The sequence below is a fragment of the Rhinoderma darwinii genome, chromosome 10, assembly GCF_050947455.1.
Source record: "Rhinoderma darwinii isolate aRhiDar2 chromosome 10, aRhiDar2.hap1, whole genome shotgun sequence".
In the NCBI taxonomy this organism is placed as follows: Eukaryota; Metazoa; Chordata; class Amphibia; order Anura; family Rhinodermatidae; genus Rhinoderma; species Rhinoderma darwinii.
In genome coordinates this window covers 24909743-25126297 of record NC_134696.1, presented here as the reverse complement: position 1 = coordinate 25126297, position 216555 = coordinate 24909743, and the positions used below count along the sequence as shown (strand labels likewise).

Here is a 216555-nt window from a genome sequence, read left to right as displayed (position 1 = left end):
CGTCAGGTCCACGGGGCTGACGGGTTCAGTGTCAACGCGTCCTGCGTGTCTCTGGCACAAAGGATCCACCTGTAATCAATCACATCTAAGTTGATAACTTAGATGTGATCGATTACAGGAACTTAGATGTGATCGATTACAGGTGGGTCCCTGATACTGAACCCGTCAGTCACGCTGACCTGGCGGATTCAGGCTTTGGCGAATGATACAGCTGCTCTGTATACTGGATACAAAACAGCTGTATCTCAAATAGTAAAAATAGGTTTTGATAAAAACTAATTTGAAAGTTGCACCAAACACACTGATGCACATTTTTTTTAAATAACTTTCGAAGGCGTACATAGCTGATGTTTTTAAGGCCCGTAAACCGCCACCATACCATTATACTGGACAGTAATAGCATTATAAAGATGACACTTCAGGATAGCAGCACTGTCCAGATGACTCTTAAACTGTAAGTTACAGTGTGCACTATATTATAATTTAATTTTCTACCTGTCTGCTCCGTGGTCCACTCCCATTACATGTATGTTTTAGTAAAAACTTGTATTTCCCATAAAATAACAATGCTGTATCATCTTTTCTTAGAACTATGTGTTGTGATGCTCCTGTTATTCCTCCTGGAAATGTATGACTTGTCGATAGAGTGTGTGCCTACTCTGGCTAATGCAGCACTGATTGGACAGTGTCAGGGTGTGTAGGGACATATACCATGGATAAGGGGAATGTTGACACCCAGTTGTCGATTTTGCATACATTGCCAGGAGGAATAGCAGAGGAACGGAACAACACAGAATTCTAAGAAAACGTTCCTAACAATTGTTTTTTGAAGGTGAATATCAGTTTTTACTAAAACAGACATGTCAGGAGAGGTGATCGCTCTTCTTGTATCCTGTTTTACTCACCAAACTTTACCTAATATCCTTTCTTGTGGCTTTGAGTGAAGATTTCCTTTAAAGGTGAAACAGAGGGTGAAAATGGATGACTCACAGCAGAATGAAAAATTAACACACCCCCCCCTGCCATTTATTGAAAAAATGACAGCAGCATGAGAGTAAGTGTGATCCCCGGCACACAAGCCAGATTACACACTGATCTATTCCGCTTTTCTTAGCAACCGCACTGATGTTTTCATATAAATATTAAAGTTTAATGTTGTTTGGCATCCCTCCAAGTCTGTACATAGAAAATGTGCAAAGCTCTTCAATTACAAAAAATAGAACAGCGAATGAGAATCCACCAACCAAGAAGTGAAGCCTGCAGAAAACGACCCTAAAAATACTTTCTAAAAGTAACACTCCAGGCAAAACTGATAAATTGTTATGTATATGCAGGATCGGGGGAGAAAGGAAAAGGGAGCCTAAAAGGGCCAAGTCTATGGCAGACCTGTGGGGTTTTGTTAACCCCTCGGCTGACATTGCAACTACCACTCGCCACCGCCGTAAATATACAGTGTGGTGCCGGAAGGGGTTAAAGGAGTTGTCTGGTTTAGAAATCCATTGTCACTTTGTTAGTTAATAGAAGGGGCCCCCTCAGTCATAACCTATCATCAATTATCAGGGTGGAGAGTGTCTCTCACTCTGGAGGACCCGGCATATCCGTGTGTTACACATGCGGCTTGTAGATTTCAAAGAGAACTGTGTAATGCTTCATTTCCCCTGCAGTGGCGCTGCAGAGGAATTTAACACTTGTTGCCCGATTCCCCTGCAGATTACAGCTGATTGTTGAAGGTCCTAGAAGGTCCTAATTTGTTCTCCAAAGTCAGCCCAACTTATGCCCCAAGCCTTATACACTCTTGCTACCATGTTGCCTTTTCAAGACAAACGCTGGTTATTTCACAGCCGCAGCCATCTGTCTCTATAGGGAGGTATTATGTGGTATTATTTGTACATTGTATGAACGTTTTGTTGGGGCACTATTTTTCTGGCGGTATGTTGTGGGTTCTATATGGTAGAATTATTTGAATATCATATGGAGGTATCATTTTATATATGCAGCTTTTTCAATTAAGAGAGAAACTTGCCCAGGGCCCTATTTCTGTAAAACCAACTGTGGACAAGACTCTAGGAAAACTATGGGGCGACCCCAGTAAGTGGTGTGTTGGCAGCTATATAGGTTGTCACCCTGGTTTCCAAGAAACAGATATGACTAAGACCGAATTCAGACCACCGTAGTATACGTTCTGTGTGACGGCCGTTAAAACAACAGTCGTCACATGGACGCATGTATTTCAATGGGGCCATTCACACGGCCGTTGTTTTAATGGACTGTTTGAAGGGACTGTTGAAAAATAGAACATGTCCTATTTTGTTCCGTTTTCACAGATCCCTCGATAGACGCAAGTCTATGGGGATCCATGAAAACAGGACCCACACGGGGGCAACTCGGACGTGAAAAACTGACATTTTTCACGTCCGAGTTTCCCCACGTTCGTCTGAGTTCGGCCTAAGAAACAGGATTGAAGTGTATAACTAAAACACTTATATTTACCGATGTTCTCTAAAAATGAACCTGTCAGGATTAAATCGAAGTCAGACGAACGTGGGGAAACTCGGACGTGAAAAACGAGTTGCCCCCGTGCAGGTCACGTTTTTATGGATCCTCATAGACTTGAGTCTATCGAGGGATCTGTGAAACCGGAGCAAAAAAGGACATGTTCTATTGTCCGGCTTCCTATTAGCTTCCGGACGCTGCTATTTCAAGACCCTGAATGTGATCAGAAAACGTTCTCCTTTGGAGGATGCAGAAGTGTAAAATTTACACATGTGGCCTGGATGGAGATATGAATTTACAATTATGGCTGTCAGGGGTTAACAATGCTGTATAAACCGAACTGAGTTCAGACCCGAGATTATTTCTCAGTTGGAAATCTGACATTTATGCTGCACTACTCAGTACCAGGAATGACTGTGCTGAGTAACCGCAAGATCAAAGCGCAGACCTTAATACAAAGTGTCATATACTGTAAGTGCATACTATATATTAATATACAAGATGGAACCATTGAGAACCAGGGGCTCTGCAGAATTAAACTTAGGGGGTCTAGGTGGTGTGCACAGAGCCTGTATTGTGGCTACGGAGATGCAGGAACGCCACGTGCCGGTGTACGGTGCCTTCATACAGCACTGTATTACAAAAGAATACTATTCTTTCCTGGTGTCCTTTTTAGAGGTGAAGTTACTGTAACGCCACTGAATGGTTCCCATTACAGTCGCAAGGGGTCTGGAGGAAAAGAGGGCCTACAGGGGTCTGAATAGTAAGGGGGTCTGCCCCCGGATCCTGATAGGTGGCCAAATTAGGCAAAGTCTCTGCCGCAGCACATAGAAGGTCCTGACACCGGGCAGCACCAGATTGTTGTAAGCGACGTAGCACACAACGTCCAGTGCCACGACCTTCTATGCACCACGACGCAGACCTTGGGCAGTCTGAGGGAGATCTGGGGTGGGGAGTAAATGCATTTTTTTTTTTTTTTAAGTCTGATCTACGGTCTGATTTAGAGGTCCATGCTTTGGGGTCACAAAGGGGGGAAATTACATTAGGGGCACAAAGGGGGATTAATAGTATGGGCGTCACAAAGTGGGGATTTCTTACCATGGTAGGACACAAAGTAGGTATTATTACTGTCTAGGGGCACAAAGAAAGGCACTATTACGGTGGGGCACAAAGGGGGCAGTTATTACTTTTTAGGTGATCAAGGAGGGTATTATTACTGTGTGTGGGCACTATTACTTTGTGGGGCACAAAAGGGGTCACTAGTACTGTGTGGGGCACTGAGAGGGACATTGCAGCTAAAAATAACGGACAGGCTGTTTCCGGCGGCTGTGAAGGGGGGGGGGGGGGTTATGTTGCTGAATTTTTGCCCCGGGGTCCATGAGCTTTCAGCTACCACTGGTTCCAGGTGTAACATTCGGTAAACGGATACAGACACAATACGCTTGTCTGAACAAGGTCTACGGTTTACAATATATGTAGATAAAAAAGGATAAGTATGTGCAGTAGATGGACCTCCTAAAGCTTAGTGTCATGGTTCATTTAACAGACCAGAAAAAAAAAAATCTGGATTTCAGGCTTCTATATATTATGTAAACCTATTGCAGCCAAAATCCACCAGCTTTGGATGGAAGGAAGTGAAACGATTGTGTTAAGAATTTCCAATTTCCTTAAAATTGTTACACTAAGTTTGACCATTAAAGCATTATCTCTAAAAGGATCGTCTATATCAGTAGTGGTCAACCTCTCAAGTTATAGGCGCCCATAACTGGAGTCAAGGGCCACAAATTACAGTCAATGTTCTATGTCCCCCATTTACAGCGGAGAGATGGCTGTACTTGGGGTCATTTACCATTATATCCTATGGTAGGTATGGAAAGAGCTGAGAGAGCGTATCACTATAATGCCTGGTGACTGCACATGTGTGGCCACCACCTCTATGTTGCAAATAGGGGACAAAGGATCCTTCTTCTTGGATCCTAATAATATACCATAAATATGTATAACGAGAAAACCCCTCTAATAGTGCCAATGATGCCCACAGATCAGTGTCTGGTCATAATTTTCACATTATTTACTAAAACTTATGGAACCCTTTAAACTCCTATACAAACTGCAAGGTACAAGTTGATATACAGTGGAGGAAATAAGTATTTGATCCCTTGCTGATTTTGTAAGTTTGCCCACTGTCAAAGACATGAACAGTCTAGAATTTTTAGGCTAGGTTAATTTTACCAGTGAGAGATAGATTATATAAAAAAAAATAAAAAAAATAACATTGTCAAAATTATATATATTTATTTGCATTGTGCACAGAGAAATAAGTATTTGATCCCTTTGGCAAACAAGACTTAATACTTGGTGACAAAACCCTTGTTGGCAAGCACAGCAGTCAGACATTTTTAGTAGTTGATGATGAGGTTTGCACACATGTTAGATGGAATTTTGGCCCACTCCTCTTTGCAGATCATCTGTAAATCATTAAGATTTCGAGGCTGTTCGCTTGGCAACTCGGATCTTCAGCTCCCTCCATAAGTTTTCGATGGGATTAAGGTCTGGAGACTGGCTAGGCCACTCCATGACCTTAATGTGCTTCTTTTTGAGCCACTCCTTTGTTTCCTTGGCTGTATGTTTCGGGTAATTGTCATGCTGGAAGACCCAGCCACGAGCCATTTTTAATGTCCTGGTGGAGGGAAGGAGGTTGTCACTCAGGATTTGACGGTACATGGCTCCATCCATTCTCCCATTGATGCGGTGAAGTAGTCCTGTGCCCTTAGCAGAGAAACACCCCCAAAATATAATGTTTCCACCTCCATGCTTGACAGTGGGGACAGTGTTCTTTGGGTCATAGGCAGCATTTCTCTTCCTCCAAAAACAGCGAGTTGAGTTAATGCCAAAGAGCTCAATTTTAGTCTCATCTGACCACAGCACCTTCTCCCAATCACTCTCAGAATCATCCAGATGTTCATTTGCAAACTTCAGATGGGCCTGTACATGTGCCTTCTTGAGCAGGGGGACCTTGCGGGCACTGCAGGATTTTAATCCATTACGGCGTAATATGTTACAAATGGTTTTCTTGGTGACTGTGGTCCCAGCTGCCTTGAGATCATGAACAAGTTCCCCCCGTGTAGTTTTCGGCTGAGCTCTCACCTTCCTCAGGATCAAGGATACCCCACGAGGTGAGATTTTGCATGGAGCCCCAGATCGATGTCGATTGACAGTCATTTTGTATGTCTTCCATTTTCTTACTATTGCAGCAACAGTTGTCTCCTTCTCACCCAGCGTCTTACTTATGGTTTTGTAGCCCATTCCAGCCTTGTGCAGGTCTATGATCTTGTCCCTGACATCCTTAGAAAGCTCTTTGGTCTTGCCCATGTTGTAGAGGTTAGAGTCAGACTGATTAATTGAGTCAGTGGACAGGAGTCTTTTATACAAGTGACCATGTAAGACAGCTGTCTTTAATGCAGGCACCAAGTTGATTTGGAGCGTGTAACTGGTCTGGAGGAGGCTGAACTCTTAATGGTTGTTAGGGGATCAAATACTTATTTCTCTGTGCACAATGCAAATAAATATATATAATTTTGACAATGTGATTTTCTTTTTCTTTTTTTATATAATCTATCTCTCACTGGTAAAATTAACCTAGCCTAAAAATTCTAGACTGTTCATGACTTTGACAGTGGGCAAACTTACAAAATCAGCAAGGGATCAAATACTTATTTCCTCCACTGTATAGATTGCACCATAACCTTCCAACACCATCAGTCTGAGTACAAGTCTATTAATCTTCATGCAATGATGATCTTATACAAGTGACTAGTGAAAGCCGCATTGTTCCATAGAAAAGCCACAGAGACTTCTTACCCTCCAACAGTCTGTAGTGCTGCATACAATAAAAGATACAAAGGAGAGGACACCCAGAACAAGACTCAGGACCTCCACCACTGTGCTGCCCATTCTATGGCACTCGCCGACTGTGTCCGTCTGAAGGGAAAAATAAAAAAAGCGAAAAGCTGGAAAATAGACTTCAGCGGCAGGGATTCATGCTGTGCCCGGCTGCTCTGTGTTCCTTACATTTTCACGGAAAGTAATGTTCAGGTTTATTAAATGTGTGTGAGAACTGGCTAGGAATCTAGAAGTAGCGACTCATGAAGGACTCAGAATGGCGATTATACAGAGGTGTTACAGGCCCACTTAAATATCACATGCTTATTATTGAGCTGGTGGGTGCGGTAAAGGGACTATTGGGCCCCTCAGGCACTAGGATCCGGGTGTGATTGCACCCTCCGCACCCACTATAGTTATACTCCCATAATAATATGAGCATGTAATGTAGAGGCGAGGGTGTACCTACCATAGAGGCAGTCCATGCTATGGGGGGTCCCTGGAGAGTAGGGGCCCAACCGAGCTTGGCCGCATCAGTTATTTCAATGGGAGGTGAGAACCTGTACAGAGATCCCCCCTCCACATATACCAAGAGAGGACATCATAGGAAGAAGCTGCGAACATGCACCAAGTCCTCCTGTCCAAAGTGGTTAGGGGCTTTGTGGAATCAACCTTTGTGGTCCCCCCCCTTTCCTCTATGTACCCCCCTTTGTAGAGGTGATTATTTAAAGCACTGGAGATTTTCTCAGGCCTTGTACTCCTCTATGACGTTCATATTGTCGCAAGTAGCCGCCGGCGCTCCACTTACCGGCTTCTGGTGTCCACTGCCCGGTGGTTGACTCTATTACCGATGTCATTCTCTGCCTCCGTCTGGCCGTCCCCGGTGCTGTCAGGGCTCGGTTCCTCTGGGCAGCTCTCCTCTCACCGCTCTCCTGCTGGATCCTCTTTTGTGCGCATGCCGACTCCAGTTTCTTAAAAGGCCAGTGAGTGCCAATCCCCTGCTTCTCCAACCGATGGTGAATCACTGCCTATTATTTTAGGACCCTTTCCCCTTCACTTAGTGCCTGAGCAACTAGGTTATTTAGCGTTTAGTGCAAGTGAGTTGTCTGTTGTATTTTGTGTATTGGTTCTTGATCCGGTTTATCTATTTAAACACATCTACTATCTGCTACCTGCCATTACCTCTGCCCATTTCCTGTTATCGCCTACATGTCCTGTTAGCTGTTGTTGACGGAGATTACTCCTTGGGTAGCGACCTGGGAATTCCCCACAGCAATGTCCAGATCCCTGTATAGGGATTAAGGGGTCAAGACAGGGAGGGGGGGGGGTTCCTTAGACTCTGCTCTAAGGTTTAGCCCAAAGTTAGATCTGTGGCAACTCGGTGGATCCACTTCCACTCCTCCAGGTACATGACACATGTGCCATAATACATCCTTATGTACAAACAGAATTTTGTTTCATATAATACCAGTACATTCTTCTATATATGATTTCCATGATCTTGGATTGGGACATGGACGTCAGTGGGAATTAAGTCATTCTGGCCTGAGTCATTAGTATTATGGTCTCCTCTTGTAAAGAGTACTGGAATAAAAAAAAGGTTGGCACTCCGTAAGTGATGTGGTGCCCTGGAAGGGTGAACCCATGATCATGTGAAGAAAATCCCGACACACACTTTCTGCTTGATGCTGTCTTTATTTCATACGCGTTTCGGCTTAAACTAAGGACTATAGGTTTAGAAAATATTGTTTGTAATTGGATTGAGAATTGGCTCAAGGACCGTATCCAGAGAGTTGTGGTCAATGATTCCTACTCTGATTGGTCCCCGGTTATAAGTGGTGTACCCCAGGGTTCAGTGCTGGGACCACTATTATTCAACTTATTTATTAATGATATAGAGGATGGGATTAATAGCACTATTTCTATTTTTGCAGATGACACCAAGCTATGTAATATAGTTCAGACTATGGAAGATAAAACAGATAAAAACAAGGACATTTATGCAAAAACACCGAAAAAGGCCATACTTACAAATGGACACAGCCAGGTTAGAAACGCTGATGAAGGCGAGTGAGCAGGTGCTTTAAATAATAATAGCCACTCCCACTAGTCTAGAGGGGAGTGGTATGTGGTGCATGGGATGTGTAGTAAGAAATAATAAATGAATAGTGTATGTGCAAGTGTAATAATGTAAGTGAAATATAGGGGGCAGTAATGAGTAAAGTGCCTAAAAAATAAATGAATAATGGGATGCAAGTGTGTGAAACATGGAGGGATAGTGTGTAGGTCATGAGGCGCAACGTGTCTAGCCAGGTAGAAGCCTATTTGTGACGCCTTGATAATTCATAGAGCGGGCTACCCTGCTTGCTATGCCAAACAACAACACACCATGCTCTCCCAGCATCAAAGACCCGGCTGTGTCCAAGAGAAGCGAATATAAGTAATAATGAAAAATACCTGGGGTATTAGTGATCATTTTGGCCAAAAGGACGCAAGCTCGCAATCCACGACAATGGAAGATGTTCATGAATTGCAGGCAGATTTAAACAAACTAAGTGTTTGGGCGTCCTCTTGACAAATTAAGTTTGATATAATAAATGTAAAGTTATGGACCTGGGTACCAACAACCTGCATGCATCATATGTCCTAGGGCAGGGGTCTGAATCCTGTTCCATGTAAAACCCCCTCAAAAAACAAGGGGGCACTCCCTCCGTCTGGAGAAAAAAAGGTTCAACCTGCAGAGGCGACGCTTTCTAAACTGTGAGAACTGTGAATCTATGGAATAATCACCATAGGAGCCGTCACAGCTGGGACAGGAGATGCTGCAAAAAAAGGGTTCGATAATTTCTAAGTACAAAAAAAAAAAATTACCTTCCCTTTTCCCATCCCTTGGTTGAACTTGTTGGACATGTGTCTTTTTTCAACCATAATAACTATGTAACTAACAGACAGACCGACACGTTATACGCAGGCAGGGCCAAGTACTTTTTCTAATAATTTTTAAAATATAGATGCTTAAAACAAATAAAATGAACTTTGTTTAATATTGGACATCATACCCCCAGAAATGTACTCTTTAATCATGGGTTGGTGGGTTTCCTAGTTCCCCCACAGCGGACGGGACACCTGATACTATACTTGAGCTACATGACTGGAATGGCTGGTTCAATCTGTTTACATCTCTGTGTCTGGAGAAACAATGCCACCTTGAGGATCCCGTGGGAGAAACAAATACTCCAAGACTGTCACCATCCACTGGACACATGCCGGAAACTGACAGCGAAGAAAATTGAGCACAAGACTAATATGATTCTGAATAAACCATATATAAAATGCAAGTCGAGCGGAGCCCATGGTGTCTCTTGTTGAATCATAACCCTCTGCAGGTCCTGCAATAATGACATTGCCCCGGTCTATAATCCCGCAGGTTGCCAACTCCTACAAGATCCACACATAGAACATACCTTGCAGAGATGGGGAAAAAGGGACAGTGTAGTGACATGCTTAAAATAGCAGCCACCCCCATCATGTCTCCCAGACAACATCCCATAAAGCATCCACTCCCTGGCAAACCTGTGGAAAGTGTTTGTAATGTAAGAATACTTAATGAAGATGTGTCACCAAGACATGAAATTAGGACGACTATTAGCATACCCTCCAAATCTAACAATTTTGGCCGCATTACATTTCCAGGCAGTGCCAGTTGAAAAATTTATTAGATTCCCCATTAGGGACGCCCTCATAAGATATGCCATTGAGCCTGTCAGGTGAGCGCTCCTGGCCAATCAGGTGAAAAGGACATGCGTAACTGAAAGTTCCTGAACTTGCCATATCTGTAACATGGCCTCCTATTACATGTCAATAAAGTAGTCTAGATCTGACTTAGAAATTGGCTAAAATCATGCCCCTATTGATAAAAGTGGGCCTTAGGGTCTAGTAACACAAAACAGTCATATAGTGGCTCTTGCAAAATAGTGTAAATTTGCCACGAGGTTAAGGTTAGGCACACACAGGGTGGATACGCTGCGTAAAAGTACACACTGTATCCATCCTAGAAAATGCAGGGAATTTCGTCCGAAAAACTGCACCAAACTGTGGTGCAGTTTTTCAGGCGCCACGTCCGCTTCGGAAATCCGGCAGGAATAAACAAAAAAATTGTTTATACTTACCTAGCTAGGGGAGCTGTAGTCATGGCGATGTGTTCCTCTATTCTGAGCGCAGCCTGCCCCCCTTGGATGACACTGCAGTCCATGTGACCGTTGCAGGCTGTGATTGGGGGTAAGTATAAGGTCTTTTTATTCATTTGAAAAAAAAAAATACCTTATCTTTATTTTATTTTTTTCCATGTGCGATTTTTGCGGCGGAATCTCAGCATTTCCGCCGCAAAAGTTGCAACTCATTGTTCTTTGTTGCAGGTTTCACCTCCCCATTGTATTAAATGGGAAAAACCTTCCACAGAAGAGCAGCGATGTCAATCAATGCTGCACCGCAGGTCAATTTATTTATGAAGGTGTTTTCAGCAGATTTTTTCTGCTGTATGTGGATGAGATTTGTTGACATCTCACCCACACTGCTGCTACTGTACTACGATGCAGATTTTGTATCCGCCCAGTGTGTTCCTACCCCAAGTGTACATCCTCTTAGGCCAGAATCACAAATGCAGTTTTTGAGCTAAACACAGGCGTGGATGCAAGTGAGGAGACGTATAAGTGTCTATTCAAACGTTGCAGGCATATTGATGCTTTGCTAAAAGTGTAACTAAACTTTTGACATGCCGTAGCGACATGTCAGAGGTTTTGATCGGTGGGGGTACGATCACTGAGACCCCCACCCACCGCTAAAAGTAAGAGGCAGTAGCGCTCAGGTGAGCGCTTGTGCCGCTTAGTTTCCGAACGGCTTTTCTCAGAAAGAATTTCCACAACGGAATTCTGTGCGGATAGTCCGCAGCATTTAAAGTAGCAGCAAAGAGGATGAGATTTAGAAAATCTTATGCCCACGTTTTCGTTGATTATCTGTTAATCGCAGCTTAAGAAAAAAAAAATCATACTTACCCAGAATACACTCCGTCTTCCTGGGCTGACGTTTCATCCCATGTGACCTCTATAACCAATGACAGGCTGCAACATCATCTTAGGAGGCCGGACTAAGCGCAGAAAAGAGGGAGGGGGTAAGTATGGACGTTTATTCTTTTTCTTCCAGCGCTGCATTACGCAGCGGAAATTCAGTTCGAAAAAAACACACCACAATGTGATGCGGTTTTACAGATGCAAGATGCTGCGGGTTCTAGGTCGGATACGCTGCACAGTTTTTAAGCAGCTTATCCGACCCATGGGAACCCGGCTTTATCATCCAAAGTTGTCTTCATCAAGTGCATCCTTTTACCAACACTGGACATTCGCGGAGCTGCCTACTCTATGGAACAGGAGGCACAGACTGTCATAAAACCGAAATAACTATATAGGTAATTCCCTAACTCTACCCGAGTGTAGATTCACCGAGCTGTCCTCATATTTTATCCAAACACATTGATCACAGACACAAGTGCACAGGCTGTAGTCACATTAAAGGGGTTATGTGGGGACGAAAAGTATTAACAGAGTACTCGCTGCAGTATGTGAGTACACTCGCTAATATACATTCCGGTCCCCCATCGTGCCGATTATGAGATTTTTAGATTTTTATAGCGCTGGCGGGGGACCGGAAGTCTAGTTGCAGTCTTCCTTCATGACGACACGACTCTTCGTCATGTGACTGACCCCGCTGTACTCTGTGTAATCTACCGTATGTACTACTGCTACCCTACATAACCCCTTTAATTGCAAGCTCTTGTGAACAGGTAGCGCATTGCTTCTATTTTTACATTTAGTGTACAGATAATTGACTCTCTTGGCAGTAATATAGGTAATACTCACTGTACATACCGGGGAGACTTCTCTGCAGCACGTCAGCATAATGTGATTATCTTCTTTGGGGACGTAAGCAGGGATCTGGGATCAGGATAATACAGAACACGCTCTGACTTTACAAGTGTTGACAAATAATGTAGTGTAGAGCCAGTGCTGATGGGCTGTTCAAGAGGGTGTCCAAAACAGATGCCTATAACAGGCTAGCCCACGGCGCACTGCAGGCCCGTTTTAGGCCTCATTCACACTTGTGTAGTTTGTATCAATATTTTAAAGCCAAAATCAGGAGTGGAATATAGGGGAACGGTATAATAGAAAGATTTGCACCTCTTCCAGGCTTTGGCTTAAAATGGGTGCATTTTCACATGCTAAATGATGGTGGTAGCGTGCCACGGTAATAACAGGTAAAACGTTGTCAAAATCCCCAGTTACAATGAATAATAAAACCCTGGTATTCGGCTACACCGCCATTCGACACAAGAACGCCTTCGTAGAGTTCAGTAACCGCAATATTACATTTTGGTCCAGTCTGTTATACAGGAACCAAAATGTTGCCTCTTATTGGTCGGATTTAGGTGTATTCACAAGGTGCGGTTCTACAAATTGCTGAAGACACATGCTTGCCTTTATGCAGTTCTCAGCCACACGGCACCGTGTGAATACACCCTTACAGATTTTTGGTTTGTGTAAAGCTTAACGGGTAACTAAACGTTCAAACTTCTGACATTTCAGATCTGATTGGTGGGGGCCTGAGCACGGAGACCCCCAACTCACACTTCTGCCGCTTTATTTTAGCGATTGGTGGGTCTCAGTGCTCTGACACACACCGATCAAAACTTCTGACATGTTACTATGACATGTCAGAAGTTTGACAAACGTTTAGTTACCCTTTAAAAGATAAATTAATAACTGAAGAACTCTTATTTAAGCCTGGTTCCTTGCAACAACAAAAAACCGGGGAAGGAGGCAGGGAAGACAAAGACACAGGTGATAACGTTTGGATATTTTTTAAAAGCAAGAAGACAGTGGTGGTTGTGCAGGATGGTCGGCACAACTCAATTTTAATGCTTCGTATAGTAAGGGTATGTGCACACACACTAATTACGTCCGTAATTGACGGACGTATTTCGGCCGCAAGTCCCGGACCGAACACAGTGCAGGGAGCCGGGCTCCTAGCATCATACTTATGTACGATGCTAGGAGTCTCTGCCTCGCTGCAGGACAACTGTCCCGTACTGTAATCATGTTTACAGTACGGGACAGTTGTCCTGCAGCGAGGCAGGGACTTCTAGCATCGTACATAAGTATGATGCTAGGAGCCCGGCTCCTTGCACTGTGTTCGGTCCGGGACTTGCGGCCGAAATACGTCAATTACGGACGTAATTAGTGTGTGTGCAGTTTGCAGGCCTCGTAAACATCAAACCATTCGGTGGAAGAGTGTATCCAATGGGTTTCGGGAAAAAAAGGTATTACTCCTTGTGGCGCTCCTGTGATGCTTATAGATCGCTTTAGCGTTTTATGGTTGTAGCGTAACTCCACAATACGCACTTTTTTTGATAATTTTAGAGATAAAATCTACCAACTGAAAGATCACCATGCGATGCGTTTCAAACTAGGTCATCAGGGGTAAACCTTAAAGACCTAGGTTGAAATGCGACACACATAGATAAAATTTACCAAACAAAATATATCTCCAATAAATAATTTCTTATCAAAAAGATGGATTGTGGATTTATTTGCGAACAGAACACTAAAAGCTATCTACAAGCATCACAAGAGCACCACGAGAAGGAATGATCCTTTTTTCCGAAACCCATTGGATATGGTACTTAAAGTGTAGCTAAACATTCGACCAACTTCTGACAGGTCATAGTGACATGAGACCCCCACCAATCGCTAGAACGAAGCAGCTGAAGCATTCGTGTGAGCGCTCAGCCTGTTAAGCTTTTTCCAGAAAGCCGATGTATCGGACACGAAGCGGCTGAGCGCTCACATGAGCGATTCAGCAGCTTCGTTCTAGCGGTCAGTGGGGGTCTGTGTTCGGCCCCCACCAATGCAGACTTCTGACAGGTCACGTTTAGCTACACTTTAAGCCTGAACATAGACGTGCAAACTTAGCCCAAGAGTAGGTCCACACGGGACAGAATCGCTATAGTTAATATCTGCAGAATACAGAAGCAGGAAAGTGGACGACATTACAAATCGAGTGTCAAACCTCATCTATATGTAGCAGAAATTTTCATGACCTGTGATGGCGATTTTAAAGGCAAGCTGTTTTTGACACGGCCATTTGCAGGATTTTTTCCGGCTCCCATTGACTTCGTGGTTTTTGAGGTGAACGTTTCAAGATAGGGCATGTCACTTCTTTCCCGCGAGTTTTCTGCTCGTGGGAAAAATGCCTCCACCTCCTGTTGAAACCAATGGGAGGCACTTTCGTCCATTTTTTGCCAGTTTCCATGGCAAAAAACTGAACAGAGCAGTGTTTAGTGGAGAATTTCCTAGACTGACTACGATGTACTCCTCTATACTGAAAGTAGTGTTTGCCGTCTACCAGCCTCACAGGCACGTTTTCATCCACGGACTACAAATGAATTAAATATGGGGAGTATAGGTCTCCAAGGTGAATAGCAGAGCTGCAGTACGGTCGCTAGCGGTTGAAGCGCCTTCTGCATCAGGCACCGACCCCTGCACAGCTTCCAAAGGCAGCTTATCTGCAGAGTCCGGGTGTCGTTCATCCACTGGTGATGACCTATCCTGTGGATAGGTAATCAGTATAAAAGAACCCCCAACCACTTTAAATGAACACCTCCATTACATTTCTGCATGATCACATGTTAGCAGCTACTTCTGCATGCAAGGAACAGACCTCTGAAAGGAAGGCAATGTATGAATGGGCACTCGTTCCAGCCACATGATCCCACTCAGCACAGAGGGCCACACCAGCCAAAACACTTAAAGAGGCTCTGTCACCAGATTTTGCAACCCCTATCTGCTATTGCAGCAGATCGGCGCTGCAATGTAGATTACAGTAACGTTTTTATTTTTAAAAAACGAGCATTTTTGGCCAAGTTATGGCCATTTTTGTAGTTATGCAAATGAGGCTTGCAAAAGTCCAAGTGGGTGTGTTTAAAAGTAAAAGTCCAAGTGGGCGTGTATTATGTGCGTACATCGGGGCGTTTTTAATACTTTTACTAGCTGGGCGCTCTGATGAGAAGTATCATCCACTTCTCTTCAGAACGCCCAGCTTCTGACAGTGCAGATCTGTGACGTCACTCACAGGTCCTGCATCGTGTCGGCCACATCGGCACCAGAGGCTTCAGTTGATTCTGCAGCAGCATCAGCGTTTGCAGGTAAGTAGCTACATCGACTTACCTGCAAACGCCGATGCTGCTGCAGAATCATCTGTAGCCTCTGGTGCCGATGTGTCCTCACTCGTCTGACACGATGCAGGACCTGTGAGTGACGACACAGCGTGATCTCTCGAGAACACGCTGTGTCTGCACTGCCAGAAGCTGGGCGTTCTGAAGAGAAGTGGATGATACTTCTCATCAGAGCGCACAGCTAGTAAAAGTATTAACCCCTTCGCGCTCAGGTCAGTACTATTACGTCGCGCTAAGTACATAGTTCGCGCTCAGGTCAGTAATAGTACTGACCTGAGTAAACACGGCGCCATTTAATCCCGGCGTGTGTTTGAGCTGTGATACCTGCTGTTTCCGACAGCAGGCTATCACAGCTTAGTGTGCAGGGACCGATCGCGGTGGTCCCCGCCGATTAACCCCTTAGAAGCCGCGTTCAATAGCGATCGCGGCTTCTTAGCGGTTAAGCTGCCATCGCCGGCCTGCTACACGATAGCGGGCCGTGATGGCTACTATGGCAACCAGAATCCTAACAATGGACTCTGGCTACGCCATCGACGGAAGCCTAGTGGGTCCCGACAAAATCAGGACCCACTATGCTTGCTGTCAGCGAACAGCTGACAGCTCTAATACACTGCACTACGCATGTAGTGCAGTGTATTAGAATAGCGATCAGAGCCTCCTGCCCTCATGTCCCCTAGTGGGACAAAGTAAAAAAAGTGTAAAAAAGTAAAAAAAAGTTGTGTAAAAATAAGAAAATAAAAGATTTAAAAGTAATAAAAGTAAAAGTCCCCCTTTTTCCCTTATCAGTCCTTTATTATTAATAAAAATATATAAATAAACAAATAAACTATACATAATTGGTATCGCCGCGTCCGTAACGGCCTGAACTACAAAACGATGTCGTTATTTATCCCGCGTGGTGAACGCCGTAAGAGAAAATAATAATAAACCGTACCAGAATCACAATTGTTTGGTCACTTCACCTCCCAAAAAATGGAATAAAAAGAGATCAAAAAGTCGCATGTACCTAAAAATGGTACGGATGGAAACTACAGTTCGTTACGCAAAAAATAAGTCCTCGCACGACTTTCCTGATGGAAAAATAAAACAGTTATGGCTCTTAGAATAAGGTAACACAAAAAATAAATTATATTTTACAAAATGTATTTTATTGTGCAAATGCCATAAGACATAAAATAAAAGTATAAACATCTGGTATCGCCGTAATTGTATCGCCATTCAGAATAAAGTGAATATGTCATTTATAGCGCACGGTGAACGCTGTAAAAAAAATTGAATAAAAAACAATAGTAAAATTGCTGTTTTTTTAGTCACCACGCCACCTAAAATTAGAATAAAAACTGATCAAAAAGTCGCATGCACCCCAAGAAAACTACAATGAATTCCTCAAGGTCTCTAGTTTCCAAAAAGGGGTCACTTTTGGGGGGTTTCCACTGTTTTAGCACCACAAGACCTCTTCAAACCGGACATGGTGCCTAATAAATTAAATTAATTCAATGTCACCTCTACTTTGCTCTAAATTCCTGTGAAACACCTAAAGGGTTAATAAACTTTTTAAATGCTGTTGTGAATACTTTGAGGGGTCTAGTTTCTGAAATGGGGTGTTTGATGGGGGTGTCTAATATATGGGCCCCTCAAAGCAACTTCAGAACTGAGCTGGAAACTAAAAAATAAAATAAAAATGAGGCAATACTTCGCTTATACTCATAATGAGCCGTGCCCACCCCGAGATGACCCCAGTTTTGACCGTTTGTATAAACGGAGACCCCTATTAGACCATTTCAGTGCCCGGTTTTCCCAGCATTCACCCCCGAGAAGTGTATTTCTATAGATGAATCCCTGGTACATTTGAAAGGGAGGCTTCAATTCCGCGAGTACCTGCCGGGTAAGAGGGCAAGGTATGGCGTGAAGATGTATAAGCTGTGCGAGAGTGAATCAGGGTATACCTACAAATTTAGGATATATGAAGGGAAGGACACCAGTACTCAGCCCCCAGAATGCCCCCCCTTACTGGGAGTTAATACAAAAATTGTGTGGGATTTGGTGCACCCACTGCTGGACCAGGGTTACCACCTCTACCTGGATAATTTTTATACCAGCGTCCCACTCTTCAACTGCCTCGCTTCCAGAAGTCCTGCGGCATGCGGCACTGCTAGAAGAAACCTGAGAGGCCTCCCTAAGACTCTGCTTGGACAAACACTCAGAAGGGGTGAGAGCAGGGCACAATCTAGCAGCAACATATTGTGTGTCAAGTACAAGACCAGGGAGATGCCACACCAGTACCCATGTACCTGTACGAGGTACCAGTACAGGGACCCCCAAACTAGACTGCATCCTGGACTACAATAGGTACATGGGAGGGGTGGACTTGTCAGATCAAGTCCTGAAGCCTTACAGTACTTCTGGAAGCGGGGCCACAGGCATCGTACCAGGGCAACACTTTTTAGGAGAAGTTCCCCAAACTGGCAAGAAGGGAAAAAGTCAAAAGAGGTGCAGAGTCTGCTATAAGAGGGGGATAAGGAAGGACACAATATATCAATGTGACGCGTGTCCCGAAAAACCAGAGCTCTGTATGAAAGAGTGTTTTAAAATGTATCATCCATCCCTTTATTTTTAATTTACCCCAGTTTTACTCGCTCTGATCCACTTCGCACAGCTTACCCCTCCTCATCTTTCCCCTCTGAGCCCTGCTGTGTGCCCAGGCAGCTAATAACAGCCACATGTAGGGTATTGCCGTACCCGGGAGAGCCCACATTACAGTTTATGGGGTGTATGTCTCCGGTGGCATATGCTGGGCACAATATATCGGACAATGACATGGCATATATATAGAAAATTGCAAATCTCACTCTGCACCATCTGCTGCGCATTATCTTTTACACAATACCTGTGGGGTCAAAATGCTCACTACACCTCTAGATGAATTCCTTAAGGGGTGTCGTTTTTAAAACGGGGTCACTTCTCAGGGGTTTCAACTGTACTGATACCTCAGGGGCTTCTGCACACACGACTTAGCACCAGAAAATTCCCAGTAGGCCACATGGTGGTCCTTTCCTTCTGAGCCCTCCCATGGGCCCAAGCGGCAGTTTATCACCACAAATAGGGTATTGCCACACTCAGGACAAATTGGGCAACAAAATGCGGTATTTTATTCCTTGTGAAAATAAGAAATTTTGAGCCAAAACTACCTCTTATTGGAAAAAATTACATTTTTTTGAATTCACAGCCCAATTCAAATAAATTCTGTGAAAAAACTGTGGAGTCTAAATGGTCACAACACCCATAAATGAATTCCTTGAGGGGTGTAGTTTCCAAAATGGGGTCACTTCTGGTGGGTTTCCATTGCTTTGATACCTTTGGGGCTCTGAAAATGCGACATGGCACCCGAAAACCAATCCAGCAAAATCTGGGCTCCAAAGAACACATTGCGCTCCTTTCCTTCTAATACCTCCCATGGGCCCAAACGGCAGTTTATGGCCACAAATAGGGTATTGCCGCACTCAGGACAAATTTGGCAACAAAATGGGGTATTTTATTTGTTGTGAAAATAAGACATTGAGCCAAAACTACATCTTATTGGGAAAAAGTTTTTTTTTTTAAATTCACAGCCCAATTCAAATAAGTTCTGTGAAAAAACTGTGGGGTCTAAATGGTCACAACACCCATAAATCCCTTGAGGGGTTTTGTTTCCAAAATGGGGTCACTTTTGGTGGGTTTCCATTGCTTTGATACCTCTGGGGCTCTGCAAATGTGACATGGCACCCGAAAACCAATCCAGCAAAATCTGGACTCCTAAGAACACATAGCGCTCCTTTCCTTCTGAGGCCTCCCATGGGCCCAAACAGCAGTTTATCACCACAAATGGGGTATTGCCGCACTCAGGACAAATTGGGCAACAAAATGGGGCATTTTGTTCCCTGTGAAAATAAGAAATTCTGATCAAAAATGACATTTTATTGGAAAAATTGTCACTCTTAATTTCACAGCCAAATTCAAATACGCGCTGTGAAAAAACTACAGGGTCAAAATGGTAACGATAACCATAATTCCTTGAGGGGTGCAGTTTCCAAAATGGGGTCAGTTTTGGGGGATTCCTACTGTTTTGGCACCTCAACACCTCTCCAAACCTGGCATGCTGCCTAAAATATATGCTAATAAAAAAGCACCACCAAAATGAACTAGGTGCTTCTTTGCTTCTGGGGCTTGTGTTTTAGTCCACAAGCGCACTAGAGCCACATGTGGGACATTTCTAAAAACTGAAGAATCTGGACAATACATATTTAGTTGTGTTTCTCTGGTAAAACCTTCTGTGTTACAGAAAAAAAAATAGAATAAAATTGAAATTCAGAAAGAAAAACGAAATTTGCAAATTTCACCTCCACTTTGCTTTAATTCCTGTGAAATGCCTGAAGGGTTAAAAAACTTTCTAAATGCTGTTTTGAATACTTTGAGGGGTCTAGTTTTTAAAATGGGGTGCTTTATGGGGGTTTCTAATACATAGGCCCCACAAAGCCACTTCAGAACTGAACAGGTACCTTATAAAAAAGGCGTTTGAAATTTTCTTAAAAATATGAGAAATTGCTGTTTAATGTTCTAAGCCTTGTAACGTCCAAGAAAAATAAAAGAATGTTCAAAAAACGATGCCACTCTAAAGTAGACATATGGGAAATGTGAACTAGTAACTATTTTGGGTGGTATAACCGTCTGTTTTACAAGCAGATGCATTTAAATTCTGAAAAATGCTATTTTTTCTAAATTCTCTAAATTTTGCAATTTCTCAAATAAAGACTGAATATATCGACCAAATTTTACCACGAACATGAAGCCCAAAGTGTCACGAGAAAACAATCTCGGAATCGCTTGGATAGGTTTAAGCATTCCGACGTTATTACCACATAAAGTGAAATATGTCAGATTTGAAAAATGGGCTCTGAGCCTTAAGGCCCAAACTAGGCTGTGTCCTTAAGGGGTTAAAAACGCCCCGATGTACGCACCATACACGCCCACTTGGACTTTTGCAAGCCTCATTTGCATAACTAAAAAAATGGTCATAACTTGGCCAAAAATGCTCGTTTTTAAAAAAAATAAAAACGTTACTGTAATCTACATTGCAGCGCCGATCTGCTGCAATAGCAGATAGGGGTTGCAAAATCTGGTGACAGAGCCTCTTTAAATTGCCCCCCTAAACCAAAGTTCAGAAGATCGTGGACACTTGTTTAACTAGGATATCTAAATCGAGGCCTTTTGCCGAAACAGCCTCTAAGCACAGGAAAATGACACGTAACAAGTAGATTGCAGCAGTTTCTCTGAAGGGACAGGGTGTGGTTGCTGGAACCTTTGCTCCCAATATAAAATTGGAAGAAACCTTCGAGTGAACACCTCATCTGTTATGTAACCTTGTATGTAGATCTCCGACAGAAGCAGTGCGCCACCTCCAGGTACTACTTGATAGATTACGGAACCATAGGTTCAGAAGTATATGCCAGACCAGTCTACAAATCAGGGACTCTAATTAGATCTTATATAGGATTCCTTTAAGCCAGTCAAGTTAAGTATTGAGCTCAGGTTTTTTTTTTAGATGCCAATTGAGCTCTGCTTAGCAGGTTTCTAGCACTGTATCATGCCCTAGTCGGGTATATGTAGTGCACTATTGGCACCTAACAAGTGTGCCCCTTTCCAACCTGACATTTCTGATTACTGGAGTCAATTGACTCCAGCATTGTACTAACCACCTGAGCTCTACAATATCTTGTCCCTCCCTGCAGGGACAGGCTTGATCACGTATTGATGACCAGACCACAAAAAAAAAAAAACATTCACACAAGATGATGATATTTTGAGACCTTTATTAATAGATGCTTGCAATTTGTTGACTGAAAACAAAAAATCAGGTGTACGTTTATTACAAATTAAAAATGAGGTTCTTAAAAATGTCTGTTTGACCAGATAAGAAACAATTTAAAAACCTTTGCAGGCAAGATTGCGAAAAAATATGTTTTTTAAAAAACTTGTCATTCCCAAAAGGAGATCTTTGATATAAAATAAAAACATCGCTGCAAGAAACCATGCAGGACGATATTATCTGGTCAACAGCAAAAAGCAAGCACTTAAGGTCTTCAGTTCCAATTCTTTGTTCAATTTCTTATTGCTGGAATTTCAATCTTGACTTTTTTTGATGACAAAACTGTAAGGGGAAAAAAATAAAAAAAATTATATATAATGAGAAATTAAGTCCTTTGTAACAACTTTCAAAGGTGCAGAAACAGTAACTTAGAGGTTAGGTTACAAATTAAAGAAAAAAATCCCGTTCATCTATGTTCCAGCATTGGCACTAACCCGGATGGTGGTAGAGGTGGTAAGCCGGTATTTACTCAGCCCCGCCCTGCTCAGCCTCGGGAGCGGACGTGTTTTCTGCTGATGTTTCGGCTGCCTTGGTCTCTTTACCATCTTGTGGTTTAGGGTTTTCTGGGCGTCTGCGTCTGTAGTTAAAGTTACGGCGGTACCGACGTTGAGGTGGCTGCTGACTCTGGGTTCCATCACCCTGATTTTCTTTATCTTCTTCATTTCCATCCTCTCTTGGTTGCCTCTGACGAGGAGGTCCACTGCAAACAGCCATTAAGTAGTGATGAGCATCAAAGAAATATATCCAAAAACACAGCCAGTTACCCTTTTAAGGAACGATGTGTATTTGAGTCTAAGGCCTCATGCGCATGACTAATTTTTATCTGCAATTATGGCTAAAAACTACTGATCCATTCATTTTCGTGTACACTTTCCCGTATATTTATGGGTAAGCGACCAGGCTGTATAAATGTTAAAGCAAAAAATGGGATATGTCCTATTTTACTTGGTTGTGGACCAAGTTCCTATACATTTTAACATGAGCATGGCCCACAAATGCGGGTGACAGTCCACAGCCCGTTCGTTGAGTATTTATGGACTTTGAGTCCAGACGTGCGCGTGATTGCTAGAACAGAAGACCCTGGTCGCAAGACTTCAGCTAGGCGTTTGAATGGAGCAGCGGTTGGGCACACACTTGCCACTCCACTCAACCTACATCACCGAAACTGCTGAGCAGCTGTGACAGACTAAATTGAGTGGCAGTGCACGTGCCCGACTGCCGCGCTTCACTCAAACTCCTATCCGAAGTCTTGCGGTCGGGGTCCCCTGTTCCAGCAATCAGTAGGGGATTGGGGTCTCACTTAGACCACCACGGTCTACCTATTCAGTAGTTACGTGAACAAAAATAAATAAAAATGCTTTAGGATGGAATTCATCTTTAAAAAAAAAGGGACAGCAGTTTGTCTCATTACAAATTCTGCAATGTTAACATTAATTAGTTAAAAAGTTTTTCAATGTTAAAGAAGCCAAAGAGCTACTTACTCATACCTGCGGAACCGTGGCCTGAAGCCTCTGTACATATTCTGTCTACCCGGCCTGCCTGGTTCGCCTGTACCTTGGACTTCTCCTCCCTAAAAAAAAATAATATTTTTTTATTATTTTTTTTTTTTTTAACTCCGTTGAATATAGGCTTGTAAAAGGTTTAAGCTTACATTTGAATTCCACTTACCTCAACTACTTCATCCTGTACTGGTGCATTAGGATACTGTGGTCTGCGGCCATATGGTCTCCGTAGGTAGAAAGGAGGATAACGACGCCTCCGGTAAGGGCGTTGTTGATTAGCGCCTTCTCCTTCTACCACAGTCTCACTTTCTTCAGTCTTCTCTCCACTGTCACTGTTCTGGTAGTTTTGCTGGTAGTTACGTGGAGGACCTCTGCGACGTGGATAGCGCCTATAATGATTGCGATCTGCTGCATATTTGCTGCCTTGGACTGGAACACCATCAGGACCAGTTACATTAGCTGCCTCTGCACCCTGTGGAGAACGACATCAGTTCATGCCAAAAACTATTTCCAGGAACTTCCAAGACATTTAGCCTCATTCTACATGCAGGGGTTTTCTTTAGATTCTTCTGAATACAAATGAAAACCAATCACCCAGATGGTAAGAGACTAAAAGAAACTCCTTACCACACTGGAAAAGCAGAAGTATTACAACGTGTCTGCGGCAAAACACTAGAACCGAAACCTCCAACTACGCCATTACTGATGAGTACCAAAGCAAATGCAAGTGTGACATTTACACATAACAAGCTCTCCATTACATAGTTTACAGCAGCCCATCCGCCTTCATTTGTAAACCTGATCATATTATTTCTGAATTACTAGGTGAAGCTTGTAAGTCTTAAAGCCGTTCAGAGACCAAAATAAAGTAAAAAATATGCTGCTCAATTTGTCCAATCCAAAACAAGCCTTACCTTCTCTCCCTCCACCACATCGAACTCTACAATCTCCCCATCTCCCACACTGCGAAGATACTTCCTTGGGTTGTTCTTCTTAATGGCAGTCTGGAAATGAAAGAAATCAAAAATTGAACACACTTGCAGCAGTCAGAAAACTGAACTAGAGCTGGTACTTTGGTAGCCAGGTCCTTGGTTCCATTAAAGAGGGATTTGCCATTTTTTGTTACTCTTCACATATCCACAGGACAGGTTATTAGTATGTAATTCAGAGGCATCCTACCGCTGGGACCCCCACCGCTCCAGAGCACGTGCTTACCTAGTCATCCATGTGTGCCCCTATTTGAATGTAGTACTGCGCACGCTTAACCACCACTCCATTTATTTTCTATGGTGCTGGCAGAGATAGAGGAGCCACAGACGTAGAACCCCCACTGGTCATATTTATCACCTATGCTGTAGATGGGCAATAACCATTAGGGAACACCCCTTTTACACTAAACCTCGGTGTAGTTCATAGAGGACAGTGAGTGGAACAACAAGCAGGTAACCGTGCCTAGGCATCATGTTAAAGTATACAAGTGGTTTTAGTCTGATCACAGCCCCTTTGAAAACCTAGTGAGTGACCGATTTCCTTTTAGACTGGGTTCAGTGGGTGTTTTTGAAATCCTGGAAGGAAAAAAACATCTTAAAAAACACGTGTTTTTAAAAAAAAATACTTACGTGTATGGATACACTGGACCACGCCTCAGCTGAGCTGGTCCTAACAGAATGCCTATATGATCAGATCTATTGTTTGGGGGTACTGGGAGTTAATGTTAGTCTCTGCCCCCCCCCCCCATGATATTACTTTGTATGGTATGTGATCAAAGTGTGTATCAGCTGTCAAATATTCTTTTGTACTAGCTAAAACATTGATGTGAAGGTGATAAGATAATGAATGCTTACTGTAAAGGATCTTTAGGGGATTGTGACATACAAATAATTATTTTGTAAAAGAGGGAACTAGTTTGAGCAGGGAAGGGTGTTAAATGTTCTTTTCATGTATGAAAAATGTGAAGATGCTAAAACATTTTTAAAAAAAAATCAAATAAAAATACCCACGTGTATTAGAGAGTGAGTCACTAAACTCAAAAAACTCCAAAACACTAGAGTATCTTTTCAGCATTTCAAAAACATACAATGTGAACGCAGCCATGATGAAGCTCCGAGTTACTTCATTTAATAGACCAACAAGTCACTGTCCTGCAGGGTAAAGGGTCAGATAGCGATGTCATCACTGAGCATTACACCAGGTACAGTCCTCTAGATACACTACTATATAGTCACTGGTAGCGGTGCTCTTATCATCAGGGGGCTTATGGTTGCAGAAGGAAAGTGGCGTGCGAGACCAACGCCTCAAAGGAGTTTATGCAGTTTTATTCCTATTTCTCCACTCACCTGGTGTACAAACACATCTTCCTTGGTGTCATTCCTACAGGAAACAAAATAAAGAGACATATGGATTTATTCACTGTATGTGCATTCAAAACCACCAAGACTGAACCCCTGGTAGTTCTAAATGGTAACAAGATTTACTCCACGAAATAAGTTATATACATGTTCTCATTAATATTTTATGGCTAGATATAAACAATGTATCAAGCAGAACAGGTCAGTCAGCGCAGTTCCTCAATGACTAACATTTAAAGGGGTTTTCCCATAGTCATTAGTCTATCAACAAGATAGGGGATAAAGATCTCATTGACCACTGTGACCCCAACTGATCACAAGTTTACCTTACCATTCCTGACAGCCTCATAGAAATGAATGGAGCGGTGGCAGAGAACACGAACTACTGCTCATTCCTATGAGGCTTCCAGGAACAGTAAGCCTGTTCTTGTGATCGCTGGGGGTCCCAGCAGTCGATCGGATATCAATCACCTATAAATAAGGATTATGTGAAAACCCCTTAAACCATTCACAGTTTAGAGGAGCAGCATCTGCAGCAGTCACAGGACCATGCGGTCTCCATTAGCGCTGCTCCACTTTGTCATCAAAAGACTCAATATAAAGTCCATAAAGCAATACAATATCACACACGTTACAAAGTATCAAAGTAAACAAAAACAAGCTTTGTCAACACAAGACTCACCTGTTAATGAAGCCGTATCCATTACGCACATTGAACCATTTGACGGTGCCCAAAACCTTGGTTGCTGCCAATGAAAGAATATAAAAGTAAAATTTAAAAAAAAATTATAATAAATCAGTGATCAGATATTTGTACATCGCTAAAGATTAACACTTATCAGATGAGGACAAAGTCTATGAGATACCAATGATCAAACATGCGAGTGACAAATGGCTCCAACCAAGGTGAAAAATTGAGAATATATATATATATATATATATATATATATGTTTATTTACCATTCAGACACTAGAATATATCTCCATCATTGTGACTATAAGCAGTACTGAGAACTGGAGGGAGGGATGATAGAATTTATAGGCCATGGAGTAGTAGTTCCTTCTCTAGAAAGCACCAGTGAGGCACCACGTGGCTGGAGCAAGGCCAAAACACTCGCCGGCTCTCCCTCCAGATCATATACAAGGAGCCCGGGCCTAGCATTGGGCACATGCAACGCCCAGACCCTACTCTAGGCGAGGGAAAAATCCCTGTGCGGGCGGAGCCGGGACACAAAGGGTCTGAGAAGGGACGAGTAGGCCGCAAGCAGACAGCGGACATTTTGAAGGCCCCAGGAAGCAATGACGTCACGGCCGTGAGGCGGGCGGAGAAAGAAGGCGGAGGGAGAAAAGTAGGGGGGGGGGGGACGACCGCCACACTCAACGCGTGGCAAGCGGTTCACATCAGACGGTTAAACCGACAGCACCAACCGCCACCGTGCTGTTAACCCCTTCACTGCCCGGCTCGCCATTATTGCAGACCCCCTCCCCTTCACTGTTATTCCTGCACTTACCGATGACCTTTTTCTCCCCCACAGAGGCCTCCGGTTCAGGGCTTGACTTGCTTTCCAAGGCGGCTGGCTGCTGCTGCTGTTGAGTTTCGACGTCGCTGCTCATGGTGGTACTGTAAATGGTTGTGATTCCCTTCAGAGTTGGTGACTCGGGCCGGCGGTTGCTCGCTGTTTACTTTGACCCCGGGTGTTGATGGTAACTTAGGCCGGCGGTGGGGGGCTGCTGCCTTCGAGCTCCCTGCTGTCCGCTCTCCGCTCCCGCTACCGATCGAACTGCCTAGAATGACGTTACAGACGGGTTAATCATCGCAGACTGCCCGCCCTGAGCGCCCTCATATTGGTCGAGGGACTCGTCAGTCGAAAGCGCTGAGGCTGATTGGTGGATGGGAGTGTCAGTCTAGCCGTAGTATATTGTGATTGGCTATAGGTTTTCGCGCATGGTCGCTATTGGGTGAAAAAGACGTCAATCACAGGATTGGTGGGATTAGTCTCGACCGTGGCCTCAGACGGCACCATAGCTGTTCTGAATACTAACACGGTGCTGTGGGGGGAGGGGAGGATGACAACGTGCCGAGTTCAAATCCAGGGGGGCACCGTTATTACCCCATTTTTACCGTTTCCCTCAATGTCACCGATCAGTACAATTAATTGGGGATAAAACCTGTTTATCATTTCAGACGTTTCCACAGACACAATGTGGTTACTCTAGTGCAAACAGGTCATTTCCGAAAAATCTGTGAACCGTTCATTACGTCCCTGTTCACACTGTGTATTTTCCTACGCTGTTCCAACAGAAAAACGTACAGAAACATGACCGCATTGAATACAATGGGTTTTCTATCCAGTAATAGAAATAAATAAAAACGTAATGAAAATCTTACATTCAAAATTTTTACCAAAAAACATCTGTTCCCATCAGTCGTGCTTTCTACTTCAATTCGTCTAAAAAATGGATCAGCTAAAAATGGCGGTCAAATATTAGGCCTCATTCACATCACGTTTTTTTGTCTGTTTGACGTATACGTCAGGAAAAGATCCTGGAGTATACATTAAACAGAGGCTATACAGTGGCATCCGTCACCCTTAGGGCATGTTCACACGAGGTCATTACGTCCGTAATTGACGGACGTATCTCGGCCGCAAGTCCCGGACCGAACACACTGCAGGGAGCCGGGCTCCTAGCATCATAGTTATCTATGACGCTAGGAGTCCCTGCCTCGCTGCGGGACAACTGTCCCGTACTGTAATCATGTTTTCAGTACGGGACAGTTGTCCTGCAGCGAGGCAGGGACTCCTAGCATCGTAAATAACTATGATGCTAGGAGCCCGGCTCCCTGCACTGTGTTCGGTCCGGTACTTGCGGCCGAAATACGTCCGTCAATTACGGACGTAATGACCTCGTGTGAACATACCCTTAGGCTCCTATGTTAAAGGTGTTTTCCCATCTTCGATGTTTATGGCATATCTACAGGATATTCCATAAATCTCCAATAGATGAGGGTCCCATCTCTGGGACCAGCACCTATGTTTAGAACATGTGCCCCCTGACCCCCGTCCTACCTTGTCCCACTGCCCTCCAGTCACTGTATGACAAGGTGGTGGGGAGTACGCTGTTTCCATAACTCTCATTCACTTCTATGAGAATTACGGTAACAGCGTAGCTGAGCTGTTTCCATTCTCCAGACCACCTCGACAGACAGTGGCCGGTGGGCAGCCGGAACAGGACAAGGTAGGACGGGGCTTAGTGGCCCCATTCTGGACATAGGTGCGGGTCCCATCTCTGGGATATGCCATAAATGTCCAAGATGGGATAACCCCCCCTTAAAAGAAAAATGTATTCCATACCCTTTTTTTGTGGTATACTAACGTATACCTGGCCGACAAAGGCCACAGGGCTAATGAGACCCTATAGACACGTTTAGCGCGCACACCGGGAGCTTTCCTGGCATACATGGTAAACGTACATTACAAACGTGATCCTTCGCGTGAGCACAGGATAATTGTGTTCTCAGTTTTCGTACAATTTCTTATTATAAGAATCCTTGACAATAAACAGATCACAAAGCGTCCACCTGCTGGGATTCCCAGTGATCATCTGTAATCTGTGGGGAAACCTGTCAGTAGTGTTCAATTTTCCTGCAGCGCCACCACAGGGGAAATTAATTATTACTCAGTGTCCATTCATATCAATGGGTTGTCTGTGTAATGCAGGACAGGACAGGTCCTCCAGAGAGAGGGACGCTCTTGCTCTCCACTCTGGCCAAGTGATGAGGCTCCTGACCAGAGGATCCCCCTCTATTAACTCTAAATTCACTAATATGATATATGAAAATGGGCTTTCTAAACTGCACAACCCCTTTCGATGGGTCTGTACTCAAGTTCTCGTTGATAGTTCAATTTCACATGACCATTAAATGGCCACATTGTCCCTTACGGCTGACACTTATCTCGTCTCTATTGCTGCACATGATGGTGGGGGTGGGAAGGGCCGTTAAACCATAATGGCTGTTCCTGGTGCAGGTCAGAGGTGTAGTACCCTGTGGAGTGTGACTGGTGAACTATTGTCCATTGTATGCAGGACCCTATTGAGATTATAATGAGCACTGTACAGATGTGCCCATGCATACATACAATAACTACATCGTGTATAAGCGAAAGGTGGCCGTACATGAGATGAAAGTTAATGAATAATCACTGGTTAGAAAATGAAGCAATCGATCCAACCACGCCTCTGACTATCGAAAGGAGTAATGTGTATGAGTAGCTGTAATTGTGCGACCACAGACAATCATTCTGCAAATGACAACTCATAAAAAACCAGAGTTGGAGGCCTTGTCTATGGTTTGTCATTTCCGACCACATCGGCTGGTCATTTTCTATAACGGCCGTCATCTTCTGAAATGGGTATGGTGACAGATATTTGTCGATCCAACATCGCCCTACGGCTGACCAATGTATATGGCCACATGACTATTCATATCACATCAGAGCAATACGTCAGGAGTACCCCCCGACGTAAGGCTCGGACGTATGCCACTGTATAGCCTGTTAAGGAATTCAGGACCTCCATGAATTAGTCAGCGTGGAGAGAGCGTTTCTCTGTTTGGAGGACCTGGAACGTCTATACATTACAGTCTGGGGATTTCACTGGGAATTGTGCAATATGTTATTTCCCCTGTGGAGGCACTGCAGGGCCCTAATACATATGAACTCCCGTTCCCGATCATTCCCCTGTGTAATTAGGCCAACGATCAGCCGATAAATGAGCAAACGCTCGTTCATCGGCTGATCTGCTCTTTTATGCAGCATACGAAAACATTGTTGTCGGCAGCACAGCTCCGTGTCATCAAGAGATGCGCAGCCACATGATGAAAATGTATGTGGACAAACGATCCAAGTAACGATCGCGCTTCCCTACATAAGCAATCATTGCTCCGTGTGGAAGGAGCAAACGAGTGCCGATCAACGAGCTGTCTCGTTGATCGGTGCTCGTCTACACGGCCCACGTCGGGCCATGTAATAGGATCCTTAAAGCGGCTCTGTCACCACATTATAAGTGCCCTGTCTCCTACATAATGTGATCGGCGCTGTAATGTAGGTGACAGCAGTGCTTTTTATTTAGAAAAACGATCTATTTTTACCACGTTATTAGCAATTTTAGCTTTATGCTAATGACTTTCTTAATGCCCAACTAGGCGTGTTTTTACTTTAGACCAAGTGGGCGTTGTACAGGGGAGTGTATGACGCTGACCAATCAGTGACCAATCAGCGTCATGCACTTCTCTCCATTCATTTCCTCAGCGCATAGGGATCCTGCTAGATCCTTATGTGCTGTCTTATACTGACACATTAACGTTACTGAAGTGTTTAGACAGTGAATAGACATCACCTCCAACCAGGACAGGATGTCTATTCATAATCCCGACACTTCTGTAACATTTCTGTGGTACTTACAGCAGAGCAAGCGTAATCTCGTGAGATCACGCTGTAAATGACAGGTTACAGCGAGATTACGCTTTGCTCTGCTGTAAGTCCCACAGAAACGTGAACAAAGTGTCGGGATTGTGAATAGATATCCCGTCCTGGCTGGAGGTGCTGTCTATTCACTGTCTAAACACTTCAGTAACTTTAATGTGTCAGTATAAGACCGCACATCGTGAACAACGCAGTGTCACTATGCGCTGAGTAAATAAATGGAGAGAAGTGCATGACACTGATTGGTCAGCATCATACACTCCTCTGTACAACGCCCACTTGGTCTAAAATAAAAACACGCCCAATTGGGCATTAAGAAATGAATTAGCATAAATCTAAAATCGCTCCTAACGTGGTAAAAATAGATAATTTTTCTAAATAAAAAGCACTGCTGTCACCTACATTATAGCGCCGATCTCCTTATGTAGGAGATAGGCCACTTATAATGTGGTGACAGAGTCTCTTTAAGGTCCTTTTACACTGGCCCATTTTGGCCCTGTAAACAAGCGGCGATCAACGAGACAGCTCGTTGATCGGCGCTCGTTTGCTCCTTTCAGAAGGATCTATGTATGGGGATAAGCGATCATTCTACGATTTATACAGGGGGATGTGCTGCTGACAACGATAATATTTTAGGCTGACGAAACGATACGATCAGCCGATGAACTAGAGTTTTCTCGTTCATCGGCTGACTCGCCCTGTTTACACAGGGAAATGATCGGGAGCGAGCATTCTGTGAACACTCGCTTGCCTGATAATTGTCCCGTGTAAAAGGGCCCTTAGGGTATGTTCACACGCACTGTTTTGAGACGGAATTCTGGCATTTTACGCCTCGAATTACGCCTGAAAAACGCCCCTAATACGCCTACAAACATCTGCCCATTGCTTTCAATGGGTTTTACGGTGTTCTGTTCCCACGAGGTGTTATTTTACGCGCCGCTGTCAAAATACGGCGCGGAAAAAGAAGTGCATGTCACTTCTTGGGACGTTTGTGGAGCCATTTTTCATTGACTCCATTGAAAAACAGCTCCAATAACGTCCGTAAAATACGCCACGAAAAACGCGAGTTGCTACAAAAACGTCTGAAAATCAGGAGCTCTTTTTCACCTGAAAACAGCTCTGTATTTTCAGACGTATTTTGCTAAGCAGTGTGAACATATCCTTACTGCTGGGTTTCCCCACAGATTACAACGGACTGCTGTGGGTCTAAGCAGCGGGACACACAGTGATCAACTTAACATTGGGGATCCTTATAACAAAGACGAATTGTCCAAAGCAGACAACACCTTTAGACAATTTCCCTTGCCCTGAGACCTGACAATTCTCCTGCTGTGACTTCTAATAATGGCTTTCAGCTTACAGGGCTAAAAGTAACAAAGACAAAGCCTTCTCATCAGCACATCCAAAGAAAAATGCAAAGTAAAAAAGTATAGCTTCCACCCATAGATACCCGTTGCAGCCAGTTTGTGTTTTTGGGTTGTTCAGTTCATATGGTGGAAACAATGGGATTCATCATCAAATCCCTCACATAAGTTGTGTGGTCCAAAACCTGGTGAGCCATAGATGAGAAAGGTCGAGTCAACAATTACTTACGCTATGTGGCAGGAAGTGTAAATAGTGGAGTGCCCCTTTAAGAACATCTGATAAACTTCCATTGGAAATGTAGAACCATAGATGGACCATAGATCATATTTCACAAATGCAAACAGAGTAAAAGAGAAGCTAGCCGCTCCTGTGTTAAAGGGGAAATGCACTTTGTGTAAATGCAGCTTCATTGGCTGAGACAACACAAGTTCAAGGTTTAAATAAACGTAAAGGGTTTGTACAGGATTAGAAAAACAAGCCTTTTTTTCCTCCACAAACAGCGCCACGCCTGTCCACAGGTGTAGAGTGGTACTGCAGCTCAGTCCTATTCACTTAAAAAGGCTCTGTCACCAGATTTTCAAACCCCTATCTCGGGTTGCAGCAGATCGGCGCTGCAATGTAGATAAAAGTAACGTGTTTTTTTTTTTCAAAAACGAGCATTTTTGGCCAAGTTATGACCATTTTTATATTTATGCAAAGGAGCCTTTCTTATGTACATCTGGGCGTTTTTACTTGTTTTACTAGCTGGGCGTTGTTAATAGAAGTGTATGATGCTGACGAATCAGCATCATCCACTTCTCTTCCTTACCACCCAGCTTCTGGCAGTGCACAGACACAGCGTGTCCTCGCGAGATCACGCTGTGACGTCACTCACTTCCTCCCACAGGAACTTCATCGCGTCGGATGAGCGAGGACACGCTGTGTGTCTGTGCACTGCCAGAAGCTGGGTGGTAAGGAAGAGAAGTGGATGATGCTGATTCGTCAGCATCATACACTTCTATTCACAACGCCCAGCTAGTAAAACAAGTAAAAACGCCCAAATGTAAAACACATAATACACGCCCACTTGGACATAACTTTAAACACGCCCAGTTGTACTTAAGAAAGGCTCATTTGCATAAATATAAAAATGGTCATAACTTGGCCAAAAATGCTCGTTTTTAAAAAAAACGTTACTGTTATCTACATTGCAGCGCCGATCTGCTGCAATAGGAGATAGGGGTTTGAAAATCTGGTGACAGAGCCTCTTTAAATGGGGCTCAGCTGCAATACCAGACAACCCATGGACAGGTGTGGCGCTGTTTTTAGAAGAAAGCAGCCATATTTTTATAATCCTGTACAACCCCTTTAAAGGGGTTGCCTCATGAAGAGGATATGTAGCATTACATGGCGGCTCCCTCTGACATTAAATACCATTATAGGGCATATGGACAGGCGTTGTCTTCATGAAACAACCCCTTTAAATAACTGTGCCTAGAACAGGCATCACGTTTAAACGTTAGTTCCGTGTATGTTAAAATGGATTTACGACCACAGGATAGTCCAAAAGTGTCCGATAGGTGGGAGTTTTACCTCTAGGACCTCCAGGTATTGGGGGTCCCACAGCTTGCTCTGCATTTCCGTAACTTCAATGGAGAGTCGCGCACATGTGCATCCCCCCCCCCCCATAGTTTCCTCTAGGATGAAGCCCTGTAGCTTGCAGAACGGAGGTCAGAGGAGCTCCTATTGTCTAAATAGGTGGTGGTCTCGGATGGGCCAACTTAAGGGGGTTTTACACTGGGCGATTATCGGGAAAACGATTGTTCATAAAACGCTTGTTGCCGATAATTGCTCTGTGCAAACAGGGCAGCGATCAGAAGATGAACGAACAAACGCTCAATCATCTGCTGATGGTATCGTTTTAAAAAAGTTTAATATTATCGTTGTCGGCAGCACCTCTATATGTGTAAACAGGGCGACGCGCTGCCAACATGACCATAAATGTATGGGGACAAGCGATCGGAGTAACGACTGCTCGTCCCCATCCATAGCTCCGCGTGACAGGAGCAAACGAGCGCCGATCAACGAGCTGTCTCGTTGATCGGCGCTCGCTGCACCGGCCAAAATTGTCCGGTGTTATAGGGCCTTTATAGTCTCATGTAAGGGTCTACTAGGCTTGGTGGGTCCATGGCAATCTGGATAAACACGCTCAAGTATAGTATACTGTATATAAGGGCCCACTGTGACTGTCACCCATGGGCCAATTTACACCAGGAGCCAGCCCTGGCTGTGTTAAAGCGGTGTACTGACTGGCAGGATCAGGCGTGCCCGATATACTTTCAGTGTAGGGCCTGTAAGGAAAGATATCCACAGCCCCGTTCTCATAATGTACTGACGGGTTATCTCACCCACTGCAGCGTCGGATGGCCACAGATAAGGCCACCAAAGAAATGTTTTTGAATTGATTATTTCCAGGTTGTTTATACACGAGTGGGGCTGGAGCTGCACAGAAAAGGATGGGCATATGAATCACCCTGCCACACCCATTCTTAACTTATCTCGCGCCTCTCTGTGAAGCTGCCAAACCGGTATTGTCCCTCGAATATGGAGATGACACCTGAGAACGAAAGCATTGCGTGGCTTGTCATTCATTCATTGTTTCTGCTACAGTACATATGTGTGAGATTTATCAAAGCGGAGATATTGGTCACCCGTAAGATAAGTCTCCAAAGCAAGAGCTATTTGTCCTGTGACCACTGAATCCGTCATGCTGGAGCACCTCATGTACTAATAAAATCTGCCCCACTGAGACTGGTCCTCCAGCGCCTGCCACGGGGTAAGGATGCGTCCTGGATACAAAATAATTGCGAGCAGCTAAATGTACATAGCAGTACAACTAGGTCCTATCATACCACAGTCCTGTCTTGGCCGATCGTTGCACGCAGCCATCAACATTTTATAACATCATTTTCACCAGGCAGATGGTTGTTTGCAGTGATTTTCCAACATGAGACGCACACGCACCACCTGCAGCAGGTAGTGAAGAGACTGGAGGTAGTGAAGGGGTTGTATAGGATTAGAAAAACAAGGCTACGATCTTCCAAAAACAGCGCCGCATCGGTCCATGGTATGTATCTGGTATTGCAGCCTAGCACCATCGAAGTGAATGGGGCTGCAATACCACTCACAAACTGTGGACAGATGTGTCACTGTTTCTGGAAGGAAGCAGCCATGTTTTTCTAATGCTGTACAACCCTTAAGGGGTTATCCCAAGAAACATTTATGACCTATCCACAGGTGATGTCCTATTTATGGGACCCCCGCCAATCACTATAATGGGGCTCCAGAGTCCTCATCACTGCAGTGACAAGAATTACGAATAGAGTAGCAGTCCATCATCTGCGGTGTTGCTCTTTTCAATATCTACGGGACTGACGGAGACAATGTCAGCACTCAGCCGTTTCCGTCAGCCCCATAGACATTGAATGGAGCAGCAGGGCTCATGCTCGACCACCGCTCCAGTCTAGCTTCTAATCAATGGGGTTGCAGTGAGGAGAAACGGGGGGGGGGGCTTGGAACCCCCATTCCAGTGATTGGTGGGGGTCGGAGCGATCAGACATCTATCACCTATCCTGTGGATGGGTCATTAAAGTTAATTTCGGGATAACCTGCCCATATAAATTAGGTGAAAGTCAGCAGGACTGGTGAACTGTCTAATGTCTATGGGAGTGTCCCCACACTCCCCCAACGGTAGAATTGGGCATGCCCGATCCTTCATTCACTTCTCCCTATTGTAAACACATGCACGTACGCCCGAGGGATATAACTCAATTACGTGTTATAAACTGGGTGACTAATCCTATGGGCACTGTAATATTAGTAACCATTAGTGGTTGGCAACAAGTATCCAAGTCTGGTAGACCAAGATACCTCAGAAAGGGCATACGGACAACTTATGGACAGTAAGGAAGAAAAGCCGAAGGAATTAGGAAAATGCCACAAAAAACACTTTTTAATGGTTGATTTTTGATCCGCTGAGGTCCCTACACAATATTAACCATGGCACGGGGTGTACATGTGATAATAGGCTGGTATTAAAGCTGGTGTGTTCACTTTTATAATAAATTAGGGCTGGTTATAATGGCTCATAATAGACTCCGCACGGTCATGTGGTCGTGGATTACTCGACTATCGACACACAAAACTGCTCAAAGCCTCTTCACTCGCAGGAAATATCCGTAAATAATAGTAAAATAAACCAGAAGGGATTATTCTAAACCACATTTTACTGTGAAATGATCCTTTACCTCGGCAATCATTTTATTTTCTGTGCCAATCGTTCCGTGACTTTTTTTTTTTTAAAAAAGCGGTTTTGCAGCAGCTGTTGTGTGCATAATATTAACCCCTTGATGACCGGCCTATTTTGGACCTTAATGACCAAGCTATTTTTTACGTTTTTCAATCGTCGCATTCAAAGAGCTATAACCTTCTTATTTTTGCGTCGACATAGCTGTATAAGATCTTGTTTTTTGCGGAACAAGTTGCACTTTTTAATAGCACCATTTTTAGGTACATATTATTTATTGATTAACTTTTATTAACTTTTTTTTGGGGGGGCAATAGAAAAAAATCTGAAATTTCGCCACTCTTTTTTGCGTCCTAAATCTACGCCGTTTACCGTGTGGTATAAATAACACAATAACTTTATTCAGCGGGTTGTTACGATTGCAACAATACCAAATTTGTAGAGTTTTTGTATGTTTTACTACTTTTACACAGTGAAAACGCTTTTTTTTCAAAATGATTTGTTTTTGTGTCTCCATATTTGAAGAGCCGTAACGTTTTTATTTTTTCGCCGATGCGGTCATATGAGGGCTTTTTTTTTGCGGGACGACTTGTAGTTTTTATTGGTACCATTTTGGAGTAGATGCGACTTTTTGATCACTTTTTATTACATTTTTTTAAAGTCAGTATTCACAGAAAACAGCAATTTTTCCATAGTTTTTTATTATTTTTTTTACGGCGTTCACCGTGCGGGTTAAATAATGTAGTAGATTTATAGTCGGGGTCGTTACGGACGCGGCGATACCAAATATGTGTAACTTTTTAACTTTATTTTGTTTTTTTAATAGTAAAGTATTTTGTAAGGGGAAAAGCTGGGTTTTTCATTTTTTTTCACATTTTTTTTTAAATTAACTTTATTAAACTTTTTTACTAGTCCCACTAGGGGACTATAATATGCGATTCTGCGATCGCATTTATAATACACTGCAATACTTTTGTATTGCAGTGTATTACTTCCTGTCCGTTTAACACGGACAGGCATCTGCTAGGTCATGCCTCCGGCATGATCTAGCAGGCATTCACTCCAGGCAGCCTGGGGGCCTTTATTAGACCCCCGGCTGCCATTAGAGACACAGACACTCGGCGATCGTATCGCCGGGTGTCGGTGGGGGAGAGAGGGAGCTCCCTCCCTCTCTCCAAAACCACTCAGATGCGGTGCTCGCTATTGAGGGGTTAAACATGTGAGATCGATACTAATATCGATCTCAGACGTTAGAGCAGGGACGCTCCCAGCCCTCAGCTGCCTCTAGCAGCTGAGAGCAGGGAGATCTGACAGTTCCCTGCTCTGTAAACTTATTCCGATGCCGCGACGTAAAAAGTCTATGGCATCGGAATAAGGCCCGTTAGTGACCGACGTAGAAACACGATGGGCCGGTCACTAACGGGTTAATAATCTTTATTTATATAGCACCAACATATTCCGCAGCACTTTACAATTGTGCATGCCATAATACACAACTCAAATGCTGCAGGTTTTTTTTTAAAGGGTAATGGAGTTTCATATCAATCAATGATGAACAGAAATGTCCCCCTAAGGGCATGTTCACACACAAGGTTCACTGAAGTAACAATTGAGTAAAAAATACCTTTTAATAGTAACTTGTTAAAAACAGGGGTATCACACCACTGTGACATAAGCCCCACCGTGATTATTAAAAAATGTATTAAACAAAAAACACTGAGTCATTATGATGCATATATCTCGGTGTTTGTAACGATATTTTGTCTGGAATCGGCATATATCCAGGGCACACCAGTAGTACAATCCCCAAATAAAGCACAGGTGTCCGAATAAATCGGATCTCCTAGTGCTGGGTGTAACACATTATGACTGTCCCCAATGCAAACATTCCATAAACAATAAACGACCCTACGCGTTTCAGATACTCATCCTCAGGGGTCCGTATCTTGGTAACTCTGGCCTCTTCACCAGCGATAATGGTATTCAACAGCAGATATTCTGCTGTGCGTCACGGCAAGATGCACGTATCGATGTCAACGGCATACTTCATAGCAGGCGCTAGGTTACTATAAACGCTAAAACTCCACCCCTCGTATTAGGCGGCAACACATGAACTGACCAATCCCAGCACCCTCTCGATTCGTGACACCTGCCCATGTGACCCCCCGCCGTCAGCTGACAACCAGGGGTCATCATCGGCCGCATCAACCCGAACGCGCAGGCGCAGTAGAAGCCAAGGACAAGTCGCCCGGACTGCCAAACACGAGGAGGTAAGCGCTACACGATAATGTATTATAAGTATATATCTTGCGGGACAGTTAAACACCGCAAGTGGACTACCTCACAGAGCAACTAAAAAGTAAATAAACACATGTAAGGTGGACAAGAATACTAGGTCCCTCATGTCAGGAGGGACTGAAGGCGATCTCCACATGTATCGGCTGACCCATATGGCCATCTCAAAACTTGGTATATTAGGCAAATATGAACTCACCCACCCTATAGGCAACCCAGTGGAGATAGGCCACCCACAGGGGATTGGTAAGGCATGTTAGATAAAACATGTGTAATTAGTCTGCTCATTTAAACCTGCTGGTTGTATACATTCCAGTCTATGGATCCATTGTGCTTCTTTGCGTAAAATCAGGTTATCCCAGTCCCCTCCTCTTTTAGGGGGTCTAACAAGTTCAATTGCTTGAAACTTTAAGCATGCTGCCTGACCTTGGTGTTTAGCATGCACATGCTTAGATATTGGGGTGTCCCTAACATGGATAATGTCTCCAACATGCTCCCTAATACGGCGACGAAATTGTCGTGCTGTTTTACCCACATAATTAAGGGGGCATGGACATGTGATAAGGTAGACCACTCCCGCTGTCTTGCAATTGACATAATCCCGAATATTGTATTGTTTCTGTGTAACGACACTAGTGAAGCTATTCCCTTTAAAAATGAATTCACATGCTTTACAGCTACCACATCTAAAGGTGCCCGGTATTTGTCTATCCAGCCACGTACCCCTAGGTGAAATAGGGTCAAAACAGCTATGCATGACTCTGTCCCTTATGTTTTTCCCTCTCCGATACGTGACAGACGGCCTCTGTGTGATCTGATCTACCAAATCTATATCAGAACTGAGAATACGCCAATACCTATTCAGTATCTGCATGATATCATTTTGTTTGGAATCATAGGTGCCTATGAGTCTCGTGACCTGTTCTTCTTTCCGTTTTTTAGGGACCAGGAGACATTGCCTATCTGCATCCCTTGCTCCCTCATAGGCCTTCCTAATAACACTCTTGGGGAAACCTCTGTCCTTCAATCTTGTTTTGAGTTCCTGGGCCTGGCACTCAAAATCACCCATAGAGCTACAATTCCTGCGTACTCTCATAAATTGGCCTTTCGGAATGCCACGTTTGAGGGAATAAGGATGACAGCTATTCCATTGCAGAAAACTATTAGTTGCTGTTTCTTTCCGATGTACCTTAGTGCGGATTGTGCCTTCTTCTGTTTTTGTGATTTTCAAGTCTAAAAAGGACAATTCTTTCTCACTGATCTCACATGTGAATTTTAGTCCTACATCATTATTGTTGAGGGCTGCTACAAACCTATGGAACTCATCTGCTGTAGAGTTCCAGAGGATCAACACGTCATCAATATATCTAATCCATAATCCGACGGATGAAGTCCATTTGACAAATTTGTCCCCAAAGACAATTGTCTCCTCCCACCAGCCAAGAAATAAATTTGCATAGGTGGGAGCAGCAGGACTCCCCATTGCAGTACCACATTGCTGATGAAAGATTTTGTCTTCAAAAATAAATATATTTTTTTCAAGAACAAACTGTAATAACTGCAAAACAAATTGGTTATGAGCTGCAAACTGAGTACCTCTAGATCCCAGATAATACTCGACCGCTTTATAACCACATTTGTGAGGTATGGATGAATACAACGCCTCAACATCCAGACTAGCCAGGATTGTATCTTTCTCCAGAGAAATACCGTCAATCTGTTTCAAGACATCCATAGTGTCACGTACATATGATGTGAGACTCAAGACAAAGGGGCGCAACACCTGATCAACATATGTACTCACATTTTGAGTTAAATTATTGATGCCTGAAACAATGGGTCTGCCACGTAAGGGAGGATACCCTTTATGGATTTTGGGCAGGCTATAAAAACACGCCATAACAGGAAATTGTGGGTATAGGAACCCGAACTCACCTGCACTAATCAAAGATCTGCTCTTTGCATCATTCAAGATGCTCAGCAGCTCTTTCTTGAATAGTGCCGTAGGGTTATCCTTTAAAATGGTGTAGCAGTCATGGTTAAATAAAATGTCCTCACACATTTTCTTATAATCATCCCTGCTCATGACCACAATGTTCCCACCTTTATCAGATGCCTTTAGAACAATGTTCTGTTTTTTCTCTAAAGTGGTCAGAGCTAATCGTTCAGACCAAGACAAGTTGTTATCCATGCCCCTACTGTCCTGACTAAGACTTTTGATCTCATCTCCTACCATATCCACAAATAAATCCACATTGGTAAAGTCTCCTATAGGTGGCAGCTTCCTACTCTTCATTTTTAGGTTGGTGAAGGGACCTATACCTGGAGCTCTTCCAGATTCCTCTAGTAACCCCTCTAGGGCTGAAAGGCCTTCCATATCAGACTCCTCTAACCCTAATTCCATACATTTTTTCCTATTATGGTGTTTAAAAAATTTAATCCATTTGAGTTTACGAGCAAATAAGTTGAGATCTTTTATCCACGAAAATGAGTCAAATTTAACTGTAGGGACAAAGGAAAGTCCCTTTTCTAATAATGTAATCTCTGATGCACTTAAACTATATTCAGAAAGGTTAATAATTTGAAGCCTATCCATATTATTCCCCTTCACTAATCCTTTTGTCCCCTCAGCATATAGCGGGAAATGGGAGGATTGTTGGCTAAAAAATTATTGCCACTATTAGAAGAGGCTCTCCCACGGCCTCTATTTCTACCTCTTGCTCCTCCCCTAAATTTTTGTTTCCCACCACTACCACCAAAAAATGGGCCCACTCTTTCAGAGTCTGTAGTTTCACTCTCTGATGTGGAAGGGTCAGATTCCCTCGGCCCCCTATTGGTCTGTTGATATTGCTGTTGTTGTGTAGTGACAAAATCATACGCTTTTTTCTCGCTAAATTCCTGTAGGTCTCTCTGGAATTGGAAGTGTTTACGTTCCTTTAGATGATTAGTGAACCTTTCTAGAGTTTGTTGGAGGATTTTATCCCTTTTATCAAAGCCAGGGGTATCTACCAAGGACTTAGCTGCCTCAATCTCTTTTTTAAGCTCAGCACTAATAAAGTCAAACTGGACTTTTTCTTCCTCTACCAAAATCTGCATCAGCCTAAGTGAGCTCCCTGTAATCTCCTGTTCCCACCTTTCTTTTATATTAGCGGTTTTTAATCTTGATGCTGGAACAATGGGGACCCTGAGACCTCTGGGAACTATCTTGTTCTTCAAATAGTTTTCCAGACTCTGGATTTCCCACCAACTTCTAGTATAATCTTTATGCAATCTATTAAGGTTTTTGAAGGTAGTTTTAAGAGATGCACCCTGAACTGTATACATCAGTTCACATTCAGAAAAAACGCTTTTAGCCTCACTCATCCACCCATCTGTGTTTAATTCAGAAAGTGCAAAGGCTGCCATACCTAGATATAATGAAATAATTAACTGTATGGACTAAATGTAATTTCACTGTATAGTTTGATAGAAATATAATTGTGCTCCCACAATATGAAAAAAATTATAAGGTTCACTGAAGTAACAATTGAGTAAAAAATACCTTTTAATAGTAACTTGTTAAAAACAGGGGTATCACACCACTGTGACATAAGCCCCACCGTGATTATTAAAAAATGTATTAAACAAAAAACACTGAGTCATTATGATGCATATATCTCGGTGTTTGTAACGATATTTTGTCTGGAATCGGCATATATCCAGGGCACACCAGTAGTACAATCCCCAAATAAAGCACAGGTGTCCGAATAAATCGGATCTCCTAGTGCTGGGTGTAACACATTATGACTGTCCCCAATGCAAACATTCCATAAACAATAAACGACCCTACGCGTTTCAGATACTCATCCTCAGGGGTCCGTATCTTGGTAACTCTGGCCTCTTCACCAGCGATAATGGTATTCAACAGCAGATATTCTGCTGTGCGTCACGGCAAGATGCACGTATCGATGTCAACGGCATACTTCATAGCAGGCGCTAGGTTACTATAAACGCTAAAACTCCACCCCTCGTATTAGGCGGCAACACATGAACTGACCAATCCCAGCACCCTCTCGATTCGTGACACCTGCCCATGTGACCCCCCGCCGTCAGCTGACAACCAGGGGTCATCATCGGCCGCATCAACCCGAACGCGCAGGCGCAGTAGAAGCCAAGGACAAGTCGCCCGGACTGCCAAACACGAGGAGGTAAGCGCTACACGATAATGTATTATAAGTATATATCTTGCGGGACAGTTAAACACCGCAAGTGGACTACCTCACAGAGCAACTAAAAAGTAAATAAACACATGTAAGGTGGACAAGAATACTAGGTCCCTCATGTCAGGAGGGACTGAAGGCGATCTCCACATGTATCGGCTGACCCATATGGCCATCTCAAAACTTGGTATATTAGGCAAATATGAACTCACCCACCCTATAGGCAACCCAGTGGAGATAGGCCACCCACAGGGGATTGGTAAGGCATGTTAGATAAAACATGTGTAATTAGTCTGCTCATTTAAACCTGCTGGTTGTATACATTCCAGTCTATGGATCCATTGTGCTTCTTTGCGTAAAATCAGGTTATCCCAGTCCCCTCCTCTTTTATACCTCACAAATGTGGTTATAAAGCGGTCGAGTATTATCTGGGATCTAGAGGTACTCAGTTTGCAGCTCATAACCAATTTGTTTTGCAGTTATTACAGTTTGTTCTTGAAAAAAATATATTTATTTTTGAAGACAAAATCTTTCATCAGCAATGTGGTACTGCAATGGGGAGTCCTGCTGCTCCCACCTATGCAAATTTATTTCTTGGCTGGTGGGAGGAGACAATTGTCTTTGGGGACAAATTTGTCAAATGGACTTCATCCGTTGGATTATGGATTAGATATATTGATGACGTGTTGATCCTCTGGAACTCTACAGCAGATGAGTTCCATAGGTTTGTAGCAGCCCTCAACAATAATGATGTAGGACTAAAATACACATGTGAGATCAGTGAGAAAGAATTGTCCTTTTTAGACTTGAAAATCACAAAAACAGAAGAAGGCACAATCCGCACTAAGGTACATCGGAAAGAAACAGCAACTAATAGTTTTCTGCAATGGAATAGCTGTCATCCTTATTCCCTCAAACGTGGCATTCCGAAAGGCCAATTTATGAGAGTACGCAGGAATTGTAGCTCTATGGGTGATTTTGAGTGCCAGGCCCAGGAACTCAAAACAAGATTGAAGGACAGAGGTTTCCCCAAGAGTGTTATTAGGAAGGCCTATGAGGGAGCAAGGGATGCAGATAGGCAATGTCTCCTGGTCCCTAAAAAACGGAAAGAAGAACAGGTCACGAGACTCATAGGCACCTATGATTCCAAACAAAATGATATCATGCAGATACTGAATAGGTATTGGCGTATTCTCAGTTCTGATATAGATTTGGTAGATCAGATCACACAGAGGCCGTCTGTCACGTATCGGAGAGGGAAAAACATAAGGGACAGAGTCATGCATAGCTGTTTTGACCCTATTTCACCTAGGGGTACGTGGCTGGATAGACAAATACCGGGCACCTTTAGATGTGGTAGCTGTAAAGCATGTGAATTCATTTTTAAAGGGAATAGCTTCACTAGTGTCGTTACACAGAAACAATACAATATTCGGGATTATGTCAATTGCAAGACAGCGGGAGTGGTCTACCTTATCACATGTCCATGCCCCCTTAATTATGTGGGTAAAACAGCACGACAATTTCGTCGCCGTATTAGGGAGCATGTTGGAGACATTATCCATGTTAGGGACACCCCAATATCTAAGCATGTGCATGCTAAACACCAAGGTCAGGCAGCATGCTTAAAGTTTCAAGCAATTGAACTTGTTAGACCCCCTAAAAGAGGAGGGGACTGGGATAACCTGATTTTACGCAAAGAAGCACAATGGATCCATAGACTGGAATGTATACAACCAGCAGGTTTAAATGAGCAGACTAATTACACATGTTTTATCTAACATGCCTTACCAATCCCCTGTGGGTGGCCTATCTCCACTGGGTTGCCTATAGGGTGGGTGAGTTCATATTTGCCTAATATACCAAGTTTTGAGATGGCCATATGGGTCAGCCGATACATGTGGAGATCGCCTTCAGTCCCTCCTGACATGAGGGACCTAGTATTCTTGTCCACCTTACATGTGTTTATTTACTTTTTAGTTGCTCTGTGAGGTAGTCCACTTGCGGTGTTTAACTGTCCCGCAAGATATATACTTATAATACATTATCGTGTAGCGCTTACCTCCTCGTGTTTGGCAGTCCGGGCGACTTGTCCTTGGCTTCTACTGCGCCTGCGCGTTCGGGTTGATGCGGCCGATGATGACCCCTGGTTGTCAGCTGACGGCGGGGGGTCACATGGGCAGGTGTCACGAATCGAGAGGGTGCTGGGATTGGTCAGTTCATGTGTTGCCGCCTAATACGAGGGGTGGAGTTTTAGCGTTTATAGTAACCTAGCGCCTGCTATGAAGTATGCCGTTGACATCGATACGTGCATCTTGCCGTGACGCACAGCAGAATATCTGCTGTTGAATACCATTATCGCTGGTGAAGAGGCCAGAGTTACCAAGATACGGACCCCTGAGGATGAGTATCTGAAACGCGTAGGGTCGTTTATTGTTTATGGAATGTTTGCATTGGGGACAGTCATATTGTGTTACACCCAGCACTAGGAGATCCGATTTATTCGGACACCTGTGCTTTATTTGGGGATTGTACTACTGGTGTGCCCTGGATATATGCCGATTCCAGACAAAATATCGTTACAAACACCGAGATATATGCATCATAATGACTCAGTGTTTTTTGTTTAATACATTTTTTAATAATCACGGTGGGGCTTATGTCACAGTGGTGTGTTACCCCTGTTTTTAACAAGTTACTATTAAAAGGTATTTTTTACTCAATTGTTACTTCAGTGAACCTTATAATTTTTTTCATATTGTGGGAGCACAATTATATTTCTATCAAACTATACAGTGAAATTTCATGTTCACACACAAACTCCAAAACGTCTGAAAATACGGAGCTGTTTTCAAGGGAAAACAGATCCTGATTTTCAGACGTTTTTTTGACCCACTCGTGATTTTCGCTGCGTTTTTTACGGCTGTTTTTGGAGCTGTTTTCTATAGAGTCAATGAACAACGGCTCCAAAAACGTCCCTAGAAGTGACTTGCAGTTCTTTTTCGCGGCCGTTTTTTACCCGGCATAAAAAAAACGACCCATTGGAGAAGAACGCCATTTTTCCCATTGAAATAAATGGGCAGATGTTTGAAGGTGTTCTGTTTCCGATTTTTCGGCCTTTTGTCGGGCGTACCCTTACTCTTCATAAAGAGGTTTTGCAGCAGCTGAGGTGTGTATAATATTTAATAATGTAGCCCCTACTATTACTAAAAGTCACTGTGGAGTTTCGTGAGCTGTATAGACGACCTACAAGCGCAGATTCATCAAAGGAGACCAGGTACATACAATACAAGGCGTATTAAGAATTTTGTTTCCCTTTAATTAGAAAAAAATATACAAAATATATCGGATTTTACCAAGAAAATAATAAACTTGTTCACCGACGTGTCATATTAACGACGCTGCACATGAAGTCCAATGTTTCACAAGAACGTAATCCCTCGGACAAGACGTCTGCTCCACATTGAGAACCTTGTGGAATCCCTGCATGTAGATATAGATATAACACGAGCCTCTCAGTCTTCCTGGGACACATTACGCCGGGCTGGGTGAGGACATCTAGAAAATGAAAAACAACAAACTTAATTCATTGCAGCCTTGATGTCTGCAGCAGGACATAGATTATTTGCTAAATTTTGCCATTAAATAATAAATCTTCATATTAACACTGTAGCCGAGCTCCCGGACATCCACCGATCCTCAGAATAAAGAGTCCACTAGATAGAGAGGTTCTCCGCTATGGACAGTCCCTTAGAAGAAGAGTCTCTTGGCAAAAAACTGATCACAAGGTGTTCCCTGGCTGGGCCCCCTAGCGATCACCTGTAATCCGTGGGGAAACCTGGTAGTAAGGTTATGTTCACACAGGGCGGATACGCTGCGTAAAAGCACACAGCGTATCCGCCCTGGATGTAAAGAGAATGCCGGTCGGAAAACCGGACCAAATTGTGGTGCAGTTTTTGGGCCGAAATATCTGCTGCGGAAAATAGCAGGAAAAAAAGGAAGGTCTATACTTACCCGTAGCCATGGTGACGCGTCCCTCTGACGTCCTGCAGCCCGGGATGACGTTTTATCCCATGTGACCGCTGCAGCCTGTGATTGGCTGCAGCAGTCACATGGGATGAAACATCATCCCTGGAGCCCGGGCTGGACGCAGGAGCAGAGAGATCTGGGTAAGTATGACATTTTTTTTTTCTGAGTTGTGGTCTTTGCGGCAGAATCGCAGCTTTTCCGCCGCAAAAATCACAACATCTGATATTTTTTGCAGAGTTTACCTCCCATTGAATTCAATGGGTAAAACACGCAACAGAAAACCAGCGATTCCGCAACCTAAATTGACATACTGCAGATTAAAAAAATGCACCGCCGTATTTACGCTTCGCGTGAACCCGGCCAGAGTATTCAATTTACATGCAGCGCCACCACATGGGAAATGAAGCGTTACGCAGTGACAATGCAAATCAAATAGTTAATATAGGACAGGTCCTCCAGAGCGAGAGACACTCTTTGTATTCTCTCTCCACTCTGGCAAAGAGATGAGGATCCCAAAATTATTAATAGGGTATATGAAAATGGGGTTTCTAACTGGACAACCCCTTTCTGGATTAAGTTCAATGCTTTTGTATGAGGAATGTGTTAGAAGACACATGGAAAAACATGGCACCTCCCTGCAACCGTGGCTCTATAGAAATAGGAAGAGTCCAGGACTGTGACTGGCCCTTCCCTATTCATTGGGTGCGATTGTGCCCAATAACTCAGCCTTGAGAGGGCACTATACAGATTCCCTAATCTAAAAGACGTACCAGTCCCGCTGAGGAGTCCCCTTTAGTTACATACCCAACAATACACACTCCTTTATTTTTTTTCTTTGTGCCTCGGCATATTGGCTGGAAATGCAGAACCAGTCATACTAAATTTTCTCTGTTTTACAAGATTGGGACCTATCCGCTAATTGAGAATCCACGCGGAGTTGTAACATTAATGACGTAAGCAATGGTTGCTGGGGACTTAAAAAGGGTTTTCCCACCATAAATATTTATTAATAAGATATGCCGTAAATGTTTTGATTGATTGGGTTTCTACTGCTGGGGCCCACACTAACCCCAACGGGGTCCCATGTCCTCATTTTACATAGAAGAGGCTGAACAAGTGTGGCACTCTCCATTATCCTCTATGGGGGCTACTAAAACAGCTACTTGCTGCATGCGCAGCCTCCTCTTTTCTGCAAACGGGGTAAAAGAGACCCCAGATCCCATTGGTCAGACTTCCATCAAGCACTTATGATGGAACAGGATTTGCCATAACTGCTTATAGTGAGTTTTCCACCTAAATAGGATTAATATAGTGGTAAGTGACAAAGAAAAGCGTCATTTACACACTGTCAAGTCTACTTACTCTTTCACAGCCCAGTGACAGGTCCAAAGTAATCTTAGACTGGTTGCTATGGGCCTACTGTTCGGCAAGGTATCCCTAGCAACCAGCCTGTCTCTAGGCCAGAATGACACTGTGCTGCCATTACTTCTTGCCACTCGGTGTCAGATATTTTTCCACATTTAGGTGGAACTATCACAAATAACTAATAAAACGAAAAATGGCTGCATCCAATGCACAGAAGCTTCAGCTCATTATCACAATAAGTAACCTTAGAGAGTCTCAAAATTCACGTTGCAGATCTGATGCAGATCCGCGTTGAAAATCCACAGCGTGTAAACTCAGCTTTACCGCTCACCTGTAATTACATCTCTCCACACTGGGCAATAACCACCGGTAGTTTGGGTTTATTGTTGGGGCCACTTGGTACATTCTGTAAAGAAGAAAAGAGTTGCAGGTCATGTACAGTACTGAGGTTTATACAGGAGAGATGCCCGACCGCCTCTTCCCAGCACCATAAAAGCCTGGAACTCCGCTAGTCGTCTTTATGTCTTTGATTCACTGCCGTACCCAGCAAGCAACCTTAGACACTCCAGCTGTTGGGAAAACTACAACTCCCATCATGCCCTAACAGCTAAAGGCTTTATTATTCCAACCAAAAGCTGTCGGCATGCTGGGAATTGTAGTTTCGCAACAGCTGCAGTGCTGAAGGTTGCCGACCCATGATCTACAGTCTGTCAGTACAAAGACACTAATCTTAAATAAGAAAATACTGATGAGACCTGCGATAGGTAGTTCGTAAACGTCCAAAGTATCTAACTGGGTCAAACTAAGAACCATTGGAAGAAATGTATTAATACTGGTGCAGGATACGAGTGATGCGCCAGTGTCTCTGCCAGTGCAGTGTGTGCCAGATTCATTCACGGATTACATGCCGCGTTGATAAACCTGATGCGGTCTAATAACGCCAGTTTGAACCACGCCGTCAATTACATGACACTTTTTCATGTAGTTTTGTTGCAACTTTTCTAAGTATGGCTAAAACGTGACATTTTTGCCACAATCACGGGAAAAAAGCAACCGGTAAAAAAAAAAGTCTAATGTAAAAGTGTCCGTAATCTCGCCGCAGCCGGAGCCCAACCCACTTTTTCTGACACATTTGCATGTAAGTGGGGCCAGAGCTTCCTACATAGGGCGTTGGGGACAGAGATCACACTTTTTAATGTATTTATGCCAGAAAACGAGATGCAAGACGCGGTAAAATATATAGAGAAATGCCCCGTTATCTGGATTGCAGTCAAATTCCTTATAGACCGGTCAACATGCCGAATACTAGCGTTATGTCGGAGCCGCCTCACAGCCGCGGTCACAGATTTTTATTTTTTTTTAAACCAAATTCTGAGGTCAAATCTTATTTCCTGTGTCAAACTGCAGACAAAAGCTGTGATTTCCCTAATTTTACCACGTCAGATGTACTTTTCTCACCCCGAGGCCCAAACAGGTAGTGACTAGTATATAATAACCACAGCTGCTTTTAGTGTCACTTACATTCATAGGAGATTATTCATGAATTGTTCTTATGTTATTTAGCAGATTCTCTCTCTTGAATAACAATATTTGCCAACAACCATAAAAGTGTATTCCTTTCTAAGAATATTATGGCATATTACTAGAATATGCCATTGCATTCTGATCGGTGGAGGTCTGACCTCTGGAACCTCCGCCCGATACCAAAAACAAGAGGCCCTGGGTCCTTTGTCATTTCTCCTGCAGCAGCGCTCCTGGCCACCCCATGTGCAGGAAGCTATGAAGCTACATTCACACGAACCAGGCCAACCTTTCCGTTTTTCACATCCGAGCGGGACGCGTTATAATATTATCACGCATAATGCATTATCACGCATCCCCCATACACTAGAGTCTATGGAGGGATGCGTGAAGCGCAAAAAAATAGGATGTCCTAATTTTTCACAGACCCTTCACACGCTCCGTTGAAACAAGTTTGCTGTGGTAACCCGAATAGGACAAATCTGTGAAGAAGCCACCACACTTAACTAGTGGTCAGACCCCCACCGATGAAGAAGTGGTGGCATATCCCATAGGGTTGTCCCAAGATTGACATTTATGACCTATCTACAGGAGAGGTGATAAATCTCTGATCACTGGGGGCCCCACCACTGGGACCCCATAATCACTTAGAACCTCCCATTTCTCCTCACTGCACCTCCCCCCGCAGTGATGAGAAGCTTGAATGAAATGGCGATTGAGAATGCGCCTTGCCACTCCAATAAATGTCTATTTGACTTACGGAAACAGCCAAGCGATATACTCGTCTGTCTCCGTCAGTCCCATAGACTTTGAATGGCGCGGCACCACCCATATCCTGCGCTCGATTCAGTGCGATTGTGCAGTGAGGAGGAGCGGGGGGCTCGGGACACCCAACCTAGTGAACGGTGGGTGCCTTTAGTGATCAGACATTTATCACCTATGCTGTGGTGTCCCTTTAATACAACGATCATAGAAGTTATAAAAAAAAAAAAATCTCCTGTTTTGAGTTTTTTTTTTCTTTTCATTGTATATCTTTATGTCTTCATTAAGGTGTCTAGAAGAAATGGCTGAAAATATAGCACAATGGAAATTGCATTATGATGGCTGCAAAGAAGAGATGATGAAATAATGGCACCATGCAGCATGTCCGGCTTCCCAGTAAACATGCCCTGTAGTTTGCTGGAAACTGGTTACCATGATACACGGAGGAGATGGTACCCATGAGTGCCCTTATTGAAGCTCTATCTGTCACTCTTAGGCCTCATTTACACGAGCGTATTATACGCGCGTGCTTTTCACGCGTGTCGTACGCACCTATAATAGTCTATGGGGCTGTTTAGACGATGCGTGAATTTTGCGCTGCGTGAGTGCGTTGCGTAAAACTCACGACATGTTCTATATTCTTGCGTTTTTCACGCAACACGCACCCATTGACTTCAATGGGTGCGTGAAAACAACGCATGCCACACGGACGGTCCTGCGTTGCTTGCGCGAAAATCACGCAAGAGCTGTCAAAAGGATGAATGTAAACAGAAAAGCACCACGTGCTTTTCTGTTTACAAACATCCAAACGGAGTGTCAAATTAGAGAAGAGCGCACCGAACTTCACCGGGTTCGGCCGAACTCGTTTTGACCGAACCCGGCAAAAAATGTTCGGGTACGCGACGTCAGGAGACAGTCACTGCCCACGGTGCTCAAAGACTTAAACTGTTTCAGCACCATGGACAGTGACTTTCGATCACAATATACATATACGTGTAAAAAAAAACAGAAGTTCGGACTTACCGATAAGTCCCGGCTCCTTCCTCCAGTCCGACCTCCCGGGATGACAATTAAGGCCAAGTGACAGCTGCAGCCAATCACAGGCCAAGCACAGGCTGCAGCCAATCACAGGCTGCAGCGGTCTCATGGCCTGCCGCGTCATCCTGGGAGGTGGGGCCGGATGACAAGAGAGGGACGCGTCACCAAGGCAACGGCCGGGAGACCGGACTGGAGGAAGCAGGCAGTTCATGGTAAGTTTGAACGTCTTTTTTTATTCACAGGTTGGTGTATATTGTGATCGGAACTCACTGTCGAGGGTGCTGAAAGAGTTCCTGCCGATCAGTTAGCTCTTTCAGCACCTTGGACAGTGACGGGCGTTGACTAGCCTCATCTCTATGATGGCGGCTGCGCGAAAATCACGCAGCCGCGCATCATACACGGATGACACACGGAGCTGTCAATTGCCTTTTGCGCACGCAAAACGCAGCGTTTTTTTGCGCGCGCAAAACGCACACGCTCGTGTAAATGAGGCCTTAGAGCCAGGATGACATCAAAGCGAGAGAGGTGGGACCCATGACAGGTGCCCTATAATTTCTTTAAGTGCCCAGTTGAACAGCGTTACATGTTGTAAGAAGCGTCAGCAAAGATACCAACAGCTAGAACCTACAATAATATAAAGCCATACAGTGGATCTTCACTCATTTTGGTAAGGCAGGATATTCCCATTACATCACTTATGTCATGCACTATGCAGAATCTTATTATATGGGAGCGCTGACTGTCTATTGCTGAAGATACGACTACAAATTGGGCCACGGTGCTGGAGATTTGAGGTCATTGAGAAAATAAGATGCACCCGATATCACACAAAGAGATGATTCAACAGGTTTAATAGCTTTGATGTAATCATGTTTTCAGTACGGGACAGTTGTCCCGCAGCGAGGCAGTGACACCTAGCGTCAGATAACTATGATGCTAAGAGCCCGGCTCCCTGCAGTGTGTTCAGTCCGGGAAATGCGGCCGACATACGGACCGTATATCACGGACTGAACACGCTCGTGTGAATGAGGCCTTGGCTGTTACTCAGATTTTTGCAGACCATTTGTTCACAACAGGTCGATATCAATGTATTTCTTTACCCTTTACCAGTTTCCAAAACAGGTCTGAAAACAATGGCGCAGTGACAAGATTAAAGGGTAACCAAACTTAAAAAACTTTTGACATCATAATGACATGTCAGAAAATTTGATCGGTGGGGTCCAAGCACTGAGACCCCCATAGATCGCTATAACCAATCGGCAGAAGTGCCGGTTAAGAGATGTGCCGCTTAGTTTCTGATCGTCTTTTCCCGGGAAAACCGAGCGAGCGATGTATGGACTCAGACTTTCTATTGAGCCTGTACACCACTTCCTGAAATTTCAATGGAAAGCTGATCAGAAACGAAGCAGCACAGCGCTCACTCGAGAGCTTTTGCCGCTTTGTTTTAGCGATCGGCGTGGGTCACAGTGCTTGGACCCCCACCGATCAAAACTTCTGACATGTCACTTTATGATCAGTGGAGGTCCAGCTGCAATTCCCTGCATAGTCAGGTGGCCGGGAGCGCCACTGTGCAAGGAAAACTTAGAAGAGGACGCAGCCCTTTTATTTTTAGGAACAGTGGGGTTGCCAGAGGTCATACCTTCGCCGATCATATCGTGATGTCATATCCTAGCGATCACTTTATAAGATGGGACTAACCCTTTAACAAGGTAATATGACCTGCAGCGGTCTTTATAAAACAACCCCTTTAATTTAACCCTTTCAGCTAAAAAGTACGCAGATATTAAGGGTTCTGCAGCGCAGTTTAAATGATCCCCTTAAAGAGGCTCTGTCACCAGATTTTGCAACCCCTATCTGCTATTGCAGCAGATAGGCGCTGCAATGTAGATAAGAGTAACGTTTTTAATTTTAAAAAACGAGCATTTTTGGCCAAGTTATGACCATTTTTGTATTTATGCAAATGAGGCTTGCAAAAGTCCAAGTGGGCCTGTTTAAAAGTAAAAGTCCAAGTGGGCGTGTATTAGGTGCGTACATCGGGGCGTGTTTACTACTTTTACTAGCTGGGCGCTCTGAAGAGAAGTATCATCCACTTCTCTTCAGAACGCCCAGCTTCTGACAGTGCAGACACAGCCGTGTTCTCCAGAGATCACGCTGTGTCATCACTCACAGGTCCTGCATCGTGTCAGACGAGCGAGGACACATCGGCACCAGAGGCTACAGATGATTCTGCAGCAGCATCGGCGTTTGCAGGTAAGTAGCTACATCGACTTACCTGCAAACGCCGATGCTGCTGCAGAATCAACTGTAGCCTCTGGTGCCGATGTGTCCTCGCTCGTCTGACACGATGCAGGACCTGTGAGTGATGACACAGCGTGATCTCTCGAGAACACGGCTGTGTCTGCACTGTCAGAAGCTGGGCGTTGTGTAGAGAAGTGGATGATACTTCTCTTCAGAGCGCCCAGCTAGAAAAAGTAGTAAACACGCCCCGATGTACGCACATAATACACGCCCAGTTGGACTTTTACTTTTAAACACACCCACTTGGACTTTTTGCATAACTACAAAAATGGTCATAACTTGGCCAAAAATGCTCGTTTTTTAAAAATAAAAACGTTACTGTAATCTACATTGCAGCGCCGATCTGCTGCAATAGCAGATAGGGGTTGCAAAATCTGGTGACAGAGCCTCTTTAAAATCAGAAATTAGTAAGAAGAGCTGGGAGAGCTCACATGTTGGCATCTCCCTACTCCTTAGACACATTAGAAGTAGGAAGTGCTACTTATGGGGGGCTTAATGGGTTCTGAATTAGCATATAGGACATTTTACCCACCACCTTAGATTATACTAAGAGGTATCTTATAGATGTCCAAATTTGGAGGAGTCAATGAAATTGCTTTGTAAGAATTAAATAAGGCATCCTACTTTTCTTTTGCAACCAGGGCAACCCTAGAAAACAGTGCCATAGGGTAACTGCAGCCAAAATGAGAAAACCCAGCAAGAACCAGCATGAACATAAACATAACAATAATAGTAAAAACACAACAATTCATTCTCTGAACTGTAAAGCCTTGAAATAGTCTCTCTATAAATGGCCTTGATTATATACGTGAAGAGTAATGTTTCAGATACGTCGTCATTAATAGTATAAAGAGAAAAGCTTTTCACATCAAGGCTGTTTATCGAGGGAATGTTATTTTTCACATTATTTCGATTCTATACAGAAGAAATAATAAAACGATGGGTGTTAATTTACTTTAATTTTACTATCCTGTTTGAGCCCTACGTCAGGTGTGTATGCCGAGAAAAGCTCCTGGCGTATATGGTAAGCGTGTCCATAGGGCTCCAGTCACCCAGCGTCCTATTGGCCTCTGTCAGGCTATTATAAGTGGGTATATCATGTTTTGATGCTGTACAGAAAAGTGTAGCCTACCATACAGAAGCACCCCATAAATAAAAAACCTCTATAACGTGCGGTATAAGCTTTTTAAACATAGGAGCCTATGGGCGACGTGTGCCACTGTATGCATCAATACCCCCAACATATACGTTTGACCAAAGGTTCAAACGTGATGTGAACAAAGCCTTAAGGGGGTCTTACACTGGGCGATTATCGGACAGACAAGCATTCATAGAACACTCGTTGCCGATAATCGCCGTGTAAACGGAGAACGATCAGCAGATGAACGAGCTCGTTCATCTGATCGTATCGTTTTACACAGGGAGACGCGCTGCCGACATGATAATGTATGGGGACAAGCGGAGTAACGACTGCTCGTCCCCATCCATAGCTGTGTGACAGGAGCAAAAGAGCGCCGATCAACTATGTCTCGTTAAACGGCGCTCACTGCACCTGCCAAAAATCGGCCGGTGTAATAGGGATACTTTGTGTATCAATAGATAACCATTGTCAACATCAGTGCTTGCAGTCATTGAAAGAAAACATTCTTGTTTACATCCTGATTCTGAAAACCTGTACTTATGTCCAATTGACAGAGATAGATTGTTAAATAAGATACACTAAAGACATGACCAGGACAGATTTTCAGCCTCTGGGGTTTCTTTCATTGACTGCAAGCAGAGCTTACACTTTTATTAACGTTATTTTCATTTAAAAAGTAAAACCCAAAAGGAGTTGGGGGTGGGACCGCGCAGATACCCTAACGAGCCACTTAATGAACCAACTTAGCCAATCAGCAGGACTACAAGGCATAACATCAGGATTTTCACACACCATGTTCGGAGGAGGAAGTGCTTCTAAACATGCTACGTGAACCCTATCGGTGCGAAGTGGACAAAACGGCTCCCAGAGCTTCGGGAACATGCACGATCTGGGCCATGGAAATCAGTAAATTACCTTAGGTGGACTTACATCCATTAGTATAGCTTTATTAACCCCAATAAAAATAGAGCAACAAAATCCCTTTAAAGGTTAACTAAACTTCCCAAAAATCAGAAGTTTGGATTAGTGGGGGTCCGAGCACTGAGACCCCCATCGATCGCTAAAATGAAGCAGCGGAAGCACTCGGTGAGCGCTGTGCTGCTAAGTCTCTGATTGTTTTTTCTCGGAAAGCCGAGCGAGTGGTGTACGGACTCATAGACTTTCTATTGAGCCTGTACTCTGCTCCAAGGAAAGCCGATCAGAAAGGGACCTCCACCAATCAAAACTTCTGACATGTCAAACGTTTTATGAAAGTTTTGTTACCCTAAGGCCGGATTCACACGAGCGTGTGCGTTTTGCCCGAGCAAAAGGCACTTGACAGCTCCGTGTGTCAGCCCCGTCATTATGACACTCCGTTTGGATGTTTGTAAACAGAAAAGCACGTGGTGCTTTTCTGTTTTCATTCATCCTTTTCACAGCTGTTGCGCGAATCACGCTCATCCCACGGAAGTGCTTCCGTGTGGTGCGCGCGATTTTCACGCAGCCATTGACTTCAATGGGTGCGTGATGCGCGAAATACGCATAAAGAACGGACATGTCGTGACTTTTTCGCAGCGGACTCAAGCCGGCCATACACATGCAATAGCTTTCAACCGAATGTTCGCTTAGGCGAAACCTATTTCTGCCGACTCCACCATAAGCCAAGCGTGCATGTTTATTTCATGGGTAGAGGTGAATAAACCACTGCTAGATGCCTCTGGCAGCCCCTTATCTCTTGTGGGAACAAAGGATCAAGCATGTGGTAGTCCAACATGCCCAATCCCCCTTTTAACCCCCCATCTGCTGTCGGAGTATAGTCGGTAGATGGTCGGACAATTACGTTGTGTATGACCAGCTTAAAAAGTAGATGATAGATGGGTGTGAGAACGGCTGCAGGATCAGTCTGCTCATGGTTTGTTTGCAGTCAGTTACCAAAGAACCATAGGTCTGCATTGGAACTGCAGACCTAAAACGATGAGATGTTTTGTTTGAGATTATTTGCAAAGCTGCTTTGTTTTTATTTTCAATGCATGGGAACAATTAAAAAGAAAAAAGCTACACATTATGATATCTGATATAGGATTATTGGTTTCCTGCCTGTGTCTGTTACCTGTCCCTAAGGGCTCATTCAGACGAGCGTGTAACTCGTCCGTGTGACGGCCGTTAAAACAACAGCCGTCACACGGAATCATGTATTTCAATGGGGCCGTTCACACGGCTGTTTCAACGGAGCGTGTTTAGGGTCCGTAGAAAAATATGACGTCCTATTTTCACGCATCCCTCTATAGACTCCAGTCTATGAGGGATCCGTGATAACGCGTCCCGCACGGGTGCACCTCGGAATGTAGCCTAAGTTTTCAAGAATCGTCCTAAAGCCTTCCTTTCGACACTTCCCTGACCGATGCAGACGTCTCGCTGGTGATATAATTTGCCTTTTAAGCAAAATAAACAAATTCCCTCCTTCGGTAAACACGGCAGCACAGCTGGACGCGCCCTGACATAGATGGCTTTGTATAGCCTTATATTCTATAGTCAGTATAAGGCGTAATGCACGCGACCGTTTCCGTTTTGCAGACCGCAAAACACAGATCCAAGTGGCTTCTGTGCGCTGTCCATTTTTGTTTTACACTACAATGAATGGGACGGACCACAAATATGAACAAGAATAGGACCTGTTCTATAATTTGCGGAACTGACCCACAAAACGTAATGGTTTGTGTATGACCCCATAGAAATGAATGGTTCAGTATGCGAACTGCAAAAAAAAACTGGATAGGACACTGAAGAAATGAGTCGTGTGCATGAACCCTTATAGTCTGGACTCCATGTTTTGGGTTAGATAAGACATTAGTTGGTAGCAGCATGAAGCGCCATCACGTGACAACGATCATTTGATTACGGATATAAAATCTATTCCTCATCTCTAACCATTTCCTGCACGCTGACGTTTCTGGTCACACCCAGTGCGAAGTAGTAAATGATTTCTTCATTCATGATCTGAATGTTGCTTTATAAGGATTCCTGCAAGGAACATAAAATTACCTCAATTTTTCTCATAACGAGAAGTCCGTCGATGATTTTGCCTGAGGACAGAAATAAAATCATTACTGGATCACTCCACAATTTAATCACATGACTAAACTACTATTACAAAAAAGACTCCGCACCAGCCAAAGAAACAAATCGCCAGTCGATCTTTGAGCTTAAAGAGGCTCTGTCACCAGATTTTGCAACCCGTATCTGCTATTGCAGCAGATAGGCGCTGCAATGTAGATTACAGTAACGTTTTTATTTTTAAAAAACGAGCATTTTTGGCCAAGTTATGGCCATTTTTGTATTTATGCAAATGAGGCTTGCAAAAGTCCAAGTGGGTGTGTTTAAAGTAAAAGTCCAAGTGGGCGTGTATTATGTGCGTACATCGGGGCGTGTTTACTACTTTTACTAGCTGGGCGTTCTGACGAGAATTATCATCCACTTCTCTTCAGAACGCCCAGCTTCTGGCAGTGCAGACACAGCCGTGTTCTCGAGAGATCATGCTGTGACGTCACTCACAGGTCCTGCATCGTGTCGGACGAGCGAGGACACATCGGCACCAGAGGCTACAGTTGATTCTGCAGCAGCATCGGCGTTAGCAGGTAAGTCGATGTAGCTACTTACCTGCAAACGCCGATGCTGCTGCAGAATCAACTGTAGCCTCTGGTGCCGATGTGTCCTCGCTCGTCTGACACGATGCAGGAAGTGAGTGACGTCACAGCGTGATCTCTGGAGAACACGGCTGTGTCTGCACTGCCAGAAGCTGGGCGTTCTGAAGAGAAGTGGATGATACTTCTCGTCAGAACGCCCAGCTAGTAAAAGTAGTAAACACGCCCCGATGTACGCACATAATACACGCCCAGTTGTACTTTTACTTTAACCCCTTCCCTCTTTAGCCACTTTTGACCTTCCTGACAGAGCCTCATTTTTCAAATCTGACATGTTTCACTTTATGTGGTAATAACGTTGAAATGCTTTCACCTATCCGGGCGATTCTGAGATTGTTTTCTCGTGACACATTGGACTTTAAGATAGTGGTAAAATTTGGTCGATACATTCAGTATTTAATTGTGAAAAACACGAAAATATAGTGAAAAATTGCAAAAATTAGCATTTTTCTCAATTTAAATGTATCTGCTTGTAAGACATCCAGTTATACCACACAAAATTGTTGCTAATTAACATCCCCCATATGTCTACTTTAGATTGGCATCATTTTTTGAACATCCTTTTATTTTTCTATGACCTCACAAGGCTTAGAACTTTAGCAGCAATTTCTCACATTTTCAAGATGAAATGTTAAATACTTTTGTGTCAAAAAAGACAAAAGTATAGAAGGTATGATACCTTTATTGGCTAACCATAAAAGTTCTATATGCGGCTTTCAGAGCACAGAGGCCCCTTCTTCAGGCAGTTTACAAATGAATGACTTAGAAAAAAGCACAACATTTAGATGTTACACAAAGACAATTAGTACATGAGGTGATACATCATTAAGATAAGCCGGGGCAATAAAACTGAGGTTATAGGGGTGATGACTTAGGAGTTAAGGCATCTGGAGTCAGTCTGATGGGGGACGGGACGTGTGTCCATGTAGTGGCTCATAAATCCTGGTGTTAGATTGAGGCCTTGTGTCAATGACTGGAATTTTATCATCATCTTGAATTCCCAAATTTTTCTTTCTCTGTTGTTTTTAAAATGACCCTTCAGAATGAGTACCTTTAAATCTGCCAAACTGTGATCAGGTCCAGAGAAGTGTTTTCCCACGGGTGTATAAAACAGGAGGTGGATACACCCATGGGAAAACACTTCTCTGGACCAGACCACAGTTTGGCAGATTTAAAGGTACTCATTCTGAAGGGTCATTTTAAAAACAACAGAGAAAGAAAAATTTGGGAATTCAAGATGATGATAAAATTCCAGTCATTGACACAAGGCCTCAATCTAACACCAGGATTTATGAGCCACTACATGGACACACGTCCCGTCCCCCATCAGACTGACTCCAGATGCCTTAACTCCTAAGTCATCACCCCTATAACCTCAGTTTTATTGCCCCGGCTTATCTTAATGATGTATCACCTCATGTACTAATTGTCTTTGTGTAACATCTAAATGTTGTGCTTTTTTCTAAGTCATTCATTTGTAAACTGCCTGAAGAAGGGGCCTCTGTGCTCTGAAAGCCGCATATAGAACTTTTATGGTTAGCCAATAAAGGTATCATACCTATTATACTTTTGTCTTTTTTGACACAAAAGTATTTAACATTTCATATTGTCTCTGGCTAACACGGTACTACACAATTTTTCAAATTTTCAAGAAAATTTCAAAAGGCTATTTTTACAGGGGCCAGTTCAGTTGTGAAGTGGTTTTGAGGGCCTTATATATTAGAAACCCCCAAAAAGTCACCCCATTTTAAAAACTTCACCCCTCAAAGTATTCAAAACAGCATTTAGAAAATGTCTTAACCCTTTACACATTTCACAGGAATTAAAGCAAAGCTGAGGTGAAATTTACAAATTTCATATTTTTTTTGCAGAAATAAATTTTTAATACAATTTTTTTTATAACACAGAAGGTTTTACCAGAGAAATTCAACTCAATATTTGTTTCCCAGTTTCTGCAGTTTTAGGAAATATCCCACATCAGGCCGTAGCGTGCTACTGGACTGAAGCACCGGCCTCAGAAGCAAAGGAACACCTAGTGGATTTTGGGGCCTTATTTTTGTTAGAATATATTTTAGGCACCATGTCAGGTTTGAAGGGCTCTTGCGGTGCCAAAACAGTGAAAATCCACCAAAAGTGACCACATCTGGGAAACTAGACACCTCAAGGAAATTATCTAGGGTATAGTGAGCATTTTGACCGCACAGGTTTTTTACAGAAATTATTGGAAGTAGGCCGTGAAAATTAAAATCAACATTTCTTCAAAGAAAATGTAGGTTTAGCGATTTTTTTTCTCATTTCCACAAGGACTAAAGGAGAAAAAGCATCGCAAAATTTGTAAAGCAATTTCTCCCGAGTAAAACACTACCCCACATGTGGTAATAAATGGATATTTGGACACACGGCAGGGCTTAGAAGGGAAAGAGCGCCGTTTGGCTTTTGGAGCTCAAATTTAGCAGGAATGGTTTGAGAGGCGATGTCACATTTACAAAGCCCCTGAGGGGACAAAACAGTGGAAACCCCCCACAAGTGACCCCATTTCGGAAACTACACCCATTGAGGAAATTATCTAGGGGTATAGTGAGCGTTTTGACCCCACAGGTTTTTTGCATAAATTATTGGAAGTAGGCTGTGAAAATGATAATCTAAATTTTTTCAAAGAAAATGTAGGTTTAGCTAACTTATTCTCATTTCCACAAGGACTGAAGGAGAAAAAGCACCGTAAAATTTGTAAAGCAATTTCTCCCGAGTAAAACAATACCCCACATGTGGTAATAAACGGTTGTTTGGACACACGGCAGGGCTTAGAAGGGAAAGAGCGCCATTTGGCTTTTGGAGTCCACATTTAGCAGGAATGGTTTGAGAGGCCATGTCACATTTACGAAGCCCCTGAGGGGACAAAACAGTGGAAACCCCCCACAAGTGACCCCATTTTGGAGACTACACCCATTGAGGAAATTATCTAGGGGTATAGTGAGAGATTTGACCCCACAGTTTTTTTGCAGAAAATATTGGAAGTAGGCCCTGAAAATAATAATCTACATTTTTTCAAAAAAAATCTAGGTTTAGCTAATTTTTTCTCATTTCCAGAAGGACTGAAGGAGAAAAAGCACCACAAAATTTGTAAAGCAATTTCTCCCGAGTAAAACAATACCCCACATGTGGTAATAAACGGTTGTTTGGACACACGGCAGGGCTTAGGAGGGAAACAGCACTATTTGGCTTTTTGAGATCACATTTAGCAGGAATGGTTTGCGGAGGCAATGTCACATTTGCAAAGCCCCTGAGGGGACAAGACAATGAAAACGCCCAAAAAGGGACTCCATTTAGGAAACTACACCTCTTGAGGAATTCATCTAGGGGTGTAGTAAGCATTTTGACCCCACAGACGTTTCATAGAATTTATTAGAATTAGGCAGTGAAAATAAAAACAGTCCTTTTTCTTCAATAAGACGTAGCTTTAGCGCAAATTTTTTCATTTTCTCAACAAATAAAGGAAAAAAAGAACCCAAAATTTGTAAAGCAATTTCTCCCGAGTACGGCAATACCCCACACGTGGTCATAAACTGCTGTTTGGGCAAACGGCAGGGCTCAGAAGGGAAGGACCGCCATTTGGAGTGCAGATGTTGCTGGATTGGTTTCTGGGCGCCTGTGGGCCCAAAACAGTGGAAACCCCCCAGAAGTGACCCCATTTTGGAAACGACACCCCTCAATGCATTTACCAAGGGGTGTAGTAAGCATTTTAACCCTGCAGGTGTTTTGTAGAAATTAGTGTTCACTCGATGTTGCAGAGTGAAAATGGGATTTTCTTCCATAGATATGCCAATATGTGGTGCCCGGCTTGTGCCACCATAACAAGACAGCCCTCTAATTATTATGCAGTGTTTCCCGGTTTTAGAAACACCCTACATGTGGCCCTAATCTTTTGCCTGGACATATGACAGGGCTCAGGAGTGAAGAGTACCATGCGGAGTGGAGGCCTAATTTGGCGATTTACAAAGTATTGGTTCACAACTGCAGAGGCTCAGATGTGAAATAATAAAAAGAAACCCCTGAGAAGTGACCCCATTATGGAAACTGCACCCCTCAAGGCATTTATTAAGAGGTGTAGTGAGGATTTTCACCCAACAGGTCTTTTCCATAAATGAATGCACTGCGGATGGTGCAAATTAAAAATTTATATTTTTCCCTAGATATGCCATTCAGTGGCAAATATGTCATGCCAAGCTTATGACGCTGGAGACACACACCCCAAAAATTGTTAAAAGGGTTCTCCCGGGTATGACGATGCCATATATGTTGAAGGAAACTGCTGTTTGGGCACGCTGTAGGGTTCAGAGCAGAGGGAGCACCATTTGGCTTTTGGAGAGTGGATTTTGCTTGGTACTAAATTTGTTTGAGTATTGCTGGTGTTTTATAATGTGGGGGTACATGTAAGCGGGGCGGAGTATATAAGGGGCATAGTCAGGTGGTATGAAAAAAAATTAATAATCCATAGATGTGTGTTTCGCTGTGACACAATCCTTTCTGCACAGGCCGGTGTCGCACTGATAAATGGTGTCATTTCTTATCCCCCTTTTGGTCCACACTCGGCACCTTTGTAGTTTGGGGAATTTTGCTAGGAAGTGTTGTCCTGGTATAATACGGGCACCGTCGCTTCCAGCGGATATGTTTGGGCCCTCCCTTTCCTGGTTCCCTAATTTTAGGTCCTTGATAAATCGCCTCTTCAAACAGAAGAAATGTTCCCCTCGGGCACAACTGCATATTTTTTTATTTCCTGACTTATTGGAGCCATAACTAATTTTATTTTTCATAGACGTAGCGGTATGAGGGCTGGTTTGTTGCGGGACGAGCTGTAGTTATTATTGGTACCATTTTGGGGTACATGCGACTTTTTGATCACCTTTTATCCTATTTTTTGGGATGCCAGGTAAACAAAAAAATGCAATTCTGGCACAGCTTTTTTAGTTTTTTTTATACAGCGTTCACCATGCGTTATAAACTACATGTTAACTTTATTCTGTGAGTCATGACGATTCCGGCGATACCTAATTTATAGCATTTTTTTATGTTTTACAACTTTTTTCACAATAAAATTACTTTTGTAAAAAGAATGTATTTTTTTTCTGTCGCAAAGTTGTGAGAACCATAACGTTTTAATTTTTTTGTCGACGGAGGTGTACGAGGGCTTGTTTTTTGCGGGACGAGCTATAGTTTTTATAGGTACCATTTTTGGATACGTGCGACTTTTTGATCACTTTTTATTCTAATATTTGTAGGGCAAAGTGACTGAAAAACAGAAACTCTGGTAACGTTTTTTTACGCTGTTCACCGTGTGCAATAAATAATATAATATTTTGATACCTCCGGTCGTTACGGTCGTGGCGATACCAAATACATATGGTTTATTATTATTTCTCAATAATAAAGGACTTGATAAGAGTAAAAGGGGGATTGTGTTTTATTTGATTACTTGAAACTTTTATTGTTTTCAAACTTTTATTTTTTGCACTTTTTTTTACACTTTTTTATACTTTTTTTACACTTTTCTTCAAGTCCCACTAGGGGACTTGAAGGTCCAACGGTCAGATTTTTTTTTTTCTAATACATTGCACTACCTATGTAATGCAATGTATTAGATCTGTCAGTCATTCACTGACAGCAAGCCGATTAGGCTTCGCCTCCCGGCGGGGCCTAATAGGCTTCCGTAATGGCAGAGCAGGAGACCATTGTGTCTCCTGTTGCCATAACAGCAGTCGCCAGTCCCGATTGCCTGTCAGGGCTGGCGATCTGCTAGTAACCGCTACGATGCAGCAATCGCTTTCGATTGCTGCATCGAAGGGGTTAATGGCAGGGATCGGAGCTAGCTCCGGTTCCTGCCGTTATAGGTGGATGTCAGCTGTACAGTACAGCTGACTTCCACCGCTGATGACGCCGGATCAGCTCCTGACCCGGCGCCATCTTGCCGGCAGCTACGGAAGCCGATCAGGCTCCGCCGCCGGGCGGATCTTGACCGGCTTCGGTGCTAGGCAGACCGGGAGGCCAGTATTAGGCCTCCGGTTGCCATTGCAGCCACCGGAACCCCGGCAATTTCATTGCTGGGGCTCCGATGAGCTGCAAACACCTTAAGTGCAGCGATCGCGTTTGAGCGCTGCACTTAAGGGGTTAATGGCGGGGATCGAAGCTAATTTCGGTCCCCGCCGTTACAGTCGGATGTCAGCTGTAAGATACAGCTGAGATCCGGTGATGATGGCACCGACTCAGTTTCTGAGCCGGTGCCAAACATTTGACGTACATGTACGGCATTTTGCGGGAAGTCAATGCTTTCCATGACGTACATGTACGTCAAATGTCGGGAAGGGGTTAAACACGCCCACTTGGACTTTTGCAAGCCTCATTTGCATAAATACAAAAATGGTCATAACTTGGCCAAAAATGCTCGTTTTTTAAAAATAAAAACGTTACTATAATCTACATTGTAGCGCCGATCTGCTGCAATAGCAGATAGGGGTTGCAAAATCTGATGACAGAGCCTCTTTAAAGGGGTTTTCCAGTGGCAAAAAATTGATGGCCTATCCTCAGGGTAGGCTTTCAAAAGTGATAAGTCGGGGTCCGACTCCCGGGACCCCCGCCGATCTGCTGTTTTGAACAGGGTGCTGAGCTAGTATGAGCGGCGAGTCACAGGTCTTGTAGTCTTCTTCTTCCATTGAAGTGAATGGTAAAAGGCTGCAATACCTGTGAATCGCAGCTACATGTGTCGACGATTCACAGGTATTGCAGGTATTTTCCCCTTCTAGCAGATCGGCAGGGGTCCCGGGAGTCTGACCCCCCCAACTCCCATCAGCTATTGATGACCTATCCTGAGGATAGGCCATCAATTTTTAGCAACTGGATAACCCGTTTAATCCGTGGCTGTGATGGATAGCAAATCTGTGGTTTGACTTGAATGACTTTACAAGACTGTACCCGAAAACGTCCAAAAACATGTCAAATTTCTCTCTTCGGTCGGCGTCTGCCACACTCATTCGTGTCATGAAAAGGCGCCAACACTCAGCAGTAAATAATCTAAATCTGCATTTTTTGGCCGCCCAAAATCTCTAGTGTATGGCCAGTTTTAACTAGCGCTAAGAAGGGCAAATTTTAGGTATGTGGTCAATTTATTCATACATTTCCAGGAGGAACAATAGAGGAGCGATACAGTTGTTTTAGAGAACGTGCTGTAGAATTGTTATTACATGGGGAATGCAAGTATTTACTAAAACAGACATATCAGGAGAGGTGACTGGTCCTCTTTAATAGGAAAGATTTTGATGACATGCTTGATCAGAGGGGGTCATTCGCAGCTTTTCTTACACATAAACGCTCCTAACGATTCCAGATATGGGGCTGTGTATCAAATTCAACAACCTGTGTTGCTGGACCCCCTATGATCCGACAGTGACGGCATATTGTAACAATGCGCTATCAATGTCTTTTGTTGAAATATCCCATTACCTTTTCATGATGACATGAATCAACCTGGATGGCTCTAATAACGGAGTCATTTCTGCTCATCATAAAAATGTCAAACTTTGCGCCAGAGTTTTACCTCTTTGTATTGTTATATGTCGGAGACGCAGCCTTGTCCATTGCCCTTGCACCTGTCTGTTGAGTGAGGAACAAATGAAACACTATATCCTGGACATATGGATGAAGGGGAGCGCTGGGTCTCCATTGATACGTCCTATACACATTCATGCCTGCATAGAGAATATCAAATGCTGCCTACACGGGGACGGATAAATGTCTTGGAGACTTGATGCGTTACCTCATCCACACGTCTGGCAGCAGCAACATTGGAAAACCCCTTTCAATTTAGCAAAGGTTTAAAGGCTATGCCCACCTTTCAGAAAACTTGTTGTTTATATTTTGAGATACAGCTGCTTTGTATCCTGCATATAGAGCAGCTGTATAGTGCACCGAGACTTGAATCCGTCAGGTCAGCGGGACTGACGAGTTCAGTGTCAGCGGGTTCTGTTTCTCTGACATGCAGAGCTGTCACCGATCACATCTAACTTATGAACTTAGATGTGATCGGTAGCTCGATCACATTAGGACAGTCAGGACACCCCTGTACACATTAGATAGTTGTCCGATCCTGCGGTGGGTTCGGCCGACGTTCACCTAATGCACATGGGCACCTTTAGATTTAACCTCCAATGAGGCATGGGATTGGTGTGAATGATCTCAGTACGTTAGAACCATGAAGCAGGGTGCTATGCAACACAACAAATTTGGATAACTCCTCCATAGTCTTAATCCCATATGAAGCCCCCGCACATCTCAGTGAAGGGATTACAACAGCTGTATTGTAGAAGCTGCCTTACAACCCAAGCCTTTGTTACAGATCTTAGGAGAATGTAATGTGTTTGCGTGGTCTGAGCTATTGTGTAACCCAACACTCACCAAAAACCACATGCTTTCCGTCCAGCCAATCACACTTAGAGCAAGTGATAAAAAATTGGCAGCCGTTCGTTCCGGGGCCGCTGTTGGCCTGCAGAAGAAAACACAGGGTATGTTTACATATATCATCACAGCGGAGACATTAGCAAAAAGGACTAAACCAGAGCTGATGTTAAAGTCAGCAGCTTATAAAACGACATTATAGAGTAACTAATATCAGTCACACATAAATACGTAAGGCCTAATGCACACGACCGTAGTTTTTTTTTTTTGTCCGTGTGCTATCTGCAATTTTGCGGATAGAATACGGACTCATTTCTTTATATGGCCCCCATACACCCGACCGTGATGTTCATGGATCCGTGTCCGGGCAGCAGAAACTCAGGACATGTCAGTTTACGGTCCGTATTTGCGTGTGTGTCGAACAGATCTGTGGTTTTGCGGGCCGAAAAATCACCAGTCGTGTGCATAAGGCCTTGAAGGGGTTGTCTGGACATGGGACGGTTTTTCATACTGATGACCTATCTACAGAAAAGATCATCAGTATAAGATTGGTGGACGTCTGACACCCAGACCCCGCACTGATCGGCTGTTCTGGCTGTCTTTGGGCACTGGATGTCCATGCGAGAAGCAAATGGCTAGGGTCACAATATAGCGGCCGTGCTGCAGTACTGCACCTATTCAAGTGAACAAGAGCAGAGCTGCAGTACTGCCGCTATACAGTGTACGGAGCCATCTGTTTCCGACACTGGCCACTGCATAACTTCCGCTGCCCGGAAGCACCTGAAACAGCTGATTGGTGCGGGGTCCGGGTGTAGGACCTCCACCTATAATATAATGATAACCTATCCAATGGAAAAACCACCCCGTGCCCAGACATCTCCTTTAATGCATCTGAAGGTTTTCAAAACTGGATACTAGAAAATAGTGATCATAGGTGTAGGAATTTTACTGGCCTTCCAGTCCATTGATGAACTCAACACAAAGCCAATAGGAAGAAGAAAGACTTTGGTTTCAGGGAAGGTGTCATGATTTTTTTTTTATATTGCTTTTAATATAATGTAAACAAAAATTGCATTTATTTGTGTTGTCACTTTCTACTTTTTAATGTATTCATACTTATACTTTTCTATGGGGTCTGCAATTTTTTTTTTCATCTCTGTATGTGTCGATTAACGGCACATACAGAGATGGAATACAGCAGCTACAATGCATAGGGCACAATGAACGGGAGCCGTTCATTGCTTCTGCTATCTGGCTCTGTACTGCGCAGACGCAGGTCAGTCACACAGCAGAGAAGCTTGTTTGTAGGGAGATAGCAGGCGCCATTATGAAGACCAGCTGCACTGCAGGTAAGGTGTGTGTCTCTGTCTGTCCCTCTTTCTCTCACAGACCCCCGCTCCCGTGACCCCCGACGGACCCCCCTGTCGCTAGATGTATTGTCATCGTGGACGGTGTGCAGAGCTAAGCTTGTCAGATGTAGTAGAGCTGAGTGTGTGTGTCTGTCTGTGTAGCAGAGCTGAGTGTGTGTGTGTCTGTGTAGCAGAGCTGAGTGTGTGTGTGTGTCTGTGTAGCAGAGCTGAGTGTGTGTGTGTCTGTGTAGCAGAGCTGAGTGTGTGTGTCTGTGTAGCAGAGCTGAGTGTGTGTCTGTGTAGCAGAGCTGAGTGTGTGTGTGTAGCAGAGCTGTGTGTGTGTGTAGCAGAGCTGAATGTGTGTGTGTAGCAGAGCTGAATGTGTGTGTGTCTGTGTAGCAGAGCTGAGTGTGTGTGTGTCTGTGTAGCAGAGCTGAGTGTGTGTGTGTCTGTGTAGCAGAGCTGAGTGTGTGTGTGTGTGTCTGTGTAGCAGAGCTGTGTGTGTGTGTCTGTGTAGCAGAGCTGAGTGTGTGTGTGTCTGTGTAGCAGAGCGTGTGTTTGTGTCTGTGTAGCAGAGCTGAGTGTGTGTTTGTGTCTGTGTAGCAGAGCTGAGTGTGTGTGTCTGTGTAGCAGAGCTGAGTGTGTGTGTCTGTGTAGCAGAGCTGACTGTGTGTGTCTGTGTAGCAGAGCTGACTGTGTGTGTCTGTGTAGCAGAGCTGACTGTGTGTGTCTGTGTCTGTGTAGCAGAGCGTGTGTGTGTGTGTGTCTGTGTAGCAGAGCGTGTGTGTGCGTGTCTGTGTAGCAGAGCGTGTGTGTGCGTGTCTGTGTAGCAGAGCGTGTGTGTGTGTCTGTGTAGCAGAGCGTGTGTGTGTCTGTGTAGCAGAGCGTGTGTGTGTGTGTGTGTCTGTGTAGCAGAGCGTGTGTGTGTGTGTCTGTGTAGCAGAGCGTGTGTGTGTGTCTGTGCAGCAGAGCGTGTGTGTGTGTCTGTGTAGCAGAGCGTGTGTGTGTGTCTGTGTAGCAGAGCGTGTGTGTGTGTCTGTGTAGCAGAGCGTGTGAGTGTGTCTGTGTAGCAGAGCGTGTGAGTGTGTGTGTAGCAGAGCGTGTGAGTGTGTCTGTGTAGCAGAGCGTGTGAGTGTGTCTGTGTAGCAGAGCGTGTGTGTGTGTCTGTGTAGCAGAGCGTGTGTGTGTGTCTGTGTAGCAGAGCGTGTGTGTGTGTCTGTGTAGCAGAGCGTGTGAGTGTGTCTGTGTAGCAGAGCGTGTGAGTGTGTCTGTGTAGCAGAGCGTGTGAGTGTGTCTGTGTAGCAGAGCGTGTGAGTGTGTCTGTGTAGCAGAGCGTGTCAGTGTGTCTGTGTAGCAGAGCGTGTGAGTGTGTCTGTGTAGCAGAGCGTGTGTGTGTTTGTCTGTGTAGCAGAGCGTGTGTGTGTGTCTGTGTAGCAGAGCGTGTGTGTGTGTCTGTGTAGCAGAGCGTGTGTGTCTGTGTAGCAGAGCGTGTGTGTCTGTGTAGCAGAGCGTGTGTGTCTGTGTAGCAGAGCGTGTGTGTCTGTGTAGCAGAGCGTGTGTGTCTGTGTAGCAGAGCGTGTGTGTCTGTGTAGCAGAGCGTGTGTGTCTGTGTAGCAGAGCGTGTGTGTCTGTGTAGCAGAGCGTGTGTGTCTGTGTCGCAGAGCGTGTGTGTGTCTGTGTAGCAGAGCGTGTGTGTGTGTGTCTGTGTAGTGTAGCAGAGCGTGTGTGTGTCTGTGTAGCAGAGCGTGTGTCTGTGTAGCAGAGCGTGTGTGTGTGTGTCTGTGTAGCAGAGCTGTGTGTGTGTGTAGCAGAGCTGTGTGTGTGTGTAGCAGAGCTGAATGTGTGTGTGTCTGTGTAGCAGAGCTGAGTGTGTGTGTGTCTGTGTAGCAGAGCTGAGTGTGTGTGTGTGTGTCTGTGTAGCAGAGCTGAGTGTGTGTGTGTGTCTGTGTAGCAGAGCTGAGTGTGTGTGTGTGTCTGTGTAGCAGAGCTGAGTGTGTGTGTGTGTGTCTGTGTAGCAGAGCTGAGTGTGTGTGTGTGTCTGTGTAGCAGAGCTGAGTGTGTGTTTTTGTCTGTGTAGCAGAGCTGAGTGTGTGTTTGTGTCTGTGTAGCAGAGCTGAGTGTGTGTTTGTGTCTGTGTAGCAGAGCTGAGTGTGTGTGTCTGTGTAGCAGAGCTGAGTGTGTGTGTCTGTGTAGCAGAGCTGACTGTGTGTGTCTGTGTAGCAGAGCTGACTGTGTGTGTCTGTGTAGCAGAGCGTGTGTGTGCGTGTCTGTGTAGCAGAGCGTGTGTGTGCGTGTCTGTGTAGCAGAGCGTGTGTGTGCGTGTCTGTGTAGCAGAGCGTGTGTGTGCGTGTCTGTGTAGCAGAGCGTGTGTGTGCGTGTCTGTGTAGCAGAGCGTGTGTGTGTCTGTGTAGCAGAGCGTGTGTGTGTGTGTCTGTGTAGCAGAGCGTGTGTGTGTGTCTGTGTAGCAGAGCGTGTGTGTGTGTCTGTGTAGCAGAGCGTGTGTGTGTGTCTGTGTAGCAGAGCGTGTGAGTGTGTCTGTGTAGCAGAGCGTGTGAGTGTGTGTGTAGCAGAGCGTGTGAGTGTGTCTGTGTAGCAGAGCGTGTGAGTGTGTCTGTGTAGCAGAGCGTGTGTGTGTGTCTGTGTAGCAGAGCGTGTGTGTGTGTCTGTGTAGCAGAGCGTGTGAGTGTGTCTGTGTAGAAGAGCGTGTGAGTGTGTCTGTGTAGCAGAGCGTGTGAGTGTGTCTGTGTAGCAGAGCGTGTGAGTGTGTCTGTGTAGCAGAGCGTGTGAGTGTGTCTGTGTAGCAGAGCGTGTGAGTGTGTCTGTGTAGCAGAGCGTGTGTGTGTCTGTGTAGCAGAGCGTGTGTGTGTGTCTGTGTAGCAGAGCGTGTGTGTCTGTGTAGCAGAGCGTGTGTGTCTGTGTAGCAGAGCGTGTGTGTCTGTGTAGCAGAGCGTGTGTGTGTCTGTGTAGCAGAGCGTGTGTGTGTCTGTGTAGCAGAGCGTGTGTGTGTGTGTCTGTGTAGTGTAGCAGAGCGTGTGTGTGTCTGTGTAGCAGAGCGTGTGTCTGTGTAGCAGAGCGTGTGTGTGTGTGTCTGTGTAGCAGAGCGTGTGTGTGTGTCTGTGTAGCAGAGCGTGTGTGTGTGTCTGTGTAGCAGAGCGTGTGTGTGTGTGTCTGTGTAGCAGAGCGTCTGTGTAGCAGAGCGTGTGTGTGTGTCTGTGTAGCAGAGCGTGTGTGTGTGTGTCTGTGTAGCAGAGCGTGTGTGTGTGTGTGTGTGTCTGTGTAGCAGAGCGTGTGTGTGTGTGTCTGTGTAGCAGAGCGTGTGTGTGTGTGTGTCTGTGTAGCAGAGCGTGTGTGTGTGTCTGTGTAGCAGAGCGTGTGTGTGTGTCTGTGTAGCAGAGCGTGTGTGTGTGTCTGTGTAGCAGAGCGTGTGTGTGTGTCTGTGTAGCAGAGCGTGTGTGTGTGTGTCTGTGTAGCAGAGCGTGTGTGTGTGTCTGTGTAGCAGAGCGTGTGTGTGTGTCTGTGTAGCAGAGCGTGTGTGTGTGTCTGTGTAGCAGAGCGTGTGTGTGTGTGTGTCTGTGTAGCAGAGCGTGTGTGTGTCTGTGTAGCAGAGCGTGTGTGTGTGTCTGTGTAGCAGAGCGTGTGTGTGTGTCTGTGTAGCAGAGCGTGTGTGTGTGTCTGTGTAGCAGAGCGTGTGTGTGTGTGTGTCTGTGTAGCAGAGCGTGTGTGTGTGTCTGTGTAGCAGAGCGTGTGTGTGTGTCTGTGTAGCAGAGCGTGTGTGTGTGTGTCTGTGTAGCAGAGCGTGTGTGTGTGTGTGTCTGTGTAGCAGAGCGTGTGTGTGTGTCTGTGTAGCAGAGCGTGTGTGTGTGTCTGTGTAGCAGAGCGTGTGTGTGTGTCTGTGTAGCAGAGCGTGTGTGTGTGTGTGTCTGTGTAGCAGAGCGTGTGTGTGTGTGTGTGTCTGTGTAGCAGAGCGTGTGTGTGTGTCTGTGTAGCAGAGCGTGTGTGTGTGTGTCTGTGTAGCAGAGCGTCTGTGTAGCAGAGCGTGTGTGTGTGTCTGTGTAGCAGAGCGTGTGTGTGTGTCTGTGTAGCAGAGCGTGTGTGTGTGTGTGTGTCTGTGTAGCAGAGCGTGTGTGTGTGTGTGTGTCTGTGTAGCAGAGCGTGTGTGTGTGTCTGTGTAGCAGAGCGTGTGTGTGTCTGTGTAGCAGAGCGTGTGTGTGTGTGTCTGTGTAGCAGAGCGTCTGTGTAGCAGAGCGTGTGTGTGTGTCTGTGTAGCAGAGCGTGTGTGTGTGTCTGTGTAGCAGAGCGTGTGTGTGTGTCTGTGTAGCAGAGCGTGTGTGTGTGTCTGTGTAGCAGAGCGTGTGTGTGTGTGTGTGTCTGTGTAGCAGAGCGTGTGTGTGTGTGTGTGTCTGTGTAGCAGAGCGTGTGTGTGTGTCTGTGTAGCGGAGCGTGTGTGTGTGTCTGTGTAGCGGAGCGTGTGTGTGCGTCTGTGTAGCGGAGCGTGTGTGTGTGTGTGCGTCTGTGTAGCGGAGCGTGTGTGTGTGCGTGCGTCTGTGTAGCGGAGCGGAGTGTGCGTGCGTCTGTGTAGCGGAGCGGAGTGTGCGTGCGTCTGTGTAGCGGAGCGGAGTGTGCGTGCGTCTGTGTAGCGGAGCGGAGTGTGCGTGCGTCTGTGTAGCGGAGCGGAGTGTGCGTGCGTCTGTGTAGCGGAGCGGAGTGTGCGTGCGTCTGTGTAGCGGAGCGGAGTGTGCGTGCGTCTGTGTAGCGGAGCGGAGTGTGCGTGCGTCTGTGTAGCGGAGCGGAGTGTGCGTGCGTCTGTGTAGCGGAGCGGAGTGTGCGTGCGTCTGTGTAGCGGAGCGGAGTGTGCGTGCGTCTGTGTAGCGGAGCGGAGTGTGCGTGCGTCTGTGTAGCGGAGCGGAGTGTGCGTGCGTCTGTGTAGCGGAGCGGAGTGTGCGTGCGTCTGTGTAGCGGAGCGGAGTGTGCGTGCGTCTGTGTAGCGGAGCGGAGTGTGCGTGCGTCTGTGTAGCGGAGCGGAGTGTGCGTGCGTCTGTGTAGCGGAGCGGAGTGTGCGTGCGTCTGTGTAGCGGAGCGGAGTGTGCGTGCGTCTGTGTAGCGGAGCGGAGTGTGCGTGCGTCTGTGTAGCGGAGCGGAGTGTGCGTGCGTCTGTGTAGCGGAGCGGAGTGTGCGTGCGTCTGTGTAGCGGAGCGGAGTGTGCGTGCGTCTGTGTAGCGGAGCGGAGTGTGCGTGCGTCTGTGTAGCGGAGCGGAGTGTGCGTGCGTCTGTGTAGCGGAGCGGAGTGTGCGTGCGTCTGTGTAGCGGAGCGGAGTGTGCGTGCGTCTGTGTAGCGGAGCGGAGTGTGCGTGCGTCTGTGTAGCGGAGCGGAGTGTGCGTGCGTCTGTGTAGCGGAGCGGAGTGTGCGTGCGTCTGTGTAGCGGAGCGGAGTGTGCGTGCGTCTGTGTAGCGGAGCGGAGTGTGCGTGCGTCTGTGTAGCGGAGCGGAGTGTGCGTGCGTCTGTGTAGCGGAGCGGAGTGTGCGTGCGTCTGTGTAGCGGAGCGGAGTGTGCGTGCGTCTGTGTAGCGGAGCGGAGTGTGCGTGCGTCTGTGTAGCGGAGCGGAGTGTGCGTGCGTCTGTGTAGCGGAGCGGAGTGTGCGTGCGTCTGTGTAGCGGAGCGGAGTGTGCGTGCGTCTGTGTAGCGGAGCGGAGTGTGCGTGCGTCTGTGTAGCGGAGCGGAGTGTGCGTGCGTCTGTGTAGCGGAGCGGAGTGTGCGTGCGTCTGTGTAGCGGAGCGGAGTGTGCGTGCGTCTGTGTAGCGGAGCGGAGTGTGCGTGCGTCTGTGTAGCGGAGCGGAGTGTGCGTGCGTCTGTGTAGCGGAGCGGAGTGTGCGTGCGTCTGTGTAGCGGAGCGGAGTGTGCGTGCGTCTGTGTAGCGGAGCGGAGTGTGCGTGCGTCTGTGTAGCGGAGCGGAGCGCGTGCGTCTGTGTAGCGGAGCGGAGCGCGTGCGTCTGTGTAGCGGAGCGGAGCGCGTGCGTCTGTGTAGCAGAGCGGAGCGGAGCGCGTGCGTCTGTGTAGCAGAGCGGAGCGGAGCGCGTGCGTCTGTGTAGCAGAGCGGAGCGGAGCGCGTGCGTCTGTGTAGCAGAGCGGAGCGGAGCGCGTGCGTCTGTGTAGCAGAGCGGAGCGGAGCGCGTGCGTCTGTGTAGCAGAGCGGAGCGGAGCGCGTGCGTCTGTGTAGCAGAGCGGAGCGGAGCGCGTGCGTCTGTGTAGCAGAGCGGAGCGGAGCGCGTGCGTCTGTGTAGCAGAGCGGAGCGGAGCGCGTGCGTCTGTGTAGCAGAGCGGAGCGGAGCGCGTGCGTCTGTGTAGCAGAGCGGAGCGGAGCGCGTGCGTCTGTGTAGCAGAGCGGAGCGGAGCGCGTGCGTCTGTGTAGCAGAGCGGAGCGGAGCGCGTGCGTCTGTGTAGCAGAGCGGAGCGGAGCGCGTGCGTCTGTGTAGCAGAGCGGAGCGGAGCGCGTGCGTCTGTGTAGCAGAGCGGAGCGGAGCGCGTGCGTCTGTGTAGCGGAGCGGAGCGCGTGCGTCTGTGTAGCGGAGCGGAGCGGAGCGTCTGTGTAGCAGAGCGGAGCGGAGCGTCTGTGTAGCAGAGCGGAGCGGAGCGTCTGTGTAGCAGAGCGGAGCGGAGCGTGTGCGTCTGTGTAGCAGAGCGGAGCGGAGCGTGTGCGTCTGTGTAGCAGAGCGGAGCGGAGCGTGTGCGTCTGTGTAGCAGAGCGGAGCGGAGCGTGTGCGTCTGTGTAGCAGAGCGGAGCGGAGCGTGTGCGTCTGTGTAGCAGAGCGGAGCGGAGCGTGTGCGTCTGTGTAGCAGAGCGGAGCGGAGCGTGTGCGTCTGTGTAGCAGAGCGGAGCGGAGCGTGTGCGTCTGTGTAGCAGAGCGGAGCGGAGCGTGTGCGTCTGTGTAGCAGAGCGGAGCGGAGCGTGTGCGTCTGTGTAGCAGAGCGGAGCGGAGCGTGTGCGTCTGTGTAGCAGAGCGGAGCGGAGCGTGTGCGTCTGTGTAGCAGAGCGGAGCGTGTGCGTCTGTGTAGCAGAGCGGAGCGTGTGCGTCTGTGTAGCAGAGCGGAGCGTGTGCGTCTGTGTAGCAGAGCGGAGCGTGTGCGTCTGTGTAGCAGAGCGGAGCGTGTGCGTCTGTGTAGCAGAGCGGAGCGGAGCGTGTGCGTCTGTGTAGCAGAGCGGAGCGGAGCGTGTGCGTCTGTGTAGCAGAGCGGAGCGGAGCGTGTGCGTCTGTGTAGCAGAGCGGAGCGGAGCGTGTGCGTCTGTGTAGCAGAGCGGAGCGGAGCGTGTGCGTCTGTGTAGCAGAGCGGAGCGGAGCGTGTGCGTCTGTGTAGCAGAGCGGAGCGGAGCGTGTGCGTCTGTGTAGCAGAGCGGAGCGGAGCGTGTGCGTCTGTGTAGCAGAGCGGAGCGGAGCGTGTGCGTCTGTGTAGCAGAGCGGAGCGGAGCGTGTGCGTCTGTGTAGCAGAGCGGAGCGGAGCGTGTGCGTCTGTGTAGCAGAGCGGAGCGGAGCGTGTGCGTCTGTGTAGCAGAGCGGAGCGGAGCGTGTGCGTCTGTGTAGCAGAGCGGAGCGGAGCGTGTGCGTCTGTGTAGCAGAGCGGAGCGGAGCGTGTGCGTCTGTGTAGCAGAGCGGAGCGGAGCGTGTGCGTCTGTGTAGCAGAGCGGAGCGGAGCGTGTGCGTCTGTGTAGCAGAGCGGAGCGGAGCGTGTGCGTCTGTGTAGCAGAGCGGAGCGGAGCGTGTGCGTCTGTGTAGCAGAGCGGAGCGGAGCGTGTGCGTCTGTGTAGCAGAGCGGAGCGGAGCGTGTGCGTCTGTGTAGCAGAGCGGAGCGTGCGTGCGTCTGTGTAGCAGAGCGGAGCGTGCGTGCGTCTGTGTAGCAGAGCGGAGCGTGCGTGCGTCTGTGTAGCAGAGCGGAGCGTGCGTGCGTCTGTGTAGCAGAGCGGAGCGTGCGTGCGTCTGTGTAGCAGAGCGGAGCGTGCGTGCGTCTGTGTAGCAGAGCGGAGCGTGCGTGCGTCTGTGTAGCAGAGCGGAGCGTGCGTGCGTCTGTGTAGCAGAGCGGAGCGTGCGTGCGTCTGTGTAGCAGAGCGGAGCGTGCGTGCGTCTGTGTAGCAGAGCGGAGCGTGCGTCTGTGTAGCAGAGCGGAGCGTGCGTGCGTCTGTGTAGCAGAGCGGAGCGTGCGTGCGTCTGTGTAGCAGAGCGGAGCGTGCGTGCGTCTGTGTAGCAGAGCGGAGCGTGCGTGCGTCTGTGTAGCAGAGCGGAGCGTGCGTGCGTCTGTGTAGCAGAGCGGAGCGTGCGTGCGTCTGTGTAGCAGAGCGGAGCGTGCGTGCGTCTGTGTAGCAGAGCGGAGCGTGCGTGCGTCTGTGTAGCAGAGCGGAGCGTGCGTGCGTCTGTGTAGCAGAGCGGAGCGTGCGTGCGTCTGTGTAGCAGAGCGGAGCGTGCGTGCGTCTGTGTAGCAGAGCGGAGCGTGCGTGCGTCTGTGTAGCAGAGCGGAGCGTGCGTGCGTCTGTGTAGCAGAGCGGAGCGTGCGTGCGTCTGTGTAGCAGAGCGGAGCGTGCGTGCGTCTGTGTAGCAGAGCGGAGCGTGCGTGCGTCTGTGTAGCAGAGCGGAGCGTGCGTGCGTCTGTGTAGCAGAGCGGAGCGTGCGTGCGTCTGTGTAGCAGAGCGGAGCGTGCGTGCGTCTGTGTAGCAGAGCGGAGCGTGCGTGCGTCTGTGTAGCAGAGCGGAGCGTGCGTGCGTCTGTGTAGCAGAGCGGAGCGTGCGTGCGTCTGTGTAGCAGAGCGGAGCGTGCGTGCGTCTGTGTAGCAGAGCGGAGCGTGCGTGCGTCTGTGTAGCAGAGCGGAGCGTGCGTGCGTCTGTGTAGCAGAGCGGAGCGTGCGTGCGTCTGTGTAGCAGAGCGGAGCGTGCGTGCGTCTGTGTAGCAGAGCGGAGCGTGCGTGCGTCTGTGTAGCAGAGCGGAGCGTGCGTGCGTCTGTGTAGCAGAGCGGAGCGTGCGTGCGTCTGTGTAGCAGAGCGGAGCGTGCGTGCGTCTGTGTAGCAGAGCGGAGCGTGCGTGCGTCTGTGTAGCAGAGCGGAGCGTGCGTGCGTCTGTGTAGCAGAGCGGAGCGTGCGTGCGTCTGTGTAGCAGAGCGGAGCGTGCGTGCGTCTGTGTAGCAGAGCGGAGCGTGCGTGCGTCTGTGTAGCAGAGCGGAGCGTGCGTGCGTCTGTGTAGCAGAGCGGAGCGTGCGTGCGTCTGTGTAGCAGAGCGGAGCGTGCGTGCGTCTGTGTAGCAGAGCGGAGCGTGCGTGCGTCTGTGTAGCAGAGCGGAGCGTGCGTGCGTCTGTGTAGCAGAGCGGAGCGTGCGTGCGTCTGTGTAGCAGAGCGGAGCGTGCGTGCGTCTGTGTAGCAGAGCGGAGCGTGCGTGCGTCTGTGTAGCAGAGCGGAGCGTGCGTGCGTCTGTGTAGCAGAGCGGAGCGTGCGTGCGTCTGTGTAGCAGAGCGGAGCGTGCGTGCGTCTGTGTAGCAGAGCGGAGCGTGCGTGCGTCTGTGTAGCAGAGCGGAGCGTGCGTGCGTCTGTGTAGCAGAGCGGAGCGTGCGTGCGTCTGTGTAGCAGAGCGGAGCGTGCGTGCGTCTGTGTAGCAGAGCGGAGCGTGCGTGCGTCTGTGTAGCAGAGCGGAGCGTGCGTGCGTCTGTGTAGCAGAGCGGAGCGTGCGTGCGTCTGTGTAGCAGAGCGGAGCGTGCGTGCGTCTGTGTAGCAGAGCGGAGCGTGCGTGCGTCTGTGTAGCAGAGCGGAGCGTGCGTGCGTCTGTGTAGCAGAGCGGAGCGTGCGTGCGTCTGTGTAGCAGAGCGGAGCGTGCGTGCGTCTGTGTAGCAGAGCGGAGCGTGCGTGCGTCTGTGTAGCAGAGCGGAGCGTGCGTGCGTCTGTGTAGCAGAGCGGAGCGTGCGTGCGTCTGTGTAGCAGAGCGGAGCGTGCGTGCGTCTGTGTAGCAGAGCGGAGCGTGCGTGCGTCTGTGTAGCAGAGCGGAGCGTGCGTGCGTCTGTGTAGCAGAGCGGAGCGTGCGTGCGTCTGTGTAGCAGAGCGGAGCGTGCGTGCGTCTGTGTAGCAGAGCGGAGCGTGCGTGCGTCTGTGTAGCAGAGCGGAGCGTGCGTGCGTCTGTGTAGCAGAGCGGAGCGTGCGTGCGTCTGTGTAGCAGAGCGGAGCGTGCGTGCGTCTGTGTAGCAGAGCGGAGCGTGCGTCTGTGTAGCAGAGCGGAGCGTGCGTGCGTCTGTGTAGCAGAGCGGAGCGTGCGTGCGTCTGTGTAGCAGAGCGGAGCGTGCGTGCGTCTGTGTAGCAGAGCGGAGCGTGCGTGCGTCTGTGTAGCAGAGCGGAGCGTGCGTGCGTCTGTGTAGCAGAGCGGAGCGTGCGTGCGTCTGTGTAGCAGAGCGGAGCGTGCGTGCGTCTGTGTAGCAGAGCGGAGCGTGCGTGCGTCTGTGTAGCAGAGCGGAGCGTGCGTGCGTCTGTGTAGCAGAGCGGAGCGTGCGTGCGTCTGTGTAGCAGAGCGGAGCGTGCGTGCGTCTGTGTAGCAGAGCGGAGCGTGCGTCTGTGTAGCAGAGCGGAGCGTGCGTGCGTCTGTAGCAGAGCGGAGCGTGCGTGCGTCTGTGTAGCAGAGCGGAGCGTGCGTGCGTCTGTGTAGCAGAGCGGAGCGTGCGTGCGTCTGTGTAGCAGAGCGGAGCGTGCGTGCGTCTGTGTAGCAGAGCGGAGCGTGCGTGCGTCTGTGTAGCAGAGCGGAGCGTGCGTGCGTCTGTGTAGCAGAGCGGAGCGTGCGTGCGTCTGTGTAGCAGAGCGGAGCGTGCGTGCGTCTGTGTAGCAGAGCGGAGCGTGCGTGCGTCTGTGTAGCAGAGCGGAGCGTGCGTGCGTCTGTGTAGCAGAGCGGAGCGTGCGTGCGTCTGTGTAGCAGAGCGGAGCGTGCGTGCGTCTGTGTAGCAGAGCGGAGCGTGCGTGCGTCTGTGTAGCAGAGCGGAGCGTGCGTGTGTCTGTGTAGCAGAGCGGAGCGTGCGTGTGTCTGTGTAGCAGAGCGGAGCGTGCGTGTGTCTGTGTAGCAGAGCGGAGCGTGCGTGTGTCTGTGTAGCAGAGCGGAGTGTGCGTGTGTCTGTGTAGCAGAGCGGAGTGTGCGTGTGTCTGTGTAGCAGAGCGGAGTGTGCGTGTGTCTGTGTAGCAGAGCGGAGTGTGCGTGTGTCTGTGTAGCAGAGCGGAGTGTGCGTGTGTCTGTGTAGCAGAGCGGAGTGTGCGTGTGTCTGTGTAGCAGAGCGGAGTGTGCGTGTGTCTGTGTAGCAGAGCGGAGTGTGCGTGTGTCTGTGTAGCAGAGCGGAGTGTGCGTGTGTCTGTGTAGCAGAGCGGAGTGTGCGTGTGTCTGTGTAGCAGAGCGGAGTGTGCGTGTGTCTGTGTAGCAGAGCGGAGTGTGCGTGTGTCTGTGTAGCAGAGCGGAGTGTGCGTGTGTCTGTGTAGCAGAGCGGAGTGTGCGTGTGTCTGTGTAGCAGAGCGGAGTGTGCGTGTGTCTGTGTAGCAGAGCGGAGTGTGCGTGTGTCTGTGTAGCAGAGCGGAGTGTGCGTGTCTGTGTAGCAGAGCGGAGTGTGCGTGTCTGTGTAGCAGAGCGGAGTGTGCGTGTCTGTGTAGCAGAGCGGAGTGTGCGTGTCTGTGTAGCAGAGCGGAGTGTGCGTGTCTGTGTAGCAGAGCGGAGTGTGCGTGTCTGTGTAGCAGAGCGGAGTGTGCGTGTCTGTGTAGCAGAGCGGAGTGTGCGTGTCTGTGTAGCAGAGCGGTGTGTGCGTGTCTGTGTAGCAGAGCGGAGTGTGCGTGTGTCTGTGTAGCAGAGCGGAGTGTGTGTGTGTCTGTGTAGCAGAGCGGAGTGTGTGTGTGTCTGTGTAGCAGAGCGGAGTGTGTGTGTGTCTGTGTAGCAGAGCGGAGTGTGTGTGTGTCTGTGTAGCAGAGCGGAGTGTGTGTGTGTCTGTGTAGCAGAGCGGAGTGTGTGTGTCTGTGTAGCAGAGCGGAGTGTGTGTGTCTGTGTAGCAGAGCGGAGTGTGTGTGTGTGTGTAGCAGAGCGGAGTGTGTGTGTGTCTGTGTAGCAGAGCGGAGTGTGTGTGTCTGTGTAGCAGAGCGGAGTGTGTGTGTCTGTGTAGCAGAGCGGAGTGTGTGTGTCTGTGTAGCAGAGCGGAGTGTGTGTGTCTGTGTAGCAGAGCGGAGTGTGTGTGTCTGTGTAGCAGAGCGGAGTGTGTGTGTCTGTGTAGCAGAGCGGAGTGTGTGTGTCTGTGTAGCAGAGCGGAGTGTGTGTGTCTGTGTAGCAGAGCGGAGTGTGTGTGTCTGTGTAGCAGAGCGGAGTGTGTGTGTCTGTGTAGCAGAGCGGAGTGTGTGTGTCTGTGTAGCAGAGCGGAGTGTGTGTGTCTGTGTAGCAGAGCGGAGTGTGTGTGTCTGTGTAGCAGAGCGGAGTGTGTGTGTCTGTGTAGCAGAGCGGAGTGTGTGTGTCTGTGTAGCAGAGCGGAGTGTGTGTGTCTGTGTAGCAGAGCGGAGTGTGTGTGTCTGTGTAGCAGAGCGGAGTGTGTGTGTCTGTGTAGCAGAGCGGAGTGTGTGTGTCTGTGTAGCAGAGCGGAGTGTGTGTGTCTGTGTAGCAGAGCGGAGTGTGTGTGTCTGTGTAGCAGAGCGGAGTGTGTGTGTCTGTGTAGCAGAGCGGAGTGTGTGTGTCTGTGTAGCAGAGCGGAGTGTGTGTGTCTGTGTAGCAGAGCGGAGTGTGTGTGTCTGTGTAGCAGAGCGGAGTGTGTGTGTCTGTGTAGCAGAGCGGAGTGTGTGTGTCTGTGTAGCAGAGCGGAGTGTGTGTGTCTGTGTAGCAGAGCGGAGTGTGTGTGTCTGTGTAGCAGAGCGGAGTGTGTGTGTCTGTGTAGCAGAGCGGAGTGTGTGTGTCTGTGTAGCAGGGCGGAGTGTGTGTGTCTGTGTAGCAAGGCGGAGTGTGTGTCTGTGTAGCAAGGCAGAGTGTGTGTCTGTGTAGCAAGGCGGAGTGTGTGTCTGTGTAGCAGAGCGGAGTGTGTGTGTCTGTGTAGCAGAGCGGAGTGTGTGCGCTCGCGCAGCAGAGCTGTGTCCTATTTTTGTGCAGCTGCTTATGCACGGACGCCACTGATCCTTCATAGCCGCTTATCAGCTGATTTGAAGAATCAGCGGCGAGCACCCCATACACACACACACACACAATTCCCCCTAAACATGCAACTACGCCAACACAACCCCACCCACTGTTCTCTTTTACGCAACACGTTTTTAACGCTTGCGTAAAAAACGAACGGCTTGCTTTCTTATTGACTCAACATTTCTTTATTTACACAACGCGTTTTTTTAAAACGCGTGTGTAAAAAAGCGCGTTGTATGTACTAGCAGCGCACTTTACCAATTATGTCAATAAAAAGAGTAATCAAGAGGTTTTTTTATGTGTTTTTTGGCACATAATACACGCAAAAAAAAAACGTGGCAAATACACTCCGAATGAACCGGTCAACTGAAAAGTCATTCACTTCACTTTCATCATTCTAAGGGTATGTTCACACGCCGTAAACGGCTGAAAAATCGGAAGCAGAATGCCTACAAACATCTGCCCATTGGTTTCAATGGGAAATACGGCGATCTGTTCCGACAAGGCATTTTTTACGCGGCCGTTTTCCAAAAATGGCACGTAAAAAGACGCCCGCCAAAAAGAAGTGCATATCACTTGGGACGTTTTTCATTGACTCTATAGAAAAACAGCCGCCAAAAAAGCGAGTTTGATTAAAAAATGGCTGAAAATCAGGAGCTGTTTTCCCTTTGTTTAGTAAGCGTGTGAACATACCCTTAGCCTTTTGGTGTGCCCTATAGCTTCTGCCAGCTGCAGAATCACACCCAAAATTACAGCCGGACACTGGTTAGCAATTTGAAGACACCTTTTCCTGGCTTATAGGAGGGGGGGTGACATTCCCTCCCACATTTACGGCAGCTGTGAGTCAGGTTGCTTTGCCTTATTCACCTTGCTGTAATTCTGGGAAGTGCTCTCTCTGGTGGCCAACATAAGAAAACATGTCAAATTATTATTTAATTTTTAATACTTTCCACCATGTGGAAGAAAAAAAAAAATACAGCAAAAAACTAAAAAAATATAATAGAAATAAGTAACTTACTTAAAAAAAAAAAAAAAAAAAAAAAGGTTTAATTCGCGACACATTCCCTTTAAAATCATCTAGGAGTGGGAAGGACAAGCAGAAAATCTGGCCTGATCTCCTAAGGGCAAAGCGAGTTTGTGCAGTGTAATGGTATGCGGACATCTGTATGCGAGGAACCATTTCCACACGGTGTATGAGGATACCTGACAACAGGGTCTGATTGCTTTCCTTGTACCCAGCAGGTGGCCCAAGAACGAAAGAGCCCCCCAGCTGTGAGCCAAAATAACGCTTTTTGTCTCCAGGCTTCAGCTTGTCTGCTTATCCACCTATTTCCCATACAAGATACTAAGGAAATGCAACGTTTAATCACGACGAAATGATTAGAAATCATAGACCTTCAAGGGGAAGACCTGAATGAAAATGAAGCATTATAAAAGGTGGATACAATGCTGTGTGTAATCGATACTAAATCTCATGTCAAAATTTCCTGAACACATCATCACGCCAAGGAATTTACAGGACAGAGTGAACCCTATTCAATAGCGACATGCAATTTACTTTACTTTTTAAAAATGCCCCTGCCCACTATCTCCTATATGTCTATATAGGGTCTGAAACGCGTAAGCGTGGTCCCGGGATTATTGTTTTATCCCCCAAAAAATTTAAATGACCCAATAAAAATCTCATTTTTTATATTTGAGTGCTGGATCTGCCTTTTCTACACACTATTTTTATATGTCTATATAGACTACCATTCAATATAATGATTTATATAGCGGCATCATCTTCCGGGGCAATATACAATGTTGTGCAGAAACAAAGGTGAATACATAAAAATACAAGTAAAATGAAATTACTCGCCAGCAGATCGGACACTGGAAGAAATCTGGACAAATTCAAGTATTGTACCAAACCCACTGTGTTCAGATGAGTGCTAGAATATGTGGTGCTGGTTCATTAGAATAATAATCGATATGGGCCAAAGAAGTCATCAAGTTTAGACTTTCCAACTACCTTCTAATCAGTGGTCTAAGATCTGTGGCCCTCCAGCTGTTGCAAAACTACAACTCCCAGCATATCAATGAATTTTAAATCAGGCATGTGTGTCATCTAGGGCCAATTATTATACAGACAACAGTGACACCTACAGTCTGTAAGAACATACTGCACTTGTGGACAGAAATAAAAAAACTATTCTACACGACCGAATTCGGGCTGTGAAAAACTGTCGTGTGTCGGCCCGACCGCGGTACAGGTGAACGGGACTCCTGGCATCATAGACGTTTCATGATGCAAGGGGTCCCTGCCTCCCTGCGAAACTGCTGTTCCATGGGGAGGCAGGGACTCCTAGCACCATAAAAAGTCTATTATGCCAGGAGTCTATTATGGCAGGGAAACTGGCTGACACATGGACCATTTTGCACGACCCGAACTCGGTTGTGTGCAAGAGGTGTTAGGCTCAGTTCACACGGCGTGTATTTGATGCATATTTTACATGCTGAAATGCGTGTCAAAAAAACGCTTGATTGAGCTTTCCATTGAAATCGATGGGAAAGCGCGCCATTAGTAAATACAACTCATTTTTTTTACACAAGCATATTTCAATTAGCGTGGCGTAATCAAAAAGCGTCATGTCAATTCTTTGGCGCGTAAAGCGTGACGAAAACGCTCCAAATCTTCCCATAGTCAACGGGAGTCCTAATTATGTGCCAAAAACACGTAAAAAAATAAAGCGGAAAACACCTGTATTTTATAAAGCACTTCACGAGAAACGCTAGCTATTTTTGACACGGTTTCACGTTGTTTTTGAGTACCATGTGAACATGTCCTTACAGGCCATGAAATTAATTCTGACCCGGCTTCCCGCTGTCTGAACGCCACGTCTGGTATAACCACTGGCTGCAGCGTGCCATGCCATCCTTGCGACATCTCTTCCATGGGATCATGCTGTATCGGGCACAATGTGATCACGTGGCAAAGCCGCAAGGTTGGCACATCACACCACGGTCATTATTGACAGACTTCGAATATACACAATGGCGCAAAGGGATATATCAGCAGCTACAATGTATAGGACGTCATTTATATCTCTTCCTGCGGAATGCAGAACTTACCATGGAGAGCAGACCAGGTGCCGAGTGCTTGAGCTTGAAGTTCTCATCTGCAAATGGTCCCCTGTAAATACTTGCGATTCCTGTGCCGTCTCCCTGCAGCGAAATCATCGTGTAACCACAATGTGCAGTAAAGGTTTTACATACAGAGACTAGTATGGATTTCCAAAAGTGACCACCACAAATAGTAATTATTAGTGTCCATACGAGGTTGTCAACGAGCTTTCCACACCCCTTAAAGGGGTTGTCCCGAATTAGAAAAACATGGCTGCCTTCTTCTAAAAACAACTACACGCCTGTTCAGTGGTTGTGTCTGGTATTGCAGCTTAGCTTCATTGAAGTGAAAGGGGCAAAGCTGCAATACCACATATATACCAGGGACAGGTGTGGCAGCACTGTTTTAGGCCCCATGCACACGGCCAATTAAAAGGGTCACATGATCGCTCAGATGCCATTTACTCTGCTGCTCTTTATTTCAAAATTTAAATCCCCTGACGTCGCCTAGCAACACTCCCGTAATTACGGGAGCCCCATGGACTTCTATGGGCCTGCCCGTGCCGTAATTACGGCCTGAAATAGGACATGTTCTATATTTTTCAACGGCCCAGGCACCTTACCGTACGCAAACGGGAAGGTACCCGTGGCCAATAGAAGTCTATGGGCCCGTAATTACGGGCATTTTTACGGTCGTGTGCATGGGGACGTCGGAAGAAAGCAGCCATGTTTTTCTAACCCCTTTAAAAGGAATATTCAAGTGAACATTACACTCCTTCCTCTTCTGCCAACCAGACGTGAAGTTGATAGGAAGAAGGAATATTTCTTACTAAAACATGCAAGTATGATCAGTAAGCAATGCGGCATCTGTTGCTGCAAACTATGGGGCCTCCTGGTAATGTTCTTCAAAGGGGTTGCCAGCCTTTTTTCCATAAACAGCGCCACCCTTTTCCAGATCATCCTCATTCAAGTGAATGCAATACCAAAAATAGCCTAGGCACAAGAGTGGCGCTGTTCCTGGAAAAAATGCCAAACCCTATGTACACTAAGAAATCCAAAGCATTAACAAGCTTGAATAATAAAAAAGTTCAATAAAAATGTTAATGAGTCCAAATAGTACAAAAAAATAACATATTTGGTATCTTCTGAATCGTAACGACCCACTGTTAACATTATTTATACCGCATGGCAAACGGCGTAAAAAAAATCCCAAAAAATGCAGGTGGCTTTGCTGCCTCCCCACAAGAGACGTCTGTCTGCAACCTCCAATGACACTTACTGCACATGCGCTCGTTTCCGCGGCGCTTCTCCTGGACAGTCAGGTTACTATCACATGCGCAGTGGGTTTCGTCGGAAGTAACGTACGGACGTCTCTTGTCACGTGCCCCTCCATCTGCAGTGCTACAATATGAAGGTAATTCTGCCGCAACAACGTGGAAAACTCACGTTAACAAAGTCTCCTCCTTGGATCATGAAGTCTTTTATAACCCTGCAGGGAGGAATATACAGAGAATGAGGGAATAGACAAATCAGCAGCATCACAACTATATAACAAACAGGGAACGGAGTTTTTTGCAGGAGGAAAATTGTGCCTCAAAATTCCGTTTGCACGCCGTTTGCCATGGGCAAAAACGCAGCGAATAAATGCTTTCTCTGCCTCCCATTGATGTCAACGAGAGGTCAGAGGCGTAAACGCCCGAAGATAGGGCATGACGCTTCTACCATGAGCGTTGTTTACCGCTCGCGGTAAAAAAACGCGTCCGCCTCCCATTGAAATCAATGGGAGCCATTTTCGGCTGTTTTTTGGCACGGTTTCCGACGCGGTTTCTGTGCCAAAAAACTCAGTGTGAACAGGGCCTTAGGAATCAAAATCCGATAAGACAAATCTAATATTTTTTCCAAAGCAAGCAACCCCCCCAATCCTCTATTGAAAGAAACACTGAGTGAAACCTATATACACTGGGTTATTTCTACTGCAGGGCCTGAGGGAGCGCAGCATGACACGGGGATTCTCTTTAAACTTCTTTGAATCGCCCTGTGTCATGCACCGCCCTACCTCAGGCCCTGCTTTAGGCTTAAAGAGGTTTTCCCATAATCAATATTTATCACTTATCCACAGGTGATAAACATCTGATCGATGGGGGTCCGACTGCTGGAACCCCTACGATCCTGAGAAAGAGCTTACCTGGCCGTCCCTATGCGCCCTATATAAATGAAGCGGTAATGAGCATGCTTGGACACCGCTCCATTAATTTTCTATGGGACTACCGGATGTAGCATGCGCAGTGCCGCTCCATTTATATAAGGCGCAGAGAGACGTCCAGGTGAGACCATTTTCAGGATCAATGGGGGTCCCAATCACAGAACGTATATGTTCCTTGCAATGGAGTGAAGACAATCCCTTCAAGGTAACCTCTCCAAGGAAATAAATGTGAGGAGTGTCACCCTAAGAGAAGGCGCATTCCAACCTCTGGACCCTGAGGAAACATTCTCACATGTCTGAATGAAATGTCTGAAGAATGTAGAATCAGAAAACCTCCTTTACAGGAATTGCAGCGTATACAGGTCAAATGATGTCCGCAGACCCTGCACACGTTACATGTTATAGTTCAGATTTCTTGTTGTGGATCCTGCAATCTACAGGGGGTGAAGAGGGATCGGCAGGGAATCTGTGAATCTTCCTATTACAGAATGCTCATGACTGTCTTAAGGCCGTTACACGGGCAAACGATCGCGCAAACGCTCGTTCATTGGCCGATTGTATCGTTTATGCAGCAATAAATATACCGTTGTCGGCAGCACCTCCGTCAAAACAGGGAGATATGCTGCCAACATAATGGAAATATATGGGGTGGATCGCTCATAGTAACGATTTCTCGTCCCCATACATAACCAATCATTGCTCTACGTGAAAGGAGCAAGCAAGCGCCAATCAAAGAGCTGTCTCATTGATCGGCGCTCGTTTACGCGGCCCACGTTGGCCATGTAAGAGGACCCTTATACTGAGGCCATCAATATTTTTGTCACAGAGAATCCCATAAGGATCTGAGTATTTTTAATTGGAACCGAGGGACATGTCCTACAGCCTGAAAACCCATTGCTGTTCCTCATACAGAATCCTAAACACCAGCCTGCTATAGTTCTTCTTCTTCCGGCTTATTTAGTATGACCAACATAGAAAATCCTGGTGGGAGAACAATTCACAGGCAATTTTCCAAGAGGTGACTCCTGTAAGAAGAACAAATCTAACAACCATCAGGTGCAAAAAAATAATAATGTTGACACGTACCTGTGAAAAGTGCTTCCTTTATACCCTATGGGAACACCATCTTTTCTGCAAGTCAATATTTAGAGTCACTTATAAAGACCAATGCATGTTAAATGACAGTAATGTTGCCCAATCGTACCAGACAAAACTGGCCCCTAAACCAAACTACATCCTTCATCCACCCAGGAGTCTCCCGGCCCAATACCTCTGCACATTATATTAAGCAATGATAGATTAATGTTGGTGGGTCTCTTCATTTTTATTAGGACCGACAGCAATCTAATGAATATGGGGTCTGCCAGAAGACACCCCTCGAGGGGCAGCATAGGAAGGGGTAGGGGTTTGTTGCATTAAATTGGATGAATCACTTGATTCGTTGCCCCCCTCCCTCCACAGACATTCATATTTGAGTAAACCGTGTATGGGAATATGTCAGATTTAATAGAATGGTTTGGTCACCATCTATTTTATGTCATGTCCGATATACTTCTAATAATACATGAGAATGGTAATAGTGGATGATTCCGAATACAAACCTGAACTCTCCTGTGCAGAACTGCCTGGAAAAAATAATGAAAGAATACATTTCTGTAAAAAGATCAATGTCAGTAAACAGTGTTAGGTTTCTTACACATAGCAGAACTGGCAGTACGTGTGCCGCTGTAGGGAACCTCTAAGTGGCGCTGTATTAAGGAGATACTCCCCTAAAAGCTATGGTTCTGGGGATATACCTCAGTAACATCATCTGATGGAGCACGCCAGGATATTCTTCTGTCGGAATCATATGGAAAAGAACCCCTGTATGAAACTAGAGGCGTAACCGCAGTACAGAGCGGCCCTATAGACTTGTATAAGAGCCATATTATGGCTCTGTACAAGTTTGTATGGAGCCGCAATAAGGTGGTGTGCCTTAAAGGGGTATTCCCAATATCAAAAATGATCACCAATCCACAGGATAAATGAGAATTGTCTGATCGCTGGCGGCTCCACTGCAGGGACCTCCACCCATTGTGGGAACGGGGGTCCTGAACGACATGAAGATTGCAACGCAAGACGGCAAGTAATGATTGTAATTGTGGTCACGTTACTACACAACGGTCGCAAAAAATCAAACCTGCTTCATTTTTTTTTAGTCGTAGACCACACGCAATTTGGCCTGCATAGACTTTAATGTAAGTCACGTGCGACTGCAACTTATTTGTGACATGTAAGCGATTCTGTGTGTTTTGGATGACTCCAAACCAAATTGCATCCCAAAATAGTTGTCTGTCAGCAAACGCTTTATATGGCGTGACCAGTCGCCATGTAGCCTGAGAACCACCAACATAACTAATGTCAGATTGGACTATCTAACTGTATATTAAACTAGAACGATCAGTTTCAATCAATGGAATTATGATTTAGATGATACTAAAATGTAATCAGAGATCGTATATAAATATATGGGCAGCAATGCACAATGATCATCACAACGATCGGAACAATCGGTCAAATCATTGCAGATATCTTGCAGCGTGTGCCCCTATGACATCATCATCATCCTACAATGTCAGAATGTTTTCAGGGGCAACTAAATATGTGTATAGTCCATTCTACCATTTATTGGCTGGTGATGTATCATAGCAGCGGGCACTAAACTCGAAGCAATACCTGAAGTTTTCTGCTGTTTTTGGCACAACATCTGCAAAAAGCTCCACCTTCATCCGACCGACTTCCTGGATTAAACAAAAATAAATAAAAAAAACAACATTAATATGACAACACAATATGGAGTTGTTATTTGGTGTACAGAGAACATAACGTCTGTAAATCTGGTCTCTATCAGATTAAGGGGCTTCTTCACAGTCAGACATCCATCTAATGGAGACCCCATATCAGTCCCATGCTTAAAAGCAGCAATAGTGGTCAACCCCTTGAAATTTAGGACTAGGGCATATGGAGCATCTACGCCATGATAGATTCCCTTTAAAGGGGTTGTTGCATCACTGTACTGCGGGCGATGAGATGTTACTGTCATGGCAAAGCTGCCGGTACATCTATAGTATTACATGGACACCCACTAATTTCAATGGGTGCTAAGTCTTATAGACTTTAATGAAGAAGGACCTCATATTAGCGGTGGCTGATCGTCACTGTGGTCGGACACCAACCAATTAGTCAACTAGGGAGAGTCCATTCGATATGTCCTTATGTGTGGAATGCGAAAAACCCATTGAAAGTGGCTTCACAAGCAGCGTTTTTAGGAAAAACTGCACTTTTTTTGCGCTGCCCTTCCGCCGTGTTTTTTGTGGCAAAAAAAGTCTGTGGCCGATGTTAGCTGGAAGTCAATGGGGGAATAAAACAACACACTACAAACATTATTTTTTTTACGTAAGTGGTGTTTTATCTCTGTTGCCTCGAGTTTGTTGGCTCATTGGCGTTTCAGCGTGGCTTTTTTAAGGGCTTTTTTTCCGAATAAATCATGCGTGGCAAATGAGGAATCTTTGACTCACACGATTTGTAATGTGAAAAACACCACCCAAAAAAACGCGGGTAGTAAAACACGTAATATTAAAAAATGCCCAAAAACACAATAAAAAAATGCATATACCATTGTCCCGAAAAAAAATACCAGTGAAGGACGCCCCAGGCAAGGACTTGTCTGAGAATGTCTTTTATTGTGCGATTACTGCCGGACGCTCTCTTCACATCTGCGTCATTATTTCCGGTTTTCTTTTCTGTCACATGACATATAATAACGGTGCCCGGCGGAAACCATTGACTTTAAGGTGTTCCGCCTGGTTTCCACCATTTTACCAAACAATATAGTGCCGCATGGAATGTTATTTTGGTAAATCGCAACTATTGTGCTTAATGTCGGACCATATTTTTACCCACTTAAGTAGAGGTCAGTAAAAGATGGGGTCGGAATAACCGCATTTCTGTCCAGCGCCATATTTTTGTGCAATGAACACATGACACAGACTACACCCTGGCTGTGCTGAGACTTATAGTTCCACACCCGTGCAATACACTAATTAAATGAATGAATGTCCCATCTTTTCAGTGTTTTCTATCATTCCCTATACTAAATATTGCATAATAAGACTGGAGACTACTGAGCAATAAACGCTGCATCTCTGTCACTATGGAGTCACATGGACTATAATGGTACATAGAATTACCGCTCTTCTCTCAGTACAGGGTCTCCCTCAGCCCGAACATAGGGCGGTCTTTAGATACATGCCCTGATTATTACCTGTCCCCCGATACTGATATCGAAGAACACGATAGGATTGTTGGTGTTCGAAGCCGGGACCGCCATTTCTGACTTGGGCACAAAAGGAAGTGGAAGCAGAGCATGACGTCACTTCCGGTAGAGCGTATCTCCGCTCTTGCGCATGCGTCATTTTCTGCTGCTCTCTAGGAGGGAGGAGCGGTGGTCAGGATAGATCACGTGGTTCGCTGTTGGTCGGAGTCGGCGGGTACCGGGGTTTATACATTTTTTACAATTATGTTCTTGTCTTGTCTGCGACAATTTCTTAGGACACTTATAAATTTAGCGTTTGCAATAGACACAACTGTATCCTATTACAAAATAACATTGCGTCATACTTGCAGCTTCCGGTAGGGGGAGCTTATTGAAGACCGTTGTAGACGGCTCACATGTTTGTTGAGGGTATGTTCACACGCACTAAGTACGGACGTAATTCGGGCGTTTTTGCCCCGAATTACGTCCGAAAAATGCTGCTTGAAAGTGTTGACAAACATCTGCCCATTGAAAGCAATGGGCTGACGTTTGTCTGTTCACACGAGGCGTATATTTACGCGCCGCTGTCAAAAGACGGCGCGTAAATAGACGCCCGCGTCAAAGAAGTGACCTGTCACTTCTTGGGGCGTAATTGGAGCCGTTATTCATTGACTCCAATGAAAAGCAGCGCCAATTACGTCCGTAATGGACGCGGCGTTCAAGCGCCTGCACATGCCGTTACGGCTGAAATGACGGGGATGTTTTCTCCTGAAAACATCCCCGTAATTTCAACCGTTACGGACGCTGCCGTGTGAACAGCCCCGTCATTTCAGCCGTAACGGCATGTGCAGGCGCTTGAACGCCGCGTCCATTACGGATGTAATTGGCGCAGCTTTTCATTGGAGTCAATGAATAACGGCTCAAATTACGTCCCAAGAAGTGACAGGTCACTTTTTTGACGCGGGCGTCTATTTACGCGCCGTCTTTTGACAGCGACGCGTAAATATACGCCTCGTGTGAACAGACAAACGTCAGCCCATTGCTTTCAATGGGCAGATGTTTGTCAACGCATTCAAGCCGTAATTTCGGACGTAATTCCAGGCGTAAAACACCCGAATTACGTCCGTAATTTGGCCGTGTGAACATACCCTTAGCGTCTCTGCGCGCTGCCTCAAAAAGGGGCGGGAACTGGGGTGACGTCCATATGCCTGACAGCAGACAGAATTTTATGATGTATCTATAGCTTTGTAAGGAAGGGTATGTTCACACAGAATGTTTTCAGACGTTTTTCGGGCCGTGAACGTCCCGAAAAACGGCGGAAAAATCGGAAGCAGAACGCCTCCAGACATCTGCCCATTGATTTCAATGGGAAAAACGGCGTTGTGTTCCGACGGGGCGTTTTTTTCACGGCCCTTTTTTCAAAACAGCCGCGAAAAAGAAGTGCATGTCACTTCTTCAGCCGTTTTTCATAGACGCTATAGAAAAACAGCTCCAAAATCAGCCGTTAAAAACGCAGCGAAAAATGCGACTTTGATTAAGAAAAAGTCTGAAAATCAGGGGCTGTTTTCCCTTGAAAAGAGCTCCGTATTTTGAGACGTTTTTTTATTTTGTGTGTGCACATACCCTAAAGGGAAAGAGATAATTTTTGAGATTTGACTCCGATAAAGATATCTTATCAAATGAATCCGCACTGAATTTCAAACTTTAGGAAAGAAAAGCCACGGGTACATAAACAATTTTGCAACTCTCTAATATACTTTGTTGTAACTCCTCACTATTTTCAAAATCTTTGCTTGCTGCCAGAGAATGGGAACCATCTTTTTTACATTCAGAGGCTGAAAACCTGTACAGACCTAATACTTGTCACAGCTGAGAATTTGCTACAATTGCATTCAGTTCAGGCAATTAATTCACACAGCGCAAATCTGTCTTCTATTGTTACAATGTATCAGCCTGTAGACCAAAATGTTAGGCCCTTTCCACATGGCAGAATTTTTGCGGCGAAACCTGCCGCAGATTCTTTGCAAAATTCCGCCTCCCATTCATTTCAATGGGAGTCAGATGCTTCTTTTTCCCGGTAGCGGGAAAAAGAAGCGTCCAGCTCGATCTTCAGGTGCATTTCACCCGAACCTCCTATTGAAGTCAATGGGAGGACGAAACTTCCTGCTGACGGCAGAAATAATTCCGTGGCGGATTTTGCGGTGGGACACACCACGCAGTATCTGCCGTGTGAACAGGGCCTTAGGTTTAGGTTTGTACTGGTTTTCAGTCTCTGGATGTCAATAAAAACAATTTCCATTTACAGACGGCATGCAGAGATCTTGCAAATGGTGAGTAATTAAAAGGTAAAGTATATTAGAAAGCTGCAGAATGTTTCATTTATTACAAATTTTTGCATGAAACCTGAAAATTCTACTAACTCTGAAAAAGGTATTGCCGAAACCCGGGATCGAACCAGGGACCTTTAGATCTTCAGTCTAACGCTCTCCCAACTGAGCTATTTCGGCTGGTGAGGGGCAGTGTCATAGGTTGATCACGCAGCTGAACACTGGCTGTAAAGATTGTTATCTACACAATCATAGCAAAGCAAAAAGAAACTGACTTCTGTAGCTATAGTCCAAAGATGAATGTGTGGGTGTCCGACGTCCACAGAATGTAGTGGCCACGACACTACCAGAGCACTGGAGCCCCTTCAATGTTGTTCTAGACCAGAGATTGGGACCCTTTTTTCTGCCAAGGGCCATTTTGATATTTATAACTTCATTCGCGGGCCATACAAAATTATCAACGAAAATTTGCCTGCAATATTTGGTCAAACATTTAATTAACTGACCCCTAATGTGATGCTTCTCTTTGGTGAGGCGCGCGATGTTCGCCGGTATTGATGATGTTACTACTGCGTCGGTCAGTCTGGAGCAGTCGACTCTTTACAATGCTAAGTTTTGAAAAGAACTCGCAGCATTAAGTTGTTCCGACTTACTTAAAGGGGTTTTCCCATCAGGGACATTTATGACAAATCCACAGGATATGTCATAAATGTCAGATAGATGCGGGTTCCACGTGACGTCAGGTGACCGGACTAGTCCACTCCCGAGCCGGCACGCACGACCTCACTCAGACCGCCGCCATATTTGGCTGCGTCTGCAATCCTCCCGCTCCTAAATGTGAGTGAGTAGTGTCGACGGAGCCAAGTAGCCAATGATGCGGCAGCAACACGGTCTGAGTGAGGTCAACTAGACCAAATGATCTCGTGGGACTTATACGGCCCCCAGGCCAGAGGTTCCCCACCCCTGTTCTAGACACGGTGGCGCATCCATACATGTGGCCGAGCATGGTATTACAGCTCAACCCCATTCATAGTCTCGGAGGTCTCGATGGCCTATCCTTAGACTAGGCCATCAATGGATATTCCTGGAAAACTCTCTAGAGGGGTTCTCCGGGCATTTTATATTAATGGCCTATCCTTAGGCTAGGTCATCAATATCAGATCGGTGGGGGTCCAACTCCCAGGACACCCGCCAATCAGTTGATTGATGGGGCCGCTGTGACAGTTTACAGGCATAGCGGGGTGCACTTCCCTAGCGGGTCTGCCTGGGATTTCAGTTCCAACCCCATTTAAGTAAATAGGATTGAGCTGCGATCCCAGGCAAACCGAACAGGGATTAGCCACATCCACGGGAATTAGTATCTTGCTACTTATTCTTGCAGATCATAACTATATTTTGCGCCGCAGGCAAGAATCTGCAGTGACATTTTTTTCAGCATGTGAGCAGAAACCGTGTTCACATGCATTAGACGTGGATTGTCATCTTATTTTATACCAATATCGGCGTAGAACTCAGGTCAAATTTGACATGTGTGAATAGGGCTTATGGAGCGCCGCAGCCCCTACAACCAGCTGATCAGCAGGGGTTCCATGAGTCCGATAACGATCGCCTATCAGTATCACTACAAAGGTTCTCTCATAAGGTAGCGTGGCCGAGCGGTCTAAGGCGCTGGATTTAGGCTCCAGTCTCTCTGGAGGCGTGGGTTCGAATCCCACCGCTGCCATTGTTTTGTTTTTTTTGGAGTGAAAAATATGCTTGGAGCTTGGAATAATTTCATACTAGTTGACAGAATTTGAAAAAAAATTAGGTAGATTAAAATACAAAAAATATTAGCATCCAGTAAGAAGTCTGAACAGTAGGTGGCGCTGTCTTTCATCAACTGAATTACTGGAATTTTCAATTTATACTTATTGCAAACCTCCACCACAGAGAGTCACAGAAGACGCTTAGTAAAGAAGATAGCTAGCCAGAGGACAGATAACATGATAGCACCCACTAGATTTTAGTGGGTGCTATCATGTGGTCAGGGACAGGACAAGCTATTTGGTACACAAATCGATGGTTTCAGACTTCCCTAGAGTTCTTCTTGATACAGGGAAACTCCGATTGGTAAAAAAAATGTTTAGGAAAAACCTTTCCTACTCCGCCCCTGTATGCTATCTATCACCCCTAATAAGCTTGACCCATCTCTATCTTTAGTCAGGATCCTCCCTCTCAGTGCACAGATTTTACTTGTTGTTTTTATCCTGAAGCGGTGATTTTTTTTTCTTTCTGATGCATGGGATGTGCAAAAAAAGCCCATATAGCACACAGCCAATTGACAGATCGAACATTTACTGCTTCCATTCTTCTGGGTACATGTATTCTCAGGGTGGTCACCCAGAGAGGCAGCCCAGTGGTTGCCAGGTAACCCAAGCTCACTAAGAGGAATGTCCAAGAAAATAAATGAATATGGATTCTACAAAGAGATATAATACTAATTATTCAATGCGTATGTTAAGTCTGGGAGTGAATACTATTTATATTGTGACTTGTCCTGTATTATATACAATATGTTTAGTATAGCCGTGAACGAAACAAAAAAATGAATGCTAAAAATAAAAATTGCCGAAACCCGGGATCGAACCAGGGACCTTTAGATCTTCAGTCTAACGCTCTCCCAACTGAGCTATTTCGGCCAGGTATGGAATTGCAAGATAGTGTAAAGTGGGACCAGGAGTCAGGTGTTTTTTGTTTTGTTTGTTTTTTTAAAGCACATTTGATGAGTAGTAGAGCGGGTCATGGGTAACATACATCCTCCATGGCATAAGTGACCAGTCTGATGCAAAAGGGTCCAACCAGTTGTTAAGTTTGGACAACGCGATCGCTGTATGTTGGTCTCAAGAAGGGGGGGGGGGCAGGTTGCTGTTTCTTCTGCATTCCCCCTATGATTGACACATCTCTCCCTATATTCCGGTCTCTAGTTTGGTCAGTAACGGCTTTTTGACAGCTCCACACCCTTTCAGGCCCATAGCGGGTTTTCTCATAGTGGAAAGATGGCCAGAACCGCCTGTGGAAGAGTTCAGATTGATTTTCTCCTATCGCTCTCAGATGAAAGATTTTCGTTGCGGATTCGCTGTGGAAAAATCTGCCACGTGTGTGGGTACCTTAAAGGGGTTGTCTCGAGGAGAGGATGGTCCTCTCTAGGCATCATAGAGGAGGGGGGTCCCTTGCTCGAGATCGCCTCTAAAAAGCGGAGCTCACAAACAGCGCAGAATTTCTGCAACAGAATTCTAGATTCTGCATTCACAGTAGCAGCAAAGTGGAAGAGATTCCTGTAAATATCAGCCACGCTGCGAAAAAAAAACAACACAGAAAAGTCATGCGAACAGTGTTTTGCGGTGCGACTTTCAAATTCGCAGCCTGTATAGTTATGCTGCAGGTTCTGTGCAGAGATGCTCCGTGTTTGGCCCATAGACTTATATGGAGAGCATAAACGCTGCACTAAAATACACAAATAACGCTGGAAATCCGCAGGTGCAGATAAAAGTTGCTACATTCAATGCTTGAGACTAAATCCGCAGGTAAATCTGCAGCGTTTACGCAGCAAAATATTTGCTGCAGATTTTGTGACTGATTTACCTGCACTTTTTTTTACATCTCTCTCACTGTAGGGAACATACAGGCAGAGGGAAGTGCTCTGGTTTTCTTGGGCTGCCACTTGTTACCTAGTCGCCCATTCATTTGAAGGTGTAACATGGAAAACTACATTTGCGCGGGCGGCCGAAACTGCCCTCGTGATATCAGCTGATAGTTTGGATGGCTTCCTTTTAAAAAGGGTTGTCCTGCGTTTGCCAAATGTTATTTCCACATTCAAAACTAGAATAAAGCCATATACTTTTCTGTAGTTTCAGTGTCCATTTAGAAGCGAAGAAGAAATCACAGTTCATCATTGGATTTAAAAAAAGGTTTTAATAAACTAATATAAAAATACAAACATCTGCAGCCACACGGGGTCAATGCTGTCACTCATGTCCGTGCAATGTCACTGTACAGGTAGCAGCATGACCATTAATACTCTTAAAGGGAAGGCACCTAAATCCATCACAATTATTTCCAAAAGGTGCAAACCGATAAAGCGGTCTATACATTTCATAGCTGTAGGCTGAAGATCGTTCCCGAAACCCCATAGACATGCATGCTCGGCTCAGCCGAGCATTCATGTGTTCTTAATAAGGAGAAGGAGTAGGCTCATCTCCTCGCAAACAAAAGGATCGGGCATGTTGCCTTTGGGGGTGAGTCAGGGCACTGCCATACAAGTTAGATGGTCGACCGCTCCTGCTGAAATCGGCGGGTTCGGCCGACATACATCTAATGTGTGCAGTCACCTGAACTCTGCCATCACTATAGTGTCTGAATCAGCACGCTCATGGATTATACTCATTCTATACTCATTGGTATGTATGCGGAAAAAATGAATCACGAAACTCCAGGACCCAACCCGATGGTCGCCTCTCTGTTCAGTCATTGTCAATGCTCGGCTCTGGAATCACAGACTGTTCAAGTGAAACGATGGGGACTCCAGGAGACGCTACGTTGAGATATCCAACTTCCAATGTGTCCGAGTGAGATGAAGACGGGGTCATTGGGATTTCTGGGGTTTGTTCGAGCTTTTTAGCGTCAATTACTGTTGACATCATTGGTGAATTTGCTGGTAAAATTTCAGAGGAGCTGAAAGGAAAATGTTTGAATCATTAGACAGCTTAGCGCTCAGCGATCATACGGCTTATTAATTTTGGCGCTATATATGGCTGCCAGTCTAGCCCAGTATAGGACACTGCCACAGCAGCCTTGGCTGGGATATTATGGGCTGTTGTGAACACTCACTGGTTAATGGCATTCACGTGTGTACATCCAGTCCAGCAGTAGTCACTTGAACCTTTAGCTCAGTTCACACTGGCCTCATGGTTTAAATTTTTAAAGGATCCATGGCGAATCATTATGATCCATCACAATCAGTTATGTTCCGTTTGACGGATCACTTTTTTTTTTTTTTAATTCCCATTGACTTATAATAGGGTCCACTAGCGATCCCTTTTCTTTTTGCTGTATAGAATAGCGCAGCATGTTATGTTATACTAACCCTCAAAAAGCAACGGAAACCTCGCGAAAATGAACTAACGCAAGTGTGAATAGAGTAAACTTGACATATGTACTGCAGTGATTATAGAAATGGTTACAGAATCCTTATGAATTGTAACTCACCTATAGAGCATGTTCACACTGATTATGTGTCTATGCTTTATCTGCACATTTCTTGGCAAAAGGAATCCTCAGAAGGTGCTGATTCTCTAGGCTTATAATCCAAGTTCAAGGCTCTATAAGGGGTTGGACATTGACCTACAGGGTAGTTACCTATAGGTGGCACTAGAGGGACAAATCCCATAAGAAGCAAGTAGAAAGCCTTTCCTTTGGGGTTTCCCTACTTCCAACTAATGGGGGTGGATCCTGTTTTTTTTGGCAGGGAATATACAGATGAAACATGAAACAAAAACACAGTTGTGTAACTGTATCTTTAGGCCATGTTAGGACAATAGATGTGATCGGGGTTTTCAAAATCCCAGTGTAATGTAAGGGCAAAAAAAATCCACGTGGATTTTAGGGCATGTTCAAAAAAACAATTATGCTGCCAATTTGGGACGGATTTCACTCTGTGCAATGCAAAGTGTGAAATCCTAGACATATTGGTGGCAATTTGGCCGATTCACTGTGTGGGTTTACAGCAAAATCTACATTGGAAAAATGGGCTTCATGTGATCTTACCCTAAATGCCCTATTACACGGGCCACTGATGGGGCAAACGCTCGTTCATCGGCTGATCTGCTCTTTTATGCAGCATTAAAAATCATCATGGTCTGCAGCACATCTCCCTGTGTAAATAGGGAGACGCGCTGCCGACATGATGGAAATGTATGGGGAGGAACGATCGGAGTAACGAGCGCTCGTCCCCATACATAAGCGATCATTGCTCCTTGTGAAAGAGCAAACGAGCGCCGATCAACGAGCTGTAACATTGATCGGCGCTTGTTTTTATGGGCCGTGTAATAGGACCCTTAGACTGAAATTGATGCATCAGACTGTAGGATAGCTAGTGCAGTAATAAATTATTACCTACACTGGGATATATAATACATACAGTAGCGGACAACTTAAATGACATTGTGTTTTTTTCTTACCTGTGATTTAATATTGAATCCGGTCTCAGCAGACACTCTGGGGACATTACCTTGGTAATATCCTATAAGATAAAAAACAAATCCGGTCTAAGGGAATGTAATGTAGGATAAGGCTCAAAAATGTTTCATGGATGTCTATACAAGCGTCACTAATGTAAAGTCTGCAAACAGGTATTGTAATATGTCCAAATAGAACGTTAAAGCCTAAAAATTAATGAGTCACTGCCGTAAATCCAAATATCTCACTGCAGTCACACCGGAGTTTTGCTTTGGAGTGTAGTTGGGTTTTATACGTTTTAGGCCTCACTTCAGATAATGAAATGCTTCATTGGATTCTTTTACTTACAGCAAGATTAAGGGATTGCAGTTTTTTTAGCACTCGTTCCAGTGATGACACTTGGTTATACAGCTGGAGCAGACTTTCCTGCAGTTGTCTGTTTTCTTCATCTAGAATATCTGCCCTGTAATGCAAACGCAACCTTGATGTATGAATAGTCTTTACAGCAAGAAAACAAATTCCCTGTGATTCCCGAAGAACCCCAGATGGTCGAGATAGATGGAGTATGGGCACGTTTGGTAATATATGAACGCCGCACACAATGATCCATCATAAAAATGATTCGATATGTCATTTGCCTCCTCCCCTCAGTAACATGGGCTGTAAAAGGAGAGGGATCATGAGCACAAGCAGAGAGCAGCGATTATCTAGTTCCTCTATTTTGTCATATAGAAAGGATTGGACCCAGTCCTAGTGATGCCGAGGAAACGTTCAGGCGGATGCCTCATTAACCAGTGGCACATCGGTCCGTGTATGGCAGTCTTCACATGACATAGATCTGTACCTGTTCTGTACTGACTGCAGTTTCCACTTGTGATTCCTGTCCGAAGCTTCATATTCTGTGATCTTTTGGAGCAAATGTCTCTTCTCCTCATGTAGATGCTCATTGTCCGCTGTGATTCTAGCGATCCACTGATGCTCCTAATAGACGAGAATGGCTGTCATTTAGATTCTCTGCAGGCACGCACATTGATAAGCACCCATAGCATTAATCTCCTGTGACAGAAGGTTGGCGTGACCCATGGTCACAGCTGCCGCCATGTGTTGCATCTTGACAAACCCAAGCTAAGAGATGGGACATGCTTATGAATGCTGCCCCCAACAACTGTGTAGCAGTGCTCAGCTACCATCCGTATCATACATACATATATATGGAAAACAAGAAGTCTATACAAACTGACCTGTTCAATTATTCATTGAAGTAATGTAGTAAAATACTCATTTGAAGTCTACAGCCCTATTTGCGCTGTCCGGCTGTCATCATGCTCTATGTGTAATGTCATAAAATGTGGCTAAGTGATGGTTGAGGATGACGGCAGTTTCCTCTTTACCTTCTCTGCCTGGCTCCGGCTGAAGGCAAGCTCCATTTCTAGCTGCTTTTTGCACAGGTCCCTCTGGTTTGCTTCTTGTAGGTGAATCTCCTTCGCTTGGCCTAGTTTGGCCTTGTATCGAAGCTGTCTTTCATTATACTTCCTGGTTGGACAGAAAAAACTAAACCAATCTATGTCTTTCATGTAAATTTGAGCTTCTTATACTGGGAGTCTAGGGTTCCTCTGATAAGATTCCTCCAAACAGCTTTATAAATGGCGATATTACTTCTATGGGAAATGTCCTCACTTGTTTGAGACAAAGGCAGACTAGTGTCGGGTTTTGGTGACATAGCAGAGCTGAGTGTATTCAGGAGCGCTGCTGATTGGTGCTCATCATTTCTTTCTATCAGAGGGCAGTATGTGTGGATCAGCAGTTCTCCTTCGCTGCCATTCCCGGCCATCTTACCTGATATAGTCGTCCAGCTGTTTGGATAGTTTATTATACTCCTTGTGTAACTGCTCCTTCTCCTCTTGTACTCGGGACAGTTCTTCCAAGAGCTTCTGCTTCGTGTTCTCCAAGTGCGTGCGCTAGAAACACATCACATTATATGAGACAAGGTTTTCCTACCAATGGTTTTGTATGACACTGATCGGTGGTGGACCAACTGACCCCCGGCGATCCTAGGAAGCAGATGATTATGGTCCTGGCCACCGATGTAAAGCTGAATGTGCGTGGTCACTCTCCATTAAAATGAATGTGAATTTCAGAAGGTTGAGTGCTGCTACTTTCTGTATTTCCCATTGATGACCACACGTGTTCGGCTCTCCAGCGACGGCCAGGACTAAAATCAAAACCATTCTCAGGATCAGTGAGGACCATTACCAGTCAGTGCTACACCCATTGTAGGTGTCTATTGGGCACCGGTGGTATCAGTCATGCGATGGATATGGCTTTGCAACGTGTTTTCTGTTAGAAACCACTATGCAAGTGTGAACAGACCCTTATCTACATTTTGGTGTATTTAATCTTTTCACGTTTTGACCCCAGACAGGGCTTAGTGCAGGACTGTGTGCACGTCTCATCTAAAGTCTGTTTGGGGGAAGGGAAGTGATAACTGTTTTCAGTACATTTCTGGCTAAAAAAATAGTTGTCACTTTTCTAGGAAAAACAGAATTCCTGCACATACTGGCGGACTTTGGTTCCTGTACATGCAGACTCATGTTTCATTGTAGTTGGACTTTGGATTTGGGCTGGTTTTAATGTAAATTACTTCTTTTAAATGACCCCCAATTGCATTATTTCACCAAAAAAGATCAGTGTTGTGTACGGTCAGGGCGCCCGTGTTCTGCTGCTTTTCTTAGACTTGGTCACATTTGCCTCATATTACTACTCGTTCATACGTTAAGATGCCCATAGATTTCAGAAACTTGTTGGTGGATCCTGCCAGACCCCCGCATTGTCTCATGAAAACCCCTTCTCAAACAGAAGTCAACACGGCGCTCAGCTGGCTTCTCTCCCTCCAGGTGATCAGCTGTTGTCACTGGTGGAAGCTGCGGCCCGCCACACATTACATGCCAGCCAATCAAATGAATGCCATGTAGTGCAAGAACGCGCCGGGTCTGCAAGAGCTCTGGCACAAAGAAGGGGTCCCAAACAGGAGACCCACCTCTATGACATCCACGTGCCCTAATAGAGCATAAGGTCAGGGGTTCTGATGGGACAACTCCTTTAAAGTCTGATGCTGCAGAACAAAATAACCAAACTCAAACTTATTCGAGGAGATAAGTGGTCCCAGAGGTGTCTGACAACTGCTGGTCTCCTCTCCTTTGACTTTTAGTGGAGAAATTGGTCATTTTAATTGTGAGACTAAATATATTTTGTTTCTATCTTTTAATAAGTTTATATATTGGTTTTGTATGGAGGCTACAGATCATTGCGGTTTAATCCTTTGATTAGCATTAGTTGACTATTGTAGGATGAGATAATACAGAGCCTGTGTTACTGACCTCGGCAGTCGTGGACATTTTCTCCTCATCCATATGTTGTCGTAGAGATTCCTGCTGATGGAGTTTCAGTTGAAGAGCACAATTATTCTGGGTGAGTGAAATCTCTTTGTCATGAAGGGCTTTAATTTCTAGCTGCAATTCTTCAAAATTCTGATCTAAAATTTTCCTAGACAAAAATGAGCACAAGTTCGTTGTTGTCCAGCAACGGTGACCCCCTATTGTCCTGGTCCAAACCTAGTCAATGGTCCGTCTCCAATGAAATAAGTTGTAGTATCCGATACCTACGAGTGACGGCACTTGTGTGTTCCCATAGTTCCCAATCCTTTTTAATAAAGTGTGACCGCTCCCTTAAGGCCAGGAGGCACTTGTTATGAAATCAGTTGGGGAAGGGTCGCTAATCTGACTTTCATGTCAACAAATAAAATTATGAGAAAACCCATTCAAGCAAATGAAGTGTCCACTAACGTGTGCCCAAAGAGTGCAGTCACCCGTGCCGTATTTGCTTTGTATTTTCGCAGCAGAAAATTACAATGTATGTCTATGGGAAAAATATTCTGCAAAGTAGGAACTAGAGAAATTTGTCTGATTCGCAGAATATTTTTCCCAGTTATACATTGTAGTTTTCTGCGGTATATGTTTAGTCTGCGGAAATACAAAGCAAGTACGCCACGTGTGACCGCACCCTTATAGGCCAAACTAAACTATCTGGTCTCCATTGGATACATCCTACGTCATGCAGATCCATACCTGCAAAACAGAATAGAGTTTATCGAGCAATGCCCCAAATTGTGCCGATGGTCACAGTGACTGATATAATAAACCAGAAAGAGAAGAAAAGTCAACCCCTGACGAAGCACCAGCGAAACGCGCGTCGGGTCTGGCAGCGGTCTCCCCTCCCGGTCCTGATCTCCTGCTCATTTTCCACTACGTAGGTGTAGGTATACTGCTCATTATTTTGCCTATGACTGGACTTTGCATGTATTTTATTAGGTATCTATCTATGCAAATGTACTATGCTTAGCACCTGCCTAAAAATATTGATTTATGCTCTTTGTGGGATCTTGTGACCATTTTAACATCTGGGGGACCAGGCTGCTTTCATGTTCGGATTCCATCTCTTTATGAGGGTTCATTCTTTTTACTGTGTATAGTTGTAATGTGTTTTTTCTGTGTATTTTTGACTGAAATCAAGATTGTTTGTAATTTTGCAAATACTTGGTCGTGACTTTTCTTCTCTTTCTGGTTTAAAACAGAATAGAGCAGCAATACAGAAATTGAGCTGCCTCCAAATGGAGACCCAATTGTTTACTTCTACTTACCACAAGAGCAGAAATGAGAATAGTGGAAAATCCCTTTAAATTGGATATTTTAACCAGTAAAGTTAACCCCTTCCCAATTCTTGATGCTGCCCCTCCTCCAGAAATCTATTCCAATTTCTAGCAAACATATCACATTAGTCCCCCACAGCAGGAATTAATGGTGCTCTGAGGATAGATAGATAGATAGATAGATAGATAGATATGAGATAGATAGATATGAGATAGATAGATAGATAGATAGATAGATGTATGACTGATACTGTCCCCTCTAAGTGTCCTGGGAGATCTGCTGTTCTCATCCAATGCATGGACTTCTGCCATAGCAAATTGTAGTGGATATTAACTGGTTGCCGACACAGGACGAGTATGCTCGTCCTGAGCGGCGAGCACTTCGCGCATTAGGACGAGCATACTCGTCCTGTGTGACAGCCGTCCCTGCCGTCTCTGTGTGTGCGATCGAGAGCGGGGCAACGGCTGTAATACACAGCCACGGCCCCGCTCTGACAGCGGAGAGGAGGGAAACATCTTCTCTCTGCTGTTAACCCTTTGAACGCCGCGATGACAGCTGATCGCGGCATTCAAAGAGAGGGGACTGCACATTGATCGCGTCACAGAAAATAACTGTGACGCGATCAAAGCCCATAACTCGTATGGCCAGACAGCCCAGGGTCCAGTGAAGGACCCCAGGGCTGTCTGAACATATTTCCTGTTGTTAGGTCATACTGAGGTATGCCCTAACAACTGCCTGTGTACGATCAGTAACAGGCTAATGTACTGGCATATAGATCTATGCCAGTACATTACAGTTACAAAATAAAAATCTAAATGATAAATCCCTTCATGGGATTAAAAAAAAAAGTTAAATGAATGTAAAAAAAAAATAATGGTAAATAAATAAATAAAAAGTAAATAAAATACACAGAAACACACATTTTTTATGATAAATCAACTTTTTAAAATATAAGTCCCAAAACATGAAATAATATAGACATATTTGGTATCGCCACGACCGTAACGACCTGTACAACAAATGTATACCATTATTTATTATGATCGGTGTATGGTGTAAAAAAAAAAAAATTAAAACTGCTGCACAACTGCTTTTTTTCTGCATTTTAATCTAATTAAAAATTTATAGAAATTAAACGATAATGTATTTGTACCAAAAAATGGTACGTACATAAAGTACAACGCGTCCCGCAAAAAACAAAGTCTCATACAACTACGTCGTACAAAAAATAAAAGCGTTATGAGCGTCGGGATGCAAAGAGGGAAATGTAAAAAAAATTGCTCTGTCCTCAAGGCTAAAATTGGCCGTGTCCTTAAGGGGTTAAAACCGATTTGGACATCATGACAACAGGTAAACTCTGCATAAAAGCAAAAAGACTTTAACAACAAGGTTTCCGAGTTCTATAGCTCATGTTACCTTTTCAGCTGTTCATCTTGCAATTGCACCTTTAGCTTGGTTTCCTTCTCTCTTGTTCTTTTCAGTTCTTCCTCTAGGTGGCGCCTTTCTGCATTCTGGGTTTCTAACAGTAATACCTGGTGCTGAGCGGCTCTCAGTTGTTGCTCTAGTTCGAACACCTATGAATTTTTAACGCAACGGGAGGGGTTAACCCAATGAAACTTCAATTCCCCTTCACATGCCATGCAAACGAAGACAAGTGACAAACACTTAAAGGGGTTTTCCACCTTCTGACAACGGATGACCAATCCACCGGATAGGTCATCAGTACATGATCTGTGTAGGTCCGACACCCGAACCCCGCACAGATCAGCTGGTCCGGTGCCTCCGTGCACCGGACTTACATTCCCCAGCCATGGAATAGCGGCCGAGCTGCAGTTTTCAAGTGAATAGGATCGGTCCTGCAGTTCTGCAGCACGGCCGCTATGCTATGTACAGAGCCAACCGCTGCCGGGCTCCGTACATAGCATTACGTGCCATAACATCCGGTACCGCAGGCCACCGAAATGGCTTATGGGTGCGGGGTCCGGGTATTGGACCTGCATCAATGATATACTGATGACCTATCCGGTGGATAGGTCATCAGTTCTTAGAAGGTGGAAAACCCCTTTAACATATTTCAACCCAGAGAAATGGTTGTTACCTTTTAAGACCCCCCTCACCCTTAATCTTTGTGAGGAAACTGCTGCAACCTGTGTGAAGTTGCCGATGGCCCATGTTGACCTTTTAATAAAATTCCCAACCCAATTTGGGAACCAATTTCCCAACCTGTGATACAAGGTCTCAAAAGAGTTTGAAAGGATCAACCATGTACAGGGGATTCCAAGCAATAGAATCTGGCAAATGACCCTCAAGGGATTTATAATAATTTCTCCAAGAATAACTAGTGTCTGGTAGGTTTCTCCATCTCACCATATTTTCCGCCTCCATAGCTCGGCATTTTTCATGTTCCAGTTTTTCCTGCCAGCTGCTCAACACTTTAGTAGTTTGATTCCTCTTAAGTAACTCCAGCTCCATCGCTTTCATCCCATGCTGTCGCTGCTCAAGCTCAACTTCAAGACCGCTGCACATTGCGGTCATGGATGCCAGCTTCTGTTTGACCTGATTCAGCTCTGCCATAACCTAGGGGTTGGTAGAAAATAAATGATGGGTTATGTCATTAGCAACGGATATACGTTCCAGGATTGTCCATATATAAGTTTCTCAGAAGAGGGCCATTTACAGAATGTAATTCAGCTGTTATGTGGCATCATACACATACGATATAGCAATAAGTAGACCCGGCATCATAAACAACCCCCCTAACCAAACAGCACAAAATAGCCCTCCGCACAGTTTAGGAAGGGGCCATTTAATAGTGCTCTATATCGGATGCGGATAGTTAGTTCATGATTCCTTCCAGTGTATCTCGTCTCCCACTATCAGTGTGACAAAGATGAGCTATTATAATACTTGCATTTTAGGGTTAAATCTCTACCTTGGTGTTCTCCTTCTGCAGAAGGATATGTTGCTTCTTGATGTCTAGGTTCTTGTCCCGTTCATATCTCAGTTCTTTTTCAGCTGAGCTGCATACGTTTTGTACTCTGTGGAGATCTTGGCGTAGTTGACGGATTTCCTCATATTGCTGCTGGATCAGAGAATCCCCCTGAAAAAGACAACAAAGATCCAGTGTGAGAATGCGAGGAAAGGTCTGGCAAGGAGACATCAAGTCCATCTATCTCACCAACCAGCCTACTCTCCCTGGTAGACTGGACCAGAAGTGCTTCATATGCACCACCAGCGTTTATTCATCAATGTGAGTGACAACCCCGGTTCCCACGAGAGCGTGCAGACCCAGTGATGTCACCTGATGGCCGTATCTACTGTCACCTAGCAGCACTCTGAACATATTTGACCTAAGTTAGTATCTGTTTTGTCTTGTTAGACTTGTCAACCCCTTACACTTCCATTTAAAGGGTAACTAAATTTTTTAAGAAAAACTTTTGACATGTCAGAAGTTTTGATCGGTGGGGGTCAACAAACTGAGACCCCCTCCGATCGCTGAAAGAAAGTGGCAGAATTGCTGTTTCGCTTTGTTTCTGCTCAGCTTTCCTCAGAACGTTGTATGGACTCGTACTTTCTATTCAGCGCGTACACTGCGCCGAGGAAAGCCGATCAGAAACGACGCGGAGTGCTTCTGCCACTTCGTTTTAGTGATCTTTGGCATCTTAGTGTTTGCCCCCCCCCCCACCGATCAAAACTTCTGACTTGTCACTGACATTTTAAAAGTTTTTTTTAAAAGTCCTTTAAATGGAAGGAAGTGGTAAGAGATGGGAGTAAAGCAGCCAAACGTAACCCTTAGCATATGCGACATGCTATTTCCTGGACCTTCAATCAGCATTTTGGCATACCGTGGAGTGGCCACTATTGTCCCCACTGGTTCAGTAATGACAGGGCATATAAAGGGTCTGTCCTATCGCTATCATAAAAGTAACAGCCAACTCATATCCAAAATCCTGGGATTATTTTACCTCCGCTCCATTTCTAACACTTGGTGGTTTGGACACTTGGTCCTGCAACCTGGAAACTTCCTGCTTAAGTCGTGAATTCTCCTCTCTTCTGGACTGCAGATCTTGTCTGGCGGTTGTCACTTCCTGTCTGAGCTGCAGGTTCTCCTCCCGTAGGCTCCTAATCTCCTCCATCTCCTCATGGAACTGTCTTTGGAGGATTTCACACTTCTTCTTGTGCTCAGACAATGCGGAGCTGTAAAACATGAAGACATTAATATAATAGAAAGTCAGTCTACACCTTGGCACACATTTATTTTCTTGGCGAAAAGTGGGCGTGGTTTATTGGAAATGGGCGTGGCGTACAACTTTTAGACAGATTTATTAATACCAGAAGTCAATACTAAAACCAGAGGATGGAGCAATCATTCATTTTCTGACTAAAGTTCTGGTATATGAAACACCAGGTGTAATAAATGTGGGCCATTGTGTATAAATAGCGTTCTATTAAATGTACATTGTATGTGGTCTGATTAGTCCCCAATTAATTTGATCTGGAATCATCCAATTGTGTTGAATTTTTAAGATCACATAAAGGCACAAAATCTTTGGCTGAGTGTATATGGTGGCCATACACTTAAGATATCGGTCTATTCCTTCCGACTCTACCATATACACGAACGCTCGGCTAAGCGCGCACGTTTATTTCAATGGGATAAGGTGAATAAGCTGCTACCAATCCCCTCTTTCAATGACATATCTCCTACGGTAACAAAGGAAATCCAACATCTGTGTCACAGAAGAGTTGGCAAACCCCCATACACATCAGCTTGTTGTCCGAATATGCCGTTTATGCGCAGTACACCCTTGACGATTCACCGGTCTAATCGGCTGTACTGTGCATGCGCCGCTGACGTCAGACTACACCGGGAAGAGACGGACCTCGGCATGGCAGAGCAGAAGAGGGTGTAGTCTGATGTAATTGGCGCATGCGCAGTATTGCCGACAAGACCGGAGAAACGTCCTGGATGTACTGCGCATGAACTGATTATGAAGCAGAGCCGCGCGCGCATTCAGCAGACTACGGGGTCAGGCGCGAACTCGGCTATTACACTGCCTGGCACCTGCCATTCAATGAAAGTAGGGAGGAATGGACTGGGGAAAGAAGACAGCATTTTGGAGCAACGGTGACGCCCTCGTTGCTCCAAAATGCTAAATTGTATATATTGAATAAAGTGATTTTTCTCTGCAAAAGTAGGTGAGCCCACTCTATATTATTCTGTTGTCAGTTTGATCCCTTTAAGAAAAATGACAGGACCCAGGAAATTTCTGAAACCAACAAGTTCAATCACGTCACTTACAAGCAATCAACCCGCGTAACTCACTGTTGGGATATAGTTTGAGTTGTGTTCATAGTAATATGGAGCGGACAGCCGTCTTCCATCATTTCACATAAGAGATATAACTACAATGACAGCCAGCCAGGAGTTACATGTAGAAATATCTGGGCTCATATTCTAGATGTATAAAGAATCACCTCACGGTTTCTCTCTCTTCTTCCAGAGTCTTTATCTTGTCCTGTAACTGCTGGTACCTCTGCTTCATGTCACCTGAGGATTTCTTTTCACTTATCTGCATCTGCAACTTTTCACATTGACCCTGAAGCTCTGATACCTAAAAGACAATGTTAGTATTAATATTATACACAACATACAATTAATTCAATGATGTTGAAGAATAATAAGATAACTAGGCAGATTTGCTGTTCAGCGCTCCAGGAAAGCAGGGTGACGATAATATGGGAGCCATATTGGTTATCACCCAGATTTTCTAACAGATGCAACTAGTGAACATCTCGTCAGAACATTTAAAAGATGTGGAACAAGAGAACAACTCAATATGGTTATCCCGTAAAGGGTAACAAAAAACTTTTAAAAAACTTTTGACATGTCGGAAGTTTTAATTGGTGGGGATCCGAGCACTGATCGCTAAAACAAAGCGGCAGAATCGCTCGGGTGAGCTCTGTGCCACTTCGTTTCTGATTGGCTTTCCTTGGAAAGCCGAGCTAGCGGTGTACGGACTCATAGACCTGCTAAAGAGCCCGTACACCGCTCCAAGGTGAGCCGATCAGAAAGGAAGCGGCTCAGCACTCACCCGAGCGCTTCTGTCACTTTGTTTTAGCGATCGGTGGGGGTCTCAGTGCTCGGACCCCCACCGATCAAAACTTCTGACATGTCACTATGACATGTCAAAAGTTTTTTAAAAGTTTAGTTACACTTTAAATGTTTGATGGGGGTCCTGTGTCCTCTGTCGCTGGGCATGCACTGGTACTTTTGGCTGTTTCCATATCTCCTATAGAGAATAATTGCAAATGGGGGCACTGGACCCCCAGAATCAGTGAGAGTCCCAGTGGTCAGGCCTCCACAAATCAAACATTTCCTCATAGGCTAGGTCCAGGAAATAAACAGTCACCTTGTTGTCTTGAAAATGTTTTTCTCTCCCCAGCTGCTCAGTTTTCACACATAAATTGTGATTTTCTTGTTCTTTGCTCTTCAAGTCCTTGTTCACGTCCTTCAGCTTCTTTCTCAAAGTCTCCAGATCCTAATAAAGGATAATGGAAGAAACGTTGCGGACTGTGTATGATCCGGACTTATGTCTCCAATTTAGTTTGATTTTGCTTAACCCAATTAAGAAGTTGTATTCTTTACAACAAATCTATTTCGGGGAACTGACATAATCCCTTATGATGAAAATTGAATTTATAATAACTGCACGCAGCCGGAGGATCACAGTGGATATACCAGTAATAATTAAAAAGCAGTTTCCCTGTAAAGGGTTACTTCCATCTTGGCCATTTGTGACATATCCCCAGGATATGCCATAAATGCCTGATAGATGCAGATCTCACTTCTGGGGTCCCCCACCTATCAGGAAAAAGGGGGTCCCGCAGCCACTATTTGCCGTTCTGAGCCACGCTCTCTACTGAGGTTTATAGACGTTAAAGGAGTTTTTCCATCTCAGACATTTATGGCATATCTACAGGGTATGCTATAAATATGTGGTAGTTGCAGGACCCCTACCTATATTAGAACGGGAGTCCCCTGACCCCAGTCCGGCCGCTTGTCAGGGCAGGGAAAGAGTATGGAGGTGGTCGTGTGTGGCTTCCTCCATTTACTTCTATGGGAGTTATGGGAACAGCAGAGCAAGCGAGCTCCTGTGGATATGCCAAAAATATCTGAGATGGAAAAGAGCGCAGAAAGCAGAGTTTGACTTGTTCCGTACCATAGGATGCGCATATCATTTCCTCTACTATAGGGGAGCGTTTGATACTGTGCTGCATGGCCTGGGATTGTGGGAGGACAGATTCTACATGGCAAGATCATCTTCAAAGGGGTTGCCCAGAATTACAGAAACATGGCTGCTTGTCTTCCATAAACAGCGCCACACCTGTTCACAGGTTGTAATTGGTATTTCAGCTCAGTCCTATTCACTTCAATAGAGCAGAGCTGCAATACCAGACAGAACCTATGGACCAATGTGGTGCTGTTACTGGAAGAAAGCAGTCATGTATACTAAGTCTGGCAATGCTGCATTTGCATTCATACCAGCCATCATTGTAGCTTATAGGAATAGCGCGTAACATTAGACTTATAACAATCACAATACAACACATATTTGACATGCTAGAATTTTTTTTTTTTAAAGACTAACATCATGCAAAATATCATAAGTATTCAGTATAATGACAGCAATAATAATTCGCCCTCTAGTGGCATATTAGTGCAGTGCATACTAGAAAGGCAGTAGCATAACCATTAGCAGCATTACAGGACTTACCAGCGATGATTCATTGATCGCCATCGCAGTGGACTATGTTACCGAGCAGAGACCAAGGACCAGACGGGCAGTCACTTAACAGACGCCCTGAATGTTTCTTAACTAGCACAAAATCCCTATTCTACAGTCGCTCAAGCAATCGCTGCTAATATATTCATACAACATTATATGCTAATCATGTCTGATCCTGCCCGCCATGTCCTCCAGTGGAACGGTCATATAGCAGGTTACTTATAATTAGGTGTAATAAAAAGTACTTATCATGATCTTCACGTGGGAACATTAGATCAACATGTGTGGTAAAGGTTGGAACCCGCAACAGGGGTTTATACGCCAAGAAAGCTGTTGGGATTTGTCAAACACTTTATAACCCTGTAACTCCCATGTCTGCCGAGGTGCAGATAAATATATATTATTGATATATACGTTCCTTTAAATTGCCAATTGATCAATAATTTGCCGGATTACCAAATATTCTGGATTCCTAGAGAGTCAGAGGAATATAAACTGAATTGTAAGAATGGCAAATAATAAATCATGACATAATCAATCTCTCTCTCTCTCCTCCCCTCTCTCTCTCCTCCCCTCTCTCTCTCCTCCCTCTCTCTCTCCTCCCTCTCTCTCTCTCCTCCCCTCTCTCTCTCTCTCTCTCCTCCCACCTCTCTCTCCTCCCCTCTCTCTCTCTCCTCCCCTCTCTCTCTCTCCTCCCCTCTCTCTCTCTCCTCCCCTCTCTCTCTCTCCTCCCCTCTCTCTCTCTCTCCTCCCCTCTCTCTCTCTCTCCTCCCCTCTCTCTCTCTCTCCTCCCACCTCTCTCTCCTCCCACCTCTCTCTCCTCCCACCTCTCTCTCCTCCCACCTCTCTCTCCTCCCACCTCTCTCTCCTCCTCCCACCTCTCTCTCCTCCCACCTCTCTCTCCTCCCACCTCTCTCTCCTCCTCTCTCTCTCTCTCTCTCCTCCCCTCTCTCTCTCTCTCCTCCCCTCTCTCTCTCTCTCTCCTCCCCTCTCTCTCTCTCCTCCCCTCTCTCTCTCTCTCTCTCTCCTCCCCCCTCTCTCTCTCTCCTCCCCTCTCTCTCCTCCCCCAACCCACCCCCATGTTTGCTTGGTTTTTCTCCTGGGTTCTCTGGTTTCCTCCCACACCCCAAAAACATACAGATATGGAATTTTAGATTACAAGCCCCACTGGGGACAGTGAGTGATAACTTCGGTACAGCGCTGCGGAACATATTGGTGCTATATAAGCAACATAAATAAGTAAATAATGAATAGTCTTCTGGGATGGTAAAATTCCACATTATATAAACATTACGTGCTGGAAAAAAGTTCCGGATTATCAGTCTTTAGAATTATCAAAAGCCAGATAAAAGAAGTTTCACAGTAAACATACAAGGACTCACAGAAGGTCCCAGAATATAAAACACAGACTAGACGGAGAAGTCTTCTGATTATATTCGGTCAGTATTCCACCTACAAACTCAACACAATCCAGATTTTCAAGAACCTGAATACAGAAATTAAAGAAGCGTCAGTTATTTATTTCCCGTTGCTTATATAGCGCCAACATATTCCACAGCGCTGTACAGAGATTGTCATCACTCACATCAGTCCCTGTTCCTATTGTGGCTCACAATTTCTCCATCTCAAATACACACTGGGCCAGCATCACAGAAACCCAATTAACCTAACAGTAAGATTTTGGCATGTGTATGGCCCATGTAAACCCCACGCAAACATGGCGACCGTAACTTCTTACAAATGTCAGTATTCATATATATATATATATATATATATATATATATATATATAATAGGTCACCTAAACTACTGAGGCTCTGCATGTACACATTGGTATTTGCAAATAAATGACGCCAACGTGATAACGGGGCACCACAACAGATAAGACATCTAATGTCTTTTAATGATTTACCAATCCATTACATCTCTTAGGCTACATTCACATGAACGTAGCCCACCTCGGAAGTGAAAAACTGCCGTTTTCCATGTCCGAGGTGGAGCTGTGCGGGACGCATGGTCACGGATCCCCCACTGACTAGAGTCTATAGAGGAATGCGTGACACGCAGTAAAATAGGACATGTGAACGGCCCCATTGAAATCCAGGGGTCCGTGTGACGGCCGTCACACGGACGAGATTCACGTTTGCGTGAATGGGACCTAAAAGGGTCTGACCGCCGTGCTTCAGATTGTGAGTCCTTCTAGATCACAGGAGATCTTTCTACAGTGAGAACATAGTGTTTCTTTAAGATCAGGATCGGCGTCAGTGGTCCTGTATTGTTCATGAACAGATGGCGACAGTAAATCAGTAGAAAAAACGAGAATACGCGTTGGAGATTGTAAGTTCCAGAAATCACTGACCAATAAAAACCACTGATTATATGTCATACAAAGGGTGGAATTCCCCTTTAACCACAATAACTAATGACACCCCCATGATGGACACCCTGTATTGTTTTCCCTTGGTGTCACATGACCATAATAATTCATGGACAGGTGACAGGTGACATATGTAAGCTCTGACCTGATGTAAGTCTGACATCTTTTCCATGTCAGCAATCTCTTCTTGCGCTGTCGCCAGCATCTCTTCCTTTAGTTCCTGCTGCTCCGCCATCTCTGTCAGTTCAGCTTCCAAATTCATAATCTATTGAATGAAAACCGAATCGAAACGAATAATTAATATAAAACTGTGATTAAACACAATTTAGCTATAAAATTTGCAAACTTACCATAAAAATAGATGCAATTACATTTTCGAGGTCAATGTCAGAAATAAAGAGTTAATGGTAGACAGGTGACAGGCCTGAAGAAACGAAGCTTTCCCTTAAGAGGAAGTGTTTGCTGTTGCTGCAGTACACAGAATGTCACAAGTTTCATGGCGCTTTCGTGTTTGCGGTGTCCAAGCAACTGCATTCCATTCACAGATCCCCCACAAACACCGACAACAATGAGGACTTTTCCTCCGTCAGATTCCTGCAAGCAAGAATCACTGGCAACACGCAGCGCCATCTAGTGGATGCGTTCAGGCACTGTGCTCATTTTGTCTTCGTGTATTGCGAATAGCCTGTACATTATTTATTACATATAGCATTGCAGGAATATAATAGTAGCTAGTGAGTAACACAGCTCCGCACGTAAATGCATTAATTTTAGGAATAACATCCATTTCTTACGTGATCAATCACATGAGAGAATCGCAGGGGCGAGGCTGGATGATATACTTACGTATCTTACAACAACCAGGATGTTAGTTTTGGCGAGAAAGCGTCTCTTATAAATCTGGTCATAGTTAAAAATCCAACTTTTATGAATGTTTGGCCAAAATGCGGAGGATTAAAGAATACCTGTCACCTTTCCCTATGAAATAATTCTGGAACATATTTTCTTAGAACTTTGTTATTCCTCCTACAAATTTATGAACAAATTGACAACTGGGTGTTACCATTCCCCTTGTCAAAGAGGCGTGTCCCTACACAGTCTCACTGTCAGTCCCGATTGGACAGTGGCAGACTGACACACCCTCAACCCAGTTGTCAACTGTTCATACATTTCAAGGAGGAATAACAGAGGAACGGTACAGTGTAGAGTTTTAAGAAAAGATGCTCCAGAATTGTTTTATTATAGGAGTGATGTATTTACTTCATCAGTCATGTCAGGAGAGCTGACAGGTCCTCTTTAAATGGGTTGTCTCATTAAAACAACCCTTTTTTAAATAGAAGTCAGCTCAGCTGACAGCCACTGTTCGTCTTCAGCGGGTTGCCAGGAGCACTGCTGTGAAGGGAGAAACTGTGAAGAGGCCATAGCGCTAGTTAAGCTCCATTATTCTGAAGACCAGTAGGGTTCCCAGCATTCGGATCCCCACCTATCAAGAAGTAACATCATATCCTCGTGATATACCATCATTTCTAATAGTGGAAAATCCCGTTGAAGCAGGAAACCAGCAGCATTATGACGGTCACAGTGACGGGGTTGATTTGTATACAACTGTATATGGTTACCTATTACTCTATATAGAAGCCACAGATTAGCTCCATACTAGTAGCAGCAGGCAGCTTAGATTTTTACAAGAATGCCAAGTACAGCGCTCGGCTGTTTTAGTCGGCCCCATAGACATTGATTAGAGCGGCAGCGCACAAGCGCAACCACTGCTCCATTCAAAATCCTCCTTACTGCGATGAGAAGGGACAGAATTCGGGCCCATCGTTCTTGTGATCAGTGGGGGTCCCAGTGGTGGGGCCCCCAGCGATCATACATTTATCACCTATCCGGATAGGTGATAAATGTTTTTTGTGGGATAACCCTTTTAACGTTCATTTGTATTTCTGACAGACTTCAGGGTCACACTTACCGTCCTCTGGAGTCCGGCTATCTCACACTCTAAATAATCCACTTGTTCTTTGGTGCGATTCTGAGCCTCCCCTACAATGGATTCCAGCTCCTCATTGCGCTCTACAATGTCATCATGCTCGCTCTGTAGTTTCTGGAGCTTGTGCTGCAGCAGTTTATTCTCACATTCTTTTCCCTCAACCTCGAGTTTACACCTACACAAAAACAAGAAATATAATACAGTCAGATACATGGAGCAACTACACCAAAAACTGATGACAAGTCGCAAGAAATAACATAGATTTGCATATGGATATTGCATTGCCAGGTCACCCCCATATAAGTGTATGTATAATGTATGTATATGTGTGTATGTATTTGTGTATATGTATGTGTATATGTATGTATGTATGTATGTATTTGTGTATATGTATGTATGTATGTATTTGTGTGTATGTATGTATTTGTGTATATGTATGTGTATATGTATGTATGTATGTATGTATATGTATGTATGTATTTGTGTATATGTATGTATGTATGTATGTATGTATGTATGTATGTATGTATGTATGTATGTATGTATTTGTGTATATGTATGTATGTATTTGTGTATATGTATGTGTATATGTATTTGTGTATATGTATGTATGTATGTATTTGTGTATATGTATGTATGTATGTATTTATTTGTATGTATGTATGTATTTATTTGTGTGTATGTATGTATGTATTTGTGTATATGTATGTGTATATGTATGTATGTATGTATATGTATGTATTTGTGTATATGTATGTGTATATGTATGTATGTATTTATGTGTATGTATGTATGTATGTATGTATGTATGTATGTATTTGTGTATATGTATGTATGTATTTGTGTATATGTATGTGTATATGTATGTATGTATTTATATGTATGTGTGTATGTATGTATGTATGTATGTATGTATGTATTGGACCAGCACGGTGTGGTCATGCAATGAACCATCATATTCAGGGAAATAATTATTCATTAGGCAGTCTGACATTTTCTGCTGGAGTTTACCTTTTAGCAGGATTTGTCACAGGGGAACAAATAAATTTAATATTGTTCATAACTTAAAGGGTAACTAAACTTTCCAAAAACGTTGTTTCTAATCAGCTTTCCACGGATAGCCGAGCAAGCTGTGTACGGGCTTATAGACCTTCTATTGAGCCCATACACCGCTCCGAGTAAAGCAGACCAGAAACAAACCGGCACAGTGTTCATCCGAGCCCTTCTGCCGCTTCATTTTAGCCAATCGGTGGGGGTCCCTGTGCTTGGACATGTCAAAAGTTTTTTTTAAAGTTTAGTTACCCTTTAAACTTAATAATAACACAGTGTGCAGGAAGCTCCTGAGCTCCCTCTAGTGGTGACTGCAGGTAGCCAGCATGTTATCTTTTAAATATATGTATATGTAGGGTATTTTGAGCTCTGTATCTGAACACCAAAGCTGTGACCGTTATAAAGATATATTAAGAAATAAACCAGGACAGAATTTTGGACCTAAAAACGACATGATGATAAAAGGTGGAGATGCACTTAAAAGAAAATCACATTCTGGGGTGTAATTCCTTATTTAAAGCACAAAATTTACAACTGGAGATCCAAACAGGCAGATAATCCCAATGGATATTTGAAGATATAATAGACCTAAGCTGTTGTCCTGATAATAAGCTGATCACAGGGTGTCCTGCTGCTTGGACTCCCAATAATCAGATGTAATTTGTGGAATAACCGTGCAAGAAGTGATCAATTCTCTTGCAGCGCCACCACAGGGCAGATGAAACATTACACAGTTGTCACTGAAATGAAAGGACTGTTCATGGAATGTCTGGACATACCGGGTCCTCCAGAGTGAGAGACGCTCTTTGTAGCCGCTCTCCGCTCTGGCTGATAGGTAAGGATCTTGAACGCGGGAGCCCCCTTTATTAAATCAGGATCTCCTAGTAGGGTTATTTGACAATAAGGTTTTCCTAACCCCTTTATATAAAACTCAATTGTGAATTGTCAGTGAATGGAGACACTTCACATGCGCACTGAAAGGACAATAATACATCCTATTATTACCTGATAGCGGGTATGGACTTGCATTGCTTGTACAGCTTTGATGGCTCACAACCGACATGAGAGATGGTCACGCCAGTGTGAGATTTACTACAGAGCCATGATGGATGTGATTTATGAGGAGCAATTTGCCCTCTGCAAATTCCCATGTAATGTCCTCACACCAGATCCTCTGCTTTCTCTTGTTGCCAGTCTATAGCCAGCTGGAGCACACGAAGATTTCTAATACACATGAAGTTGCAAAAATGCAGAGAAGAGGGGGGCCCCATACCAAAAATTACATCAGAGCCTCATTCCATCACATGCACCCCATTTCATGTCAGTAGGGCCCAAAGCCCATTCTTTTTGGGACAGAAGGTTGGCGTCCTCCCCTTTGTTTGAGAAAGTAGAGGCTCTGTGTGGAAGGAGAACCTAGCGCAAGTTCCATTCATCCTATAGGGGATTGCGCCAATCTTAGAATTGCCCCATAGCAGCCCCTATGGTTTACGTGCACTTGAATGCGATCATTTCCAGTTACCTTTTATGTAGCTCCGGATTGTCTTGAAGGTTCAGAGTTGGGGGTGTGGAGTTCGTGGAGTCGCTGTTACTCTTTTCACACTGTAAAAAAATAAATAACGAACAATTTTAGAACGCTATTTGATACAAAAGGGACTTTTTCCCCTCAAATTTTATAGTGTCCAGAATGAGTAAGATCTTGGGGGTGACCTATATTATATATTATACATTGAACTCAAAAATAAAAAAAGATCTCCATTGTCAATCGATTAAAATTTGTACAAAACACCAAACCTCTTCCATGTGCTTTTTCGTTTCAGAATCCAGTGATCTGACTCGTTGGCGTAAGGCAAGAATCTCCTTATCTAATCTACTATTATGTTCTTTGGCTTTTTGCAGTTCAAGGGAATCTAAAAAAATAAATAAAATAAAAAATTTACTCAAAAGTATACACATTTTATCTGTGGGTGTAGTTTGCCATACATTGTACAAAAATGCATGTAAAGATAGTAAAAACATAACGGCAAAAAGAAGTACCAATATTTTCCGGGTAAGTTCTAGGGAGGGAGTAGGGGATTAAAGGGGATATTTCATGCCAACAACTCCCTTTTCTATTAGGGTCCAACTACAGAAACCTCCAGCGATCAGCTGCAGCCAACCATGCAAATCCCCAACAGCTGCCCCTTAAGGACAAATGTAGTATTACATGCCGGACATAAAATGGCTGACCATATTAATGTGCATGGTCCACCAGAGTGAGAGATGCTCTATGTGAGCGTCTCTCCGCCCTGGCTGATAGAGAGGGTGCCGTGCGGGGACCCCTCTATGACATCTATATAGGGTGTATGGAAAAGGGGTTGTCTATGAGAAAACCTCTTTGATTGGAGGCAAGATGAACAACCCATTATAATACGTAACTCTCCGCATTGCATCTACTGCTGCTTTGTTCACTTTTGGGGGGTCACTAACGCACCTCATTTTTATTTCACAACCAGACTGTAACATATAGGTGGTGGGACTGGTGGAGTTGTGACCTCCATGGCATTGACCAGTCCTAGACTCATGGTAATTGGCCAATACTGATCAGCCCAATTATATGCTATTACTGAAGGTCTACAACAGGACCTCCCTTCTCACCATTGTCGCTGAGGTTTTTGAGCTCTTGTTGTAGTGCATCCGTCTCTTCTTGTTTCTTTTGCATAATAAGTTCTGTAAAAGTAAAAATTAAAAAAAATCAACTCAATTTTTAATGCTGAATTGTAGATGATATGACTGAGAAACGACACTTATACACAGGACATTCTGAACAAAGCCCAAAATGCAGACATTAGTAATAGCCCTTTATTCTGGCATCCGCGGAACCTGACAAGTGCCAGATTATTTAAGGGGGTCCAGGATTAGAAAAACATGGATGATTTCTTCGAGAAACAGTGCAACATCTGTTCACAGGTTGTGTGTGGTATTGCAGCCCAGCCACAACCCATGGACAGGTGTGGTGCCGTTTCTGGAAGAAATCATCCATGTTTTTCTAATCCTGGACCCCCTTTAAATATTACTGGACTGCCACAGGGAAACGATTATGAGGCAATTTCCATTTGTTATATGGAGTCCAAAGCTGTAGGAAATCTACAGCTTTGGATTCGATATAACAGATGGAAATTGCCTCATAATCAATTCTCTAACATACACCTGTTACCCGAATCCATAAAAAAGCTTGAACGATCCATAAATCTGTGCACTACTCGTTACAAGTCACCGCTCTGACTACTGTAACGAGCCCAGCACCTGTGTGTCCAACACACGACCAGGACAGATTTGAATCCTCTGGAAGAAAACAATCAAGGTTCCTATTGAATGACTGCAAGCAGAGATCTTAAAAAAAACTGAATACAATGAATAACCTTTATTTGCTCAAACCAGAAAACCCCTTTAGAGAGGTTGTCCATTCCCTAAAAATTGATGAACTAGCCCCTGGATAGGCCATCAACATCTGATCGGTCGGGGTCCGACTCCCGGGATCGTACGAGCGTTGCTTCCTTTTCATGCCTTACCTGCTCGTACTGTGAATTGCCGACACACTGTAGCGGCGGTTCACAGTACTACAGCCTTCTCCTATTCACTTCAATGAGAGAAGGCTGTAATACTGTGAACCGCTGCTACAATTGACAGTACGACGTGTGACAGTAATGAAGGGGAAGCAGCGCTCGTACGAGTGCTGTGGCTCCTTCAAAACAGCTGATTGGTGAGGGTGCTGGGAGTCTGACCCCGACAGATCACATATTGATGGCCTATCCTGAGGATAGGCCATACATTTTTAGGGTCTGGATAACCCCTCTAAAGGGGTTTTCCGGGACTGTAATATTGATGCTTTATCCTTAGGATAGGCTATCAATATATTATGATCATTGAAGTACGACTCCCAGCATTCTTACTGGTCAGCGGATTGAGGGGGCTGCGGTGTATCAGTGTGCACCGCTTCCTTTTTTCATTATTAAGAGCACCGCTTCCTTTTAATTGTTTACCCAGGTACAGTGACATACATAAGGTTGTGGATGTGCCTGCTATGGCAGCTCAGTTCCATTCACTTGAATGGGTCTGAGCTGTGATAGCTGCAGTACCGGGCTCAGCCACAACCAAATGTACAGCGCTGTGTCTAGGTAAACAATGAAGGACACGGCCCCTTCATTCAGCTGCTCGGCAGGGGTGCCAGGAGTTCGACCCCTACTGATCAAACCATCAATATTACCATCGGGAAACCCCTTTAAGCAAAATGTTTTTGGACACCTAACAAAAGGGTTAATAACGACATGCAAAGCAATCTGAAGCCCGTACAACCACCGGTACATGATAACTTACCAAGCTCCTTAAGTTCCTTTTTCTTAATAAGTAAATCGTCCGTAAGTTTACGGATTTCGTCGTGAGACATTTTCAACCTTTGGGCGGCTTCAGTCAAATCTCTCTCCACATTCGCCCTCATTTTCCTCTCCTTATCAAGCTCCTCATCAAAGGTCTGAAGAACAACAAAAGTTCTGACTTGATAAATTATTATTTTTATATTATTATGTCTTAAGTCAATCTGCTGACGGCATCTGTGCCAAGGAAATATACTGACGGTACTGCTCATCACAAATACCATAGCTTTTAGGTGAAGCAAACATGGATTGGTGGGCACATGTGATATCATCATTATCATCTCATCAAGCATTAAAGGGGGTTGTTTGCTTTTTGTTGGAAAATTTCCACTTAAAAATATACCTAATCACCCCCCCCCCACCCCCCCAGAGATCAGATGTGATCTGTTGGGGAATACAGCAACAAGTATTTAAAGGGAATGTGTTGCTAGCAAAACATTAATTTTTTTTATTTTTTTCACGAGTCAGGAAATATTATAAATTAGATTCTAATTTATAATATTTCCCAGTGCTGGTCACTAGATGGAGCAATTCCCAAAATTGCAGCATTGCATGTGGTAAAGCAACCACATTGCTTTTTGCTGCAAAATTGGGAAAAACTCCCTCGCTCTAGTGAGCTCTCAGAATCCCCCCCTCCTTTATCCTGGCTGGTGCCGGGAGAAACGAGGGGATTGAACGGTCAAACCTCCTACACTGTGTGTCGCCATTTTTTGAGCTAACACACAGTGTAGAAGGTTTACATACACTAGTAAACACACACTGAAACACGAACATACATAGAAATAACTTACCAGCTCCAGTCGCCGCCGCTCCCTCCGGCCCGTCCGCTCCGTCTGCTGCCGCTGCTCCATGTGCACAAGTCCGGAAGCCGCGACCGGAAGTAGTAATCTTACTGTCCGGCCGCGACTTCCGGTCTACAGGAAAATGGCGCCGGACGGCGCGCAGTTCAACTTGGACTGTGTGGGAGCGGCGCATGCGCCGTTCCCACACAGACGGCGTACACCATAGTGGATGGAACGGGCCCCGTTCGAATTCACTATGGGACTGGAGCTGCCGTATTCCATGTCTGTATGTGTCGTTAATCGACACATACAGAAATGGAGTAAAAAATGGCAGCCCCCATAGGGAAGAAAAAGTGTAAAAATAAAAAAAGTGAAACACAAACACACAAATAAATACAAAAGTTTTTAATAAAAGACTAAAATCAAACTGATGTTAAAAACAAAAATTTTGTGACACTATTCCTTTAATTCCCTTGCAGCTCCCCCACAGGAGAAATTAAGCATTACACAGTTCCCAATGACATCAAAGAACTGTACATGTAATGCTCCGACGTATCGAGTCCTCAAGTTCAAGAGACTCTCTCTGTAGCCTCTCTCTACTCCAGCTTAAAAAAGGATCTGAAACAGAAGACCCCTATATTTTAACTCAGATTTCCCTAAGAGGGTATTTCAAAATGGATTTTCTAACCCAGACAACCCTTTTAAAATACAAGAGGAATTGCTGGGCAATACTGTTGTGAATTGGTCCAAAGCGTCTAACACACATCCGCTCATGAATTTCAAACTCTTTCTAAAGCAAAAAATTACTAAGATTTACTATGTCATACATTTTAAGAATAATGGGGGAAATTTACTAATTCCGGCTGAATTTGTGCCAAAAAGCTGGCATACATGCTTTGCGCCAGATTTGTGTGTTTAACCCCTTCCCGACATTTGACGTACATGTACGTCATGGAAAGTACTGACTTCCCGCATCTTGCCGTACATGTACGTCAAACGTTTGGCACCGGCTCAGAAGCTGAGCCGGTCCCATCATCACCGGATCTCAGCTGTATCTTACAGCTGACATCCGACTGTAACGGCGGGGACCGAAATTAGCTTCGATCCCCGCCATTAACCCCTTAAGTGCAGCGCTCAAACGCGATCGCTGCACTTAAGGTGTTTGCAGCTCATCGGAACCCCAGTAATGAAATTGCCGGGGTTCCGGTGGCTGCAATGGCAACCGGAGGCCTAATACTGGCCTCCCGGTCTGCCTAGCACCGAAGCCGGTCAAGATCCGCCCGGCGGCGGAGCCTGATCGGCTTCCGTAGCTGCCGGCAAGATGGCGCCGGGTCAGGAGCTGATCCGGCGTCATCAGCGGTGGAAGTCAGCTGTACTGTACAGCTGACATCCACCTGTAATGGCAGGAACCGGAGCTAGCTCCGATCCCTGCCATTAACCCCTTCGATGCAGCAATCGAAAGCGATTGCTGCATCGTAGCGGTTACAAGCAGATCGCCAGCCCTGACAGGCAATCGGGACTGGCGACTGCTGTTATGGCAACAGGAGACACAATGGTCTCCTGCTCTGCCATTACGGAAGCCGATTTAGGCCCCGCCGGGAGGCGAAGCCTAAACGGCTTGCTGTCAGTGAATGACTGACAGATCTAATACATTGCACTACATAGGTAGTGCAATGTATTAGAAAAAAAAAAATCTGACCGTTGGACCTTCAAGTCCCCTAGTGGGACTTGAGAAAAAGTGTAAAAAAAGTATAAAAAAGTGTAAAAAAAAGTGCAAAAAATAAAAGTTTGAAAACAATAAAAGTTTCAAGTAATCAAATAACACACAATCCCCCTTTTACTCTTATCAAGTCCTTTATTATTGAAAAATAATAATAAACCATATGTATTTGGTATCGCCACGACCGTAACGACCGGAGGTATCAAAATATTATATTATTTATTGCACGCGGTGAACAGCGTAAAAAAAACCCGTAAAAAACGTTACCAGAGTTTCTGTTTTTTAGTCACTTTGCCCTACAAATATTACAATAAAAAGTGATCAAAAAGTCGCACGTATCCAAAAATGGTACCTATAAAAACTATAGCTCGTCCCGCAAAAAACAAGCCCTCATACACCTCCGTCGACAAAAAAATTAAAACGTTATGGTTCTCACAACTTGGCGACAGAAAAAATACATTCTTTTTACAAAAGTAATTTTATTGTGCAAAAAGTTGTAAAACATAAAAAAGTTCTATAAATGAGGTATCGCCGGAATCGTACTGACCCGCAGAATAAAGGTAACATGTAGTTTATAATGCGTGGTGAACTCTGTATAAAAAAAAACCAAAAAAAGCTGTGCCAGAATTGCGTTTTTTGGTTTACCTGGCATCCCAAAAAATAGGATAAAAGGTGATCAAAAAGTCACATGTACCCCAAAATGGTACCAATAATAACTACAGCTCGTCCCGCAACAAACCAGCCCTCATACCGCTACGTCTATGAAAAATAAAATTAGTTATGGCTCCAATAAGTCAGGAAATAAAAAAATATGCAGTTGTGCCCGAGGAGAACATTTCTTCTGTTTCAAGAGGCGATTTATCAAGGACCTAAAATTAGGGAACCAGGAAGGGAGGGCCCAATCATATCCGATGGAAGCGACGGTGCCCGTATTATACCAGGATAATACTTTCCCAGCAAAATTCCCCAAACTACAAAGGCGCGGAGTGTGGACCAAAAGGGGGATAAGAAATGACACCATTTATCAGTGCGACACCGGCCTGTGCAGAAAGGATTGCTTCACAGCGTAACACACATCTATGGATTATTTTTATTTTTTTATACCACCTGACTATGCCCCTTATATACTCCGCCCCGCTTACATGTACCCCCACATTATAAAACACCAGCAATACTCAAACAAATATAGTACCAAGCAAAATCCGCTCTCCAAAAGCCAAATGGTGCTCCCTCGGCCCTGAACCCTACAGCGTGCCCAAACAGCAGTTTCCTTCAACATATATGGCACCGTCATACCCGTGAGAACCCTTTTAACAATTTTTGTGGTGTGTGTCTCCAGCGTCATAAGCTGGGCATGACATATCTAGGGAAAAATATAAATTTTTAATTTGCACCATCCGCAGCGCATTCATTTATGGAAAAGACCTGTGGGGTGAAAATGCTCACTACACCCCTTAATAAATGCCTTGAGGGGTGCAGTTCCATAATGGGGTCACTTATCAGGGGTTTCTTTTTATTATTTCACATCTGAGCCTCTGCAGTTGTGAACCAATACTTTGTAAATCGCCAAATTAGGCCTCCACTCCGCATGGTACTCTTCACTTCTGAGCCCTGTCATATGTCCAGACAAAAGATTAGGGCCACATGTAGGGTGTTTCTAAAACCGGGAAACACCGCATAATAATTAGAGAGCTGTCTTGTTATGGTGGCACAAGCCGGGCACCACATATTGGCATATCTATGGAAAAAAATCCCATTTTCACTCTGCAACATTGAGCGCACACTAATTTCTACAAAACACCTGCAGGGTTAAAATGCTTACTACACCCCTTGGTAAATGCATTGAGGGGTGTAGTTTACAAAATGGGGTCACTTCTGGGGGGTTTCCACTGTTTTGGGCCCACAGGTGCCCAGAAACCAATCCAGCAACATCTGCACTCCAAATGGCGGTCCTTCCCTTCTGAGCCCTGCCGTTTGCCCAAACAGCAGTTTATGACCACATATGGGGTATTGCCGTACTCGGGAGAAATAGCTTTACAAATGTTGGGTTCTTTTTTTCCTTTATTTGTTGAGAAAATGAAAAAATTTGCGCTAAAGCTACGTCTTATTGAAGAAAAAGGACTGTTTTTATTTTCACTGCCTAATTCTAATAAATTCTATGAAACATCTGTGGGGTCAAAATGCTCACTACACCCCTAGATGCATTCTTCAAGAGGTGTAGTTTCCTAAATGGAGTCCCTTTTTGGGCGTTTTCATTGTTTTGTCCCCTCAGGGGCTTTGCAAATGTGACCTGGCCTCCGCAAATCATTCCTGCTAAATGTGATCTCAAAAAGTCAAATAGTGCTCTTTCCCTTCTAAGCCCTGCCGTGTGTCCAAACAGCCGTTTATTACCACATGTGGGGTATTGTTTTACTCGGGAGAAATTGCTTTACAAATTTTGTGGTGCTTTTTCTCCTTTAGTCCTTCTGGAAATGAGAAAAAATTAGCTAAACCTACATTTTCTTTGAAAAAATGTAGATTATTATTTTCAGGGCCTACTTCCAATAATTTCTGCAAAAAAACTGTGGTGTCAAATCGCTCACTATACCCCTAGATAATTTCCTCAATGGGTGTTGTTTCCAAAATGGGGTCACTTGTGGGGGGTTTCCACTGTTTTGTCCCCTCAGGGGCTTTGTAAATGTAACATGGCCTCCGCAAACCATTCCTGCTAAATTTGAGTTCCAAAAGCCAAATGGCGCTCTTTCCCTTCTCAGCCTCGCCGTGTGTCCAAACAGCCGTTTATTACCACATGTGGGGTACTGTTTTACTCGGGAGAAATTTCTTTACAAATTTTATGGTGATTTTTCTCCTTTAGTCCTTGTGGAAATGAAAAAAAATTAGCTAAACCTACATTTTATTTGAAAAAATTTAGATTTTCATTTTCACAGCCTACTTGCAAAAATTTCTGCAAAAAACCTGTGGGGTCAAAATGCTCACTATACCCCTAGATAATTTCCTCAAGGGGTATAGTTTCCAAAATGGGGTCACTTGTTTGGGGTTTTCACTGTTTTGTCCCCTCAGGGGCTTTGTAAATGTGACATGGCCTCCGCAAATCATTCCTGCTAAATGTGAACTCCAAAAGCCAAATGGCGCTCTTTCCCTTCTCAGCCACGCCGTGTCTCCAAACAACCGTTTATTACCACATGTGAGGTATTGTTTTACTCGGGAGAAATTGCTTTACAAATTTTGCGGTGCTTTTTCTCCTTTAGTCCTTGTGGAAATGAGAAAAAAAATCGCTAAACCTACATTTTCTTTGAAGAAATGTTGATTTTAATTTTCACGGCCTACTTCCAATAATTTCTGTAAAAAACCTGTGCGGTGAAAATGCTCACTACACCCCTAGATAATTTCCTTGAGGTGTCTAGTTTCCCAGATGGGGTCACTTTTGGGGGATTTTGACTGTTTTGGCACCGCAAGAGCCCTTCAAACCTGACATGGTGCCTAAAATATATTCTAACAAAAATAAGGCCCCAAAATCCACTAGGTGCTCCTTTGCTTCTGAGGCCGGTGTTTCAGTCCAGTAGCACGCTACGGCCACATGTGGGATATTTCCTAAAACTGCAAAAACTGGGCAACAAATATTGAGTTGCATTTCTCTGGTAAAACCTTCTGTGTTATAAAAAAAATTGTATTAAAAATGTATTTCTGCAGAAAAATATGAAATTTGTAAATTTCACCTCTACTTTGCTTTAATTCCTGTGAAATGTTTAAAGGGTTAAGACATTTTCTAAATGCTGTTTTGAATACTTTGAGGGGTGAAGTTTTTAAAATGGGGTGACTTTTTTGGGGTTTCTAATATATAAGGCCCTCAAAACCACTTCACAACTGAACTGGCCCCTGTAAAAATAGCCTTTTGAAATTTTCTTGAAAATGTGAGAAATTGCTGCTAAAGTTCTAAGCCTTGTGAGGTCATAGAAAAATAAAAGGATGTTCAAAAAACGATGCCAATCTAAAGTAGACATATGGGGGATGTTAATTAGCAACAATTTTGTGTATTATAACTGCCTGTCTTACAAGCAGATACATTTAAATTGAGAAAAATGCTAATTTTTGCAATTTTTCGCTAAATTTTGGTGTTTTTCACAATTAAATACTGAACATATCGAGCAAATTTTGCCAGTAACATAAAGTCCAATGTGTCACGAGAAAACAATCTCAGAATCGCTTGGATAGGTGAAAGCATTCCGGAGTTATTACCACATAAAGTGACACATGTCAGATTTGAAAAATGAGGCTCTGTCAGGAAGGTCAAAAGTGGCTAAAGAGGGAAGGGGTTAAGAAACTTTAAGACAGTAATAATAAATCTGACCCAATATATCTAGCAGCATAAATACAGGATTGTCAATCCACAGAACACAACACCCTAAAGATGCTCTCAGGTAACAGGAAATCAGAATTCTGAATTTTCAGCATGAATGGAGTCACATTAAACAGCACAGAACAGAAAATCAGTACAAGATAAGTAAAGAAAAGGACTTACAAAGTTACTCAATGATTTATGCGGATTAAACAGCGGAGTGTTGTAAAATTTTCTTTAAAAATGTAGACTTTTCCTTTAAGATTTGATATGTGTTAAAGTTAATAATTAAAGAGACTGTCCATAATTAGAAAAACACGTCTGCTTTCTTCTAAAAAACGCTGCATCCATACATGTGTATGGTATTAAAGTGAATGGAGCTAAGCAGCAATACCACAGGCAACCTGTGGACAGATGTGGCATTATTTTTGGAAGAAAGCAGCCATGTTTTTTTTCTAATGTTGTACAACCACTTTAATCAAGTCTTCAACAGCAAATTAACCCAGTCTCATGAACAGATGTACACTCCAGCTGTTGTGAAACTACAATTCCCAGCATGCAACGGACAGCCTCTGACTGGAATAATAAAGCGTTTGGCTGTCAAGGCGTGCTGGGAGTTGTAGTTTCACAACAGCTGGAGTGCCGAAGGTTGCTGACCCCTTATTGTAGACCTATATATTGAACGACTGGCATGCTAAAGATGTCGGCAGAGCCATTTCAAGCAAACGAGACCTAGAAGACGGGATGTTTAATCTGACACCTGCATGTAAGAGATGCCCCCAGTCACGGCTTCTGAGCCTCTCATCTTACAGCGACACACGGAGGTGACTGTTCTTCAAAGACGTCTCATACAATATTATCCACATCTCCGGCTATAGAGCGCATTGACCGGAGTTCCTGCTCAGATCAAGGGATTAATGCGTTGATCATTTATCGGAATAGAGCGCTTTATACCAAAACAAAGCGGCATCGTCCCGCCATCCCTTTCATGTGTTTAACGCGTCGTTTCTTTCTTTGTAGAACTTAAAGAACCAAGCGGGGGGGCTCACCGCTATTCTTGTTGTATGCCAGGATGCAGACTTGTCTTGACTAGAGATGAAATTCTAAAGGTAACTCATCTCTTATGGGAACGCTGCATCTATCCTGTTGTGGCCCAATGTATTATGCTGCACTGATAGCAATGGTGGAAGGTTATGATGCTGAGCACTGCGACATCAGAAGGGACTACTACCTACGGATGTCACTGTGTAGCTGTAGCCTAAATGGAAAATAAGGACTCATCCATACAGATAGTATAGAAGAAATTGATAAAACGAATAGATTGCTATAATAGAGGTCATTATAGAGGACCTGTCCCCTGTCCTGGCATGTCTATTTTAGTAAATGATTGTATTCTCCATGAAATTCGAGAACATCATTTTTTTAGTACTCTGTGTTGTGCCGTTCCTCTGTTATTCCTCCAAGAAACTTATAATTGAATAGACAACTGGGTGTTACCAGTTGGGGGGGGTGTCCCTACACAGTCTGACAATGTGCAATCAGTGCCAGTAGATGGAGACCGTGTAGGGGCACGCCCCTTCGACAAGGGAAATGGTCATGCCCAGTTGTCAATTTATTCATATATTTTTAGGAGGAATAACAGAGGAACGGCACAATGTAGAGTTCTAAGAAAATATGTTCCGGAATTGTTATACATGGGGAATACAAGTGTTTACTAAAATAGACATATCAGGAGAGGTGACAGGTCCTCTTTAAGAGATCAACAATAACTCCCTGCCGTACAAAAGGATAAAAATCAGCCGAAGTTATGGATTATAATAGTTGAGGACCGCACATACTTTCAATGCCCTGTTTCCTCTAGTTTGCAGTGGTGACACATACAAAGTCTATGGAAAATACAGAAACAGCCAAGTGAGTTTGCTCATCTGTTTTCATATGTCCCAATCACTATAATGGAGGGTGACTGCCATGTGCTGCCACCATTCTCCAGCAAACAAGGGACACAAACCCCTGTTCTCAGTATTGGTGGGGGTCCACGCCGACACAGACTCACCCATGAGTCACATTAAAATCATGGCATTCCTGCAACATATAGGCATCTTGTGTAGGATAAACATTGAAGTCGCCCACAAGTCGCGGTAGTACATAAATTTTACTAGAATCGCGAGTACCGTGGATCCCTAGCGTTAGGCCTCATGCACACGACTGTGGAGGTGTGCACGGACCGTGATTTGCAGCTCGGACGGCCGCAGAGTGTCACCCGCGGCCACCCGCAAATCACGGGCCGTTCACATTGCCGTGTGCATTCATTTCAACGAGCGTGGACCGCAAAATGCAACCATAATAAGACATGTCCTATCTTTTTGCGGTCCAGGCTCTCGGACAATGCATGGGAGGGGTGGAAACCACGGTCATGTGCATAGGCCCATTGAAATGAATGGTTCCGCAAATCATCCGCATTATTCCCCATGTACACAAAACGTACACTCCGCGGCCTTCTGAGCCGCAAATAACGGCCAGTGCACACCACTACGGTCGTGTGCATGAGACCTAACTCATACTCCCAACAAACAGGTCTTAAAGGCTATGTAAACCTTTGAGCACATTTAATAAAATAATATATTAAAGGATTTAAAACAACTTTTTAATTGTATTTTCCTAAAAAAAAATTTTACCTTTTGAGACACAGCTTCTATGTATCCTGGATACATAGAAGCTGTATCTTGCGCTCAAACCTGAATACGTCAGGTCAGCGGGACTAACGACTTTGGTGACAGCGGGTCCTGCGTGTTTCTCAGCCACTAAGGATCCAGCTGTTATTAATCACATCTAATTAATTAACTTAGTTGTGATCGATAACAGCTGGATCCTGCGTGATAGAAACACGCAGGACCCGCTGTCACCAAAGCCGTCAGACCTAATGGATTCGGCTTTGAGCGCAATATACAGCTTTTATGTATCCAGGATATAAATAGAAGCTGTATCTAAAAAAGTAAAAAACATTTTTAATAACAGCCAATTAAAAAGTTGTTTTAAATCCTCTAATAAGTTGTTTTATTTAAAAAAAAATTAAAAAAAAATGGTTTCCATAGCATTTAACTATGCCAGTCAAGAACTTGATCAGAAAACCATATGCCTTTTAGACACTGCAGATAATAAATCATGGTACACAGCTAAAAATAAAATAGACATTGTAACCGATGACAATGATCAGGTTAGGGCGGTGCAGAGTTAGTGGACGCCTTGGTTGATTAGTAATGTTAGAAAAATATAAAAAATAAGCAGAACAGGAACATACTGAACTCTCAGCAGACACGCTGTCTGCATTTCTACGAGTCCCAAATAACTTCTTCCACGGCTTCTGAACTAAGGACACTGGCTCCTTTAGAAAAAATAGGTACAAATATAAATTTGATATGAATAAAATAATAAAATGCCTCAAAAGGGCAAAATACATGTAATTTTCTTACAGAATCTCATCCAAAAGAGTAAGGCTGGATTCACACGAGCATGTTCTGTCCGTAATGGACGGAACGTATTTCGGCCGGAAGTCCCGGACCGAACACACTGCAGGGAGCCGGGCCCCTAGCATCATAGTTATGTACGACGCTAGGAGTCCCTGCCTCGCTGCAGGACAACTGTCCCGTACTGTAATCATGTTTTTAGTACGGGGCAGTTGTCCCGCGCGAGGCAGGGACTCCTAGCGTCGTACATAACTATGATTCTAGGAGTCCGGCTCCCTGCAGTGTGTTCGGTCCGGGACTTGCAGCCGAAATACGTTCCGTCCTTTACGGACAGAACATGCTCGTGTGAATCCAGCCTTAAAGCAAAGCTTGAGAACACTTGGTAAATGATACTCTAGTGTTTGTGCTGACCAAGCATTGCAAAATCTTGGGGTATCGTTCACAGTGGATTTGTGAGATTATCTATGCGGTCCTATCTGATGGCGGAATAGAATAGAGCTGGTGATACGGAGCTTGGAGATATATAAAAAGTTTTTTCTAGTGTATTTTATAGCAAAAATGTCACAGAAATCCTGCCTGGACAGATAGAGCCTGTGAGTCCTGCTTACTGCACCCTCACAGGCGGATTGACAGCCTTCGACTTTAGGCAACTTTTGGTCGGGTTACCACGATCGCCGCACAACCTCAATGTTTCTCTATATGGCGACACCAGATGATTGCAAGAATTCCAATCATGTCAAAATTCTTGCAATAGTCACGTGACTTTTTAATCATTGGGATTGGATGAACGTTGCGGTAACCCAGCTAGTTACTCACGCTCAGCATTCCCACCTCTATCTCATGCTGCACTCAGATAGGGCAGAATAGATGACCGGATAGATCCGCTTTAGGTGAATGGGTTGATCACATACGAACACTGCAGTCAGTACTTGTTGTGATGTGATGCAGTGCAAGTAAAACCACCGCTACTAATGTCTGCGAGTGCGCTATAAAATGTCAGCAAGCCATTTATTACACATCAAAATCAGACATTAAAGGCGGTGTAAACCTTTGAAAGTGATTATTTTTTTAATAAAAAGATCAGTCAGTGTGTTTTGTGCAACTTTATAATTCGTTTTTTTATAAAAAAAATAATTTTAACTTTTTGAGATACAGCTGCTTTGTATCCTGTATATAGAGCAGCTGTATCTTACGCTGAATCCTGTACCGTCAGGTCCATGGGACTGATGGGTTCAGTGTCAGTGGGTCCTGTGTGTCTCTGAATCCAGCAGATCGAAAATTTCACAAACTGACTAGTGGCATTCTATGGCAGTGCCACGTGTAAAGTGACCAAGACCTTCAGTATGACCCATACTTCTAGCAATGTTTGTCTATTGAGATTGCATGGCTTTGTGGGAGCGTTTTTTTGGCGGGCTGGCGGGAAAAAAAACGCCTCCACTTTCCATTGAAATCAATGGGAGTCAATTTCGTCCATTTTCTGCTGCAGTTTTTGCCGCGGCAAAAACCGCGACCAAAAACTCTGTGTGAACAGGGCCTAAGACTTCATATTTTAGTACTCATCCAGTTACAGCAAACTTTAGCCAATCATGAGAAAAATATCAATGTCTCCTTTATCTAGTATATCCAATTTCAGTTTAACTTTTTTGATTTTAGTCCTAGTCAAATAACGCGATATATGCTCAATACCTTGTTCAGAGTCTCCTTGGTGCGTCTCATGGTTTCACGCTGCTGATAAAGTTCCTCTTCAAGTGTCCGATGAATTTGTTCCAATTCATCCTGAAACCAGTAAACCAACATAAATATATGTGACATAGATTAAAATAAAAATTCTGCTGCCTGCAGCCACCACTAGGGGGGCTTAGGAGCTTACTGCATACTATTTATAAGTTGAATGCAATACTAACAGTATGCAGGAAGCTCCCCCTAGTGGTGGCTGCAGGGAGACTGAATATTATCATTTAAATATGTCCATGAAACTCATTCTGAATCAGTAAATAAATGAATGGAGCGCTGGCCGAGCATGTGCACCCGCATTCCAGTCTCATGGAGCAGATCGAAGGACTTTCGGTGTTTTGTGGGGAAACCCCTTTAATGTAGTGTAGTCAGATGATTCCTCTCGGAAAGTAGTGAAAAGAGTGCACCTTTTACATGTTGCCTGTCAGCTTCCCAGTTAGGTACTTTTTGAGGGCCATTTCGGCCTTACCTTCTGAATTTGATCATATGTTGGACCACCAGGATTTAAAGACTATCAGACACTAGACGAGTTACATTTGACAGTACAACACTTTCATCTCTGCGAGAAAGTAACTGGAAGCACCTGTCGTTTTTGATCGCTCAAGTTCTCCGAGTGAGCGTCCATCTTTTGTTCCAGAAGCTCCAGCTTCTCCAGCAGTGTGGCCCTTTCCACCAGAAGGTAGGCAATCTGCTCGCTGGGACTGCTGTGGGCGATCTCATTTAAGCCTTCTTGGTCCAGCATCTCTTCAACTTCTTTCAGCTGGGTGTCTAAAATGACATAAAACACTAAGAGAGTCTATCATCTCAAAACAGAATGTTAAGAATGAAGCAGAATTTAGGATATTTAAGACTTCCCACCCTTCGTATTCAAGAAAAAAAAAATCCTATAAAACTGGAAGGTGTTGTGGTCACCATTAAAGTCTATAAGAAACTGGTGGCCTAATTCTTGAAGTGTAAGAGGGCTAAATAAAAGTATAAAAAAAAATACAAATTCCGGAGGACACCTATGCTCTACCTATTGTAAGATGGGACAGGACTTCGTGGCCATAATCAGTCATTTTGTAGTCGAGTCTACCGATCACCTTCCCTGCTCTTTCTACCCTCATCTCATTCTCCTCTCCACATTTGAGTATGTTACTCCCACAGCCATGCCCTTGTGTTCTGGTAAATTAGTATACTGTTGTAGGAACGTCCACATGACAGCCCACGTACAACTTGGGAACTAGCAAAGTCCTGCTCTTAGGGTTTACATTCATTTTAATGGAAGGCTTAGCTATAAAATAAAGTAGGTTGTGCAAATTTTCAAGAAAAAAAGTCTAGCAATATTGAGGTTTAAAAAGAGATTTTAAACAAATAGCTGGAAAAAAAAAGTTTAAATAAAATAAAAAAAGAATGATAATTCAGTTCCATCTTACCTTGCTGAATCTGCAACTTCTCTAGTTCATTCCTGAGCTGTATATTTTCCTTTTCAAAATCTGTAGTGAGCGCCTCCCTCTCCTCAGTCAGGCTCCTGATGTGAGCCACATAGTTCTCCACCTGCAAGTGCAAATATATCCTTTAGGCCCAGTTCACATTATGTTTTTTTGCCTAGGTTTAATGGATCTGTCACCCATAGACCCATTTAACGGATATGAAATTAAAAGTTATTAAAAAGCTCATGACGTATCCATTAAACTGATGCCTGTGACGTATGCCACACAGTGGACTCCCATGTTAAAATAAGCATACTGCGTGGTATAGGTTTTTTATGCGGTATCTGGCGGGATGGAAAAGCTTAGTCTACTACATCCTTCAAAAAAAAAGGTAGACTGACATACACAAAGCCAACGGAGGCCAAAAGGTCAATCTTTTGGCCTCCGTCTGGCTCATGGAGCTCTATGGACACGTACGTCGGAGCTCTGGGTGTCCTGCACAGGTTGTCACTACCCAACAGCAAAGGGGATTTAACCAACCAGGACTGGACCCCCTTATCCAAGGGCCCCATGACAGCTGCAAAGTGCAAATCAGATATTTGCCATTTTCTAACAGCTGTAATCTGGTTACTATGGGCCACACCACTGTATAGAGCAGCTGTAATCTGGTCACTATGGGCCACACCACTGTATAGATCAGCTGTAATCTGGTCACTATGGGCCACACCACTGTATAGATCAGCTGTAATCTGGTCACTATGGGCCACACCACTGTATAGATCAGCTGTAATCTGGTCACTATGGGCCACACCACTGTATAGATCAGCTGTAATCTGGTCACTATGGGCCACACCACTGTATAGATCAGCTGTAATCTGGTTACTATGGGCCACACCACTGTATAGATCAGCTGTAATCTGGTTACTATGGGCCACACCACTGTATAGATCAGCTGTAATCTGGTTACTATGGGCCACACCACTGTATAGATCAGCTGTAATCTTTCTACATAGATATTCAGTCACGTCACAGCGATGTCACCATTTCCATATAATCCCATCCATACTCTTTGCCGGTTACAAGGCTGCCGGATCGTGGCTCTCACCTCTTTCATCTCTTCAGCCTGTTGTAGTCTCAGCTCCTCCAGACTGTTAGTGGACGCCTGTAACTTGCTCTCTGCTATCTGATACAGATCCCACAGGAAACATAAGTACTCTTCTGTAGACGTCCCAGGACTGAATCCCTTCTCCTTCAACTTATCAACTATGTCCTCCGACTGATCATGCACCTAAATGATAGAAAACAGTCAGTGAAATACATATCTTAGAAGTAATAATATATATTGCAATGTCTAGCCCAAGTCTAAACTGATAACAGACTCAGTTACTGTTCCCTTCCTTAATAGAGTCAGCCACTGTGTCTCCCATTATAGAACCGGCCATATAGTGTCCCCCTTTACAGAACCGGCCATATAGCGTCCCCCTTTACAGAACCGGCCATATAGTGTCCCCCTTTACAGAACCGGCCATATAGTGTCCCCCTTTACAGAACCGGCCATATAGTGTCCCCCTTTACAGAACCGGCCATATAGTGTCCCCCTTTACAGAACCGGCCATATAGTGTCCCCCTCTACAGAACCGGCCATATAGCGTCCCCCTTTACAGAACCGGCCATATAGCGTCCCCCTTTACAGAACCGGCCATATAGCGTCCCCCTTTACAGAACCGGCCATATAGCGTCCCCCTTTACAGAACCGGCCATATAGTGTCCCCCTCTACAGAACCAACCATATAGTGTCCCCCTTTACAGAACCGGCCATATAGTGTCCCCCTTTACAGAACCGGCCATATAGTGTCCCCCTCTACAGAGCCAACCATATAGTGTCCCCCTTTACAGAACCGGCCATATAGCGTCCCCCTTTACAGAAACGGCCATATAGTGTCCCCCTTTACAGAACCGGCCATATAGTGTCCCCCTTTACAGAACCGGCCATATAGTGTCCCCCTTTACAGAACCGGCCATATAGCGTCCCCCTTTACAGAACCGGCCATATAGTGTCCCCCTTTACAGAACCGGCCATATAGCGTCCCCCTTTACAGAACCGGCCATATAGTGTCCCCCTTTACAGAACCAGCCATAAAGTGTCCTCCTTTACAGAACCAGCAATATAGTGTACCCCTTTACAAAACCGGCCATATAGTGTACCCCTTTACAAAACCGGCCATATAGTGTACCCCTTTATAGAACCAGCCATATAGTGTCCTCCTTTATAGAACCAGCCATATAGTGTCCTCCTTTACGGAACCGGCCATATAGTGTCCTCCTTTATAGAACCAGCCATATAGTGTCCTCCTTTACAGAACCAGCCATAGAGTGTCCTCCTTTACTGAACCAGCTATATAGCGTCCCCCTTTACAGAACCGGCCATATAGCGTCCCCCTTTACAGAACCGGCCATATAGCGTCCCCCTTTACAGAACCGGCCATATAGCGTCCCCCTTTACAGAACCGGCCATATAGTGTCCCCCTTTACAGAACCAGCCATATAGTGTCCTCCTTTATAGAACCAGCCATATAGTGTCCTCCTTTACGGAACCGGCCATATAGTGTCCTCCTTTACGGAACCGGCCATATAGTGTCCTCCTTTACGGAACCGGCCATATAGTGTCCTCCTTTACGGAACCGGCCATATAGTGTCCTCCTTTATAGAACCGGCCATAGTGTCCCCCTTTACAGAACCTGCCATAGTGTCCTCCTTTACTGAATCGGCTATATAGTGTCCTCCTTTACAGAACCAGCCATAGTGTCCCCCTTTACACAACCAGCCATAGTGTCCTCATTTACTGAACCGGCTATATAGTGTCCTCCTTTACTGAACCGGCTATATAGTGTCCTCCTTTACTGAACCGGCTATATAGTGTCCTCCTTTACTGAACCAGCCATATAGTGTCCTCCTTTACGGAACCGGCCATATATTGTCCTCCTTTATGGAACCGGCCATATAGTGTCCTCCTTTATGGAACCGGCCATATAGTGTCCTCCTTTACTGAACCAGCCATATAGTGTCCTCCTTTACTGAACCAGACATATAGTGTCCTCCTTTACTGAACCAGCCATATAGTGTCCTCCTTTATGGAACCGGTCATATAATGTCCTCCTTTATGGAACCGGCCATATAGTGTCCTCCTTTATGGAACCGGCCATATAGTGTCCTCCTTTACTGAACCGGCCATATAGCGTCCTCCTTTACTGAACCGGCCATATAGTGTCCTCCTTTACTGAACCGGCCATATAGTGTCCCCCTTTACTGAACCGGCCATATAGTGTCCTCCTTTACTGAACCGGCCATATAGTGTCCTCCTTTACAGAACAGGCCATATATTGTTTTCCTTTACTGAACCAGACATATAGTGTCTTCCTTTACTGAACCAGACATATAGTGTCCTTATTTAAAAGACCAATCTGCGGCTCCCTGCTGCACCACCACTAACCTTATATGCAATCTGTGCTCCACTTTCCTGAACCATTTATGTAAATATCAATAGATTGTGAAATTCCCCTTTGAGAGAGCCATTATTTCCGAAAATGCAGAATGCTATTTTTTTGTTTGTTTCCTTTGAATCCAGCACAGTAGGGTGCGGTATGCAAACAAAACGAAGGAAACCGTTTCAACAAATAATCGGGGGAGGCCTGTCATTTGTTTTGTGTAGGCGAAAAAACATAGCGGTCAGTGAATGGAAACATTTTTGTCCACATCCAGAGCCTGAAAACCTGTCCTGATCAAGTCCAAGTCACACAGATAAAGGGTTCAGTGCAAGATAGAGCTCGCAGATGTGTGCCCGCTGGACATGATAACAGGCCGGGTACAAAGCGAATTAGAGCTCTGTGGGCGAGCAATATATTTAGTTTCAAGAACAGGATCAGATATTTGGGAAATGCTTTCCTGATTTCCCAGGACAAGATCCAATGCGGTCCTTCCTTTTCATTATATATACACGCCTGATTGACAGAGCCGTAGTATAGACATGTGCATGAGTGGTAAGGACAAATGTTTCCATTCACTGACTGCAAGATAGATATTGAAATAGTTAAGTATTTTAGTTGTAGAATGATCACACAAAAACAGAGCAGTGCTTTTACAAACTCCACTGTATCCGAATGCTATAGCCTGCAGCTTGTAATGTAATAATAACTGCTCGCCGCGCGGAGAATAGTCCTGTTTATAAATCTTCTCCTGTATTTCCATTACACTGTAACCTGGGAAAGAACAGAATTTATTCCCAATTTAGGAAATAACATTAACTGTGTTGCACAATTCATACACTGCTCTCTGAGACTTAAAACAATGAGATACCTCCCCTTTCCTCAAAAACAAAAGAGGGGTCCAAGCAGCTCCCATATTAAAGGGGTTGTCTGTGATGAAACAACCTGTTTAACTACATTCCTATATATTAGGGGTCTTTAAACGTTGGGTTTCCAGCTGTTAAAAAACCGAACATGTGGGCTAAGGTTATACAGTGTTTTTTCTTCTTCATGATTTTCAAGATCACTACTTGCTGTCAGTGGATGAACATAGCCTTGTTTACTGGTACAGATATAATATCTCACACAACCGAGGGGAGGATACAGTTGTATTCAGTCCAGACAATCTTCTTTAAACTAAACAGTCTGGACTCCTGACTGATACAATGTAGCAAACTATCAGTACAGGAGAGGAATTTGGGAGGTCTTTAGCTGATAAAGGATTGTCTAGACAAGATACAATTGTAAAAAACAAACAACAGCTATGGATATGGTAAAAGGTCTGGATGGGTTTTCAGCCCCTGGATGTAAATAAGAATGTTTCCATTCACTCACAACAAGCAGAGATCTTAGATGGGTATTCCTACCAATTACCATCTATACACAAGATAGGTGATAATTGTGAGAATGGGCGCCCCAAACCCGCTATTTCTGCTCACTGCTTGACGGCAGAGGAGGACATTGAATGGAGCGGCGGTCACGCATGCGCTGTTCTACTCCATTCAAAGTCTATTGGAAAGACGGAAACAGCCAAGTACAGCGCTCGGCTATCTACCGCAGTCCCATCAAGAATGAATGGAGAGCAGCGCACGCTCAACCGCCGCTCCGTTCATTCAGGGGACTCAGGACCCCAGTCCTCTTGGTCAGTGGGGGTCCCAAGCGATCAAACACTGATCACCTATCCTGAAAAAAAAACAACTGAAAACCATGGTATTTCCAAAGAACCTAGTGTCATAAAAAATGATTGCCGAAACCCGGGATCGAACCAGGGACCTTTAGATCTTCAGTCTAACGCTCTCCCAACTGAGCTATTTCGGCTGGGTGAGAGAAGGGGTCAAAGGCTCATGTATACAACAATGTCACGCAGCTCCAGCTCAAAATACATGACACATGAGTTTTGCACAAGTTACACTCAACAACAACTCCTGGCACTTGCCATGTCGCAGATATACTCAATAGCACACATAGTGCCCATCACTGCATTGAGGAATTGTCTAGTTATAGTCCAATATCCACTCCATAAAACAAGGGACTATAATGGTTTATTTAAGACTAGGGCTCCATGGCAACAAAGAGTGAAATAATGGAATTGCCGCCCCTCTTGGGAAAGACAGTTTCAAGCGATCTTTTAGAAATCACCTAAAAATTTGACATCCAACTTTTTCCCATAGCTAAACATGAAAGTTGCCCAAGAGTCGTGGTAATTCTGCGATTTCAGCCAGAAATGGCGGCCAACTCCAATGTTTCCCTGTGGGGAAAAAAAAAAAGTTGGATGTTGCTGTGGAGCCCTAGCCTTGAAAACAGGATTTAGCAAGTGTGACATAGACTGCACAACTCTGCCTCCAAATATATATCTAGTCCATTCACTTCAACACGGTTTAGCTGCAATACCAGACACTACCCATTGATAAGAGTGGCGCTATTTCTTTTTTTTTTTTTTTTTTTTTAAAGCGCCTACCCTTCGTTCTACTCTAGTACAAACTTTAAATAAACCTCAAAAGGCATTATTCCCTGCCATCAAGTTTTTTTTATGCTTTTGCAGAAACATTCCCAGTTAAATAATGAAAGAAGTAATTTATACCAGACACAAGTGGAAAGGATGAGATCATGTCTGGCTGATACAGTACAATGATATCATATCTATGAATAGAAAGGAGTGACGTCATAGTCTGCTGATGCCATTCTGATGTTTCACATGATGTTTTTAACCCCTTAAGTACACGGCCAGCTTTGGCCTTTGTAAGACAGAACAATTTTCGATTTTTCCCTCTTTGCATCAGCTTTGATCGCAACATTCAAGGGGTTCACAGCAGAGATCTGGGATTACTCTGATCTCCGCTTTTAGAGCGGGGCTCCGGCTGTGTATTACAGTCATTACCCCACTCCTGATTGCGCGGGCACACTTGCTGTGCCCGTGCGATCAACATGACGTGTATGCTCATTATCATGCGACAATATCCAGCCGCTCATGATGAGCACAAACGTAATGCGTCGGCAACAAGTTAAAGGAATGCTACGGACAAAACTGATGTTATGCCTAGCGCAGGTCCTGTGGCGGTGGGGCGAGACACGGAAATTCAAAGTGGATCTGTCAGCTGAATATGGAGGGCATATTAAAGGGACACGTCCGCTCTACGATTAGCCAAAACGGCACAAAAAAAATATATTGTGCCGTTTGGCCAATAGGAACGATAAAGAATACACCGGACTGGCAGTCATTAGTCCAGTGTATTCATGAAGGAAGAGCTACCCCCCCTTGTCCCCGTCCCGTCGGTGATTGACGGACTGCTGTGTATACAGATACTTAGCAGTAAGGGTATGTCCACACGATAACGGCAAATACGTCTGAAATTACGGAGCTGTCTCTGGAGAAAACAGCTCCTGAATTTCAGACGTAATTGCTCTTACTCGCGTTTTTCACGGTGTCCATTACGGACGTAATTGGAGCGGTTTTTCAATGGAGTCAATGAAAAAGTGCTCCAATTACGTCCCAAGAAGTGTCCTGCACTTCTTTTGACGAGCTGTACTTTTTACGCGTCGTCTTTTGACAGCGACGCGTAAAATGACAGGTCGTCGGCACAGTACATCGGCAAACCCATTGAAAGTAATGGGCAGATGTTTGCCGACGTATTGGAGCCGTCTTTTCAGGCGTAATTCGAGGCGTAAAACGCCTCCATTATGTCTGAAAAGAGGTCGTGTGAACCCAGCCTAAGCCGTCACTCACTGTGAGGAGGGCAGGGGTAGGCGAGGGCAGCACTCCCCTCATAAATACACCAAAGTCATAACTATGAGTCCGGAGTATTGTTTCATTTTTTTGGTGTTGTTTTGACTAATAAGAGAACGGACCTGTTCTTGTACTAAAAGGGTAAAATAATAAAGTGGTAACAATAACTAATTTGGAGAATGCAGCAATGTGATCGATGGACTCGCTGGAGACGATTTATGACAACTTAGAAGAATGAATTATTAACGCTGACATACAGCAGATGGCCGCGTTACCTTATCCATTGTAGTGTTAGCTCCCGCTAGTCATGTCCTCACCACAAGGTTCGTCCACAAGAAATGTATGGCGGGAGTGGATAGATCTCATTGTAGTCCATGTCTGGGAAGAAGGAAATGCAGTAAGGAGGTCGGACCACAACATGCGGTATGAGGAGAAAGTGGGCATCTGGAGGTCTTGTCTGCTTCTGATATAGACTAAATTCACACCATGTTGCGGTTTAGATTCACCTTGAATAGATATGAAATTCAATTAGACAATATCATAAAATTACGTCATGAGGTGGCGCTCAGCCAATGTACGCTCCAGTCCTCCATGCCATGTCAACAGCGTCACCAAGTCTAAAATCTATCCGGGTCCAGGCCATCCACGACTTAATTCAGGTTAGTGATATCCCCCGGAGTAGGTCAATGTCATCTGCTGGCACGGGTCTACAGAGTCCCCTGTATGAGTCGTCAATACCCCCTCGTGTAAAGATTGACAAAATCCCACCGCACCATTTATCAGTCTCCCCGGGAATGGTTTACAAGACCCAGTACGAATAGTCAGCGACATAAAGAGATGGAAAATCTGCATCCCCTGATCGAGGCGTCAGAGTTCCAAAAAGTTTAGAGGCCGACCATATCCCAAAAGGCGCGGGGGGCCCGACGGCGTCCCAAAGGGCGAGGGGGGCCGACGGCGTCCCAAGGGGCGAGGGGGGCCGACGGCGTCCCAAGGGGCGAGGGGGGCCGACGGCGTCCCAAGGGGCGAGGGGGGCCGACGGCGTCCCAAGGGGCGAGGGGGGCCGACGGCGTCCCAAGGGGCGAGGGGGGCCGACGGCGTCCCAAGGGGCGAGGGGGGCCGACGGCGTCCCAAGGGGCGAGGGGGGCCGACGGCGTCCCAAAGGGCGTGGGGGGCATGACGGCGTCCCAAAAGGCGAGGGGGGCCAACTGCATCCCAAAGGGCGCGGGAGCCGACTGCGTCCCAAAAAGGTACGGGGGCTCTACAGCGTCACCTGGTGGGACGTTAGAGTCTCTCTACTAGAGGTCGTCAGCATTCCAAGAAAAAGTCCTAAAACGACCGGTCCCCCTCCAGATACAGGGATCACACATACTGGGTGACAGCCACGTCTGACGATCACATGATGATAATCCCCCCCGGCTCCTCACGATGATAGATCTTCTCCAAGACTCCTCCAGACAACAGGTAACACCGGGTCCGGGACCAGACAAATCCCCCGGAGAGTCCAGCCCAGTGTAAGGGGATTCTCCCTCCTGCTCCTCCTCTGCACGGAGGGGGGTTCGTCGTCATGGTAACAGCTTCCAGGCGCCTGTGTTCACCACATAAACCGTCCGCCCGCAACAACAGACTGTTACCAGGTGGCCCTATTAATTCCAACACACACAAATATTAATCTACATAAAATGTGCAACCACGGTATGAATAGATATACGTATATTTCTAAGCTCTATAGGGTTTACCTAATAAACTTCCTGACTGCAAATATAACTTCTGCTATTCTCCCTCTGGAAAGGCTTGTAGACCACAACAGTCGTTACCAGCGTATCAGCAAATAATATTCATGATAGAATTGTTTACGTTGATTAATCTATTGTAGTATTATTATTATGATTATGAAAGGAACGTAAGTTGTTTTCTGTGTTGCTGGGGGGACAATATTTTGGGACGGACCGGATATTGCATGCACATGGGAGCGGAGTCTGGCTAAGAAGGCATCATGGTGAAAACGCGGAGGTGATCGATGTTGTGTTATGTGGAGAGGGTTCAGGGACGGATAAGCGTGTTGTACAGTTGTCGTGACAGTTATAGGTTGTATTGCGACATTTTCCCACAACTGACTTTCGTAGTCATTATAGAGCGCCCCCTATGGTCCCGCCGTACAGCGCTGTATTCTCGCCTAGAAACTATCCAATGCTTCTAGGGAAGAATATCTTACTGTAATGGAACATGCTGCGATATTTTTATTAGTGCACCGATCAATGAGACAGCTGGTTGATCGGCGCTCGTTTGCTCCTGTCACAAGGAGCTATGTATGGGGGCGAGCGCTCGTTACTCTGATCGCTCGTCCCCATCAATTTCCATCATGTCAGCAACGCGTCTCCCTGTTTACACATGTAGATGTGCTGCAGACAATGGTGATTTTTAATGCTGCATTAAAGAGCAGATCAGCCGATGAACGATCGTTTGTCCGATACTTGGACATGGAAAGGGGCCAAAGTTGCCCAAGTGATAATTTATTATTTTTTTAGACTTGAGCCCTGCTGCATAGAGAATGAGGGAACCTGTTATTAGGTTTGGAGCCACTAAACCACCATCATATCCTATACGACTGGGGTTTAGTGTTCAAAGCCTGTCCATTTAGAAACCGGACGTATAGGTAATAGATAGAAGAAGTTACTGAGAGGAGGCCGGAGGCAGCGCGCACATGAGGACAGTACACGTCTCCTCACAGCGCATGTCCAATGTACTGTCCTCCGCTTCATATGCGCTAAACGGCCGGTTTCGACTTGGGCAAGTTTGGAACACTGAACCTTGTCAAATCTCATCCAATTTTTCACATTCATTTTAGGGTTATGCTGCCGTAGCTGTACTAAGGTCATTTCTCCCGGCGTGCAGCAGTGGCTTTCCATATAAAATTTGCCGGTTGCCACGTTAGATGCCTTTTCCCACCACAAATATTTGATGGCATATTAATAAAACCTACCACTTTTCCAGCAGACAGATCTCTCAAAGTATTCCTCATACACACTGACTCCCGCAACGTCCTTTACCTGCAGTCAGATGTTATTATCAGGGTAACCGCTCAGCAAGGAAACTTCAATCGCCAGATTCTTCCCTGGCAGCAGCGCTCCGCTCTGGCCGTAGGCTGGTTTACACGGGCAGATTTCTGCCAATACCGATCGGCACTCATTTAAAGAAAACCAGTCACCTCTCCAGACATGTCTATTTTATTAAATACTTGCATTCCCCATGAAATAATTCTGTAGCATCTTTACTTAGAACTTTGCATTGTGTTCCTCTGTTATTCCTCCTACAAATTGATTAATAAGATGACAACTGGGTGTTACCATTCCCCTTGTCAAAGGGCTGTGTCCCTACACAGTTTCACTCTGTCAGCACTGACACCCTCCCAACTAATAACACCCAGTTGTCAATTATTCATACATTTCTAGGGGGAATAAGAGAGGAACGGCGCAACATATTTTGTCATAAAAGATGCTTCAGAATTGTTATTTCATGGAGAATACAATCATTTACTTAAAGGGGTTTTCCAAGTTATTTAAAAAAATTGGCCACGGTTGGAGGGATGCAAAAAACAAGAGCCATTGCTCAACTCCCGTATCCCCGTCGTTCGAGCGCCGCCGCTCTGTTCCTTCCCGCCGCTGTGTTTTGACATAGCTGCAGCCATGACGTGCCCGTATACCCATGTGATCGCTGCAGCCAAGCACTGGCCTCAGTGCTCCTGTGCCCTATACCCACTGAGACCAGTGATTGGCTGCAGCGATCACGTGGGTATACATCCGCGTCATGGCTGCAGCTATGTCAAAAAAGCGGCGGGAAGGAACGGAGTGGCGGCGCTGGAACGACAGGGATACGTGATTTGAGCAATGGCTCTTTTTTTTGCATCCCTCCTACTGTGGCCAATTTTTTAAATAAGTAGGAAAACGCCTTTAAAACAGACATGTCAGGAGAGGTGACAGGTCCTCTTTGAAGGTCCTTTTATGTCAGCCGATATAAACTGGAAGAACAATCATTTATACAATCATTCGGTCCCCATACAATTGACATATTGTCAGCAGCACATCACGGTTAGATACACGGGTAGATGTCCTGCCGACAACGATTATTTTTAGGGCTGCATAAAATGTACAATCACCTGATAAAAGCATTTGCCCGTTCTTCGGCTGATCGCTGTCCTGTTTACACAGGGCAATTATCGGGAACTATTTTTATGAATGCTTGTTCACCTGATCATTGGTCCGTATCAATGAGCTTTAAGTGAGAGTAGTCCCAATCAGAGGACTCTGTTACCTCCTAAATAGGGCACATGTAAATGGGTTGTCCAAAGTAGACTGCTTCTTTAAATGCCGGCACTAGAAGATTTCTTTCTTTCTTTCTTTCTTTCTTTCTTTCTTTCTTTCTTTCTTTCTTTCTTTCTTTCTTTCTTTCTTTCTTTCTTTCTTTCTTTCTTTCTTTCTTTCTTTCTTTCTTTCTTTTCTTTCCTTCCTTCCTTCCTTCCTCCTTGCATTTCTGTAATAATTGTTCTCGGCCCATATAACCATAAGAATGATAACCATAAATGATTAATTCCTACAGTAACCTATGGCCTAGGAAAGAAAAAGCAAATGAAGATGTGTACGATGAATCACTGTCCAAAGCAGATGTCCCTTCATCCAAAGAGGTGATTTGTCAATGCATGCTGCCATGAGGAATTGGCGCTATGGTATTTTTATGAAGGGTTGGTACCATCTGGACAACCCCTATTCTAAATGAGTAACTGCGGGTGATCAGTTGATTTGCCTCTGATCCAATTGGCTGTTATTACCAGGGGAAGCTGTGGGTGGCTGCACAATGTCATTTGAGTAAAAATCTGACCTGTATTATATTGTTGTATTGAGACCTCCTGGAGCTGCTCTATCTAGGCTAATAGAGGGGGTCCCCAGCTGGAGAGGGGGGGAATAAACAGTCTAAGGTTTTAAATGGGTTTTCTTAAGTTGCGTAAGTGGTTGCAGTGCATCGTAATACTGTAAGAAAGCATTGCTATATACTCACCTTTTAAGGGAAGGTGTCATGAAATTATTATTTTTTTTATCATATTGCTTTTAGTATGATAAAAAAATAAAATTTATTTGTTTTCTTGTGCTCTACTTTTTACTTTATTTTTACTCTATGGGATGGGGGCTGCTATTTTTTTTTCATTTCTGTATATGTCGATTAACGACACATACAGAGATGGAATACGGCACATACATCCACATAGAGAATGGGAACGGGAGCCGTTCCATTCACTGCAGCGTACACCGTCTGTGTGGGAACGGCGCATGCGCCGCTCCCACACAGACCAAAATAAAGCTCTTAGCAGAGCGAAATCCGGCGCCATTTTCATGTGGACCGGAAGCTGCTGGTGGACAGTCGACGACTTCCGGCCATATGTACGAGGAAGCGAAGGCGCAAGGAATAGGAGCGGAGGTGGCAGCGGCGGCAGGAGCAGGTAATTTATGTTTGTGTATGTGATGTGTGTATTATGTTCATGTATGTTAGTGTATTACTGTCTGCTGAGCCCTGTATCTAATCCTCCTACATTGTGCATTCGCTCAGAAAATGGCGGCACACAGTGTAGGAGGTTTGAAGATTCGACCCCCTCCTTCTCCTGGCACTAGCCAGAATAAGGGAGGGGGGATTGTGTGAGGACACTAGAGCGAGTGTGTCTACCCCAAATTTGCAGCATAAAGCAATGAGGTTGCTTTACCACATTGACTGTGCTGCAATTTTGGGAACTGCTCCCTCTAGTGACCAGCACATGGAAATGTTATAAATTAGAATCTAATTTATAATATTTCCTGACATGTGAAACAATTAAAACAATGTGTAATCACTCAAATAATGATTGTTTAACTAAAAAAATAAAATAAAATTCTAGCGACACATGCCCTTTAAGAGAAGCCTAATTCAACTGTCTCTGTCTGGTGCTTCACCACTTCTTGCCCTGCAACGTAATGATTTATGGTCTGTGACCAAAGCACAGCACCCTATCATAGGTGCCTCAGAGTTGTCGCTATAGACGTTATTGCAACTCGGCCACAGTCACTTGAATGGAGCTCAGCTGCAATTCCAGACACAGCCCAGGTACAAGAGGGGCACTGTTTTTGGAAAGAAGCAGCTTTTTTTTTACCAAACAAGACTTCAATAAGTTTTCTGCGAGCTAATACAAATGACATTGTCTACAGTGCTTATTCTAGTTTATTAAAGTTATGAGACTGACTATTTTGTCTTTTACAGATATCCTCAGATTACTATCATGATGAAATTGATCAATACCACGAAAAGGAGTTGATGGTAAGTCTTAAAAGGGGTATTCTAAATGTAGATATTTATGGCATAGCCACTGGGTATGCCATAAATCTCTGATGGATGCTGGTGCCACCTCTGGGAGACGCAACAATCTCCAGAATGGGGTCACCCGATCACCCTCTGGCCTGGTGAGGCAGAGAATAAAAGAAGAGGTGGGTGCCGCGGCTGCTTCACCAGGCGGGATGGGGGTAGAGTGACCACTGTTCTGGGAGTTTGTGAAAGTCCCAGAGGTGGCACCTGCATCTATAAGACATTTATAGCATATGTTATAAATGTCTTTTTGGATATAACCCCTTTTCATGCTTTCTTCCAGAGCTTGCCATTACCATAACCCCCATAATACAAGCTTTGTGTTTCTTTTGACACCTGATTTTCTTATTTGACCACATTATTCTTCCAATTCTTAACAGACGGTGATAGAAAAAGGAGTGACATTTGGCAGCGATGAAGAACAGATCGACAGTGAGGTATGTTATCCGGTTTTGCGCTTGCAGATCCAGTAAAATCCTTTAATCCAGAAAGCCTTATAATCCGGCGCTTGTTTTTAGCACAGAATTTGCAGTAAAATGTGAATTTTCACTAGACTAGAGGCATAAGGTTATGTTCACACACTTCGCAAAAAACGTATGAAAATACGGAGCTGTTTTCAAGGGAAAACAGCTCCTGATTTCCAGAAGTTTTTTAAGCCACTCGCGTTTTTCACAGCCGTTTTTGGAGCTGATTTTCTATGGTGTCAATGAAAAACGGCTCCAAAAACGTCTCAAGAAGTGACATGCACTTCTTTTTCGCGGCTGTTTTTCAAAACGGTCACGTAAAAAAAAATCCCCGTCGGAACAGAACGCTGTGTTTCACATTGAAATCAAAGGGCAGATGTTTGGAGGCGTTCTTCCGGTTTGACGGCCCAAAAATAAGCCGTGTGAACATTCCCTAACACTGAACAGGAATAATCAATATGACTATTCTGTTTAAAAAAAATAAAGTTTCTAACTTTATTAGTTTGACCTATAAACTTTTCTATAACCGTCTGATAATCCAGAATGTGCCAACCACCATCAATTCACTGTAAGGCCAAGGGTAGCTGCCACCGTGTCCACCATAGAGATTCTGCAGTATTACATGGTGCCCATTGAGATCGAGAGATGTCCTCTCTTTGGCCCTATACAAATATCTAGCCAATTTCTTTTAATTGTCACGTTGTATTACTCTGCTTCTAAAAAGTTTTGTTTCAATTTTTATTTCTGCAGGATGAGGTTATGCCTCTTGATATTGAGGAAGATGATGATGATGATGATGAAGACGACGAGGAGGAAGGAGGCGATGATGATTATGAGAAGGAGGATGATCGTATCTCCATGGGCAGTGATCTAGAAGATCGTGACAAAGATGGTGAGCAAGCAGTGCTAAATCTTAACCTCAAAGGGGTTTGTCCATCACAGTAAGTGATTCCATATTGCTAGGTTATGCCATCAATTATTTACAGGGTAACTTAAGTTAAAAAAAAATTTTGACATTTCATAGTGACATGTCAGAAGTTTTGATCGGTGGGGGGGTCCGAGCACTGATACCCCCCACCAATCGCTAAAACAAAGCAGCAGTAGCGCTCTGAGTGCTGTGCCGTTCGTTTCAGATTGGCTTTCCTCGGAAAGCCGAGCGAACGGTGTATGTACCCCTAGACTTTTTATTGAGCACGTACGTCGCTCCGAGGAGAGCCAATCAGAAACAAAGCGGCACAGCGCTCACCCGAGCACTTCTGTCACTTCGTTTTAGCGATCAGTGGGAGTTTCAGTGTTCGGACTTCCACCGATCAAAACTTTTGACATGTCATTTCGACATCTCAAAAGTTTTTTGAAAGTTTAGTTGCCCTTAAATGTGGCGTTGGATCTCAGGGGCACCCACTGATTCCTAGAATAAAGGGGGTTGCCGCCTATATCATATCCTCTGCTCTGCATTGTTCCTGATCAGCGGCGGCTGTGCTGCAGTCTCTCCATTCTAGAGATAATTGGTGGTCCCAGGAATTGGACCCCCACAATCTGTGATGGCATATCCAAGTGAAATGTGACTATTGCTGAAATGACTATTGCTGCAATACAAAAGCTCCTTTTAAAGCTTGCATACTTCATGCAGAGCACGTATTGTTCTGCATATCTTTGTGCAGGACATATCTGGTGTAATATAAAATGACATATCAGGGCTTCATTGTGATAAGTTGGGTGGATGTGTCCGTATAATTCACCAACCTCATGTGTTCTTTTTTCAGGTCTTCCAGATGAATTGGCGTGGGGACAGAGGAAAAAGCTGTATTATGACACAGACTACAAAGAGCTCAAGACAAGTAAGTAGGGCTATTTGTTTTACTATGATTCCTCCAAGGGCTGGATTTGTATGGCCCAGTGCCTACTCCATGATTGTTTAGCCTTGTATGGTTACATTTGTGGCATGCATGATGGTTAAAAGCAGAGTTTTTGACTTAAAGGGAATATGTCGCTAGACATTTTTATTTTTTATTTTTTTTATTTTTTTAGTTAAGCAATTATTATTTACCTGAATACACATTGTTTTAATTTTTTCACAAGTCAGGAAATATTATAAATTAGATTCTAATTGATAACATTTCCATGCATGTGCTGGCCACTAGAGGGAGCAGTTCCCAAAATTGCAGCATGGTAAATGTGGTAAAGCAACCTCATTGATTTATGCTGCAAATTTGGGGTAGACACACTCTCTCTAGTGTCCTCACACAATCCCCCCCCCCCTCCCTTAGTCTGGCTAGTGCCAGGAGAAGGAGGGGTTTGAATCTTCAAACCTCCTACACTGTGTGCCGCCATTTTCTGAGCGACTGCACAGTGTAGGAGGATTAGATACAGTGCTCAGCAGACAGTATAACACTAATATACACGAACATAATACACACATCTTACACGAAAATAAATTACCTGCCGCTGCCTCCGCTCCTATCCTTACCCCTTCGCTTCCTTGAACATATGGCCAGAAGCCGCAGCCGGAAGCCGTCATCTTACTGTCCGGCAGCGGCTTCCGGCCCACGTGAAAATGGCGCCGGATTTCGCTCTGCAAACAAGCTTTACTTTGGTCTGTGTGGGAGCGGCGCATGCGCCGTTCCCAAACAGACGGCGTACGCTGCAGAGAATGGAATGGCTCCCGTCCACATTCTCTATGGGGATGTATGTGCCGTATTCCATCTCTGTATGTGTCGTTAATCGACACATACAGAGATGAAAAAAAAAAAATGGCAGCCCCCATAGAGAAGTAAAAGTAAAAAATAGAACACGAGAACACAAATAAATACAATTTATGTTCATATCATATTAAAAGCAATATGATAAAAAAATATATAATTTCATGACACCTTCCCTTTAATGGGCTAACCGTGGGCTTTGTGCAAAAATGAGACTATATTCAAAAATCAAAAGTTGGTCCTATCAAATTGTCGAGCCTGAAATAAAACTGCGGAATATAATGTATGAATTCAAATTTTGTGTAATAGAAGTGAAGAAAAGCAAAGAAGAGTTGGAAGCCGAGGCTGCAGAGGAAGAGGAGGAAGCGCAGAATGTTCAGCTGCGTCTAGCAAAGGCCCTCAATGAGGAAGATTATGGGTTGGATTTCATCCAGGTATGCTGATTATTGCCTAGTAGATTGCTTTCCCCTCAAGACATCAGAACAGCGACCTCTGGGCTTTTGGGTCTTTCCAGAGTATTTGCAGGCAGACTTTTTTGAGATGCCATGTTTCTGTTGTTGGTCTTTTTGGGTCATCTCTTATTTCTAAAGGAGTCCTCCATCAACACGGCTTTAAAGTGGACCTATTATTTCACTTTTCTGGTTGTTTTTGGTTTTTTTTCTGTGTTGGTCCAAAACTCTGTGCTGATATAATGGTTTAAGTTTCTTTTTTCTGTTCCATATTTCCCAATCCTCTTCTTCCCTTTACACAGCCATAGAGAAAGATTAATAACCTTCTGGCTGTAATTTATGATCTATTAGAATATGATACAATTCTGGGGGGACGGCTGTAGACCGCTCCAATTGAACTCAATAATAAGTGCGTATTTTATGCGCCCCCTAGTGGTGGCTACAGAAGCCACTATCTTATCATATAACATATAGCTGTGCGAATAAAAGAAAGGATTCGGAGTTCTGTAGCAGAAAAACGAACCCTATAAATATAGATAAATGGATAGATTAACGAGCACAGAATTTTTCATTAATTTAGATAAAAAATATTTGCTCAAGACGATACAAATACATTGACCTACAAACCAGCTAGAAACTTCCAGATTTCATGTCCCAGTGAAGTGTAATCTCTTGGTTTGATGATTTTCTTTTATCATTTACCCGAATTGTTTCTTTGTAGGCATTTGCAGAAAAAAGTGAAGAAAAACCAGCTGAGGAGAAGATTGTGAAGGATTTGGAGAAGATGTCTGACAAGGAGAAGAGGAAATTGTTGAAGAAGGAATCACCAGAGCTAATGGAGCTGATACAAGATCTTAAGCTGAAGGTGACACAACTTCTTACTGCTGAATGGATGAAGTTTTACATTTTACGCAATCGTTAGTTATTGAACAATGTTGGCAATGTCTTGCTTGCGCCTCCTATAGGCTTCCCTGTAAGTCCGACCCCTTTGTGGGAGAGCTATTCTGCATACTTCCCAGGGAGCAGTGCCCCAGAGACTCCCTACTATCTGGACCTCAATATCTCTCATAGTCTATTAACTTTTTATCTTTTTTTGTGTGTGTATCTAATAGTTGGCTGAAGTGAAAAATCAATTGGAACCATTGATTCAAATGGTGAAGAAAGGAATTATCCCTAAAGGAAAGGTAATTAAGATTAGGAGTGCTTAAAGGAAATATCTTGCTTACTTTTGAAGCTGTAATGGGAAATCATTTTAAAGATCAGCTCCGTGTTGCTAGGAGGAATTTGGTTTAAAGGGAATGTGTCGCTAGAATTTTTTTTTTTGTTTCAGTTAAACAGTTAGTGTATAAATGATTAAACATTGTTTTAATTTTTTACATTTTTTCACTAGTCAGGAAATATTATAAATTAGATTCTAATTTATAACATTTCCATGTGCTGGTCACTAGAGGGAGCAATTCCCAAAATTGCAGCATTGGCATGTGGCTCTAGCGTCCTCAAACAATCCCCCCTCCCTTATCTTGGCTAGTGCCAGGAGAAGGAGGGGGTTGAATTTTCAAACCTCCTACACTGTGTGCCGCCATTTTCTGAGCGAGTGCACAGGTGTAGGAGGATTAGACACAGTGGTAATCAGACAGTATAACACAAACATAATACACACATCACATACACAAACATAGCTTACCTGCTCCTGCCGCCGCTGCTGCCTCCGCTCCTATTCCTTGCGCCTTCGCATATGGCCGGAAGACGCGACCGGAAGTCATCATCTTACTGTCCGGCCGCGGCTTCCGATCCACATGAAAATGGCGCCGGATCTCGCTCTGCCGAAGACCTTCCTTTTGGTCTGTGTAGGAGCGGCGCATGCGCCGTTCCCACACAGACGGCGTACACTATAGTGAATGGAACGTCTCCCGTTCGCATTCTCTATGGGGATGTATGTGCCGTATTCCATCTCTGTATGTGTCGTTAATCGACACATACAGAGATGAGAAAAAAAAATGGCAGCCCCCATAGAGAAGTAAAAGTGAGAAAAAAGTAGAACACAAGAACACAAATAAATAACATTTATTTTAATAACATAATAAAAGCAACTGCAAAGGGGAGACATTTCCTCAACCTGTTGCAGGAAAATTTTATGGGCCAGTTTGTGGAAGACCCGACTAGAGGTGAAGCTCTGTTGGATCTGGTCATTTCTAATAATGCAGATCTTGTTGGGAATGTCAATGTTCGTGAAAACCTCGGTAACAGTGATCACAATATAGTTACATTTTACCTATACTGTAAAAAACAAACGCAGGCTGGGAGGGCAAAACATTTAATTTTAAGAAAGCCAATTTCCCCAGGATGAGGGCTGCAATTCAGGATATGGACTGGGAAGAACTAATGTCAAATAATGGAACAAATGATAAATGGGAGATTTTCAAATCTACTTTGGGTTATTATAGTGCAAAATTTATTCCTACAGGTAATAAGTATAAACGACTCAAATTAAACCCCACATGGCTTACACCTTCTGTGAAAGGGGCAATACATGACAAAAAAAGGGCATTTAAAAAATACAAATCTGAGGGTACATCTGTAGCCTTTGTAAAATATAAAGAGCTTAATAAAATCTGTAAAAATGTAATAAAATCAGCAAAAATACAAAATGAAAGGCAGGTGGCCAAGGATAGTAAAACAAATCCCAAAAAATTCTTCAAGTATATAAATGATAAAAAGCCAAGGTCTGAACATGTAGGACCCCTAGATAGTGGTAATGGGGAGTTGGTCACAGGGGATCAAGAGAAGGCAGAGTTACTAAATGGGTTCTTTAGCTCTGTATATACAACAGAAGAAGGAGCAGCTGATGTAGCCGCTGCCGGTGCTGTTAATATATCAGTTGATATACTGAATTGGATGAAGGTAGATATGGTCCAAGCTAAATTAAATAAAATAAATGTACACAAGGCCCTGGGACCAGATGGGTTACACCCTAGAGTTCTTAAAGAGCTTAGTTCAGTTATTTCTGTCCCCCTCTCCATAATATTTAGAGATTCTCCAGTGACTGGTATAGTGCCAAGGGACTGGCGCAGGGCAAATGTGGTGCCTATTTTCAAAAAGGGCTCTAAGTCTTCGCCGGGTAATTATAGACCAGTAAGCTTAACATCAATTGTGGGGAAAATGTTTGAGGGGCTATTGAGGGACTATATACAGGATTATGTGACAATAAATAGCATTATAAGTGACAGCCAGCACGGTTTTACAAAGGACAGAAGCTGTCAAACTAACCTGATCTGTTTTAATGAAGAGGTGAGCAGAAGCCTAGACAGAGGGGCCGCTGTGGATTTAGTGTTTTTGGACTTTGCAAAGGCATTTGACACTGTCCCCCATAGACGCCTAATGGGTAAATTAAGGACTATAGGTTTAGAAAGTATAGTTTGTAATTGGATTGAGAATTGGCTCAAGGACCGTATCCAGAGAGTTGTGGTCAATGATTCCTACTCTGAATGGTCCCCAGTTATAAGTAGTGACCCCAGGGTTCAGTGCTGGGACCACTATTATTCAACTTATTTATTAATGATATAGAGGATGGGATTAATAGCACTATTTCTATTTTTGTAGATGACACCAAGCTATGTAATATAGTTCAGACTATGGAAGATGTTTGTGAATTGCAGGCAGATTTAAACAAACTAAGTGTTTGGGCGTCCACTTGGCAAATGAAGTTTAATGTAGATAAATGTAAAGTTATGCATCTGGGTACCAACAACCTGCATGCATCATATGTCCTAGGGGGAGCTACACTGGGGGAGTCACTTGTTGAGAAGGATCTGGGTGTACTTGTAAATCATAAACTCAATAACAGCACAATGTCAATCAGCTGCTTCAAAGGCCAGCAAGATATTGTCGTGTATTAAAAGAGGCATGGACTCGCGGGACAGGGATGTAATATTACCACTTTAGAAAGCATTAGTGAGGCCTCATCTAGAATATGCAGTTCAGTTCTGGGCTCCAGTTCATAGAAAGGATGCCCTGGAGTTGGAAAAATACAAAGAAGAGCAACGAAGCTAATAAGGGGCATGGAGAATTTAAGTTATGAGGAAAGATTAAAAGAATTAAACCTATTTAGTCTTGAAAAAAGAAGACTAAGGGGTGACATGATTAACTTATATAAATATATTAATGGCACATACAAAAAATATGGTGAAATCCTGTTCCTTGTAAAACCCCCTCAAAAAACAAGGGGGCACTCCCTCCGTCTGGAGAAAAAAAGGTTCAAGCTGCAGAGGCGACAAGGCTTCTTTACAGTGAGAACTGTGAATCTATGGAATAGTCACCGCAGGAGCCGTCACAGCAGGGACAGGAGATGCTGCAAAAAAGGCTTAGATAATTTCCTAGAACAAAAAAGTATTAGCTCCTATGTGTAGAAATTTTTTACTTCCCCTTTCCCGTCCCTTGGTTGAACTTGATGGACATGTGTCTTTTTTCAACCGTACTATGTAACTATGTAACTATGTAATATATATATATATATATATATATATAAAAAAATAAATTTGCGACACCTTCCCTTTAAAGTGACTCTAAAAGGCGTTATCCGGTTTCAGTAAATAATAGTGAATTCTTTGTATAGTGGAAAGCTATACAATTTTGCAATATACTTTCTGTATTAATTCCTCAACATTCCTTGTTTACTTTAAGTGGATACAATTCTGTCCATGGTCATCTGATGGACACACAGGTGCAGGGCTCGTTACAGTGTGTATCGGAGTTCTGTCTTTTAACGATCCCAGCACCTGTGTCCATCACATGACCATGGACAGAATTTTATCCACTGTAATTAAACAATGTAGGGTTCTATTTAATGATTGCATGCCGAGATATTGAAAACCACAGGGAATTATTACAGAAAGTATATTGAGAAATTGTGTAACTTTTCATTATGCAAAGAATAATCTTTATTGGCTTAAACCAGAATATCCCTTTAAAGGGTTCGTGTGAAATTGAGCAAGAACAGCGCCACTCTTGTACATGGGCCATGTATGGAATTAGTTTAGCCCCATTCACTTGTCACGAGTGTCGCGGTTACTGGAAGCAGGCAGCCATGTTTTTCTCACCCTTTAAGTGCTGCATTCATGTTTACAGGAGCATATTATTGACTGTACAGTACATATATAGCATATCTCTATTTTCATCTTACACATTTGTGTTGACAATATATCGCTATTCTGTGTAACATACTTGATAATATCCTGTTTAAAGGAATTGTTCCAAAAAAAAGACTGTCAACCAGACAGGAATAATCTGGGCAAAACTGATAATGTTACATGCCGGGTGCAGGGCCTGAGGGGGCAGAGCATGACACAAGGATTTTATTTGGTGTTCCTTGAATCCTTATGTCATGCCCCACCCCCTCGCGACCTGATTTAGGGATAACGCAGAGTATCAGATTTGTCCTTTAATGTCTGGTGTCTGGGACTCTTACATCTATAAAGAACAGGCCAATCCTATGCTAACCATCCCTAAAAAAGTGACACTAGATGTACAATCACTGTCCATTTAAATTATTGAAACTTCAGAATGAGGCCCCTTGCGCATGATCGTGCCCGTAATCCCGCATTTGTGGACTGTGCTCCCATATAAAGCACGGTCCATAGAAAGAAAAAAATAGGACCTGTCCCATCTTTTGCGGAGCCTTTCTACGGCCGGGACACCTTCCCGCAAATATACGGGTTGGTTACCGTGGGCCGTAATTACGGACAAATTCTATGGTGGTGTACGCGGGGCCTTTGAGTTCTTAATGATTCCTCCTACGTAGATGGTCGGCAGTGTCTATGGTCTGTTCTTAGGATGAGCGGGGGTCTCAGCTACTGGCTCTCCACCGATGACACTTTATAACATGTCTCATTTGACACATTCTTTTCCATCTACCATTGTAAATGAATAAAGATTTGGTTGTTGTGTTTTATAGGGAACAGTTTACCTACACACTAAATACCAGCTCTATTTAAAGTAAGTGCCATGCGGGAGTTCTGTCCCGTTTTTTCCTATGTGCTGTACATTTGGTGTCATCATCATCATCATCATCCTCATTCTGTACTCTCTTCTATTATGTCTTTTTTAGTTACTGCACAAACATTAGTTACTACCTGCAACTGAAGGCAAAAAGAATACCAGTCACCGGCCACCCTGTGATAGAACGACTGGTCACATACAGAAATGTGAGTTATGTGCTATCACACACAAATGGATGTAAATTTTTCTCAATCATTTGTTTTAAAGGGGTTGTACAGGATTAGAAAAGCATGGCTGCTTTTTTCCCAGAAACCGCACCTGTCCACAGGTTGTAAGTGGTATTGCAGCTCAGCCCCATTGAAGAAAATAGCGCTAAGCTGCAATACCACAAACAACCTGTGGAGCGGCGTGGGGCTGTTGTTGGAAGAAAGCAGACATGTTTTTCTATTCCTGTACAACCCCTGTATGGTGCAGTCTCCCCAGTTGTATTACTCTCTCTATTACGCGCTCGCTTGCCGGATCTCCAGTATAAATATTTTTTCTCATTCTTTTTAGCTGATAAATGACTTGGTGGTTGTGGATCAGAGGTTATCTCCACAAATTCGTCTGCTACTATCAGAGGCTTTTCAGAAAAAACTTTCTGAAAGAAAACTTCCCGCCAGTCAGCCTAAGCCTCCTAAAAAAGCTGCTGTCAAGGTAAATGGGTGTAAATTAATTGTGTTCACATGGTGCGTCGTGTCTCCCGAAAACAAAAAAACATCATCTGCCCCTGAGCTCTGGAATTGGAAGTAAATAACACTAATAAAAGGATATGCATCCGTATTGTGCACACTATGGAAGTCCATTTCTCACATTGTGTGTTGTATACACTATCTGGCCAAAAGTATGTGGACACCTAATCACACGTATAAAAACTTGTACATCCCATTCCAAATCCATGGGTGTTAATATGGAGCTGGGTCCCCTTTTGTGGCTATGACAATCTCCACTCTTCTGGGAAGGCTTTCCACAAGACTTTTGAGTGTCTGTGGGAGAGGGTCTGGCTCGGAATCTCCTTTCAAGTTCATCCCAAAGCTATTGAATTGATTTGAGATCAGGGCTCTGTGCAGTCACTCGAGTTCCTCCACCCCAAACTTATTACACCGGGTCTTAATCACTCTTAGCAGCCACTCTCTGCTTTGGATAATAGATGAGGGTTCCGATTAGGGGACCCCTCCTATTAGCTTTATGACCCAATAAGCCAAAGCAGCTGCCCCTTTTGATAGAATTGTATGATTCTTTTGATTTTGAAAAGACTACCTTGACATTAGGACTCCCATTTTACATTCATCAGCCTGCTATGCTGTGATCTACAATGTACTTGGTCATTTTAATACCATAATATTTTGTGTGTATTACAGCGCCCTGCGGAGCCCGATGACAGCGATATGGATGAAGAGGATGCTCTCAAATACTACAGAATGATGGAAAATAAATTGTTAGAAAAAAGGAAACCTGGGGAGGCGCAGGCTATGTACGTACTTTTACTGACCATGATGTAATATTGTTTTCTTAAAGGTTCTTACTCCCTAATACTATGAAATTGTTGTTTTTTTAGTGAGGAGACTCTATATGAAGAAACGGATCCCAATGCCAAGAGAGCCATTACTTACCAGGTATCATGGACGTTCTATCAATTACAGCGGAAAGGGCTGTTCTAAATTACCAATGTGTAACAGAAATCTCCGAGCAGTGCCAAAGGGCTATGATTCTTGAAACCAATGGTAGTCCGATATCGGATAATTCACACATGTATCAGAATATCATTGTGGCTGGATCTCTCCTTTAAAGGTACAATTCTACGTGTAACCTCTGCCTGAATTGATAATGCTGCTTTCAGAATGCAACCCCTGATCAGCTCCTGACACCGCCAGCAAACAGATGATTTTCCCGGGGGAAGCCGCTGCAGGATAAATGTAGTATATACGGCGGCCATTCAGATGAATGATTAGAGCACGCCAGAGCGGGAGCTGCTCATTCAGTTCTGGCTCACAGAGAGGGGTCCCAAGCAGGGCACCCCCCCCCCCCTCCGCTATAATCATATGCTCTAATAGGGGAGATCAATTAAGATTCATGGATTACAAGTGTATTTCATATGTGCTTTAAATTATATGATCTGTATTTTGCATTGTCTGTCTTGAGGTAATAAGCTTTTCTTTTTTTCCATTGCAGATTGCCAAGAATAAAGGACTTACACCAAAAAGAAGAAAGATTGATCGTAACCCAAGAGTTAAGCACAGAGAAAAGTTCAGACGTGCTAAAATCCGCAGAAAGGGCCAGGTATGTATCTGTATAGTCTGCTGCAGCCAATCACAGCTGCAGCCAATCACAGGAGGCCGGACAACAGAGGGACACGGATTCTCATGAACGGTCTCCATTTTTGGTGTCCGTATTGAGTTTTCTGTTTATTCTTACCTATGTTTCTGCTGTTAACAGGTACGTGAGGTGCGTAAGGAAGAAGTGCGATATTCCGGGGAGAACTCTGGTATCCGCGCTGGAGTTAAGAAGAGCATCAAGCTTAAGTTTTAACATTTATGAGTTAAAAATGTGTACAGTTAACATTTGTAATTGTGTAACTTTCTTTTATTTCCAAAGACAATTCTTCTTATTATTGTGATCCTATCCTACATTTAATAAGTAACACTCACATTAAACAGTCTCAATTTTCATGAATGGAATTTTCTGTTCCTCTTTGTAATGTTAATTGTGTCGGCCTTCCTGGCCCAGATGGAGATCTTAGGTTGAGTTCTCACGTTGCAGATTTTACCCTTTGCTAAGCAAAAAGGTGAGATCTGCTTTAAATCTGCTACAAATTTGCAACGTGTTAACTCAGCCTAAGGCCTCATGCACACGACCGTATTTTTGTCCTCCCGTAAATACAGGTCCTTGGTCACACGTATTCGACCCGTATTTACGGGCACGTTTTGGTTGCAAAATTGCACTGCAGTAATCGGCAGCCCCTTCTCTCTATCAGTGCAGGATAGAGAGAAGGGACAGCCCTTTTCGCAGAAAAAGTAAAAGAAATTCCTACTTACCCGGCCGTTGTCTTGGTGACGCGTCCCTCTCTTGACATCCAGTCCGACCTCCCTGGATGACTCGGCAGTCCATGTGACCGCTGCAGCCTGTGATTAGCTGCAGCGGTCACATGGGCTGGAACGTCATCCCAGGAGGCCGGACTGGAGGAAGAAGCAGGGAGTTCTGGGTAAGTATGAACGTCTTTTATTTTTACAGGTTGATCTATATTGTGATCGGAAGTCACTGTCCCTGGTGCTGAAACAGTTACTGCCAATCGTTTAACTCTTTCAGCACCCTGGACAGTGACTATCCACTGACGTCGCCTAGCAACGCTCCCGTAATTACGGGTGCACACACGTAGTCACCCGTAATTACGGGAGACCCATAGACTTCTATGGGCCTGCCCGTGCCGTAATTACGGCCTGAAATAGGACATGTTCTATATTTTTCAATGGCACGGGCACCTTCCCGTAAGCATACGGGGAGGTACCCGTGGCCAATAGAAGTCCATAGGCCCGTAAAAATGCGCCGTAATTACGGGCATTTTTATGTTCGTGTGCATAGGGCCTAAAAGCGTGATTGGTCAAACCCTTCTAGACCTCCTCCAGGAAAAGATCATGATGTTCTTGCTTCTTTTCCCTGTTAATCCACAATTTTGTTGGAGTTTTGTAGCCAGTGCCGGAAGTGGATCCTAAAGACAGGAAAGACTGGATACAAGACAGCACAATGTGAACAAGGTCTTATGTCTTAAAGTCTATGGCCATGTCAGTCTAACAGCCAAATGTTTGCCAATTGGGTGTCATCCTGAGATACGCTTGACTTGTACACATCAGGATCTCACAGCCCAACTGCATTGAAAAGCAGTCAACTTTTTTTTTTTCAATGCCATTCTCTTGCATATATCGGCCCTATACCCAGCCGGGTGGTTTCCAATGGTTCCACTGTAGGTGGTGTGAATTCAGCCTTACTCCAATGCTGCCTGTCAGAGGTCCCTGATGTAGTTCACTTCTCAAATGTATAAAAACCGATGTCCTGACGAGAGTGACGTATTAAAATGATCTGTGACATGTAAAAGGTTAGATACAAAGAACTGAATCCATGTCAATAAAAGCCGGACCAGGCAAATAGTATAAAACACTTTCACTGCTGTAAAAAGAAAACAAAACTTTTAATATGGATTTTAGTGACAAAACTAGTGTTTTAAGACCAATAGATTTAGCAGGGTCGGGTGAGGGGGTCTTAACGGACAGTTTCCTAGATGCACGCTAAAGTTCAGGCCCTAATGGGTACCCATTCTACCCACCTCTAAAAGCGTGATCAAGCACCGCAACGTAACCCTTCTTACTCCTATTCTGCGGTTCCTACGCATTTTATGTCCAATCATCTGCTAATGAGTACGTCAGGGTTTTTGTCTTTGGTCGTACGGGCCGCAGGCTACGTTCTCCTTTTGAGATGCAAATTTGATCATATCCTTGCCCCTAAAGGACGTGCCCTCCTTCCGTGCCAATCACAATACGGTCTTTGTTCTCCTGCAGAGCCCATTTGGCTGGGTATCCCACATGAGGGCACTAGACTGGTCTATGGGGGGGGGGGGGGGGCGTTAGACCCCAGCGTTAGTATAGTGATACCTGGTAATGTCGCAGGCTACCTGACATGCTTGTGAACATACGTGCAGCCGCTCATGGAACATTCTCTAATAATATTAGCCAGGTGTTAAAATAAAAACATCTGCAGCAGACTCCTAAAATACCACATATGGCTTAGGCCCCATGCAGCAGACCGTAGAATTTGTCCATAATTGCGGAACACTTCGCTTCCATTGCCCACGGACACCTTCCAGTATATTTGCGGGACGGTGTCCGGGCCGTAGAAAGCCTCCAAAACATAGGACATGTCCTATTTTTTGCTTTTTTTGGACCATGCTCCCATACTTTGTAAATGTTATACGCTGAACTTTGTATGGGAGCACAGGCCGAAAATGCAGCTGGCTGTCCGCGGCCCGCCGTGCCCATAATTGCGGACTGTGATTACGGGCACGGCCGTGTGCAGGGGGTCTTAGTCCGCATTCAGAAGCCTGTAATGTGGAGGGATTTTTAACGTCCATATGACCTGGATTCCCATTGGTTTAAATGAACAGAATATTCTGATGGCTTCCGATGTAGATTAACCACTGAAGTACTAGATATCACCAGGCACAGTGCCCTTGACAGTAGAGCAATGTTCAAACTAGACTAGAATATAAAGGGTTTGTCTAGTGTTATGTATATAATGGGGTTGTCCAATGAGTACATGGCACTAAATAAATGGCCACAGAGCGATTCAGAGTGGGTGCCGTTGTTTGCGGCAGCTCTCCCTTCTCATAGAGAAGGTTCCTAAGCGGGAATCCCCTCTATAACATCCATCTACCGGAAGGCCAGGCCCATACATCGTGTAAATATTAGGCATATGATATGGTCGACAAATCTGCATCAAAATCCCTATATGTATGTAGTATATTTTGTTGCAAATTTTGGTTCAGATAACAGCCGTAAATTTAACTTTCGCCACAAATAGGGGATGCTGCCAAAAGGGTGAATTCACGTGGTTCCACATCGAAAATTTACAGTACAATACGTACGGATGGGGTTTTAAAACCCCCATCAATGTGTAACGGAAAAAACCCACATGGAATTAAGGGCTTACTGCCAATTTGACCCTTTCCAATGCATGGGGTAGAATCGACATCAATGCCCGCATGTAACACATTCAGATTTTGGCAAGGATATCCCGTTTGGCGGACATGCTCATGCGTATAACATTTACAGCACGTTGGACGTGTACATAGATGGCAGTAACCCAAAGATTGGACGGCAAGTTGAGGATCATTGGTGTCCCTAGAGCAGATACCAAAAGTTCCTTTCCTGTATATGAACCCCTTATAATAGAGGTCCACCATTATAGGACCCTAATTTAACCTGGGTTTCTAGTTTCAGCATTAGGATGAGCGGCTATTTGACTTCAGTCCCCCCCATAAACTGTGTGTGGCGTAAGGTCAAGTCCTTGATGATCTTTTCTTCGATCTCCACCCCCGAGCCGTCTTCTTCATCAGATACGGACAGCTTAGTCTCTTCCGTGCTGGTCACAACAACCACAAATGCTCTCCGCGTGTCCAGGATGTTTGCCACCACCACCTGATGCCGGTAAGTCGCCAACGCTTTCCTCGCCTTCTCAATTAGGATTTCTGTATCTGTTTCCAGTTTAAAAGAAATAACAAAAGCTTTGGGGGCCCAGTCCTTGACTAAGGGAGACAGCATTTTGGGAACCATCTTCATTGTGATCTGAAATACAAAGAATTGCGATTATACATAATATGACACTTCTCCTGCAGGCTTAAAACTTCTCGCAGCTGAAGGTTTGCCACAATGTATTCAGTACAGACAACCCTAGCTAAAACACACCAGCAGCACAAATCCCTCTCTTCCCCTGACCGTTTGCAACAATGTATCAATGCAGGTAAAATGTATCATCCTGGAGTCCAGCTGAGGGAAGGATTGATTAGACGGGATACAACTGTAGCAAACTCTCAACTGTGAGAAGTAGAAGGTCTGTACGAGTTCCAGCCTCTAGCTGTGGGAAAGATTATTTCCATTTACTGATTTCCAGAGCTGCCCTATTGACAAGGGGAATGGTAACAACCAGTTGTCAATTAATTGATACATTGCCAGGAGCAATAACAGAGGAACGGCAGAACACTTTTAAGATGCTCTGAAATTCTTACTCTATGGGGAGTGTAAGTATTTACTAAAACGGACAGGTCCTCTTTAATACTTTTTAGCGCATTTTAAATTGAAGTACCTGTAACGGACCGCTAGACGACTGGATCTTGTGCTCCGGTATCTCTGCTGCTGGGATGTAGAAGTCGGATACAGCTGCAGCCAGGTAGAACATAGCATTGGATCCTGGAAGGAAATAAACTTAATTAGACTGTGTTCACATCTGCGCTAAGAATTCAGTTTTATTCTTCCATCATAGAGCTGAGAAACGGAATACAATGCTGTGACGAAAAACAACGGTGCCCAACTAACCCATTTCATTTTAAAGAGAACCCTTCACCTGCCCCTACATGTGCAGCTGAGTGCAGCGTGTAATAGGCCGGGCTTCACAAACCTCGTCTCACTTTACACTTTTTTCCTATCTTCCTCCGTTATTTACATATCGGTGCCGTTATATTTGGCACCCGATATGTAAATAAGCCCCTGAACTGTCAATGGGGCGTTTCTATCTAAATGGCAGGGGGGCGTGATGTCTTCGCACTGACACTGTCCAATCAGCTACGGACAGTGTCAGGGCGGCTTGCGCGGTGTTCCCTCCCGTGAGAACACACAGAGAGAGAGCGGTCTCTGCAGCACCACCAGTCTGTGAGTTCTCTTGAGAGGGAACACAGCACAAGCCGCCCTGATAGAGCGAAGACATCACGCCCCCTACAATTTAGTTAGATAGAAACGCCCCATTGACAGTTCAGGGGCTTATTTACATATCAGGCGCCAAATATAACGGCACCGATATGTAAATAACGGAGGAAGTTAGAAAAATTATTTCAAGTGAGACAAGGTTTGTGAAGCCCGGCCTATAACACGCTGCACTCAGCTACACATGTATGGGCAGGTGAAAGGTTCTCTTTAATTTCGTCGGGTTTGCATTACGGTCTTTGAGTAGGTTTATTAGAGCCTTGGGCGCTGCGATTTTTGGACCTAAAGGCTAATACAGACGAGCGGATGTCAAATCGGAGTCTATTGAGGGATCCGTGAAAACGGACAAAAATAACGTCTTTTTTTTACACGCCCTTCATGCGGTCCGTTAAATCCGGACGTGCGAATAGCCCCATAGAATTACGTGCAGTCGTGTGACGGCTGTTAAAAAACAAAACCGCTGTCACACGGCCACTTTATACATTCGGCAAAGTTTTCCCAATACACTATATAGCTCATCTAGGAATCCGGGAACATATGACGGATCCCCATACTCCTCTAATAGCTTCATACTACATGTACCTATACTTTTATGTGGCTCTCCGCCTGTAGTGGAAATATTGGTCAGAGAATGCAGTGACCAGGTTTATGGGTTTTCAATTCCCTGGTCACCATTACCGTTATTAGACCATCAAAGGGTTCCCTGGATTAGAAAAACCCTATAAGGCAATTATGAGTTAGCAGAGGGACGTCCCCTCATTTGTGGCCGATACATAGTTATGGGGGTATATACGGCTGGCACAGAGTGATGGGGTCACCAGTGACAGGCACTTAAAGGGGTTATCTCATCAGGACAAGCCCTTTAAGCACCACTTTGGTTATCAGCTTATTGCAGGAGCTGAAAACCTGGCGATGATCTCTTATAACCGGGGCAAGGCGTCACATTACATTACATGGCACCCGTTCAAATGAAGGGACGATCATAGAATGTAAGAACGTGTCGTGTTATTTAAAGTGGAGATGTCTTTTCTGAATGGGGGTGCCAAGTGGGATATTGCCCATATACCCAACGCGTAGGGTAAGGGTCAGTCCAGATGGGAAATACTGGTCATGTCGGTGCGTCTGTACCTGTCTAGTGAAAAAGCACCCCCATAATAAATACATGTGGGATGATATATCATTGGCTACTTTAAGGGACACACCTAGAGGGCTGAGGGCTTGAGCAGCAGCCAGGAGCAGGTGTAGGTAGTCAGAGAGTGTATTGAACTCTATGGGCAGCAGTCTGCCGGACTCCTTCATGCTTTTATAGTCCTGTAAGATCTGCACTATCCCGGGCAACTGGCTCTGCTCAGCCTCCACTCTAGGAGCATCATCTCCGGGTGCGCTGGGAAGGTGCAGCCGCAAGACATCCAGCCAGTTGATGGCAGCATAGCGCCGGTTGTACGGGTACATAGAGCGGTGTCTGTGCAGGAAGATCACGGCATAGCCAGCCTGTAGAAAGTACTCAGCGGATGCTGCCCCCCTGCGGCCGCTGCTGAAATTATCCAGGAAGCGCACAGTGCGGGATTCCAGCGGGACCTTGGTGCCCCCAGAGGTGATCAGCACCACCCTGCGTCCCTCAGAGTGGTGGCCCCGGGCAAACGACTCCATCGCCCGAGCGGCGTCCTCCACCGGTACTTGTGGGGGAGCAAAGTCCTGACGGATCTGGTCTGCTGGATTTGGCTCAGCCATAGTGTGCGCCGTATAAAACGTCAGGATAGAGCTGTCACTAGAAGTATAGCGTGTTTAGGTTTACGTCATTTCCTGTTGCGACGGAAGTGATTTGGGCGCCATCTTTGAATGGGGCATTTATTTTTTACAACTCCTTCCCTCCTCAGAAAGCTACCAAAATTGTAATAATTACATTATTATGTAACCATAATAGTCACCAAGATTCACTTCCCCACTGTGCAGCCCGAATCATGGAATCAGTGTTATCACAAAGTAATCTTCTTTATTATTGACTAGATGGAATGTGAGATTTATCTTACATCACTCATCCTGTCGCTAAAAACGCTTCCTGCAATAGCACAATTGTGTGTAATAATAACAATCCGATATCATGACATGTAAATCCAGACTAACATAAAAGATGACCGTGTCAGTCTCCACAAGAAGGTGGAGTACTAAGGTGGTCACCCGTGCAGGCTAGGACTGTTGCTAGGCAGCCTCCTAAACTAATTCAGATGTTGCCTAGCAAGCTCGGTAATTGTAAACGAGTATTCATTAGGGAATCTGAAGGACACTTTAAGGAAATGTTCACACGCAGAGTGTTCAGGCGTATTTTGGGGCATAAACGCCTCGAAATACGCCTGTAAAAACGGTAGCTGAACACCTACAAACATCTGCCCATTGAAATCAATCGGAAAAACTGCGTTATGTTCGGATGCCGCTGTTTTAAAAAACAGTGCGTGAAAAAACTGCCAGTGAAAAGAAGGAGCGTCACTTCTTGAGCCGTTTTTGGAGTTGTTTTTCATTGTGACAATAGAAATACAGCTCCAAAACCGTCTAGAAAAAAACGCATAAAAAAAATGTTTTCAGCTTCAAAAAAGGCTAAAAATCGGAGGCTGTTTTCACTAAAAGCAGCTCAGTTTTTGACTTTGCATGTGAACATACCCTTATGAACAAATCCTAGGGTTTCCCTTTAGGAACTCCTTAGTATCTCCGTGTCTGAACCCATGCTAGGAAACCTGTTCACAATTGGGTATAAAATCAGCATTTAGCGTCTGCTTTTTAAAGGGAACCTGTCACCAGCATTTTAGCTATAAAGCCAGCAATACCTGGTGAAAGTGGGTGAAAAATCATTGTCATCTAAGCTATAAATATGTTCTAAGTAAGCTCTGTAGCTTTAGTATTCCGTTTTTCAGTGGTCCCACGCCGTATGCAAATGAGCAGAAAAGAGTCAAATCTTCATCTGAAAAGAGTCCGATTTTCATTCCTCCAGCGTCTCAGAGTGGACTCCACCTCCTTCTTTTTGATTGACAGCTCCTTAGCCAGTCAGGGCCAGACAGGTGGCAACGGTGGGCGGGGTTAAGAAGCTGCATCCCAGAGGGAAAAATAATTACCATAAAAGGCGGGAAGAGTTTAAACGACAATATTTACAGACAGAGGAGGACTTCAGGAAAGAAGAGAACAGGAACGAACTCTGGACAGCTGCGGCCATTGAGGGGTCAGGCGAGTTTAACAGGTAAGATGTTGATGACAGGATCCCTTTAAGACAAAAAAAAAAGACGTATAGGGCCCTGTTCACACTTGTTGGTTTTGACACAAATTTTGGCATGATAAATTCTGTGGCAATTTCATCCCGCGGCGCGGAAGAAAAAATATCAGCGAGAATGAGCAGAATTCTACTTAATCTCGGGAGGACTGCACAGAAAAAACGGCGGATTTCCACATGCAGATTAGGCCTTATTGAATGGGGCGGATCCGCGGCTCCTCGAACTGCAACATCCGCGGTAGAAATCCAAGATAAGCTTTCGATTTCTGCTAAACCCGACAGGCCTGGACATGGCATAAATGTTTTCTGTGTTTAGGATCTACTCTTGGCTTTAAAAAAAACGGATGCAAAATACTGATCAAATACGCAAGGGCAGTATTACAAATACGTATCGTAACGGATCTATATTATACTGCTCATAACCTGTTAGGGGGTTATGCTCTACCTCCATTTGTCTCTGATTCTTTATGGGGGTGCACAGAATTTTTTTTCCCCTCATAAATAATCTGTAATAACAATAATTGTGGGATGTTATACAAGTCAAGGTGGCACCCTACGGCCGCCCAAGGACTAGGCAGAGCTGGTTTTAGGGGGTGACAAACCGGGACCCAAGGACCAACATGAATTTATTATTAACCGCTTCACTGCCTTCACTACGACTTGCGGTTTTTAAAATATTTATGTTGCCATGATGGCAATTAGTAAGCGATACTTATATGATAGGTTTCATTTTCGGACTAGTGGAACCAGTGTAAAGCCCAACTGGACTGTCACCAGCGACTTCTCGGACCAATCATTGTACTGGGATGACTGGTTCCATTTAGGTCTCAATGACACACTCTGGAGATTATTTACAGACTGTGCAGCAGCAGTTGTGGGACTACAAGTACCAGCATGTCCTCCTGTCAGCAGCCCCAATCACAGCGATAGTAAAGGATATGTGACCACCATGCTTCAGCCACAGAGATCATGTGATGACGTCACATAGCAACCAATCTCAGCGTCCTTAGCAACCGACGTCCGGGCCGCTGGATGTAACACATTGCACAGATCTGGGCCGTCTCATGGCGAACGTGAACCCTCTGTCCAACCCCAAAGGGGTGAAGCTGCAGTGTGAGCTGTGCCGCAGCCCGGCTTATATACAGTGCAGGGGCTGCAAGGTGACTTATTACTGGTGAGTAGCGCAGATTCTTATAATGAATATGGCCGTTCTTCTACTACCAGAGATGCTGCGTCATGTTAGTATAAGATGCATGTACTTTACAAATACAGACTAGACAGCGGTGCACGATCAGATCATTATTGTTCCCCATGTAATCTGTTCAATTAAAAGACAGCCACTAGGGGACGCTGACAATCAGATTGCCACACGCTTGAATTTACAGTCCGTCACCACTAGAGGGCGCCGACTGAAATAAAATGAATATACATTACAGTACATGGTATCTATTGGTATTTATTATTAGTTTGAAGCTTTTTTACTTTCATATTTATTAGTATTTGATGTTAAACTATTACCAAGTGGTTTAAAACTGTCTGTTTGGATTTTTCATACAATCAATCAAAAACGAATAGCAGGATGGGAATCTGTTCCATTTTTCATGTGACATAATGACTATTAGAACATTCCCTATCATTATAACATATAAAGCTGAGGATCCACAAGTGCATCACCATTTCATACGATATTACATTGCAGAAAATTGTTTGCGGACAATCACGTGATTCATGATCATCATCAAAAATCCAACACGTTTAAGTGGAGCCATGGCCTAGCTTGTAAAGAAAAGGCAAACTCCATAATGTAGAAAAGTAGAGATTTATTTTACTACAATTTTCCTTCTCCCTTCTTAGCAAAATGTAAAGCTGCGATCAATATTCCGATTGGTGTTGGCATTGGATGTGCAGAGAATCTGTATCATAGATCTACATTAGTATGCGGAGCCCCTTTCATTGTTTCGTCTATTGCTACATTTTTATTATTGGTGCAAAGTTGGTCATTTTAATATATCGCGGGTAGAGTTCTGGAGGTCTAAATCTCCCAATTTCAACCTTGAGGAGCTTTGCAGATCCTGGCAAGACATTTTTCAGTCCCTGTAAGGTTCCGTAACATGACCGATTCATTTAAAAAAAAAAATATGACCAGTTTGGCCTTTATCTTTCTTTCCCTAATACTTATTGTATTGGCCACTTCAATAGAAAGTATTATATAAAGGTGGCCATAAACGCTGCTATAATTGGACGCAATGAGATGATTGGTCTGAACCAATTGAAGTACTAAGGGGAAGATGTATTAAGACTATTCCAGTCTTAAAGGGGTATTCCCAAAATCATAAATGATAACCTATCCACAGGATAGGTGATCATTTTCTGATCGCTGGTAGCCCCACCACTGGGATCCCCACCGATCGTGAGAACGGGGTCCCGACTCCCCGGATCCTCCTCACTGCACTCCTTGCATTGAGGAGGAGTTTGAATGAAGCGGCGGTTGAGCTTGCATGCTGCCGCTCCAGTCAACGTCTATGGGACTAAAGGAAACAGCCGCGCGCTGTATTTGGCTGTTTCCGGCATTCCCATAGACTTTGACTGGAGCGGCAGCATGCAAGCTCAACCGCCGCTCCATTCAATGACCTCTCAACCGCAGTGAGGAGGATCTGGGTGTTCTGGGCCCCCTGTTATCGCGATCGGGGGTCCCAGTGGTGGGACCCCAGACTTTAGAAAATATCACCCAGCCTGTGGAAAGCTACACCAGCCAGGAGCTGATGTAGATTTCTGAGATGTCTCCCCAAATAGACATCATAGGACATCTCACCAGTTACTTTACTGTACAATAGACCGAGCTTTAAAATTGCTGATATACATTTCTTACAAGTGACGTGGAGCACCAGCGGGCGGACTGGACGAGTATTCATGAGAAGATATGTCAGCTGCTAATCCCGGTCCGTACTCCAGTCCCTTTCTTAAATTCTGCAGCAGAAAGATCCCATTCCATGGAGCAGTTATTACAGAGAAAGGTATGGAAGCTCCTCATATGTACGGACTCTGCGCAGAGCGTCATTGTTTAGACTCTTTGCAGATGCTTTAGGCTGGAATCACACATGCAGTTTTTTTTCATGCAATTTTTTGAGGCAAAGTATAAGGCTTTGTTCACACTTGCAGCTTTTGGTGCAGTTTTATGAGCCAAAGCCAGGATTGGATTAAAAAGGAATGGGAAGTATAAAGGAAGGATTTATACCACTCCTTCCTGTTGGATCCACTCTTGGCTTTGAATGGATCCAGTGGTTTAAAAAACTGCATCCAAATGTGGACCTCAAACAGCACCAAAACCTGAATGTGTGATTCCAGCCTTATAAACGTAGACAAAGCCATTGATCTCCAGTGATTGTTGTAAACCTTTACAGTTTCTATATTAAAGGGGTTGTCCAGTCATAAGAGATTGATGACCTATCTTCAGGATACTCCATCAATATCTGATCAGTGGGGGTCCAACACTTGGCACCCCCACCAACTAGCTGTTCTGAAGCGGCTGCGCATGTTGATGTCCTATCCTGCGGACTGGCCATCAGTTTCTTATGACTGGACAACCCCTTTAAAAAGCACAATATAAAAATCTGATGTCTTAGGCTCTGTTCACATCTGCTTTGTGAGTACATTTATAAAGGAAGCCTCGACTCAGTACGGGTTCGTCATACCGCGGCTACTAATGGTGTCCAACAGACCCTATCGACTTACGTTGGGGTCTGTCAACGTTTTTATTGTGTTCCTCATGTTGACTGCAGGAAAAGCACTGCATGCCGCTCTATGATAACCATCAAATGTGATAGAACTGCCAACAGAGGCTCTGAACGAAGCCTTTGATGATATTGTGAACAGAGCTTAACCGGATTCTTCTCTTTTCACGCCAGGCTGTCATAGTTCATCCACTGCATTATAAGTGCTCCATTTTTTTTTACTCTAATTGGGTCCAAAATATTGGGCTGATTAATTTCATAATTTATTCATAGGGGTTGGAGATCTATTTGGTTTTACACAGAGCTCTATATTCCCTACCTCTCTACATATATATTTAAATTCTAGAATCCTGTCTACCAGCAGCCACCACTAGGGGGAGCTCACTGAAGACAGTAAGTTCAGTAAGCTCCCCCTAGTGGTGGCTGCAGGCAGCCAATGTGAAATGGCAAGTCAGTCAGGTTGATGACAATGAAGACAAACAAACTGTATGGGTAAAACATCTGCCCAAACTTAGTTAGTACCCCTTCTGAGCTAACTACATTGCTTTCTAGGAGCTCAAATATCTAAGAGATGTAAATGATAGTGTACCGGATTGTCAGAAGTGCTCCCCCTACAGTAGCTGTCCTCTACGCACCCCAGTTTTTGGCCCGATCACAGAAGTCAATAGAAAAATTCAATCCCTGTCCAGTTTAAACCTCTATTCACACTGGGAATTAAATACTGTGCAGTGGTAATACTAGTGACAGCCATCATTTATATACTTTTTGCTTCAGTTACTAATTTTACTCAATAATATACTTTTTTTTCTACCTGGTTATCCTTGCTTTGCCCTATTCTTCTGGTCTGTGACATTCCATATTACATTGCAGCAATGTGCTGGAAAAAAGTGTCGGATTATCAGACTTTCTGGATTATCAGATTAAAGTAATTTTACGGGGCAATTAATCATGGTGCCCTCCTGTTGGTGATACAATCAGACAGTGAACCAGTGTATAATTTAAAGCTACTTTTACCTCTACAGAAACACTTAATTGAACTGACCAGTAAGGAAGCTCAGAGACTCCTGTATGAAGGGCGCCATATGCACGTCATCCCCGCCGCCACCCATTCCCTGTCTTTCAGTGTGGATGTGTATGGACTGACGTCTGTGGCGCTTGTGCCAGTCTACCTCATCCTTGCTGAAGCCAACATTGGTAAATATGGCAGCTGGAAACGTGTAACTATCTACAAATGTTCGATATTTCCGATAATCTCTGCAGGTGATATAATCTATGATGTTATTACTGGCAGCTCTAGTTGTATATGGTGACATTGCTATAGGGGATGCAGAGGAGGCAGAATTCAGACATACAGGATCTGGTGCTTATGGGGGTCCAATGGCCAGATAAGAGGGCACCAGTACTATAAATGGCATGTCATAGTTGGGTGCCCATTGACTTACATGAAGGATATGTAAGTTCCATATATTGATTATTCTGTATTTGTCTCATTGTTTGATTAGGTCTTGGGCATTTGACCCAGGCAGAAGAATATCTGTCCCATGCCTATTGGACGGTACTGAAGGCTACAGACTGCTGCGATTCTATCAGATCCAAACTACACCGCAACCTAGGACTACTCTACTCAGCCAAGGGGGAATTTGAGGAGTCACTCCGACATCTGTCGAATGATGTAAGTCAAATGTACATGATCATTATCAGCCTGGTCAGTAAGTAATAATGAGAATATGACCACATGTTCTCTGTACAGTCTATAAAATATAAGTTATTGCATTGTTTTTTTTAGGGACCGTTTACATATTTAAGTAAGGATCTTTGTACAGAGTTGCGGAATATGTTGGCGCTATATAAGTAACAGAAATAATATTTATATAAAGACATCATATCAACTCTCAGCCTTCTCTTCTCTTATACATTTTTTTTTACATATATTTTCAATACCATTTATTCATTTGGTTGCCCTTTTATGACCTTTCCCGTAGCTGATTTTTTGACACGGCTGCACCAGTGCTTTATAAAGGCGTAAATAATGCTTCCCTAGAAACCAAGCCCTGTGCCTCGTTTAATGGGGTCGATTTTTATGCACTTTTTAATCTCAGGAAATAGCACTTAAAGGCCTAGTTCACACAGAGTTTTTTGACAGGTTTTTTGATGTGGAAACCACGTCGGGAAAACGCGCCAAGAAACGGGCGAAAATACCTCCCATTGATTGCAATGGGAGGCGGAGGCGTTTTTTTCTCGCAAGCGGAAAAACCGTTTCGCGGTAAGAAGAAGTGACATGCCCTATCTTCGGGCGTTTACGTCTCTGAACTCCAATTGACGTCAACGGGAGTCAGAGAAAGCGTATTTCGCTGTGTTTTTGCCCATCGGCGCTCAATGGCCGCGGGTAAAGACGTCGCAAAAAATTTGGCAAACGGCGTGCAGGCAGATCAACATCTGACTCAAAATTCCAAACGGAATTTTGGGGCAAAATTTTCTGCCTGTAAAAAACTCTCTGTGAACATACAACAGCTATGGACACCTTTGTAGAATAACTAAATAATTAGAGATTGTTTTACTTTTTCTAGGTTTATTTTGCAAGTAAAGTTTCAGGACCGAGTCATATCAGCACCTCCGGAGGATTCTTCCATATGGCCAATATATTTTTTCGGCAGAATAAAATGGATGTCGCTGATTCTCTGTATTCTGAGGTATGTTATCCAGTTGCTTTCACAATTAAAGGCTAACTAAATTTTCAACAAACTTCTAACATGTCATAGTGACATGTCAGAAGTTTTTATCGCTGGGAGTCTGAGCACTGAGTCCCCCACCGATCGCTAAAACGAAGCTGCAGAAGCGCTCGGGTGAGCGTGAGACGCTTAGTTTCTGATTGACTTTTCTCAGGAAGCCAATGTAGCGGTTTACGGGCCATAGACTTTCTATTGAGTCCGTACACCAACTGCTCGGCTTTCCGAGAAGAGCCAAACAGAAAGCAAGCATCTATCTAAAAATGAATTTCTGTTGTCTGTTCTTTATACACGGCCAAACGACCGGACCAATCTGCACCAAATTTGGCACATAAGTAAGGTTTAGACCAGGTTTCAGCTCTCTAGGACCTACCATTCTCGACATATACACAAAAGCAAATATGACACCACTGGCTTTCACATGAAGGACCTTCATATCACATCAGATGACCCGTATTAGCCAATAGAAGCTCGCAGGTCCTTCATTCTTATCCTCACTCACATACACACAATTTTAGACCAGGTTTCCATAACAACCAAGCCATTTTTCTTTACTCACCGTCTTACTCGCCATAAACTAACTGTACCTATACTGGTAAATTCATACCAGTCATGCCTCCAAAAAGGAACCCTGCACTTAGACGAAAAACTCCTGTGGCAAAGTACACGGCTGCTGCCCGAGCTGCTGAAATCTCTCAACAGAACCAAGCCTGTGGACTTCAGCATTCCCATAAATTTAACCCCTTTCAGACCATTCATGCCTCCAAAAAGGAACCTGCACTTGGACTTTATTGGATATGTCGGCTTCATATCAGTAGGAAATGAAGTTTTGAACCACAAACAAAAAACAACTAACAAATAGACCAGTGTGAAGCCGGTGAACTCTGCTATTCTATATTATAAAAGTGAATGTCTGTTTGTCGTCCTCTATAGGCATCCAAACACTTGAACCATTTGACCCCAAATTTGGCACATAGGTACATTCAGGTGTCCGGTATCGTAAATGTCCCAACCTTGCCGTTGTTCTCTGCTATCAGCCATTACAGAAAATGTCTGTTTGTCGTCCCCTATAGGCATCCAAACACCTGAACTATTTGGCACATAGGTACGGGTGTTCAGGAAGGTTTTCGTAAATGCCCCAACCTTGCCGTTGTTCTCTATTATCAGCCATTATCACATGGTCACGATCCAATACTATAGAAGCGAATACAGACATTCGCTTTTATAGTAAAGATGTTTTTATCTGGCAGTAGCAGGTAGTGCACTTTACAAGATAATCCTAGATGGGAAGGTACAGGGGAGGGGTTACCCATAGCAACCAATCAGATTACTGATGGCCAGGAGGAAAGCTGCATTACTAGCTGCAGAGACTCCTTTTGCCCAACTGGAAGCTGATCAAATGCGTCATACTGCTGCTCAAGCTGCTGAAACTCCTCAGCAAACTCAGGCTTTCTCAGCAACAGATCAGACAGGTGGCTCTCAGAAGTGCAGAGACTCCTGCCTGAAACCAGCACATCATGATCAGCATGCTAATAAGTGGGCTTTCATGCGTGATGCTGTTTTCAATTATGATCCAACCATAGTCTATGGCCAACTGGTAATAAAACTGAAAATGTTGTTATTCAACAGGCTCAGTCACTGTCTTATGACTCCATTCCCTACCAGTTTAGCTGTTAGGTATTTAGGAAGTTAAAATTGAAATAAACAATGTGTAACTGTCAGCGTATATACGGCTACTAGCGATTTCCCCTTAAACCAAGAAAATACGAGGGCATGGATTATACTCCTGGGCACCCTTGGAACAAATCCAATGAGCACACAAACAGACAGACCGACACGTTATACCCGGGTAGTGCCAAGTACTTTTTCTAGTATATATATATATATATATATATATATATATGTATAAATTTATGAATTTCTGTTGTCTGTTCTTTATGCACGGCCAAATGACTGGACCAATCTTCAGCAAATTTAGCACATAAGTAAATCAGACGCTTAAAAGGTTTTTCATCGGGTTTCAGCTCTTTAGGGCCTACCATTCTCGACATATTCACAAAAAATTGCAGTACAAAAGCAAATATGGCATCACTGGCTTCCACATCAAGGTTCCTCCTCTATATCACATCACATGACCCACATTAGCCAATAAAAGCTTGCAGGTTCTTCATTCTATGCCTCCAAAAAGGAACCCTGCACTTGGATGAAAGACTACTGCAGCAAAGCACATGACTGCTACACGAGCTGCTGAAACCTCTCAACAGAACCAAGCCCTTCTCCAGGCCGACAAGACACATATATATATATATAGTTTTCCTACTTTTTCTTGCACTGCATATATATATATATATATATATAAAAACATAGAGCAACATATGTGCTGGGTAGTAATGAAATAACAGCTCATGGGACCTAATGCAAAATCTGTGAAAGGGTCACCTCTTACCATGTGCGTTCTCATGTGGCATTGGGGCTTTTGACCCCAGGTGCGACTGCTACCTCTGCACTCCCTACAGCTATGCCCCTGACTGTAGACTTGTTTGTTTCTTAGGTCACTGATATATGGCACGCTCATCTCATCAGACTGGTGGAGGTGCAGATACAAGTATCAATGAGAAGCGGCCCAGGTTGGTTTGATGATGCTGATCAGGAACACTTAGGTATGTTTTTGTTAAAGGACTTTTCGTGTTTAAGAAACAAGTAACAAATATTGGGACTAAACAAGATGCACCTCACTACAACTTAGCCTAAAACATAACATAAATTAAAGGTCGTTAAAGGGGTTATGCGGGGATCAAAAATTATTATCAGTGTAGTCACTGCAGTATACTCGCTAATATACATTCCGGTCCCCCGTCGAGCTGAATCTGAGATTTTCATCGATTTTTATAGCGCTACCGGGTGACCGGAAGTCTGGTTGCACAGCCTTCTTCTATGACGATATGACTCTTCGTCATGTGACCAACTTCGCTGTACTCCATATACAAGCAGGAGCAGTAGTACAGTGAGTACATGGAGTACAGCGGAGTTGGTCACGTGACAATGAGTCGTGTCCTCATCACAAAAGGCTGTGCAACTAGACTTCCGGTCCCCCGGCAGTGCTATAAAATTCTATGAAAATCTCAGAATCAGGGTGACGGGGGACCGGAATGTATATTATATTAGCGAGTGTGCTCACATACTGCAGTAAGTACAATGCTAATAATTTTTGGTCCCCACATAACCCCTTTAACTCAGAACAATCACTGACTATATGCTGTATATAGGCATATGGATATTATAGAGGATAACTGCCATAAGTGTCAGAGTCTATTATGCAAAGCTTCCTAAAGCTGGTCATACTAATTCTCTCAGGATGTGATCGACGTTCCAATATTTTTCCCACCGGGACACCGGTCATTAATGAAGCATAGACTGCAAGATCTCGGCAACGATCTCAATGATTTTCCCCGTATTTATGTGTATTGCCGCACTTGTATGATTAATATACTACCTTTTTAAATGCACCACTTCAGTAATGCCGAAGAAAATTTAGAACAAATCCTAAACCAGTGATGATTAATGGAGCAAATTTCCTTTGGTCGGAACAGATTGTCGAATAAATGTAACAATAATGGTTAATGTTTTTTTTTTACCGTTAGGTCGTTAACTTTTCTCATTGTGTCTATGGCCGGGTTAAAGTGAATGTCCATCTTTTAACACCATGTTGTTTTTAGGTCCTACATTCTGTGTTGATTAATTTCAATATATACCTTCATAGTGGTTGGTGCTCCATTTTTCTGATGCAGCGCTCCAAATCCCCTGTAATGATAAAATGACAGCTGCCTGCAGCTGCCACTAGAGGGAGCTTAGGAGTTTACAGCATACACAGTAAGCTAATAAGCTCCCCCTAGTGGTACCAGGAGGCAATCATAATTTTTATTATTTAAATCTGTCTTTGCAGGGAATTTGGCGCTCTGAAAAATGGAGCTCTGACCACAATGCAGATATATTAAGAAATGAATCAGCACAGACTTTTAAATATATTAAGATTTAAAAAACGCAGATCAATTTTGTTTATTATTGGTTTATCACTGATCATGTGATTATTTAATTTCTTTCTGTAGATGAAAACCAGGAAGCTGAAGCATTGCAGATACTCAGTGCTATATATGACATCAGAGAACAGGCAGTAAAGAAAGAGCCTCCTAAGATGGCAAAGATCCTGCATACTCTGACTATGCTTTACTTCCTCAGCAGGGATTTCCATAAAGTAAGTGTCTCAGACGATTCCTCAGTAGTACAGTCAGTGGATCATCAAAAATCTAATATCTATAGGTAGTTTGTGAGATAGATTCTATCCATGTGTCCCCATGACAACACTTCCTCACCTGTGTCCTGATGCTGCAGCATCAAAGGAACGTTGAACAGATCCCACTAACCATCATCATCATCAATATTCTCATCCCACTTGCTGATATTCAAGTCAGTTCGGATGTGGACATTGATATGTATATAAATTTGGGTCCAAACAACGTCAGTGCTAGCATGCGGCAGCACCAACGAGCGGAGGGAAATGCAGGAATAGGGAGAGATGAGTAGCTGAACGTTTGGTCTGTAAAGGGGTAGTTTGGGGTGTGAGGTCTGGTCTGGGGTCTGTAAAAAGGGGGGTCTGATCTGTATTTATAGGCAATGGTGCTAGCATGTGTATATCGGCAAATGCTACTAAAATTGTGTCATACAGTAGACCCTAAAAGATATGAGGCGCCTAACTCACAAGCTCGGACAGTAATATATGGCTTTGTTTTATTACAGGCCAGTGAATGGGGCAAGAAATTGATTCAGATGGCTGACCAGCTACCAAAGGAGGATCAATCAGACAGCGTCACAGTCTTAATAGAGAACATTGAACGAAAATTAAATACCAAACCAGATACTTACCAGTGAGACACTTAAAGGGGTTTTCCTATCAAGGACATTTATGACATAACCACAGGATATGTTATAAATGTCAGATAGATGCGGGTCCCACCTCTGGGACCTGCACCTATCTCTAGAACGGGGCCCCCCTAAACCCCTTTCTACCTTTCTTGGTCCCGCTGCCTTCCGAGACTCTTCCTGATTAGATGTTCGGAAATGATGAACAAAGCTCTCATAGAAGTGAATGGCGGTTACGGAAACCCTTCTATGGGAGTTACGGAAACAGCGTAGCTCAGCGATTACATGGTTGGAAATTATGAAGTGGCAGAGGGAACCGAGAAAAGGTAGAGCGGGGTTTAGGGAGCTGCGTTCTAGAGATAGGTGCGAGTCCTAGAGATGGCACCCGCATCTATTTGACATTTATGGCATATCCTGTGGATACGTCATAAATTTCTCTGATGGGCAAACCCCTTTAATATTCTTATCATATATCTTCTCTCAGAGTCTGGAGGATTTGTAGATGTGTTCCCATGTTCCATCATTAGGTAAAAATGAAACAAAAATCCCATAACCACGTGAGCATTGCAGATAAACAGAACATCCGACCCTGTTCTGAAGCTTATTGTCATTTACAAGACTTATATTACTGTTATAGAGCACCTATCATTATAAAAAATATATATATATTAATATATAACACTCTGGGAAACACATTTAAGCGCTGTTCTGATTCTGCCCTGGACAGAACTGCAAGAGCTATGAGATTAGAAAAAAAATAGTCTTTTTTTATTTTATTTCAGAAACGGCGCCACTTTTAGCCATAGGCTGTGTCTAGTATTGCGGCTCAGACCCATTCTTGAACAACTTTTTTCCTAATCTCATAAAACCCATTTAACTTGTGATCCCGACACTATAAGTCTGGAAAGCTAACTACTGTGTGACTGTCACGTCAGCCAGGAAGGTTTATATGGGACAAGATTTCAGCTAAACAGCACTGAAATCCATGTTTCGACCTGTTAGCTCTCCTGACATGTTTGTTTTAGTAAATACTTGCATAACAATTCTGGAGCATTTGTCTTAGATCTCTGCTTTGTTCTCATCTTCTGTTATTCCTCCTGGAAAGATATAAATAAATTGACAACTGGGCATTACCATTTCCCTTTTCAATAAGGTATGTCTCTAGACACTCCGACATTACCAGCACTAATTGTACAGAGCCAAAGCGTGTAGGGACACACCTCACTGACAAGGGGAATGGTAACGCCCAGTTGTCAATTTGTTCATACATTTCCAGAAGGAATAACAGAGGAACAGTACAACGGCGAATTCTAAGAAAAGATGTGGAAGAATTGTTATTTCATAGGGAATGCAAGTATTTACTAAAACAGCCATGTCAGGAGAGCATAGGGGTCCTCTTTAAGCTGGACCCCATATTTTCTGCTTACCTATTGACTTAGGGCCTTGACCTTTAGTTGTCCAGGAACTGATGGACAGGATTAGACAAAATAACGGTTGACGTGTGTTACCAGTAACAGAGAGACAGGAATCCATTACTGTGTCTTGTACCAGCAAGTTTATTAGGAAAATCATTTTCGTTGTCATGTTTAGCGCAAAACAGTCATTTTGGTGTTACATTGCCATTGTGAATTTTAAGAACAGTAAGGGTATATTCACATGGTGCAATGAAATCGCTGTTTATTACCACAAATTGACCACGCTGTGTGAATATACCCTTCATGACTGCTAGAGAGTGGGAGGTAGTCACCTATTTCTTACCACCCCTCCCCCCCAAAAAATATAATACATTACCGGACTTATAATAAATCTTTTTTTGTCTTCTTTTTCATACATGGTTCAGTTTTACACGTATTTACAGTTGTGAACATCGCTGAAAATAGCTACAAGCAGTGAAGACACATACAATGTACATTATTACAGCCTACCTACAGTTATCTATATATCTATTTGTACACATTGGATTGCTCATGCTTCTTAATATACAGACTGTGTACTTAAGGGGTAACTATCTGGCGGGGTATGGCTTAAAGGGGCTTTCTGGGACGCCAGACTCAAACTTCAGTGTAATGTTTTTAGGAATTTTGCCCCCAGTCTCGAAACAATACGGCGCCATTATTGCAGTCATGTGGCCCCCTGTACATAATCACAAGACCACATTGCCCATGGGCTCTGAAGCTGTACCGTCTACGCATATGCGTGCAGCGATAGAACTCATGGGTCATGCAATCACATAATTCACATTTTTTATTACGTCCTGGAAAACCCCCTTAAAGAGCACTTCTCCTTGCAATAGAAAAGCAACATTACTTATAGGTTCTTGTCATCTATTCAGTTGTTAAAATTCTGTTCAGCCATTTATTCTGAGAACCAATATGTCCGCCGATGCTGCTCCTTGTTATGTAGTGATACATCCCTCACTTCTGTATGTCCGCATTACGAGCCGCCAGAGCATTCTGTTAGTAACCAGCAGGACGGCACGAAATCACTCATGGTTGTCCTGCAAAGTTGTCAGAAGGCGCAGGGTATTTCACAAGCACCAATATGGCCGCCATTACAGCCCGCACAGGAGTTCCCACCAAGACTTCGAAGAGAGTCCGAAGGGCAAATTTGCCTAGTTATGCAGAGATGAAGTAGAGGGGGAGGTATCATTATATAACAATTTGCTGTTCTGGACTGTCACGCAGCTTTCTCAGAAACAGATATAACCAAGAAGATGCTGAGTTTTTTCGTAAGTTGACCGAAGAAGACGACTTATATCTACAGGTGATTTTTATGAAGCAATGTTCTATTTCACAGTGTCTGCAATCCCAAAAATTCAGTATGTGATGACGAAAGCCAGAAGCGGATATTGGCTGTAGTTGAACAGTGCGCCATATTGCTTGGTGGGCTTCCATAGTGATCGTTGCAGTAGACCCGCAAATCCCTTGTGCGTTGCAGACACCTACAGATCAGAGTGATTATAACATTTTGGATTTTTGTTTTTTATGAACTAGGTATATCATGCATCAGGTTCATGCTAAATCCAGCGCAAAGCAATACGGCCGTCTATAGTTTGTTACCCAAAGAAACATTTTATCTTCCTTGTGTTTTAAATGTTGTCAAATTAGCAAGAAGAGAAAACGGAGGCATCCTGTTATATAAATGTAACAGTCTTTATATTGTATGATTGTATTCTCACTAAGCCAATGATCGTATTTGGTTTTATACCCATAAATATATTGATTTATATATATATATATATACATATATATATATATAAATCAATATATTTATAGGTATAAAACCCAATATGATCATTGGCTTAGTGAAAATACAATCATACAGTATAAAGATATATAAAAACTCAAAAGTTTAAATAGAGATGGGGTAACATCAAAATGGTGCCCCCTCCTGATACTGGTTTATCCCACCATACTGGTATGTCAGCTTGGTATTTCTTTTCTCTATTCCTTCCTATATCTTGTAGAGAGAAGGGCATTGTGGCCCGTAGGCCAGACCCCTTCCCTTATTTGCTAATACTGTGTCGCCTATGTTGGTAGAGGAAGTTGTGGAGGCTCAGGCTGCCCATGGAGTAGTGGAATGGAGCCAACATAAACTGAGGCCACCCCTCTTTTTGTGTCCTTGACTAGATCAATTAAAGGATGGGAAAAGGCGATCGCTAAATGCATCTCAACTAAATCTGGGCCCCAATGGCTGCTTGGCCCCATAGCAACTGCTGTGTCAGCTACCTTGATAGTTACGCCCTGGTGATTTCTGTCGCCCTGGGTTCCCCCCTTTTCCAGAGCAATTGAACTAGTAGACCCCATCAGATCAAATATACTAATGTAGGAAAAGAAGTGATCAGTTATCTAAAGGTGATATACTCTCTTCCAGTGCATGAAAAATTATAAATGTATCCTGCCTACACAAAGAAAGACTACAATTAATAATTAGCTAGTATAGTATACCATTAAATGCCTTGTTGTAGGTTATAAACTCATATACAGTGAATTTTACGTCAAAGTGTCTACACTTTATAGCCAGTAATTGATAGCAATAACTTATATTGATATACATAGTGACTTAAAAAAGACCCCTAAAACTTTTATAAAGTTCTGCTGATTTAAATAAAACTTCAGATCTCCGCGTGAGTTTGATTGGCCATTGGTGCACATGAATTATTTTTGTCAAGAGCTGAATTTCTGAGATATTTGTTTGGCACGTGGCACATTTTCAGAAGTGTGAATCCAGCACCATTTCTTCACAGACCAGATGGTGACAGCCCTGGGCCACTAAGCTGGGACCAGTGACATCACTGCACCCACTGTGGTGATGTCACTTAATTCAAGATGCTCATCTGATTAACTGAATGTCAAAGGCATCAGGGGAGTAGAAAGTAATCCATTGCACTGATGGTTTCCGGCATAAGGGTCCGCCACTAGACCTCAGGTCTACGTGGAAATGTGGGCTCTGGACCAGGTTTTTAGGCACTGGCAGGATCGGCTAATACTCAGACCAGGTTCTTCAATAAAACAAAGATTATAAGTTGTTAGCATTATACATATCATCAATACTAATGAAGAAACTTCACCTTTTGCCTGCATGGTGAACGGTGTGGAGTTCATCACATAGATGTTAACAGTTCCTAATTCATAACTCCCTACAATTCCAATTTTTGAGACCAGAAATAGGTGGAGGCTCATATGTAACAGAAAGATCAAGGATTCATGCACACATTATGTTATTTTACTCTGGAGGGCCTGACATGTCTGTGTCTTACACGGTCAGCTCATTGATTTCAATGAGAACTTGGTAATGCTTCATTTTTCCTGCGGTGGCGCTGCAGGTTAATTGAACATTTCCTGCAGGGTTCCCCTACAGGTTTGCACTGATCACTGGGGCTCCCAGCGACCATATAACTCAGCACATCAATGCTCATGTTAAATGGCTGTCTATATTTCATCGTACATACAAATATTGTATACATACCCTAAAGGGTAAATCAAAGGAGAGTGCACCCCCTAGCAAAAATCAAAAAGGAGCTCCCTTCCTGGTGTTGACACCACTAACACCACTGCATCTCTTTCCATCCTGGGGCATCAGATGCTTCCACTATACCCTTCCAATCCATTGTTAGGGCATGTTTAGACATGTCCTATTTTTTACGGTGCGGATAACGCATGGCAAATCTGCAGCAATTTACAGTACAATACAAGTGGATGGGGTCTTCAAAGATGTCGCAAGACAGCGGCTAGGAGGAGTTTGCAATGAGCAGAGGTTAGGCATGCACGGTGCCCCTCCATTCAAAGTTTATGGGGCTGACGGAAACAGCCGAGCATGGCAGCCGAGACGCGGATGCCCTGTACAGCTTCATACCACCCATTGGTGAGGGATGGGCCAGCTTGTTTTCTATGGGCTTTATAGCAGCCACTTAGGCTAAACCCCTTAATACATTTTGTTTTTGACGATATATTGATAAATACAACGCACTGATGTGTCGTGACCCAACAGATGATATGTGAAAAATACGTGAAAAATTAGCTGTGAAATACTAATTCCTACATAAGACTCAAAGAAAGTCAAATTTTCTTCTATACTCAAAAACAAAAATTTCTTGTGGCAAAAGCAGCATACATTTTAAAATAACGGCACATTTATCGAATTAAATGCACCCCAACAGTAACGTAATATAGGTTAGAAAAAGTGACGTGCAAGTGATGTGCGTCTTATTTATAAAAGACTTGCGTCAATTTTTATTCTTGTTGTCAGACATGCAGAACAGTTTTGTAAATGTACATAAAAAGGGGCGTGGCTAAAGAACTTGTGAATGTTGCCCATATATATTGTTGAGGCCTCATGCCCACTTCAGTTTCTTTCGTCAGGGTGCTATCCGTTGTTTTAACTGATATCACTGTGAACACATTCATTTCAGTGGGGCCAGGCACACTTCCGTTGTTTTAATGGAACCGTGCGGGCGTTCCGTCAGAAATAGGACAGGTACTACTCCTGTCCGTTTTTGACGGTACAGTCTCTGCCTTTTCATTGATTTGGTTCGTGAAACAACGGACTGCACACGGAAGCCATCCGTGTCCGGTCTGTGGAACGGCTGATGGAAGTGTGCATGCAGCCTAACACGTTCATGTTCAACAACCGTGAGGTGGCGTTAGTGTGACGTGTATCCATTCTGTGAGGCGCACCATACGTTATATGTATAGTGCACCATTTTGATAAATTTGATTAAATATACGCCGTATTGTCTCCTCCTTTGTAAAGTGTATTCTCACAACAATATTAATTAATGTCTCCCAACAGATTTTGGACTTCATGAATCAAAACTGCTTCAGACAAGTAGTGTCATAGGAACCAATCACAGTTCATGTTTTATGTTTCCAGGGCAGTTTAGAAAATGAAAGCTGGACTCTGGTTGGTTGCTATGGGCAATAGGGGTGCTTGTTTTGATGAATGGGCCCTTTTACCTATAAATCTCCCATTGTCATGTCATAGAAATTAAGTGGTGGTCTACATCTTTGAATAGTTTTTAACACATTGGGGCGATGTCTCAAAACCTGTGCAAAGGAAAAGTAGAGTAGTTACCAATCAGGTCACTGCTTTCATTTTCTAAAAGGCCTCTGAAAAATGAGTTGCTATGGGCAATTGCTCCACTTTTCCTTTGCACCAGTTTTGATTAATCTCCTCCCGATTTTCTGCCCTTTTGCAGAAACAGTTTGTATAATTTTCTCTTGAGGAAAAACAAACCACATTTCCAAAATCCTAAGGGCATGTTCACATACAGATTAAAAACAGCTGAAAATGACGGAGCTGTTTCCAGAGAAAACAGCCTCTGATTTTCAGCTGTTTTTGAAGCTGAAAACGTTTTCGGAGCTGTTTAAAACGGCTCAAGAAGTGACATGGTCCTTCTTACGGGGCGTTTTTTTACGCACCGTTTTGAAAATGGCGGCATAAAAAAACGCCCCCGTCTGAACGAAGCACCGTTTTGCCCATAGAATTCAATGGCAGATGTTTGTAGGCTTTTAGCTACCGTTTTTTTCTGCTGTATTTCGAGGCGTTTACGCTCCGTAATTTTCAGCCAGTTTTACGTGAGCGTGTGAACATACCCTCGCATTCGCAATGATTGTTCACCTAATGAAAAGCCTCATTCAATTATTACTGACAGTTGTGGACGGAAAGTTTGAGGTTTTTTTTTTTTCCAATTCTGTGATCAGATGAAAAAAAGGCGGCAGCCATCCTACATATAGTGGAACAATGCACCATTGCTTTGGGTCAGAGGCGTAACTTCAATGTCCTGACCCCCCAATACAAAATCTGTAGCAGGGCCCCCACCTACCATGTACCATTTTGGTCATCTGACAGAAGGGCCTTTCTGCCCCTTCATGGTGAGACTGCTACCTCTGCACCCTATATCGCTATACACCTTCTTTTGGGACATCCCTTATGCAACTATCACAGCTCTATTTAGCCATCTTGTTTTTACGCCAAACTTGCTATATACATTTTTCCAATGAACACTTGGGCATTGTGTTTTCTGTATACTCTATAGGGATTTCTAACACTGGTTGGTTTTATATTATGCTTAGGACACGTTTATGGGGCATTTTCTTTCATGTCATAGCATTTTTTGGCTCATTGACATTAATGTAAAAAAAAAATGCAATATAGAAAGCTGCATATAAAAAAACACTTTTACATGCAACAACAATTGCAAGTTGGAATAGGAAAAAAAATGGTGATTTAATATGTGGCGCGTATTTTGGTGAATACCGTACCTGTATTGTTTGTGTGCACAAGGCCTTAAAGGGGTTGTTCACCTTCATGACGTTTCATATGGAGTAGAGAGAGAGAGAAATGCAGCAGCTTTTAAAATTGGGATGTACAATCGATACGAGAGCAGTGTTAGGGTATGTTCACACGCACTAATTACGGACGTAATTCGGGCGTTTTTGCCCCGAATTACGTCCGAAAAATGCGCCTCGATAGCGTTGACAAACATCTGCCCATTGAAAGCAATGGGCTGACTTTTGTCTGTTCACACGAGGCGTATGTTTACGCGCCGCTGTCAAATGACGGCGCGTAAATAGACGCCCGCGACAAAGAAGTGACCTGTCACTTCTTTTGGCGTAATTGGAGCCGTTATTCATTGACTCCAATGAAAAGCAGCGCCAATTAAGTCCGTAATGGACGCGGCGTTCAAGCGCCTTCACATGCCGTTATGGCTGAAATTATGGGGATGTTTCCTCCTGAAAACATCCCCGTAATTTCAGCCGTTACGGACGCTGTCGTGTGAACATACCCTTAAAGAGGACCTGTCGGCTCTCCTGACATGTCTGTTTTAGTAGATTATGTTATTTAACAGGGAATACAAGTAATCACTAAGACAGACGTGTCAGGAGCGCTGGCAGGTCCTCTTTAAAGTCACTCAATGAGATTATTAAGACAAGAAACAGCGCCACAATTGTTCACGGACTGTGTCTGGTATTGCAGCTCTGTCCCCTGTTCGAGCAATGTACTGCATGATTTGGATTTTGTTAACTTGGTGTTGTTTTTAATATTAATAGGACATGTCACAAGATTCTGTTGGAGTTCAACCTGGTCCAGCCACTGACGCCTCCTCCTACCAGACTCTTATGACCTGTACATCGTGCATGTGATGTTTGGAACAATCTTGCCTCTATTTGTAGACCAATTATGAGAAGTCAATCAAATCACTTGCAAATCATGAAGGCGTCACTGTTGTACACAGTACATTAGTCATGCCACCAGTTCCTAATGAATAAATTGCTTCTCACAAATATTCCTAGGGCTAATAAAAAAAATCGACCTCCATAGTAAGTGACCTGTTAATGTATTAGAGGCGATACAAGTATATATATTTTATTGCCACTCCTTTATAATAGGATAACCTATACTGCACTATTCATATGTTTATATATGGATCACACGAAAACATTCAGTCACCATAGGCCTGAATTGGCCGACAATACATTTAATAAAATTCCTGGTCATGACCGATAATTACATGCACTTCAGTTTTTAGTTAAAAAAAAATTGCATAATTGTTCTCAGATTAGTCAAACACAATATTGTGACATCTACTTAAAATAGAGATTGGGTCACTTCTGCTTTTGATCTCTAATGGATAATTGCCCTAATATTACCGATAATTTCTATGTAAAGGACAAATTTCAGTAAAAATGAATTTTGAAATTAAGTGGCTTACAGGATCCAGTCTCCCATTTTACTGGAGCAGTGGCTGTGCCTATATGGCCCTTCTCCATTGAAATTAATCTGAACCTTTCAATGCTGTCACCCTCTTCAATTCGACCCAACACTGACATTACTATATTTTGTCACGGAATTCAGTACCCTAACTTGGGAAAAGTAGATACATAATGCATACTAGTCTACCCCAGGTGAGTGAACATGCTCATATACGCTGATTGTCCCTGCCCTACCACAGGGAAAGGAGCAGCTGTCATCTGATAGCTGCTCTCTTCTTTCTTTCTTTCTAAAACTTCATTGCCCTTTTTTTAGAATCTTTTTTAAGCCACCGAAGATAATTGCCATCTGCTTCCATTAATAGCCTGCTCAGATATTGCTGTCCTTCCAGAATTTTTTTTATGCTCTAAGTTTTAGATGTTGTGTAGAATTTTGGGCACCTGTGTATTAGAAGGACATAGCTGAACTAGTGCAAGCGCCGAGAACAGCGACCAAGGTAATTAAGAGAATGGGTGGAATGCAGTACCAAGAAAGGTTATCAAACGTGGGGCTTTTTAGTTTAGAAAAAAGACGGCTTAGGGTGATTTCATTACAATGTACAATATTATAATCGGACAGTACAGAGATCTTTCTAAAGATTTATTTACACCTAGGCCTGTAACCATGACAAGGGGGCATCCTCTAGAGGAAAGAAGGTTTCACCAGAATCACAGACGGGATTCTTTACTGTGAGAGCAGTGAGACTATAGAACTCCCTGCCACGGGATGTTGTGATGGTTGTTTCCTTAAACAAGTTAAAGAGGGCCCGGATGCCTTTCTTGAAAAATATAATATTGCAAGTTATGGGTACTAGATTCTGGAGATGGGATGTTGATCCAGGGATCTATTCTGATTCCCATATTTAGAGTCGGGGAGGAATTTTTCCCCTAATGAGGCAATTGGAATCCACCTCATAGGGTTTCTTGCATTCCTCTTGATCAACACGGAAGGATTATAGGTTGGACGCGATGGACCTGTGTCTTTTTTCAACCTTATCAACTATGTAACTATCATCAGTAAAAAGGCAGTGAAGAGAAAAATCCAGTTTAGCTCTGGCACTGCCATATTTTGGTGCCGCCATTAAGTATACAGCAAGCCCAGCTATTTGATAAATGGGGGTCCGACTCCTGGCACCCCCCGCTATTCAGCTGAATTAAGGGGCAGCGGCACTCCAGCGTCCCCTTTATTGTTTACCTAGACAGTGCCTTACATATGGCTGTGGCTGGTACTGCAGCTCACAGCAGTTCAGGCCGATTGAAGTAAATGGGGCTGAACTGTACTTACAAGCACAGTTACAACCTGGGTAAACAATGAAGGGGATCGCTTCGGCACCACGGCCCCTTCATTCAACTGATTGATGGGGATACAGGTCAGACCCCCCATTGGGGGTCTGATCAAATTTCTTGCCCCATGGACCTCCACAAACTTTGATCCATCCCTGCCGATGGCTGTTGCAGAAACTGCCTACAAAGAACCCCATTATATGGGCCATGTCTATGGCACATATTCTCTATCCTAGGATGATGACTACTGTCATCACACTGTAAAAAATACTGAAATGTAGCGTTTTTCAACCTCCTTCAATAGCCAACTTTATCCCCATACTCAATTGTCATTGATACATGAATTACTGTATACAGAGCACCGAAGTATGAAGACAAGACTAAATCCATAAAAAAAAAAAGGATAGAAATAATTTTCATCATGATAGATTAATTGCTTGTTGAACCCCACTATTATACACCCATGAGGAGGAAATGCGTTTCTTATGACACCCAAAAATCTTTTATGTTCCCCTATACACGGCCACTTTGTATTCTACAGGTGCAAATAATAAATTAGATCCCAAGAGTAACATTGAAACTGTTGAGACACAAGAAAGCAGCAGAATTATTACATTTTTAGCACTATAGCGGCTTAGAACATATTGTTTTTCGTTATTTATTTGAAAGCCCCTATTGAGCCAAGTTGGCCACTGTGATTGATCACTGCATTCATTTACACTGGTAATGAAGAGGTAGTTTACTCTGCGACATCATTACAGATACTATCTGTCTGTATCGGGGAACATGGCTTTGGTGCATTGATAGAATCCCTGATTTCCTTTACATCAGAAACACTATTACTACAGCGCGATCCATCACCGGTCGTGTGAGTGCTGGCAGATGCAAGTGCTTTTGTCTCATTGATTTCTGGAGGGCTGGATGCTGCAGATAGCAGAGACATTTCTTTTGATTGCCTACTGGGGAGAAGGGATATTGCAAAATCTGCAATAATACCGCCAAGATCTAATTTACACGCTTGGTCAAATTCAGTAAAACCAACATTTGCATTAGCCTCACAAACCACAAACGATCCATTATCCTTCAAGAGAAGGTCGATGCCGCATATGTCCATCCCCAGAATGTTTGACACTTGCATAGCTAACATTTTGCCTTGTTCACCAAGAGGGAAGGTGGTGCCCACGCCGCCTGTAACATAAAAAAAAGGTAGGTTAAAGCATATTTTCCAGTGTCTCAGGGGGTACTATAAAACATACAGTTGTGTCCTAGGTTGCTGCTACATTAGTTTTTTATTAACCCAAACAGGAGGAGAAGCTAGCTACTTCCTCCCTCACTGAGGTCCCTATTGAACTACTTCCCAGCATTTTATTCTGTCAAATTGTTAACAAAAGACAATGTCTGAAGGTTTTGAAAAGGTGATCTAGGGAAATCCCTATCTTCCATGGGGAGCTTGCTGCATATGGGGAACTTGCTGCATATGGGGAGCTTGCTGCATATGGGGAGCTTGCTGCATATGGGGAGCTTGCTGCATATGGGGAACTTGCTGCATATGGGGAACTTGCTGCATATGGGGAACTTGCTGCATATGGGGAGCTTGCTGCATATGGGGAACTTGCTGCATATGGGGAACTTGCTGCATATGGGGAGCTTGCTGCATATGGGTAGCTTGCTGCATATGGGGAACTTGCTGCATATGGGGAGTTTGCTGCATATGGGGAGCTTGCTGCATATGGGTAGCTTGCTGCATATGGGGGAGCTTGCTGCATATGGGGAGCTTGCTGCATATGGGGAACTTGCTGCATATGGGGAACTTGCTGCATATGGGGAGCTTGCTGCATATGGGGAGCTTGCTGCATATGGGGAGCTTGCTGCATATGGGTAGCTTGCTGCATATGGGTAGCTTGCTGCATATGGGTAGCTTGCTGCATATGGGTAGCTTGCTGCATATGGGGAACTTGCTGCATATGGGGAGCTTGCTGCATATGGGGAACTTGCTGCATATGGGTAGCTTGCTGCATATGGGTAGCTTGCTGCATATGGGGAACTTGCGGCATATGGGTAGCTTGCTGCATATGGGTAGCTTGCTGCATATGGGTAGCTTGCTGCATATGGGGAGCTTGCTGCATATGGGGAACTTGCGGCATATGGGTAGCTTGCTGCATATGGGTAGCTTGCTGCATATGGGGAGCTTGCTGCATATGGGTAGCTTGCTGCATATGGGTAGCTTGCTGCATATGGTATATGGGGAGCTTGCTGCATATGTATTTATATTGCTCCCTTAGACTTCAATTGGATCTAAATAAATATGTATTAAATATTCAATGTGCTCACCCTCATGGCGACTGCAGTCAGCCAGCATTTTATCCTATAAAATCAATCTATAGCTAGTTAATGCAGGGGGCACACTGTTTATGTGGTATACTTTGTTTGCACTTTTGTTTATGGGGATGCTGTGCTGGCACTGTTATGGTCATGTTGACCATCCTTAGCAGATATTTTGAACACTATTAACATCTTTTTGGGGACTAACCTCCCATTCTCCCCAGAATGTGGATTGCTTTCTCCATTCCAATATACACGGCCTTCCTATTTAGTAGTGAATTCCTTCTCCATACTCCATACTACTATAGACACCTATAAAAATGTGGTGTCTGATACCAGATCATGTATGACACTATACAAACAAATTCAAAGAAGCACAGGGAGAGGAATCGGGGCGGCAGGGTTCTGTCACTGTGATTGACTGCCAGGGAGATCTGAGAGAGGGAGAGAGGATGTAGGTGACCGGGTGACAGCAGCCTGAGATAATATTGCTAACAATAGAAGTTGCAAGACAATGACAGTGGTCAAACCCCCACCTATAATACACTGATGGCATATCCTAGCAAAATGCCATCAAATTGTAAAAGTACAAAACTCTTTTAAATTTTACTACAATGTACTAGTCTAATGACTATGGTCCATACACTTAATACAATTAAAAATGGCGCTATGCCACCTTTTAATCCAACCGAGGTATTGCCTTGGTTTGGTAAAAATAACAATAAATCTGGTGGAATCCGGCAGTACTTGGATTTGGGGTGTCGGATTTCGTCGCATTTACTGTTATCCGTGGAGCTTATCTCTGACAGCACCATTGAATAGGCTGTGTTTTTTTAGACAGTACATCCCTTGTACACAGGCTGATGGCACCATGTTGAGAAATGGAACAAGCAGCTTGGCAGCTGTCAAACCATGTCATTCCTCTTGCCTCACTCCCCAGAGCTCCATAAACACTTACCCAAACAGCAATTACTCTGCATTCTGCCATCAGTGGAGCAACGCAACATGGATCCTACGACACGTCCACCAACAATCACCACGCGGATGTCTTTTCCATGAGACTCTTTCACGTACTTCTGAAACAGGTAAGGAGCATCATGCCGCACTAGATGAGATATGTCCATCAAATGGTGTTTATCCCGTGCGAGAAATACAGCTTTTCCTGGAAAAATAAAAACATATTATACCGAGCTGTATATGTTCAATGTAAAGTAGTGGTAAGTAGCTTCTTACATACTGGAAAGTCATTACTCGGGTCGAGATCTTATCCGCTGGATCTTGGAGCATAGATTTCATATTCTTTCAAGTTATTTCCTGCTATTTACACCAGAAAGACTCATCAGAGAAGCGTTGAATGAGATCTTATCTTATACGTTACTCTAGTGACTCATGAGTGCTGAAAACAGCCCATTAACATGCTGAGGATGTCCAAGTGGTCACATTCATCCTCTATGTGTGAGGAACCTTCAGGCTACAAGTGATAGACAATTGTCTTGGGAAGCCCATGAGACCCAGTCGTTGGACCTTGGACACCCTTGGCATAAAAACTCTCCAGACCCGCCAATATTGGCAGGATTAACGACAATTTTATTTGCATGGGGGCCTTTCCAAATGCCCAATTCTTCATTCCCGCTGCCAGAGGTTTCTCCCTATTGAGCGTATGTGTTAATGGTGGAGTCAGGAGAAATGGCTGTTGGCCAAAATAGCTACCTTAAGTGTATGGCCGGCTGCACCGTTGGGTTGGACCCCATTACTTTTCACTGTTAGCCAACTTTGAGCAGATGACTTCTGAGCCTGCTACAATGTGAAACCTGATGTAAAGTCATCGTAGTGAGTTCTCGGTCACCACGGTTGTATATGCAAATCCATACAGAGCTGTCTATAGACCCACACATGTTCACATGCATTATTATCATAAAAACTTGTTTTTTTTTGTCCCGCTCACCCACTCCCCGGCAAACCAGAGCGGAGAGCCGTGTAATACTCCATTTATGCAGAGGGAATATTTAAGCATCAGCACCACTACACTGGTGATAACAATTGGTTATTGAGTGAGGGGGTTGTCCACGCTGGATAATCCCATTAGAGTATGTTCACTTGGAGTTTCTTTCAGGCATAAAAAAATCTGCCTCACACATTCCTGCCACGTTTTTGAGGCAGATTTTAAAATGCGCACGTATTTTGATGCATTTTGTAGGCTTTTAAAAAAAATAAAAAATAGCAAATGTAATAACTGCTGGTGGCTTATAGCCAAAAACCACTTCAAAGATCCTGCATCCCATTGATTTCAATGGTGCTTCAGCAGCGGAAACGCCTAAAAGATAAAAAAGGAGGGAGATTTAACACATGTGACTAGAACATTTTGGGGGAATATATTAAAAGGTTTACGCCAGTTTATGCCATAGTTGCATTAAAATTCTCTTGCCACTCACAGAGGACATTGTTTAATACATTTTAATAAATTTGTCCCATTTACCGCCAACGTAAATGTGTGTAAGACCGGCGTTTGAAACGGCGGTCGTAATATATTCCCCTTTGTGTATTTTCCAGGGTAATGTCCTAATAGATTCTTTCTACTCTGCTTCTGATCCTGTGACATTCCACATTATATTGCCGTTCTGTGAGACTTTCGGGATTATTGGATTCTGGATTAAAGGAATTTCACTGTACATATATAATTTTAAATACCTTGATGCCCTCTAGTGTTTTTCACAACAACAGGATATCCAAGAGGTTCCGCTGCATCTATTAGTTTTGCAAATTCATCATGTCCACCTGTCATATTAAAAAATATATATATAATGTAAGATAAAAAGAAACACCTCAATGATGTATATATTGGCTCAAATGCAAGTGGGTACAGGCGAGCGTCCAAATCCATTTACATCCATTAATTATGTATTATTTATACACAAGTAGAGTTTAATGCCGGCCACACCATTTTTGATCCGGTCCTTGGCAGTGACTATGGTATCGTTGGATCTGTCCGTATTCACCACTCCGATAGCTGATCTGCCAGCCTTTAACTATGCAGAACACTTTGGACTTTCTTCAGTGGTAACATAAATTCTGTTTTTATATTGCAAAAATACGTGTTCCTAGAAAAATACTGCTCTGTTCTGCAATAAAAATAAATAATCCTTGTTTTCCACAGAACACGTAATTCCTTTGAGAAACTTTTATCTTAGTGCCAAATGACATTAAAAAAAACTGTGCATGCTGAGATTTATAGTTTAGTTACCACATGCTGTACGCTAAATAATAAATCCCATCATGCACTGGTTGCTATCTATTCTCTATGGAGCAGCTGTGATGACAAGGGGATATCCCATTATCTAATTCAAGGGGTTTTCCTGGGGCTGTAATATTGATGGCCTATCCTTAGGAGCAGAGTGAGAGACACAGATGCTGCTGCCCATAGAAGTCCATGGATAGGGGAGGGGGAGCAGAAAGAGGAGACACAGACACTACTGCCCATAGAAGTCTATGGAGAGGAGAGGGGGAAGCAGAAGCAGAGGGAGACACAAAGACGGTGCAGTGCATAAAAATCCATGAAGAGGGGAGGGGAGCAGGAGGAGGGAGCAGGAGCAGAGAGGGAGAAGAGACATATGACGCTGCCCATAGAAGTCTATGGAGAGGGGAGGGAGGAACAGAAGCAGAGAGAGACACACACAGATGCTGCAGCCCATAGAAATCCATGAAGAGGGGAGCAGAAGGAGAGAGCAGGAACAGAGAGAGGAGACACAAACACTGCTGACCTTAGTAGTTTATGGAGAGGGGGAGCAGGATCAGAGAGAGTAACACAGACACTTCTGCCCATAGAAGTCTATGGGGAAGGCAGGAAGAAAGGAGGGAGCATAGAGAGAGGAGACACAGAGACTGCTGCCCATAGAGGTCTATGGAGAGGGGAGAAGCAGCAGAGAGAGAGAGAGAGACACACACACGCTACTGACAATATAAATCTATGGTGAGGTGAGGGGGAGAAGGGGGAGAGAGCAGAAGCAGAGAGAGAGGAGAAACAGATGTTGCTGCCTATAGAAATCTATGGAGAGGGTGGGGGCGCTGGAGGAGGGAGCAGGAAGAGACATAGACACTGCTGCCCATAAAAGTCTATAGGGGGGGAGCAGGAGGATGGAGCAGAGTAAAAAAGACAGAGAGATACAGACACACACAGATGTGCTGAAGTTGCTAGTTAGAGTTATATGCCACCCCAGTGCTGGATTCACAGCTACACTGTTCAGTACTGCTGTATGATATCTGCAGCTTCTATATACTGTATATGTGATAGATAAAGATAGGCGAGCAGGATTCTCCTCTTCTATGTGTGCAGTGTATGGCAGACATGATAGCAGATAGATTCCGCTCACTAGCTCAGAGACAACTGAGAATTAGAGATAGAGCCTGCAAAGGGGAAAACAGCTTAAAAAAAGTCATATAATAGCCAGAAATGTACAGACATATGACAGCTTATTCTGAAAAGTCACCCGAAATGTTAGGTATGCTTTAAGGTAAAAAAAATAATAAGTACTTCAATTGTGGATCCGTCCCTGGGCCCAGATTGTTCCATATAACAAAGAGTTTTCTCTTAGTGATGAAAAGCGTGCTTCAGAGAGAAACTTGGTCTTATATATGGCATCTGATGGAGCAAGCTCCGTTTTTTTAAGCAGACTCAGCATTAAAAATATCTCTATACTCCCATGCCATATATACTCCTACGCCATAATTTTATACATTACTATGCACAGCCCAATTGACATGAATCTGTGAGATATCGATCCCAAATACAGTTGCGAGGCCTTATACCAGTGCTGGTCTTTTCATTTATGGTCCATTTTGTGCATTTCTGACTTTAGGTTAGGGTTAAACCAGTCTATATAAAATATGAAGAATGTTCAGTAGTGAGTACTGTATTGACCAACAGGCACACGTACATTGGGGGATATGCTGCACACAACTCCTATTGATGACGGTGTACCTGACGGCAGTAAATCTGCCATTCATTGCATCTCCTGGGACTTACCATAAGAAAATGTATCTGGTAAAGGAATCCCATGTCCGGCTAATTCCTGAAAAGTCCAGAACTTGTTAATGCAGTTTAAAATGGCTTGTGGGCGATTGACAAGGCGGCAGCCTAGCTTTTCAAGATGTCGCAAAACAGTTATATCGCTATCGGATTGCACTGCTGGCGTCGGGACCCGAACCAGTATCACCTGAGGGTAAGCAGTCACAATCTTCTGGTTAATTTGCAAGCCTGGAACAAAATTTTATGAAAGATTAAACACAAAGACTGCAAATAAATCTATATCATTACACACGTACTGAACACAATACAAGGATTAAACAAGAGATATGGTTTTATTTGCTATGGGTACAGTCACACGCGCCAGATTTTTTTGCAGATTTTGAAAATCAGTTCTATTCATCTGAATGCAGTTGTTTCTGCTGCAGGTCCGTGAATCTCTGCAAGTTCCAGTCTGATCAATGGAACTGATTTGCAGTCACAGAAATTTTCTGCAACAAAATCTGCTGCACGTGACTGCAGGCTGGGGCTAGACATAGACAGAATCGAATATACGGAGTGGCACTAACTGGGCAGCGATGGGGCCAACAATTGCGCCGCCGCCGTGTTCGGCTGTCAAATAGCCTGTTAATGGCCCGTTACCTGTAAAATTGTGCGGCCATAAAGTGTGTATTAATTAATGACTACACGATTTTGCAGGTAAAGAGCCGTATTACCTGCAAAAACACACAGCCATTAACAGGCTATGTGACAGCCGTGCCAAACTCGGCTCCCTTCTCGGTTGTAGGCCGCATCGCGACCGGTTCGGTACCGCTCCGTGTGGCCTTACCCTTAGGCTCCATGCACACGAACGTGCTTTTGCGGCCGCAATTCCCCAGAAAATCCAAGGGTGAATTTAGGTCCCATTAATTTCTATGGGCCCATGCACAGGAATGTGGTGTCCACAGTCTCTGCATTGCCCAGGAGCCCGGACCGCAAAATGAACGGACATGTCTTATTACGGCCGTGTTTTGCGGGCCAGGCTCATAGAAAATAATGCACGGCCCGCGATTTGTGGGCGGCTCGCGGGTTGAAACTCTGCTGCCGGCCGTCTCGATAATCATGGCCGTGCACATGGCTACGGTCGTGTGCATGAGGCCTTATAGTATATCACTCATTTGATTGATTGTTTGATTTTTACACAAATAGACATTCCACAATGGATTAATGTGCGGAAAATTTGCAGTCTTTACAGCAGCAGCAATGAAAATCCGCAATGATCTCTGCAGCTATACTGTGTTTCTGCAGCAATATGCACAGCAAAAACGCACCTGCTGCAGATCTCTGTGACTGATTTACCTGCGGATTTATGAGATTCCGCAGCAGATGTTCGTGTATGTGGCCCGTGGGAACATACCCTACTGATAATGTGGCTCTCTTTTGGCGCCTTTTTGTGCAAATCACTGAAAACAAATCCACAAAACCAGCAACTGTAAATACACCCTAAAGAGCCCATGGTGGGGGCTGGAAGGGATAGGGAATCGGAAAGTGTCTATGAGCCAGAAAGAACTGGTGGACTCGAGCCGTATTACATGTACGCAGCCTCCCCGGAAAAATCTGCTGTTTTTTAGTAGTTGTGGCTGCTTTGGGATGAGACAACCCTGTTAATAAACACATTATTTTGCCACAAGGGGCAAATTATAGATACAACAAATGGAGCATAAAACGCGCAGTATCCCCCAATTTCCACGGGGACTCACAGACAATGTGGGACCCTATGTGGAATGGGGGGGGGGGGGCTAAAGTGTCACAAACAAATATTAAAAAATATATTAAAAATTGAATAATCAACACTGGTATCTTGCATACACTATCCTGTGTGAATTCCTTTTTTTTTGTGCCTGGGCCACTGATGGTACTGCCCTAATGGCGCCCCTGGATGATACCATTGTATTTATGATCACTCACAGAACGGTACAGTATGGTTGTGTGTATACAAACAAACACCCACATAGACATCTATATAAGGCCCAGGCTTTTGTGGAGATGATATACATTTAAGGGGTTTGGATATGGTGATCCAATTATCGTATTGCGGAAGCGTGGTACGATATTGCATATTATCACAAGTAATATTATTCTATTGGGGAAGTAAAGGTAATCACATGTCTATTTTGGATCACAAAAAAAATCATATATATGTGTATATATATATATATATATATATATATATATATATATATATATATATATATATTTATATATATCGCAGTACAATTCAAACGAGTATGGGGGCATAAAAACTCAATGTACATTGGCCTGCTCTTCACTTTATCCAACTGTAATCAATAGCATAAATGAAATGGAGTAAGGGTCCTCTTACACGGCCCGACCTGACCCGTGTAATTGAGTGCGATCAACGAGACTGCTCGTTGATTGGCACTCGTTTACTCCTTTCATAAGGAGCTATGTATGGAAATAGGCACTCATTACTACGATCGCTCGTCCCCATACATTTCTATCATGTCGGCAGCGCGTCTCCCCGATTACACAGGAAGATGTGCTGCCAACAACGATAATATTTTAGGCTGCGTAAACGATACAATCAGCCGATGAACGGGAGTTTGCTCGTTCATCGGCTGATCATTTACACAGGGAAATGATCGGGAGGGAGCGTTCTGTGATCGCTCGTTTGCCTGATATTTGGCCCATGAAAAAGAGCCTTTAGCCCCTACAGCTCGTGGAGGGATCCACAGATTATGGTTTTCTTCACCCCATAGACAGGGCCCTACCTCTCGACAGGCACTGGAACATTACCAAGCAAGGGATTGGAATTAGCGCAAAGGGTCAGGCTTCTCTCTTACAATGGATCAGAAGGGTTTTGGGGGAATATACAGACTATACATACCCCAGCCTGTCAGTAGCGTAGCTAATGTGGGGAGGGAGGGAGGCCTCGACACATGTGCTCCAGGAGCTGGGGGGCACAAACAAGCCCTTCTACCTTGGCCAGAGTATTTAAATACAGGGCCAGGGCTGTGATCTGAATCTCTGCCCCAAGTAAAGGAAAGCCTATATATATACACACGACTCTGCAGCCCGTAATACCACCCAAGATATCACCTTGATTGTATTACCACTTAATGGGGCAAATTTACTATTGTTGTTGCTTCAGAATTCTGGACTAAGTTGCGCCTTTTTTTGACGCAAATCAATTTAGAAAAATTTATTTCCACCCAAAGAATAGATGTTTGCGCCTCTCAAAATTTTAGCAGAAAAAATGGCGTAAAGTAAGCCAACCAAGAGGTGGTGTAAGGAGGAGAAAAATGTCTATGTCTAGCAAGATGCGCCAAAATCATAATACAGCGTGCTACACTGGGATAAATTTGGCGCAAGTTCTGACCTCCTGGTCTAAGTATACGCTGTCTAAATGTTACACAGCATTTGCCAAATTAATAGGCATGACAAGTGAGGGCAGAGACTAACTACAATTATGGATCCATTTCAGCTAAACGTCTTCAATGTGCTGCATTTATATTCATGACTGATTTCTAATAAAATGTGCTGCAAAGGTTTAAATAACTTGGAAGAGGAAGATCCTGTACACATAATGCCCGCTGCAAATACAGTAATGTGCTGACTAATCGGCTCTTATCACCTTCAATAAAAGGGAAATGTCAGACTAGGGCAGTGTGTCAAGTGCCCGACACAATATACTGCATGGACTAATGGACTATAATGTACACAGTCCTATATATATATATATGGCATAATTTACAGGTGTGATCCACCCAAAGATTATCCTCTGACACGTCACATTGGCAGAATATGTGAACTTGGATTATTTGTTAAAGTTGTCGGGGTCTGACTTTTGGCACCCCGGATGATCATCTGTTTGAAGGTGTTGTGGAGCTCATATCAGCGCCAGTCTCTTCATTGTCTACATGTTTCTCCTATCCGTTCGCATTTGTAGTGGCCGTGACAGGTATTGCACAACTTTCGTTGCGGCCCCTTCAAACAGGTACTCCTTCAATTTTAATAACCCAGATAACCCCTTTAATTTTAATAATCCAGATAAACCCTATAAACTGTATCATGTCCAAACCCCTTAACTAGGGCTTAGGCATTTCCATCCCTGGCAGCTCTGGCTAAGGCTTCATTCACACGACAGGGTCCGAGTGTCGGCCGGGAAAATCGGCCGGTTTGCATCCGTTCCGATTCCATTCCGGGCCGTGTTGCCCTTTTTACCGGCCGATTTGGACCCTATTTGCATCCGTTTTTTTCCCTGACCGTTTTTTAATCGGATGAATTTTTTGCACTTTACTTTATTTTTATTTTTTTATTATTATGGTCTGTCCATCAAAAGGTAAAAAAAGACCTTTTTGGAACTTTTTTATATATTTTTTTCTTTCTTTTACACCATGTTTTTCCACTGTAACTGGAGCTGCACAGCAGCCCCAGTTACAGGGAGAATCAGCCCTCTCATAGTGACGATTGTCACTAACTGGGCTGTGCTGGGTCTAGTTAGACCCAGCAGCAGTCTGCCACTAACGGCACCCGGCGATCATGTGACCTGTCACATGATCACCGGGAGGAATAGAGACAGCGCCGCTGCTGCTGTCTCTATTCCTATACACAGCGTTCATTGAGTATCTGGCACCAAGCCATACGCAGCAGATCTTTTAATTCCTATAAGTTGTGAGGTGCGGCCTACATGGATCGGACTTGTTTTCCACCACATCCCACAGATGATCGATCGGATTGAGATCTGGGGAATTTGGAGACAAGTCAACACCTTGAACTCTTTGTCATGTTCGTCAAACCATTGCGGAACAATCTCGGCACTGCAATTAGGTAACACCGCTGCTATAAAGGGGTGAACTTGGTCTGTAACAATGTTTAGGTAGGTGGTACGTGTCACATCCACATGAATGCCAGAACCCAAGGCTTCCCGGCAGCACATCGCCCAGAACATGTTTACTGCTTCCGCCTCCTTGTCTTATTTCCATAGTGCATCCTGGAGCCATCTCTTCCCCAGGTAAGAGACGCACAGACACCCGGCCGTCCACATGATGTAAATGAAAACGTAATTCACCAGACCAGGCCATGTTCTTCCATTGCTCCATGGTCCAGTTCTGATGCTAACGTGACAATTGTAGGCGCTTTCGGCGGTGTCCAGGGGTCAGCACGGGCACGGTGACCAGTCTGCAGCTACGCAGCCCCAAATGCAGCAAGCGGCGATGCTCTGTGTTCTGACATCTTTCTATCATAGACAGCAGTAACTTTATCAGCAACTTGGGCTACAGTAGTTCTTCTGTGTGATCGGAGCAGATGGGCTAGCCTTGACTCCCCATCTCCATCAATGAGCCTTGGGTGCCCATGACCCTGTTGCCTGTTCAGCGGTTGACCTTTCTTGGACCATTTTTGGTAGGTACTAACCACTCCATACCGGGAACACCTCACAAAACCTTCCATTTTGGAGATGCTCTGACCCACTTGTCTAGTCTTAAAATTTGTCCCTTGTCAATGTCACTCAGATCCTTATGCTTTCCCATTATTCCTGCTTCCAATTTCAAGAACTGACTATTCTTTTGCTGCCTAATATATCAGCCGCAATTGTAAAGAGATCATCAATACTATTCACTTCACCTGTCAGTGATTTTAACCGTATGGATGAATAGTGTGTGTATATATATATATATATACATATATATATATATATACATATTTATTTATATAAATCAGCCCTATGTATCAGGGAGGTTCCACTGACTGTCAAACGATATTTTGCCCTCCAAATTTTGTGTATATATATATATATAAATCCTCTGTATTAGCACAGCATGGATGTTCTAAAACTGAAGCCGAGTGGATGTGACATATAAACTTCCAACATGTCTACTAGATCAGAAGCAAGATGGCAGCTTTTGACTTGCAGGCAAATGACTCTTGCTGGAACAAGCTCGGAGTATGTCTAACACTTCTACTTCATACATAAGCAGCGGTGGAAAATATTCAGCGCACAAGCTCAGGGCAAGATCAGAATTGGAGGCGACTTGTGAAACGGATTGACCTCAGCTGCTTCCAAACCTGCAGGAAGGACACAAGGGCTTCCATGTTCGCTGTCCAAAGAGCAGCCGATATGCCAGGGTCAGCTCAGATTCACAGATTTGGGCATTTGATATTCTTGTGAAAGAGACTTTAAATTATGGGTTGTGTTCTGTTGTAGGGCAGTAACTATAGGGAGTGCAGGGGTAGCAGACGCACCCGGGCCCTGGTGTCTGAGGGGGCCCAATGACCACAATAAAAGATTCCAGTATTATAAATGGCACAAGATATATGGGGAGCCTTTTAGGCCTCATGCACACAACCATAGAGGTGTGCATGGTCCGTGATTGCGGCACGGACGGGTTGCGGACTGTTATCCACGGGCCGTCCTCAATCACGGACTGTGCACACACAAGATATGCATTGACTTCAATGAGCCCGGACCACAATTAATAATGACGTGTCCTATTATTTTTGTGGTCCGGACTCCGGGCAATGCACGGACCATGAAAACTAAGGTCGTGTGCTTTTGCCCATAGGATAACTTGTGTTCTATAATATCCGGAATTGTGGATAGTATACGGCCGAAAATGCATGGTCGTGTGCATGAGGCCTTACAGATATGTCCACACCCCAACCTACAATGGTCTCTATCCTCAAAATACAATTTAGCTTACATAAAGGGTTTATTTGGCTTGGATAACCTTAGTAAAGCTAATCATAGGGTCTCACTTCTGGGACCTCCTGCATTTGGGGAGTCGTAATATAAATGCTCATTCTAATGCTCTCATTGAAATCAATAGAAGTCAGGTGGTTTTTCAGAGAACTGAGTTACGCTTCACGAGGCTAATAGAGCTAAGTGTTCGGTATCAGTGACTTAGTAAATAAATTAATGATCCTGCACAGTGCAGATCTGCAGAGCAAGAATATAAGCCTGCGAGTAATAGCTGTTTCTAGAGGCGAATCTGTGAAATTTTCACTGACAGATACATTTTCTACTCCATAGCCGTATTTCCTTCATCTAGGACACTCGAGGCTGAAATAGGGATCAGTATTAAAGTATTTCAGGCTACCCTGTCTTATATAAGGGACATACACTTATCTTGTACTTATCCTGAGTTACAGCCTGTATTATACTCCAGAGCTGCATTCACAATTCTGCTTGATGTCATTGGCAACAGTCAGCAAGCTTGTCTTCAGACATCCCTAATAGCTTAGAAGAGCTCCTATAATGTTAGTTATTCTTACATTACAAACAAGGGATAGAGAAACAGCTGGGCCGCAAATCCACTATATACACATTGATCTATTGCGGCTATGCAAAACAAATATGAACATGAGGTTCGTGGTAAACATTTTGATCAAACTGTATAAGCCCACTAGGCACTTCACGGCGACCTATTTTAAGTCAGTCCCTAATCTGTTGCAGTATCGCATGGCAACCAATGCCGCAACACAGCACATTCAGTGGGAACAACCCTACATTAGGTTACTATACAGTGCCTGGCGTAATGACTACACTTCACGGAATGCAAATCACTACAGAAAGCTCTATGTAGACATTGACCCAACAAGGATTGCTTTGAGATTTAAGCCAGCAGAATTGTGACTGCAGCTCTGGAGTATAATACAGGCTGTAACTCAGGATCAATACAAAGTACAAGTAATGTAATATGTTTACAAAGTTACTCAACTTTTTATGTAGATGAGTTCTATATGTGAACTGTTTTCAGAGGTTAACATATGCTTTAAGTAATACTTGATAGAATTTAACAACCCAGTTGACAATTTTGTGCATGATGTATTTGCTCTTTAAAAGCCACGAGATACAGTGTATCACTCTCACAATGGGACACAAGTATAATACCAATTAGAAAAAATGTACCAGCCAAGATGTCTGGTGCTGCAACTTTAGACCACTGCCAGAAGAAAAAAATGATTAGAAAAACATCTTGCGTTGAACATCTTTAATTTACTATGTTAATTGCCTCAGCACATTACAACGCAAGTATGAAGTTGGTTTCCGCTAAGCGCCAGCTCGTTCGTGGTTCTATCCAGTTCTTAGCATTGTTAATGGAGTGAATATAATAATTAAAGTTATTCTGCATATGTGCTGGATATATATGTTAAAGCATAGCCTCCGGTCCATAAGGGCAGGGGGGAGCTATAGGGGATGCAGAGGCAGCAGTTCCACCTGGGTCCTAGTGCCTCAGGATAGATTAGATAGATAGATAGATAGATAGATAGATAGATAGATAGATAGATAGATAGATAGATAGATAGATAGATAGATAGATAGATAGATTAGATAGATGGATGGATGGATGGATGGATGGATGGATGGATAGATAGTTGTGCAAGGGTTCCGCTGTTTTGTAGGAATGAACACCGCGGTCGACTACAGTATTGCTTCTGTCGAAACGACGGAACCCTTGCACGACGGAGACAAACGGAAAACATTCGCACCGGATCCGTCTCCATTTAAATCAATGGTGATGCAAACTGAAACCTATGGTTTACGTTTGTTTCAGTCAGGGTTCTGTTCTGACAGAAAGCTCAGACGGAACGCTTGAACGGAGCCCTGACGCAGATTTGAACGAAGCCTAAAGGGGAAATGTGTTATTCATTGTTGTTGTTATTCATTCTACACCAGTTTTCTGCTGTAAAAAAGTCTTTAAAGCTGCAAAAATAAAAAATTTGTACCAAGAAAATGTTGGACCTTTGAGGCATTTGCGCCGCTCACATGTTACTAAAAGTGGGTGGGGCTTCAGGGAAGGGCATGTCCTTCAGCGGCCTGAAAATATAATTTGTGCCAGATATTGGCATAGATTATAGTGCAAATCTATTCTAGCTCATAGCTGGAGTAGATTTGACTTTCTGTCGTATGGGCTGCCAGAGATGCGCCTAATTTGTGTAGAAGCATGCGCATCTTACGCCAGCGCTCTTTAGATTAGACCTGGCATCTAAAAAGCCAGTCTCAATAAATTCCGTAGTGTTTAATCATAAAATTCTGGCTGCCAGCTGCCACCACTAGGTGAAGTTTAGGAGCGTACTGCATACTTTTTTATTATTGATGTCAATGGTAAGTGTCTAAGCTCCCCCTAGTGGTAATGCTGGATATCAAGATTAAATGTATTGGTCATTGTTGATCGTGATTGTAATAGACAAAGGTAAGTTTTTCATATTTGTACCCGACTGCCAATCGCCCCACCCACCCTCTCAGCCTTGGTCCCAGGGTTAGCAGTGCTGCAAAGGCTCCATAGCCCTATACAAGCTCCTCAGCAGAGACAGTCTTGGAGGTTAGTATCTGCAAAGCTACTTATCATTGCATGCAAAATTGCAAAATGAAATTGAATGACAATAAGATATTGACATTTTTCTGTTTGTTTTTTTTTGCAGTGGCCATTTTTGAAAACCAGGTAGTGCAGCCATATTGGATGTCACAGTTAAATTGGCTTCTCAGAAATGGACATGAATCCTCCTTAAATACTCTGTGCAAATCCTTATTAAATGAACTTCTAATACAGTAGGCGGCCATATTCAGCACAGTTGATGAAGGGCTGACTTCCCAGGAAACTTACTGATTAACCCCTTAAGGACACGGCCAATTTTAGCCTTGAGGACAGAGCAATTTTTTGTAAATTTCCCTCTTTGCATCCCGACGCTCATAACGCTTTTATTTTTTGTACGACGTAGTTGTATGAGACTTTGTTTTTTGCGGGACGAGTTGTACTTTATGTACGTACCATTTTTTGATACAAATACATTATCGTTTAACTTCTATAAATTTTTAATTAGATTAAAATGCAGAAAAAAAGCAGTTGTGCAGCAGTTTTAATATTTATTTTTTTACACCATACACCGATCATAATAAATAATGTTATACATTTGTAGTACAGGTTGTTACGGTCGTGGCGATACCAAATATGTCTATATTATTTTGTGTTTTGGGACTTATATTTTAAAAAGTTGATTTATTATAAAAAATGTGTGTTTCTGTGTATTTTAATTACTTTTTATTTATTTATTTACCATTATTTTTTTTTTACATTCATTTAACTTTTTTTTTTAATCCCATAAAGGGATTTATCATTTTGATTTTGATTTTGTAACTGCAATGTACTGGCATAGATCTATATGCCAGTACATTAGCCTGTTACTGATCGTACACAGGCAGTTGTTAGGGCAGACCTCAGTATGCCCTAACAACAGGAAATATGTTCAGACAGCCCTGGGGTCCTTCACTGGACCCTGGGCTGTCTGGCCATACGAGTTGTTGGCTTTGATCGCGTCACAGTTATATTCTGTGACGCGATCAATGTGCAGTCCCCTCTCCTTGAACGCCGCGATCAGCTGTCATCGCGGCGTTCAAAGGGTTAACAGCGGAGAGAAGATGTTTCTCTCCTCTCCGCTGTCAGAGCGGGGCCGTGGCTGTGTATTACAGCCGTTGCCCCGCTCTCGATCGCACACACAGAGACGGCAGAGACTGCTGTCACACAGGACGAGTATGCTCGTCCTAATGCGCGAAGTGCTCGCTGCTCAGGACGAGCATACTCGTCCTGTGTCGGCAACCAGTTAATTAAACTTGTCAATAATAAAAACAGATATAGTTCAACATGCAGGACACATCAGTGATGATGACGAATATTTGTTAATTGCCAATTACAATGGTTATTAAAAATAATATATTCCTGCAATTATGTGTGCCAGATTTATGTTTTTGTGACACAATTACATTGAAAGTGTTGTCAGATTAAGGCTGGGTTCACACGACCTATTTTCAGGCGTAAACGAGGCGTATTATGCCTCGTTTTACGCCTGAAAATAGGGCTACAATACGTCGGCAAACATCTGCCCATTCATTTGAATGGGTTTGCCGATGTATTGTGCAGACAACCTGTAATTTACGCGTCGTCGTTTGACAGCTGTCAAACGACGACGCGTAAATTGTCTGCCTCGGCAAAGAAGTGCAGGACACTTATATACATTATATGCAGGGCACTTCTTTGCAACGTAATTTGAGCTGTTCTTCATTGAACTCAATGAAGAGCAGCTCAAGATATACGAGCGTCACAGGCGCCTCGTATATTACGAGGAGCTGCTTTTACGGCTGAAACGACGCAGCTGTTTTCTTCTGAAAACAGGCTGTCATTTCAGCCGTAAATGACAGCTAGCGTGTGAACATACCCTTAGAGAATTCCCCGTGTCGCAGCAGCTTATCCGTATGAACGACTGTGCCTGGTACTGCAGATCGGGACTGAGCTGCATTACCAGGCACAGCCACACCCATGTGTGCAGCACTGTGTTTAGGTTAATATGACAATGATGCTGCGTTCCAGCTGGGGGCGCTGCAGCCCCTTTATTCTACTGATCCACCAATCGGAATCAATCAAACACTGGTGGACCTATCCTAAGGATATATCCAAAGCAGAAAATTACCACAGCACTGGACCACAAGTGGGTGCACGCCTCAATAGGACCGGATCCGCGGTCCCCAATATCAGATATTTAAAAAGGACCGGTCACCTTTCCTGACATGTCTGTTTAAGTAACTAATTGTATTCCCTATGAAATAATAATTCTGGCGTTTCTTTTTCTAAGAACTCTACATTGTGCCATTCCTCTGTTATTCCTCCTAGAAACGTATGACTACATTGACGGACTGACAATGGCCAACCAGTGCGCACAGTATCAGACTGTATAGTTACACACCCCTATGAAAAGAGGTTCACTGAGCCAATCAAGCCCTTCATTATTATTATTATTATTATTATTATTATTATTATTATAATGTTGTGAGCAACAGAATTTTTTCTTACCTAACTTCCCTTTGAAATGCTGCTGTTCAATATAACTTTGCGCAGTAGATTTTTTACAAATAACTCTACATAAAGGCATACCATACATCCCAACCACCCAGTTTTTAATGGGATTCTCCCGCGATAGTCTTCCTATTCTTCCTCTTCGCAAGACTATTGAACTTCCTGCCTCTACTTTATTGCTGCCTTACTCTACAAACTGTTGCTGCTTATCTGTGAGCCGAACTTGGGTTGTTTCTTGACCACGTCTCTACCTTACTCTACAAACTGTTGCTGCTTATCTGTGAACTGAACTTGGGTTGTTTCTTGACGATGTCTTTGCCTTACTCTACATACAAACTGCTGCCGCTTATCTGTGAACCAAACTTGAATTGTTTCTTGACCACATCTCTGCCTTACGCTATAAACCTTTGCCGCTTGTTACCGAACCTGGACTTGAATCCTTTTGATATTAACACCAACCTTCCAGATTATTTCAGCCAATGACCTCCAAATCTGCTTCCAGCCCTTGACAATGAGAGATTCCCACCTAAGAATTGGCCATCAATGTTTTTTTCCCCCGTAAAACCCCTTTAGGAAGTTTTTATCCGTGTTGGGAACTTTAAATATCTCACGTTGTACTTCTATTTCCTGTATAGCTAAGTACATTGTATTTTGTTATATGTTATCAGCAATTCTTAGGACGAATGAGAAGCTGAGAACAATGGACTTCAGTGGGGTTAATATGCATTTGGGAGTTGTCAAAAACTGCCCCAAATGCACACAAATTGGGCACAAGGCGTAATTTATTTGGCATAACTCGCTAGGCATATTAGACACATTTCTTTTCTTTACACCACCACATGACTGGTGCACATATACATCAACAATATGCACCAAAAAATTGAGCATAACATGGCCTATTGACTACTATGGGAGGGTGTTGTGGGCATGCTCTGTGACATGTGCAGAGGTTACTGTGCTGGGAGAGGGAGGATGTGATTTGTGTCCATCAGCTATTGTTAGTGGTATAATCCTGTGTTATCTTTATCCAGCTTTATAATGTTACCTTTCATTGTCTTCCTACACACTGATAATAATAATAAAGAGGGGACTGCTGCCTCTGCCCCAGTGTACACAGCGCAAGCGGAAAAGTGACAGAAAGTGTCAGCAGACTGAGAGTGCTCAGTGGCTGATGTAAAAACAGCAATATTTCAGGATTTCCTTTTAATATAATTAGTGACATGCAAAATTAACAAAAAAAAAAACCCCACAAAATCCTGATTTAACCTATAGGTTATTTTCTGATGATATTTCCACCATGCATCTGTATAGTAAAGAAAGATCTGAATCAATCTGCTACAATATATGTTAATAACATAATAAATAGAACATTGTGATCTTGTAACATCAGCTACACTATATATAATGTATAAACTCACAGTATAAAGGGAGACGGGTGGTGTGAGCTTCAGGCCAGCCCCCCCCCCCCCACCTTGCTTGCTAACATTCAGCTCCTGTGCAGAAGGGAAACCCTGTGTAGGTTCACACCCCACATAGGAAAAGGGGATGGGGCTAACATGAATTAGGGTCCCCATCTCTGCAGACTCTAGAACAGCCACTGGGTATAACCTGTATAGCTGCTAGATCTTTAAATACCTAAATAACAGAAAGCTATATAGTAATGATATCAAGATTTGTCGCCTACTGTAAACTCATGCAGAGAAAATCAAAGGGGGTCAAGAACAACCTTAAAGGGGTCATCTGATTTCTCCAGGGAAAGCCGCGGTCAGCTGCTAATACATGGCTGCCATTTAAATTAAATAAAACATGGACGTTTTAAGTTCGTCAGATCTCCATTCTGGCTCATAGAGAGGGGTCCTGAGCAGGGGATACCCCTCTATGACATCAAAATATACCCATTTAGTTTATATGGACAGGGGCGGTCTTTACGAAAGAACCCATTTAATAAGAAGCGAAAAAAAAATTCTACACCAATTCAGGTATTCCAGCATTTTAAGAAAGACTTTTCTTCACCTGGGTCAAACATTCATTTAGCTGCCCTAGCCCTGTATTTAAATACCTTGGTTGAGGCACTTGCCCCTGCCAGCACCCCCCCCCCCCAGCTTGTCCCCTGTGCTATTATATGAATAATTAGGGACATTTTTAATAAATTGAATGGAAACAATGTATAATAGTATTAAACTAATTGTAAATCATATGCAATGAGTAAAGTGCATAAAACTCCTCTAATTATGCTGCAATGAGTTTCACAAGATCCACTCAAGTTCTAGTCAGCTGACTTCCAGGAGAATTATATCATGATGGTCATGCATGTTTATATACTGTAGGAAATCAGGATACCCCCATCCTCCTGCTAGGAGGTATCCAACTACTACATAGATAAAACTCAGAGATCTTACCCAGCTTGTCATCAATGATAGTGAGGGCAATCTGATCCATTAACACCAAAGTGAAGTCCAGTTGCTGTTCCCTGCAGCGCTGCTTCAGTGCTTCCAGGATGTGCATCTGAGGATAGTCCTCCAGGATATTCCTGTCTGTCAGGAGCCACAGCTGAGAGCACATGGTGAAGGCAGTCAGACCCAGACAAAAAAACAAAGCAAGAATGTGTGCACAGAATAAAGCAATGCAAGGTCAGCACTGCCTTCCTCCAGCTGCAAGGCCCGTGTGCAAGCAGCTAAGTGCAGGCACTGCTGGAATGAGAGCAGCCCAGTATACAGCAGCCATGCACCATATATACACCTATAGAGGGGGCTGGGTAAGCCACTGCCACACTTCACCATGCAAGATGCAGTGGGCAAACCCCTTGATGCAATCAATATGGGCGGACCCTGCACAAATCCATGGCAAATCCCATTTATTTCAGCCTGTATTGCCAGGCTGCCTGCACATTGCCCACGCTGGCTTTTATTTGCTTGCCCTCTTTATTTGTCAGTCTGGTTATTTGCACTTCATGGATCACGGCCCCACAGTAAAGAGCAGCTGGATCACCAGGCTCCGGATCCAGTTACCTGCAGCTTTCCCGAGGAATCCCAGCGCAGGGAAAAGGTTATTGCTAGTGATGATGAAAGGATGCTTTAACCTATTAGCAGCCCGGGGAAGGCGCCAACCAATCAAATGGCGGGATTCAGTCTTGAGACTGGGGAGCTGACCAATCAGAGAGCTCGGATGCGAGTGAGCGCTCGCTGGGTACCAGAAGTGACCCCTTGGTTGCCGGAAAGTAGTGGGGCAGAATGCTGCGCCCGCAATGCGCCGTGTCCTCGTGGATCAGATATATTGCACTTTCTATATATAGTGGCCTGTTTATTTATTTATTACTTAGCTTTGCATTTATTACTATACAGGGGCAGACACTGATAACAGAGGGCCCCTGCAGGGACAATTTGTGGGCCCCTGGCTCTCCTTCAGCTGATTTGATTGCATGCCCAAACTTTAATGTCTTCGACTGTCTAAAATACTTAATTAGTCTCCTTTCAAGATCTCTGCTTGCTATCAGTAAATTGCAAAAGCCTTGTTTACCCCACTCCTTAAAGGGGTATTCTCATAAATGACACTTATGACATATCCATAGCATATTCTATAGATCTCTGACAGGTGGAGGTCTCACCTTTCAGAAAAGCGGGGTCTCAAGCCCCGTATTACATTGTTAAACTCAACTGTTGCAGCCGCAGGAGAGAAAATAAGCAGGAGAGAATTTCTCTCTCTTCATCTGAATATCCCTTTATAATCCTAGTCATGATCAAAATGAATTTTTGTGTAAACAAAAATGCACTGACAGCAAGCAGAGATCTTGAAATTGGTAAGGAAATGAAATCCAAAGTGCAGTAGAAAGTTGCTGAACTTCCATGCGCAATGTGGGGGATTGGTAGGCCGGGTCCTAAAATGATGGTGTGCATGTCAAAACCTTCCAAAATTGTGCATGACATCACCAGGGACGAACATACTATTTGTGAAACCTATGCAGCTGCACAGGGACCCAGTAGGTAAGGGGTAAGAGTGAAATGTTGGGGTTCATTGCAGACACATCAGAATTTTTGGAATTAGAGTTTGGCTTTATCATGGGGCCTGTGGTATTTCCTTATGCAGTGTAGACAACTACTTCATTCATCCAGGACGCAGGAGAAATGTTGCCTGCATTGATTAGTGTGAATTAAAGGGGTTATGTGGGACCCAAAAATTATTATCAGTGTAGTCCCTGCAGTATGTGACTACATTCGCTAGTATACATTCCAGTCCCCCGTCGTAGCAGTGACTACACTACTAATACGTTTTGGCCCCCACATAACACCTTTAAAGGGTTATTCCCATCTAAGACGTTTATGGAATATAACCCCCCACCCATATCCCACCCAGTAAGGCAGCCTCCGGCCAAATATGCAATAAAGGAAGGAGCGTATGTGCACGTCTCCTTATTCACTGTTATGGAAAGAGCGAGCAAGCGTGCCACCTCTCATTTCATTCCCGCCTGGATGTGGCATATAGCGTTCACCTCGCTAGGCAGGACTGGGGTCAGCGTCCCACGTTCTTGACATTAGTGCGGTTTCCAGAGCTGGAACCTGCATCGATCAGACATTTATGACATATCCCGTGGATTTTCCTCACCTGCACTATTATTTTATGTCGCCTTTGCAGCAATAATATTTTTAATGGACCTTTTGTAGCCAACTACACCAACATGAGACCAATGAGATTAATAGGGTTGTCTGGTTTAGAAAACCATAAATTTATGAATGAATATGTTGGGTCCTCCAAAGCGAAAGATGGTCTTCATAGCCACTCTACGCTCCATCTAACAGAAAGACCTCCATCAGTTAGATGGAGCAGAAAGTGGCTATAAAGACCGTTTTTTACTTTGGAGGACCCAACATGTTCATGCGTGATTTCAATAGATGTGCTGTAGGTGAACTGAACACTTTAGTATAGCATGTTTGAAAAACAATTTACTCCATCCCTATGGCGTCCACTGAACTGAGCAAACTGTATGTAAACAATACCGCTGCGCTCAAGTAGATATATGGCCCCCCGTCCCCCGCAGTGTGCGCAAAGTACAGCACGCTCATACATTATACGAGGCTTTCCCCGCAGTAGCAGTGACACATATGTGATATGGCGGCAGCAGGAAAGTCTTGGCCGGAGAAAAAAAGCCTCTTTTTTTTTTTTTTACAAACCTGGTATTAAAAAGCCCTCCTATTCTCCAAGAACGGCTAAATAAGAAAATATGTAATTTGGAGAACCCCCTTTTATAAAGAGCATTTCGGTCTTAAATTTATCATTAATTAATATATCAGTTAATTCCTAATTTTATTTATACCTAATTAATTTACAATTCATTTATTTATAATTGAAAGTGCAGCTAAACATTCAACAAACCTCTGACGTGTCATAGTGACATGTCAGAAGTTTTGATTGGTGGGGTCTGAGCACTGAGACCTCCACCAATCGCTAAAATGAATCAGGAGAAGTGCTCGTGTGAGCGCTCAGCCGCTTCGTGTCTGTTCGGCTTTTTCCGGAAATAAATGTATTGGAGTACAGGATCATAGACTCTCTATTGAGCCCGTACTCCGCTACATTGATTTCCGTAAAACGCAGAATAGAAACTAAGCGGCTGAGCGCTCACATGATCACTTCTCCTGATTCATTTTAGCGATTGGTGGGGTCTCAGTGCTCGGACCCCCCCCACCTATCAAAACTTTGTTGAACATTTAGTTACCCTTTAGGACAGAATTTATATTTAAAAAGAAGTATAGTAAATATCCTTGAAAGGTCGTCT

General features: G+C 44.2%; 7 protein-coding genes and 4 non-coding genes across 18 annotated transcripts; 3 read left to right on the top strand and 8 right to left on the bottom strand.

Moving 5' to 3' along the window:
• Positions 1-21484: 21484 nt before the first annotated feature.
• On the bottom strand, positions 21485-27241 carry YBX1 (Y-box binding protein 1). 2 transcript variants are annotated; one of them, XM_075839543.1, is made up of 8 exons: positions 26922-27241; positions 26093-26156; positions 25399-25432; positions 23977-24066; positions 23229-23534; positions 23042-23130; positions 21995-22260; positions 21485-21842 (listed from the first exon to the last, which is right to left on the bottom strand). In XM_075839543.1, the coding sequence occupies exons 1-7, from the start codon at positions 27022-27024 to the stop codon at positions 22026-22028; spliced, it is 921 nt and encodes a 306-aa protein (XP_075695658.1). In that variant the 5' UTR covers positions 27025-27241; the 3' UTR covers positions 21485-21842; positions 21995-22025. The 2 variants fall into 2 exon arrangements, with proteins under 2 accessions (XP_075695658.1, XP_075695659.1); XM_075839544.1 differs by having other exon boundaries at positions 23048-23130; positions 26922-27240.
• Positions 27242-46335: 19094 nt separating this feature from the next.
• On the bottom strand, positions 46336-91513 carry PPIH (peptidylprolyl isomerase H). The gene is made up of 10 exons (XM_075840768.1): positions 91408-91513; positions 89820-89884; positions 88706-88729; positions 88191-88235; positions 86348-86390; positions 84911-85003; positions 67314-67401; positions 58213-58253; positions 48763-48837; positions 46336-46595 (listed from the first exon to the last, which is right to left on the bottom strand). The coding sequence occupies exons 1-9, from the start codon at positions 91471-91473 to the stop codon at positions 48769-48771; spliced, it is 534 nt and encodes a 177-aa protein (XP_075696883.1). The 5' UTR covers positions 91474-91513; the 3' UTR covers positions 46336-46595; positions 48763-48768.
• A 2319-nt stretch (positions 91514-93832) lies between these two features.
• TRNAF-GAA (transfer RNA phenylalanine (anticodon GAA)) lies at positions 93833-93905 on the bottom strand. The gene has a single exon. It is a non-coding gene; the product is annotated as a tRNA-Phe (tRNA).
• Positions 93906-95366: 1461 nt separating this feature from the next.
• On the top strand, positions 95367-95448 carry TRNAL-UAG (transfer RNA leucine (anticodon UAG)). Its single transcript has one exon. It is a non-coding gene; the product is annotated as a tRNA-Leu (tRNA).
• An 882-nt stretch (positions 95449-96330) lies between these two features.
• TRNAF-GAA (transfer RNA phenylalanine (anticodon GAA)) lies at positions 96331-96403 on the bottom strand. Its single transcript has one exon. It is a non-coding gene; the product is annotated as a tRNA-Phe (tRNA).
• Positions 96404-97656: 1253 nt separating this feature from the next.
• Positions 97657-144541, bottom strand: CCDC30 (coiled-coil domain containing 30). 2 transcript variants are annotated; one of them, XM_075839541.1, is made up of 26 exons: positions 144319-144541; positions 143225-143455; positions 136810-136992; positions 135708-135828; positions 134876-135060; positions 134245-134334; positions 132393-132476; positions 122201-122354; positions 120482-120553; positions 119639-119754; positions 119367-119446; positions 116780-116972; positions 114956-115075; positions 111058-111186; positions 110123-110259; positions 108610-108841; positions 107577-107744; positions 107012-107221; positions 106061-106218; positions 103316-103481; positions 101775-101896; positions 101330-101471; positions 100783-100919; positions 100287-100401; positions 99941-100002; positions 97657-98435 (listed from the first exon to the last, which is right to left on the bottom strand). In XM_075839541.1, exons 2-26 carry the CDS (start codon positions 143231-143233, stop codon positions 98225-98227), a joined length of 3396 nt encoding a protein of 1131 aa, XP_075695656.1. In that variant the 5' UTR covers positions 143234-143455; positions 144319-144541; the 3' UTR covers positions 97657-98224. The 2 variants fall into 2 exon arrangements, with proteins under 2 accessions (XP_075695656.1, XP_075695657.1); XM_075839542.1 differs by lacking the exon at positions 132393-132476 and having other exon boundaries at positions 144319-144540.
• TRNAF-GAA (transfer RNA phenylalanine (anticodon GAA)) lies at positions 140971-141043 on the bottom strand. Its single transcript has one exon. It is a non-coding gene; the product is annotated as a tRNA-Phe (tRNA).
• A 341-nt stretch (positions 144542-144882) lies between the features above and the next one.
• On the top strand, positions 144883-161645 carry LOC142661878 (something about silencing protein 10-like). Its single transcript, XM_075839540.1, has 16 exons — positions 144883-144959; positions 147543-147627; positions 149226-149282; positions 149708-149764; positions 150542-150683; positions 151555-151629; positions 152800-152924; positions 153661-153804; positions 154052-154123; positions 158890-158930; positions 159043-159139; positions 159489-159629; positions 160334-160446; positions 160531-160588; positions 161145-161252; positions 161409-161645. The coding sequence occupies exons 1-16, from the start codon at positions 144943-144945 to the stop codon at positions 161499-161501; spliced, it is 1425 nt and encodes a 474-aa protein (XP_075695655.1). The 5' UTR covers positions 144883-144942; the 3' UTR covers positions 161502-161645.
• Positions 161646-163131: 1486 nt separating this feature from the next.
• On the bottom strand, positions 163132-170637 carry PPCS (phosphopantothenoylcysteine synthetase). 2 transcript variants are annotated; one of them, XM_075839538.1, is made up of 3 exons: positions 170582-170637; positions 165822-165925; positions 163132-165304 (listed from the first exon to the last, which is right to left on the bottom strand). In XM_075839538.1, exons 2-3 carry the CDS (start codon positions 165912-165914, stop codon positions 164975-164977), a joined length of 423 nt encoding a protein of 140 aa, XP_075695653.1. In that variant the 5' UTR covers positions 165915-165925; positions 170582-170637; the 3' UTR covers positions 163132-164974. The 2 variants fall into 2 exon arrangements, with proteins under 2 accessions (XP_075695653.1, XP_075695652.1); XM_075839537.1 differs by lacking the exon at positions 170582-170637 and adding an exon at positions 167638-168224.
• On the top strand, positions 169699-189933 carry ZMYND12 (zinc finger MYND-type containing 12). Of its 2 annotated transcripts, none has more exons than XM_075839536.1 (8): positions 169699-170865; positions 172564-172705; positions 174445-174616; positions 174925-175094; positions 175990-176112; positions 178700-178808; positions 180255-180400; positions 189618-189933. In XM_075839536.1, the coding sequence occupies exons 1-8, from the start codon at positions 170756-170758 to the stop codon at positions 189708-189710; spliced, it is 1065 nt and encodes a 354-aa protein (XP_075695651.1). In that variant the 5' UTR covers positions 169699-170755; the 3' UTR covers positions 189711-189933. The 2 variants fall into 2 exon arrangements, with proteins under 2 accessions (XP_075695651.1, XP_075695650.1); XM_075839535.1 differs by lacking the exon at positions 189618-189933 and adding an exon at positions 180943-181119 and having other exon boundaries at positions 169702-170865.
• Positions 184366-213843, bottom strand: RIMKLA (ribosomal modification protein rimK like family member A). Of its 4 annotated transcripts, none has more exons than XR_012850832.1 (6): positions 213188-213379; positions 198943-199173; positions 196611-196697; positions 194881-195084; positions 186034-192788; positions 184366-185566 (listed from the first exon to the last, which is right to left on the bottom strand). XR_012850832.1 is itself a non-coding variant. In XM_075839533.1 (6 exons), exons 2-6 carry the CDS (start codon positions 213291-213293, stop codon positions 192340-192342), a joined length of 1077 nt encoding a protein of 358 aa, XP_075695648.1. In that variant the 5' UTR covers positions 213294-213338; positions 213797-213830; the 3' UTR covers positions 184366-192339. The 4 variants fall into 4 exon arrangements, 3 of the variants coding, with proteins under 3 accessions (XP_075695648.1, XP_075695647.1, XP_075695649.1); XM_075839533.1 differs by adding an exon at positions 213797-213830 and having other exon boundaries at positions 184366-192788; positions 213188-213338; XM_075839532.1 differs by having other exon boundaries at positions 184366-192788; positions 213188-213843.
• Positions 213844-216555: the final 2712 nt, after the last annotated feature.

Bases quoted from the DNA above. Each gene is read 5' to 3' on its own strand.
- ZMYND12 (XM_075839535.1), top strand. From the start codon at position 170,756: ATGGCGAACGTGAACCCTCTGTCCAACCCCAAAGGGGTGAAGCTGCAG. The intron at 170,866-172,563 runs GTGAGTAGCGCA...ATTTCTTACAAG, and splicing joins TGCAAGGTGACTTATTACTG to TGACGTGGAGCACCAGCGGG. The intron at 176,113-178,699 runs GTATGTTATCCA...TTTGTTTCTTAG, and splicing joins CTGATTCTCTGTATTCTGAG to GTCACTGATATATGGCACGC.
- CCDC30 (XM_075839541.1), bottom strand. The intron at 122,355-132,392 runs GTATGTTCCTGT...GTTGTTCTTCAG, and splicing joins GCGTGTCTGCTGAGAGTTCA to ACCTTTGATGAGGAGCTTGA. The intron at 111,187-114,955 runs GTCAGAGCTTAC...ATCCTTTATTAG, and splicing joins AGATGTCAGACTTACATCAG to GATCTGGAGACTTTGAGAAA.
- LOC142661878 (XM_075839540.1), top strand. The intron at 150,684-151,554 runs GTGAGCAAGCAG...TTCTTTTTTCAG, and splicing joins AGAAGATCGTGACAAAGATG to GTCTTCCAGATGAATTGGCG. The intron at 159,630-160,333 runs GTAAATGGGTGT...TGTGTATTACAG, and splicing joins CTAAAAAAGCTGCTGTCAAG to CGCCCTGCGGAGCCCGATGA.
- RIMKLA (XM_075839532.1), bottom strand. From the start codon at position 213,350: ATGTGCTCTCAGCTGTGGCTCCTGACAGACAGGAATATCCTGGAGGAC. The intron at 195,085-196,610 runs GTATTTAAAATT...TTATTTTTCCAG, and splicing joins AAACACTAGAGGGCATCAAG to GAAAAGCTGTATTTCTCGCA. The intron at 192,789-194,880 runs GTAAGTGTTTAT...TTTATGTTACAG, and splicing joins GCAGAGTAATTGCTGTTTGG to GCGGCGTGGGCACCACCTTC.
- YBX1 (XM_075839543.1), bottom strand. From the start codon at position 27,024: ATGAGCAGCGACGTCGAAACTCAACAGCAGCAGCAGCCAGCCGCCTTG. The intron at 25,433-26,092 runs GTGAGTCTTGTG...TGTTTCCTGTAG, and splicing joins GGATACGGCTTCATTAACAG to GAATGACACCAAGGAAGATG. The intron at 23,131-23,228 runs GTAAGTGGAATT...ATTTTTTTTTAG, and splicing joins TACAGGATGAAGTAGTTGAG to GGAGGAGAAGTCCAAGGTAC.
- PPCS (XM_075839537.1), bottom strand. From the start codon at position 168,166: ATGGCTGAGCCAAATCCAGCAGACCAGATCCGTCAGGACTTTGCTCCC. The intron at 165,926-167,637 runs GTGTGTCCCTTA...ATTTCCTTCCAG, and splicing joins TCAAGCCCTCAGCCCTCTAG to GATCCAATGCTATGTTCTAC. The intron at 165,305-165,821 runs GTACTTCAATTT...TTTGTATTTCAG, and splicing joins CGTCTAGCGGTCCGTTACAG to ATCACAATGAAGATGGTTCC.
- PPIH (XM_075840768.1), bottom strand. From the start codon at position 91,473: ATGGCGGTCCCGGCTTCGAACACCAACAATCCTATCGTGTTCTTCGAT. The intron at 67,402-84,910 runs GTAAGTTCTGCA...TTTCTTCTGCAG, and splicing joins CACCTGGTCTGCTCTCCATG to GCCAACAGCGGCCCCGGAAC. The intron at 48,838-58,212 runs GTAATTTTATGT...TCTTCTTTACAG, and splicing joins TCGTTATGAGAAAAATTGAG to AATGTACCAAGTGGCCCCAA.